Source organism: Gavia stellata, chromosome 8 (assembly GCF_030936135.1).
Source record: "Gavia stellata isolate bGavSte3 chromosome 8, bGavSte3.hap2, whole genome shotgun sequence".
Lineage (NCBI taxonomy): Eukaryota > Metazoa > Chordata > Aves > Gaviiformes > Gaviidae > Gavia > Gavia stellata.
The window spans coordinates 7,835,610-8,123,967 of record NC_082601.1 but is presented as its reverse complement, the minus strand read 5'-3'; the positions used below and the strand labels follow the sequence as shown (position 1 = coordinate 8,123,967).

General features: G+C 38.5%; 7 protein-coding genes across 10 annotated transcripts in view; 2 read left to right on the top strand and 5 right to left on the bottom strand.

The window, feature by feature from the left end:
- The window catches only part of ZRANB3 (zinc finger RANBP2-type containing 3), a 46,882-nt gene extending 31,999 nt beyond the window's left edge, over window positions 1–14,883 (bottom strand). The window contains exon 1 of the mRNA XM_059820340.1: window positions 14,732–14,883. Within this exon, the coding sequence (XP_059676323.1) occupies window positions 14,732–14,883 (152 nt within the window). The remainder of the gene's footprint in view (window positions 1–14,731) is intronic.
- A 42,885-nt stretch (window positions 14,884–57,768) lies between these two features.
- R3HDM1 (R3H domain containing 1) lies at window positions 57,769–112,871 on the top strand. 2 transcript variants are annotated; one of them, XM_059820690.1, is made up of 26 exons: window positions 57,902–57,931; window positions 58,818–59,028; window positions 67,084–67,125; window positions 67,574–67,663; window positions 74,655–74,769; window positions 77,328–77,406; window positions 78,929–78,988; window positions 79,070–79,210; window positions 81,723–81,831; window positions 81,928–82,023; window positions 83,436–83,473; window positions 83,556–83,606; window positions 83,756–83,982; window positions 86,732–86,986; window positions 90,233–90,387; window positions 91,841–91,942; window positions 95,582–95,839; window positions 96,330–96,450; window positions 101,066–101,220; window positions 101,762–101,910; window positions 104,124–104,227; window positions 108,128–108,291; window positions 108,514–108,658; window positions 110,095–110,177; window positions 110,979–111,063; window positions 112,078–112,871. In XM_059820690.1, exons 2-26 carry the CDS (start codon window positions 58,858–58,860, stop codon window positions 112,443–112,445), a joined length of 3,363 nt encoding a protein of 1,120 aa, XP_059676673.1. In that variant the 5' UTR covers window positions 57,902–57,931; window positions 58,818–58,857; the 3' UTR covers window positions 112,446–112,871. The 2 variants fall into 2 exon arrangements, with proteins under 2 accessions (XP_059676674.1, XP_059676673.1); XM_059820691.1 differs by lacking the exons at window positions 58,818–59,028; window positions 67,084–67,125; window positions 67,574–67,663; window positions 91,841–91,942 and having other exon boundaries at window positions 57,769–57,931.
- Window positions 112,872–120,487: 7,616 nt separating this feature from the next.
- UBXN4 (UBX domain protein 4) lies at window positions 120,488–135,725 on the top strand. Its single transcript, XM_059820302.1, has 13 exons — window positions 120,488–120,586; window positions 126,019–126,121; window positions 126,987–127,015; window positions 127,869–127,987; window positions 128,578–128,746; window positions 129,198–129,300; window positions 130,907–130,961; window positions 131,115–131,279; window positions 132,071–132,198; window positions 133,243–133,345; window positions 133,691–133,822; window positions 134,163–134,371; window positions 135,095–135,725. Exons 1-13 carry the CDS (start codon window positions 120,505–120,507, stop codon window positions 135,231–135,233), a joined length of 1,536 nt encoding a protein of 511 aa, XP_059676285.1. The 5' UTR covers window positions 120,488–120,504; the 3' UTR covers window positions 135,234–135,725.
- Window positions 135,726–136,666: 941 nt separating this feature from the next.
- LCT (lactase) lies at window positions 136,667–157,323 on the bottom strand. 2 transcript variants are annotated; one of them, XM_009809242.2, is made up of 19 exons: window positions 156,660–157,323; window positions 154,664–154,689; window positions 154,053–154,121; window positions 153,272–153,355; window positions 152,186–152,288; window positions 151,461–151,531; window positions 151,043–151,088; window positions 150,017–150,699; window positions 148,976–149,621; window positions 146,136–147,695; window positions 145,531–145,799; window positions 144,785–145,075; window positions 143,481–143,679; window positions 142,567–142,769; window positions 142,087–142,196; window positions 140,026–140,160; window positions 138,721–138,944; window positions 137,584–137,820; window positions 136,667–136,875 (listed from the first exon to the last, which is right to left on the bottom strand). In XM_009809242.2, the coding sequence occupies exons 1-19, from the start codon at window positions 157,321–157,323 to the stop codon at window positions 136,667–136,669; spliced, it is 5,829 nt and encodes a 1,942-aa protein (XP_009807544.2). The 2 variants fall into 2 exon arrangements, with proteins under 2 accessions (XP_009807544.2, XP_059676581.1); XM_059820598.1 differs by lacking the exons at window positions 151,043–151,088; window positions 154,053–154,121 and having other exon boundaries at window positions 150,017–150,704; window positions 151,453–151,531; window positions 154,610–154,689.
- A 2,177-nt stretch (window positions 157,324–159,500) lies between these two features.
- MCM6 (minichromosome maintenance complex component 6) lies at window positions 159,501–173,964 on the bottom strand. Its single transcript, XM_059820329.1, has 17 exons — window positions 173,855–173,964; window positions 172,400–172,546; window positions 171,714–171,824; window positions 170,967–171,216; window positions 170,097–170,262; window positions 169,865–170,010; window positions 168,822–168,972; window positions 168,010–168,151; window positions 166,880–167,021; window positions 166,629–166,736; window positions 165,873–166,028; window positions 164,671–164,799; window positions 163,422–163,583; window positions 162,156–162,291; window positions 161,715–161,882; window positions 160,659–160,798; window positions 159,501–160,026 (listed from the first exon to the last, which is right to left on the bottom strand). The coding sequence occupies exons 1-17, from the start codon at window positions 173,962–173,964 to the stop codon at window positions 159,913–159,915; spliced, it is 2,478 nt and encodes an 825-aa protein (XP_059676312.1). The 3' UTR covers window positions 159,501–159,912.
- Window positions 173,965–178,718: 4,754 nt separating this feature from the next.
- On the bottom strand, window positions 178,719–220,478 carry DARS1 (aspartyl-tRNA synthetase 1). Of its 2 annotated transcripts, XM_059820165.1 has the most exons (16): window positions 220,395–220,478; window positions 219,066–219,123; window positions 213,007–213,099; window positions 207,864–207,966; window positions 199,151–199,253; window positions 197,789–197,869; window positions 197,273–197,332; window positions 189,227–189,338; window positions 187,095–187,229; window positions 185,779–185,926; window positions 184,649–184,795; window positions 183,580–183,622; window positions 182,828–182,908; window positions 182,071–182,182; window positions 181,056–181,127; window positions 178,719–179,352 (listed from the first exon to the last, which is right to left on the bottom strand). In XM_059820165.1, the coding sequence occupies exons 1-16, from the start codon at window positions 220,476–220,478 to the stop codon at window positions 179,261–179,263; spliced, it is 1,524 nt and encodes a 507-aa protein (XP_059676148.1). In that variant the 3' UTR covers window positions 178,719–179,260. The 2 variants fall into 2 exon arrangements, with proteins under 2 accessions (XP_059676148.1, XP_059676149.1); XM_059820166.1 differs by lacking the exons at window positions 178,719–179,352; window positions 220,395–220,478 and adding an exon at window positions 180,593–180,624 and having other exon boundaries at window positions 219,066–219,190.
- A 43,836-nt stretch (window positions 220,479–264,314) lies between these two features.
- CXCR4 (C-X-C motif chemokine receptor 4) lies at window positions 264,315–267,824 on the bottom strand. Its single transcript, XM_059820580.1, has 2 exons — window positions 267,711–267,824; window positions 264,315–265,913 (listed from the first exon to the last, which is right to left on the bottom strand). The coding sequence occupies exons 1-2, from the start codon at window positions 267,747–267,749 to the stop codon at window positions 264,852–264,854; spliced, it is 1,101 nt and encodes a 366-aa protein (XP_059676563.1). The 5' UTR covers window positions 267,750–267,824; the 3' UTR covers window positions 264,315–264,851.
- Between the last annotated feature and the right edge of the window lie 20,534 nt (window positions 267,825–288,358).

Genomic DNA, 288,358 nt, shown 5'->3' with positions numbered 1-288,358 from the left:
ATAGCAATAGACTGACAGCTCTATGCAGTCCATCACTTTGCTTGAGGATTTATAAAAGTTTACTGACAGAAAAGTGCCAAGTCTTAGAAATGATGAAATATTTCAAGCTCTGGAAGGGAATAAACTTCACAGGCCACTCCGCTTGTTTTCCCCCTGACTCAAGTATCCTTCTGCCTTGTGCTTGTCACTTATTATCCCCAGCAGCTTTCAGTCATGGACACAAACTAGTCTTGATGAATTGCTCTGGATAATTCTTCTTCATAGTCTGTTCCCAGCCACTGCATCTTCTAAGGAAACTGAAACTTCTACGCCACGTACCTAGACATGCACCCACTGCACCATGTAACTCAAATGCAATGTTCCTTCCATGAAAAAATGGAAAAGATCTTCCAGGTCTTTATGTCTATAACAAAATTTAACACACCAAGATATAAATGTTCTGTATTTTCACACCGAAAATCTTTTAAAGTAATACAGAACTGCTTTTATAGTGGTAGGTACTCTGAAGTTAGTGTAGCTACCCAAAACCACAACAGAAGTCTTCTTTTCTGCACAAAAACCAGCTACTTTACACTTAATGCTTGTAGCAGCACCAACTCAGAGCTGTCATTATGTCTAATAACATGAGTCTTGCCATGGGGCCAAAAAGGACATTTCTGTGGTCAAAATAGAAATCTCAGCAGAAAATGTACACTGGCACTTTGTAGACATGATGTGAGAGATAAATGTTTGCTATTCTGAGAAACATGGCATACTGCTGTTTGCTCACTCCATGCCAGTGTAAATTTCAATGTCTACCAATTTCATCAGTTTCTTTCAAGTAACATAAACAAGAATTCAAAATACATCTTATATAGCTTTTTTATAAGAAACAAACTACCTACTTGCAATACCAGAAACCACAATCCCTCCCCCCCGACAAATTGTTAGGGATGGAGCGATGCAAACAAAGTAAGAAAATATAACTCAACAAATCCCTCAAGTCTGCACAGATTTACAAAGGAAAAAAAGGCAGGTAGAGAATTCTTTTTAGGGGCGACGCATGACTGTGGGGCCTTAACGCCTGTCATTTGCAGCTGGGCAAAGACATTTATTTGCAGACAACGAACGCACAATTCTAATTTTAAAATAATGTCAGGTTTTGCTCACTTTAAAGACTGATTTTTTTTTTCATTTAATACTCACTGTTAATTGCTTGAACTGAAGTTTACAAAACAAGTCTTTCTTTTTGCAGATTCCTTCAGAGGCCAACAGCTTTCAGAACATTAATCATGTTTTTTAGAAACAGTTTGAAGCCTGAAATCAATTGGAATGCACAAAACCTAGTGTTGCAGGGGTTTTTAAACTCCTTACACAAATGCACAAAATGAGCAAGACTATAGCAATTAGCTACAGAGCAGAGGCATCTCAAGAATAAACCAAAGACCTTCTTCAACAATATAGTATATTTAATATAAGGATATCAGAGCAAATGTACAAATATAGCAATAACCAAGAGTACATTGCATCCAAGTAGCATCTGGTAGTAAGGAAATGTGGTAAAAGAGAACAGGAATACAAATGTTCCTTGCCAACTTGTGCTGACAAATACAGTATTTCTCAGTGTATCAACTTATATTTTAGTAGAATTGCATAAATAATGAAATGTTAATTATGCCAGTTCAGACACACAGAAATCAAAGTGAGAATACATAAGATCCTATTGCACTGTTCTTTGGCACATGTGAACTATTTGGACCCTCATTCTTTTTTTTTTCAGAATAACAAGCTCTGACAATTAGAAGCTGAATAGCAATTAAAATAAGAAGCCTTAAAAATATGCCAACCACAGGAACAGATTTTTTTCCATAAAATGAGACTTTTTTCATTAGAGTGAACTGTAGCCACTTAAACTTGAGTATCTGCCAAAGAGCAAGAAGTTGTTCTGTTTTTCTTTTTGCACTCATTTTCAGACTGTGCTCATAGAATCTTTGCTGCTATGGAGTATCTTCTGTTTTCATGTCTATTAACTTCCACTTAATATGTCTGAAGTTAAACTTTTTATGTAGCAGTGACAAAGTAGCTGGCTTTTAAATATTTATAGAAACTCATCATTTTGTTGCTGGTAAATGAATGGAAGTACAAAGTAACTGCCATAATTTTATCCATAACATAACCACTCTTAAGAGATAATCATGGTAAAGAGATCAACACAGTTTTATCTTCCTTGCTTCTGTAGTACCAATACAAGTACAGATTCCAAAGAAACATCCATATGTTTAAAACTTACATACCTATAGTGATACTTTGCTATTTAGTTAAGCATTCATTCTCTTCTCCCACCCAATAATGAAATAGCTTTGTCACAAGAAGTTTGGATTTTCTTCCTATACTTGCAATATACGCATTTTTTTAGTCATTTAAACATTCGACTAGACACATCACATATTGTTATGAACCAGGTGCACAAAATTGTTTTTAAAGTTCCAGTTAGACTATCTGAATGTGTTAAGTCCTCTGTTACGATACAGTTAGCAACATGAATCACCGCTTTGAGTCACGCTGTTCATACTTCAATTCCTGAAGTGCTGCAGTTTAAAAATTGCTGATTTATGCCAATTAACTGACATTATTGACACTTACACTTGATAAAAGTTTTGACATGACATACAAGATGAGTTTATGATACAGGTAGAAGTTAATAAAACAAAGTGAAAATTGAGGATATTCAAGTTATTTTATGACTTAATGCATTTTAGAGCATTCATCCTCTGTAGTTTTCACAGTTTTAGAGTAAGTACCTTAAAGATGCCTGCTTAATGTAGTTACAAAATATGAGAAGTCCAAAATTTTTTTCATTAGACTCTAGGGCAATGAAAAATAGCTTATATAACTGAGAGGGGAATCATCAAGTGTTCCCAGTTTATAATCACGATTAGATTTGAAATGTAAAGAACTTGCCCATCATTATAGCCCAGATCACACAGAACTCATATCTAATAGTTGCATTAAGCTGTTAAAAAGCAATACTTTACATTTTGCTTTACATAATCTTAAAAACATGCAGCCTCTATTTAAAACAAACTTCAGTATGTTCTATATTATTGCAGTCAGACAAGCTGCCAACATGAACATAAAGGTTCCATGCTGTCCAAGCAGAAGAAACAGATCTTCAGCTACACTGAAGGGACAAATATGTATTTTTGTTTCACATATTTTGACTGTAAGAAGACAGACTTCTTGTTCTCTGAAGTTCAATTAGTCATTTCCTCTCAACTGGTAGTTACCCAATCTGAGCTTCATCATTCATATCCCATCTGTTCATATGACACCTTAATAATAGCTCTATCCAAGAATATAAATCAGAGCTATGATACGCAGTTCCATATCCTGTTATAAGCTCAGCCCACATGGTCAAAAGTTTCAGAAAAGGAGGGGAAAAAAAATAATTGTAGGCGTCTCAGTCACACCGACTCTCAGCAGCAAAGTCCAACCATGCAAAAACCACCACAGATTCTTTCCCATTTCATTTTTAAATGTTTCCCTTCTTCACAGTGAATCCTCTGCCTAGCATTTGAATCTCTGTCCATTTATCGAGGAAATCTGCTATTTTTTCCTAACAGAAAGCATCAGAATCTCATTGGGATGCATTGCACATGCTGCTACAATCTTCCTACTATTCGTAACTCTTGTGCAGTTGTAGGGTTAGCAATGGGCTTCAGACACAGTAGTATCTTTCATAAATAGAAGGGAACCACATAGTCTGGTCTCCACTAACAACCCTTTCATTTTGAGATGTATTAGCTTTAAAATAAAACTATGTTTTGCCATTAAAATGCAAACACAAAGAGCAAACCAGAAACCTTTGTGTGAGAACGTATCCTGGTAAGTGAATATGCATGCAGAGAAGAGAGCAAGAAGTCTATTGTGTTGCTTCACCTCAGGTGCACATAGGTCCAAAACCTTATCGTTGATCCCCACACAAAAGAGAACAAATGCAAGCACCTGAGGTTATACACAAAACCCATCACTGTGTTTGAAGCTTTCTTCTAAATGTAAAGAATCACATAATTTAAGGGACCACACAAAGCTGGATGAATCAGAACCCCAGAACCAGATACTCACAAGTTCGCATGCACTATCAGAACAGTCTTGCAAAGGTATCAAGCACCAAGCAAAGGTGCACTTACAGATTCTTACTAGAGCAAACCTTGGAAAGAAACCAGAAGTTAGCGAAAAACGGGTGAAGGAATTAAGCAAGAAACCCAAAACCTAGCACTATGAAAGTTCTGGTGAGGAAAGTTCTGCCTCTGGAAGGTCAGAAAGGATAATTTTTCAAACCTCAAAGAGCACAGAAAGAGTTCCTGGTTGTGTTGATGTCAAGAAGATTGGAACGAACTTTGCAAAGCAGAAGGAGAAGCAGATCTTTAAAACTTTATGCAGATGAGTTGATTGGAGAAGCAGAAGGAAACTGAGGCTAAGCTCATGTGGCATATGTCATACAGCCACACAAAAATAGTCTGCATCAGAAAGAAGTTAATACTATAACAGTTTCATAAGATGAGTTTCAGGGAAGGAAAAAATGTTTAAATTAAAATAATTTCTATTTCTGTGTGTCTGGGTTACATTCAGGTCACCCTTTTTGAAATGTTAGCAATATTAATGAAGCAAACAATACAGTTAAAGTTTCTTATATTAATTACGGCTACTTCAGCAAGGTATCTTTGCAAAGACAAAGAACCTAATTTTGAACTTGCAAGAATACCAATTAACAATACACTGGCATTTATCTAAGGTCTATATAACCAAGAATCCTACTAAGTCATACAGTCAGTGCTAGAGGTTTCTTGTAACTACAGAAATATTTTGCAATATCATCCTCCCTAAACTAGACAGTTCTGCTTCCTTACATGAAGGATTAAAACTTAAAGGGGTACAGCGATCCAACACAACTATCGCTTGCTTGTGGGGATAATTTAACTTTTTGATTAATTTTCAACAGCTATTTATCCAGAACAAAATAGTTAGAACTGCAGGTAACTTTTTCAGAACAAACTCCTTCACTTTTATATGCATTTTCCAAGACAAACAGTCAAAGCAGTAGCACTTCATTTCTTAAAACACTGAAAAATTTTGTTACTACTCAAACAAATTAAAGCTGTTTTTGTTAATGCAGTCTTTGGAACATGTTGTACAGAGGAAGCTCGCATCTTTCTTTCGCTAGTGTGGGTGTCCTGATATTCTTGGGATTCTCACCTACTCATGTGAGTCAGTTTTATATAACGCTACAACATATAATTTACCTCCCACTCACAAGCCAACACTTTAGCACTAACATCTTAACCAAGGGTTATTTAAGGAATCTGAACTTAGTACATCTTTATATAAAACTGCGCAAGCAACCATTACATTTGTGTGTCAGTAATCACAGCACGCAGTCCTAAAACTAGAACAAAGAGACCTGACTTCCTTGCAAAAATAATCAAGGTTGTTTCACCAAAAATAGAGCCTCAAAAGATTTAAGCTAGATGATACCCTTGCTCTTGAACTACGCTAGGTATTTAAAAAAAACCCTAAATAAAAAAACCCCCTCAATCTAATGTAAGATGTGCTAAATTACCACATCTGCAGTGTTAATGATTCTCTAAAGGAGTGTAGAGGGGAATGGTTGTGTTGCCTTATGCTTTTCTCCAACACTCAACATGTAACTGGAAAAAAAAAAAAATCTAAAATGCTTTATTAAGATTTGAAAGCTATGAGAGTACATTTACCAACATATTCTAGTATTTTAGCTTTGACAAATATGTGTGGAATAACACATATCAAAGGGGTCAAGTTGAAGGTTAAGCTTAGACACTTCAACAGATTTTTTAGAATATATTATTTGAACTGTTAACTGATAAAAATTCTAGTCAAGACAACACCTAACAGTGATAGTGAAAACTCTTTACTCATTCAGTCACTGGCTTCAGAGACAAATTGGTTCACCAGCTGACTCAATGCAAGAAAAATTGACTTCAGTTAACTGGAACAGTTGGAAAAACATCAACTAATTTCAACTACTGACAATCTAGGCTACAAACCTTAACCTCAGTATTAATCAGCATGACTGAAATAGCTGTGATTAACAGTAGCTCTTCCTTAGTATGTAGTCTAATGACTTTCAATGAAATTTAGGTACTTGGCATTACTTTTCCAATAAACTCTGCTTTCCCAAGTGACCCTCCCCCTGCAGTAATATGCACTGCAAGAGCTGCAAAAGAACTATTCTCTTCATGTCTTCCTCCTTTAAAGGTAGCTAAATCAGGCAACAGGGAAAATAATTACCTAGAAAAGTGTCTCATCACTGGTCTCTCCATTTTCAATAGTTCCCAGATTCAATGTCTTTTCCCTCTAGTACCCAAGCTCTCAAAACCAGTGTTTAGTTTTCTCCTACACTTCGTTCCTTCTCCATACCAATACTTCAAAATACTTTTGTACCTTCCAAATACTTCAAAATCAATCATCCATTCAACTGTTAACAGAATATCCCACTTCTTTTCTGACAAATATCTCTGAACTAAGCAATTCTGCTGACCTTTTCTACATTGCTTTATCTCCACTACTCTAACTTGTCCCCCCTTCAACACAGTACAAAGACATCATAAAGCACGTGGATTTAAATTGTTTACCCAGCTACCTTTGGGGTAGTTTTCTCTTCTGCCCATGTTCTTCCTCTCCTTCCAACTTCCTTTAAGTTAGTCAGAATTTGACTCATACTTGTTTAAGACCTTACTTTTTCCTCACTTGCATTAAAGCAACTTGTCTGATATAGTCAAAACTGATCACTTCCCTTCTGCCCTCTCCCTGATGCTTATAGTTAAGCACAACGGTTTTTCTTTGTGGACTCTCCCGCTGCAAACTTTCACTGCACACAACTAACATTAAACTCATTTCCCCCTCTCTCCATCATTGTTGTCAACCTATTACCTACACTTGTAGTCTTTATCTCACTTGGCTGTTCTCTTCCATTCTAACAAATTGTGCCCTATATTTCTAAAAGTCTGTATTTTCGTCTCTATTCCTGTTGCTAAAACTCACATTTAAGCCCAGGTAATTTCTGAGATTACTACCATTGCTTTTTTCTGTTCTTTAATCTTTTTTTTAACCCCACACAGTTCCTCTCCAGAGTGACATTCTACGTTCACTTACTGACAATGCATTTTTTGTTCCATTTGAATTACTTCCCAGTTCCTCCAGCACCACTTCCAAACAAGCCTCCCTGGCCATGAAAGCTCTCCAGAATTTGGCTCAATCTCTCATTCATACTTCCTGCATCTGAACCTCATTCTGTGAGCTAGCATCTTCATTTAATCGTATCTCTCCCTCTCCCCCTCCTTTGGCACTTCTCAGATGTGAAATGTACTCCGAAACATTACAAACTAACATCTTTATAAAAAGAAACCTTTCTTTAAAAACACAGTCCTCACAGAGCTACTCCATATTTAATTGCTGAAATGTATTAAATTAACTGTTTGATCCTCTACATATTCATTAAATACCCATTTTTTATTCCATTATTTTTCCCCAAGGATTACTTTTCAGGTTTGTTTTGTAAGACTGGAAACAACTGCTCATCTATTATGATGCAGATTTTAAGGACTCAGATTTATCACAAAATTGTAATCATTTCATATATCTAAAATGAGTTGCTGAATATGTTGGAATAAAAGAAGATTTCTTTCTTACTCTAGTAAGAGACTTTTGCCTTGTTTCAAACATCTCTTTCAGACTATCTAACCACAGTCTACTGAGACTAGAGACAGAAATCATATTAAAAAGTTAGAATTATTTTTATTCCCAGTTCTCTCTGATCTGAAAATCTACAAATAATGGAGACACTTGTTAATGGCACTCAATGCTTCAAGTCACCAAGTACAAATTAAAATAAAAATGAAGCATTCATAGAAATATTCCTAGACATGACTAAAAAGACCGACCAAACAAAAACCTCAAAACCAAATGTGAACAGAATTTCATCTTCTAACACGCAAATTTAATTAATTTGGCATCTATCAAAGTCAGTGTGACAAAAACAGAGTAAGTAGATCTCCCAAAATAGACTATGATTAACTTTACCCTGTCCGGTTTTGAATTTATCTTCTTTATGTTAAATTCTGAACTCTCCATCTTAAGATCAAATTGGTTACAAGTTTAATAATGAGAACTCAGATTAACTCCAGTCTCACAACAACAGTAATATTACAACATCTGCAGTCATTAAAAGGTATTGTGTTTGGTACTTACACCAGTTCTACATCCTTATCTGCAACATACAAGAACAATAGATAGAGTTTGTTATGTGCTTACAAGGAAACAGAATGCTCACTAAGATTTTCAGCAACTTACTCAAAACAAAATGGCCCAATATGAATAAAACTTGAAGAAAAATTCTTCTTATAAATGTTCTCCATAAATACTAGTGTCAAAAACAATACACTGATAATTACCAAATAACTATAGCTCCATAAAATATGAACTCCCCGTGTCAACCATTTCTGTTACATTTCTCATCCTTTAGAAATTAATGGTTAATGTTTTCACTGCATAAATGAAGTTGTACACTACTTGCTTAAGTTCAACTAAGGCATTAAGTAAACTAACAGACTGTAGCTTTGTGAGGACTTAAAACAGAGATGAAAACAGTGAAGCAAAATTCAACTGAAAATAACGATGCCACATCTCCTGTAAGAGAACTACTGAGAAGTAATACTGGGGGACAGTCCAACAGTGGCCTGTAAAACATTTTTGTTAAAGTATTCCTTTAAACCATGTAGCTGATTCTGAAAGAGATTATTTTAGACAATCCTAAAAAGCAGTTGGTCTTGCATTTAATCACAACATAGACTTGCAGCAACCTATGACCTTTCAAACAAAGGACAGAAAAAATAAGACATAGACAGTAACAGATATGTAAACATGCATCTAGCTTAGTGCTTCAAAATGGAAATGGAAGAAAAATGTATTTTCTTCTCTAAAATTTTCTTATTCATAGCTTCTATCAAAGATAAGACACTGAAGAAAAGAAATACACTGAAAAAGCAAATAAATCAGTAATCATGGATCAAAAAATAGTAAAGATAAAAGCAAAGTAAAACAAAAGCTCTGGTAATTTAAAAAGGCAATACAAGACAGAAAGCAACAGTGGCATTATACAGAAGGAGAAAGAAAGATTAATAGACAACATAAAAACCAGAACCAAACTCAATAAAAATGACAAAAGTAAGAGTAAAATGGAAAAATAATTAAACAAAAGTGCAAAAGGACCTACTGTTCTAGCACAAACTAAAATGTGCTTAGAAGCAAACGTAGACTGAACATATTTTCTCTTATTATATCAGCTTCCAAAAGCTAGAAATAGAACTCCCTTAGACAGTCAACTCAAATGGAAGTTATACCTTTCATACTATTCAAAGGCTAATACAGAAAAAAATCACCTGATTCAGGCTATCTAGTCCAGAGTCTAGAAAAAGAAAGCTTAACCTCTTCCTCAAGGTCTAAAAAATTCTATTAAAAGACACATTTCCACACACCCCACCCCTGCTGAATGCACTGGACATGCAGACTATAGGGTGTTTTTTTTATGTTCAGGCAGGCTGAATGAGATACAACAAAGCAGATTCAGAATAAGGACTTCTGAGAACTCAAGAATTTTGAATTTCAAGGGGAAAAAAATGTTAGTCTACTGTGATGCACAGACATCTAGACTCAATTTCTGTGCATTCTCATCACTCCTTCCTACTACCATCCTAGAAAGTTAAAGAAATTTGTGTAGAAATTTGCCCAAGAATTTAAATACGACTTGTATCTGAAATTCCTGGCCCTACAAAGGACTATACCGTGCCTGGGAATTGTAAACATTTCTATTTGCTTCCTGCCCAAGAGCTATCATTTCTATGATTCAACTGCTAAAACCTAAGCAGACTGTATATACTCTGCCTTTCCAGGGAGGAACTGGAGCTAGAACCATTTAGCTGTGTTCATAAGCTCTGAGGAAATTTTGATGTGACCCTCTGTTTTTCTGGTCTACTTTGAGCAGGGGGTGGAAATTAATTTCTATGAAGAACAATAAGTCTTTGAACTAAAACTCTGTTTTAATTAACAAAGAATTAACTATGCATTTCTCCTGTGTAGCTTGCAAAAAGTCAGAGACACAGTCAGTGGAAAAAAATGTACTATTTTGAAGTGCAGCCAACTGACTTGTTATTACAATAGGGGACACTTGCAATCCATTCTCTAAAGATCTCACTATCATGATTCTCTCTGTAGCCTACTACCCAAAACAACATTAAACGCTATGTAACTTTTTCTTACTCTAGAAAATGAGTGCCTAACAAAACAAATACCCTTTTATTAAAACTGATAGCTCTTAATGCCGGATACAAACTCTGCATATCATGTTAGTGCCATCCATCGTCATTTACCACTTTTTTTATTGTGTCTATACTCAATAAACAACGTTAAGCCAGCATGTATGGGAAACTAAAAATCATAACCTCCAGAACATATAAATATAAGTTAATGTATTACCTCTAAAACTTATAAAGGTACTATTAAAAAGCAAAAGTTATCTATAAATCAACAGTGGATTCTGGTAAATGTATCAATAAGCATTTCAATATTTAGATAAATTTATATAAAATATATTTTTTTTTGCCAGAAAATAGAAGTTACAATGTTAATGCACTTGAACCATACGTAAGAAAGCAAGAAGAAAACACAGCAGGAAACTAGATTAGAATTGTATGGTTTGAGCATACAATTATAATGGAAAAGCTTATTTCATGAGTGGTAAATACCTTCAAGTCCTCTTTCGCATCCACAAGCAAGACAGCTTAAACAAATGGTTCTGCCAACATTTAGAAAAAAAATAACTGTGTGTCTGAAAGCATCTTTTTCAGATACGGTCAACAAGGCAAGCAACGCTAAATAATGATGTTTGCAAGTCCACGCTGACAGTTTTTTTATAAAACTTGATAAAGCATTTAGTGATATGGTTTGTACATGTTACCCAGTAGCCAGAGAGTGAACTTTCAAACAATAGCATGTCTCTGACTTTTACAGTATATTCAGGTGAGCAAATTGTTTGTAATACAAGACAGGTATCTCACACTTCTATAAAGAGAGGATATGAAACAAGAATACAGGGTAGAAAGAGATTGTGAGTTTCCAAGTACTATGTTAGTGAACAGTAACAGTAAAAGTAATTAATATCCAAAGAGACAGGTGGGCTCAAAAGAGATTGAATACAATCCTTGTCAGTACAGTCAAGCCATTTGCCCATATGTCTCTGCATCTTGGATATTTTGCCCAAACTTCTACCACTTTTTCCAGAGTATTGTGCTTTGACACTCCCACCTCCTCTTCAGTAACACCTGACCCATTGGCTGGTGACTTCTCAGTATTGTTTAGGCCTTCATTCTCAAGTCAGACTCCTCCTGCACACTTCATATATTTTACATGGAAGAATAAAAAAAATTACACTCTGCTGCTCAGAGCAACTAAACCCAATAAGCAAGATCACATCTTTACTTTAAGGTTTTCAATTTATGCCTCTTCACTTGCAATTAGGCTACCCTTGAGCTCTTAGGAAATTGGGATTTGTCCACATCTGCCCAAACTATGACTAATAATCAGCAAAGAGCAAACAGAGAGAATTGCTCACCTCCACCTCCCAACAGAGTACACACAACTGACCCTAACAACCCTAAATATTTCCTAAGCCCATTGCTAAGAGTTTATGCTCCTGGAAGGGACAAGTTTGTTGCTTTCTATTTACGAGACAGTTTAAAGCACATACAAGTAAATAAATATGTATTAACACTGTTTTTAAAAGTAACTTACACTTTTCCTGGAAGAAAAGCATAAAAAACTCCAATAGTTTTCAAGAACAGAATTTGTGTGCACCCACCTATTCTGCACATTAATGTTTGAGGTTATAAATAAAGACCAAACATTGTTTCCATCCCTAGGTACCTATTCCCGAGTGCACTTTTGAAGAATAATCTCTAGTAAGGAATAAGCAGCCATGCATTTATTTACCTTTAAGGCATGTCTGTGATCTAAAAGGTATCTTAGCATATGTTGAACTATACACTGTCTTGTTGGCTCCAAAATTATTATTTCCTAGAAAAGTGTTAGGCAGTCTGTTAGTCTAGACAATGTCTTTGGAGCACCTACTGAAAAAGCCTTTGATTAATTTACTAATGAATCAAAAGCACAAATCACAACTGCAGATTTATTTAATGCTCTGGGAAAAGACAAGGGAATTAATAGCTTACTTCCAGCCCCTTCCATGCAAGAAATAAAAGTTTGTTCTAATAATAACACCCTTTTCACGCTGGGTGCTTGTCTAACCTAAGGTAATATAAACTGAATCTCTTCAGCCAACAATAGAGCACTTTCTCTACACCAGTTTCTGCCACTACGGCAAAGCATGGATTAAGTGATGACTGCAAAGGGAGCATATAGCCTTAGGGAGAGAAGAAAGAAGAGCTGAGATGCACATACTGCTTACTTCAAGTGTCCTATGTTTATGTATTTTTAAAACTAGAAAAGACACTTTTATGGAAAAGTACCAGACCCTGCTAAAATATACCACTGGGAATACTGAAAGAAGGCTTAAATCATTACGGAGTACACAAAAGGGAAAGACTTGGGTGAACCAAGGGCTGACAAACTAATAAGAAAATTCAGCTACAAGCAGCAGAGGTTCTTGTTCTCTGTTTTGGAACAGACAGAAGATTAGATCTGCCTGAGCAAGGAACAGATCTTAAAAAATACTCTTCAGGAAAGTTTGACTTAATAAATTTTACTATATATAGAGGCTGGCTGAGAGTGTGCACACAATTCCTCAATTTGACCCACCTGACACATAGAATTTGCAATGCTAAGGATTCCTCACAATCACGATGAAAATACTTTCACACGCATGCCACAGTAAAACAATCAGTGCCATATTACTCAACAGTCTTAACTAAGGTTTTCAAGAAAAGAAAACAACATGAATCCCATAATCCTAATGAAAATAATATCATTCCCTCCTTGACAGAGAGTCATTAGACTGGGTACTCCAAACCTTTTTAGATACTTCTTCCAAGCAATTGTTACTTCTCAAACAAAAATAAGAAAGAAATATCGGATTAAAATTTATCTAGTCCTACAGTTAAGCTGCTTCCTGAGGAGCCTCTATATTATAAAACAGGCTGCAAAAGATTATGCTGCTTTCAAATACATTCACTAACCTACGCTAATTAACATTAAAAGAAACTACATGCATTTAATGTCTTCTGTTATTTCACTATTTGTATATACAAATGCACCTCAATTGCATACTATATAAACCTCACTTCCCCTTATTAGAATCAGATCAACTGAGATATGGCAGCCAAGGGCTTTGGATGTATTAAATTCAATTCTAATGTAGACTTTGCCATCTATTCTATCAAAGTCTTAGCGATCCATTAAAACTGTATGCTTTCGTTCTCACAGTCACACTGTGCCGCTGGAAATTGCCTAATATGAGCAGCGGTCACAGAGAAGTTAATGCCAAAACAGCATAAAGCTTTTTCAATCTCAAACTTGCATGTTAATGACTGGGCTCGTCTTTCTACTCTGCTACCTAATCTGGCACCATAAAACAGCTGGTTTGCTTCACTCCCTGAAGACAGCAATGTTGTAATTGCCAAAGGTTTTTGGCCAAAGGAATAAAATTAAAGTGAAAATCTTCAGAGGAAATTTTAATTGATCAAAAGTTTGATATAATTGCCAGAATTGATGATAAACATTTCCTTCCCAATTTTTCACCTTTAGAGAAAGAGATGCACATTTCTTTTCTCCTGCAAAAAAAAAAGTCACAAATGTCAGCAAGCAACCCCCTTAGACCCTAAGACTCTTTTTCCGAGCAAAATGAAATGATCGGAAACTAACTTCATCCTTCTTTAACAACCTAAGCTAAAATAATTTAATTTGTGCCAGACCTCTAAAATGTCATTACTTTCCAAAAGAACAACATACAAGAGTTTCATGGCTTTAGGTTGCAATTGCCTAAATTAAAATTTATAAACGTGGAAATAGCATTTCCCTTCCCTCTTCTTTGCTCGGGTAACTCAGTAACAGGATCTTACTCAGCAAAGTATTTCCAGCCTCTGCTGCATAAACTATTTCTCTGATTTATCAGGTACTTAATTGTTGAATGTCTGCTCTATCAGTGGCTGCACTTGCTAACTGAGCACTCTGCAAGACTTCTGCTCTGCTGTTGTAGCTCAGTGAGTTCCAGAACACCCTGATTACATGCCAGAATTGTACCAAGTTTAAAATAGAATACCACACAGATGCATCAAAATCTGTTAGTCATTCTCTTAACAGCTCTACCACGCCATTAAGAACTGAAGAAACAAATGTGAATTAACTTATTTTAAGAATTCTCCATTAACATGACAAAAAGGATGGTCCTACTGATATCAACCTCCTCTTACGTGAGATCTTTGATACTACAATCCTCTTTCACATAATGCATTATTAAACATTTCTTCATCCTCTGGGGAAAAAATGAAACCACCTCTCATTTTAAACCACATTATCTTATAGTTTAAGAAAAATTTATGTAATATAACTTACCTAAAAGCTGCTGGTATTGCACAGTCTTTATAAAAAGTAATTTATGTTTACCGAAAATAATTATTTTTAGCATATGATACAATAAGGATTTTACCTGCCACTTCTCTGAAGTGCAAATATGATGCCTTTCTCCTGAAAAGGAAGCAGTTTCTTTCTCAGTCTTTCAGGTAGAAAGGACAGCTTAGCATCAACATTTTCTGAATAAGAATCTTCAAGTGTAGGTGTTTCCTGGAATGTACTAGCCATGTTGAACCTAAGGGAAACAAAACAAAACAAAAGATGTCTTACTTAAAAGACAGGTCTGCAATACATTACAGAATAAAGCTTCATGAAACAATAATTATCACTCCATCTTGAAATATTCAATATCTATAGAACTCTTCAAGCCTTGAGAATTCTCCCTAGAAAGCAAAAAAATAATGCAGATGATGGAGGAAAAGCCCACCACCTCAGCATCAATAAAAAATTCTAATTATTCCAGTATGAACAGGTCAGCATGTATCACTTCCTCAATGCTATGAAACAGTTATTTAAGACAGTTCCCTATTCATGGATTACAGTTATTGGCCATTCAAATAGAGCTAACTTGTAAACATTGAAATATATCTCTTTTAGTAAACATTTTCAAAAAAGTTACAGAAAAAAAGGTTATTTAACCTTCTGATGACAGAACTAACAGTCCTCTAAGATTTTTAATCCCAAGAATCAAATCAGGAAAAAAGGGCAAAATATGCCCAGTCTGGGGGAAGGGGTATGTGTGTGTGTGTGTGAAGAGTAATGAACTTTATTCTCCTCAGAAAGAAACAATCTTAAACCACAGAATTAATCAATTAAAATTCTCATACTGTGCTTCAGACTAAAAATGTGGATTCTTCATTCATTTTTGTCCAAGGGGACAGGGTCAGAGAAGAAATACTAGCTTTTGTTCTCTTATAACTTCAATTGACTTTAAACAAACAAACAGTTAAAAAGTTCAGTAGCAGTGGGCTGACTAAACATGAGGAAAGCAACAAACCTTTACATTAAAGCATTATCTAATTATTTTGGATTCATGGCCTGTGTGAGGAGCAAGATTACCTTAACGATCATAGGAACAAAGAATATCAGCCAAAATATGCTTCCTGTATTGTTAACAGTAGACATTGTACCACTAGGTTTGACAGTAAAATTCTGAACATGTTGCACTTGGATTTTTTTTTGATACTGACATATTTCTGAAGCAACTCGGAAGAAGTCAGATGTGATTTGGCAGGATGAACCATTAATATTCACAAGAAGACATGTGCTGAGCTAAACGGTCATTCACGTCAAATATCTCCAGGGCAAAGTAACCCGTTGTTTTACACTGACGGGTTACAAAGTAACATAGAATTGGGGACAATGCAAATGGTTAAAGTAATCAACATAATAAAGCACAGTAATGGAAAACAGAGTTTGCAACAGTTTCCTTCTATTGTCATGGAGTACAGGTGAGGAGGTAAAACAAACACATTGATTCAGATGAAACTATATGCCACACTGAAAGAACAGCACCTCTGTATTCCTAAAGAATTCCATTTATGAAATTTAGCTAAAAAACTTGATGTACACTCTTTCAGCTGAAGTTACATTCTCTTCAGTGAAGACAATCTAGCTACAGATACAGTGCAGTAGTGCATTTATCTCTAGCCCAAGTTGAAAGAGCCTGGGCTTTTGGTCCAGCACAACTACACAAACATCTTCTTACACTCCATCTTCCACGGGCCTACGTTAGATGAAAACTGAGAAAACCTTCCTTTGGTTTGGGGAGGGGGGGTTCCTACTGGAAGTTTTCCAAGACCGTGGAAACTCCCCGGCCCCCGGGAGCCCCTCTCCATGGTGCTTACCCCAGTGCCGGCTGGGCCGCGGCGGGACGCGGCGCACGGAGCCCCTGGCCGTGGTGCTGCCAGAGGCGGAGCGGAGAAGCGACGGTGGGATTCGCTGACCCCCTGCTCTACTCCTCTCACACTGCCCAGTCAGCCGGCTCCTGTCTTGTTTGACAGTTAATAATGTCTTAAAATCAGGGAGATCCAAAGAAAACGGGAAAGAAGAGAGGACTAGAGAGCAGTGCAAAAAGAAGTTACCAGGAATTTGCCACTCCTGGAGCAAAAAGAAATGGGCATTGTCAGTACTGTTGACAAAAATGTCTGTAACTGGACCAAAAATCCCCCAAACCAAATCAAAAAAAGGCCCACCCCCTTCCAAAAAAGAAAAAAAAAAAAAAAAAAAGAAGGACCTGATTGTTCTGGAAATCCACTAAACTGTTGAAGAACCCTAGAAAAATGAGGATTTTGGAGTACCCTGTCACTGGCATCAGCAGTCAAACTAATGACATTCAGACAGACAGAAAATGCGTAAGTGCTTTTTTTGGTTATATGATGAATTATAAGCATACCTATGAAGAAACGCGTCACAGACATTCAGAGAACTGGAAAGAAAGTGCTGCAGATGAGCCTACAGCCAAGTTCCATGAGATTGTCATTGTGGGTAACACTGGAGAACTGCATACCTTCTTAGGCATCTACTACCACTGTTACAATGAAGTGGTGTGTAACCACAACCGTTTTGATATACCATTCTGCTGGACAATGAGGGGAAAAAAGTGAATTTAAATTTAAAATACTGAGCAACACTCAAAGTCAAGGCATAAAAGTTGTGTTTACCATTGCTATGGATTTTGTTCTGTTTTGTATTAAATTACTTAGCTGCTAGAGAATCTATTTTAAGAAGCATATTCTTGAAGAGTTATCCTTTGTCCCACATATAAAGCCCTAGAAATATTATTGCACATGTATGAAAACAACAATCCTAACTGGAATCATAGAGATGTGTGTGCGTGTATATACACACACACTTAAGGACTTCTGTATAAACATGGTTTTAACCCTGGTTTCAAAAACATGTAACTCAAGGATCTGAGCACCTGACGTTAATCACTGGATGAGTGCCAGGGATTCACTCAGCAATAAGAAGTCCACAGCTGGAGAGAGGCTGCTGCCGTGCTTCCAATAGCATGATCAAGGCACAGAAAGCCCAGTTCTCAAGTAAGTCTGGTACTATCAGCAGAAAGACAGGATCTTTTCTCCCTAGATTCATATCAGGTCATGCACTCAAGATGCTAACCTAACAAGAGACAAGCCCAGTGCTACTAAACCTCCTCCTGATACAGACTTCTGACTAAAGACCTTCTAGAACATAACCTGTTCAACGATAAAGAGGGATACCTTCTGAACGTCAATGAAACAGCCAGTTACAGAGAAAGGAAATCTGGATTTCTTTGGCAAACCAGGCATTCTGTGTCATTTAAGTGTGACTGCACTATTGACTATGGTTTTTTTTTTTTTTCCCTTCCCCATTTTCCTCAGTGGAATCTCTCTCATATCTTTAAAGAAACAATATTCTTGTACCTTGGACCTCTGGAACATTCAGCAGCAGATAAAAGCACTATGATCAGTATCAAGGCTTTTTGATACATGTCCATCACTAAACTTTGCTTAACAGAAGAAGGAAAGCTTCTGGCTTGCTCTGTGTACCCACAAGATGGATTTCACAGAAGAGAAGTCAGAAAGCTCTGGTAAATGGGCACTTCATTTCTCAGTTGAGCAAACAGAAATGTTTCAGCTCTAACTGTTGGGAAAGCAATCATCATCACTTCAATAGTTCTATCACAATATTTTGCACAGAGGTTTGTTGTTGGTTTTTTTTTTTTTAATTTAAAAGTTGATTAAGGTACTTCAAGACTGCTGGCAAAAACCAAACACTAAACATTTCTGTAGAGCCAACCTTAAACAAGCATGCTGCAGGATTGCTGGACCCAACAAACCTGCTTAACACTGAGTTGTGTGATTCATCCTTAAAGAAAATTTCTGACTCATTTTCTGTGATGATTTTCTATTCTATAAAAGCAGAGAAAATTGCATACTTCTGATCAGCTTGCTACATAGCTTGGTATGAGTGACAATATGAGAATGAAATGATAACATAATTAACTTTCTGTTGAACTAGATTATGACAAGATTCTTTCACTGAAACACTGAATAAAACCCATGCAGTTTCAGAAGCATAAATCTGAATTAGAGGAGATACATATGATTCATCAGTACACAGCAATACTAACATAAAAAGATGTTTCTGCATCAGTCACTAATAAGGTTAAAACTGACTTTGCAGATCTATCTTAAAAAGCAGCAACAGCAACTCAGAAATCACTAACTACCAGATACGTACAAGTTTTTGTTTATTTTTTTCTCTAGGTGACTAATTAAAGAAATGAATGGTGAATAATTATAGAATAGGGGAATAATTAAAGAAGTCCACATGCAGTGAACAGTGACTATTATAAAAACATATACAATGACTAGCATGAGCACAAGACAGCAATATGAATTGTGCATTAAACCTTTCACACATTGCTCCTTGGAAAGGCAAAGTAGTGTGCATAATCACATTACCCCAATATTCTCCTAATTACCACCTTTATACTCTAGTCCTTTGCATTTTCCTTATCTACACTATAATTTTAACTTGGACTACAAGTTTTCAAAGATGGACTTTGCCATCTGCTGTGCATGTATAACCTACCACTCTCGCAGTTGATTATTGTGGAGTTCATGGCAAGTAAAAAATTACTTCAGGTAAAATATTTGATGTTTGAGATATGACTGCCTGAGAACATGCACTTCAGAATGAAGTTTTAAGAACTTAGTTATCTAAAATGCACTTTTTTTTTTTTAAATCAACACTTACATAGTTATTTCCCAAACCTTTTAAGTTTACTTCAATTATTGTAAACATGCACTTTTTAATGATCATACAAAAAATCATACCCTGAAGATTCAAAGATCTCTGTCATGACTTCTGAATAAACAGCAGTGATAAAAATCCATATTCAGTCTATATTCATACCTGCAGCACTATTTTATGATATCCAAAGCTACAGAAGACACTATGAAAGGTATATTGACCCTATGAAAGATTTATTTTGCTTGTGTAGAAAATGAGAATGAACAGTGATGAAACAAGACAGAGAAAGAAATTAATTCCACCAAATTGCCTTTTATTGATTCGCCAAAGTAGTAATTATACTGAGAATTGATGCCTTACTTGTGTATAATGACTTTGGCAGTGGTGGTCATTTATATTTCGTTTTGAGATGGATTAATTATGTACACCACTGTAGTACCATCAACAAATAAAAATAGCCTTTAAGTCAGTGTAGCAGAAGACCAGTTTGCATCTGTTGTTCTACCCATTGCAGATTCAAAAGCTCTAAGAAGAGAGAGAAGATTAGTGCATGTTTTCTCTAACTACAATTTTTCATTTGTTTCTGTGTCCTTAATATGTTGTAATACGCATCCCATCAACCTTCCCCCATCTCTAGATCACAAGCTCTGGCACTTCAGTTTTCTCAGGCAAAATAGACCTAAAAGGTTTGGTGTGGACACCTAACTTTTCACTCAGAGAGTTCACTCAGCTACAGAAGTTTTATGAGTAAAAAAACAAAAATAAAAACTGTACGGTATTTTCTCAAGTCTTTTAAAGGAAATCAAGGATGAAATAGCTGAATTACTAAACCCAGTAACTTCTCCTCTAAAATTGCTTTAGTACCTCAGGACTAGCTAGTGGTAAATGATCCCAACTTTCAAAAGCAGGAATGGGGAAGACTGATGGAACTACAGCATGATTCACTTATAGGGCATAAAAATCCATATGAAGTGCAGAACTTGTGAACACCAGGAAAAATGCATCTATTTGGTGGGAGTCAACATGTCTTTAATAAAGGTAAGTCTTATCTTTCAAGTCTGCTGCAGTTTTTTTTAAAGGGGATCTACAGTAATGTACCTATAAACTGGTTGATGCAGTCTAGTTTCCACTATTTTCCAAAATTAATTAACAGAACAAGTTTTAGAAACGTATTTGTACAGTAATTACAATTTCCAGGAAAACTTTTGAGCAAGTCCCTCAAACTTTTAAGAAAACTGAGCTGTTGTGAAAAAATTGCACTGAAACTTTGTTTTAAATACAAGTAGACTGTTCATACATGGGAGAAACAACATCAGCAATATTTCAAATGAATCTGCTCCACCTTCTATTATGTTCAATGAATTCATAAATGATTTGCAAAAGTAAGTAACCACCAAGGGATAAGGGCAGTGTAAGTATTAGTAAAATAAAATAAAATTGGGGAAAAAAAAAATTCTGGAATTCTTTTTGACACTGCTGCTGCTATACTGTATTCCACTATAGACACTTATCCTTCCAGAGGTATGTATTGAGACCCCACTTGTTGAGGATATTTTCTCAGGTGATACACATTTCTTTACTGGAAGGTTGGGTGCAAGACTGATGAGAACTTCAAGAACTATTTAAGTTTTGCAACAGCTGTTTGTCAACACAAGCTGATATAATGATATAAACTCACTATTTATTTTTATAGGCTACTAAGTATAGCCTTATCACGCAGCTCAGTAGCAGATGCCTAAAATAAATCAGTATTTCCATCAAGTGTTTGCTTCATAAATCTCCTCTTGATGGTCTTAACTGCTCCACGAGTTTTCAATAAAACTTAATAGGGAATTTAAGGCTCTAAGAAAATCATGGGACCTTGGCCGATTGATTCACCAACCATTCTTCCGCCATTAGAATAATAAAAAATTGAAAAACTACCCAAGTCATTAGAATACAGCATTTTAAAGAAAACGTTACAAGAAAAAGCAATCAGACAGAACAAAGGACATCACAAAGCTCTATAGCACATAACAGTTTGTCTGGGCTTGAGGAGAACATATATCTTAACACCTGCCTAGGGGCAAAATTTTCTTTGGCTTACGCAATTCCCTGTAGGCAGCAGCGTCCTGCAATAGCAGAACTACCAGAGCACGTGCTGGGATAACCCCGCAGCAGCAGCGGCCAGGGCGAACAGAACTAGAGGGACCTTCTCTCACAAACATGGGCTGAGAAAGAACAAGAGTCACCTGGAAGCTCGTCCCTTTACAACAAGCGAGTCCCATCTAAGGCACCCCAGGACTGTGCTCACTGCGCTACACCCCGCTGCTCCGCGGGGCCAGGCCACGCTCCCGGCCCGGCCCGGCCCGGCCCACCCGTAAGGCGGGGCCCAGGTCACCCCCCGCCTCCTCGCGGGTCACTGCATCACACCACAGCGCAACCGCCGGGAAGAGGCTGGAAACGGCCCCTCCCGCTCCCTCTCACCCGAGGAGCCGCTCACAGGCGAGGGCCGCTAGGCCGGGCCCCGTCGCGCCACTCACGGTTCCGACCGCCGCCGCCCCGCACCTTCGCGGGCTCCGGCCTCAAACCGCCGCCGCCCGGAAATGACGCACCGCCAGGGGTGGCGGGGCGGGGAGCGCACACGCGCACTCACTCGCGCGCTTCCCGCCGCTGGCCGCCGTGCGCGCGGCGCTTCCGGGCCCGGGGAGCGTTTTTTCTTCATGTTTTCTGCCCCCCGCCTCCCTCGTCTCGCTTCCCCGGGAGCGAGTTAAACGGCGTGTTCCTGCCCGGCAGTGCCTCGTACTGCTTCCCTCGGATGGTGCGCGAGGGAGAGAGGGAGGGCTGAGGGAGCCGGAGAGGCGGAAAGGGAGAAGGAACGCGGCACGGTTACCTCACGGCAGAGGCCGCCCCAAGAGAGGCGGGCTGGCTGGGAGGAGAGGGTGGTAGGCGCAGGGCTGGCGTTAAGGGCCTGGCTGAGCGAGGGGCCCGCAGGACGGGGTGCCCCGGGCAGTGCCGCTGGCTATGGAAGTTGGCGGAAAGAGCGGCTGAGGGCTGGAGCCAGGGCGAGGGCCCCGGAGGGCGAAGGCGTGCGCGACAAAGCAGGGACTACAGCTCCCAGCCTGCCCTGCACCGGCCCGGTTGGGGGTGCGGACCCTTCGTGTGCCTGCCGGGAGGGCTAGTGGGGGACACCCGGCGGGGTTGGGGTGCTGCTGCTCGGGACAGACCGCATCCCAGGCGGCAGCGGACCTGCTCGGGCGCATTATGGTCACAGGAGGGCTGCCGCCGCCCGGGTGAGGGGGGGCCAAGGAAGACAGGACACGCGGGCTACCATTAGCCGCGGGAGCAGTCCGTCTGCGCGCCGCCGCGCTGCCAGTGGTCGTCGGCTGCCCACAGTGGGCGGGAGCGGCGGTGCCGGTCTCCGCGCCAAGGCGGGATCCTTACTGGTGGTCACAGCCGTCTGTCAAGGCAGCGGCGCCCTGCGATTGGGTGGTGTCTTCTGGGCGGGCTTGCGAGCGCGTAAGCGCCGAGAGGCACCACTCACCGGCAGCGCCGGGGGAGGGCGCCACGCCGCTAATTGGCCCGCGCGGCCGTTAATCATTAGCGTTCCGCGCGGCTATTGGCGGCGGCGGCGCAGCGGGGCGGGCCTTTCTCCCCGCCGCGGCAGCAGGAGGAACCCGGGCGGCTGTCGGGGCTGGCGATGGGGTTAAGCGCCCCTCGTGCGTGAGCCCGCCGCCGCCGTGCCGGCCCCAGCCCGCCGGCCGCGCTGCCGCGGTAAGGAGCCCGCCGCTCCGCCGGGGAAGGCGCCCCTGCGGGCGGGGGGCGGGGGCGGCGGGGCCGCGCACTCCGCTGAGGAGAGCGGGGGGGGGGGGGGCGGTCGGCCGCGCCCGCAGTGCGGAGAGCGGGGGGCAGCCTCTGAGGGAGGGCGGCCGCGCCGCCGGGCGGGCCCGCGCGGGGGGAGGGGCGCGTGCCGCGGCCGTTGGGGCCGGCTGGCGGCGGGGGCCGGCTGCACCTGCACGCCGTGGCGGTGGAGGGGTCCCGGTCCGGCGGGGAAAGGCTGGCCCCGTTTCCCTTCCCTAATATAGGCAGGGCTGGCCGCCGCCGGGGGAGTGGGGCACGGCCCGGCGGCCCGGAGCTGCGCTCCCGCGCCGCCCCGCCGTGGGGCCGCCGGTCGGCCCCAGGGCTGCGCCCTCGGCCCGCCGCAGCTCCGCGCCGCCCCGGCCTGGGGTCTGTCCCGGCCGCGCTGTGGCGGTTGCTTCCCGGAGGATGTTGGTCCCTGGGCAAGCGCTCTCTAGGAGCCGTGGGCAGGGAGCCTGTTGGTGGCCCTCAGAGCACTCCGAGCCCTTCAGGCGGTGGGCTCCGGGGCTGCCAAGTGTCGCAGGGGTGGGTTTTTCGGGTTTAGCCCCTCGGGTTACCTACAGTTGTGTGCAAGCGTGCTGCGCTCATATCGGCTGTCGTGGGTTCCTATTTAGACCTCCTATTATATTGTCTGGAGGGGAAATGTTATATTCGTGCTGCCTATGATGGTGTTGGAAGAGGGCTGTTTTATTATGGGGGGTTTTATGTCGCATGTTGGACAGTTTTGCATGTGGATATATATCTAGCATCCTATAATCCAAAGTGTTAGCAGAATCGAGAGCAAACTGTATCACAGCCTGGTTTTTACAGTCTCTTTTAATAACATTTTTAAATGAGTTTTCAGCACTGAAGAAGGGGTTTACTTTATGAGCGAATCAGAATGAGACAGAAAAAGGAGTGAGACATAGCTCTCTCTTACATTGAGTCTAAGAAGAATTCAGGATATTCACAGTAAGAGACTTGCACAAATTCTATTTTTCATAATTAAACCTGTAGTACAAGATACACATTGGTGGATTTGTGTGATCTCTATAGAAAGCCGGAATAGGAAGGTGATGGAAAAAACCCCAAATGAGTGACGGATACTTTGTTTAGGGTGCGTTGTCAGATAATCTACAAAAGTGTGTGGTGTTTTGGAGTGTTCTTTAATTTGGGGGGGGGGGGGGGGGGGGGGCTGTTGTTCCTTTTTTAATATTGATGCCCTTTTTTCATTAGCCTGAAATTAGAGAAATTCTGTGTGCCTAATGCAGAACAGGGAATGTGTTGGGTTTTTTTCTCTTACAGAGTGTCTGAGACTAGTCTTTTTGTACTGAGGCATTAACTTGCAATTTTCAGCGGGGTGACTTTCTCATGTCTGGTCTTCTACAGGGAGTATTGTGTTTGAGATTTGCTTTTTGGTTGAATAGTAAGGAGAAGACATGATCACAGCAATCTTACAATGTAGTATTTCTTGTGAATGTTAGATTAGGAATACATACTTATTGTTGAAATGAAAGCAACAGAAATGAAGTTCTGAAATTATTTTTCAAAAGGTTTTATTCAAACAATTTTCTGTTCAGGAGGAAGAAATGGCAATAGAAACATGTTTTCTTCGATAATCTTCTGTTTGTTTGTTGCCAATGATAATATTATTGCCAGGCAGCTAGTATTAAGCATTTGTTTTACAGTAAATACTGCGATGTCGAGGGTTTGAGTATTTTGTAGAAAATCTGTAATTTATAGCTTGTACTCCTCAATTAAAAAAAAAAAAAGCCCCCGTGGTACAGATAATACAAAGACTTGTTCTGTCTTTTAAATCTTGGAAGGTCAAAAATGTAGTACTTGTAACTGCATTGCTCACTATTGCTAGGTCACTTTATTTTACAAAACTGTAAATTGCTATCAACTACTACTTTTCTCAGGAGTGAAAATGGGTTTGACTAAATACCAGCAATTTTGAGGGGTGTGTGGTGTACTGGGTTAGGTTTGTTAGCAGTTTTCCAGAAACTATTTGTTAAAGATTTGGAAAGGGTGAATTACTTGAATCTGTTGCAGTGGTCCTCTGATTATATTTTATTTTTTTGTGTGTGTATGGAGGAATAAAGAAGGAAAATCTGAGGAGACAGATACTACTACTTTCCTCTTTCTTGTCTTAAGCATGATTCTGTCTATGCTTTTTTCTTTCCTTTAACTTGTATTAAGTTTTTGGTTTTTATTTCTTCTCATGTTTCAGTGTGTTTGCCTTACATCATAGTCTTACTTATTTTATAATACTTGTTTGAAGTCTGTCTCTGAAACTGTTTCAAACTAGCTGGATGTTCTAGGTGAAGTGCTTTAGGTATAGGTCTGGCTATGAAACATAAATACTGGGGTTTTGTGTTTTATTCAGTTGAAAGGTGCTATCAGTTTGCTCCAGTAGCCTAGGTTAATTTAAGTTTGTATATCTTTGTATCACCATTTTCACACATTTTCTTTTCCCCAGAGTTAATTTGGCTAAGAAAGGTAGTGCCACATCTTTTTAAATACGATGATACATTTAAAGTTTCAAGGTGCTGTATTCTAGATTTTTAGAAGTAGTTGATACAGTTGCATTTTTTTTGTCTCTTTGGGGAAAATGGGACTTCTGACAGCACATTCATAAGGAGTGGTTTGTCAGATAATGTTAATGAAGCTATATAAACTTTGAATTGGCTGCAATGTAGCACACATTCAATTTTTAAAAACCTTTTAATATATAATAACACCATTGTTCAATTTTGGTGCGCTAGACAACTCTATGCTATAACTTTTACTTCCTGCATAAAAAATAGCAACAACTTTGGATGTCTTGATTAGTGATGGCCAATAAAATTACTATTAAAGCGTATAGATTCTGAAATTTTCCTGCATGCTTTAATTCTTCTTATTTTGTACATATGAACAGAGTTAAGCGATAGCCAGTAAATACAAATACTGTAATTCATGGGTGTGACACCTGAGGAGCTTTCATAGAAGTGGTAGAGTATTCTGTAATCCTGGTACCACTAGGCTGGAAGGACTGCAGGAGTATTGGCGTTTGGGACCCCAGTTAAGCTTTTAGTGGCAGTTTTCCCATGTACAATCCACCTAGTAATGGCTAGGTAGGAATGACCCAGGGGCTTTTGTTAAACGCTGCATTCCAAATTGAGCCTTTTAGTAATGGAAAGATGAGTCGTTTGGCAATGCAAGACCTGAATAGTAAGGTCATTCACACCGTACCCTTTAGGCAAGAAGAATCTATATGAATGCCTTAATATGGTGCTTACTCTGGATGGTAGGTAGCATCTATGCAAGCCCATTAAAGCAGGTTTTATGTGTTTCTTTGCTGGCTTTTCTTTGAGGTGGTGGGCTGATGCCCTGCATAACAATGTTAAGAGATTTTTGAAAGCAATATCGAAAAGCTCTATCTCTAGGAGATCATAAATCAGCAACAGATTATGATCAAATATTGTTGGGAAAATTGTACTTTCATCCTACCTGTAATCTTATTTTGATTTCATAACTTTTTGAAGGAGTGCTTTAGAGGAAATAATGTCTGAAACCAGATTTATGGAAGCTCAGCAGCCTTAATTACAGAACAGCCTCCACTGCTACTCTTGTGCATAAGTTAGTTTCCTGCAGTTTAATGTATGTATTATGAGAATCCTGTCAATGCGTCATTTTATGATGAAGACTCTTCTCCAATATATAGAAGTAAGTTTCCAAGAATATTATATTTGGTTATTTTATGTTTGTATCCAGGCTGCTGAAGCAAACTGTAGATTTGAAGAGCGTTGCTGTGGGATGCTTATTCAAGGGTTTCTTTTCTGTTCTTTATCTTGGATCTCTAGAAGGGAATGGGGCATTATCTCTCTGCAGCCATTGGTTGCTGCATAAACATTTATATACTGCAGTGTTCACCTGCCTTTGTTCATCTGCTGCTAAGTTGTTTTGTTCTTTTATCTCCTTCCCAACATCAATTCTTGTTATTCTTCAATTTATAACTCAAAGTTTTGTATAAAATGGAATTTTGTCCTTTGTTTAACACTCTCAACTTTCTCCTCTGCCCCCTCCCCAGGTTTATTTGTTAGCAAGTTTGTACTGCCATTTATGTGTATAGAATGGTCTGAAGGCTGAAGCTTGTCAGGACAAACATCTTAAATATCATTAAAGCTATGGCTAAATAGCATAGCATAGTTGCTCCTTCATTTTGGAAACATGTTTTTTAACCCAGTAACGCAAGTTATCCAAAACTAACCTCTAAAAGGCATAAATGTAGAAGGTGTCATTGTTGGATTTGGTTTAGTTGACCATTCTTAGCAAAGATCCGGTGCCGAGTTTTGTATTTTTCTAAAAGATGTTTTCTGTCATCAACTAGCAGTTAACCTACCACACTTGTTTTGAAGGATTATGTTCGCAGCTAAGTGAGGTGTAATAGCTTTCTGTTAGTGTGGAACTAAACCATTTAACGTTACGGTGAAGCAGAATAGAAATAGATGTGCGTCTTGCAAATAGCTGCCTTTGTGAAAGAGGCCATAATATTGACATATCCTTAGCTTTTTGTTCATACCCTCTGTCACCCCCTCTGATCTGTTAAATGAGCTGTTATTGTGAGGAGTTCCTGAATATTTCACTTTCAGCTGTGTAAGATACAGGTCTCTTACTCTATCAAATGGAAACGAGTATTGGGAGGTTCACAGGAGCAGTTTAACTGGCAGATGGAGGAAATGGTGACTGGAAGTGAGATCAGTGACTTCTTTAGCACAGCTGAATCTAGAAAAGGCTGTTGGTGTGCAGCTGGTGAGTGAAGTTTGAACTAATTTGAGTGCTTCTGCCAACAGCAGATTGAGGAGTGTTCTCACAGTCCTTTTTGATGTCAGAGCTTTGGGCATAAAAACCTCCTGCTGATAGTGTGTAGCTGGGAGCAGTTGCATCACTGACCGGCATGCTGGATCCACAAGAAGATTTCCATCTGTTTTCATATTCTAAGTGAGCGGAAGTATTCAGTATGTTCTTATGGAGATACAGTAGGAGTTTTGAGGCATTGGAAAATTCATGACCCTTATAACTTAGGCTTTGATCAAATGTTCAGTTTTTATACTGCAGTGATGCAGTAGCAAAAGTAGTAAATCAGTTTGTGGGGAATGCTTGTTCATGTTATCACAGTATGATTTGAAGCATTTCAACAGAAAGTACAGTAAAAAGCCTGTTGCCTTTAAAGCATTGTAAATCCCTCTGTCCTCTGAAACGTAGTTCTTCATCAAAGTTCGATGTGCTCTGTAGGTGTTTAACGGGTAAAACTGGCTGCCAGCATTAGATTCTTTTTTTCCCTTTCTTTTATAATCTATTGAATCTATTCCATAACTTAAAGCAATTTCTGTCTTCCCTTAAAAGTAGCTTGATTGGTTAGCATAGCTACATAGAATGTCAGTATCTCGACTCAAAATAAAACTTGGCTTGTCTTTTTGTGTTGATGCATCCTCATCCTTCTTACGCTTGGGAAGCCAGACTATTTCCGAACAAGAACTTTTGCCTAACAGCTTTTCAAGGGAAACCAAAGGAAGCTGACTAATTTTCGTGTGTTAATGACTGTTGCATATACTTCAGTGGAAGAAACTGTGGTAAAATGGATAATTGGATACTCATGGTATCTGCTGATAGTAGTTCTACTGTTAGAATTGACAATAACGAGTCTTTGATTTTTACTTGCAGTGAAGATTACAAATTATTAGTGTCCTAGTTTAGGTGCTGTGGTTTCTTTTTTGTTTTAAGCACATCAAAGTGATCTTTAATATATTTTCATTGCAAATATTCTCTAAAAAGGATTCTAGGTGCGTGTTGTGTTGGACATTGCATTATTGTCATGGAAAAATAAACTACTCTTTTAAGGGTTTAAAGCTGTACCACAAGCCAGTACCAGTATTGCTCTGAGGTGTCATCCTTGTGGTATGGGTGGTGAGGAGGAAAAGGACATGCAAAGCTATTAAGTGACTTTATGGAGGCTGCCATAGGAATACTAATGCCTTCTGGTTAGACTTGTGGTCTAGTAAATGGATATGAATCTTTCACACAAACTGTTGTGTTAATTTATAAAAATGTTATGATTTTCATCCTAATGCTTTGTGTGGTAACACTGCAGAGGTTCTGTTTCCCTCTCTGTTTTCAAATAATGGCTTCTAGCGAGGAACACCTGTATTTATATGGACATTCTTGTTACTGGGAGAAGCAACTGAGTCCAGACTGAGCTTAGCTAGTAATGATTTAAATACAGAAGAGCCTTCGTCCAAAGTAATAAGTAATACCATGTTTTGACTAAGATTTCTGAGCTCTGAATGGTATCTTTAGACTAAATTCTTAAAGCAGTAATATTAAGATAATAACTGGGTTAGCCCAATAACATAATTTATTGCAATGTATGATATTCCAACAGTTGGCTGTTCATCATTAGGCATGATGACATCCTATTAGTTGCTACTTAATCTTGCCTTTACTGGCACTTTAAAGTTTAATTTGAAAAGCACTAAGAGCAGTAGTCCTTATTAAGACTTGTGTATCAAAATAGTAGTGAAAGCTGTCCCAGCTCAGAATACAATCAGCTTTTTATCTGGCCTTTTCTGTTGAAATATTGGACAATGTTAGAAACTGGATTTGTGTGTCTGTCTTCCTTGGTCCATACCAGTGTGAAGGCTTAAAATTACAATGTTCCATAAAGATCAAGAAATGTAAATGTGCAGGTGTTCTTTCAGTATCTCTTTTTCTTGTCCTGTCTTCCAATATGTAATGAAATATGGGCTAATTTTAAGCAGGAGACAGTTTAGCCTATTTTTAATGTGTGGAATAATTGGAGGTGGGAGCCCTTGAAATATTTTTCAGCTCTGATCAGACAATATGTGAATTCAGACATGTTTTAGACCAGTGGTGACAATTCTTAAAGCCTGGTGCTTGACTGAGATCAGAGGGATCTGATGGGGTTCTTAGTTGTCTGGCTAAATATCTTGTCTCCTCATGCTGCTCCAGAGAGGCAGCAGAGTCCCCTGCCTCACATCTGCTGAAGCTAGATGTCTGCATCTGGGCAGCTGACTAGCTCTTGATACGACAAGTAAGAAAGTTCTCATGCGTGAAGTTAACAGGCATTCAGCTTTAATACTGCTCATAACTTATTAACCTTGGGACTCTTGTGTTTGCAGTATCAGTAGTTGTTTTCTGTATCCATAGTTTATTCATGTCTGCATCTACTGCAGTTATATGGTTATAAAGGCAGTGATTCTAAAACTTTTAAACTATGTGTGAATTCAGAATGCCTATGAACTATATATAGGTTAAATGTAGGCGTGGCTACTGTAAGGAAGATGGATTCCCTCACATCTTTGATGTTGTAAGATAGACTTCCATAGAAAATGTTGGAGGACATAAAATTGATTTTAAACTATTCTTTGAAATTTTTAGAAATAAAGTACAAGTAAGTAGACTTTTCTGTAGTTTCTTTGAAGGAAAAATTCTTGATGATCCTAAGAAGACTCCCTACCAAGCTAATTGAAAGTAAAGTTGGATGAACAAAAAATTTTCAGTTGGTTCCCATGAAATCTAGGCCATCCGGGTACTCTGGTATTAAATAGCAGTAATTATCAGTAAAATAACGGAATGTTTGTGAACAAGTATGCAACTTAATGCACTGTGCACTGCATGAATGTGCCTGAGGACTGGAAGGAGAGACTCTGTGGGTCATTTAGTCCAGTCCCTTCTTAATACAGGAAATAATCCTTTCATAACTGTGTCAAATTTTATCTTAATATTAATTAAATTGCTAGCTGTCTTCTTTCCTGCTGGATAGCAGTTGTAAAATCTGGTTCTGTGATGTCTCCTGGCCTCCAGCCTGGGTGACTGTGGCAGATTTAGACACATGATTTTGTGGCAACATTTTCTTCTAGCTTAAGTAGCTCTTCAACCCACCTGTTACCTACTACAGCCCCATGTGCCATCTAATAAAGACCTGTCCTGTTCAGTCTGTGTTTTGACTAAGCTAGATGGTCTTTTTTTCAATCTCTTCCTCAGCTACCTTGTTTTTAGGACGGAATGATGTTTTTCATACAAGTTTTACCAGTGCAAACACTGTCTTCCATATGAGGTCTCACCAGGGGTTTATTAGAATGGCATTTATGCTTCTGTAGCTTTTCTGAGAATAACTTGAATGGTAGGTACATCTTACTGCATTGACCTTTTTCAAGGCTAGATTGCATTGTGAGTTTAGTCACAGAATCAATATTCATTTTAGGATTGGGTAACTGTTTATCTTCCATCTTGGTTCTATTGAACGACTGTTTGGTTTAAGAATTTCTGGTTTTGGTAACAGTCAGTACTGTTACCAGTATCGGTAAGATCATTATTTTGCCTCTCCTCGTGGTACTTCTCACATTTGTGATCCGAAGATATTAGTATTATGTCTCATGTAGTAGGAGTGCAATGAAACAAAGCTCCATTGCTAACTAACCCCCTTGCCCATTTTCCCATCACTGCCTTACCCATTTGTCCCCTCTTAATCTACTCCTTGTTATAATACCTTTTGTTAGTTAGCCTTCTAATTACTAAAATAAATTTTGTTAATCTCCATTGTCTCATGCCACATATAATTCAAATAGATTAGGCCTACTCCATTTAATTTTCCTAAGAAATATTACTTTATTAAATAGAGCTGTTTGGCACAATCTGTTACACATGTTTTTCTGTCAACTCACTTTCCATTGACTTTGGTGCCTTTGATTCATTCTTTCCTTTAAAATTTGTTGAAAAGCTAGGCATACAGTTATTTTTTCCTTATGTTTAGTTCTGTGCTTGTCATTCTAACATCAAGTGATAACATCATGTATTTTGTACTGTTGCAAAAAAAAATAATCTCTGCTTTGGGACTTCTGATCTGATCGGACAGTTCTTGTAATTTTCTGTAGTTAGTGGGTATGCTGTCTTCAGCATTTACATTGTGAATCTTGTTTTTTCCCTTGAATGTACTCTTTCAAATTCCATTTCAGATGTGCTATAGTGGTTTTCTTGTGTTCTTGTTCTTTTTCTGTTTATATGGATAATGAAATTTTTGTTAGCAAGTTCTGACTCAGACTGGTAACTTGTGTTTCTGACTTCCAGGTCTTACCTTTTGGTTGGTCAGTCTGTTTTGGGGTGGGGATGTTCTGGGTTTTTTGTTTGTTTTTGTTTTTCTGGTGGTGTTTGGGTGGTTTTTTTTTTGCTTTGTCTGCATTTATTCATCCAGCTAAATTTGCAGTTATTCCTTTTAAAGGGCTCTCCTCCCTTCCCAGTCCCTTCTCCCTTTGCCTTGGGGAATGTGTAGTGAGGTTAAGTTACACAGGTATTTTAGAGAAGATTCCTTAAGTAATCTAAACACATAACATTGTTAAATACTACATAAAATTCATCAACATCTTTTCATCTATATTCTTGTAACTGGTGTGTCTATATAAGGAAATGATACATCAAGGGCAGCCTGATTATCTTCAATCCCTGGATTGTTGTAGCCTGAGGCTATATCAAAGTCGCTGTCCTGGATTGCCTGTAGAGTAAAGCCTTTTGGTCAAAGAAATACAGTATTCTAATAATTATTAATAGCTATTCTATTAATTATTAATAATCTTTCTTTGCTTGAATATTCTGACTATATGAATAAGATTCTTGAGGATTGACTTATTCAGTAATAGAGCAGTGTTAAACTTTGCTGTCTCTTTAAACCATCTCCTTTCCTTATCCCATGTTTGGTGTCACAGAGAATGGCTGTAGCACTGACTTGGTCTGTTCACGCTTCCTGAGTGTGTTAGGCAAAGCATAATACAGGTTGCAAATAAGCACCCTTAAAATGTGAAATCTGATTTCTAGCAACATTTTCTTTCACATTCTTTTCAGTTTTCAAACCCTTTCTACCCTGAAACTTGGGTGCATATGCCTGTGTTCAGCTAGCGAAAGGTGTATTTGCATTCTGAGGGTGGGTTTTTTCTCCTGTCAAGTTTACAGTGGCTTAGTCATGCAATCTTTGAGGTATTTTTGAAGATCACAATAGTGCTTACTTTCATTTCCTTCATGCCTTTATACTTGTCTCTAAACTAGTTATCTAGAAAACTTTTCAAATAAATTCACGAAGTTCTAATGCACTGTATTAGTTTCTCATCTAAACTTTAAAGTGTAAGAATTACAGAGATCCTTCAGAACATAGACTTACTGGTGGTAGTATTTGTCCTGTGGTCATACTTTAGACTTACTGGTGGCGGTATTTGTCCTATGGTCATACTTTTTTTTTTTAATAAAATAAATCCATCATGCTGTAAAACAAATTTTCATTAAGTTTACTTTTCCTTTCTTCCTCCCTCCCCTCTCAAGAGAGATACAGCGTTTGATCCTGGTAGGTTTCTGTAATGCATAGCCTCTTGTTTCAGTGATTATACCATGAAAGAGCAGGATGTGCCATCACAAAAAAATTGGTACTTAGTGCAAAAGTTAGCATTGCTTCCTTGACTGGACCCTCTACTTCTTAAGAAGATGAAATATCTTTGAAAGGTATGAGTGCCAAGGTGGCAGGAAATGATGCTCCATGTTTTTTTCTTTTGGGGAAAGGAGGAATTGGTTCTCTGTCTCCCTTGTGCTTGGGACAATTAAGCTGCTGTTCTTCTGATGATGTGCTTTCAGAAGTGTTCATTAGGAAGTGGCAACATGCTGATTTTACTCTCCTTTGTTACCAGGATTTTCAGTTTAGAGATATAAAATCATGCTTAAACAGCTGCTGGATGAGGCCATCATATTAGTGAGGCAATTGTCTTCTGACCTCCCTCTGACCAGAAAATGGAACAAATGAATTTACAAGATTCAGCTGTGGTACAGGGCACTGCTCAGCACAGGATCTTAAACCTGTTTAGGCTGAAGCTGCTGCGGAGGACAGTAGCTCATTTATAAACGATGCAGGAAGACTAACTGTAAGAATGAGATACTTTCATATTCTGCGAGTTAGACTGTCTCCACTGAACATTCTGCTTGAATTGTGAATTCCACAGAAAACTGGTTTAGCTATAACCTAGTTCAAGAAGCATTGCTGACATGGAAGGCCTTGCTGGTAAAACTTGACCAGGTGTCAGCTTATTACTGTGAGATTTCACTTGATAAACTTCAGTTTAAAAACTAGTTCTAGCTGTCTGTGGGGTATTCAGAGCTGTACAGCTGTCGCACATGATGACAAGACAATTTAATAAGTAGCTTGTTTCGGGGCTTGTCCTGGAATTAATGCACATTAATTGAAAATCAGCTAAACTGAACCAATTGCACTTAGTAAATAGAGATGCTTCACGGAGAATTGAAGCGTGTTTATCAAAACAGTATCAAATAATTAGATTATCCACTTTTTACTGGTTTTGCAACTTTTTTTATAATGTCAGCTTTGTAAAATGGCTTTGTAGTTAGTAGTTACAAACATTCATATGCCACAAGATGACTGTATATTCATTTATATCTCAATACATAGGCTATGTTAATCTCCAGAAATTGGGAACTTTGCTTAAAAGAATGACTGATATTACTATTTTATTGGTGTTTAAAACAGAGACCTGAGACAAAAAGCCCCAAAAGTTGGGGCAGTTGGGGTTTTTTTTGCATATCTCATTACAACTTCACTGAGAACTCACAGGGAGGAACAGTTCAGTCCTAAATAAGTTACAACAGTTATCTTCTGTCATATTCAGCAAAAGAAGAGTGTTAACAGCTGGCCTCGTCCAGATACTCAAATCATTGCTGACCAGCTCATCAGAGACTTTGTTGGAAATCCAGTTGAAGGAATTTGTGTTAGTTCTGAAGTTTTAGTAGTGTATTGACTTACCAGAGCTGAAAGTTCTAAATTAACAAAAATCTTGCCAAATCTTGCTGCCATTGCTTTTTGAGTGCAATAATAGACTATATCTAGACTGTGCAAAAATTTCTGCTATGGATGTGCACAATGGATAAAGTATGTCCAGTTCTCAGTTTGGTCCTTACTTTGTAATTGCCAAGATCTGTTCCTATCCCTCTGGAATTATTATTGAATCAGTAAGAGGAGAATCTTAGACAGAAAATTAGATTTAGCTTTGGCTTAGAAAAACTATTCTTTTAGATTGTGTAATCGTATTTTATGCAAATTAACTGCTTATGTCTCTTTATGTTAGCGCTGTAAGGCTTTTTTGTTCAGACTAGTGATCTTGCCTTACATATCACATTAAAGCAATAAAGAGATGCATGTTTAGAACTCTAATAAATATTCTAGACAGCGTATATAGTATTTCCAGTTGTGGTGATGGAATAAGGCTATTGCTTTTGTAAATCTCACTATTCAGGAGTACATATGAATAATTCAGTCAGGAGTCTAAGATCTTCGTATATTGCCACCTGCTCATTATTCAGAAATTCTTGTTACAGTCTGCTGTTGCCCTAGCAACATTCTGAAAATTAGTGTTGCATCTATGAAAAAGCTTTTGTTTATCTAGCAGAGCCCACTATCCAATCTGTATTATTGCAGGATGCATCTCAAGTGGCTACTCCAGGTCCCATCTCTAGTTGTTTAAAAAATAATCATCTCCTTTTATGTGGCATTAACTGAAAATTGTTCTTTTTTTTTTTTTAACTAGTCATAGATATTAAATATGATGGTGATTTACCTTTAAGTCCCTTTACGGTCTGATAATGCCGTTATATTATCTCATTTGAGTAGAGATGCTTGCCTGTACAGATATGCAAGAAAGTAAAAATCCCATGATGACTCGTGGTGTTCTTAGGGTCCCTCTCTGTCTCTCCTCCCTCTTTTCTCCCTCTCTCTGTTGACTTTTACATGAGAAATCAGATCTTGTTTAACCTTAAAACACTCTGGGATTTAAAAAGATCTTTCTTTGTGCTGATGAAGTTGACATTAGCCAAATTTGGGGTGGGGGTAGGGGTGGTTTTAACAAAGTCCTTGAAACCATTAATGCCACAGCTAACAGAAGTCTCTCACAACTTCATCTCTCACTGTTTTAGGTTGAACATATTTATCTCACAAGATATACCAACACCATTTACTTTTAGAACAAAAGCGAGGAGTAAAGCTGATAGTCTGGATTTTTTCAAGAGAGAAAAATAAATTGAAAAACAGCATTAAAAGTATCCAACTTCCCAAATCCTCTCCATTGTTGTGAAGCAAGAAAAAAGCTGCAACCTTTTCCCTAGTCCCTCTTCTGTATGTGGTTCCTGCTCTGAGGAAAGTTGTCACTCTTGTCTTATTTGACCTGTTGATTTTCAGATTATGAGTTCTGGAGAGTAATAAAGACTTCTGCTAAATTAGCAACCTGTAATCAAACTTCACTCTAGAAAAGTACTTATTTGTCCAGACTCTTGCATCTCCCTTGGTTTAAACTAATGCATTCCTTAGTCTTTTGCCTCTGAAGTACTTGAGGACTGGAATTGATGAGATGAAAAATTTTGTGGTTTCGTAGGGGTTTTCTTTGTGCCTGCTTCATGACATGAAAGCATGCTGGCAGTCATTGCTACCAGTTTGCAATGTTTTAAGAGTATATGGATCTACAGAGAGAGAACACAAAAGCAAAGGACTTCTGACAAATCACAGGCTTTCCAGAAGGCTGGAGTAATATTGTTATTTTCAAGAACTGTCTGATTTTTGGCTTGCAGTGATCTTAAGGGTGTTTAATCTAGGCACCTGCTGACTAGCAACATAGTAAATGTTAAGTTGTGGGAAAGGCCAAGGAACAACTGAAGTTAAGTGAGAAATGTGGGATTACAACTGAACTGCTCATCGTGATTCTAGCTGAAGGCTCCCCATTTCCTGTCTTTTCTTGCTTTTAGGCACCTGGCACTGAAGCCGTGTTCATAGTTGTTTAGAATTCTTTGGGATGATAACACAATTTGTTGTGCTACCCAAACATGGAATTTTACAAAGATGAGAGAAGGTTTATTGTTTGGGTTTTTGTTATTTCGGGGGTAGGCATTATTATTTGGGAACTTCTATTTTGGCTGTCCCTTTGCAGAAAATAACACTGGTTTATAATAAACACTTTCTTACAGTTCTCTGTTCTCATTTCTATGTTCACAAAACTACTGGTCATTGTGACTTTTTACTGGAATAGACAAAAACTTAGCTTTATGGATTGCTTGATATAGTGACTTTACAAAAAAAAAAAAGTTGGTATCACACCCCCTCAACATTCCCCAACCCTGCCTAGTGTGATAGCTCTGTATAAATTGCTCATGGGTTTTGGACAGCGTAGCTTCAAAATCAGTACATTCTAAAGAATGATTCTTTGCACATCACATGCTTTATGGAGACCAGGTTTTGTTATGAAAAAAAAATGGAGAAAAAATGGAAAAATATATCCAGTGAGACAACACAAGTTTGTTATGAGTTTTGGTACTTAAAGCAGATATTGTGATTTTAAAAATTTTCTGTTTTGCATTTGGGACCTTCGTATGCCTGGCCCACTATGTCAGTCCATTTACTGGGTCACTTATGGGGAAGTCCAGAGGAAATTTATCAGAGATGTTACTTTTTGTTCGGTTGCTTTTTCATTAAAAAAACCCAAAACACAATGAACCTCGTGTGGCTGAGAGGATATTACAGTATATTGTTTTTGCTTTCAGGCAGTTAGGATGACCTTAAACTCCAAGCTGCCAGTGAATAGCTTAATTTTCTGTTTAGCTAATGCCTGGCATTTGGATGAGAGTATAAAAGCAGAATGTCTAGAACAGTCTGAATTTAAACTACATTTCAGGAAAAAGTCAATATCAAGATATGAATGCAAAACTAGGCATGGTATGTTTGTTAGGTTTGCATGGATCTATCATCTTGAGACTAAATTTACAGTTCCTTTGATATTTTTTCTTTTATCAGCAATGAAGTAGGTTAGATAAGTTGTTTGTGGATAAAATGTGAAGGTCTTGAAAGGCTTATAGACCTGTTTTTTTAGAAGTAACAGTGAATGGGAATGCAGTGTGGAAGGACAGAGAATACAGTGATAAAACATGTATCTGACAAAACTAAGTAACTGATCTTTAGTCTGGCTTTGTGATATATTCACTCCTTTGTTTAGCATGAGGCATTTCTCAGTTGTTTGCTTAAACTGCAGAAGCCATACTTTGTTTAGTTTATTAAGCAACAATGTTTTCTCTAGATCTCAAAAACCAATCTGTCGTTGAATGTAATCTGAGTGGTTCTTATTCCAGATTATGGAGATAGGTAGAGCTTCTCCTAATAGGCCTTTCTTTTCCCCTTCTTGTGTAACACAATTATTTAGCTCTCAGAAATTCAGAAATATGGCCTTTTAAAATGCGTTCTAATGTGCTTTCTAGAGGAAAAGAAAGTTTTTTGGTTTTTTCTTCTCTAAGCATGACTTTAAGGACCATAACTAGTGAAGTGAATGCCTGCCTCAATAACTGTAGGATTATCTTCTATTAGAATTTACTTTCTGCTAAGTCTTCCTCACTCCTTGAAATAAACAAGAGATTAGAGTTGTCTGGTTCAAGAGGGGAAGAATTGGACAGAACATATCTTTCAGCTTCTTCTTTACTTGGTCCCAAAAACATCCCTTCCACATTCTTAGTAATTACCTTTTATTAACTTTGAGAGATGCCAGGTTTGGTTCATTGTTTTTTTTTTTCTTTGAAAAGTCTGGTCATGTGAATGTTACTCTTCTTTAATTATTTAGAATTTCTGTACTCCACATAACACGAAAAGTTTACTTATACCCAGGGATATATTTGATATTTTGCTAGTAGATTGTTACAGTGAGTACTTGCAAAGAGATTTTTAGTCTTGAAGTATTTTTTTCAGCTTGTTTTTATACTGTTACTCTAGACTTCTTAATTAGCAATAATTTTGTCTTTCATCAGCAATCAGCCCTACAAACGGACCCACCAGACAGACACGTGATCATTTGGTATTCATTGTCCAGAAGGCATTTGAAACATAATTGCATTTAGTCTTTAAGGCTAGCTTTGCATAGTCAGTATTTTGGGATTGCTTAAATTTAGGCCTTTAGCTTAAGGTCTACTGTATTTAGATTTGGACAACACTTTGTCATTATCTAGTAAACATAGCTGATTGGTGACTAGTTTCTAAACAGCAGTAAAATTGTTTCATTTATACTAGTAAGTATGAGGATGTATTTCACTTCTTGGAACAAAAATAAAACCACCAGAGAAAGACGTTTATTTTAGCTTCATCACTATACTGTCTAAACTCTGCTTATGGTGCAAAGGAATGAAATTGTAGTGCTTGAGGGTTTGTGCTTTCTTGGAAGTGAGGGGTTTTTATAGGGAGATTATATGAACTAAATAGAGAATAGGCATTCATGACCAGTCTGGAGTTATGTAGTTTTTCTAAGGGTAGAGATAAAGATTTTCCTGTTCAATCAAATTTTTAAGACTTATTAGCAGTTGAGAAGAAACGAACTCAAAATCAGTCAAGTGAATGAAACTCACTGTGATTAGAAGATGGCTTCACATGGCACTTCTGTTAAGTTCATGTAGATAGGCCAAACATAACTTACACTCTTAGGTGTCTCCCTTTCTCATGTAACTGAGAAAAGCTGCTCTATTTCCTTTAGGTTTATAGATAAACTTCATTTTGTAATTGTGATAAGTAGTTTACTTAAAGTATCCCATTCTAGTCTTTTTTTAAGCTTTTGTTTCTCAAGCTTTTTCTTAAATGTCTTTTGGCTGGTCCAGAACCTTGTTTTTTAGCTTGTTCTTTGAGTCTTCAAAGAAATAATTTTCTTTCTCTTCCTTTGTCCTTTCTTCTAAAAGGAAAGGTGGTTGTTAGTTAGAACATTTCAGTTTGTTAGCTGTCTGCTTGCTCCTCTAGGAGTTTGTGTCCTGCCTTTTCTGCCCTAGAGATGTACAGGCCTGTAAATCTTACTGTGAGTTGTTTGGGAGAATATAGGCCCCTTGCGCCTCAAGTGATTGGATATTGCAGAGCCAGTAACACCTGCTTCCCAAGTATATGCTGTGTTACACAGCATGCTATTTTTTTTCTTTTTAAAATCAGTTTGAATTTCTGTCTGTGTCAATACTCCTGTTCAACTTTTAAAGAAAATTTCATTCAGGGCAGTCCAGTCTCCTCTATTTTGTAAGTCAGATACCAGTTTGGGGCACTTGATGGTTGGTGTACCTTGGCCACTTACTGAGTTGTGTATTGAGGTTTTCAGTACAACTATCATAGAGGGTATTGTTTTTTCAGGAAAATGGTTTTAAAGTGGTTGTGGCTGTGTTGCATATGTTTACTTTTTTCTCAAGCCTTAGAGAATCCTTCTTCCTTTAGCAAGCATGTGATTGCTTTCGAGACTGTTTTTCATTTATCTCTTGAATATCTGTCTTGTATGCTTGATATGTGGTATTGCTTTGAAATTTAAATTGAATTGAAACTTTGTATTTGTGTATCTGTTTCTGAGCTTGTAATGCCTATTCTGCTAGATAAGTATTTCAGCAAATGTAATTGTGTGTGTTAGGTAACAGAGCTGCAATTTCTGCATGTTTTGGGTTGAAGATCAGCTAAGTCAGGGTTGCTAATGCAATTGTAAACTAGCCCTGAGTGCGCCAACTCCTCTTTCCAGGATATAAGTTTCTACTTAGCTTTAGCATATTAATTCTGTGTCTGGTCTCATTTAAGAGAAATGTTAAGGCATTATTTTTATGATATTCAGTTCAGATTGGTTTCCTATTTCACATACGTTAACATGTTGTTTCTATGTTCATTTACACATAGTTGCATGTGGCATAATCTCTGTATAAAGGCATTCATGGAGCTGTAGACAACATCAAACCGGCATTTATACAGTACACTTCCTAGGCAGGAATATGGCGGGTAACTATTGTTTCCTGTCAAAATCCTCTTTTCCTTTTTAATGTTAAGCACAGAAGCCCTGAAGACTATTTTAATCTTAAGAGATGAGAAATATTTTTTAGCTTAAGGAAAACTTCGGTTGTTGTAGGCATTGGTGGTTTTCTTGTGGTTTCAACATAATGGTTGTAAAGAAGTCTCCCTGTGAAGGGATTGAAAGATTTGTCTAATGGTAATTATAATAAGTGAAGCTGCATTTTGGATCTTCCAACTTAGATTGTCTCTATTTTTTTCCCTTCCCCTCACTTCAGCAGTCTTTTCCCATTTCCACTTCAATGAAATCCACCACTAAAACCCACACCTTCCTGCACCAGTCTATGTGGAACAGCAGCAACTGAAAGGAAGATAGTTACCTGATGGGCAGGAAAGTAGAGTGAAGTACAACAGATGGTACAAACTTTAGTAGAAGGGATTCAAATCCAGTCTCGCTATAACAGTGGAGTAGAAAAAATCCTAAATCTTTGTAGTTTTGCACTTACTTAATGTAGGTGTTAACGCCTCCCTCCACCCATTTTGAAATTACAGAAACAAAATGATTTTTTTATCTCCCACTTTTGTATTAGTTTGTATTCATAACGTAATATGCAGAAGAGGCCCCTTGTAGCAGAGTGCACCTTATGAAAACTTACTGCAGAATGTTTCATTGAACACTGTACTAATTGTCAAATTTTACTCATAGCTTCATGGTATGTCTTTAAGTTGACATTTACGTTTTTGTTTAAAATTCTGCAGTTTTAAAGATGCAGACAATTTTATTACATTGAGTCCTAGTATAAATTTTTTCACTTGACCATATGTCTTATGTTTCTATGCTTTTATTCAAAAGGGCATCTGGCAATGATGATAGTTAACAGACTTAATTGGCCATGGATACACAAATATCTTATTTGTGGGTTGGTTGTTTGACCTTTTTTTTTTTTTAAGAGTCTATTTTTAAGTATCAATTGTTCTCAACAAGATTACAATTTGTAGAGCCCTGTTGCAGAAATGGAAACTCAGAAGTGTTAAGATGAAGTTTATTCCATAGTACTGGCACACATTTGAAGTCATGAGCACTACAGGCTTCTCTAGTGCATATAGAGTATAATAGTGTATACCAGCCTGCTTTGTTCTTGGCTTAGAACTTCCCCTGTTTCCACTTTCTATAGCATTCTCCTCTGCTTTCCAATTAGGTACGTGGTCTAACCTTTTCCAGGAGGGAAAGGTATTAGAGATTCTATTCTACTGGAAATAATGATAAACAGTGAACTCCTGGAAAGGAGGAATGTTATCTAATAGAATCTGGACAGCTAGAAGGTGGGGATTATGTGGAAGTGCCTCATGGAATTCACTGGAGACTTTTTTTTAAGCTTCTGCTGAAGTATAAGATTCTAGTTATGGGGGGTGGAAACATAATGACTGCTATTCCCATTTTTAATTTGTCAGCTGGAGCAGACCAGTAAATTTGTGTAGGGGGGGGGAAAAAGGTTTTGCTTTGCTTATGAGAAAGTAAACTGAGACCAGTCTATTCTCTGCTGTAGGACGACAGTCTCCAGGATAGGAGTTACAGAAGCTAATAAAAGCCAAAAAGAAGTATTTGGTATGTTCACGACTCATTATAAAGTGTGAGTGTGTGAGTTTTAGGAAAATCCACAAAAAATTTCTGAGGGGCAGTGCAGAGTATAGCAGTAGTTCATTGCCCAGGTCTCTTTCTCCCTTGGGTACTGCTTTATTTCCTGTTTGGGGTTAGCTGCACCTTGTTGCTGATCTTACTGATTAAAAAAATACTCCTAGGTTCTCTGCTGTGATATATGTGAATACCAAGTCTGACTATAACAGTAGTTAGACACACACATGCACACAGACATGTTTTCTTAGTGTTGTGGAAGGAGACTACTTAAAAGATTATTCTGACATCAATGTAATCTGTGTAATGTATCTAGAAATTAAAAACTATTCTCTTCGGCAGCATTCAGAATACAGACCCTGCAATGAATGGCTTATGCACATAGGTGTTCACCTATATGGCATTCATGATATGATTAAAAAAAAAAAAGGAATTTTCTTCTCTAATATCCTGCCAAAGAAGTCTTTACTCTGACGAGTAATGCTCCTGTTGCAGACCAGATGAAAGAGGTGAAACCTCTGTGAAAATATCAAGGGCCTCTCAGATTTATGCCTTTTGTATTTATTTTCCTAGAGTTGTTATAGACTTGCCTGTTGGGAGCTAATTGGGTATGTTGATGGGGCAACACCTGTGAGATGGTGCAGCAGTTACCTAGATCAAAAGAACTGTTGTCCACATACCTGAAGCCATAGCCTGGGGTAGAATGACAGGAATAGCTGGCTCGAGTACTAGTGTGAGGAGGTAGCTGTTGAGTAGAGAAGAGGGATAGCCAGCAGTTACATTGAACCCGCTGTGCACAAGAAAAAAAACAGGTATTCCAGGAGTTGTCATCCTCGGCTAAAGCAAGAAGGCTTACTGTTTTTTTTAATATATGATCTTGCTGGTCAGGGATGACAGCCGAGGTGCATGGAGTGTGCACCACTGCCATTTGCAGCCAGTAGGAATGGAGGCTTCAAAGATGGAGCACAGAGGTAGTAGAAGAGGGGAGTAACAAGCATAGAAAGATTTAGACCTGTCACAAACTGTAGCAGTCTCAATACCAAAAGATATTTTTACATATATTTTGTTTATATTTATAAAAAGGTATTTGGTAGTGAAACTGCTGCAGTCTGTGACAGGTCTAAATCTTCCCATGGTTGCTTTTTGTTATTTATTATTTCCTATGCTTGTTATATTATAGAAATGTGTGTATGTATATATACATGTGTATATTTTTTTTTAACCTTGTCACTTAAAAATACAGGGTCCTGACCTCCTGTTGGTCAGGAATTATAGCCTCCCAAGATCATACCTCCCCTCTCTGGAGCCCCCAGATTAAAAATACTGCTCCATTTGCCTTCCAGCCTTACTTGGTATGCAGGATTCTTCAGACTGGTCACTAGAGAAGTACAGCAAGGGGACTGTCGTTCTGCAGTAGTACTGCTGAGCACTGTGGTAATGCTACAGATGGGGTAGCGGTAGCAGTTTTTCACAAGCAAGAAAATTATAGGCCCCTGGCCTGGATACTGATTTTGGAAGTATGATAATTAGCATATCATAACTGGCTTTTTTCCTACCCCTCTGTTCAGAAAATGGTTTTTTTCCTTATTTGGGTTCTGAGAGTGATTATGTGCCAGTCCAGAAAATTATCATGGCATTCAGACGCTGTTGTCATCGGCAGTATATCTGCTGGCACTGTGAACTAACTTAGTGATGTTTTTTTAAGTTGTGTTCACAATGCTAAACTGAAGAAATAAAAATGTTTAGAAAGGAAATTAGTATCTTTACAGTACGAACATTTCTGTCCTGCTTCTGTGTCACATCAAAGTTTCTTTTAGTGTGGTATAAACTTTCATTTTGAGAGTAGTCTGACAGTTAATGGCGAAAGGGATTAAAATCTGTACAGCCATTTTATAGCACATTCACAGCTTCAGAAGGCTTTTTGCATCAGTTGATTGTGAATTGCTAACGAGGAGCTCAGTCTAGGCTCTGCGCATTTTGGTGGCTGTGCGTGGTGACTGGCTGGGTGTCACTGACAGCACGGTGCCCAGCTGTTGATTTTTCTATTGTCTCAGAGGCTTCAGCAAGTGCCTCAACAGACTGCTTCAGTGCGGACCTATGGACGCCGAGTGATCAGCTAAGTGTGTCTGTGCAGTATGCTCTCTAAAGGCGCAGGCAGAGCCTTGTATGAGATATTATGGAAAGCACATCTTCAGTAACTGCATAGTGAAGCAAAATGCCAATATGATGCAGGTATGTGAGTTCTGAAATAGTGTATTTAAACACTGTCTGAAAGGAGAAGAATGAAATGTCTGTAGACAAATTGCAGTTTGTATTTGGTTTTCCTTTTTTTTTTTTCCACAAAAGCCATTTTAGGCCTAATCAATTAACAGAGATCCTCAACATCTCTGAATCTCTTCTTTCTTTAAACATTGACTTTAAGGAGGCTTTTTATTCTATCAGCTGGTTTAATAATGGCGTTCTTGCTAATTTTTATTTACTGGATATTCTGCTTGTGCCAGGATTGGAAAACCATTCTAAATATCTCTGCTAAAACAAGACAGTTTCCCTAGGTGGCAAAAATGGGGGAGATGTCTGCATTTTTTTGAAGTGTTACTGTTATCACCATTCTAATGAGGAACTATAATTAAAATTAAATTATTTTTAAAGATAAGTTTTGAACTGAAAAATAGATTTCAAATCACGATAGCAAGAGTATTTACAGTAGGCTAAATAAAAATGTTTTTTCCTATGCAGTCTGTTGATGACTCTCCTTTGTATTGTGGACCAAATCTCCTTTTGTTGAGATAACAAGTAGTTTTGGGTGGCTGTTAAAAATCATGACACTTGATTCCATGGAGATCAATGGTCATTTAAATTTTTTCCAGTTTCTGCGCTATCAAAGCAGACATCAGAACTGCTATGGCTTTGTTATAGACTGAGCAAAAATACATTGCTAAAGGATTAATGTTTGTTAGGTAGACAGTTTTAAAATTCTGATTTGTTGTTACATGATGTTTATAATCAATAGATTTTTAAACTACTAAATGAGGTATGTATGTATCTTGTCGATGTGATGTATTTTGTGAAGCTGTGGAAACAATACACAGGTGAGAGTATCGATAGTGGCCCATGGAAAAGTTCTGTCACATTTCTCTTATTGTTTGCTTTGGTGTTTTTTATCTTTATTTTACTTTATGCAGGGAGAGACCATAGTGGTATGGTAATTCACCAAGTTAGTGATTCTTGTTATGAGGGGGAAAGAAAGCGCCTTTTGTATTTGAAGCCTTTGCTTCATAACTTTTTTGAAAACCAAGCCCATTTCATAATCCTTAGTATTTAGGGCCCTGAACAGAATCTTCAATCTGGCCTGGTAACTCTGGGAGTCTGTACCTACCATCTGCTGTTGAAATTTGTGTGTCTGTTTTAAAGACCCTTTTTTACCTGTTCTTATAGATGGAAATACCAAAGGAAAAATGTAAACTTACATATTCTAAGAATAACATTTGAATTCTGTATAAAAAAATTGTTAGTTGCTGTGTGCAGTTCTGGATGGCTGTTTTCTAAATGAAATGAAGATTTGTATCTTTTAAGAAAGTTGCTATTTGAAGGATATCTACTGAAAATAGTCACAGGCAATGCTTCAGTTTATCTACTTAAAATAACTGGGGGGGGAATCAATCTTTGACTATTTTGAGGTTTTAGTTTGCTACTGTATCATCTGAGGACAAGTACATGACGTACTTTATTTGATGTTACATGTTTTCTGCATGTACTTTGTTACGTGTTTTCTGTTAAGCATTTTGAGCAGCAAGATTTTTTTTCTGTGTCTGAACTGAAAATATTTATGTACTCTTACTTTTGTCTTCTTTCTAATATATTAATCAATGCAGAGCTGAAAAGGCTCTTGAAGATACCTTTGGTTAGTTTACAGTTTGGTAGTATAAATCAAGGTTTTAAGTTTCTTTTTTTTTTTAAGCAACCTTAAACAGCTCGGGCTGTACTTACACTTTTATTTTGCTATAAAACCTCTATGACATTTAATAAGCATTGATAACAGCATAAAGTGAAAACCAGTTATTTTTTCAACTTTTTCAAAAACTAGTAATTTTATTTCTGACGGACACAGGAAAAGCATATTGTGACTCTATTCCATTTTATGGTCTTAAAGCTAGAAATCTAGCTTCAGCGAATGATCTACTAATAGGTGATTGTTCAGTTTTTAAGAATTGTTTTTAATAAGACAACTGAATATCTCTATTTGATAGTTTAAAACAGGGAGATGCTTCAGTTTGGGGTCCTTAAACTGAATGACTTTATGACCTAAAGGCATTAAATAGATACACAGCAGTATTATACAGTGATGCAGAGTATTGTGCTATGTGATACTACAGAGTTTCATGGAATTGTTGGAGGCTTTCTAAGTATAGAAAATGAGTGAAAATTTTATGGAAAAAAATTATGCAAGATGACAAAAGGATGATGGGTAAATATGCAATGTAAACAAAATAAGGATAGAAAGGGATGAGTTGGGGATTGCTTGAAAGATGAAATGGCTTGAAGTTGGGGGAGGGTGCTGGTGTGGGGACACAGATACAGAACTGTATGTACATCTGCTCTAGAGCTGCCAGAGTAGAAAAGGCTTAAGAGACGGGAGGAGTTTTTCTGCTGTCAGTTAGGTTTCTCTGAATGATGTAAGCTAAGCCAACAAAATCTTCCATCAGCATAGTTGTTTCTACACAGCTTTTGCTGGTGCAGCAATGTCATGTGAGAAGGGCATTCATTTTTCACCTCCCAAGCTAACAGAGCTATGCTAGCAAAAACTAAAGATATGTCATGTTGTATTTCGTAAGCATTTCTAAATAGTTCTTTCCTCATGCCTTTAGACAGGCATGTTTTTTGGGGGAGGAGGGCTTAGCCATTCAACATACGTATTTTCCACTAACCTAATGCTTTGCTATTTCTGAGGTTTGTCATTTTTGAAAGGTTAATGCTATAATAGTGTTCAGGCTAAAATGGCTTTTGTCCGCGACTGTACGTTACCCTGTGCAGATGCTTGCCAATGAGACAATGATATAAAAAATATTTTTTAGTTAACTGCCTCGAAGTCTGTTTCAGAAATTTATTTTCTTTCGTTCCCTCTCCCTCTTCAGTTAAAAAACAAAAAAAAAGGTGAGAACAAATCCTAATGGAGCTACAACTTTAAATAGCATAGAAGCCATTTAAGATTATTTTAGTTACTCTAATGAGTGGACTAGCCACAGAGCTGTGTTTTGTAACAATATGCATATGCTAGCCAAGTCGGTTTTCATCCAACACAGATTGTTCAATGCTAGAACTGTAATTTCATCAGGAGCCCTGCATCTGTTGAAACATGTGGATTGAACATTCCTGGTCTGTCAGGAGGACTTTTGTTGTTCTTCATATTGTGTAGTTCTCCTAGTCAAAACAATGATTGTAGTGGGTTTTTTCCTTGGCCAGTATCCTAGTATGCCAACCCTTTCCTTTTCCTAAAATGGTTAAATTGTCTGCTTTTTTTTAATTAAAAGTGCATATTTTGGCACCATACCAAAAGAAAAACAGCTGAAGCCTGTTAGATTTAGTAGTAAGCTGGAAACACCTTAGCCAAACCCCTTTGTCCTGTTACATTGTAGCAGGGGCTACATCCTCCGGACTGTTCCATTTGCCATGAGGGAACCAGATGAAGTTGTTCACTTCCTTTGATGTACTTTGCTCTGATTGTTTGTATCCTAAAAGTCCAAAGTGAAGTCCAAGAAGAGAACTGCTAAGAGAATGATAGTGCTCTGTGCAGAATGGAATGGCTGTCCCTCCTGAGGAGCCAGCGCTCAAGATTACTCTGAAGAAGCGCTGTATCGTGCCAGTGTTTTTTCAGCCTATCAGTGTACATCTGAAGTCTTCTAGGGCAGAATTTTTGAGTTTATGAATAACAAATGTCAACAACAAACTACTGCTGATCTCTACAAGTACTTTAATAGTGTAGTTTCCTATCAATATGTGGAATAAAGATCGCTCTAGTCTTGCTGGTTGTTAAATTTCTTGTTCTCATGTATGCAACTATATTCCTGAAGGAGTTACCTTGTTACTCTTTGTCACTGTCAGCTAAGTGTTTCTATTGCATTCTGTAGTAGATTCACAGGAGAAGGTGAGGCAGGGTTAAAGAACCTTAGATTATTGCTCAGAATTTAAAATATAAAAAAAGAGTGAGCGTTAGTTACTAATAATAGATCCTGGCTTCTTGCATGTCTATTACTGTGAAAGGTTTCCTCTTTAAAAGCCTGTCAGCTCTTTTATGAACAATGGTAGTGTCCTAGCTTATAGCCTGAGTGTGACAGAGGGGCATTATATTGGTTTTTTTAATTGTTTGAGAGATTGTAGTATGCAAAACTTGTCAGTAAAGAAAAGGAGGTCTTTAAATATAATGAACAACAAGACTGAGGGCAAGTTTCAATTTTTATTTCTGACATGCAGCATTATTGTTGTGCAAATAATATAGTGCTGGTAACCTGTACCTGTCCAAAGTGTGTATGGGTTTGAAGTAGATGTTTGACAGATATGTTCTGGTGAATCTTGCTGCTGTGCTTTATGGCAGTGCCTCTTTCTGTCTTTCCTTCCTCTCTCAAAGCTTTTGACTTTGCACCAAAGTCAGTGAATGGCAAAGTAGTATGATGGTGCCTTAGTCACACAAGTGCAAAGCCTCGTACCTTGGTGTATGCAGTCAGTGAAGGGCTATGTGAGCTTAAACCCGAGGCCAAGCTGGAGTGATTGAGGTGTAAACACATTCTCTTCTGCCAACTTCTGCTGTTGTAGTAGTACCTCTGACAGAGCGACAGGACAAATAAATAAGAGAGCAGATTACTTTGTACAATCAGTGCAGCAAGATTAACTAGAGCATACCTATGAGAGCCTTCTATCAGGTTTGCAATTGTGGGATTTTCCTCCTGTCTTCTGAATTTCCTTTGGAGGCAGTTTTCTCAAGAAAGTCTACAAATGTCTTCTGGTAAACTTGGTGCTATATCTGTGCAGTTAATTATTAAATAATGTCTACACTCAGTAGGTAGTAGGACATAACTTGCATAGACAGTGGGATGTATCCAACCCGTAACTAATTTTGGAAGACGTGGAGTAACTGTACATCATGCTTTTGTATTCCGATTTATCATCGTACTGTTTCTTTGAAAATATGATTACTAAATAGCTTGGTAATTTAAGTCAAATAAAATGTATCTTCTGATGCTAACGCAGTAAATAGCATTCAGTTGTTAATTGATTAATGTATATCTTTAAAACCTGTGTAGATGGTATCATTGGGAAAAGCATAGATCTTTGGTTTAAGTGTATTTAAGTCAATGCAGCATGGATTCATTTGTACAGCATTTTCCAGTACATAAATATAAACAAGATTAGGGAATTTTTTTGAGTCAAGCTTCAAAAATTTCTTATTTAAATGCTATGTTAGTAATAAGATCAGACCTGCACAATATCATAGTTAGTAGGGAGGCTGGGATTCTTTGCTCCTTAGTTAGTTGTTTAATGGGTCTCAAACTTTAGACATCAGATAACATGCAGAAAGCATGTGCACAGAGTTACATGTGTGTTGGCTTTTTTTGGAAAAAGGGAACAGCTCTCTCAGCATAATTCCAGTTTCTGTGTCTCATAATTGTACAGATCTGCTTTGAATTTTCTGGTAAATGAACGGTAATCTTAAGATCAGCTGTTACATTTTTATAAAAGCTGCATGGTAGATCTTAAAAGTCTTTGAATCCCCGGGCCACAGAGGTAAGTAATGCACTAATTGAGAGAGGGAGAGCAAAACTTTGGTTGCAGAAACTTTGGTTGAGGCTTATGGCTCTCAAAGCATCTGTGAGCATAGCTTGGTCCGTTTGTGGGCAGGAGAATTGTTGCTCCTTCTGGAATCCTCCCTTGCTCTCCAAGTCAGGATTTTTAAGGTTGTGTGGGGTTTTTGTTTGTGTTTTTCATTCTCCCTTGTTCTCCTTTATCACCTGAGGCTGTTTCTTCCAGTCCTTTTCCCACCCTTCCCCTAAGGAAAGTTTCCCAGAAGGGACTAATCTGTTGCAAATATAGGTGCCTATTGGCTTGTCCATCTTCTCAGGATTCATCTACAGGCTCTCAGTTAATAGATACTTATTTTGTTTTTTTCCCCAAAGAAGTATTAATCTGCACCTTCACGTAGCTTTATTTTAATTAGGCTGGTGCTGTTGAAGAGTGTCCTTAATTGACTGCTGGGGCAGAGCTGATTATAAAAGTCACCACTGCAAAAAAGAGGGACGTACGTACAGCTGTTTCTCTGTCCCTCTTGTTGCTTACTTCATGCTGGGTAGTGCTCATATAAGCTTCCTGTGCAGCGCCATAGCTCAGTAGCCCAGTAAAAACTACCCTAGCAAAAGAGCTTTATGGTTCTCAGTCACGTCTTGTTGAATGACAGCAGGGAAGAGTTCAGCAAACACCAGAGCTGTTGTGAAGGTGGAGGTGGGACTACACTTAAAGAGCATGGGGCAGAGGCTTCAGGGAGAAGGAGCAGCAGCAAGACCTCCTCTTCTTGACAGCAGTGAGTTCTCTGTTGATCTAGCTGTCTGAGGCATCAGTTTAATTTGCCAGAATTAATTGTTTCTGAGAATTTCTTGTAGATAGCGGTCCTCAAGAACTAAGCAGTAGCTGGATGCAGTAATTCTCTCTTAGTTATACCCATAGTTTTTGTTAATGTAAGAATGAGATAATTTTGATGGTTATCTTTCTGCTTAAGGTATGAACATTTTCCCCTTTCATCGTAACAAAGAAACATATGTAACTTTTTGTGAGTGTTTTTTGTTGGTTGGGAGGGTTGGTGTTTGTTCTAATCACAGGAACCCTGAGGTTATGATGCTATTATAAATATGTTTATATTGTGTTTTAAATGTTTCCTAAAATAACTGAGGTGAAAAATAGCTGTAAAAGCTCTTGTTGTGGCAAGTCTTTTATATAAGAGACTTCAAAGATCTTTTTTTCTAGGGAAGGTCCTGACCTTTCTCAGGAAAAAAAAGAAAAAAAGCACTTCCACATCCAAGGAAGGCTTGTATCACCAATACGCTAGCGGTAAGGCAAGACTGTTCCCAGAGACTTTGCTGTACTCATCAATCAGTTCTTCTGCTTAAGCTGTGGAGGGAGTTGCTGCACAAAGCTGCTATGTAAGTTATGGTAAGAGGCCAGTGTTTGTTGGGGTGTTTTTCTCATGCAGCTACTTCTACAACAGAGTTCTTGAAATAACATGGATCCTATTAAAAAGCTCAGGTCTGCCAGAGGAAAAACAGGTGAACTTGTAGATTCCCCTTAAGTAGACAGTACAGCTTCTGATGAAGACAATACTAGTCTAGTCTTTTTGTAGTAAAGGTAATTGTTGTTTAGTGCAGAACATCTTTTATGCATTTTTCCCCTTCCTGATACTTCCTCTCTAGGGAAGATTATCCTTATAATCCTGCCTCAGAGAGAATAGGAGTAAGTAAACCCAACATTGATTCTTCTCAGTTTAATGGAATACAGCATAAATAGTATAGAAAATAACCTACTGCTGTGATTCCTCTGGGCATGTGTACCTGCATAAAGGGGTCTTTCTTTTAAGCAAAGGAATGTCAGCTCTGTGACTCCAAGCTAGGAGAATTAAGAAATAAAATGTAGTGAAAGCAAACCAACAGCACAAATGTGTAACTGTAAATGTCTTTTATTAGATTAATATGGTCTGTTCTCAACTTTGTCCCCACTGGTTTCAGCACATTCCCAGCCTTTTCACTTAATTTGATTGTGAAGATGGTTCTCATAGTTGTGAATGGAGGATTCCTGATTTCTGGTCAGAAATCTTCTATATTACATGCTATTTTCATCTTCCCTAGGACTGCTTTTTTGAAAGACATGAAAGACTTTAGAAGTATGAAGTGTTTTAGACATGCTTACAGGAAATCTAGAGGTACCAGAGAGAATCAGTTTCTGTCTGTATCTCTTCTCACACTTAGCATATGGGAACTATATAACAAATGTAACAAAACTATACAAATTTTTCACATGTATGTAAAAAGCTGGGGCATATACCAGACTTTCTTACTGCTTGTCTCTATGCCTTTATTTACTTCCCCCGCCACGTGCTTCTTGGTCCTATATCTCACTTGTCTTTCCTGTGGTTGCTGGCCTTCTGGTGCTGGGATAGACAAACAACTCAGCTACTGCTGCTTCCTGCTTTAAATCTTAATACATTGATTGGTTTTGCTTTCTTTTCTTCAATTATGGCTTTCTCTGTACTGTTTCACATAAACTTGGTCTGGTTTCAGTGAGAGTACAGATGGATAATTAAGTTCCAGCCTTTAGTGCTCAGATAATAAAGTTAAAGCAACTTCTGAAGAGAAGTACAGCTTTACATGTAATGAGAACAAATGTCAAGGGCTAAGACGAGGTGCTGCATACAGTCTGGAGATTTCTGAATGACTTGCAACAAGGCTTATTGGGAATTTAGCACTGAATGATTTTGACTGTCAGGTTAGGGGGTAAACTACTTACAATTGTAGTAAAAATGAGGTAGGTGGATGTTGTCCACAACAGGGGGTACCCTTCAGACCTGTGCAAGAATTCTATTGATATATCTGGTGAACAGAAGCCTGTTTAAGAAATAAATTTCCATTTTACCTTTCCATTGACAGTGTGTCCACTTTGTGTGTTGAATGTAGATTTTTCACCCCCTCTCTTCTAATTCAATTTCCTGCCTTGAATTTGATTGATACCAGTTGTTTTGACAGCTGTTCCTGGGGTCTTTTTGACACCAATGGTATCACTAATAGCTTTAACAAAGAACAAAAAAATCACTTTCTTTTACCTTCTTTTTAAAAGAAAAAGAATCTATATTTTCCATCATGAGCAGAACAAAGCTTCCTATCTCCACCGACACTGCCAACAAGGAGGAGATGGAAGTTTTGATGCCTATTAGAGAAATTGGATTAAGTTGAGTAGATTCTGTTCCCAGAAATACCCTCACTCATTACAAGTCAATTTAGCAGGTTTGCATATGATGATTTTCAAGTCAGAACCTGAAACAAAGGACCCAATGGTTTTCCACGTATCATGATTCAGGAGGCTTCTGTCCTAAAACTCAGCAATGGCTTTGCTTGATGCTTTCTTTTTTATCACTTGTCCTCTGGGTTGTGCAAAAGAAAGCAGTAAGAGCAAAGCATTGATAGTTTTTACGATCTTCTGACTGAAAAGCATGTGCCTACATAGTACTAGACTTCCATCTCACAGCTGATAATAACAATTTTCCCTCTGAAAGGGGCACATTCAGAACAGTTGCCTAGGCAAAGTGCTTACCACTTTTCAGAAAGAGAATAAATAGAAATTAGGATGAATGGTGGTGGTATAGTGTTACCAATATGATGAAGAAGGGGAAGAGCATACATTTCAACAGTAAGTGTTTAGATGGGGACAGCAGTCTTGAAGGTTAAAGAAGATAGATATGATATGTTATCCTCCACTCTTACAGATAAGTCCTTGTACTTCCTGTCTATTGAAGTAGGTGCCTATTGTCACCTATAAAACATACTAAAATTGGAAGGCTTTTTTCATAAGACCTGTTGCTAGCTGTTTGAATTTTTAAGTGCAAAACCAGGTAATGTTCTACCCCTAATATTCAGTCCTTTCCACTGTTTGGGTAATTTTAGGGCAGAGGTATCATGTCCCTCTTATTAAAATCTGCTAACCTATATTGGTCTATACTGCTGTCCAGTCTATGGCTAGTGTTGGGATTTGGTGTAAATCAACTTAATCAATTTGCTTACTAGAATCTATTTTCTCTCCAAGCAGTAGAGCGAGTCCTAAGGTCTGCCTTCTTGCTTTCTTCTCCTTTTTCCTGTCCTGCATGGGACACAAGAAATTAACATCCAAATATATGAGGAGGTGAAAGACGTGGAATTCATAAGGATGAACTGTGGTCTGTTCCCCACCCACCCACCCGCTTCAGTCTGCAGCACATAAAATTCCTTAAGTCTTTTTTAATTTCATCTGTGCAAGTTTAGAAACTAGAACCGAATTATATCAGCTATGAAAATTGTCTGCATTAGAGGAAACTTCAGGGATGGAATGTTACCCAGGTACTAATAACTCACTATTGTGGGTCACACACACAAGGTTGCATTACCAATTTCAATGAATCTATGGCTGTTATTACTAAAAAAAGAAAAGTCAGTAAGCAAAGATTAATTTTTCTATTATGTATGTTTTGCTGTTAATCTGAAGGACGGGGTTTGTTATTTACTCATGGGTGTGCATATAATGATTCCAGTTGACTCAGAAAAGTTACATTCTGTAAAAGAAAAAAATACATTGTTTTGTGTGAATTGAAACTACACAGATTTTCCTTGATTCTGTCCCTTTCACTGTAGGTTACGTACTACAAAATCTGCAGGATTTAAATCTATCTGCAGGTGAAAAATCTGTTCATAACAAGTTACAAACTGTTTTGCAGTTAGTTTGTTGTAGAAAATATAAGGACTTTTTTCTTGTGCATTAGCTTTCTGGACTGGCATAGGCAAGCAAATATGTTTGCAGCATGAGTTTTGCTAACTGAGTATGCTGATTTTTAAAATTTTTTTTTTTAAATGGTGTTGCAAAGGGAAAGGAGCTCATAGTGAATTCGATAGAATTAAAAAAGCCCTTAAGATGTTGGTTACGGTTACTACCTTTGTGACTTGTGTAGGGGGTAGCAGTTAAATTAGACTTAACTTCCAAGATTATATTTGCAACTGGACATAAATGGTTTTTTTCTTCCTTCAGCCTGTAGTCTTTCTTAACATTTCTCTAAATACAATAAAAATCATATGTCAGTCAATAAAATCAAACAGCGTCTCTATTCAAGTCTTGTTTACAGTAAAGGTTGTTAAAGTGAGCTTCTTCATAAGTCTTAAATCACCATCTGGATTGTATGGAAAAACTATCTCGGCAACCAAACAGTACTGCATATGCTTTGTTGCATTTCTGTACCTTTTTATTTCCAATTTGTTCTTTCATCTGTAATCCTTTCCCCTCCACTAGATTCAGCGAATAGGGTCTTCTACAGGCCTGAATCACAGCCCATCTTTTATCTTTCTTTTCCATACTTCTTTTTAGTAAGATTTATTAAGTCAAAATGTCTAGAGTATCTCATATCTCTTATCAAACTGTATGTTTCTTCAGATCTAAAAAAGTAATTGTAGCCAGGCTTTAATCTCACCTGCAAGGAAACCTGGAAGTCTGTGGGTCATTGTGCTGCTGTTTCATGCCATTGCAGTCTTCTCGGTCATACAGAGAAGCACGACGAGGTGTTCCACAGAGTTGTAACAATTTATGATGAATTAAGATACCTTACCACTTAAGGAAGAGGTGTTAAATGCTGCGCAGTGTTTAAATGATAATTTAAAATTCTTCTTACCCAAGTCTCTTTTGCAGGGTTTATTTGGGGGCAAGGGGAATGTACATTGTTCTTTGTTCTTTATGTGCATGTATCTTCTGAAGTGTTGCTTTCTGCTGGTTTTGCAGTTAATTGTTTTCCAGGAAGGGATCAAGAGATTGCAGTATCTTTTTATGTGTATACAAAACAATTTGAATACAAGCTGGTGATACTGTTGGGGAGTGTAGAGAATATAAAGTATTTGCTTTCTTTTGTTTCGTTGTAAATCCTACTTACCATCTTCAGTTCTGCAGGTTTTTCTTGAAACAGGATATGACTTTTCTTTCATGTGAAGTCAGTGTTACATTTAGCTAGTTTTCTGTTACGTTATTTTGTATTAAACTCTTTGAATTATTACATCGACAAAACATTGAAACTGAAAAAAGGCTGGGCACTGTCACAGCCTGACCTTGTGATTTTGATGTTAATTGCTCTCTAGTGACCTCATACTGCAGAGTGCTTAAATGCTTTCAAATTCTTTCAGCTAAGATGCAACTTGTTAGAGACATTAAGATCTTGCATGACTTGTCGTTCCATCCTTTCTTCATGCATGTCGTTTTGAGAGAGAACTGTTTAGTGCAGGTTCTTCATTTACATCGATTAAAATCGTGCTTATAAGCATGGTGTAAATGTCTCAGTTGTTTCTTAATTTCACTTCAAACAATTCTGCTGTTTTTCACTTCTTTGTTTGTTTTCCTGAAACAATTCTAATTATAGAGTTACTCACATGGAAATTAAGTAGCTCAACTGAGGTAGCGGAAGGTATTCTTCATATTTATTATCATTTAATAAGCCCCTGAATAGTCATGAGAAAAGTGTTTGGGGAATGCAATACAGAGATCCTTCAGCTATTTCTTTCACAGGTCTGAAAGATAGTTGTTTGTGTTCTTTGCTTTAGGATATTTTTGCTGTGTTCATAGGTTACATTTTGTTTGCTATTAGCTGTTTGTTGCCTACCACTTCAAATGCATGCTTCCTTGTGGGTGGTGATATTACTTATTTCTCAGAAAAGCAAATCTGAAAAAGAGGGAAGATGGAACATTGTCAGTTTTGTAGAAATTTGTAAATCCTCATTCAAGGACAATTACTTTGTTGAATAAAATAAATTTGTTTTCTGTAATTCAAGTTGCCTAAAATAGGGGTTATGTATTGTGCTTGTAGATTATTAACTATGACAAATAGAAAAATGCGGTTATGCTAACAGGGATTTGTTTTCATGGCCTATTACTCCTCCACACCTGCTGGGCTGCTTACTTCAAACTGTCTTTTCAGACTCTTTTGGAAGATACCCGCTTGTTTATAGAAACAGTGTTTGGCTAGGAATGCTGACAAAATGTTTATTATGGCTACTTGTTAACTCTGTAGTACAGAAATACCTTGGAAGACTAATGCAAAATATTATTACTGCTAGATAAAGCAACTAGGATGAATATGACAAACACTGATTTCTTCTGTGGTTTTTTCTTGAAATGACTATTTAAGATTTTGGGTGTCATCATGTTCCCTCTCCCCTCCCACACCAAATAAAAGTATCATGTATTTCCTTTGTTGATTTTTAGGCATTTGAAAGGGATGTTCTTGCTGATTCAAGACAACATAGTTCTATCCAGGACTCTACACTGGGGATAAGGACATGGGACTCCTCCTGCCAGATTCCAGATGGTTCATTACAACGGACATCTTGGTTGACAAATGTGAAAAGGAACTTCAGATTATTTTATTTTATATTTGTGGGAGACTGCAATCCCCAAACTGTAGGACATATCAGGTACTAAATTGAATACTTACTTAGAATTTTCCATTATGTTATTTGATTGTTATTTGTCTTCTATGAAGGATTTTAAGCATTCAGATCTTATTCTTTGTTTCTTTTAAGAAATGGAAAATTTTTGGTTTTACATATTGCACTGTAGCCGAGTAATGACAAGTAGTTCTATTTCTTAGGGAAAATTGGGGTAGTTCTGTTATAGCTTTAATAATTAGTTATCTTTATATAGTATTTAAAATTGTTATTATGAATTATTATTAAAAATTATAATTACTGATAATGGTTGTTATTATCCTAATTACCAAAGCTGTCTCTGTCTTTCTTTTTTATTGCTTTTGAGAGAGTGCTTAATTTTGTTAGGACTAGTTCCGCTACATTTAGTAGGTAAGATAGTTCTTGCATTCAGAACTTGTCTGGTTGTTACCTGATGACTAGGAAACTTAAAAGTTTTAATGAAATCTGTGAAAGTTTGCACACTTGGTGCATTATGATTTATGTATTTAGTTTCAACAATTTTGAAATATATGTAATTCTCTTTTGCTTTCAAATGAGAAAAGCTTCCCTTGTTTCTGTTGGAAGCTAGTTTGATTTGTAGTATCTGAATGCTCAGGTATCTATTTTAAAATACAGAAGGGATAATCTGCAAGCGTTATCTTACAGTGTAGCTCTCAGTTATCATTTGTATAGATGTCTGCCTCTTGATAAAAGTGGTTAAAAAGAAAATGATCACTCTCTCCCTCTGATATGAGACAGGAAAAAATATCAGAACAGGAGGGGGAATCCTTTTTGCAGCAAAATCATGTTTATTTTAGGTAGCTGTTTAGGTATGTAATTTTTAAAATTAAATTAAAATTACTCAGTGATTCACTCTTTCTTTGTCCTAAAGGTTCCATATTTCTTGTAGAATTTTAAAATAACCTCTTCTAATGAGGATGTCTGATATTCTTACTGTAAAAGATGAAACTGATGCAATGAAGGGTTCAGAAGCTGAATTTAAAGATACAGACCCAATTGAAAACCTTATAAAATCAGGAAGTCAGGAGCAGATACAAGCAGAAAAGGATGAAAATTGTCCTGATAGCAAAAACAATATGCCGGTAAGAAGCTTTTCACTTTATTTTTCACTAGTATATTGTGTTAAATAAGTCTGTGTCTTGTTCTTCTCCCTTTCTCATGATCCTCTTATGTGTTTCTTTGGTACAGGTCAGGAACACTTGACCGGTGTTAGGGAAGCAAGTAGGATGATTATCACTTCCTCTCTCCTCCTTTGCCCCACTTCTCTGTTTATATTCATGTAAAGATGAGAGTCGGTAATTTTTAATTGCTTGAGGTAGATGAGTGGTTTTCATGGGAACCAGACAATTTGTCCATATTTGTGTTTTCCTCAGTGCGCATGTGCTGAGTTTCAGAGACTGGGCTGTGTTAAGAATACACTATATAGTAATAGTGTGGTTTGATCAAAATACTAAAATGTTGAGTGTTGCTTGTATGAACAAAGCACTACAGCACAGCTCAGCATGTCTGCCCTGAGTAGAGGTGACCAATCTAGGGCTCTTGAGCTATGTGCAGCTTACAGGTAGCTCAGGTGTAACTTTTACAGCAGAGCTGTACAGCATAAGGCTAAAGTAATCAGATGTAGGTAATCCAAATCCCCAGGTATCAGAGGAATCAAGTCAGCAGAGCTCCTGAGGCCAGTAGGTCTGGGTCCTGCCCTAGCTGCCAGCAGGAGGTCCAGCCTCTTTGTCCCTACATCAATAGTGGAGTGAGCTGGTGAGCTGTCATCCCATTTTGCCTGCTAGCCAGTACTCCCCATACCTTCCCTTTTTCCTCTGTTCTTCACTGCTTGACAGTTTTGGTATGCTATTTATTAGGTAGGAAAGCTTAGGCAGTCCTCATGCATACACTGAAGAGCTGAAGCATATAAATGAATGGCCTTTGCAAGGTGGGAGATGTACCTATAAAGAAATTGTGGCATCAGATTTCAAGTGAGAAAGAGAAAGGGGAAATAGTATGAAAATATCTTGTGTTAAAGAAGAACACACCAATAAGGGTGCATTAAGAATTTATGGCAGCAGATTTAATACCTCTGAGGTTCAGTTGTGCAGTTAGTGTTTATGCCCAGGAGTCCTGAAAGATGGGTCTCTTTCACATAGGACAAACTAGATAACTCCTGCCTAAGGCTGCTCACTTGGTCATTGAAGACTGTAAGTGTCTTAGATGAGGTGAGGAGTTAAGAAAAGCAACTGAAATTTTCTGGCACAACCCAGAAAACGGGGCACATTTCTAACAGAAAACACAGAAGCTTGTGTTAGACAAAAACTAGTTTTCTACAGGAAATTTGTGTCTGTGGATTAATAATAAACAATTTTGTGATAAAAATCCTGATTGGGATATGGGGTATGGCAGTATTCTCTTATGGGTTGCAAAAGCAGGACAGTAGCTTATTGGATTCTTGTTATTGAGAATTGAGTAAAAGGTTCTTTTGGGAGTAGTTTTGTTCAAGACTAACAATTCAGTACTCCACTGAGTGAAGTAGTCTCTATCTGCTATGTTAAATTGCTTCCAAATAAATCTTATAGGCCACTGTGATAACAATACAGTTTTACACTTCAATATCTGCTGGCTTTATTAAGGCTGGCATCAGTGTAAATAGATAATTTTATGGAAAAAACAATTCCTTAAAATGGAATACTTCTCTGTAACATATGAGAAATAACTGCTGCTGAAAAGCTGGTAGATGTTGTAGCTGAGCTGATATTTTCTTTAATCAATGGAATATGCCAGTAGTGAGCCTTAAAATTGATTTACCGTTTATTCATTTTTATACAGTTCAGTAACTTGGAAAAAATCTCATTCACATTTTCTCATTCAGCAAATCTTAGTGGGAAACTTCTATGAGACTCAAGTGGCAAATCTGCCTTCCTGCAAACGAGCATTGCTGTGTGGTCAGGACTGGTCTGGAGAAGTGAATCTGTTGGTGCTGTCAATGGCTGTGGGGTTTGGCAAGGGGGTTGGTTGCTGTTTTGTTCTTGTACAGGAGTAATAGCTGGTGGCTGAAATAATTATCTAGCATACGCACAATGAAGTGCACAACTACCTAATGAAGGCTGTTTGATGGAGACAGCTTTACTGTCGTCTTCATTTAGTGTTGATGCGAATGTTATGTTCAGGAGTCTCCATCAGAATCAGAACATCGCTGTTACGTAAGTAGTGTAATTAAAAACTGAGTTTGTAGGCTGAGGGTGTTTGATTTCCAGAGCGGTAGGAAGACAGTCAGTTACAAAGTGGAATCTTGCTAATGTAAGCCCTTTGCAACAATTGAAGTCAGTAAAAGTTAATTTCACTTGTACTGTGGTAGCTGCTAATGCAAATATATATGTCATCTATCTGAGGCTTTTTCATTGGAAGCATGTCTTATGCTAAAATACAAAACAAATTTTGGCCTGTCCATAGTAAACAAAACTTCTGGGAATGGTAGAGGAGTCATCAAGTTTTTAACTAACGGATGATTAAATAGTTTGATGAGTGTCATTTTGCTGGATGTACTACTTTTCATTAAGTGCAGGTTAAATACTACTGTAGAGTGGGAAAATGAGCAAAGGATTTGCTGAGAAATGTCAGAGAAGATTATCAGAAGCTTATTGGAATTGGTTGTGTTCTTTTGTTTACTAATTGAGTATATCAGAGGATGAGTGGGGCGGTGGGAGTTGTATGGGGTTTGGTTTTGGCTTTCCCAGCTAGTAGCTAATTGCTTAATAGGTTTCATACCTATTGGCAAACTACAGTAATGTTCCTGAGTACAGTCATGACTTGAATTCTAAGTTACTATTTAACTTCTTTACAGCCATGTAAGAATCAGGCTATGATCTTTCCTCTGTCTAAACCTATCATGGTTTGAATTCAGGTATGTTTCTGGATTTTCACAGTTCCAGAAACTGGTGATTATATTTTGAAATGTTACTTTGGCTCTAAATTCCAAATTAATTTGAGATAATATGCATTAGTAACCTATTTGCTCTTGCGTGCACTGTTGGAGGTACAATGTGAATGAGAAAAATATCTTACTAGAGTATGTGGCTAGCACTCCAAATTTCTTGAAGCAGTGCAAGAGTAGTATAATTGATATAGAGATTATTAGGGAAGATTTTTGAATTGTTGTATTTTGAAGTGACCATCAAGTAACATTTAAATGGTACTAGAAATAAGAGGCACTCATATAAAAAATACTTTTACAGAAGTCACGTGCATGTCAGCACTGTGGTAGTTTTTGTGATCAAAAGGTTTTGGTTCACCAGCCACTGTTGTCTCCCACCTGTTAATCTTATCCAGGTCAAGTGACAACATACTAATTCTGAATTAGCTAGAATCCAGGGTCTGAAGTCTGCCTTTTATTCACTATTAGGAAGATTTAAAAAAAACCAAACCACACACACAAAACTTAAATTTCCATAACAATTCACATTGGCTTACGTATAATCCAGAAAAGGAGGTTTGTTCTTATTTTGCAATCCATACGTTATGGGGGTTGGGGGGAAGAAGAATGTTAGTCTTTAAATACTGTCATCTCTGCACTGAAAAATAACCATTAATAAGTAGATATAAGATGCTTGATGGGATGATGATTGCCAAGTAAAAGACTGAGAGAAAGAAAGCTGCATACCACTACATATCAGGAAAACCACTTGCAAGCTGTGGAGAGTAAAACCAAAATACCACCAACAAAAAAAGCCTCACGGAAGGATGGAGGCTGGTGCATGAATGCAGGAGTTGAATGCATCCAACCATGTGATATGGGCAAGGCAAATGTTGTATTAAGTGAGTATAATTCTGGTTTGGATTTATGCTAATTAAGCAGATATCCCTGTCCTTTGGAGGAATTAGATGAATTTTTTTAACTTAGCAACTAGACATCTCTTTCTCTACAAGTTTTTTCCCTCCATACTAGCACAAACCTTTGTTTTCTCTCTCTGTTCCACAGCTTGAGCTCTCTGAAGCCTTCCTTTGCCTCCTCCCCAGCTGTTTTGGTCTTGTCAGGATTTACCTGTTTTTGTCTCCAAAATATGTGACTTAATACTTTTTAATAGATAAATGATTGGGCAGATTCTGTTTAGTTACCTCTGAACTGTTGAAAATGCTTCTGTGTCCAGTGGTGAAATTATTTTTCCATCAGTCATCCTCTACTGTGTCACGGAAAATTGCTGCCACTACTCACTGATACAGGACAGCAAGTAACCATAGTCCACGCTGTTCTTTTCTTCAGTATTACAAAGCTATCTGTGGTTGTTAGGACTGTAGCCTTTAACTGGATTTAAAATTGAGACCTAATTTAGAAGAAAAGTGAAAAACTGAATGTCCTTAGAACACTCTTTGTTCAGGTCTGTCATGTCACTCCTGTCCTCTGAAATGTCCAAACGGTACTTCAGAAATAGATATAGTACCTTCTCACAAAGCCTTTCACACTTCTACGTCTGCCATCTTGTGCCTGACCTGTTTTTATCCAAATTGTTTAGACAGCATAGTGATGATAGAGGAGGGCATGTAACAGCTCCAGATCTTTACTTGGTATGTAATATATGTGATATGAAGAGGTAATTAGAAAAAAATAAAATAGGCAAATGCTACTGAAAGCCTGGATATATATGATTGAATGTGTTTGGTAAACTCTTATCTTAATTCCCTTTTTATTTTGTAGTTGCAAATGAAGCATAGTAGTTGGTCTTAAAGTTGTTTTGTTTTTTTTTAAAGACAAAAACCTAATCATTATTTTCATTATGCAATTGTTTGGAATACTTGCTTTTAAACACTGTCTTGAAATCATGCCCATAATGACTTTAAATGGGACATAAATTTATTTTTAGTCTTGCTTTCATTAACACACTGTTTTCTCAAGTCAGTTAAAGTCTTTGAGAGCTGCAAATATAAAGAAATTGCTTAATTTGCACTCACTAAGGATTACATATTCTAAAGTAGCTATAAATTGTTTCTCACAAATGGGGAACATAAAGATGCTCTGTAGGAGCAAAACTTATTAAATGCAGAGAAATTGGGACAGAACTAAAATTCACAGACCTGAAAAGAGAGAAAACGTGCATTAGCAGCTACAACATGCATTCACTACCTATTGTCCTGGAATTCCAGTGGAAATGCAGTTATCCTCAGTTGGCATGGTTTTGCCCGAGAAAGGAACTGTGCCCAATCATCTTCAAGTTTTGTGAGTGCAGTTACTGTTGATATCACGGGACTTTGGGTTTTGTATTTCCAAGCGCAGACCTTACATCGTAGGCCTTTTCTCACATTAGCTGTCCCTGCCGTCCAGACTTATTCCAGTGCTTCTTACCTGTCAAGTGTGTGGTGCTTATTCCTCACAGTTACAGCTGGATGTGGGGCTTGTATTTCAGGTTTTGACATCCTTAGTCATGCAGGAAAGCAAGGAATCCAGGCCTATCAAAGGATTGTTCTGCAAGGCAGTTGTTTCTGGATAATAAGTCTTAATATGATGGCTGAGATGATACTTACCTCATGTGTAACTTAGGAGTTTGAGTCATTTCAGTCAGGGGAGAATCTCGCTCTTACAGTGGCCTCTCTGCTGTCCCCAATGTTATTGGTGGTGGTTTGGTCCCTAAAAATTGTCAGGTGCTCATGAAATTGAGCACCATGGTATTGAAGTACCTTAGTTTGCTACCCTGAACATCCTATATTGCTGTGATTAAATTATTCCCTATAGGTTGCAAACACCTGTCTTTAAAAAAAATCTTTAAATGCAACATAATTGACAGTGTCAGTTGGGTTGACTTCCCAACGTGGAAACAGAACTGTAATTCTGCAAGCAAAATGGAAGATGACAACAACATGCCTAAAACACTTAAAGGAATGTACCATCAAAATTGTTCTGTTGTGATTGAAATCTGAAAGCTACATTAATTTTAAACAATCTTACAAATAATTCAGATATTAGATAATTCCAATTTCAGTATCTCAATTAAATTTTGAGGCATTTGCTTCACTTTATCTGGCATAAACAAACATACTTAAGTTTTTTGGCTGAAATGGATTCCTGAGACTTTTGCTGAGGTAAGGTGAGGAGGACATATGTGCCTTGTATAGATCTTAATTAAATTTAATTATGATATGGTTCCTGCTTCCCAGCAACAATCTCTTCTAGTTTGTTTTATCACTCTTAAAAAGAATTGAAATATGTATGTCTTATCTAATTAGTGAGCAGTAACTTATGTGTAAAGTTTTGGTTGATGGTATTAGAAATTCTGTTTGGTGAGTTTAAAATGTCTTGCATCCTCTATAAGTGAGTTGATTCCAACCCCACAATGGTGGATCTGGGGTCTTTGCTTCCGTATACTCTTTTCAGTTATATACTGGCTTCAAAGCTTCCAAAATTTTGCAAAAGGTAAACAATTGCCCAAGTGTAGATTCTTTTGCCTGTTGTTTTGACAGGGAACTGAGGACTATCCTGGCAGTGCTGATTTGATTTTAAGTTTACTTGATTTGAACCCAGCTAAGATAATTGATGCTGGAGTAATTGATATGAGGCTGGGAAATCATCCAGTTCTTGAAAGTTTAGTAGCTTGGAATATTAGAAACTTTGCCAGGGATATGCAGAGTGCCAGCTTTCAGTATGCAATGTATGCTTTCATTGTAGCTGATTGAAAGAAAAAAATATTTTGCAGGTAACAGCAAAACTCAAAGTCTCTGTATTGTTCCAGGTATGAGAACATTTGAACTGACTGCGCTGCTCAAAATCTCAGCAAGCTTCCTTTAAACAAACTGATGATGAGTTCAGTTAGTTTTCAGTGCTGCTATTTAAAAATCCTGTTATATAGTGAAATGAGATTAAATGAGCTCCCCTTCTGCTGCTCTTCAGCTAAGCTGGCCCAACATCCAAAAAAGACATTTGGGACTTGAGGAAAATGAGAGAAATAGTGGTTCTTCTGCCTTTGTGGTAGAACCCTTTACTGTAGGTTAGGTGTTGTTTAGGTTAGGACATGTATGTCCTGCTAAGAAATTAAGGCACCTCAGATAGACATCTGCTCCTGTGAGCCTAGGGCAAGGAGGTCTCTCTTCATGTAGTTTTCAAACGGAGTTCTTATTTAGTTTCCTTCTGAAAGGATACCCCTTTCATAATGAAGGAAATATTGTCCATTAAACAGCATTTGAATTTATATTACCGATGTTACTTTTTCCTTACAAATATTAGGCCTGTGCCCAGTAAAACCTGTTCTGTTAAAGGCTTGTCTCTTCATCAGTTTTAGTGCTACAGTGAAACTGTAGAACTTAAATTATGTTATGCCACTGTAAGTGCTTCTATTCCTGTGTAACTGTCACAGAGGGTTGAGTTAGTTTTAACTATGCAGTAGAGAAATTGTTAAACACTTTTGTTGATTCAAATGTACCTTTCAATCATGCATACTGTAGTAAAGTTCTGGTAATGTGATTTGTTTTGGGGTTTTTTGTTTTTTTGTTTTTTTTTTTTTAAAGAAACAATAGTAATAGAAGAAGGGATCTGGGAGGAGAAAGACCAAATTAATGCATAGTAAGTTACTAAAATGGCTCTGGGAGGAGAAAGAGCATATTAATACATAGTAAGTTACTAAACTAAAGAGGAAAAATTGACCAGTAGCCCGTTTTAAAGTCCACTTTCATAGCTCCTAAGATGAAAGAAAAATACCATATGTTTTAACCTGCTTATGATAGGTCATCATCTGTTCCTCTGGTAGAGGCATTGCTCTTTTTTTTTGGCTTTTTTTTTCTATATAATCTTTCCTGGTAGGTTTTAGGAATAGGAAGAAAATCTATAAAAACCATGTCATGTTGCCAAGGAAATTTGGACATGAGATTTTAAAATGTAGAAGCTGGCTGAGAGAGTAAACTGCTTGGATCTTACTGAACAAGAATAATGCATGCTTCCTGTTAAATTCCAGTATCTATTGTTGATAAATGAAGAAGAGAGATCAAGGACAAGCATAATGAAAATGGGCGAGCGTATAATCCTTCAGCCAAAAGCACCTGCTGTTCCTTTCACAGATTTGACCATCATGTCAGTAATAACTGTTAAAGCTTTCTCTTATACAGACTTCTGCATTAATAAAATTGTACTATTAAGTTTAATATAAACCTTTTCTGTTGTGCCTGTCATTCAGCGGCCAGTGCAGTCTTTTGGACAGACAGCAAAAAGGTCGAAGGTACAGTAGACTTGTGTGCTGGCATGCTAAGGAAGCCCTTCATGCTTGGTGAAGCTTTGTTACTTTGTGAAAAGTGCCTTTAGTTTTATTTTTTGGCATTGAAGCTTTGTTGTATTCTGTTGGATTTTTGTCTTGCCTAGTTGTCTGCTTCTGTGGTTTGCCTTTATATTTTTGGTGGCTTTTTATTGTTATGGAGAGAAACACTTTCCCAAAGATTTTATTTACTTTTCATTAGATGTGCTCTATTGTGCTGACAGTGTCTTCAAAAGCTACAATTGCTTGGGTATTTTCTTCCTTTAGGAAATTATTTATTCTATTGAAAATATTAAAAATGCAGTTTTCAGCCAATTTGTTTTACATAAAATGAATGGAAAAATAACGGCTTATGGTGTATTTATATAATTTTTTTTATAAGCCATAGTTTTTAATTTTACATACTTTCCTTTAGTCAAACACAAAGTTAAAGTTAGTTCGGAGCCTTGCTGTATGTGAAGAATATCCACCACCTCCCACAGCTGAAATATCACAGGACCTCCAGGTAAAAACCACATTACTGAAGTTTCTGAAACAATTTGAAGCAACTTATTGTTCAAAAGAAAATCTTTTGGGTTCTCTTTAAATATGCAGACACCATATGATTTTAACTTTTTTTTAATACAGCTTTAATAGAGGTGGTAATATCAGATGAAGAATTTGCTGCTTTGTTTTTCTGAACTATAATGGTTGATATCTGGGGAACAGGAACAGGGGGTTTGTTAGTTGCTTTAACTTCCTAGGGTTACAGTGCACTGGAGGCAGTCTTAAACTGTGTAAGTGCTATCTCCCATCAGTAAGACAAAAAAACGATGATTAATATGCAGCATAATTTATCAGCTTTTTATATTTAGAAAATTTAAACCATTGTAAGTTCTGTTGTTTTAACTGAATTCCTGCATATTGGTCATAATTGCTGGTAGTTCTATTAACACATGCCTGAGGTATGTCTGAAGATAATCTATTAAGATGATATAACGCACTTGAAGAAGTTCCCAAATGCTGGACAAAATACGTAAAAATACTTTAGAGAATTTACAACAAAATCTAGCTTTCCTGACTTTATCTTCATACCAGTTTGTATTTTTAGAGCAAAATGCTATTACTGGTTTTAGTTCTGTGTATGACTGAGGGGCATCAAAATGCTTTTCTTGCTGCTGTTTTTTCACTCCTAACAAAACTGAAATGATCCTTAGTGGCTTACTCATGGAGCATGTTGACTTACTTTGCTGTTATTTGAGAAGTTTCTAAACTGTCTTTTTCTGAAAAGTCTCACGTTTCTTAACAAGCAGAAGGATCTGGTAGAATAGCAGGATGTGAGGGGGTTTTGCTGGGGGAGTGGTAATTCAGTTTTGGGGAGGGGGAGAGGTTGAGAACACATGTCAAGGTAATGAAAATTTTCTAAGATCAACCCACAAAGTATCTAAGTTGTTTTGGTGTTTTTTTTTTTTTTTCTTCTTGGGAAAAATGAGAAAACAGTATTTTTCATAATCCTTCACTAATATACCAGTATTTGAAGAGTTGACTAGAGAAATTTTGAAACTGGGCCTGCTAATTTGATGAAAATCTAAGTCTTAGATTGGTATAGGCTGCAGAGTAAGAGATTAAAAGACAACGGAAAAGTTAATGCTATTTACAGTTATTTACAACCTTGTTGTAATGTTTTGCATAAGGTTAACAAAAGTGACTGTGAGATCTAGTTCAGGCTTAGTTGTTTAGTCTGAAGCAGTAGGGTTTAAATTTTTCAGTCACTGTATCTAATTACAGGAAGAGAAAATCCTAATTTGATGGGCTGTTCATCCACTTTATATTTCAAATATAAGAGACGTCAGGATTTTAAAACCCTCCAGCACTATACAATACTATGTATTTAATGGTTTAAAATCAGACATTTATAATAAGCATACTCTGCAGATGGCATTTGTTAGTGTCCTCTGGGAATCTATCCTTAGCTGCGTACTGCAAGGTGGTTCTTGAAAGGAATTATTGCGGCAGTAGAAGAGATGTAAAGGGCAGTTCTACAGAATGAATTTAATTGTCTGATAATGTAAGTTTGTACGAAAGGAATACCATAAACCAGATTGTATATTAAGAAACAAAATTAGATCTAGCTGTGAGTTTTCTTTAGAAACAGTAATCTAGAGAAAATGGCTTATGTGTCCCAATAACTATGCAAATGATTGAGAGAACAAATTTAATTCTTCCCTGTAGAATGGAGAGATGCATGTTGAAGAGAAGAGTTAGAAGTAGGAATTTGTTACAAGTTGTGATGCTGGAGTGCACATCCTATGGGGCACAGGTCTTCCATGACCCCCTGTAACGACTCATACAGGCAAATTTTTCACCCATTTTGCTTTCTTTCCCAAAGAATCTTTGGGAATGGCATGGATGAGTTCTTCTGTACGCACCAATTGGCTGCTGGCTGCCTCAAGCCCCACACCTTGAAGCACGATGTGTATGCATTAGTTGCTCTTGGAATGTGTGGGAGGTCCAGTGGCTAAGTGAAGTGAGTGACTGTCTTGCACAGCCCTCTCTGGCAGCACGAGAATAACCTCTGTGATTGCTTTCCCCTTGCTGGAAAAGTCACTGCTCTGTTGTATCAGTGACTGCAACTGAAAAATGGCTTCCAGTTTTGTCTTCATGCTTAAAATGGATTTTAAGAGTTAAGAAGAATAAAATTCAGGATAAAGTTGCTGTTAATACTTGAAGAATCCCAATTTTTAATGGTTAGAAGGTGTTAGCCTTGATAGGATGAAAAATGTACTTACTCAGCTGCAACTGGTGTGAGTTTGGGGATAACTCTGTAGTCTTGCCTGTGACTGTTTATCAGTCACACCTTCCACACTAGTATGTACAGCAGCTTTTAGCAAGGTAAAACTCCGAGGCACTCCTGCCACTGCTGGCTGCTTCTCCTCAGAAGGCTACAATGAAAGAGTTTGACAGACCAGACAAATTGCTTCAAGCAGATCAATTTTGTTTTCTGATATACTTATCTTTTCTTGAGCAATTGCAACATGAAAAAAGATACTGTTCCTTACTGAGAAACCTAGGTAAGATCTCACAAATTTTTAAGCCTTAATTGTTAAAAAGCACTGGCAGCCCTTTACTAAAAGGTGCTAGCTTATCAATTTGTTGCAGGAGGAAGAAAGTAACTGATTGATTTGATCTTTTGTCTTTGTAAATACATTAACTCTTTTATTCTCATGCTGTCCTTTGTCTAAATATTAGGTACTGAGCTTGTTCTGATTTTGTATGCTCTAATATGAAGTATGAACACTAGCAAAGGATGACCCATTTCAGCTTTTTTTAAGGAAGGGCTGTTTTCATATGAATGACAGTTATTATGGGTAACAGGTAAATAAACCTTCAAAAGATTTAACAACTTTTTCTTTAGCAAAATAAAACAACCCAAAGGAGGGGGGGGCTGGGGGGAAGAAGACCAGGGTCTGTGATGTTAGTTTATACTGACTTGTGTAAATTCAGGTGGTGGTTGGTTTTAGAGATTGCTGGTAAAAAGCCAGGTAAAGGCCCCAGGACGTAGGGCCTTTAAGTGATATTCTGTAATATTTCCTGACTCTTAACTTTTTCTCAAGTGTTTTAAGCTGGAGAAATTTATCAGATTTTGGGGGGTTTGCTTTTTGTTTGGCTTTTTCTTGTTTAGTCAGGATTTGGTGACAATTTCTGTCGCTACAGTGAGGACTGAGTTACAGCGTAGAGTCTGTTAAATCACTATGCCGGCAGAGACCCACTATAAACAGGGTGGGATTAAAAGAATTTTAGGGAATAGAAGTTAGAAGATTTTTCTTGTCAGCTTTCCAGTCAAGTAGGTCATATTTAATTAGATGCTACAGTTTTTATAGCATGAAATCACAAGAAGGTGCCCTTTGGTACGCAGATCTGTTGTATCACACTTTGAAGTAGAATTGGTGGTAGTAGAAGTACTGGCTGTTCAGATGGCTATTCCTTTTTTAGCTCGTTGCAAAAAGAAGTATGAAAATGATTACATGCCGAAATCCTTTGACTAAACTATTGCTATATGCTTTTACTTCAGATGAGTTTAGAATATGTAGTCAATTTTCTAGTGAAGGAAAATCAGACTATGAAAATTTCCTTAATTTACTGATAGTTTTATAGAGTATTGTTGTAAAATGGAGTATAACATATTGGTGGATCCAAGTCAGAAATAATTTCCTATAAGACATAAACATGTTTGTTTCTTTCTTTTTCAAATAACTGTTATGCAGCTACTAAGTGAACAGTAGGTGTAATGCACTTTGTAGTAACAAATAAATTGTTCATTTGAATTATATTCAGGTTTGAGGTGAGGAATGCAAAGATTTGTTTTGGACTCTTTAAGGTTTGTAGCCAAGTGAATTCTCAAGACTAGGAAAGAATTATATAAAAGTTGATTATTAGTGATTGGTAATGATTTTTTTATCAGACTTGGTTATAGATAATCTCGTAAAAGCTGAGAAGTCTTCACACTTGTAATGCTGTTTTGCAGGGTGTTCATGAATTAGTAAGTTTAATTAGAACGTTTAATGTGGGGAAAAATCACAATGAAACGGAGAGGTGATAAAACTATCAGCTAAACTTTTTTTTCTCATTTGAAAAAGTTGTTACTCAAAAAATGCATCTTGAAACTAGTTTTTAACCATAATTCATTAGTAGAGAGTTCCCATTGCCTGGCTTTGAAGGGACCAAGTTAGAGAGAGTAGTTTGGTGTGCTAAGGCAGGGAGGAGCATTACTGCAGGTTGTGCAGGGACACGTTTGCGTGTGAAACGGTCTTTAGCCTTGGTGAATCCTGACTATATTTAACTCTGACCAGCTTACAAGAGTGAGATCAAGTCTGTGGAATGAAACACGAGGAGAAGGTTAGAGCAGGTGTCTGCATATGGGTAAGAGTGAGGACTTGCATGAGAAAGGATTAGGTGCAAGAGAGAAGAGTGATAGGCAAGAATAGATGAGGGGCAGGTTCTTTGGGCTGGGAAGGATCAGATGTTCTCATGTAGGGGGGGTGACAGCATCAACTCATTTGGCATCTGGGTCCTGATGGGATGCAGCTGCGAATGCTGAGGGAGCTGGCAGAAGTCATTGCTGGGCCACTCTCCATCATCTTTGAAAGGTCCTGGAGAACAGGCAAAGTGCCTGAGGACTGGAGGAAAGCCAGTGTCACTCCAGCCTTCAAAAAGGGCAAGAAGGAAGACCCAGGAAACTACAGGCCAGTCAGCCTCCCCTCTGTCCCTGGAAAGATGATGGAACAGCTCGTTCTGGGCATCATCTCGAAGCATCTGGAGGCAAAGAAGGTTATCTGAAGTAATCAACATGGATTCACCAAGGGGAAGTCATGTCTGACCAATCTGATAGCCTTCTACGATGGCATGACTGGATGGATAGATGAGGGGAGGGTAGTGGATGTTGTCTACCTTGACTTCAGCAAGGCTGTCAACACCTTCTCCCACATCATCCTCAGAGGCAAGCTTAGGAAGTGTGGGTTAGATGAACGGACAGCGGGGTGGATTGAAAACTGGCTGATAGATAGAGCTCAGAGGGTTGTGATCAGTGTTACAGACCTCCAGCTAGACTCTGTGCCAAGTGGTGTTCCCCAGGGGTCAGTACTGGGTCCAGACCAATGTATTCATCAATGACCTGGATGAAGGGATAGAGTGTGCCCTCAGCAAGTTTGCTCATTACACGAAACCAGGAGGAGGGGCAGACACACCGGAAGGCTGCGCTGCCATTCAGCATGATCTGGACAGGCTGGAGAGTTGGGCAGAGTGGAACCTTATGAAATTCAACAGAGGCAAGTGTAGGGTACTGCCACCTGGGGAGGAGTAACCCCAGGCATCAGTACAGGTGAAGGGCTGACCTGCTGGAGAGCAGCTCTGTGGAAAGGGACCTGGGAGTCCTGGGGGACAACGGGATGGCCGTGAGCCAGCAATGTGCCCTTGGGGCCAAGAAGGCCAATGGCATCCTGGGGTGCATCCAGAAGAGTGTGGCTAGCAGGGCGAGGGAGGTTATCCTCCCCCTCTGCTCTGCCCTGGTGAGGGCACATCTGGAGTGCTGTGTCCAGTTCTGGGCTCCCCGGTTCAAGGACAGGGAGCTGCTAGAGAGGGTACAGCAAAGATGATCAGGGGACTGGAACATCTTTCTTCTGAGGAAAGGCTGAGGGACTTGGGTCTTTTTAGTCTGGAGAAGAGAAGACTGAGGGGGGATCTTATCAACGCTTATAAATACTTCAGGGGTGGGTGCCAGGAGGATGGGGCCAGTCTTTTTTCAGTGGTGCCCAGTGACAGGACAAGAGGTCATAGGCACAAACTTGGTCATAGGAAGTTCCATCTAAACATGAGGAGGAACATCTTTCCTTTGAGGGTGGCAGAGCACTGGAACAAGCTGCCCAGAGAGGTTGTGGGTCTCCTTCTCTGGAGATTTTCAAAACTCACCTGGACGCATTCCTGTGCAATTTGCTCTAGGTGAGTTGGGGGGGGTTGGACTAGATGATCTCCAGAGGTCCCTTCCAACCCCTGTGATTTTGTGGTCTGGGGGAGCAAAAATTGATGTTGGAGGGAGTTCAAGATAAAAGGTAATGGGGGAGTCTCGTTCTTACAGGATTTTGCCATTCATCCTCTTGGAGTCATTCAAACACATGGTGTCTCCATTTCCCCTTACTTCCTCTGATTTTTCTGTCTGAAATATGTTAGTCCTTCATTGACAATCTTGTTAAAGAGTAAAGAGGCATGAAAAACAAATTACAATCTTCCACTATTTAGGGGACCATTATGTCACTATAATTTCCATGGGAAGCTCTTTTTTGCTGTATTTGGGAAACAGGTTTTATGATAGTTCGCCTACTAGTATAAAAACATGGATTTTGAGATGATTACACACAAAGCTACTCTGTCAAAATATACAGGAAGTGAAGAATATAAGCCTTGATGACAGTAAGGTTTGCAAATTTTGCCTTGATATATTGTACTGTAAATATTTACCTTTTCTGTGGATCTAGGAACACTGGTCTGTCTTAGATTGAAATACTTGTTTTATTTTTTTTTCTTATTGGTATAAACCAAACTGAAACTTGAAACAAGCTTTTATAGTCAAGAACTGTGAAGAGTAGGGGAAAAAAAGCATTGTGGATGATGTATTACTTAAAAATTTAGACGCTGTATAAAATCTCTGTATCTGAAAAACGAATATTTTTATATGTGTGTCAAATAATATACTCTGGATTCATTTTGAAATAGCATTCAGGGCCTGGAAGTGTGTGTAAATTCCAAAACATGTATGATACTTTCTATGCCTTCTATAGTTTTTGATTTACTGATAAATAATTTCATTTTGTGGTTGCATAAAGTACATGTGGGATCAGAAAGAATATGAAGGCAGTAATTTTCCTTGTTACTTCTTTATTTTGCAGGTAATATAGCACAAAACAGTTCTTCTGCAGGTATTGTTTGAAATAATTTCCGTGATGACCGATTTTTACTTTTGACAGGAGAAAATTCAGATCCAGTTGTCACAGTCTTTTGAAAAAGAAGAAAAGCCTGCAAAAGATGAAATGGAAAAGGAAAAATCCAGTGATAAACTGTCCAGAAAAATGTTATCAAGAGGTTTGCTATCTGTCATTGTGCTTTTAAATGTACTGTGTAGATAAAGAATATTTATAGAAAATACAGTTTGCTTCCAGGTCATCATTGCATAAACATTGCGTATTTTTTTAGCAAATGAAGCAAATAGATCAGACATCTTTGAGCTGGAGAAGGAATTGGTCCCAGGGGATACGGTGCTTTCAAGGCTTGATCACACACATGTACTCCAGCAAATGTTTTTCCTTTCTCGGCTGTCTAGCTATGCAGACCAGCATAAAAGTAATTGTGTTGCCTCAGTTGTGTCCAGGTGTTATTTGGAAAACTGACTTTACTAGTCAGTAGAAGTTGCTATCTTATTCCTAGACTTTTTTGTTACAGGTTTTGTGAAACATAAGTGAGAATGACAACTACCTTTGTACTTTTTCTGATCTTTGTTCAACAGAAGTCAATATGTTTGTTTATTTTACTTTTTATAGTATCTAGAATTTTTTATGAAGTTTTGGAGCAAGGGTACGTAAGCAAAAATGACAAGTATTATGTTTTCACTTTGATATTCTTGCATTCTGTATTGAAGATCTATTCTGTCTGCTGAAAATCTTTGTTTTTTAACCTGGAATAGAACTGTAGATCTAATGACGTAAGGCTGTCTCTGTCCATGTTACCTAATGCCTCCTAAAAGTAGACGACTTTATGCATTTAAATTGGCAAATCATTGTACAGCTCTTGCTTTAAATAAAGAATCCAGAATGTGTTTATCTAAACATCTTAGATCAACCAGTGTGTAGGAAATATCTTTAAAGCTAGAGTTCTTTTTGAGACAGGTAGCACTTATCCATCTTGTGTGCCTCAATTCCATAAGGCCTTCCTCACATGGCATTTCAGTGCCTCTTGTCCCAGCTGGCAGCCAGGTATTTGTGAAATAAAAAGTACTGGGATGGAGAACTTAACTGCATTTATAAATCTCAGTCTTTGAAATGATGCCGTAAAAAAATAGAATGGTCTTTCAGAGCTAACTTGCTCAACCTTTAAAGTACATGCCCACCTTCTAAAATTAAGGGAAAAAACCAAACCCCACCCCACCCTCATCCTCCCCTAAAAAAAGTACCCAACATGTTAGGTAATGATGAGGATTTGAGAGTACAGTGACAAAATGCCTAAGGTAGAGGTAGCTGTTCTAAATTCACCCAATATCTCCTCTGGAGTTTAATTACTTCCCAATTTAGGATGTGCCAAAATAGAAAATGATGAAATTTAAGCATCAGTCTTCTAGTAATTATAACTAAATTATGGCTCACTTGCAACTTAAGAAAATTAAAGTAAATAATTATTCAATCTTAAAGTTTTTTTACTAGGCATAACGCTGGGGTTTTTTTCCTTCCTCCCCTCCTCAGAATCAAAAGTAATCCCAAACCATAAATGCTCAGACTTGCTTGGTTTCATTTATACTGTTGATAATACATGGGCAGGATTGATAGCATTAACAAGCTCTGCAGATAAAGGAACCCACTATCATTTTTCTTTAGGGAACTAGAGATTCTCTGTTCTCAGGTGGGCTTGGATTTTCTCCATGAAAAATTTAGGTATCATTTTTGAAGATTGGACACTTGGGTCACCCACTCTCCCAATATGCCAAGAGGCTGCTCTGCCGCCACTGTAACTTCTAATGAAGAAGCCTGCATAGATTCTGACTCCACCAAATCCTACCCTTCTTTGTGCAGTAGTCCCGTCATTGCTAATACAAGCTAGTTTGCAATGGCTGCTCTCTGTACTGACCACAGAAAGACACGGAACAGCTAGGACATAGGCACAGCTCAAACTTCTGCCTAACTTGAGACTAGGTTGACACGTAAGTAGTTCTTGGAAGAAATTTAGTTCCAAAAATACTGTTGAAACACCTACTTTTAAGACCTGGAACTCTGGAAGGTGCTCATATAAGGAAAGATTTGGTGTTTTATCAATTCTTTCAGTGACAGATTTTAGAGAACAAAATGTAACTTTGAATACTTTGTTTGACTGAAACCAGAAAGGTGACAGAAGGTTGTGAGACTTCTTTTTGAAAACTTTTAAAGATTATGTTGTGAAAACAAAGTCCAACAGAACAAGGGTTTTTAATAATACAAAATAACATTTGTGAAGGTTAAACTGTTACATTCTGAATGACAGTATTTCTTTGGGCAACATCCTAATTCTGTAGCTCAGCTGCTGGTCCACAGAAGTGTATACTACAGTGCGATGTAGTATATTGAGAAATCAGGTGACTCAAGGTGATATACTGCTTCAAAATATATAGCAATTTGTTAATAGATTGGCAGTGTTACTGAAGCTTTTGGTTCTGTATTATGCTTGAATTAGGGGGGTGGGGGAGGTGGTGTTGGGTTTTCTGTTTTGTTATTTTTTACTTGTGAGTCTTTTCCCTGGAAACTGGAAGTGTTTTATTTTGGGAATAACATGCCTAATAGTTATATCGTATTGATTCATAAATACCATATTCAACAATAATTGTAATAGTAATAATAAGTAATAAAATAGTAGTAATGTTTTTTCAAAGTGTCATTTTGCTCTCTTCCTCCCACCCTTAGATTCCAGCCAAGAATACACAGATTCCACTGGTATAGATCTTCATGAATTTTTAGTAAATACATTAAAAAACAATCCCAGGTAAGCATCAGTAATGTCAACTATCTTTTTTTCTTTCTTGTCATTGCCTGAGGTGTAACACCACCTGGGTGGTTTTTTACACCCCGCCACTTACATGTCTAACACTACATGTCAGTTATTTAGCCTGTGCAACAAAGTCTCATCCTATCTGAAGCACCAATCCTCTGTAATTTGTGTGTTATATGATCAGAGGTTCAGGACATTGAAATGGTTAATAAGCTTTTAATGCTTAACAAGCAAATAATGAGTACTGTCTGTGTGCAGTTCTATCCCTGAAAGGACTCTCACACTGTGTCTCTGAAACTTGTACTCTTTTAGCATCTGCTTGTTAGAGACTAAACTGCCTTCTCTTACTTTAATCTGCCTTGCACTGAACTTTTTTTTTAAGCTGTACCATATAGCCATAGTTAGAGATATGCATCTTCACTCTGCACGTCAGAAACCAAATCTGATCTAATTCAAGTCCATCACTTGTTAGCAACAGAGTTGACATGGGTCTGTTGCTTTGAGTTTTGTGGCACGTTGCTGTCTATCTTATTTGTTCTTTTCCTCAGTGGGCTTTAATACTAGGTCCGTGGCTACACATACAAGGCAAGAAATTAACTCGGAATTGTGCTGCTGTTGCAAAAGCTATTCCACTACTATTTGTTATTCATTAATATTACAGTTACGATTTCCAATGTGATAAAATATTGAGATTCCATTTTATTGGCAAAAAAATGTAAAATGAACTATAACAAGGGGCCAATTCCATTTTGTCCTATAAAGTAAAATAAGAAAGCACAGACATCTGCTAGACTCTTACGTTGTACTGTTTGAAGTCATAAAGCATCCCGATCAAAATAAGAAGTTGTAGGTGGAGGTCTGCTGTGGATTTACATGCGCAATAACTGGGAAGCTTAGTTATCTGATGTGCACAAATTACAAACTGTGGGACAGTTAATTGCATTACATGTTGATGATTTATGGGAGCTGGCATAAGCATTTTTAAGACTTTCAGCTTTTTCTTCTTTTAATATCTCATTGCAATGTGTGCAGATTTTAACCACTTGGTTGTTGGTATGTTGTAGTACTGCCTCCTGCTATCAGTACCCTGTCATTCTGTGTCTCTGTGATCCCATGATGTACTTGACAATCCAAGGGCCAATTCAGCCCTCTGCAAATCTTACTACCCATGCTAGCCAACAAGAAACAACATAGTCACTGCTTTTCCTTCTTCTTGAGACTGTCTTCTCAATGACTGTACTTTCTGGTGAGCCTACTGGGCAGAGATTATGTGGAGGGTCTTTGTATTCTGATTTCTGAAATGAGAACAGCATGTTTCACTAGGCAGGTTCAATACAATATAGCTTAGTGAAAAATGAATACTTTGTCCTAAAAATACTGCATTTGATACCTGCTGGTCCTATTTACAGTCTGCCATCATCCCTTGATCACAGATCTTATCTGTGTATTCTTAAGATGAATACAGTTGCAGTTATTGGAGTGTCTCATATGTGAGTTGCTGTGTTTTTATTTTCAGGGACAGAATGATGCTGCTGAAATTAGAACAGGAAATTTTAGATTTCATTGGTAATAATGAGTAAGTACTGTACTCTTATAAGAAAAAAGAATTCAAGAGTGTTCCTGTTTATTAAATAAAGCTACTATTCCTTTCTTCCAGAGTTCCAAGAAAAAAGTTTCCCCCAATGACATCTTACCATAGAATGCTGTTGCACAGGGTAGCTGCTTACTTTGGATTAGAGCACAACGTGGACCAGAGTGGGAAGTCAGTCATAGTAAATAAAACTAGCAATACAAGAATGTAAGTGTAAAAGTCTTGAAAAAACTTGTAGGTGCATAGATTTAACACCTGGGGTGTATAATGCAATCATGCTGTATCTGTAGCAGCAGGGGTCTATCTGCTCATTGGGAACCATGCAGCAAGAAGAAGTAGTTGCAAGATCTTTACTGTTCATGTTCCAGTGCTTTGTAATAATGTGATCTGTTTCATGTTTTAAACTTTTTTAGGGAAAAAAGGACATTATCTGTAAATTAAGAATTTTTGTTGCTTTTCTCACAGAGCTGCATTGGTAACTTTGTTTCCATGAAATATGAGTTTGTATCAACTATTTATCTGTTCAAAGATTTACACCAGTAAAGTGTACAAAGTATGTTCTTTGTTTCTTTTGGAAAGCAGAACCAGCCCTTAACTTAGAACAGGGTGATTTCTGATTTGGTGAAGGGAGGGGACAAGACTTGCATAACTTCGGCTTTTGTACTGTAAAAATCTACTGCGAAAATTCAGGCATTGAAGTCTTTTGTTGGAATGATGTTGCTTACAGATCTCACATGACCTTACAAAATAAACATAGCAGGGAAGACAGACATCTCATCAGTGGAAGTGTCAACCAGGTTAACATGTCATGGCATGCTACTTTACTGTGAGGGCTGGGGAGTTCTTGGAGAAACCACTAGGCAAATCCATATTACAAAAAAATAGTGTTGGGGCCACAGCAACTCCAAAACCCATGGGTAGTTGACGTTTGCATTCAAAGGACCCAGCTGTTCTCTCTGTCCTCTGCACTTGCTCTGTCTCCTCATTCTCTCTCAGAAAGACAAAGGCCTAATGTATTGGTATATTTATGCCACCTAGTTACTAGTTTTAACTTCAAGAATTTGCCTGATGCAATTTTTTGTTGGGTTTTTTAATTACTCTATGATTTGAACATGAAAATAGGAGTTTACAGCTCCTGCATCCTAATCCCAGTCTCTGTGTACACTCTCCATAGCTTTGGGAGAAAAAAAATCTAATTATCCATCCTAATTTTAGAGTCAGTAGAACTGAATAATATACCACACTGAAATTTCACTTAAGTAAACAGTTTCCTCCTCAGAAGTTTCTAGAAAAATATATAAAGCCTAAATATTTGTTAAACAACTTATGTATTCATGTATGTGTTTTTGCTTTGGCTATACATTCTCTATCTAAATTGACCATACATTTCAAATCTGTTGCCTTTGTATCTACCAGCATTTCTAGACTGAAGTTTCAGTCTAGCACTTCAAGTGTGGAATAAGAACTATCAAAAGATGATTTCTTCATTCTTATGCATTTTTTTCCTAGACCGTATTTAAATAGCTTATGGCCTCTGGAAGCCCCCTGTAGGTGTAGTTACTAATTAGCAGGCATTTCATCTAACCTGCAGACATTAAGATTCTTAATGTTTTCAGTATTCTTATTTTAAATCGCTTTGGATATAAAATAAGAATTTAGAAAGAAAACCTTGGATGGAGATCTGCTCCATGTTGAATAAAACCAAACTTACCTTTTCCTCATAGGCAGATTCCCGGCTCCATCGCTGATCAGTGATGTTACTGACATCAACAACCCAGTGCATACTGGGACGTCTCAGTGGAGTGGGAAGTTGGTGATTGCAGGGCAGTAAATTCAGGGACCTTTAAAAGAAAGAGGTAAGACAGTCTAAAGGTTCTCTGAAATGCCTGCTAATTATGTTTGGGCATCCAGTAACTAATAGTGAGGCTTGGCTGTTTTATAGAAAAAGATCTCCTGGCTCTATACAGATGTCGTGGGTAATGAATAAAAAAGCAGCAACAGAGAAGACTATACATATGTTTTGTCTTTTTATTAGGCAAATTTTTCCTGATTGCCTGACAATTTCTCTTATAGTAGTAGTTTTATTGTCTAGGTACTTGGTATCTATTTTTAATAACAAGAGTTTGCAAAATAGCTCATTTTCTTTCGCAAAGTAGATAAAATAGCAAAACAATATATATAATCTGTTGCTTCATCCTCTCACTGTGATCTTGGGAAGCTCTTGCTTGCCTGCACTGTTCTTCTCTTATTTTTACTTAATTTTGTTTTAGAAGTTTGTAAGTTTCAATGCTTTCTCCTCTATCTTTTTGTCTTCTGTTTTTCCCTTGAAATGAATTCTGAGGTATTACAGCTCTAGCAGAAAGCACCTATCTTCACTTCCATGCATGCCCAATATCCATTGCATGGCACCAGTCTGGATTCAAGAGCACTTCTCATTCCCCAAGGGCATGTGGTTTGCTTGCCACCTTAATTGGAAATTGAAGCAAAAGCTTTGAAGGAGGAAGAGATTTTAAAGCAGGTTTGTTATGCCTCAGGAACAGGACTTGTCAGGGGTACACATCATCTTGCAGTTTTCCATTGCCTGGACAATCAAAATCTTATCACTTCAGTTATAATATTAAGAATATTAGAATATATTGAGTATATTTCAGTTTGTTCCACTGTATACAGTATATGTTTACAAAACTGTGAATCTTTTCTTTTTAATGACTTTTCATAGACCTGACCAAAAGTTTTGTGAGCATATAAAGGATGAGAAGAGTGATGATTTCCAGAAGCGGTACATCCTTAAAAGAGATAACTCTAGTTTAGACAAAGATGACAACCAGGTAAATACGTATGGATTATTTCCTTCCACTTGCTGTATTTGAGTGTGTATTTATACTATTTTCCTGTAGAAGTTGACACTGTATCACTTAATTTAGATGAGAATACGATTAAAAGATGACAGAAGAAGTAAATCCATAGAAGAACGTGAAGAGGAGTATCAGAGAGCTAGAGAAAGAATATTTGCACAAGATGTATGTATCAAAGAAAATCTTATGGTGTTTTGTATGAATACTTCACACACATACATGCACATGTGGTTTTTGTTAAAAGATACTTCTTTACAGGAAATTTTCTGTTTCTGAAGGAGTCTGAGCAGATAGGAATCGTTAGTGTGGCCTGAGTCAGTTTTAAATGATATTGAAGTTACTGGGGAATCTTCTGTTTTCTATAATCACTACTGTATGAAACTCAAGCAACTTTCAAGAATTATTTTGGTGCGTTATCTAACGTTACCTATTTCAATGCATTATTTTGCCCGTTACTGAAATTTAAGTTATAGAGTTTTGGTACTGCAATAATTTCAGTTGTTGCTCAGAGCAATAATTATTAAAAAAACCAAAACCAAAAAACTCACAAAACCAAAACAAAAATGTTGGGGTTTCTCACTTGTGTCTATATCAAACACATCTTATGACTGGTCACAGTAAAAAGATTTGAATGACCATATGTGAAATTTCAGTCAGAAATCTAGAAGTCTAGTCTCTCTTGACTAGGTAACTTGAAGTTACCTAGCAGGACAAAATTGTAAACTATAATTCAATCACAAGTAGTAATTATATTTAATTATATTGAGTGAAACAACAAATATGTCTTCAAAAATACGCGTTACTTCTAATAATCCACTTTTTCTGACGTTTATCTGTAGCTCTTACACATCCAAAACGAGATTCTTGTTCTGAAGAAAGAGTAATGAGCTCTGAGAGGCCAATTTGCTATATCTAAATATTTTCTAAAAGCCTTTTTTTTGTTCACCTTACCAACAAAAAGAATGGACTTTTGGATATAAAATTATCTTTTCCTTTTGCGTACTCATTTACCATGTATTGTACCCTTAGAGGTTTTGTACCAAATGTTAGAGGTCACAGTCAAGGACAACATAATTGAAGTTAATAATAGCCTTTTTGATTGTATATTCTGTCTGCTTTTTAGCATATGTGCACTTGTACCAATAGAATTCAGTACAATTATTGCAGTAGCCAGTGTCATCATCTACTTCACAAATTCAAGCAGAAGACAAGGCAATTCAGGTGGTGTTAACAGACGTGTGAAGTCACGCATCAGCTGGAAGTTACATAAGGCAGCGAAGGTCCAATGGAAGAATTGTAACTTCAGAAAAATAACTGATATAAACAAAACGGTCAGCATTGTAACTATTCTAATGCTAACTTTTGTTTTCTGCAGATGGGCCTTTTTAAATTGTCTTTTTTTTTCCATAACATGGAAATTATCCACCGAAGTTTTCAGGCAGCTTACTGGAAAGAGGATGCTGTAAAAGTACATGTATAATACAAAAGACTCCAAATTGCAGCATGTTTTGTTACTGCGCTGTAGTAGGGTTTCTAGATGCCATTCATATTAATTTCTACACTTCTTTGCCCCTCAGTCCCTGTGTTCCCAAGAGAATTATTTCACTGATAAAAGGTAAGAAAATTTGCAGTTTAATTCTGTTTCATTTTCCTATTTTCTTAATAAATATTAAGCTATCTTATTAAAATGTCAACAGAATCCAGGAGGAAGAAACTAATAGTACACAACAAAGACGACAGATACTTAGGTATTTGATGCTTTCTTTAAAAAACAATAAAATCCCGAAGTATTCTGCATGCATTTCATTTTTTCTTTTCTTTCTTTTTTTTTTTCTCCTTTTTTTTCCCTTATTTTGCAATTGATGCTTGTGCTAAAAGTTTAGTTTATAACTTACAGAATCAATAAGGAAACATCAGGGAGATCAGCCAACAGCCATCAGAGCAGTACTGAGAATGAGCTGAAGTATTGTGAACCCCGTCCCTGGAGCAGCACCGACTCTGATAGCTCCATCCGCAATCTGAAGCCAGCTGTAACGAAAGCCAGCAGCTTCAGTGGGATATCAGTTCTGACAAGAGGAGATAGCTCTGGAAGCAGCAAAAGCACAGGCAGGCTGTCTAAGACAGGTATAATAAAATCTGTACAAATACATAGTTACATAGCAGTGAAGTACCTGATGGTTTGATACTTGATGCGTATTGCAGATGTGTACATATGTAGAGGCCTCAGTCTCGTGGGTGCTCCATGCATACAACTCCCTCTGGATACAGTGGGTGCTGCATACATAGAATGACTACAGACCTAGCCCTATAGTGTGTAACTGCCTTGGAGAGCTAGAATTCAGGTAACAAATTAAATGAAGACTTCTGACTTTGGAAGTAGATTTTTAAAGTGCATTATAGATGCCTTTAAGCTAAATGCATTTCGTCTCATACAAAGGATTTGAAAACATTTACCAACATAAGTACTTTTTACAAAATAAAAATTTAGAGTTCAACTCTAGTTTCATTGTGGCAAAGCTGCATTGTGCAGTCTTAGGAAATTGTGTGCTGCTATCCTACTAGCTAGGAAAAAACAGCATTAAAGCCTATGAATTGTTAGTTATATTTATTATGTTATCTTTCAGTGCCATTGTTAAATTTAAATGAATATGGCTAAAAAGTTTACTTAATTTTTAGATTGCTGAAAAATCAGATCAGTGGAGCAAAGTGTACTGTTTAAGATTCAGAAATGGTGGGGCGGAAATACTCATTTTTTTGTCATTCTGGGTTTCAAAGGTGTGTTAACTTGTAATTAATGTCAAAACAAAATCTCAGAAAATATGGATATAAATCTTCTGTGGGTCAAAAATGAAATTTATTAAATATTTCTATTCCAAATGCCAATGTAATTTGATCCAATAGATAATCTTGGTTGTGGAGAATTTTGAGGGTTATAATACATGGGTGGGTTACGAATGCACTACTTCAGAATTTGAAGTAGAACTGTAAAAAAGCAGAATATTATTGCTTGCCTGCATTATGCTTGGCTTTGTTATTTATAAAACTCGTTTCTAAGAGGATCAGTTTAAATTTTTTGCTTTCCCTTAAACCACCACTACCTTATAGGTATATCACCATGCTTCTATATCTTAATGCAGTAAGAGAGTTACGAATTCTGTTTGTCCATTGTATACTTGTATAAAAAAATACATTCCAAGGTACTTCCGCATATGCTGTAAAATTGTGCCATCATATTGAGTTATTTCATTTAGCAATGTAGTAATACTACTTGGCATAGCTTGAAAAGAAACTACAACCTGGCAATAGTGTATATATAAAATACCTTCTTAGAAATCTTTGTTTTCTAAATTGCAAGAACATAAACAGATTCTTAAAATTTCACTGGAAACTTTATTTTGGCATTCTGAGAGTTAACATTCAAAGTTCAGAATGCCTATCATGATGGTTGTTGCTTCACTGCAGTTACAGGTTGTGGTGATTTTGCATGTGTTGAGATTGGTTTTGTTCATTTTGATGAAAGATGTAATTGGCTTTAATTATGATGGCTTCAGCCTTATTTCTCTACATAATCTAGAAGTGGATACACTCGTAAACAAATGCAATCAAAGTAACTCTGCTCAGGTGAAGATTGTTTTACAGAGCTGGGATATGCTGTTGTGCCCAGTTTACAATTAATAGCTTTGTATTTCACTTCATCTAGCAATAGAAAAAAGGTTAATAGCATCAGCAAATGCTTCAAGCTATGCTGTCTTTTCATACACACAAGTAAAAGGGTTACAATGAGAAATTTTTATGAAGGGACTGCGAAGTAACTTCAAACAGTAGATAAATTTTGTCACAGCCCTTTTTGAGTCTTGCTTTCTCTTCTAGATTGTATAGAGGCTGCTAATGAAGAGTTCTTAAATTTAAACAACTATATTGTCTCTCCAAGTACTGCAAGTATCATAGCAAAGGTTTAATAAAAAGTATGATAAACTGTATAACTAGTGATCTAGGACCAGTGCAGTTTTACAGACCTCTCCATATTGGACTTTTGGAATATTGCTTTTAGCTGCATGCATTGGCTTTCAGAAAGCTCAGGGTCTGGTTCTCCACTGCCTTGCAATGTTTATAGTCATTCATATCTGTAAAATTATTATTGCTTTCAATCAGCTATTTCTTACTCCTTTTGAACTTTGAATTGTTGCATAAAACTAGGCTAAAGCTAGTGTATTACCATAATTTCTTCCAGCTGTATTCTTGATTTCGGTCTGAAAATTGTCAAAGGAGGAAAAAAATAGTTTTGGCGTTTTTAGTATTCTGCAATTTGTCCAGCAGGTGAGTCAGAAGATCTCTGACATCTAGTAGTAAAAAGAAAATGGTCATTGCTTGCATGCAGGCTATGTCTACAGAGCACATGAGTTTAGCTAGTGTAGCTGAAGGGACATTGGGCCCACTGCATCTGCATTACCCCGTGGCCTGCACATATGCAATAGTGTAGGCTGTGTGTTCGTAACTTCGGTGTATCCAATTGATACACGTGCGTGCATCATTTTGGAATAAGTGAACAATCACCTACATGGATTGTGGATGAATTGAACGTTAGCACATGTGCATATGTACAGGCATGTGTTTTTCTGTCCAGAAAATCAGAGCTGGATATGAAAGCCTCACTTTACAGTGCAAAGCAGTGCTGAATTGACCCTTGGTTCACAGAAGGAATCTTGTAATGGTATTCCAGGGGAGATGAAGGGGGAGTTCATTGAAAAAGCCACTGTTTAATAATGTACTTAAACGCTGGGCTTTAAGGGTAAGCATTTACAAGTGTATATTTTAAGTGAGCATGATGTTTCTGTCTCTAGGTAAAAACAATTTCTCATTACTCCTTTCCTAGGTTCAGAGTCTTCTAGTAGTGTAGGGTCATCCACGGGTTCTCTTTCTCACACCCAGCAGCCTCTTCCAGTGCCAGCTCTAAGCCAGCCTTCTCATGGCACGCCTGCCGTCTATCCAACTGTCAGCACTAGTAACTCTCTTTCCTTTGATGGTGGCATAAGCGGGCAAGTGGCACCTACTAGCACTAGCTTCTTTTTGCTTCCCTTGGAAGCGGCAGGCATACCGCCTGGCAGTATTCTGATCAACCCTCAAACAGGTTGGTACACGCTTGTGGATGTTTTTGTTACAATTGAGAACTTGGAGAAAAATGCACGAGTGTTTGCATAAGACTGAATGTCAGTATTGTCCTTTCTTTTTCTCTTTATTTTTTTTTTCTGTGGTTGTGTTTGTTCAGTGCACTTAATTTAAAAAGAAAGCATGATTCTAGGATCAAAGGAATAAGTAAACTTGATTTTCTCTAGTAGAGTTTTAACTTATATGTAAAATTTTAATTGCACAAAATACGAAAATCCTATGATTTATTATCCAGAACACAGAGTAACTTTAATTATTTCGGCTTTTTTTAGGAGAGGGAAAAGTCTCTCAGTGCTACTATAAAACAGTTTCAATGAGGGGAGAGAGCCTGAAGAAGTACTCATATTGACTTTAAAGAATTTATCATCCTTCATTTCTTTCTTTGTCGCAACATATTCTTGTCTCTCTCTACTCATGACGCTGACTTAATACAAGGGAAAGAAATAAGCATGAGATTACATGCTATTTCTAAACTTCTGTTTGTCAGTTTAAAACAGGATGAAATCAATGTTGGTGTAATTGGCCAATACTGATATTTTTAGTAAGTAGTAGGAAATTGATACTTCATAATGTAGATGCAAGGAGATGTGTAACTACTTGTCTGGATTAAAGGACTAGTTAGCATTCTCTGGGCAAACTTTTACTTTACTGTAGAAGTTAAGAAATCTGGAAAATTTTTATTTACCTTTTATGCAATACATCGTAATCTTTGGAAAATGATTATGTTTTAATTTTATGATTTGTTTTCCTTGTGGAAAAGGAAATATTTCAGGATATATTTCCCATCATCCTGTAGATGGACTTTATTATGTCTGAATATAACTGCATGTGACGTTTTGAACTAAATTTTTCTCATTGGGGTTGTTAAAATGATCAGTTATTAAATTATTTCTCTTTTATAACTAAAAGGTTTAACATTTAAATAGATACAGTTCTCTTTTTTGTTACTATAAATCAATTGCTGTTGTATGCAAAATTTGATAATGTTTTTTATTAATGATTCTGCATATTGATATGCTGCCTAAGGTTTCTCTTAAATGCCTTACTGTATAAACAAATAGTTTAAGCCAACCCTGCTAAAAAATTGGTTACAAATGACTAGCTGTAGCATCTAATTTTCATCGATAGCTATTGGATTTGGAGGAGGATGTATTTGCCATCTTAGATCTCAGTTCTGGACAATAGCACTATTGACTTAGTTTGTCTAGTTCTAATGTGATAGTTGTACATCTTCTACGTGAATTTTCCATTATGTGTGTTGACCATCTGAAGACAAATATGATGATTAGGGAACAAGTTTTGCTAGAAAAATAAGTGGGTTTAGTGTTTGTATACACTGGAGTACTTTGTACTCTACATTAAATAAGAAGAATGTTGGCTGTCATTTTTCATACTATGAGTTTATAGCATGACTGTTCTAAAATCTTTAGGGTTACTGTACAGCAAAACTGATATTACAGGCACTGAAACGATACCATTAGCTTGACAGTGATTTCATGTAATACATGATACAGCGTTTTCACTTAAAAAAATAGCAGGGTTTGAGTCATCTTCATTTCAGTTATGTGCTTGTCAACATTTTGCATGTGATGAGTTTCACTTTCTTCCTCCTGTACTGTTGGTCATTTTCCCTGTTACATTGATGGGACTTCCACATAGCAACAGGGAAGGGCAGAGAAACAAATGCGATTGTTAAAGTTTTTCATCTGAAAGCATCTTGTACTTGCAACTCCCTCAGAAAAGGCAGCAGAACTGTAGAATTGACTGTTTAGTATTCATTAAAATTAGCTTGATTTTCAAATTGTGATTCTTCCTACGTTTTATCCATTTTTTTCATGTTTTTAAACCAGTAATTAATAGTCTTTCATAGCAGAGGATTATGTTAATGTGTCTTACAGAATATAAACTATGCTTCCAGAACGAGGAACATCTAGGTTCAGATAAACTTTCGACTTGCAATATACTAGAATCATCATATTCTGTAATTGTTTATCTGGCTTTATTGTTCCAAATGATAGTCAGAGTTCAAAAAACATAGATTAGTTTCTCAACATTTCTGACAGAGGATCTTGTGACCTTAGGTCAAGAGAGTCATTCTTCTCAGTAGTTGAAGACAGTAATTAGGAAAAGACAGTTCTTGTTCAGCCACTACAGGAAACTCTTCAGTAACTTTTATACTTTTATGTTGTCCATTTGCATTTAAATATGATGGGATGAAGAAGTCTGAAGGAGCGTTATCCTCCTTTGACAGGACCCTGGCTAGGGTGCAAAGGCTTTAGTCTCAGTTTATACCTTTCTGGAAAGAATCTCAGACAAGAAAATATTTATATCGGAGGAGAGAAAAATCTACATCAGTATTTGGACCTTAAGCATCAAAATAAGCCAATGCAAGACACGTGTCATTAAGCAGCTAGACACAGGCCCTTGCTAGCTTATCTGTTGTTCTTTTGATTTTTTTTTGTTTTTTTTTCCCCAACGCAGGCACCAAAATAAATCACTGTTTGTTTACAACGTACTTTTAAGTAGTTTATTTTTCAATTCTGATTCATTAGTCCACTGCTGTAATATTGAAGTTCCAAATTATTAAATAGGGGAATAATACTATATTATTTCATTTGAAAGCTAAAAGCCAATTCGTCTATGAATAGGGGAGGAGAGTCCTTTAACAGTAATCTCATTAGCAGTTATGGGAGTACCATTGCAGCTACTGCTTCATATATGTTTTTTAAAATATTTGCCTTTAAGCTCTCCTGTGTTCTGATTGGTTTTCAAAGTGATTAAAGGAGATTCATTTAACTGCCTTTTCAAAGGTCTTTAAAATAGTATTTTTAGTAGGGTTTTCCTTTATTACTCTTGCCCTTTTCAATCCACTTAATTAAAAATGTGTTTTCAAGACAAGCAGGATAGAGCAAATAATTATCTGTGTTCACTAAGTAAAGACTGGGGTATCTTTGTTTACCTTAAATGTTTTGGTTTTTAACTGCATGTAGTATGTCAAATGAGGCCTGTTTAGTCATTGCTATTATAAATGTAGTTGTGGGGATTTGGTGTAAATCTGTCATACAAAATAGTACAAATTCAATTATTTTCAAATTTTATTGTTTTATTCATTTTGCCTACTGTAAATTCATTTGTCTTTATTTTCTGCAAACTTAGATGATGCAGCTGGCTGTCATTTGGTTGTGTGTGTTCTTTTTCAACGTTTCAGGTCAGCCATTCCTTAATCCAGATGGCACTCCAGTTGTGTACAATCCTCCTATGCCTCAGCAACCTGTTAGGACCCAAGTGCCTGGACCTCCGCAACAGCCACCTCTTCCCGCACCACCTCAGCAACAGCCAGCAGCTAATCACATCCTCTCACAGGTGCACATGTCAAATACATGATGCTTGTATTGATGACTGATACTGTCATGTTGCTGTCTGATAATAAGGGATCAGTAGGTTTGTTCTGCTGAAGCATAGGTTAAGTAATAGCTACACAGGTATGGGTAATGGGACTTTCCCCCCACAGTCCTCAGAACTATCAGTTCTGCTAATAACTCAACACGGGAGGCAGCCTTGTCTTAAAAATATAGGAGATATTTTAGTCTGAAAATGTTATCTTACCAAGAACATACCAAGCCTATATTGCTCTAGAAAAGAAGCTCTGCCTTCATCCTTAGTTACACTGTGTGGTTACCCCTGGCGTTAACAGTAATATAGTCAGCAGCCTGGGAAAAGAGTTAATCCAACTGAAATCTTTTTGTTTGCTTTTCTTAGGGTTATTTTTCAGCCAGATGAATTCTTGGGCTGCACTGCACAAGCAGTAGTCATGGCACAAAAGAGGTAGTTTAGGGACTGGTAGAGTATGAACGTCTCTTTACTAGCGCTTTGGCTTACTCTACGCACAAAACTGCATGCTGAAGAACAGGATGTATTTTATCCTTAAAGATGACCTCAATGCTTGAAGAAAAAGAAAACCAAAGCAGAGTGTGTATGGGCAGGAGAAGGGAGGGTTCTACCTCTTTTTACAGCAGCTCTTTCAGGCACCAAGCTACTGCCTATAGTTTCCTGTGGTATTTTCAAATTGTTCTCAAATTTTATCAGAAAGTTATTTATAGAACTTCATCTAAACCTTTATCCTTGGTCATTTTCCCTGGCTTATATCTTCTGTTCAGGATACCTGCGTATGCCACAGTAGAGACAGTAAGTTTTGAAAAAGGCTCATTTGTACTCTTTTTCCCTAGCTGGTTTACGGAAGTGTGTATGTGGTATTTGCAGTTTTCTTCACAAATTCTTTCCTACTTCTATGATTGCCTTCTCAATGGGTACTGGAGTTGAACCTGCCCAAAATATTATCAGCAGTGACACCTCTCTGATGTTCAAATAACCACAATCTAGAAAAAATATTTTGGTATTGTTGAATAAGTGAAAGTAATATGTTTTAATCTGTGGTTAATAGTAAATTCATTCTGTCTTCAGATGCTTTGAAACAACTTGTATTTAGAATGCATGTGTAGTTTTCATTTTATAATGTCAAAAAAAAATCTCTAAAAGAAACAGTAAATGTTAAATAGAAGCAATTTTCTGATTTATAGCTAATACAATGTATAACAAACGTATTTCTGCTGGAAGACTGAGATACTGAAAATTACTTTTGTTTTAATTCTATGCAGTCTTGATCTTAAAAGAAGAAATATCCATTCCCTTTCTGATAATGGAGCATAGTTGCTTTTCTGGAGCATAGCTGCTTTTTTCTATTACAAAAGACTTTGACTTTGTTTTCATTTCTCTTACTCTGATGTTAACCATGTTTATAAACCTGTTATTTCTTCAGCCTATGCGGCCTCTGCAGCCTTCTTCCCAGCCTGTTCAGTACTCTGCAGTCTCTTATCCACCCCCGCTCCTGCCAGTCTCCTCTACACAGCAATATTCTGTGGTATTACATCTTCTGTTCATCTCCTCTCTGCATGGGTTAATCTTTAGCGGATGCTGACCTTTGCTTGGTTGTTTGTAAGTGGTGTGTGATACCAGTGTAATGACTGGCTAGCTTTTCAATCACAGTAAAATATTACCCCAGTGGGGGAAAATAGTTCCCGAGATCTTAACGTGTTTATTTCAAGTTCAGAAGAAATGTATACAATTAAGGCTGTATCTATATATCTCAATATCTAGAGATAGATTATTTCCCTTTGTAAAGGAACAGCTTTGCAACACTATTGTTTTGTTAGCCAGTCAGTACCTTTTTATGTCTCTGGATTAACCTCTTGCCATCCTTTCTTGTTTCTTTGTCTGCTCTTTCTTCTGCTGAACCCTAATACATTTTGAGGGAACAGCAGTTCTGGTTCTTTGAGGTTACCTTTTTCTAGCCTCTTTGCCAGAATTCTTAACACTCCCACTTCACTAGCATCCCTTGTTTAATAAATAGAAGCTGGAAATGAAATATCTTTGTCTTTTCTGTTTAAAAAACAAAACAAATAAAAAAAACCACCACACAAATTGAAATTAAAACCTAGTGAAGGAGAAGAGTTATCTAAGGCAGAATCTGAACTAGAGGCCAGGTCAGAAATTGGGTCTTCCCAACTCCCCACACTGCTCTGATAAACTAATGAATACATGTTTGTGTTGGGTTTATGTGGCAAGGTTTTGGTAGCAGGGGGGGTGCTGCAGGGGTGGCTTCTGCGAGAAGAGACCAGGAGCTGCCCCCATGTCAGACAGAGCCAATTTCAGGCAGCTCCAAGACTGACCCTGCACTGCCCAAAGCTGAGTCAGTTATTGATGCTGGTGGCGTCTCTGTGATAATGTATTTCAGAAAGCATAAAATAAGAGCTGTGCAGCAGCTGTGAGGGAGCAGAGTGAGAAATAACTATGCAGACACCAAAGTCAGAAGGAGAAAGGGAGGAGGTGTTCCAGGTGCTCAGGCAGAGATTGCCCTGCAGCCTGTAAAGACCATTGTGAAACAGGTTCTCCCCCTGCAGCCTGTGCAGGACCATGGTGGAGCTGATACCCACCCCGCAGTGTAGGATCCCACACCAGAGCAGGTAGAGATGCCCTGAAGGAAGCTGTGGCCTGTGGAGGGCAGGAGCAGGCTCCTGGCAGGACCTGTGGACCCGTGGAGAGAGGAGCCCACGCTGGAGCAGGTTTGCTGTGGCAGGACTTGGGACCCCACGGGGGACCTGCACTGGAGCAGTCTGTTCCTGAAGGACTGCACCCCGTGGAAGGGACCCACGCTGGAGCAGTTCATGAAGAACTGCAGCCCAATGGAAGGACCCACACTGAAGAAGTTCCTTAAGGACTGTATCCCATGGGTGGGACCCCCCACTGGAGCAGGGGAAGGAGCAGCAGAGATGAAGTGTTACGAACCAATCACAACGCCCATTCCCCATCTCCCTGTGACACTTGGGGGAGGAGGTAGAAGAGTTGGGAGTGAAGCTGAGCCTGGGAAGAAGCAGGTGGTTGGGGAAGTTGGTTTTAGTTTTGTTTTTATTTCTCAATATGCTACTCTGTTATTAATTGAGCGATCTCCCTGTCCTTTTCTCGACCCATGAGCTTTTAATCTTATTTTCTCCCCCCCGTATTGCTAAGGATGGGAGAGTGATAGAGCAGCTTGGTGGGCACCCGCAGCCAGCCAAGGTTAACCCACCACAGTGTTATACAATAGCTATTTTAGTACATATTCGGAGTTTTTATTTTGTTATTATTTTCAACATTCATCAGAAATGTGTTCTAATAATAAGATATAGATTCATCTGGATTCAATAGCCTGCATATAATTAAAACTGTATTGTAACTGTTACCGGTACTTCAGATATACAGTTCTAAAAAGAATTGTACTTCATGGAGGATGGTGGGTTTTTTAGCAATCTTGTTTCTCATGTTATTTTAGAGTTTGAATACATGTGAACTGCAGTCAGTATAACTTACGTCCTTAGTAATGAAATGAGAATGGTTAATTAACCAACGTGAGCTTCCTATGCGAGTTTAGCATATGACTAAATTGCTGTTAGTAGCAGCTAGTTCAGGTGTCTCTATGCTATGATTCACATTAGGCATGTGGTGGTTAAAGCAGAAAATGAAACTCCTTCCAGGTTTATAATCAGTTCAAAGCATTTCACATTCAGGAAATGGGTTCAAATACTAAGTGTGCTGGCAGTTTCAAAAATTTATTCCTGCTGGTGGTAACTTAGGTAACATAGTGAAAAGTATTGATGATCTTGGTTCATAATCAAAATGCAACACATCTGTAGTTGGTACCAGGGAAGTTTGCTTTATCTGTTTACTGGTAATACCATGTTTCAGTGTTAATCATGTGTGTACTATACATATCACTGTAGGACAAACTGACCAGATCAGAATTTACTCATATTAGTAGTGTAACAGAAATAAATGTGTATTGCTTGGGTTTATCCTCTGGACTTTTTTAGAGATAATATTAGCTCTAAATTAAGTATCGATATCTCCTCTCTAAACTAGGTATTATGGAAAGCAGAATGTAAAATCCAATGTAGAAGAGCATTATAGTTGCATTAATAGACATCATTAAACAATGAAATGCCAAAGGCAAAGTTAGATTGTTGATCTCATGAAAATAGGGCTTTTTAAGCTGCAAAGGTATTCTAAATAAATTTTTAGGTGCAGATTCATATTTGCAGTGGTAATTAGGAATATCTTTAGCCTGGGAACTATAAAATTTCATCATAAAATGTGAATTTAGCTAATCAGTAAAAGACAGAGCTTGCACTTACACTTTCTTGATTAACTCCTATCTTCTTCAGGTTGATCTAAGAGAATATCAGGTGGTCTTAAAATATTTTTCATGTTCCTCTGTGTTTGGAGAGTCCATTTTTGAAGTATGAACCAAATCTTTCTGTTTAGCAAAAAATGACAATACTAGTGATCACTTCTGATTTCCAGGATGTGGATGATTTGATGCCAAATTGTTCGTAAAGAAAAGGACCTTGGGGTTACAGTAATAGAAGTTTCGAATTTCATGGGACTCCTGCAGTGCTCAGTGCAGTCGGTATCAGTGTCAGATGTTAATAAAATACAGATAGTAGGTAACCACTAGAATACATTTCTTGCAGCATGTAGTATAATATCAAGTTAAAGGAATGTACCTTGTTATTCAGGATTAATGCCTTATTAAATTGAGCTCTTAAAACCAAAAATTAGTTTAGCAATACTAATGCCTTCTGCTGTTTTTAACTGGGTTTAGATGTTTTCACTCAAGCTTTGGAGTACAATCAGAAAATGTTAGCGACACAAATTCTGACTTGATTTTTGACAATTGAATTCTTACAATAAGTAGATAGAGGCAGATGAAATCCAGAAATCGAATATTTGCCATGAAATGAGTGAAGTCTCTGAATGTGGATGTTTTCTTGCTGTCAGCCCTGAAGATAATTTACCACTGTGTTCCATCTTGTTCTTTCCTGGTGTTCTCTGGCCGATGTTGCTAATGCACAGTAATTTGAGACATGCATATCTGAAAACTTACTGAGATATTTGGCTATTTTATTCTTTTTTTTCTTGAATGTACATTTGTGAAGGTAATTCTTCCTTTTTTTAACTATTACAGCAAGACAACCTAGGATCACAGTTTAGCCATATGAGTCTTGCCCGCCAGCCACCTGCTGACCCAGTTGAACCCCATGCTGCTATGTTCCAGTCCACCGTAGTCCTCCAGCCCCCGCAGCAGTCTGGTTACATCATCGCAACTGCTCCACCACCACCTTCTGGCCAACCAGTTTCTGCTCCAGGCTACTCGACGTCTAGCCACCCTGTCAACCAGCAAGTACTCCAGCAGCAGGGATATATGCAGCAACCTGTGCCACAGGTACCATGGCTCTGTTTGCATCCTCCCAAAGGCTATGTTTAAAAACTGATCATGCTGTTCTGTTAATGAGCTTTTCATGTGGTGTGGGGCTCTCTGTTCAAGTGCAGCTGTGTGCATTTATTCTGGGGTTGGGCTTCTTTTTTGGCTTATGTGCTGTGAAATGAATGACTCAGTTTACTTGAGGAGGAATAATCACCCAGGTATTTACCATAGCTGGTAAAACTCATGTTCTGCATAGTTTTCTGGTGTCTCAGATGTTTCTTTGTGGAAATGGGGAATTCCTACTTCTACAGTGAAAGTAGAAGAAATTGGCTGTTAAAGAGGGAATTTATGTAGTATAAGTGTTTCTTAATTGCTAAACAGTTTAATATTAGTTGCACCTTTTAATAAGTTTTGCATCTTTCTTCTATCGTGATTCTTTTTGCATTTAGATATCTGCCTCCTATAAACTTGCAGGTAGTGAACCTCTTTAACTTTTGTTCATTTTTAGATGTCAGCTTGTTACTGTACCCCCAATCAGTATCCACACTCCGGTCAACAATACCGTCCTGTTTCTGTCCATTACAACACACAGCAAAACCAACCCTTGGCACAGCCTGGACAGCAGACAGGTTTGTTTATTCAACTCTTTCAGCATTTCACTAGAACACCTCGTGTGCGTTTTCTCCTGGTTTTGCTTTTTAAACTTATTTTGCTGTAAATTTTCAAATAAAGTAGAAGTTCAAATAAGGGATACAAAGTGTAACTAACTTCAGGTGGAAAAATTTGAGTCAGTTGTTCATGAAACTTGAGATTTGAGCCACTACTATGAGTGGCTCATGCTATAACTTTAAATGTAGGATAATTTATTTTTTTAAGTTTAGAACTGAATAATTTTAAAATCTTGTAACTTAGTAACTTGCAAAGTAAGATGAATTAGTACCTTTAATGATCTAACATTGAAGAGATGTACCTTAACTGAAAGTTCTAGACAAAAGGTACTAATTTTAGATACTGCAGCATGAAAAGAGTGCTATGCAGAAAATACTGGTGATACTGTTTTAATTTGTCTTTCTGTCCTATGATTAAAGGTATCTGGGTATTGAATAGAATATATAGTGAGGCTTAAGTGGTTAGAATTAGTTTTCTGCTCCTCCTATTTTCAGTAAAGACTTTTCAACTGTTTCTGAGTTACCTTTCTATGAATGTTACCAAGCTGTATTTCTGTCTCTCTCCTATTGTCGTCTTTTCCTTAGAAATTGTAACTGTAGCTACCATTATTCTGATGATCTGTACTTTAAAATATTGTTATGATTTCTTCAATAAGATTTGGATTCCTGAAACAAATTTACTTCTGAATAGTATCTTGACTCCCAGTCAAAACCTTCAGAAGTAACTAGTGATGTTTGCAGGCAGAGATCCTTAAAAAAATCAGTCTGTTGTACCATGTCTTAGTTGAATATGTTAGACTTAGTGTCCTTTTGAGTTTCCTTCAGGAAGAAGGATTTTTTTAATTCCTCCCCCCGCCCCCAACTATTGTGTTGCTCTACACAAATAGGATGAAAGATCAGCTTTTACAAATATTAACTGGATTTCTTTATAGCTGTTCTATGAAGTAGCCTGTAAGAGGGATGGCTCCCTCTTCCGCAGTTCTTCTAGGAAGTGCTCCAATAGCAGCAACACTTGAAGTTGTTATTCAGGGTTCAGTTCACAAATTTACACGGGATTACTTCATTGCAGAATCATCAAGACGTGATGCCCACTTATGGTAGGGTTGTCAGATCGTTTTAAAATACTGTTAGTACCTGCTTACTGCAAAATAGATCACCATGTTTCACTCTTCAGAAGTGAAAGTATATTGGCATTTTTTTCAAAGGAAAACAAATCAGTCTTTTTTGCAACTTGTTTTATCCACTGGTGTTAAAGATGTGTTATCCAATTGTATTACACAACCTGCCTGCCTTCCTCAGAATTTTTAATACCTAGACTATTTAATAGCAAATAGTCTGAGACTCTGCTGGGGTTACTTCCCCATTTATGGGGACATCCTATGTGAATAGCACACAAACTCTCTAAATCGGGGAAAGCCTAGTGTATACATGTAGCTAAACAAAACAATCTGAATTTGAAAGCATGGGGTGATGGTGCATCAGCACCAAGATGCAAAGGGAGGAATCAGTTGCTATTAGGTAAGTAAGTTTTCTTTCTTGTAAGTTTTTAGCTCTTTACGTTTTAACTGAATTTCACTGCCTGTAATGTGGACAGGGTGAAAAGCGTCAGCAGCTAAAATCGCTCTCTGTGTCCTAGAAGAAATAAAATAAGAAAGCTCTGCTGACAGCTACTGTACTACTTTGATAATGTACCTTGTACCTGTAACTCTGACATCGAGATCATGTTCAAGTAATGAAGGGGTGGTCCAGCCAATAATTCCATTCAATCCTGTTTGCTTACTTAGTGTTTACTAGCAGTAATGGTAGAGAGAAGTATTTTACTAGCAACGGCATAATTAGTGTTTAACTCAAAATCTCCGAATTGCTACCTAGCCACTGCTAGCTCTCATTTACTGCTTTATAGGCAAATTTGAATCCAGCACTCTAGAGATAGAAGGTTCCATGTCATGTTTTCTGTCCTGTAAACTGCTTATGAGATGGTGTATTTTGAAATTATCTCTCTTGTAGATTTATATTAAACCTTCAGTATTTGTATTAAGCTGACACAAAGCTACATCCAAAATGGCTGATGCTTATTAGTGACAGCTGGTTTTGAGACAAAAGGCAGCATGTTACTTGGCTGGTATAGCAATGTGTCTGGTCAAAAATGAGAATTAACATCCTGTATTACATAAAAGCTGTAGGTTTCATTCATCTTAAAGTGGTTACTAACTATGAAATAACTTTCCAAACACAAATTTAGATAAAAGATGACAGCTTCTGAGAGCATGGCAACTGAAGCTGCTTTTGGTTTAATATCATGGAGTGGCCTGACTTTTGTTTATGAGCTGTTGGATTCGGGGCCGTAACACTGTCTGAGAGGTTTACATTTCTCACAGTGAACCGGTCTCTTTTTCAGCTGCTTCCTGGCTTCCTTTTTAAAGGGGTTTCAGATGAAATATTTGGGGGGGTTCACTTTTAATAAAAATACTTTGGTTGCCCTAAAGATGTTGAGATAAGAAATCTCTCTTTAAGAAAATGGGCTTTTCCAATTGCCCTGATAACAAGGGCCCAGTTACCATGAGACCTAACTACAGGTTCATTAGAAATCTTATCTGAACTACAGTTGCTGTAGGAACATCAGCGGAAGTTCAGCTAGCTTCTGCTTCACAACGGCCAGTGATAAATTACAGTTGTAATAATAGCTGTAGTTGTAGTAGTTGTAATCAAGCTATACTCATAGCTTCTTAACCAAGTGATTGTACTTTTCTGTTCTTGAATAAAGGCTGTTTCTCAGTCTTAATGTGTTATTTGGAAAAATGTACTTCTATATTCTGTAAGTTAACTTTTTCTTATATTAAGAGTGATTTCTTTTTCATTATGTAAATATTAAGAAACATGCTTTTTTTTTTTATCTACTGTTTCAGAGTATTTCTGTGTAATGAGACAATCTGCTCTGGCAGGTGTGGGTTTTCTGCTGAGTGCTGCATTTCTGTCAGACCACTCTCTATGCAGAGGTGAAATTGTGAAGCTAAAAATAGAGCATTCTTTGGAACGCTGTGGGGAACCTTCTTGGCAGTCAATTTATATTGTTCCAGTTCTCTCTGCTTGCAAAATTGATTATGTCTCTGTCTCTGGAAGTGCCAGAAAAAGCTGAAAAATATTCACAGCTACATTGCAGTTTCTGGGAAATGAGAGGTTTAGATTGCAGATGTATTGATTGGATCTGTCATATGCTGCAGCTTCGCATTCTGCTGCTTTTTAGGTGCCATAGATCATTTCGTAACCAAGTACGTTTAAGCATTTTGTTTATTACAGATATGAAATGGATTTTTGTGCACAGTTCAAATTTGTGTTTTGTGTTGACTGACTATTTTCAAAATAGACCATGCAATTTTTTAAACACAGTTTAAAAAATAGACCATGCAATTTTTTAAACACAGTTTAAAAAAATATCCAAGTGACTTTTTGCAGCTGTATTTGCTTTATTATAGTTCCATACCAAGGTAGGGAGCACGGGGAATGTCAAGGTCAGTAGAATGTGAATGTGTCCAAGTCAAACACAGACTCTTCTTGCCGTCAGTGCATTTTGACAAGCCCAGTTTTGTTATTCTGGAGCGATAACTGGCTTTGTCTCAGAAACACTGACAGTTATGGGGTTTTGCTGATGTGGTAAGTAGCACATACCTGTATAACAGAATATGACAAAAAGAACTTTGTATGTTCTGCATGTGTTTCGATCATGGTAGCAGATACCTACTATATGCTTTTAAAAAAAAGTGAGTTAAGGTCGGACCTAATAAATGCACAGATTTTCTGTTTGGCACTCATGCTTGGGTGGGTTTTTTGGGTTTTTTTAGGCCATTTTTGAAAGATAGCGGAGGATACCAGTTTAAGCAATAATAAATTGTTGTAGAGGGGCGAATATGAACATCTTTCTTTTCCCCCAAGGTAGCTTTGAATATAAAATGTCTTCCACTGTATATGAATATGGCTTTTACCTGGCTTTTACCTGGAAGATTCTTCTCAGTTCCCAGTTGGTTTTAACATTACAGATTTTAGTAGAACTTGCCCTTGTTAAAAAGACTGGCACACATGCCTTACAGAAATTTTCTTGAAGTGTGATTCAGTTTTGGATCATAGTCAAGATGCTCTCATCCCTAGGATTCCTGAGGCACTAGTAGAATTTAGCGTAACTAGAATTTCAAAACTGAAGTACCTAGAATGGCCTTGTTCATAATAACAGACAATTAATTGGTTTTGATATTATCTAGCATGCTTTGTTCAAATGCTTTCAGCTTTCACCTATCAAATCAAGGTGTTAATGCATGTAATTCACTAGAGCGTAAATAAATATTGCAAGCATGTGAGAGCAGCATTGCAGATAATATGTATAGTATTTCATGCTGGATCCAAATGAATAAATCTGTTAATTTTAATGTTGGCTGCTTCTTATATGCATGATAAGTTCAACTCTCTTACGAAGTTGCCAGATCTAAAAAGCCATTGGAAAATGCTACACATACATTTTCACATAGGCAACTGTGTATAAATTGTGTTCATTATTTCAAAATAAGATTTAAATGTATCATTTCAGGTTACCAGGTTTTGCCTAACCAGCAGCAAAACTACCAGGGTTTAGTTGGAGTTCAGCAGTCTCAGAATCAAAATCTAGTCAGTGGCCAACACAACAACGTTGGGAATCAAATTCAAGGTGTGATTGTTCCATATCCTTCAGTGCCATCTTATCAGGTGGGTAATTTATTCATAACTTTCCAATCACTCTTCTGTGTGTTTGAGTGATATTATTTTTTTTTTATTTAAGTGCATTGCTTTGTAAATGGTAGAAAGCTGCAAGCAGGTGTCAAAGATGATTTTAGGGACAGAAAGCAAACAAACAAAAAAATCCGCAAACCATGTGAGAAGAAAATCTATCACAAGTGTACAAGTTCTAGTTCTGTTGAAAGCCAAGTGCTGATTTCAAATGGGGAAGAAAGAGCTCAGATTTCCCTCCCCACCACCCGCATTCTATTGTAGAGAAAATTTCTTTTGTTAATTGATGGAGTCGCTTAGAGCCAACACTTCCATTTTTGTGGAAAAAGATAAAAAGGTTTTTTAATAAAGCACTATTATTTCAACTACTGTTATCACTAGTCTTCTGGATTTAGAGAACTCCATCAGATCTTTCAGTTTCTGGGTTTTTTAAAAAATTCTTACATAAGCTAGATGATGGTCAAGAGGCAGAAAGAAACATTGTCTGCAGAAGAAAATCTTAATGTGTTCTCAATTTTAGGTTTCAGTGCCTCAAGGTTCCCAAGCAGTGCCCCAGCAGACATATCAACAGCCTGTTATAATTCCCAGTCAGTCAAATCAAGGATTGCCCACAACAGGAATGCCAGTTTACTACAGTGTCATTCCATCAGCTCAACAGAATAATTTAAGGTGAGTTTAACTCAGTTACTTGATTTCTCAGCAACTAGGCTTAATTGCCTTGTAATAACTGACAGGATCTGCTCTAGTATTGCATATATTAAAATGTATTTTAAAGGCAGACTTAACAGACACTATTATCTATTTCTTTTTCTCTTATGCAATTAATTAAAACAACCAGTACTGCTTTAATTGGGGCATACTTGTTAGACTGGAAAACATTGTTTCCATATCACTTTCAGCAATACATGAATACTACAGTTCCATGTCTTAAGTTTTCTGCGTTCCTTTTTGTATACATGAAACACCAGTGTGTTCAGTAGCAATGCCTTTTTGCAGTAACATTTAAGATGACTAACCATATTCACTGGTTTTGTCAAAGATACTACTTCCAGGTGTAGAGAAAAGAGGATTTGAATCCCAGAAGACTGACTGACTGCCTTTTTTGGAGCTTTGTCTGGAAGAAGCTTAGCTTACTTTGTCCGTGCAGTCAGCGAGGCCTGCTGGCACAAAGCTGGCCGTGAAACAAGTATAGGAACTTTTTCCTGTGCTTGGGTTTTGTTTGATAAATAACTTTTTTACCTACCTTGGTAACAGCAAATTGGTCTACATGTACAGATCTCCCTGTGCGTCCCCAACACAATTTGAGTATTTGTAAGAGAACAGATAGGCAGATAGCTAAAAGAATTCATTAGGATTAATGCTTGTTACAAGCTTTTCTTTCTCTAATTTTTTGAACTTACAAATGTGCATCATTTAAAAATACCTTGCTTGCAGCTTTTAAACAAGCAGCAACAGTATGAAGCTTGCTTTATCTTTTTGTGAGTGCAGAGACTTAAATAGTATTTGTGTCATCGCTGTATGGCTTCTTCTACTTAAATGTGAATTTCTTGTTCTTTGTATCTGAAGGTTCTTTGTATCCTTTTCTTCTGTAGTTATATTTGACTCTTTTTGAAGTAAATTTTGTTGCTTGATCTTTTGCATCGTTCAGAATGTCCCTCTCTTTTGAACAGGGCAACATTTGTTTGGAATTCAGAGCAGACTAGCAGCTAGTGACAGCATCTTGCCTTTATCAAAATAGTTCTGTTGCAGCACTTTGACAAGGAACGCAGAATACTGTTCTGCAGGAACTGAACAGTCTCAAACCTACAGGTCACTATCGAAAACTATAATCAGTAGACAGATGAGAAGCTGTGTGAGAGCACACATCCCATGCAGATATAAAACCATCTATTTTAGTTTTCACTGAGTTTTGTCTGCTTTAATGGAAGGGAATCTTTAAATTAAAATTATATAATTGAACTGTGGGACAAAGGATGGAACAAACTTCTTGTGACAACATAGGTAAAAAGTCCAACAGGATTACATTTACTTTGTTCCCATAATTTGAAGTAATAAAATATTTTTTTCTCATTCCCTCAGAATGTTTACTTTATCTGTTAGTACAGAAATGAAGTACAGGATTCTACAGGCACCATTCTGATTATGGTCCACCAACCTGATGTTCTGGCTCTGGCAGTATGATCAGTTAGTGGTATGATAGAATTTGCCTGTGTCACTTACCTGTTTTTCCCCTGAATGCCCTGAAAAATAACTGGCATAAATAAACTTCTGAAGTTATCCTTCTCCTACATACTACAAACAAATGAAAGTTGGGTTTTCTAATCTCTTTGCATCATCTTCCTTTTCCCACACCCTATTTGGTAAGCTATGGAAAGGCATCACCTCTTTAAGCTGTGTTACTTGACACTGAAGCAGAGGTGTGCTCGTTTGCTGTGCTGAATGAGCTGGCTCAGCTGCACGGGGCCAGCCTCCAGCTGAGGTAGTACATCTGAAATCCTCACGGCAGGTTCTGTGGTGGTTGTTTAACTGAGACCTAACACTGGTTAATTGGGCAAGACACCAAATTGTCTTTTTATTCTTATTCTACACGTCTTTATACCGATACAGCACTATTGACACAAAAATAGTGTATCAAAATAGGTGAATTAGTACAGCTTCTTAATGTATGCAGGGTGTAAGTTTTTGCCAAGGAAGAGATGTGAAACTTCAGACTTCTGAAGAATGAGTAGATTTGGGGGCAGGTGGGAATATTATTGACTTTAAAATTAACAAAATCTCAGTGATTTGCAGTACATGTAGACAGCAAATGCAGCAGTCATGATTAAATAAACGAGTGTAGCATAAATGCCTGTTAGTCATGTTCTTTATTATTATTATTACAGTTCATCGGTAGGATATTTGCAGCCTCCTGGATCAGAGCAGATACAGTTTCCTAGAACATCATCACCATGCAACTCGCAGCAGCTTCAAGGACAGCAGTGTGCAGGTTGGGGGAATAAAGTTTTTATTGAAAGACTTCAAAAATGTCTAGCTATTATTGTGCTGGGTGATTACATGTTTGCTCTTAAGGGTTTGCTTTAGAATTAACTACTGTATTTCCTTCTGTGTTCCATTTTTGAAGTTATATTGAGGGCAGATTAACTTGACATCTCAATTTATCACCGAAAGCTCTCAAGTTACTTTCTTACAATTCAGTAACATGACATGCAAGGCATTATGATGTTTGCTTGTGAGTTGAGACAGGCATGGGGACTACGTTCTTGGCAGAATTACTTTCATCTTTTCCTCAATAGCTACATGGGTCTGAAAAATGTGAGATTTGGGTTTTGTTTGATAGAACAAGAGCAAGGTACATTTTGGAAGCAGTATACTTGGCTCTTCTACTCAAGAAGCATTCTAGATTTCACTTAATGGAGTAGGAGTAGCGATTGTCTTCAGAGTTCCTGAGAAGGGGGTGAAAACTAAGCATTCTGGGTTTGGATAGAGAGGAGAGGTAGCTTTTTGACCTGCTGAAAAGCTAAATGAAATACTCCTAATCTGTGTGGGGTGTTTTGTTTTTGTTTTTATGGTAGCCTTATTTACTGCTTTTACTTTCATAGTTTATAGCAACCATTCAAGTCAGAAGCCATCACCTCCTACATTATTGCCACCTTCATCAAAGTCAAAGCCGCAACAGGCTGCTTCCATTGTGCACTACAGCATAGTGTCTCCACCCTCATCATGTAAAAGTTCGCCCACTGGTCTTTCCATCATACAGCCAATAAAAGGTATATTTTATTGGGATTTTCATCTAAGCCATTCTGTCTAGAAATCTGTTGTAAATTACCAGATTGATTTCATGGCTAACTGCTACAACAACTGCAACTTGAGTGCCATCTCTGCAAATGCTTTTTTCGTAATTCTTCATCTGAATTGCTATGATTTTAACTTTTAAAATGACAGCTTGGAACTTAAGTGAAACAATAGCCAACTTCGGGGGGGGCAGCCTGGAGGCAGCCTTCAGCAGATAAGTTTCCCTTAGCAGAAGCGCTTAAATCAGGTTCGGAATGTTTTGATCTACAAAATATCTGGGTAATTTTTAGAAGGTGTATAAATAGCAGCCTCAATGGCATGTGAAAACAGTGGTGACATAGATCTTGTCATATCCATGAAATATTTATAAATATTAATACCCACACACTTAAAAACTCCAAATTTCCAACCCTAAAATTGATGAACTGGTCAGGAAATTAAAAGCGCTAGGGTTAGCCTCCAAACAGGAGGTTATAGAACAATCCTGTGATCGTAGTGGCACTGTCTTGTATTTTACTGATAGGGAATGTGATACATTACCCCTTTTTGGCCAACCAAACCTCTAATCTCAAATACTGCTATCTCAGTATTTTGCAAGCAAGCAATACATTAAAAAACCCTAGGTCATTGACCTAGATTCCACTACAGATGTGGTTCTTACAAACATTTGTCTTTTAAGGTATTTTTAGAGCCTGTTTATTAGTAAATAGATAACATGCAGTTAAGTGGCAAGATAGCTGGATTAGCAGTGTATTATAGTTCATGGGCAGGTTTGGTTTTGTTTCCGTTTTGCTTCAAGTTTGTTAGGCTTTCATTCCGGAAGACTGTCATTTCAGGATGTCTAAAATTGGTCTCGCACTGGTTTGTTCTTCTACCTCCTAATGTATCCTGGAAGTGCTGGTTTTATGTAGTTTTGAAGGCCTGGTTCAAACCTGTTAAACTGTGATTTAAACAAGTTTGGGGGAGGGGGAAGCCTGCTATGACACAGAGAGAACAAATTTTGAGAGAATAAAGAAAAGCATGCTTTTCAGTAAGTGATACTGAAATGATGAATCAAGGCTGCTGAAGTAAGGACAATGAGGACACAGGCAGACAAGCAGCAGAGTTGTGTTTCTTTTAATTTGAAAAAGTTACAGAGGACCAGACTGCAAATCTGGGAAGCCTTTCAAGGATTTCTTCTGGGTTTCCCTTCTCATGGGTTTTGACAGGTGATAAAGCATCTGCAAACTGACTTGTGTGTTCTAGGATACTTCATTTCGTCAGGATGCTTGTTTAGGAAAAGAATTCCATTTATTTTCATTTACTGAAATGCTGTGGAACTAGAAGTGGTAGAAGTTTGTCTGGATGTACAAAGTTTCTTTTGCAGTTTAAATAGCATTTTCACATTGTGACACTTTTTTAGAAATGGTACTGTAGATAGTTTTGAAAGACAAGCACGTTTTTGTTGGGTGTTCAGTTCTCACAGAACAGAGATAAGTCAAAAGAGTATGCTAGAGTGCTGCAGAATAAAATGCTTTAATATTAAAAAGTAAGATGTAAATAAGTATCATTTATAATTATAAATATATGCATAAAATACTAAAATGAAAACAATTTTCTTGTGTAAAATGTAGTGTGTATATAGATGTTTGTCTGGTACATCTCAGGTTTACGTATAGGGATTACATAAGTTTATGGCTTTACCACTTGGAAACAGTTGTGTTGTGTATTATTCTGATTATGTAGCAGATATCCATAAACAAAGTTGTATTTTATTTTGCTGTGCAACAAAACAGAAATACTCACAATGTGGCTTTTAGAGGGACAGAGCAGGGACTCTTAAATTGATATCCTCTGCTGAAGTTGGCCAGATGTCTTATGCTTCCGTTTCAATCTGTAACACATGGGTAGAACTTCTGCCATTAAAAAGAAAGTATAGATGTGAAAACATTGCTAATATTACTTTATTTTTATAAATATCAATATTGTAAATTGTATTCTGAAATATTTACTAAAGCTAGTACAGTTTTAATATTATGAGTGCACTCTTCTACATTGTTTGGTTTGCTTTTTGAAGGAGTCCGTTTCTTTTTGTGGAGCCCAGGGTTGTGAAAACAACAGCCCATTTTAAAAAAATAAAAGATTAATGCATTTTATAATCCATCTCTGACTGCTCCTAACTGATGCTATGACGTAGGTAGTAAATTGAGAAGATTGTAGACTCCCTCTTTAAAGGTGGATGATTAAATGGTGTTTAAACCATGTGTTTTAATCATGGTTTCCGAGAAATGCCGTAAACAGTGGGTAGAGCAGAGAAGGAAATTGCAAACAACCATTTACAAGTAAACAGGACGTTATATAAATTACCTGGGACCAAGCCAGGTCAAAGAGGGATGACAGCTTCTCTCTCGGGCAGCCCCCCCTCACAGCTCCCCATGTGAAACCTTACAGAACAGCGTTGGCTGCTGAGCTGTTCTCCCCCGACTTTGGCATTTCTGTAGCTCCCACAGTGGCAAAGTGGTACAGGATGTGGGGATCCGTTTGCAGTCTTGGCCCAGAAAAACGTTCCTATATGGAACTTGTAAATGAGGGGAGTTTTGTCTCATACATCAGAAAGACCTGGAATCAATCTTTAGCTTGCCATCTTATCAGAGAAAATGTTTTGAGTCCGTATTGGTGTGTATCAGGTAAAACTAACTAGGTAACTGCTGTTTTTAAATAAAGCACATTTTTGCTTAGTATCACATGTTCTTCAACACATTGCTCTGACAGTAACTACAGTGAATGCCGAATACTTTCAACTACTATTAAATAGAATTATTTCTTTCAAAAATAATAATGAGCTTCAGTGGTTCCACTATCTTTTCTAGTTCTGGGAAGCCCTCTCTAAGTTAACTATCGCAGATTGATCTGATAGTGGGAATATAATTGCACGGAAGATACTGCTGTAGTTCTCCAGAATTCAGCAGCTTATTTAGCAAAACATTGATGATGTTATTTCCCTGATTTGGTTGTTTGTTTTTCTTTTTTAATTCACATCTGTTCTGCTAAAATGAACATTGAAATATATGATGAACTAACTGTATCCTACCAATTTCTTGTCTTGTAGCGGTAGCACCACCACCAGGTGGAGGAGTAGTAATGATGCAGCTAAACATACCTAACAATCCTCAGCCTCGGAACCATTCACCTCCACAATGGAAACAGAACAAATATTACTGTGATCATCAAAGGGGGCAGAAGGCCACAGAACTTAGCACTTTAGACAGTGCTGCGCAGGTATGAGGCTTTTGTTTTGTTTTCCAGGATGACAAAATTCGCATAAATGGCATCTTTGCATGTTTTTTCAAAAGTTCTTTGTGGGGAATTAAAAATCTGCTCTGGTAGTACTTAATACAGCTATTTTAAGTTTACTTCAGTCTTTGAATGCTGTAGGTGTTGTTTAGCTTGTTCGGCTAGGTACTTTTTAAAACACTAATTTGTTGTCTACTCCAGTTGCAGCATAGTCCTCAACTAGGTAGTCCTGTCACCTCACCGGCCCAATCACCAGCACCAGCTCAGCTATCAAACATGAAGAACATCCGTCCCACATTAACACCTCTTTCTATTGTGTCCCAGTTTTCTAGACCTTTTGTCGCTGGACAAGGTATATTGTCAGTTAACTAAAATGTGTGTATGTTTTCTGTTTGAATGTTTTAACATACAAGTTAGATAAGGATTTTCTGACGAACTGTGGCTCACTTCAGTAGTAATGCTATTGAAGCAGGATCATCAAAATTATCCACTCAAGCATCATGTAAAATTTCACCTTATCTCTCTGCACTGATACCATCCCCCATGTTCTCAAAAGCTTTTGATCTTGTTATTGTGAGAGCTTCTTTAACCCACTAGCTTTCTCATATGCGAAATTCCCCGTTTCAGCATTGAAAATATTCATAAAATGTTTGATATAATTTAGCTTCCAGTTTTAACCACAAATCAAGAACTTGACACACACTGTCACAAAGGATATCATTCTAGAGCTACAAAGATAAAATAATGTGGGACTAGCTGATCTCAATACATTAGGTGGGCATATTATCTTTCTGGGGAAAGGATATAGAAATGCGATCTTGAGACAAGTGTTCTGCCAAACTCACTTATTAGTTGATGATGCACTGAATCAAATCACTGCCTAAGCGAGAATTCTTCATTCCTTTGTAGAAAAACTACATGATGGGACTAGAGTCTCTAGCCAATACTGTTGCTACTTCAGTTAGTATTTCAGATAGTACCCACCCAAAGACAGAAAAAATGCCTTGCAGAAGAATTTCAGTCCTCTGCTGCCATGTTAACAGAAAAACACAAAATAGGAAGTCTTCACTGAGATGTGATAGTTGATAATGTTTAAAAAAACAATGATGATAAAACCTTTGTCAGCGAGCAAAGACGTCCTGGTATAGTTCCCAAACTCAAAATGAACAGGTCTGTTTTGCAGAAAGATTTACTTTAAAGCAAAACTTACAGAAAATTCTCTGTCTTCCTTATTGATAAGGAAAACCTTATTTTCTTGTCTGTCTCTGTCTTACCTGCTGCATGATCTTTGTCATTGCTTTGTATTCCGATGATGTTCTAAAAATTCCAGGTTGCCTGCTGTAAAGTATACCTCTCAACTTTCTTAATCTTCTGTGATTACTAAAAACTTCTATTCCATTGTCTTTGTGGATCCTTGGAGCAAACAGGAACATGAAGACATACCTGGCTCCAATCAGGGATATAACCATGAAAATTATTAAATTCGTACACTTGAGAGGAGCTTTAGCCTTATTAAGCTCATTTTGAAATAAGAGGATTTAGATAAGACTGCAGTGAAGAAAAACTTTTAGTGTAATTCTTAGATGCAAGAAAGCTTGTACCTTTTCACCTTGTGATCAGTACGTGTCTGACTTACGTGTATTTAGTCGTGCCAAATCTTATTTTGCTAGCCTGGCCAAATACACTATGTTGTGCATAGTTATTCTGTGTAAGATACACACCGTAAGAGGAACTTGGAGGAAGATTTCGTGTAATGGAAAAACCCTTCTAACTACCTTTCTCTTTAAGGAGATGCCAGATACCCATTGCTTGGCCAACCCCTGCAATACAATCCACCATCTTTATTACGTGGACAAGTAACAAGCCAACAGGTATTAAAGAGAACAATCTCCTGGCAACACTGAAAAAACAACTCGGGACTACCATTATAACCACCATGAATAGGGGAATATGCTACTGCATTAGGAAAGTAATTGAGTAGAAGATGCTTGCTTTCCAGTAACGGTTTTATTCTATGTTGACACTTCCCATTGTTCTTCATTGTATTAAAAAAAAAAGAAACATTTTCCTGAAATTTAGCTTTAGGCACAGTGTAGATTATGGATTTTTTTTTTAAGCAATTCACCAGCAGTTCCAGAAATCACAGAAAGAAATGTTTGCTAAAAGGATTTTATTTTAATAACAATTTAAAAAAAAAAAAAAGGAAATACATGTGGGTATTTCTAAACAAAGAGTGGATTTGTTTCTTGTAAGAAAAACAAGAAAAACAAACCCAAAATGTTAGTGTTAGCAAAACTTTCTAGCTTTGCTATCTATTTAATTTGTGGGACAGACACACAGACCCCCTACCTCTACCTTGCTCAGCTCTAGCTGAGATCAGCCAGAAGATGTGATGGTTTGGGGTGGGGGGTGTTCTTCCGAGAAGACTTAAGGTGATTTTTTTTACCATCATTTCCTCCCTTTCTTCTGAAGCCAAGGATTGAATATGCCTGACTGCAGGATTGCTAATCTCCAAGGCTAAAATTGGACATGAAAATCTTTTCTGTACCATGGTAGCGCAGGTTATTTTCCAGACACTCCTCTGCACCATTTTTCACTGAGCTAACCTAGAAAAAAATTTAAGATACTGGTGCACTGACGTTAAAGTACATCATTTATGTCAATCTTTATAGTGTCAACCTGGAAACAGACATGGAAACAGGGGAAAGAAACCAGCAAAGAAGGCTGCTTCCGCAGATCTTGGTGCAGGAGAACCAGGTATGGAATTGCTGATTGACACAATCCTCCAGAAAAATGAATTATGGTGATGGGCTGGGAACGTAACAAGAAAAGCACAGGGGAGAAAAGGGCCAGAGTGAAGAGTAATTGGACAGAAACGGACACGGCAAACACTGCAAACGTAAGGATGGAGAGGAAGACTTGATTTGGAGAGAGGGGAAGAGAGAGGTTAAATGAGAAAAGCGTAGTTTTGAAGGCTTGGAGAAAAGACCAGGGAAGATCAGGATTGGACAGTACTAAAAGGAGAAGCAAGTTTTTGTCACTATACTGGACATAAGTTCTAGTATATTGTTATATTAAATATTCTTAAATATACATGCCGCTGCTTCCTTTTACGTGCATGAAATGTGAAATCAGACATAAACCACAAATTAGTTTGTGCTGCTTTTTCTTTTGGTTGGGTTTTTTTTTCCTCCCTTCTAATATAAATAAGAACATGGATTTGGGGGACATATTAGGAGATCTACAGATTAGCTCTTCGGTAAACATGTCATCCAAATAAAACCTGACATCATCTATCTTCATATCTTTATTGGAAAGAATTTTTGTTGCAACTCTTACCTACTGTCAAGTGTTTGCAGAAAGTTACAGATAAATCAGCTTTTTCTAACAATTTACTGGAGAAGATTTTTTTGAGAGAAGACAGACTAGTTTTTTAGCACGGTGATGTGTGAAGAGTTAACAGGCAAAGCCAGTGAGATGCTATAGTGAGTTCTCAAACCTGCTGCAAAATTAGGTGTTGATTATTTTATTGTTTTTCCCTCTCTCTTTTGAGGGCCCTGTTTGTATTCTCAGATTTTATTTGTACACTTCTAACTGTAAGCAGTGCTACATGTTAAAGCGAAAGGCTCTCTAGAATACCAGAAATGGAATGCCTGTGTATTTGGTATCAGGCAACTGGAGATACAAGTATGAAGTAACTCATTTTCCATCGTGTTTGTTGTATCATTAAGTACAATGACCAATTTAGGTTCAATGTTTTTCTTGTTTCAGTTGTGGGAAAAGTTCTAGAAATTACTGAACTGCCAGAAGGCATAACTCGTATGGAAGCAGAAAAACTATTTGGAGAACTCTTAAAAGTTGGTGCCAAGATTCGGTGGCTAAGGGATTCGCAGTGTCTGCAAACACAGCAGCAGCAGCACCGTCGTCACTGTGGCAGCGGAGATAGTAGCGTGAACGCTGAGCCATCCAAACCTAGTGACTTGGCTTCCACGTACACGGTTCTAGCTACGTTCCCTACAATGTCAGCTGCTCAGAATGCATTGAAGAAACAAAGCAGTACCTCAGTGAACAAGTTCAGGCTGAGAACAAGCAAGAAGCACTACGACTTTCATGTTCTGGAAAGGGCTAGTTCTCAGTAGCATTTACATCAATGGACACTCAGCCTTTACTACGTCCATGTCCTCCTCTCCTTGATTGGCTTGATGTTACGGGGTTTCTGTTCTCTTCATAGAGACTCCTGGGATGTTTTGTCATATGACATTAGCCACTGAAGAATAAATAACCCAGTGATCCAGCAAGATGAAGAAAAAAAATACAGAGTTAATCCCAGACAATAGCAAGGAATCATCTTTGAGACAGGCAGCTTTCTACAAGGAATGCTGTTGAAATGCCCCCTACTTTTATAGTAGTTTTGTTTTATATTTTTGAATTCTTGTATCAGATCCAAAGTTCTATTGTACAGCAAATGTTCATAAAAATCCATATTCAGATTTGTATTTTATAATCACTTTTCACAGCCAGCACACAGCTGTCCATTCCAAGGCAGGAACCTGAGGATTGGTGGAGGGGAAAAGAGAACCATTTTCAAGGAATTACACTCATTTTCTAGCAGACTATCCCAGATCTTCAAGTTAACCTGTTCTTTGTCCCTTGTGTTTTTCTTTTTCTTTTTTAAGAAAAAAAAAATATATAATTTTAGTAACTAACTCCTTAGATGGTCATTTTCTATTGAGATTCATTCAAGCAATGTCAAAAGAAATTACAAGTAGGTCATGTACCCTTGAAGGACTCACTTCTGATCCAAAAAGTTTAATAATTATTTAAAGGGGAATATGAATAGGTTACAAAGAATGTTCACTGAATCACATTTTAATATTTCTTCTTTTTAGCAAGTGTGAAGAAACTAAAATGTATCTTCACAGGTGACAAAATGTTTGCACTTTAATTGTGTTCCCACCAGTATGGATCTCTTTCTCTTCCTTTTCACGCTAAGATAATTGTGTTTTGATAAGTGCTGGAAACCTTTTTAATGGTTTAAGTTTTCATCATTTGCAGATGCTCACTGGACATTAAAGATTCATTGCACATAAATGAAACAAACTTTTTTCAATTTGTGTAATTTGCAAGGCTGTACAATGTGTGCTGATGCAAGCCTTTTTCAGTTCAAGAAAATAAATGTTTACAAACACAAACTTTTTCAGTGCACTTGTTTAAACTTCTAGTCTTCTGAAACCTGGATGAACACGTTAATGGTTTGGATCCCTTCAAATGTGAGAAAAGAACTGAAAAATAACACAAATACTAGAACTTCTCAAAGAACCACTATTGCTGTTCCTCGTCTTGAAGCGTTTATTTATGTTTTCCTGCCCTTCATGAATTTTAAATGTTCCCCTATATAAGTAAAAAGAGAAATTGATCAGACACAGTAAGGGACTGCTCCTCGTTTATTTTTAGGGACCGATTCGCTGTGTGGATAAGCAACTACTTGTTGCCTTCTTAAGGCTAAGGCTTTGTAAAAGATGTGTTTGTAACTTCTGTAAGTGGAAACTCAAGGTAAACGGTATGTTTAAAAACATACTGCACAGAGGAGAAGTAAATAATTTAGGTGACTAAACCAGCATTAATTTTCATCTTGTATACGAAAAATCCTATCCCTGAACAGCCAAACATAAACATGTAAAGTGGCAAGAACAGTCCTATGCATGTTCAATTCTTAAACCCTTCATTTGATGAATCAAAGTACTTGGAAGAAAACGGACCTGTCTGGGAATAGTGTAGCCTAATAGATTAGGTATATGGGACTTTATTCTGCAAAATGCTGTAGTAACAAGTATTGATGTGACTAAAAGTGAACAGGGGGAAATGTTCAGCCAAAAGACAAATATACTTATCTCTGTCAGCTCTTCTAAAAGGATGGTACTTCTTGGCATTCGAGTTCTTATGCTACTACTTGACTGAATATACTACTCAAATGAGGGGATATATTTCTTCCTCCTCAGGGAGGATTGCTGTAGTTTACTGCACCCAAACCCAACGTTAAGAACCCCATCTTATGCAGATGATAATATTCCCCTCCTCTGAATAGCGCAGAGATAACACAGCTAAGACACAGGTTCTGTCACTGCCTCTTGCCAATTTCCAGTGCTAGTTTAAGATTATGGCTTTAATCCTGTAAAAGTAGTTAACAGATGAAAGGTCTGTAATGACAGGTGTCACAACCCAGACAGGCAGCTGCCTCCTGTGGCTAACATGTTCCAGGATAAGATTTTTCATAGATGTAGAAGAGTAGTCAATAGCTGAGAGCTTCATCTATTCCGAATGACCTAAGAACTAAATCTAACATCAAATCTAACCATTTCCAAAGGATGCTGCATGACTTGATTCATTTAATAAACCTTCCCCATAATAACCAAAGAAAAGAAAATGTAATGAGAGAGGTAAGCATGGAGAACACAAGCAATCCAAACAAAAGGAGGGGAGGGATGTACTGATTAGGAACAAGGCCCAGCAAAATATATAATTCTTATCAAGTTGTAAACTGGAGTGCAAACTGCCCTAGAAGAAAAAATTGGAACATTTAATAAGCCAGTTATATTCTAATCCTGAATCTAATACTTAGCTACAATTACTACTGGCAGGTCACCCCTTCTGAGTATGTTTTCCTCTGTTAGTTACGTTTTTGTGATCTGCACATGCCAAACAAGCCACACAGACACAATTTACAGGACTCTGGAAGCATCAAAGGCCTCTGATGTCTACAGTGGTCACAGAATTCAAATATTTCTGCTTTACAGTCTTGTTCATTCCTGATTTTCTGCTATTTCATACTGTCTCTAGTAAATGAACAGGGTGTAAACTCATCTAACCAAGACCTTTTGTACCTTCCTGGTTTTTACGCTTCTGCCCCTTTTGCTTGCTTAAAACACACAAGCCTAGGGACTGTACAAAATCCCTGGAACTAGATTTGTTCCATAGATGTGCATCATGTTCTAGAAAGCAAATAAATGCACTTCATGGCACGATATAAACGTATGTAAAACTAGCATTCCCAAAACAAGCATTCCCAACAGATCTTCTAGTACTCTAGTGTATTTGAGCTTTCTGTTATTTAACATTAAAGAAATTTTTAAAGCAAATAGTGGCAAAAGGAATTAAGTGGGCACTTGTATTAAATTACTGCAATATAATTTATTTCATTCGGTTGGGAACATGTCTTCTAACTTTTAAAGATGAGGAAAAAGCACTATAAGAATGACCAGATAAGCTAAACAAATCTGGCTATTACCTATTCCACCAAAGGCTACTATTTCTTGATTTTAATTTTTAAATAATGCAGTTATATTATTGTGTAAAATGCATCCCTGAACTGTGAACAGTTTCAATGTTATTTGTGATATTACAGTGAAAATGATAATTCAAAATTAAGAAAACAAGTTTAAGCCCCATACTCTGGGAATGTATGTGGCTTTAGAATGAGAGGAAATGGCCTCAGGTTGCACCTGGGGAGGTTTAGACTGGGTATTAGGAAAAATTTCTTTACTAAGAGAGTGGTGAGGCATTGGAACAGGCTGCCCAGGGAGGTGGTGGGGTCACCATCACTGGAGGTGTTCAAAAAACATGTAGATGTGGCACTTGGGGACATGATGGGCATGGTGGTGTCGGGTTGGTGGTTGGACTTAATGATCTTACAGGTCTTTTCCAACCTTAGTGATTTTGTGATTCTGTGAACACTCAAAACTGCATGTCCATGAGGCTGGATTGGGGTAGATCATAACAGCACGCCTGAGAATCTACTCACAGCCTCCACATGGCTGCCAAACTACAGCCTCACATGCCTTGTGTTTCAGTAGGGCTGGATTGGTATGAAGTGAAACATTGGTAACAGGTGACTTGCATCTGACCTGAGACTACTCCCTGAGACTACTCCCTATTATAATCTGAAATTCTTTTCTTTCACTCACACACAGACACTTAGAAGATGACATAAAAATAAAAGTAGTGGAAGAGCTACAAAGAAAGAAATCTAGCACTGTGGTGTACTGAAGACTAGTGCTTAGGTGTTTCTACCTGCAACCATCCCTAATCCTACTGGCCTTCTGCAGAACACACGTTATGTTGCAAGATCCAGGCGGTACAGGACGGTGGTACGTAGATGGGAGTTCAGTTTTGTCAAAGCACGACAAGAATTGTTTAGCTTGATGAATCAAATAAGGTACTTCAATACGCAACAAGCCTTTCACAGTAAGACCATTTTTTTTCTCTTGCGCTATTCAAATAGCTCTATCCCCTTATCCTATCTAGTAATGCAAGGCATTTCCCTCTCAAGGTGGAATAAATAGTTATATTCTCATGCTATGACACTCATTTGTGCCTTGAAACTTCACATTTGACATGTTTGTTGTTTTGAGTGAATCTTGTACTAACTTGTTTGGATGTCTGAAAGGGAGTCACAATTAAAATTGCAACTAACTTATTTTATAAATACCTATTTTAGCTCCATGACGTATTTTTTTCCCCTAGAAAACCGGTGCAGGCTGTAATTTCCTATATTTAACTGAGGCAGAGAATGTTTATATGAAGTTTTGGAGAAAATTGATCAAAACACTTTTATGTTACAGGACATGAAAAATTATTGTAGCTGAAATTTTTATGTATTTCCAGCTGAGAAAGGACTTACTTCAATCCCTTCAATGTTTCTACAGCTCAGTCTTCATGAAGGTTGCTGTGCTGCCTGTATTCAATGCCCTGCTCCTATTCACATTTAAAATGTTTTGGGTTTGGGTATTTTTGGCCATTGATGTCAACAAGTATAAAGTTAAAGTGCACAATGCCAATGTGACTTCATTTTGGAAGCCTTATTTCTCGGCTGTAGACCAGAACCCTTAAAATGGACTGATTTCCAAAACATTCCGAAAGTTAACTTCCCTTTAAGTTCTTCAAGTTGTGGAACCTGAAAGCAAACTCATTCTTCACACCTGAAAACTTCAGATGCAAGGTCCAGCGTAAATGAAGTTGGCTTTTGGCTAACTTGAAAATGTATGCAATTATGTTCTTATCACAGTTCAAGCCTCCTTTTAGTTCAATGTCTGCCTTGTGTGTTTAGGCTTGTCGGGCGGGAGTTTGGACCTGACTGTTTGGCAGCCCCTTACTGGCAAGGTTTATTTTTTATCCTGCTCGTAACTACTTGACGTTCTGCAATGTTTGCTGTTTGTCAAAATTTTTCAGGTTGAAAGTGGATCTTGCTTAAGAGATGATTAAGAAGCATTAACATTTGGTCCAGGGCACAAAACACTTCAGTGTTTGCTGCTTTTTTTCATTTTTCAGTCTTACTGGTAAAACACATGAGCCTAGTCATTATATGGGATGCGTGCAACTGAAATGAACTGTTTCTGCACTTTTGAAGAGAAACTTGAGTGTCAGATGAGACTAGTGCTGTAAACCAAAGAGCTATATAGGAAAATCTGTATGTTGCTGATAGTTGTATGCTCTTAAAGCTGGTATAAATTATAAACTGTGCTGCTGTGGATAATGCTTAACAGTGAGGTTTATTCTTAGTTCAGTTCCCATGCCCCAGTTAACTGAGAATCTGAATTAGACTAAGGATTGATGATAATACACCGTGCTGACAGTAGTGAAATTTTTCAGGCGCAGGTGCAACAGAGGTGGAAGACATGCTAGAAGCTGGCTGCAATATGGACTAGCTTCAACCCTATGTGGTCAGTTACATTTGATTTCCCAAAATTATTTGACAGCTAGCTTAAAAAAAGCAGAAATACTGCATATCATACTTGAATTACAGAGGACCTCAGTTTGAACTTGAGAGGGGAGACGCTGGCACTCTGCTTCTTTCTAGTATCTTAACTTTTGCATTAGTTGGAGGGTTAATTAAGGAGATCGGTATGCAGCACAACCTTGCCCTTCATATGGTTTCCAAATTACTTACTTTAATAAACAGCATTATGAAGTGTGCTATGATAGTCTATCGCGTTGATTTATACATACTAGGAAATACACCAGAGCTTGTCTCCATGTTTACTCAAATTTGTTGCCTTTTCACTTGTCTTAGACTGATACTTTGATTTGTTAATGAACCATTGATTAGCGTGAAGCAACAGTGCAATTAAAAAAAGTAATTCACTAATAAAAATATTTTCCTTTTTAATCCAAGTAGATCTGTGCTGTAAAATTGATCTCTTAAAATGTAAATTACTGTCTTGTATTGTTTCCCATACTGATTGCTGAATTTGGTTTTGTGTGTTCATCTTAACAAAGTAGCTGACATTTCCAGAAGAGTAATAGATGTAATATACACACACACACACACAAAATTTGCCTAAGTCAGCCAGTCACCAAGGAACTGAATTCTGGGTAATGCTTCAGCTATCAAATTATTTTTTCTTATTTCTCAATAAAACTTTCTACTTACTAGTTACCCTACCCTTTTCCTAGGCCTACAAATTGAAGACCTCTGCTGTCTTCCAGGGACACCTGCTCTAGGGGCTCTCAGATCAATTATAACAGCAGAGGCACATGCAACAGCAGCAACTCAGTGACCCTACAGTTAGAGAATTATACTTTTTAAAATTGTAATTATTTGAAAATGTAATATAAATAGTTCCTGATGATGTAAAACATTGTACACACTCACAAAGTTACCTATCCGGCCATTAGTAAGCCTTTCCACTTTTACGCTTAAACAAAATTTCTTCCTTGCTTGAAGCGCTGTAGAAATTTTTGAAAATATTTGCAAAATAATTTCCAAAAAATATGGCATTCAACACTTCACTCACCCTTCTCATGCAATTAGGCTTCCAACTTAGGGTTTCAATGACATCCAATAAATGCAAACTGCAGCTGTTGGGAATGCCACAAGAATTAGTGCAACACATCCAAATTCTTTGTAGAGCTTAAGATACTAATTAATGCACATTACAACCTAACCTCTTCCTCTATATGCACATGCGTAACAGAGATGTCTTTTTGTTAATCTCCAAAAAAATTATAGTTTAATTTAATACCATCCAACCTTTGGCATTGTTCTTAAATCTATTTTGTACCATGAAGAAAGAAAATACAAAAAAATAATACCATCTCAGCGTAGTGTTCTGACAGTTACTTCTTTAAGAAACTTGCAGAAGCACAATATGTATATGCAAAGCTTACCCAGTGAGCAGGATTACTGTGACACATTTTCCACATGCTGCATCTTGAGAGAGGTAAAACAATTTTTGTATATTGTTGTTAACATTGATTTGTCTCTTTTGACAATAGTTTTCTAGGTGTTTTAGTTGCCATTATCCAGTGACTTTTCTAATTAAACTCCAGGTTACACAAAGCACAGCAGTGAAAAGCTTTCCAGGCTGCGAGGCTGTGTATTTTTTGGCCTTCAAATGCTTGACAGTATCTGCCTCAGCAATAGTTAACCCAGAATACATAGTCACAGTCCTAATTGTGTTTCAGAAAAACTTAAATGCAGCATTTTTTCCAAAACGTTATTATCAGAGCACTTGAAAGAAACTGTCCTGTCCTCTTTACTGTGATATGTCCACCACAGAGGCCGTCTGCCTTTGCTGGCTGTGCCTCCACTAAGGCTGCGCTGTAAACACCGTACCGTCCCCGTCACGGTCCCTCACGCAGCCTGGCTCACTAGGGAGCATGAAGTTATGTCCTGGCCTCACCTCCTGCCACTCACGGAGGATCTGTGCATGCCGCGCTCTCTACTTTGTGACATATTTAGCGTGGGTTTCTGTCAGTTACCTCCTCCATCAGTTTTCCCCTCTGTTGCACCCCTGACCTTCCCAGGGTGGATGCTGGAGCCAGGGTTAACTGGCCAGCCTGTCCCCACAGCCCCTCACCACAGGCCCTGGGGTACACGAGGCGCACCCTGGGTGCGTAGGCCCCTTTCTCCCTGCTGCCGCCCCCCGCCTGCCTCAGCCATTTCGCGGCAGGACACAGCTCGGGGGCGAGGCACAGCCGGGGAAACACGCGAAGCACCGCGGTTCCAAGATGGCGCCGGGCTGAGGCGAATCTGCCACCACCGCGCGCGTGGCCGAGGACGGGCGCGCGCCACGCGCCGACGCCAATCAGAAGGCGACGTCGGGCCGCGGCCGCCGGCGCACGCGCGGGACCGGCTGTTGGTGCGGCGGCGGCGGCGCATGCGCCTGGCGGCGGCTCGCAGCGCCCGGGGCCGGTGGCACCATGATGTGGTTCGGCGGCTCCATCCCGGCGGCTATCGCTGCCGCCAAGCAGCGGAGCTCGGTCTTCGTCGTGTTCGTGTCAGGTACGGCCCGGCCGGGACTGGGGGGGGTGCTGGGCGCCGGGCTCTGCCCCTCCCCGCACTGACACAGCGCCTGCGGCCGCGTCGCCGCCGGGGCCGGGAGGAGCCGCCGCTCAGGCCGGCCTCTGGGCTGCCGGGACGGCCCTGGGGCCGGTCGGGACGGCCCCAGGCTCCGGCGGCGCCCGAGTCGAGCGCAGCTGCCGGCCCGCCCGCCCGCTGCCCCGGGAGGTGCCGCTGCCCGCGGCCCTCCCCGTCGGGTGGGCCTGGCCCGCCCGCGGCCCTGTCAGCCGGGCGCTGCTCGTTCGCTCGCCCCCGGGCGGGGCTTGCCGGAGGCTCCGCAGCGCCTTCGCCAGCTGTTGCGTCCCCGCCTCCCCCTCCCGCCGTGCGGCGGTTTGTGCTGTGTCAGTACGAGTCCCTGCTGCCCGGCCCGGCGGTGCGTGGCCTGCTGCAGAGGCGTCCCAGCCCCCTGGCCTTGCCCTTGTGGTGCAGCGTGGCTTTACGCACTGCTCTGGGCAGTGAGGGGGTTGTTTCGACGTTTTGCTTTTCCCTTCGTTACAGCCTTGCGAAAGTCTGCGTTCGGGTCTTACTGTTGTAACTTTCTTAGCTGTTTGTGTTCGGTGTCCTTTTTCTTTCCAGTTACCTGTAGCGTTTGTTCTGTGACTGAATGGTAACTGAAGAAACCTATCGAAACTCACCTTGTCTTTGTGTACGTCGCCTTTCTGTACGGAAGAATGAGAATGGGTAAAGGGAAAGGAGGACATTAGACAGGCTCTTTGACTTTCTTCTTGTGTCTTTATGTATGCGTGTGTGTTGTTTCTTCTGTTTTTACTATTGCCTGAAGTGCTTGTGCCTTGAAGTTTTTCGGGTGCCTCATGAAAAAACAGCCATGCTAAACATGCGACTAGTGTTGTTCCCTTAAGAATTATTGAACTGTGGGATTCACATAGCTTCAAGAAGTTCACTCCCAAAGGGGATGTGAACAGAAAAGTAAAGTGCAGTTAAGTTTCTTTGTTGCCACAACTCTCCTTATACTTGGAGAGAACAACATTTTCTACTGGTTAATAAACATACTGCTAGAAATCAAGATCTCAGCCCGCAGCATGCTGTGTTGGAGGAAGGGATGAGGTAGTGTATGCAGGCTTTCAGGCAGCATTTTAAAGCCCACGGATTATGATGGCATGTGGGTGCTATGATGTGAAAGCCTTTTACCATTGGTTTTTTTCTTCCATAAACATACTTCAGTGTGTTTACCTACAGTGCCTACCTGATAGCTCTCTGCCTTCATAGTCAATAATGAGGTGATCATAGTGTGTTGTACAAGATTAAATGGAAAGCCAGCTGGTAAACAACAAGAAACTTAGTGACACAGGTGTTTTGCAACACTTGACATCTTCACCTGTGAAACATAATGTACTGTGACTTGGTTAAAGGCTGATCTTCCCCCCAACTCCCTACTTAGGGTTAAAAGGTTTCTGCTCAATTTCTTGGGTGTTTGAAATGCTCTGAATTGGGTTTGCGTGGCAAGGTTTTGGTAGCAGGGGGGCTACAGGGGTGGCTTCTGTAAGAAGCTGCTAGAAGCTTCCCCTGTGTCCGATAGAGCCAATGCCAGCCGGCTCCAGGATGGACCCACCACTGGCCAAGGCCGAGCCCGTCAGGGACAGTGGTAGTGCCCCTGGGATAACGTGTTTAAGAAGGGGGGGGAAATTGCACAACACCAACTGCAATTGCAGCCAGAGAGAGGAGTGAGAATATGTGAGAGCAAGAACCCTGCAGACACCAAGGTCAGTGAAGAAGGAGGGGGAGGAGGTGCTCCAGGCGCCGGAGCAGAGATTCCCCGGCAGCCCGTGGTGAAGACCATGGTGAGGCAGGCTGTGCCCTGCAGCCCATGGAGGTCCACGGTGGAGCAGATATCCACCTGCAGCCCGTGGAGGACCCCACGCTGGAGCAGGTGGATGCCCGAAGGAGGCTGTGACCCCATGGGAAGCCCACGCTGGAGCAGGCTCCTGGCAGGACCTGTGGACCCGTGGAGAGAGGAGCCCACGCTGGAGCAGGTTTGCTGGCAGGACTTGTGACCCTGTGGGGGACCCACGCTGGAGCAGTCTGTTCCTGAAGGACTGCACCCGTGGAAGGGACCCACGCTGAAGCAGTTCGTGAAGATCTGCAGCCCGTGGGAAGGACCCACACTGGAGAAGTTCGTGGAGAACTGTCTCCCGTGGGAGGGACCCCACACTGGAGCAGGGGAAGCATATGAGGAGTAAGGAGTGGCAGAAACAACGTGTGATGAACTGATGGTAACCCTCATTCCCTGTCCCCCTGCGCCACTCAGGGGGAAGAAGTAGAGAAATTGGGAGTACAGTTAAGCCCGGGAAGAAGGGAGGGGTGTGGGTAAGGTGTTTTTTAAGTTTTGGTTTTATTTCTCATGATCCTACTCTGATTTTTGATTAGCAAGAAATTTAATTAATTTCCCCAAGACTAGTCTGTGTTGCCTGTGACAGTAATTGCTGAGTGATCTCTCCCTGTCCTTATCTCGACACATGAGCCTTTTGTCATATTTTCTCTCCCCTGTCCCGTTGAGGAGGAGGAGTGATAGAGGGGTTTGGTGGGCATCTGGTGTCCAGCCAAAGTTAACCCACCACAAAAATTTTTTTTAATAGTAATTCAGTACCTATGAGTATTTTGAACTTGATACTTATTATCAGGGGTTGAGAAGTGCACATTGTAACTTATTTCCAATATTTTTTATGAAACTAAAATTGTACACAAACCTGGCCATTTCTTTTAGATGTCAATGTTGACTAGTTGGATGTAGGAATATGTAGATGAACCAAGTGGAGATAAATTTATGATTGCAGGGATGTAACTGAGTTTCGACACTGTAGTATGCTGTAAGGATTTGATTTGTTTTCTTTTGCTTGTTCTTATGAGTCCTGAAAAACAGGGAGTGTTACTTAGGGCGGGCATATCTCCAAAATGAAAGTGTCGGGGAGTTCTGCCGAGTTCCGGTCTACCCTAGGAACAGTGGGATCAGGGCAGCTGACCTGTGGTGGAGCTGATCGCGAAGCAGTTCTGTTATGCCTCCTGGGAAAGGGAATTGGGAAGCCCAAGAACGTACTTTCTCACTGTGTGTGGAAGCAGGTGTGTTTAAAGGATGCCGAGTGCTGAACGAATAGTCTATTTTTATGCTAGCAGTGATAGTTTGTTGTTTGGGTAGATCCATGTTTAAAACCGCACAGTTGGTGGTGATGGTAGCTTTGAGCCTTTGCACTACACGCTTGCCCATAGTCACTGGAGACAAGCATTTGAAAGCAGCTTTCTGAGCAGGAAAACATGCTTTCAGAAGTGTTCAGTGTTTGTTTTCTTTTGTACGCTTCATCCAATAATGTATATGGGGACAAAAAATTAATAAAGGGAAAAAAATTAGAGAAATGAAAAATATAAATTAACTGTAATTTTAGGATGGCCACTGTGCAGGATAGCTATTAGATACAGCCTTGACAAAACTTTACTGAATTCTGGTAGGTCCATCTCTGGTTTCTGCTACCATCTGTCTGTCCCTCTCTCCCTCTTCACTGCACTCTCTAAACAAGCGCTGGAAAATGAAGAACTGGATTATTCTTTCTGATTCTAGAGTATTTTCCAGTCAAGCAAGGAATAATGTGGCTATTTATCTTAACAATGAGGTGGTGTTTGTGACTGCAATTGCATGTTGTTCAACCAGTTTTTTTCTTTAACATTTTTGTTTGCAGCTATAATCCTAACATTTTTTAGTTTAGTTTTTAAAACCTTCATGGGGTATTCTGGTGATGCAGTTGTGTATGCATATTAAAGATCCCGTTGCATTCTTTTTCTACAGCAGTTGTTTGTATGGAAAAGTTAGTGTTAGGCAAGTATTTAGATATTTTTAGTAGCCTAATTGGATGAGCACGTCTCTGTTTGGAAAAGTGTGTGTGGTGAAGCAGCTGTCTGTCTCTGAGCATTTGGAAATGGGGGAGGAGGCCGAAACACACTTCGCAGGACAGCTGCATCCATTGACCACAATTGGAGGCACTGCAGTTAAAGGAAGAGGAAAGGTTCCTACATAAAATATCCTAAATGCTATGTAGAATGATAGTAAGAGTTGAATACTTTTCTACTTGCTCCAATAATTCCAGGGAAAAATCAATACATATGGTTGGAAAACACTTTTCTAAAATCAGTATATTTCTGATACATGTCTCTCTGAGAAGCATTGTGGCCAGACAGTCATGGCCTTAAGGCAGCAGTGCTTCACCAGGGGACTGCATATGCAACTCCTGATCTCTAACGAGTGAAAAATACTGCATGAAATGGCAACTGGGATGAAACAAACAAATGGTTTGTTGTTGTCATTGAATAATGGACTACTATACTTCCATACTTGTGACTCAAATTCTTCATCAAGAGTACAGCCGATTCCAAGCTGCTAGGAAGTAATACAGATTGAAGAGAAACAAATGGTTGCAGGCCAGTTTACTTGTTGACAGATGGTTAATACTCATTGGAATGTATTTATTAACCCAAATCCTCACTAAACCGGTGTTTTGGAAGATAAATTGATTGACATTGTTTCCTCTGATTAAAGTCACACTTCTGAATCTGTGGCCCCAGCACGCCTTTTCAGTTTCCCTGACTTAAGTAGCTCTGCTTCTACTGTTATTCTTGTTCCTGTGTGCTCCTCACTCCTTTTCCTCCCCTCCCACCATTAGTGTTCACGTCAGGCACTAGAGTACAAAAATGAGTTACAAATTATCTTGTGGGTTTTTTAACACCATCAAACTGTGAAACCTTGTCTGCTGGATTATGTGTTTACAAGGGGTGGAAAATGTAGTTTTACCTATTAGCAGCTGGTGTACCAATGTGTAATTAAATTTATAATGAGGGGTAAGCAGTGGATAGTTTTAGCATGTTAGTAGGTCAAGCTTCATGTCAGGGAGAAGCAACGGTTTGCTCTGACTGTGCTGCAGGATCTGCTTGCATATTACAAAAGTATAAGCGCAATATTGAAGCATAAGCATACTCCCTGTAACGTGAAAATGAGGCCCTTCAGTGGTTGTGCAATTAGATGATGCAATCAAGCCAATCTTCAGACTCGCCATCACCTCCAGTTCCTCTCTCTCTCTCTCCCATCTGTGTGGTCCAGTCCCTTCTGCTCCCTTGAGGAGCAGAAGGGACTGCGGAAGCTACATGCTTGCTGGCTTGGAAGGATTTTTGGTATATTAGGTTTTTGGCATGCTAGCAAGGTGAATCAGCTGAAGTGAATTGTCTCCAGATTATCAAAAAGAATTATAAACTAACTTGAAAATAATCACAAGAGTGTCTTTCAAAGGTGATTTCAAGCAATTGAAGCAAAGCTAAAAACAGACCTGGGACAGTAATTTGTGGTGTGTTTAGTTTCACACGTGTGCTGTATCTTGCAGGTGAGGATGAACAATCTACTGAGATGGCTGCGAGGTGGGAAGATGAGAAGGTGACTGAAGCAGCCTCAGATGGTTTTGTTGCTATTAAAATTGACACCAAAAGGTTTGATCCTAATCTGTCTCTTTATACAGTCTTTCATTGATGATTATGAGAGTAAGAGGCTTTTGAAGTCCTCGCCCTGATTTGGAGGTAGTCTAAATGCAAGGTTCCAGAGTGTAAGTGAATTCAGTACTGAAGCCACTAGACCCTGAGAAAATTCCAAATTTCCAGATTTACTGTGGTGTTCTGCAGAATATTCATTGCATATTTTGGACTGTATTTCAGTACTATTAAAAGAATGCTTGAGGTTGTCCTTTTGTAACAGGAAGAGACACAAAAGTTATGTGAAAAAAGCTGGCATCAAAATGCAAGTACTCTTGAGGCAGTTCTTGATTTGCCAAGTTACCAAATGAATTTAAAAACTCTCATGAATTCAGAAAGATAAAAATCTGTAAAGCCCCAGAGAAAATGTGTTTGTCTCTATTGTAATGCATAGAATAGAGTAGCGTTGAAGTTCCTGGGTAAATTACTCAGCTATTTTTGTTAGGTTTAAGTGTTCTAGTCCATGTGCAGAAAGTGCATTGACATTTCCCAAAATGGTATTATTTTGAAATGCTTTATAGACATTTTTCAGACTTACTATATTACTTGCTCTCAATGAACTAGATGTCTTTTTCCTGAATTGCTTCTTAGCACTGTTTCCCTAAATCTTATGTAGTCAACTGTGATAACCAGGGATTGTCACCATGTCAACCCTTATCCAGAATGTTAATGAGAAGATGCAATGCAAATTTGCTTTTAGTGTTCTCTCAAGTATTTAAATAGTTTTGTGTGTGGTAGTAGAACAGTTATTTTTATGATGAAAGACTTAATCTGAAGTTGTTGTGAAGTGATTGCTCCTCCTAAATGTATCTTTTCTTTTAAACAGTGAAGCATGCCTGCAGTTTTCTCAAATTTGTATCCTTTAAGATCAGTTTAGGTGCTACTTTATGATTACAAATAATTGCTCTTTGCAAGTTAATACTGTTCTTAAGACAAATATTTACAAGCAATGTTATTAAAAACACTTGTTATGGCACAAAAATATGCAATAAACTTTGTAGTTAAAAGATACCGTCTATGTATTCAACTTACCGTCAGTTCTTAGAGAAAGTGAACAAGTTGGGTTTTTTTAATATTAATCCTATGTAATTCTCCAAATAGAAAATTACCCAAAGATTTATGTAAACAAAATAACCCATTGGTATTACTAATTGGCATTAGAAGACAAACAAGCAGTGCTTTAAATTATTAGCTGGAGTTCAGAGTTACAGAGGAGGAAGAACAAGTAGTGGATTGGGTTCTACCAGACACACAGGTATGAAGCTAGGTAGACATCTGCCTACCTTAAGTAGGTCGCTGCATATAGCTCAGGAATTCTATATGATGCTGAGAAGGGGAATTCAGTACCTTTACTTGGATTTTCTTAGTGCTGTAAAGAATTCATTATTGTCTACATAAGATGTTGTCTCACACTAAAACAAAATCTTTCAAGTCAAAGCATAATCGGTTGTTAGGTATGTGTGTGCTGGAGAAAAATATTTTGGCTTAAAGCATTTCAAAGCAAAGAAGAAATACTAATCAGTTGTATGTAATATTTTCCAGCATTTTTGTTTTCATCTTTTTTCTTCCTCCCTTGGCACTGACTACTGGCAACCAGGTGGAGATAGAATATTGGGCTAGGAGGTTTGGTAGGAAGGACTTCTGCTTTTCCTTTTAAAGTTACTTTATAAACTTTTGTTGTTTGTTGCCCTTAACTGTCGCTGTGCAGATCCTGTAGTGTGCATTCCATCCAGTTTTTTTATAGGAGACAATGGAATCCCTTTGGAAGTAATTGCTGGCAGCGTTTCTGTTGAAGAGCTTGTTAGCAGAATCCATAAAGTTAAAGAGGTAATGCTTGCTAACAGACTGGATCTTTCAGGTTGAGTTGGGTGTGCTCACATGCTCAAGACAGGAGATTTCCCTGGCCCTTAGCATGTGCCTCGGGGAAGTATGAATTACTGGTTCTATATCCGTCCAACAACAAAATCTGCAAACTTAAATTGAGTGCACAAATTGAACAGGCTGGAAAGCACTATGCAGAAGTGCTACGTTATTTTCCTGTTTCACAGGTTGTTTTAGATCATCTGTGTAACACCTACAGTATTGAAGAAATATGTCAAGAACTCTAAACTGGAATGACATAGGTTTACTCTTTCAGTTCATATGTGGTTTTGTAATACTGTTTTGTAATGTGGGTTTATAAAATTATGCTATGGAACATAATATAAATGTAGATAGTTAATCACTTTGATTTCAAGTGTAAAACTAAAACTAGGAAAAAAAATGTATGATTGCATCATACTCAACAATATGTGATAATTTTAGTTTTGTATTTTACATAGGACTGATTCTCCAAAAATAGTTTAGTCTTGACCTTTGAACCTGTGGAAAATATTCAAAGTTTCATCGTCTTGGCGGTTTTTTCCCCAATTTCTTAGATGCACACAGTAAAAGGGCAGCCTTTGGAAAATGGAAGTCAGTCATCTGCTCCCTGTCCCTTCTCTCAGCGTGATGGTGCTCCAGAAAATACGCAGTCCAGAGCAGCAGAGTTTTGTGACTCTCCTGAGTCTGTTATGACTGAGACAATAAGACCTTCTGCTGGTAATGGTTAGTGTTTTTACACAAATGCTAGTTGATTTGCTTTTGAAATAGTTTTCCTTTTCTTAAGTTGTTATATGATGGTACATAAAAGGCAATATATTGAATGGACTTGTTGAGGAAAAACTTGGGTATCCCTGAATGCTTCTTGCCAGTCTAGAGGGAAGAATAACTTGTCATTCTGCTCAGCTTTAATGAGTGAGAATTCTATGGTTTATAATACAATAAAAATTCTGTACGCTTTCTTGAAATAGGATTGAAGTTAAAACGTTTCTTTGGGTTAGTAACCTGAAACCAAATTGTTGGGGCAGCGGGAGTCTAAACAGCAGAACCTCGTATCTCCTTGAGATATCCTAGTTGCTGCGAATTATGGCTAACAATGAGCTTAATAATTTTTTGTGATAAGAAATACAGCTTTTATTTTTCTCTTATGAATTACTTTCTTGTAAATCACTTGAAGATGGAGCAAATTCAGGTCAAGCAAGCCAGGAAGCAACTAATTCTTCAGGTGAGCAAGTGAGCGATGCTCAGCCTGTGAATGATCTTACACTCAAAGTAGAAAGGTAAGTCTTCTTTTGCAGACTTCCTAATGTATTGTATTTGTGTCTCAGGAGGCAGTTTTGTTGGGTTTTGGGGTTTTTTTGAACGAACATGCATAATTACAGGATTTTTGGTGCTTGCTCTGTTATCGTTTGACAAACGTGGTCTTATTTTTGTTTAGATGTCTGTGACAATACTAGGGTTGGTACAGAAACAGCTTTTAAATTAATCTCATTTCTCACATGCTCTGAACAAAAAGGGTAATCTGGAAAACTAAAGATGTTCTCCTTACTTTGATATAACTTGAATACAGACCATATGTTTGCTGCAAAAATTTTGAAGGAGTTAAAACATTGAACTGAAAGCACTCGAAACTGGGGTAATAAAGTGCTAACCTAGATTTTGTACAGAGATGCCATCTTATTTGTTTTTCTTCTTGTCTATTTGATGACCGTTTGTAGTGTAGGCATATTGAAAAAGCCAGAGGAATCCTATTCTGAGACTCTTCTTTTGTTTTGATCAGTGAACAGTAATGAGGTCTGATGAACAATGCTAGGTCTAGTATTTTAAAGTGTGGTGACCAGAAACATCTGGTTCAATATATGGTTCATTCATTAAACTGGTTGGTTTTAAGTACAAGATTTTGTGTATGTGAGTGTGTATATTTTTTAGCATCTGTAAGACTGATATTATTTGTAATATCCTATCTAAAACCAGTAACACATAGTTAACAAATAGGATTATTTATACTGCTAAAATACATTTTTCAACTTTTTCACATTTAATTTCAGTTTTCTTCCAAAGTTGTTGGGCAATAAATATAATTTTTACTTACCACTGATAAGAAAATGCAGTCAATATTTTAATATAAATACCAAAGTTCCTCTCTAAAATGTGCATTAATCTTAAGTTATGCCATATTTGCATATATCTACAGCATTTCTTTCAGAGGAGAAAAGAGGCAAAGCTCTGTCGTAATTACCTTTTTTTTTTTTAAAACAGCAAACCGACTACCATACAAACAACATTTTTCTGGTTATCTGACTTCTCATGTTGTTTGGTCATGCCTGCCCCTTCCCCAGACTCAAAATATGTTGTAAACTACTATGGGGGTTTTTTTAAGTCGATCCTTATTCTAAGGCACCTTTCTGGATAGGTGACAGATGCACATGCATCTATCTCAGAGCTATATATTATTTGCTTTCCATTTTAGGAAGTTATGTGCAGAAGAAACCAGATGGCTTAAATAGCTGAGAAGAGATTGAGATTTAGTCTTTCTGTTACCACAGATCATAAATAGTATTTGCTGCTTGTATGTCTTACAAGTTGGTTCAACAGTAAGAATATGGAAGATTCTTCATTTACCGAGTGGAAAAGTAGAGAAGGAATATGTTAGAACTCCATTAAAAGTTGGAAGCTAGGTGGTGAATCACCACCTCATCTTGTTATGGATGGTACACCCGCATGTGAATGAATCCTTACTGTTACACTAGGCATTACCACAGTGTTACAGTTCATGTTCATTTTTATGTTCCGTTCTTCTGTCTTTGAAAACGCTTCATTAAAATTTTAAAGTGTGAATAACAGATGCTGCGATTTTAAGACTTTTCACTTTATTCTTAAATTTAGAATAACAAAAAAGCTTGAAGAAAGACGAGAAGAGAAAAGGAAAGAAGAAGAACAGGTAACACAAAAATGTAAAACCGCTTGCAATTTTTTTATACCCTTATTTGAATAAATGCTTAATTCCTTTTTAAACAAATGTACTTCAATCTTGTCTTACTCTTGTCCAAGGCAATTTTATGGTCCGATTTTTATGTCTCTGTTGTTTATTCAGAAAGAAATTAAGAAAGAAATTGAACGGAGAAAAACTGGTAAAGAAATGTTGGAGTACAAAAGGCGACAGGAAGAAGAATTGACAAAACGTATGTTAGAGGAAAGGAACAGAGAAAAGGCAGAAGAGAAGGCTGCTAGAGAGCGTATAAGACAACAGATTGCAATGGTAAGTTTTTTGTTTTGGAAGATAGCTTGCTGCTTCTCTCTGTCACGAGGGCCACTGAGGTAGTAAAAGGATAAATTTTCTCATTCGGTGAAACTTTGAAAGATTGTCCATTTTTCTGTTTGGAATCCTGTGGCCTTGTATTGTAACAATTTTGTGTGTTTGGGGTTTATGTAGCATTTCCTGTGTATAAAATGAAGCTTCTGCTTTCATATTTGTGATGATCTTTTCTATCTGAACAAACATACCAACTTTTCTGTCATATTGCTTGAGTCCACTGGAGAATTATCATTTAAACTTAAAAATAATTGTAATTTAAGCATAGTTCTGGCACAGAAGCAAGGGGATATTTAATTGTGGGACATGCAGAAGAACACTGATCTCAAAATGATGGTGAGGATTATTTTTGAAGTTTGTATATATGTGTGTACATGTATGGATAGAAACAATTTGTAACAACTGAAATCCCTCCTCATTATTAGGTTTTAGCTTAGGACACTTGGAACTGTAATTCTGTAACTTGTCATAAGATTTTTTTCCTTTATCTTCACTAGAGTGTTAAACTTGCATGGGAAGATCATCTATTAACAAATGTCTGCATGAAGTGACTCATTGAAAAGTGTCATCTTGACTAATGACATGAGATTGTGCAGCTCGGCAGTAAATAACTCTTTGCAGCACTACTGTCTTTTCTCCTGGTTGGGTACTGAGTACAGATCATAGCACTCTGTTTTAATGAACATTAAGCTACAAATTATGGTAAAAATTAAGGTTTCTGTTTGGTCCTTTCACAGGATCGTGCTGAGAGAGCAGCTCGCTTTGCAAAATCAAAGGAAGAAGCAGAAGCTGCAAAAGCTGCAGCTCTTCAGGCTAAACAGGCTGAAATAGAGGCCAGAAAAGAAGCATCTCAAAAGGAGCGAAGGTGAGTTCCTGTAGAGAAAGAAGTGTATATTTTTGGGGAGAGAGGTGAGGAAACTTTACATAACTTTTAAGAGACTTAATAGACATCCTAATCTATTAATTGATGCCGTGTTGAACTGTTTAAATAGTGACATTAAAAATTGGCTTTCTTTTCATATTATTTATTTGTAGCTATTTACATGAATATTATGTTCTCTGATAACTTTTCCCTTTGACATTCCTGATTATGAAACACTAACCACCTGTCCTTGTGTGTTATTTTAGTTAGATAAGAGCTTTTTCTGTGATATTTGATTTAAATACCACATATAATGGGGCTGGGTGGGGAACTAGATAAGGTGAGAATGTGATAGAGAATGACTAGATAGAATGACCAAATGTCAGAACTGCAGCGGGGAGCAAGGCTGTGACCCAGCTGTTTGGCTGTATGCGCAATTGACTTGGATCCAGCAAGGCTTGATGGGGCTCATCGGCTCTCTGGGTCAGAGCTGCCTCCTGCTTTGCCAAACACTACCGTTTTAAGAAATAGTCTAACCTGTAGAGACCTTATGTGGAGTTATGGAGCCACCGTGAGTTTAGTACTGCCCCTGAACAGAGAGCAAGCGTGGGACTAACAGCCTGTGTTGCTGTTGAAACTCAAACAGTAATTCTGGGCCATAGCTAGCTGAATATAGAATTACTTGCCAAGCCAGCTTAAATGTCTGTGCCCTTGTACAACTTCTTGAAAAAAGAACAAAAGTAATACAGGCTACACAAAAGAAATATAGTTTGTATTTCATTCATTGATTCATTTTTTGCATGATTAATGCAAATATCTTGTTTGAATGGTGATGGGTCTTGGACTCTGATAAAAAACAGAGGAGATGCATTGTGAGATGTAAGCAGATGGTTATCAACTGTGGATCCAAACTTATAACTCATCTGCACTGCCATAAGTAGGATGGCTGTCCCTCTCTTCCACATTTCAGTACTACCAAGCTAAAGGCCCAGGAGCGTTTGTCTGTAACTGTTCATATACTGACTGACCCCGATACATGTCCTGCAGTGCAATAGCCAGGATTCAGTTCCGCCTCCCAGATGGATCCTCCTTTACTAACCAGTTCCCATCTGAAGCACGACTGGAAGAAGCAAGGCAGTTTGCTGCACAGGTAAATTGGTGTTTTGTTTTCTCAGCTACGTGCTGATTACAACTTGGTGTAGCATCAATTAGTTTTGAGAGTGGTGGAATTGTCATCAACTGCTTTCCTTTTTGTCTATTTGAAGGGGGTTTTGGTAGCAGCCTCTTCCAGCACCAACTGCCTTTGTACTACTGCAGCATATCATTAGTAAGAGGTAGTAGGATATGAAAAATCCTTCATGTCTCTATATGAAGATGATTGATAGTTTGATAGAGAACTCTTGGGTCCCCGTGGCAAGGTATGCTCAACTGGCAAGTCTGCAGTTGTTGGAAGGTGAACAGTTATAAATAAAATGTTTTCTTTATATTTTCACAGACGGTTGGTAATGCTTACGGCAATTTTTCACTGGCGACAATGTTTCCCAGAAGGGAGTTTACCAAAGAAGATTATGGAAAGAAATTACTGGACCTAGAGTTAGCACCCAGTGCTTCAGTAGTGTTGCTGCCGGTAAGTGTTGGGTTTTGGTTTGTTTGCTTTTATTTCCTTGCAAAGAGCAATACTGTAGCTGTATAGCTGCTTTTAGTTGGCCATGATAATACTTGGCTTGAATTTTGGTCTTTTCCATGTCTAAGACAGACTGCAGAATTACTTCAATTTTTGTCAGGACTGATTTGGAGAAGGATTTTTTTCTGAAGCAGATAAATGGTGGTATAGATATCTGTCTAATGTGTAACCGAAGATGTTCTCTTGTGTCTGCTGAGCTGCTTTTAAATTATGTATTAAATACTCGGTCTACAAGGGCATGACTTTAATATCTGACAAGTTTGCTTTATGTGCTCATGACCAGGCGGGAAGACCTGCTACTTCTGTTGTTCAGGCCTCAGGTGGTGATCTGTGGAAGTTCTTGGGCACAATACTTTATCCCCTCTTAGCAGTTTGGAGATTTATTAGCAACTTCCTGTTTACAAGTCCACCTCCTTCACAGTCTACTGTGAGATCAGCTCTCCAGCAAGACCATTCAAATCCTGCAGCATCCAGCAGCATTGAGCAAAGCAGGTAATCAAAACTGTTCAAGCTGCACGCTGGAATTGTTTTTGTCATGTAGTGGGGAACTGAACTGTATCTGCCTCTTAACTGCTGCCCTCTCCTCGTAGTTTCTGGCCACCACCCTTCCACCTGGTTGGAAGGAATAACCTGGTGGTTGGTAAACTGCATGGCAGCCCAAACTAGGATTTACTGGTTTTTGTATGTGTCATTAAGATCCTTAATATTTGCTTTAATTTCCAGTTAGAGTAGAAAAAGCATTGCCTTGCAGTCATTTATGAATAGGGAACTCAGCTGTAATTACAAATGTGGGCTTCACTTCAGCTGATACTGTTTGGAAGATAAAAACTTTGAAAAGTAGATGTCAAATTGTTATGGTATAGTTGTGTAAAAAACCCAAGCAATTGAAGCCTGATTTTGACAGTTGAGGTCTTGTATTGCTTAGAGAATGAGCGATCTGCTGTACCAGCATTGCCGGTAGGCCGTTTCACGTGAAGCAGCCATGTATTGCTTCAATGACAGGTGCTTTCCAGGGGAAATGAGATTCTGTCAGTTTGCCTGACTGCTAAATGACAAATTTTCAGCTGGGTCTGGCTTTCCAAGGAAACAAAGGGCTGAAGGAAACTGTTGTTGGGGATAAGAGAAGGAAGGATGCATGATTTACACAAAAGTGAATGCAATAAATGCAGTTATTACCAGGGAAACTGTCAAACCTCACTGTCTTTTGTACCCTAGGCAAGCAGTCAGGAAACGAGTAGTGGAAAAGCGGGGGGAAGACTTCAAAAAAGAAGGCAAAATATATAGACTGAGGACTCAAGACGATGGAGAAGATGAAAACAATACTTGGAATGGAAATTCTACACAACAAATGTAGTTTTGAGTAACTGCAGTAATCACTGTCTGGCTTTTTTTTTTTTCTTTCTTATTTGATCTAAGTCAACTAAGGCTTCTGGACAAGTGGGGCTTATTTTACACTGACCGAATTACTTAATTCTTATTCCTGTAGTGGAGTATGGAATAAAGTCACGCAAGTCAGAAAAATGGAGTTGGGTGGAGCTGAGGCCTAGAAGCAGAGAGTTAAAAAGACTGAAAATCTCCATCAGCTTTCATAATCATTACCCTAAGGCCATAGAAAGGCACTTTTTAATCTATAAATATTCTGCTACATAAATTTAAGGGCCACATATTAATATAAAGGTCACAGTAGGCAGTGATGTGATGAAAATGAGGGTTTCAGAAGCACTATAAGTAGCAAATCAGGTAACTAATTTATGTTTAACTTTTTTCTTGCTTCTGCAACTGCAAGCAAAACCTTGTAGTTTTTAATTCCCCAAGCACTCAATAAACTATTTTCCAGAAAATGTAACTGTCGTCTTTTGTGAACTTCCTCTGAAGTACTTGTGTCACAAGGAAGCAAGCACTGAAGTTTTAAACTGGAACAAAAAGTTTGTCTGCTATATTTTAATGACTTTATGCAGGAGTTGTTCTTATTAAAATCTGGTAAAACACATCTGAAATAGTGTTTTGAGTCCAGGCTATGGTACAGAAAGAAAAAAGATAGGTCTTTATCACATAAAATAGAAATGTTGTTAGCAGGGGGCTGCAATAAAAGAGCCTGGAAGCTTTTCTTTTGGAGGAAAGGTCATAGCCTTCCTCCATGGAAGGATATCAACCTTCCTCCCCCCCCAAGTATGGTGTATCTCATTGTTACAGATGTCTGTGCTGCTTCAGATTCCTATTTAAATCAGATTTAATTAAGTATCACACTTTATTTAAATGTGAAGGCATAGTACTAGGGCCACTTCCTTTTTCTTAATTTAGGATACATAATTCAAAAAATACGATATATGAAATAAAGGAAAGGGGAAAAAACCCCCAATACAGTAGCTGCAATAGAACAGTTACATTCTCCTAGACCAGTTTTCACCAGTATAGACACTAACTTGTCTTAAGAACACCAAGCAGCAGTAGAGTTTCTAGGGGCTGCTCTCAGATCCCTTGAAGAGACCTGCATCATCCAAGGGGAGATGATGAAATGAGAAGAGAAGTTCAGAATCCTTATGCAGATAGCAACAAGCAATTTTACTTTTGTTTCTAATAAATAAAATCAATAATGCCTGGGGAGAAAAGAGACAGTTAACACAGAAAAAAAGTTTTCCTTTGCATTTTAAAGTTGGTAAGCAAACAACAAAATTATGGGGGAGCTAATCTCTAAGGCAAGACACAAAGTTGCCGTAGGTTTCTTTTCCTGGTGCTGTAGGCTTTTTTATAAAAAAACAAAACCAAACACTTTAGCAAGTGGGCACTTTACAGTTTACTAAGTTCCATATGTGATTGTTTATGGGATCTTTTGGATAATTTTCCATACATACATGCAAAGAGAGCCAAGCCCAGTGCTCCAACTGCAGAAAGAGCAAAAAGTACATACAGTGCTATTTCTGCACTTTGTGATGTTAAATCTAATCCCAAGAAGTGCACGCTGTCAGCCGGTCCTGGTGTGGTGCCTGTTGGTGTCACTGTCCATGGGAAAACAATAAGAAAGTATTAGTACGCAGCCTGGGGTGAACTCTTTCATATGCAGGTATGCATTGCAATCAGTGATTGACACGATTCTAGCTCATAGTAAAGGCAAAGCTGAGGCTCATAGTGTATGTCTTGAGATTCTAGGAGAGATGAGTATTCTCTGGCAGCCACGGTCATCCCAAAAAGCTGATAAAAACAATTATTTAAAAACCCCACACTAATAATGGTTGCTATTCAGCATTCTCCTCAAGTTCAGAGAACGTAAATGACAAAAGAATATTTTAAAATGCTTACTCAAAACACTGACAATACAGTATTCAGTAAATATAATAAAGTATTCAAAATTGTTTAGAAAAAATGATGTGGGAATACTGAATGCGTGTGATTTGGAAAACATCTTAGGCAGTTCTGTTAATCAGAGAAAGGTAGAATAACTTTTTTGCTGCGTTTTGGAGGCAGGCATGTATTGAGGTGCTGTCGCACAGAATTTAGTCATTGTTCTGGTTTTGCATACAGAAGTGACGTAATTCTGCATGAATATCTTCAGTCATAACTGATGACTAGTCAGTGCACAACTGGAGCCCTTATAATATTGCAGAAAATGGTGGTGTCTTTAATGACTACAGATTATGGAAATCTCTTGGGATTAGAATCAGATGCATACACACGGAAACGAGCACAACTTCTGCTGCATCGCTTACCTTCAGGCTCCAGCTCCAGACAGGGATGTGGGCCCGTTGCTGGGTCTGGAAACCCATTGCAGTTTATGATCTGTGAGTAATACCTGGCAGAGGCCTTGGGGCGCCGCGGCAAGTTCGGGTCTGTGAAATTCACGTGATAGAACCCAAACCTTTCGTCGAAGCCCACTGCCCACTCAAAGTTGTCCATCAGTGTCCACGCGGTGTAGCCTCGTAAGTCAACGCCATCAAGCACAACAGCTGTTACCAGGACCAGACAGAACAGGTTAGTTGTGCAGCTGGGTGACAGGAGGTGTCACCCCTAGGCCAGCAGCAGCACAAAAGTGCTCCGGGACACCACGCAGCAGCAGGGTCCCGAGTACAGTGAGATTATTGCCACATTGGCCTTGGTCTCACCGTCTCCCTGTCTCCCCATTCCCACCTCTCTCGCATGTTGCTTTAGCTCAGTTGCTTTGAGGTAGTTCAGCTGCCAAATTACAGCTCAGTCAGCCTGCCAGTGTCAGAGGCTGCTTTCCTCTGCTTCAAAAAAATCAAAGCTTTTGTTCAATAAACAAAGGTTTAGGAACAGAGAAGAAAAGCCATCAACATGCCATGGGTTTTTAAACAAGTGCTAGTGGGGCCTCGCTGCTAAAAGGCAGTAAACGAGCACTTTCTGAACATCTGGCCAGCAGCTCCCAGTGCATCAGAAAAGCAAACTGAAAAAGCCCTTCCCCGATGTTGCTTGATCACTGCTGTAATTGAAACCAGTTTGGAGTTGGTTTGTTTTTTTTAAAAAAGATGCAGTTTTTAGACACAGCAGTAACCAAACTAGAAGTCAAAATAGATACTAATCAAGTAGCAGTGCCTTCTCTTGCCAAATGCAGCTATGCAAGGAAGCAGTGACCCTACTAAGCCCAGGGTTTGTTCTTCCTTTAGATCACCTTTCCCTGCAAAGTCATGGCTATCCATGGCCAGTTTCTGCTAAACCCAAAGGCTCTTAGAAGTGGATACGGAGTAAACCCATGTGAGTGTGTTAACTTGCATGTGTGATGGCAGTGGTCTTTCAGCTCTTAGGAACTTGCTTTATACGCATCAGTCTTGTGGAAAGACACTGCTGCTCTCTAGAGGTTTGGATGATCAGATTGAAATAATCATTCTCACCTTTCAGTGCTTCGTCAATGTAGCTCTGATAGTAATGTGTTCGCCAAGTGTCATTGAGGTCTAAGGCGCCCCTTTCTGAGATCCCATTTTCAGTCACATAAACAGGAGGGTTGTTGTACTCTTCCTTTATCCATCTCAGGAGCTTTCGGAAACCAAAGGGTGTCACCTTTAGCCAGAAGGAACCAGAGTTCAGCCAGCTGCGGTCGGTTACTGAAGCTACACCCCTGTGGAGGAGGACACACTTATCAAGGGACTAGTCCCAAATGCCTGCTACTGTGCCTGCCACCTCATTGCTGCAGGGCTGAGAAATACGGTGCTGAGCTCTGCAGAAAATTGAACCAGAGGTGACAACATGTCAAACTGGTGAAAACACAGTGGGCTGAGGTGGAGCTGGTGCTCGCAAGCCTCTAGGAAACATTTTTCAGACTTTGCTTTACAATCATATTCTGCTTAAATCAACTACGGCTGAGGATGTGAGGTTAGCTCCAGATCTTTCTCCTTTGACAACATTCCTACTGTTCAATGTATAATACAGTGCTTGAGCACACAAAATCGCCGTTTACACCTACGTCCAGGAATGCAAGACTGAGCCCAATGTCCTTCTGCGGGGCTAAACCACAGGGGCTGGCATGCAGCAGCAAAGGGAAGTTTATAATAATTCCATACATTTTCTGTGGAAACGTGTCGGGAAAACAGCCTATGTTCTCCCCTGTGTCTGGTCCCACCATGACCTTAATGCTCATCAGAAAAACTAGTAAGCTCCTATTGTTTACCTTTTGAAGCCAGGGGAAGAAACCGGTTTCTAAATAAACATCTTGCTTTGTGTGTACTTAACCATGAAGTCATTTAGCTATTTAGGCTTTGAACTTACATTTACCTGAGGTGGTGAGGGAACTAACAACTGTTTAACAGCAAATGGAGCAGTATCCATAAACCAAGATAATCTAGCATTTCAAACTGCAGATTGGGGACAGGAAATATGATAAATACTGTTTACAGCTGATCCCAAACCATTGGGCGGCTCACAAGTGCAGATTCCTTCCTTTAGCAGATCCTCTAATTCTCTTTGTTCTGTTTTAAACATTCACATTTATCATCAGGTCTGTAAAAAAAGGGCCGTTGCTGAACTTCTGTGAAGATAACAGTATCACAGATACTGCTTGGGGATATTTTCCCTATTATTGGTTGTAACAGCTTAAAATATTTGTCTCGCAGCTTTATTTGCTATCAGTTTACATTGCTCAGTTGGCCCAGGCTCTAGGTGCGCCTATTTTACTTGACCAATAGTTTACATTAATCTCTTACTTATCAGAGTCATACGACAGAACACCAGCAGGATAGTTTATGTTGTACGTTAAAACTGTAGTATAATGATTTAGACCAAAGTAGTCATAAGTGCCTTTAATTCTTTGCTTTTCACTTTCAGTAAATTCTGGAAGTCTGCAATAGAAAACAGAGAAAAGCATAAACCCCTCAAAATGTAAGTAAGTCTTCTCAGGATTTCCCCTTCTTTTGCTTCTACCCCTCCCCAGTCCTGTTGTACAAACTAAGCTTTTGCAAGAATATAAAATTCATGCAGTCTGCTCTAACGTTCTCCGAGAGGAACAGACCTTTCACTGACCAGAAAAGAGACACGTGATGGCTAGAGGTCCTGCTCGTGGTCAAACAAGAAGTTTGACCGTCATCCTGCTTTATAAGACGAGAAACAGTGTTTGCCCAGTCAGGAATGCGTTGGGAGGAACTAGTGACAATCATTTTGGTGGCCGTACTCACCACACCCCTGCAGCCAGAGCTGCAGTGTTTGCGAGTGACCTGTCTCAGCCCACCATCCTGCAAGACCATGACTAGCACTGAGAGAGGGAAGCATGAAATGGTGCCTCTTAGCAGCCAGTGACATCCAGAGGTCCTGTCCTCCCTGCTCAGGGAAGCTGTCATGAGCCCCCTCAAAACACTGTGCTCCTGCTTGCACGCACTGAAGGTGCAACCAGCTAAGATGTGCTTCACAGGAGCAGGCATCTGCTACAAGAGGAGTTCTTCTCTGTGTGGCAGTAGTAGTACTTGGTAGGTCATGGCAGAGGCTAATAGAGTGTTGTCTCATGAACTCTGGCTTCTACATGGGAAACAATAAAAAATTCTGCGCTTTCTCCCCGAGATCCACACTTTGAACACACTCTATGTGTAATGCTGGTATCCTTGGTACCAGCACCACAAGCACAAGGGGAGGTACCACGATCCTTCTGGAGGAACACGGGAAAACCCAGGAGAAACTGGGAACTAGGCTCTGTGTGGACTCTACCATTTAATCCCAAAGTGCTTGGTTCCCTTCAAAAGGCAGGCCTCCTCAGAGAAGAACATCCCCCTTCAGGTTCTGCAGCCCTACACAGAGTAAGAAACGGAGTCAGGGACATCCAGGATACCCTGGAACAAGGAGCAAGGTTTCAGCTCTCTTCTAGTCAGAAGAGGGAGAAAATTCTCCTGGGAATTACGTCCCTGGGCAACCCCTGCTGAAAACACAGCCAGTGCTCCTGGCAATCTGGTGATGCTTGAGAGTTTGCAGTCTTAGACTGAGGACAGGACTTCTTCCCCAGATTGAGATGCTTGGGCATGTTATCTCATAAAGCAACACACGTAACTTTTTGCTCTCTTATTAATGGCTGCAACTGCCAGAGAAGAAATAACGTGTCAAAAAAAGTGCCTAAGAATGCCACTGTTTGAGGCACATGTAAAAGCGTAACTCTAATCTTGAAGAGACCTGCCTTTGCTGCAGAGCACACACCGACTCTTTCACCATCTCCCTCATTTCAAAACAAGTGGGCTTTCACATTTTCAGAGGGGAATGATTGGGAACAGCCCCAGATCTAATATACCCCATCAAAATGCTATTAAAGTGAAGAGGGGAAAAAGTGCTTGCCTTATATGTGCCTAAAAAGGGACAGAAAAGGAACAACATTCATGATGGAGCACTGCTAGCACAATAGGGTTAAGAAGAATTAATGGGAATGGAAAACAGGAAATTCAGAGGCACCAAAGAGTTCTCAGTGCTTGAGTTGAGGACATCATTTTAAGAACAGTTAAAACCCCTTTACCATGGTCAGGGACAGCACTGTGTCTAATGCAGAGCACTTACTAGATCACTCTGAGCTGCCAACTTATTACCCCAAAGATATGTTATATTAGTAAATTTAGTTTGCAAGAGAGGTAAAGACAGGGAACAGGCAAAATATACACTAGAGTTTTGCTGTGAGGATACAGTAAGATTTTTACAGTAACATTGCAACAGAATCATTGAAATTTAGCACTTCTTTCAGAAAAGCAGGTTTCAGTACAGCAACTACAACAAAAGCAGATATGTGCCTGGGCTCTTACCGGGACTGGCTCAGACCCTGAGCCAGACTGCGTTCCCGAATCCTCGTTTTCATCACTTCGTTATAATCGCCATTTTTGAAAATGGGATGAGCAAACCAACCTAGCAAAAACTAAGCCAGAAAATAAGGGAGAAGGATAAATTATGTATCAAAACAAGGGATTTAACCATTTCTCCTTCATGTGCTGCTTTATAGCTAGCACCTGAATTTATAATGAACAGACACATGGAGATACGCAGGGATGCCCATCTAATGGCAGCAAATTTAATAAGCTTTTGGCACTGCAATCGTATTTTGTCTCATTTCTGTTACATACTTGATCAGCCACCAAGAGGGTGATACACGATGCCTCTGGCTCATTGTTTTCTTTCATGCTGGCATGCTGACCTAGTTTTTGGGCATCTCCAGCACCCAGGATGGGAGTGCCACCATGAACAAAGCCAGGAGAAGCAGGGAGAGCTGTGACCGGGTGTCTCTGTACCTGCAAGTATCGTCTGGCAGCATCAATGTCCTCCTGGTTGTGTGGGTTCCTTGGTTCTGCCCAGTCAGAGTTGATAGTGATAGAGATTAACCCTCCTTGTTTTGCCCGGTAGGTCTCATTGTAGAGATGCCAGGCTTCCGCGTGGGCCTTTATTAAGTTGTGCCCCACCACATAGGGGGCTCGCCCTGGCCGAACGGAGATGCCTGCAGAGACAGTGACAGCACAGGCAGTGGAGCAGCAGTTCCCAGCTTTCTCATCAACTGCTTCCCGGGTTAACACATCTCCCAGGACAGCCAGAACTGCCCTCTAGTATATGAATAAACATGCAGCACCTGGTGCCCTCAGGCCCAGCCCTGGTCTGAAATCACTGCTTCAGCAGAGACAGCTGAAGGTGCAGCTGCAGTGGGCAGGCTGTGCAGGGCCCCGCATTGCCCCTTCCTCCCCCTGTGGCAGAACACAGGCTGGTTCAGCTCTCTGCCTGTGCAGGGCTGCCAGCCCTGGCAACAGGCTGCTGCTGGCAGTATGGAGAGCAGAAAGCTGTGTGTTCAGGCCAGCTCTCATCCCTCCCCTTCCCTTGCTTCTACCCTACAGCTGGGCTTGGCCCTCCTCCAGACCTAACGCTTCTCCACAGTCCCTGGAGCTGGTCTGGAAATGGGGTCTGCTCCAGACAGCAAGTGTAATCCGGAGGTTGCAGAGGAGGGGTGGGTTAGAGGAGTGGAAGAAGGAGGATGGGTCTTGGAGGGGACAGGCAAAGTGAAAGAAGGACCTGTTCACCCCACCACAGCAGTCCAAAGCCCATTTATCCCCACCACAACATCTTCCTTGCTCTACCTTTGCAAGCCTCTCCTGCAGCATGAAACAGAGTTGTGCCTACCGTGCTGTGAAAGCTCTGAGGTTGTGCCCAGCAGTCCTACCTGGTGCAGCTGTGCCAACACCATAGCCAAAATACGCGGTGTTGTAGGGTTCATTGAGGGTTATCCAAAATTTCACTTTATCTCCCAGTCTCTGGAAAAGGAGCTCAGCATACTCCTTAAACCTCTGAACTATAGTATCGTTCTCCCACCCACCGACGTTCTGCAGCGCCTGTGGGAGGTCCCAATGATATAGAGTTACCTGTGGGGAAAGACAATAATAAAAAGGACTCAACCAGTCACTCTTACTTTCGTAAATAAGGACAGAAACCCAGCCTCATTTATGAACATAAATAAACTGTGCTTTGATCTGCAGCTACCTGTTCCTAACCATGTTTGAGTTTGTAGCAATCACTCACGCACTCAAATAAAATACCTTTTTGCCAGTGTTTCAATTTCTTTAGGACATGGGGAAATGACTCGAGCTCTAAGGACTGCCTGATGATGAAGATGAAGCTTTTACCAAAAATCATCACAACCTTGTGATAGCAAGAACTCGTCAGCAAAGAACTGTTGCACCTGCACTGACTCTCAGATGAAATACAGTCCAACAGAACACCTTTTGGGGCTGGTACATCCGTTGGACCATTCTGGAGCAATCCATGAAGGCATAGCTTTGCTCAGGCATGATCTGATGCTTGCGTAGATATTCCTGGATTGGTCCCAGTATGGTGTGCATACACATGTATGCAGCGTTTGGTGCAGCCATGTGCACTCCCTACGTGTACCAGCATGGTTTGGGGAGGACAGGGACAGCCAGCAGTGGGGAAGCAACAGGTAGAAGCAGAAAAAAGCTACATGTGTCCAAGTCTATGGGGACAGGTCAGATTCACCCAACAGTGCTGAAAGCTGACTGATGCAGTGGTGAGGTCACTGTCCGTTATATGTGACAAACCATGATGATCAATGGAGCTTCCTGACTCCTGGGAAAATAATGTTACACCCATCACCAAGAAAGGCAAGGAGGAGGATCCTGGGAACTACAGGTTGGTCGGCCTCATCTCAAGTCTCTGGAAAGATCACTGAGTAGGTCCTTGGGGAATCCACTTCCAAGCACATGAGGGGCAAGAAGGTAACTGGAAACAGCCAACAATAAAGTTACCGTGATGTTTGTGGGTAGTAATTTCTAACACATCACTATATTCCCAGTTCATTTACTAATACAAAACCATGTTTCCTTGCGGAACACAATGAAAAACAATTTCTCTGTGGAGGAGGGCATGGATGGAAACACACACATGTGCTCCGAGCATCAGACTTGGGTTCTGTTATTTTTTAATTACCTCAAAGTTATGATTTTTAGTTACCTGAGGCATAATGTTAGCTGCCAGAAGAGCATCGATAAGCCTTTCATAGTAGTTCAGTCCCATTTCATTGATGTATCTGGTGGTCCCATCTGGGAGAACGCGGGACCAGGAGATTGAAAAGCGATAGTGAGACACCTTGAGGCTTTTCAGCATTTCCACATCCTCCTCGATCTTGTGGTAGCTGTCACAAGCTACATCTCCAGTGTCATCATTGCTGATTTTCAAGGGAGTGTGAGAAAATTGGTCCCAAATGCTAAGTCCTTTCCCATCTGCTCGCCATCCTCCCTCAATCTGTAATTGAAGATGGGGCGGGGGAATTGTTAGTAAACCCCGAATTTAGGTCTTGGCCTAGCAAAGAATTCAGCCTGTTAGTCTCTGTGGCACCACAAAATGTTTTGACTTATCAGCTTAAGACTAGAAATAGTAATGTTTTTGCTGTGCCTAGTAAGACCTCTTGGGCCTCAAGGCAAGACGTATTAGCAAAGTAAGTACAATGTCACAGAACAGGTATTGTTTCAGTTCACCTGCTGCTCCATGTTGGCTGGCTCTTGTAAAGTCCATGCTGCTGTCTCAATTCCTGTGGCATAACCATGCCCTTAAATATCTCCAAGTACCTTCCTTTTACAGCAGTTGTTACACTAAGCCTCAATTACAGTAAAACCTAATGTTACAAAAGCTGTAGGTGTCTCATCCAAACTGAATTAACTGTCTGCAAATACTTTAAGAGTCCATCTCGGTTTTCTAACCTGATATGCTGAAGTTGCTACACTCCACCAAAAGTTCTTTGGAAACTCTCCATATAAAAACTCATCTCCTTTTGGCAATGGGATACCATTATTGCGGATGATTTCTGCATAGTACACAGCAGAGCGCTTCGGGGTTCTTGGCCTGTTGGGATTGTCAAAATCAACCTGGTGCAACCCAAATCTTGGATCATAACCGTTCAACCATTCAAAGTTATCCATAAAAGACCAAGCGTTGTATCCTCTCAGATTAACACCATCCAACTTGTAAGCTGAAAGACCAGAAACAAACGGAAGCGCATCAGTGGTATAATCACACATCAAATGACCCGCAAGGAATTCACCTGCAAGCACATACACACTTCCAGCTTCCTAAAGCTGGCACTGGATAACTAAGATCGTAAGAGACTCTTCATAGTTGGAGGATACAGAGTACAAATGGCCATGTAAAGGAGATCATAAAAAGAAACATTATGTTTATATTGTGTTCAGAATATTTAAAGACCAATATCAATTGCTTTTAAAAACTACTCCTCAGAGGAAGAAAGTAACCAGAAATCTAGGGAGGAGACACACAACACCAACAGAAGAAAAGCAAATGCTGGTACCTTTTAAGGCTTCATCAACGTATGTTTTGTAGTAAAATACCCTGGTATTGTCATCAACATCCAATTTGGTCTTTATCCCCACCCCATTCTTAATTATATATATTGGGGGATTTCCATATTCTTCTTTGATCCAGTTCAGTAGCCTCCTTAGCCCCCAGGCCACCGCCCGATGGTCAGTAATAGCTGAGGAAGGCCAGGAGCTGTCGATCTTTGTTAAAACTTCCTGGTCATACTCATAAGAGAAGGGCCTCAACCGGGTTGTTGCGTGGGTTACAATTTTGGAGGTATACGTGTTGAAGCAGAAAACATCTGCCGTGCCCCTGATGTATTCACGCTCCTCTGCTGTGAAAACCGGTAGGCGAGATGACGGCAGGTTCTGGAGCTCACTCCTGTTCCCAACTTTCCACTTCATGACCTCGGGGTAGTCCCCATTTTTGAAAACCGGGTGTGTAAACCACCCCACCAAAAACTGCATGTACCTGTCTGCAGCTTCTATGTCCCTGGGGTCACTTGGTGTCTTTGGCTCAACCCAGTCGATGTTGGGACACAGAGCAATGACCCCTCCCTGACTCGCTCTGTATTTGTCATCATATGTGTGGTAGACCCTGGCGTGAGCTTTCAGTAAGATATGGGCAACCCTGTAGGGAGCACTGCCAGGGTCATTGACATTGGGTGGAAATGCCCCAGTGCCATAGCCAACCCAGGCAATGACTTGGGGTTCATTGAACGTAATCCAGAACTTCACCCTGTCCCCAAAGGTCTGGAAACAGAAGTCCGCAAAACTATCAAAAAGGTCAATCAGTGCGCTGCTCTCCCAGCCACCAATGTCCTGGAGAGCTTGTGGCAGGTCCCAGTGGTAGAGAGTGACGATTGGAGTGATGTTGTTTGCAATCAGTCCATCAATGAGATGGTTATAGTAGTCAACTCCATGGCTGTTTATTGAGTTGTTCCTTCCACTGGGGAAAATTCGAGACCAGGACAGGGAGAAATGATAGTTCTTTACCCCTAAGGCTCTCAGCAGGTAAATATCTTCCTCCACCTTGTGGTAGCTATCACAAGCTATATCTCCAGTATCATTATTCTTTATATTCCCTGGGATATGGGTGAAGCTATCCCAAATGCTGGGTCCTTTGCCATCAGCATTCCAACCTCCTTCCACCTGGTAGGCAGAAGACGACACACCCCATGTAAAGTCCTCTGGGAATGTCCCATAAAAGTACATGTCCCTTTCAAAGTCTGTTTGAGATGAAAACTTCTGCCAGACAACCTTTGCCTTGGAGGGAACTTCTGATGCTGGTAAATTCGGCAACTTTGATGGCATGGGTAGGTCAAACACCACAGGTGTAGAAAATCTGTCCAAGACTTTGGATGGGAAACCATTTTTTTCAATAACACTGGAATAGAAATAAGCAGATGCCTTGGGAGTCCTTGGTCTGTTGCTATCTTCAAAAGTCACATGATGTAGCCCAAATTTTAGGCTGTACCCCTCTGGGCCTTCAAAGCCATCAACCAGGGATCGAGCAATATATGACCGAACATCAACGGTGTCTAGTTTTACCGCTGTCACAGAAACAGTACAAGACACTGTTACTCATTTGAACACCACAGCACAACATAAGCACCACAACTGAGGCTAACAGTGTGATAAGCCAAACATCTACGAATGGTCTTTTAGGCAAAAAAAAAAACCCAAACAATGAGAGTATCTGTCAGCACTGTAATAGGAGCTGGTCAAATGCTTAGTGATAAAAATGCATGAGAAAAGAAATCTTAGTCAAGGGACATTTGAGTATAGGACACTCGTGCCACCGGTATCCCTTTCCCTGTGTTCTTTTTTTCAAGCACAATTCATCAATTTAGGTATATGGTACTTTTTTAGATTTGACACTATAGTTAAACTGAAACATTACGTGTATTTAGTGCTTGTCTATCTTCCCTGAGCACAAGAGAGTTTCTTTTAGCAGAACAGCGTATCCAATACCAGCAGAGGCAAGTCTAGCATCCTTCCTCACATCATTGCCTACAAAAAAAGCACTAAATCTCTCTCCTTCCAGAAAAGTTCTCTTCCCATATGCAGTCCATCTTCATTATTTCTGCTGAGGCATCACAGCAGTGCTAAATTGTGTTTTCCATAGCTCTTTTAACACTTCTATCAGTATGTTGAGAACTAGGTCAAGAAGATCAAATGCTGTATACTGATGACCAACATATTTAATACAGCATATTTTAACAAAATTTTCCTGACAGTATTGATTTGTGTATCTCAAGGGAGTATCAGTCAAATCTCTATTTGAAATCTCAGATCTCTATATCTGTCCAGAACTTCAGTCTCTAATATTATTTTTGTGTCAATTGATAAGCAGTTTGCAAAGATAGAGGCATACCTTGAACCTTGCTCAAAACAACTGTGATAGATATAAACATCTCCTTAAAAATTCTAACCTGAAATGGTACAGGATGCTGTCAGTTAGATCTGCTTAATCAGTAAAGACATTGTTCAGTCCTGATCTATGAGATCTCTGTAGGCAAGAGCCTGCCTGCAGGCAAATCATCTTCAGGGGAGCTGAAGTATATAAACACTGTTGTCACAGAGGGACTGACGTTAGGGTCCAGGCTACATTAATCCATATATATGAAAAACCTATTCCCATATCTAAACAGAATGGAGAGTTCCATATCTGGACACCAGATAGGCTGAAGTATATGAGGTCACACTACATACACAATAGGCAGCTGACCTCATATTGCTACGTGAGTGGTGATGTTTTAAAGTTAACCACCGTGGAAGTGATAGAATAACTAGATGGCATTATTAAAAAAACCCTTAAATTTCTCCATACCTTTTAGAGCCTCATTGATGTACCGGCGGAAATAATCCACTCGCAGAGTGTCATTAATAAGATCCCCTACATCTTCTGTCGGCATACCATTGCCTGCTATGTAAATGGGGATCTTTGTCCCTGTATATTCCTGAGAAACAAACTTCAGCAGCCTTCTTAATCCCCAAGGGACCACATGGATCCAAGAAGAGGCAGTCTGTGGCCAAGAAGGATCCACATGCAAGGAGAAGTTCCCGATGCTCTCGTAGCTTGGTGTGCAGGTCCCATTAGTCACAGCACTGACCAGGCGGGAAGTGTAATGGGAAAGACCAAAAAAATCTGCAGTCCCTTTCACCCAGGACTTCTCCTCTTTTGTAAACAGAGGCAGCTGTGCAACTGTTGTGGAGCACTGCTGGTTTACTTCCTGGATCTGAGCTTTCAGGATATCTGGGTAATCACCATTAACAAATATAGGGTGAGCAAACCAGCCAAGCATGAACTGCAGGTACCTCTCAGATGCCCTCACGTCCTCAGAGTTAGCTGGAGTCTTGGGTTCAGCCCAATCCGAGTTCAGCACCAGACCCACCTTTCCCAGTTGCTGAGAGCGATATTTGTCATTATACAGGTGCCAGACCTTGGCATGAGCCTTAAGAATTGTGTGAGCCACCTGGGGGCAGAAAGCAGAGGAATATGTGACACTCTGCTTTGCATAAAAATTCTTAAGCATTGAGATTATTGCCATGTGAGAATGTCGTCTCCATCCAAAAGAAGAAACCTTGATAAAACAAATAATCATAGCCAGAGAGTGCCGCAGGTTTTGGATTTTGGATTAAGCAGAAGAATCTGGCTATCCATCAACACCAACTGTCAGAATAGAAAAATAAAATAAAGATATCTATCACCCACTAACTACCCAATTTTTTGCAAGTATCATAAATCCAACAAGCAAATAGCTGTCTCAGAGGCCACATCAGGCTTGAACATAGTTAAAATACAGAAACATCAGAGGAAAAAAACACAACAATGGCAGCTGCAGGATCCTAGTTATTCCTGTGTCCCTACCTTGTAAGATGCTACTCCTGGGTCAGTAATTCCTGGAGGATGCTCTCCAGTGCCATAGCCAGCATAGCTGATAACCCAAGGCTCATGGAAAGTAATCCAGAACTTGACGCGATCCCCAAAAGTGGCAAAGCAGAAGTCTGCATAGTTTACAAAAGCATCTATGATACTGTCATTCTGCCAGCCACCAAGAACCTGAAGAGCTTGTGGGAGGTCCCAGTGGAACAGAGTCACCATGGGCTCAATGTTAGAGTCTAGCAACTGGTTAATTAATTGGTTGTAATAATCAACACCCTTGGAGTTGATGGCCTCGTTGGTGCCAGCAGGAAAAATTCTAGGCCAGGATACAGAAAATTTGTACAGTTGGGGATGAAGACCCCTAAGTAGGTAAACATCATAGCTGGTTTTATAGTAGCTGTCGCATGCCACGTCTGCTGTTTGGTTCATGTAGACATGACCGGCATGCCCAAATCGATCCCAGATGCTCTCTCCTTTCCCATCCTCTGCCCAAGCTCCTTCAATGTTAAAGGCACCTGTGGATGTGCCCCAGAGGAAACCACTTGGAAAAACATCTTGCAGAAAAGAATCCCTCTCCAATTCAGACTGCTTAGCAAACATTTCCCAAACTGTTTGATAGGAGGAGCGAGGGGCTAGAACAGCATCTGGATTCTCCTGTAGAGTATTTGTTTTGCTGGAAATAAAATAAAAAGAACTTACAATCTCCAAGATGAGTGTCAGTGCCACAGAATTAGCAAACACGAGGGGTAAAATAAACATTTGCTTCCCATTTAGCTGACGTAAGCCACTTAGGGTATAGTTCCTTTGCCATCTGATCAATCCAACCTACCGCCTAGCAGATGAAGGTGAAGTGCAATGAGCTAACTGCAGAGCAGCTCAAGAGCTATGTATCTAATGCATTTCTTTGCAGGTAGATTCTCATAATTAATAACAGCTAGGTCAAAGGTGCAAACAAAATCCTTGCTGTGCGTAGCAATTTCGCATGATACAACTGCTCTCATGAATGCCCGAAAGATAAGCTAAAACTAATCAATCCTGCCTCTGTAATCCTTAGCATCTCCCTGCGCAATGACATCTCCTACATTTCTGTAGGCCCAGTTGGCTTCTCTCCCACAAAAGCCTCTGTTGTATTTATTTATTTAAACTATTTTGCTCTTGAAAAGAGCAGAAGGCTCGGAAAATGTACTTGTTACTATTGGCTTGAAGGTGCAGTTTGGGTAACCAAGGATGAGAGAGTAGAAGAGGATTACATTGCCTATAATAGCAAGAGACTGGGCTCAGCAGAAAGGCATTCCTTTCCAGTCCTTTCAGCAACTAAACAGCAGACTTTACCACTAAAATTGTCTTGTATCTGCCTGCACATAGGTTTCTAGAGGACACCACTTTATTATAGTATCTGATTTAAGGGACAAAAACTGTACCTTAAAACATGAGATGATGAGAAGTCCAAGAACTCATTAACATCATACCCAATCGTATGTGTCTCTTCTTTATTAAGAGCTGAAAACAAACAAATGGTAAGTGATGGACTTAGTCACAACTTAGATGCCATGGACTGCATGACACTACTTGTACATACAATTACACCTTTAGAAGCAAGGTGCTTTTCATAACTAATAGCTATTTTTCTCAGATCAAATATTTTGGGGTTTTATTAGATATTTACAATTTCATGTTAAAAAATGGTCATAGAATCATAGAATCATTTAGGTTGGAAAAGACCTTTAAGATCATTGAGTCCAACCGTTAACCTAACACTGCCAAGTCCACCACTAAACTATGTCCCTAAGTGCCACACCCACAGGTCTTTTAATTACCTCCCGGGATGGTGACTCCACCACTTCGCTGGGCAGCCTGTTCCAATGCTTGATAACCCTTTCAGTGAAGAAATTATTCCTAATATCCAACCTAAACCTCCCCTGGTGCAACCTGAGGCTGATGAAAATGATGAAAAGCTTTGAGGAAGATTTCCTGCTTCCCCTCCCTCAACACTCACCATCCACCCTTAATTTTTGAAGAAGGCTATGAAAGAAACCATAAAGTTATTTCATCTAATAGCAGCGTTCTGGACTGGACAATTTTGAATTTCCTCTATAATTTGCCATGCAGAGCTTAGCTAAAAAACTCTCCTCCTTCTTGAAATATGTCACTCACCTGTGACAATGGCAGCTACTGTTGTGAAAGGATTCTCTTCCATGGAACCACAATCAAGGAACTTTAGACTAAAAACCAAGATCTCTATGCCTTCCCACACATTCTGCAAAACCAGAAGTCAGAGACTTGTATGAAAAGAAGCATCAGCCAGCTAGTAGAACCATGCTCTTGGCATTTGTTGCTTTTAACACAGAATAAGAAATACCTAGAAGACTGAGAATCAGTGATAAAGTTCTACAAAGTTAAATTCATAAGTCAATAGAGTAAGCATTAAATACCACCCACTATTTTTCACTGAACCAAAAAAAGCCCAACACAAATCAAGGCATAAACCCCAGATATCTTCAGTGTTCGACCTGTTATTGAAAAGGCACAAGGAATTAATGTCCTTTTTTGAGAGCTTACTTGGTAAGAATCTGTTGCCATAAATGGCCCACTCCAGATTTTTAGAGTAACTGTAGCATGCTGGGACTCTAAAGAGAATGTGTCACATGGGTAGCTCCTTATTCTGCTACTCTGTTGCTGGATGACTCTCGTCTTAGGGGTTTTAAGAACGCAATTCACTACCAGAAGTTTAATATCAGATACTAGCCTATAGCATCACTGACATTGTTGCTGCCATGTGATCTAAACCTTTCACAAACTCATCCTCATTGACCTTTCTAGCACTGCCTCTACTGATGAGGAGTTGCGAAGTTTGGTAGTACAATCACAGAACATATGCTAGAATAAAAGAGCAGCTTTTACTGTATAGGTATTAGCCTAACAGCTTATCAAACACTTAGGATGTAAGAGAGAATGTTTTTCAGTCCTGGACAAAAGAATTATGCCACTTCAGTTGTTAATGCATCAATAATGGGCACTGACCAAGATGATCCTTTCCAGCACTTTCGAACACCTGTTTTTAAGTCAGAATAACAACAGAGAAGTGAGCAAGCAGCATGCAGCTGTTTCCTAGCGTAGCTGTTGCCTGAGCTGTCACAGCAAATCAGAACCATTTAGACACGCATCAGGAAACATGAAATTCCCCTTCTATTTATGGCCTGTTGTCTGCTGCTACACTTTGAACACTGTGCATAACATTACCTGGAATGCACTCAATTTCTTGTAGAAATCTGTTTCATTTCCACAGCAGTACTGAAGGCTGAGAGACAGAAAGTCTGCCGAATCCTGGAAACAAGAAAATGAAAAGAATAATTCTGGAGTAAGATGCATTTTTTGCAGGTATTACGCTAAAAATATATAAAATTGTAAAATATTTCATAAAGATACATTGCTGGAGTAATAAGCCATACAGCTATACAGGACCCCTGGACAATATAATGAGTACAAACTGGATACTGTATGGGAAAATGCATTTTGTGTCTCTCCTAAACAAAGTAAAACCTAAACAGCTAAAGGTAATTCTAGGAGTATTTTATGGTTTTAATACTAATGATTTACAGTTGATTCTTTAATTAGTAAGACTGAAGAAGTCTATGATTAACCAGACAGAGAAACCTTTGCAACTATGTGGTTCAGGTAGGCCTTATCAATAATCCTTTGGGGAAAGTCCACTTCAGAAGTCTTTAATCATTCCAAAGTACCGGCGTTGTCCCACTCGAAATCATCAAGTCAAGGGAATAGATAGTATTCTTTTATTAACCCAGCTGATGAGGTTGGAAAAAACATGATAAGCTTTCAGCTTATTTTTTCAGTCCAAGGTTTTCTTCTAGTTTAGTCAGCTCGTCTAATACAACATCTTTCCTCTCCCTACAAACCACGCCGTGCTTACATCCTTGAAATGCCATGCCTACAATATTGCTTACGCTATTACTAAATTTTGAAGGATAGTGAATACAAGCCAAAAACCTTCACTACATCCTACATTGATATCCTCTAGGTGAAGACAACTACTAGAGGGTTTGGTTTTTACAGAAAGGGTGTTATCGTCTTTGTAGAGATTACGTTCTCCTCACGTTGTGCCATCCCTGTACAACTAGATCACTTTTAGCACAGCTCTGTCTGTGTTTTAACATAAGCAGATTTTTTAAATAGCAGTTATTTAAGATGATAAAGTACCTATTTCTTTGGTGGTGCATTAAGTAGACTTGCAAAGAAAATAACAATGGGTACAGTTTTTGCAGACATCTTGTCATTTAAGCATGTATATTGCTAAAATTGCCAATTATGAGAGCAAGTATGTCTCCACGTATCTTAATCAGTGCTTACTAGCTAAGAAAGGATGCTGAAGTAATTTTTAAAATCAGTGAGCTTCACATGATCAGACTAATCAAATAAGTAAAATTTACCAAATTGGTCAATTGGTCAACTTGCTAAAATTTTATTTAACTTGCAATAAGTCACTTGACCCCGTACATAAAAATCAAGTAAAATCGAATCAAATTTATATAATTTTGGAAATAATTTCTATGAAGGTGTTACCTGAAGAGAAACTGAAAGCAATTCTGATGAAGTGCTATCCAAGACATGATCCATTCCTAAAGCAATGGACAGCTTTCCACCTTGTAAAAAAGAGAGGTAGTCTATTGGTAGTATGTTAAGGACAAATAAAAAAATCTCAGTTCACTGCAATTATTTTAAAATCAGTTGGAAATTTTTGAAGATCATCAGACAGTGCCCTAGGTAGCTGATTTCAGAATATGATTTCAGAATATGATTTCAATGGAGAGTTGAAGAAGGCAGAAATTCAAAGGCAGAGTTCAAGAAGTCTTTGTCAATAAACCTTCTCTTATCATGACGGCTCATAAATATCTTAGCGCTGTTGCTTGCAGGAAGGTGGATCTGAATACACCTGTCCAGAGGGTGCCCTTCCACTCCATGAATAATTATAAGTAATATCTTTAATTTTCATGCCTTTGTGGTGGTCCTGCAGTGGTTATTTTTTTAAATCCATTCTGTGCTGGATACTGCTGAGACAATGGGATGCCAGGAACTTGGGGGGACAGGTGATGCGGGAGGGAAGCTGGGCAAGTTCTAAGGGCTATCACCAGATAGTGTGAACTGTATTGCAAAGTATTCCTGACAAATGCAAGAATTAAAAATAAATAAGTTAATTAAAAATTTGAAAAAACAATGACTCAGCCAGCTCCACTGGTTGTCTGCTTGGGACAGAAAAATTCCAAGCCCAAAAAAGGCAGACCCAAGAGGACAGCTGCTTACAAAATCCCAGGTACCCATCAGAGAAGAGGTGAAATTCTCATGCTCTGTGGTACACACGTAGAGTTAAGATTTAATTACTTTAAAACCCCAGTGTCTGCAATGAGGAAAGTCAAACAAAGGACATTGCAGACTTCCTCACACTATTATTATCTCACAGGAGACTTCTTGTGCCTTGTTTCTTCATGGTTTGAGGGACATTTCAGGAAGTTTTTAGTCTTTCCTCTGTGGGTCAGGAAGAGGTACACAAAAATACATTTTTAATTATCTACAAAATAGCTTGATTATTATGACATTGTCATTGTATACAGAAAAAAAAGAATAAGACTGGATTTGAGTAATTTTAAAGTAATTTGTAACTGATAGAGATAACTAATTTTCATTTTACATAAAAAAGTATTTTGTTTCATGTTGCTTTATTTAACCTTTTAATTAACTTTTTAAAGTTAAATAAAATAATTTCCCTTTGATTAAATGAGAAATGTCACTTTAAACCATGATCAGTTTTGTTTAAGTGGATTTTGTCGATACGCTTGCAAAGATTTCCACCTTTTGGGTGGAAGGCTTATAGTTGAGTTTGACCTGATTCTTCAGCTAGATCTGGACATCCAAAGCGGTATTCCCTGGGAACACATCATGCCTTAATGAAAAAGCCCGCACCCATCATACAGAAGAGATTATAGTACAGACACTGATGGCATGATCTTCCTCTCTTGGCTGAAATGGTAGCAATGGCAATCCCAGCTTTCAATGACATTGAAATAAGTAATAAGGCTTTAAAAACTAGATGACTGGGCAGGAATCAAAGATTCTTCCTAAGTCTCCGTTCCACTTTTATTATACAACACGTTTCAGGTTTGGTATATGAACAGTATGAGACTACAGTTCAATGGGGGCATCTGCTGGTCTTTAAATTAAGAGCACATGGACAACAGCCCTTAGAGAAAAAGCATATAACAGTATTATAATGTTTGGTTTTGAAGTACTGGTTTCTGCTGCTTAAATTAACTGGAGGCTATTTAACACTTCCCTGATGCTTAAAAGATTAAATATAAATATGCACAAATACACATCTATATTATCCTCAACTATTTTGGCTATTTTTTCAAGTAAAATGCAATTACCAGTAAATTATAAAACAATTATCAAAATACGGGATTTGAAGGAACCTGTTACTCAAGGATTTCTATGTAATTCTGACAGCACTGATAGCATATTCACACAGAGATTGCATGTAGCAGTTGCTATTTAATCCCATCACAAAATATTTGTGAAAAAGTCATACAAAAAAAATCCCTCTCCCCATTCTCCTTACCTGCTGGTGAGTATTTCTCGTGGTAGACGGTGTAAGCTCTTCTGTGAGCGGCAGCTAGGGCCTGGGCTCGGTACGGGGGGTCGTTGTAAGGCAGGCTTTTAAGGACATCTGTCAGGTCACTGAAGGTGAGCCACACATCAACCAGGTCCCCAAAAACACGGAAGCTGAACTCTGCATATTCTACAAAAAGGTCAGCAAAAGCGTTAGCTTTCCTACCCATGGCCTGTGTGGCCACAGCGCCAGGGACACGCCGATGATGCAGAACTACGACTGGCTTGAGGTCAGCAGCAACCAGGGTCTTGAGCACCTCCTGGTAGCACTGCACTTGAGCTTCATCTGGCTTCCTGGCATCCCCCTTTGGAAGAATGAGTGCCCAAGGCAGGAAGACTTTGTAATGCGTCACCCCGATCTCACGAAGGTGGGAGAAGTACTGGAGCAGCTCAGGAGGCACAAGATCTTGTTGGCACAGGTAGTCATGGGCTTCAGCCACGGCGGGGCCCTGATCTTCCTTGGGTAGGACTTGGTTCTGCAGATGCAATCTATTTACTAACTCACTGGGTAGAGGTCCAGCAATGGCGATAAAATTCTGAGCAAATTCCCTATCTATCCCAAGGCTGGGAGACACTAACAGAAAGAAGACAACTGTCTTACAAATCAGCTCCATTTCTGGACCTGCTTCAGAAAGAGTTATTCCACTCTACTTTTATTATAGTAGAAGTAATATTTAACTGAAATTATCTATTACACAGATAAATGTTCCCAGAACTAGCTGGCACTAGAATGATAACAAATCAGGACTTTCAATCAACAGATGAACAAATGGATGAATACAAAAAACAGTCAAAAAATTAGTTGGAGAAAGGTCATGTGGAAACATTTTCTGAGATGCTCAGGTTCCCCCTTATGCTTGAACATAAATTGACATTTGCTGACACTGTCTCCATTTCAGAGGAAAGTAAAGCAAGTAGACAATACTTTTCATCTCCTCTTGGCCTTCTTTGGCTTAAGAGGAATCCCAGCACAGCTCTGGATGCAGAAAATAACAAGAGCAGAGTTACCTGCATTGCTGGGGCTGGGTGCCACCACAGTTCAGGGTGTGCAGGAATATGCGTCATCATGCCCAGTAACATCAAGGAATTTGAGTATCATTTTATTGCTTTCCAAAGTAGTTCTTCCCACAGCCTTGAAAACACACGCTTTCTCAGCAGGGTGGACACATACAGATCACCTACCTGAACTGCTGCAGGGAAGAGATAACTCGACTTTCTATGCTCAAATACAGCAAAACTGAAGAGCTGAGACATTCACTGCCTAAATACAGAACATGTTTAAGTCAACTAAACACAAAATTCTACATAACTATATTGAAAAGTCAGTTCCATCTCTGAATTTATTTCCTTTAATAATGAGCTTTTTGTCTAAAGCATACCTGGAATCATCTGGGCAACTTGTTCTGTCAAGCGGTATTAACTTACAGTAGAAAACGTCTCTCAACATTTGCTGTTACTCAAATAGCCAACCTTATAGCTTATACAGGGATTGCAATTTGTGTACTTTGACCCTGTTTGATTCCCAGGTGACTATCTTTTTTTAGGAAGCCTTGCTGAAACATTGTGCTTACTGTTCTGAACAACTACATATTCTCTTCCCCCCCACCCCACCCCCCCCGGATGTTTGAATAACAAGTTTGAATAGGAACTTTACAGCACCACCTGTTGCTTATTTTTCAGTAGAGCTGTGTTAACTCAGAACACCCCTCCTCTCCTATGAAGTCTATAGAACTGGGGAAAGTGAAGCAGAAAAAATACTTTCTCCCATGTGAAGAATATATATTATCAAACAAAGATTGAGGGGAGGGGAGGGGGAAACACATAATGAAGTACAAACATCTTCCTGTCCTTATTTTGAAAGTAAATGAACAATATAGAATAACATGAAACTGTTGTTGCAGGTGGGTGGCAATTTTTAATGAAATGTAGCATTTGCCAAGATGTAGTTTATGGAAGAAATTAGTGGAGAGAAGTTACTGCAATTAGAGTTAGTGAGTTAATGCTCAGTGATGTGGTAGTGTTGTTGGTGACAAGTACTTATGATTCCTTCCATTCCTTAAATATAACTGTTATCTTTAATGATATGTTTAGTTAGACCAAGGCATATCTCTCCAAAGCTGGGAGAGACTAACAGGAAAAAGACTGTCTTACAAACCAGCTCCATTTCTGGACCTGCTTCAGAAACAGTTATTTCACACTACTTTACTTAAAATATATAGCTTTAGTATCTTTCATGCTATCACAAATATTTCTTAGGTGCTGGTATCAGATTGACAAAACAAATGTTCAGGTATTTTTAATTCTTAATAGATTATTTAATAATCCCATAGCCTACAGCAAATAATTGAGAACAACTGAAATTTAACTAAAATTTTCTTACAAAAAATCTACAAAGAAGTTTATAAATATAGTCTTAAAAATCCCTCACAGATGATGGCAGTTTTCAATTCACTTACAAGTCAAGACATTCATCAAGATGGGGGTTTCTGACCTCCTGACTTAAAAGCTTTGCTTCGGGCTTGGCTATTTTCAATTTTCTATTTTACGTATGCAACAGGAGCATACACATCTTTAGTCCATCTAAAAAGAAAGAGAAGCAATCAGAGTTTCTCATTATTCATTACTGGAAGATAAAAAAACTTCTTAAAAACCAGCATCTGTCATCCAGGAAATTTAATCTTTCTTAAGACATTAAACATTTAGATCACTGTTTTTTCAGCCTCAAAGCATAGGCAGAGAAAATAGCAATCCCACACACAAGGGACAACAAATCCACCCCCAGACATCTCCAGACATTTAATGATCTTTTATTTATGTTAATAAGAAAAACAGTAAAAACCTGTAGCATAAAAAGTCTACTAAATACAATAGAAGAACAATGCTAAATTCCTCACATTTAAAACAGAAGCATCTACATAGCTTGATGCTGAACAAAGCTATTGAATGATTCTCCTCTGCATCTGGATGATGGCATTGAAACACAGAATTAGCAACAAAACTAATATATGTGTGTCATTTCTTTAAAAACTTCCTAGGTACGCTCAGTGTAAATGAGCAATCATATATTACTAACCGCCCATTGGCACATTCCACAGTAAAGCATTCATAGGAATTTAAGATGTTAGCTATATAGCAACCCTTGCAAGAAAAGAATGCATTTTCCAGCATGTAACTAGTCAGCTCTAGAATCCAGTTCCCAGCCTTTAGTCTTCCAGCAGATAGTTTGGGTTGACAACAAGGTATGGATCTTCATCAAAAGTCTCCTCTTCTCTGGATCCTCTCAGTCCTGACTGGGACAGTTCTATCAGAATGTGGTCCTGCAACAGACAAAAATTTGTATTCAAACAAGAACAGAATGGTTTGTCTGTGCTTTTTGAAAGGCATCTCCTTTTTATACTGGTAGCACCTCTTATTGATGAATTATTTAACCCTTTTAGTCGTGAACTCCCTCTTTAACAGGTTCCTAATCTTAACAATTACATTCAGTGGAAATCTCTTATATGTTGTATGCTTTCTGGGAACACTTTAATCTAGTGGTTTTGTACCTTTAAAAGTGAGAAGTATTTTATATTTTCATATTTTTTCCTCCAAACTGCCCTAGTGCCCCTGTGACTTAAAGCTATCCATTGAATAAAGTGTTGTTTGTTATTGCTGTATCCTAATGTGTAACTAACACCATAAAAATACAGAAAAATATCACTTACACTTCTACAGGGACACAATATGGTGCTTTGAACTTTTAGTTATACGCATCTTGAATTTATTTCAGTATTTTCTCTATAATTATTTTTAACAGGTATTAAACAAAGAAGGCATTTATACTGCATCAGCCAGTAAGACGGAAGCATAAAACGGATTTCTCAAATTAGGAATGTATTCTATTATAAACGAATCATTGAACTATAGAAGTTAAAACCCTTTTTCACTATCCATGCATCGCTATACATACATAATGCGTAAGTCGGTGAATAACTCTCTCTATGATCTTCTTTTTATTTATTAGTTCTTCTTCAGATTCTATTTCAGATTCAATTTCCTTTAGATACCAATTAATAAGTTCACTCTTCTTTAATGATGAATCATCCTCTTCTGCAAAGAAAATAATTCGCATAAACATGGCAGCAGTAAGATACCGTTCAAATCATAAAAGGGTTAATATATTAACATTTACAATGCTGAAGAGCGAAACATGCTTTTTGAGACGTTTAAGAAACATCCGACTTTCTCCTGTTTCTTAAATTACCATGTTTTGTACCAGAGGCTGTTGTATCATGGTTTAATTGGAGATATTTAGATTGAGACTTGAAGCTTTCAGTTCTATGCATCCAAGAGGCTTTCTTACAAATTAAACGAGCAGCCTAGCAATCACATCAGCCTTCAGCTTCAAGAAAAAGCAGTCGTAAGGACTCGTTCAACTTCCTCTAAGTAAGGGCAAAAGAAAATCACTGTCACACAAAACCAAAGAGGTGATCCTTCTACATGTACTCGGCATTTTGAACACATATTGTAGTCTCCACACCCTTCCAAAAACTTCGTAGCATTGGTATATGCTATGAGACAACTGCTGCATTTCATTACAGTAGTAGCCTCATTGCAACTGAAATATTTCATCTCCCCAAGAAATGATGCAGCCATTTGGCACATACTGGTTAAGTATATACTTTAGGCTGTGGTTGCTGGCATACATTAAAGCTCTTGCTACAGTTTTCATTGCTGCTGACTCTTCTAGCTAGGTTAAACCAGCATATGCTACAAATCCTTTTCTGGATCTGCTGTTGACATGCTCCTCGACTGACTGGGTTTTTCACAAATGACTAAGATACTAGAAAGTCCAAGAAGTCATATTTCTATCATCAGATGTAGTATAGCCACATGTGTGCAGGTTCACACCTGACCTATTAAGTTTGGTGTCTTGGCAGGAGTGAAAATCCCAAGTGCAACAGCATGAGATGTAGTAACAGTTGCTCTCTGAACTCAGGGTCTTTTTAATAAAAAAAATTCTTACCTTCCTCTGCTTTCCTGAGGTGCAGCACCAGGAGATTAGAAATTCGTCGATACTCAGAGAAACCCAGTCTAAGAGAAGCTTTGGGTGCGGCATCCTTGTTCATGTCCTCAGAATGGCCATTGATCCCATTCACAAGACCATTGACCCCAGCTGGAGCTTCTGCCTCACCTGTTTGGACACATGCCCCAGGTTTAAATCTGTAACATCTTTTAACTGCTTAATACTCTGAGCCACTGAAAAGCGTTGCACTGAGCAACCAGGTGAGTGGACCCACAAGGAGGCTGAAGAAGTAAGAGAGTTAAGAACAGGACTCAAGATTCCTAGACCTTATTAGATGAGCAATAGGTGAGAAACTGAAGAGAAGCATATACTCAAAGCAAGGTAAGGTGTGAAGGCTGGAAGTACTTTCCCCTTTGAAAAAATTTTCTACAAGTAATTTACCATTGACTCCATCTTGGTCCTCTTGATCCTCCATTTGCTGTTCATCATCTTGGTCTAAATTGATGTCAGGAGTCTCAACTCTAATGATGGACTTATTTAAAAGCCTGAAAGCTTCCTTTACATGTTTTGGGTGAACCTGGGGAAGATTTGAAAAAACATGTATTAAATAAGCATGGTGGCTCTTCTAGTGTTAAAAGCTTTTTTTCCCCAATAGTTCCAGAAAATCATCACTGACTCTGACAAAGGGTCTTTCTACCCATCTCACCTGATTAATCCTAAGCAGTAAAGACTCTGCAAGTCAAATTATATCCCATTACAAGTAGTCTGAGTTCACACAAGGTTATGGAGGGAATATGCAGCCTGATGAATCTTTCAGGCTTTAGCGACCATCTGGAGTCAATAAAATTTTTACTTAAGCCGAGAACATTTTGAAGAAAGATCAGTGGAGCAAGAAACATGAAAGAAATGGGTTTGAACAGAAACAACATGAAAAAACCAAAAAGATGTAATTAATGAGACTCTCCTCTAGAACTGAAAAGCAAAAACTGGAAAAATCATCTCTACCTGAGCCGTAAGGTAAAAGCTATCTGTTTGTTTGTAAGCTCAATTTAATTAAAAAGAACCCAATGGGTCTCCTTCTTACACAATCAGTGAGCAAGTTTCTATCACTGCATGCGTCACATAACCCCTAATCAACATTTCAAAAGGCCTGCTGAGTTTTAAAGCAGGGACTAGATGGATAGTAGCCATACTACAGTTAATAGCCATAACACAATATACATTTCAACATTGGGTGATGAGCTCAGATCACAAATCCAGGTACTCTCAGGGAGGTTCAGATACTTCAATGAACTTTGGCTTTTTAGATTGCAGATGGAAGAGAGCTGTGAGAGATTACAAACTATGCAAGATTAGGAGAGACACTATCAACAGCCCTGGCTGATACTAACAGATGATTGTTCTTCCTATTTGTCATGATTTGACAGGTAACAGGCTGAGAGTGCTGATAAAACTGTAATGCAAAAACATGCATGTTCTCAGTTTGGACCAGCTGATCTCAGTTTTACAAGACATACCTTAAAAACAGTATTTCTGACATACAAATTCAGACCAAGTATGACCACATCACAAGTGAAAACGTGATCCAAGCTCTCCTCCTCAGCCACAGGATTTAAATATGTACAATACCATAGCCAAATAGCAAAGCCAGAACTCCCACAACATTTATATAAACATTTATACAGACTTTCATCAAAAACCTGATACCTCATCACAGCAGTGCATACGGGCCATAGCTTCAGACAGCCGAATCATGCTTTCCAACTGTCGCACTGTGATTCTCCAGGACGACTTTGTCACTCCAGAGCCATCACGCTGCCGTAGTCGTTTATACTGCTCCACTATAAAGTCCTCAGACTCCTTAGATATCTTTGTGACATAAGGCAGTATGACAGTTTGCCATGTTAAAAGTATTAAAGTTTATTCTTCTTGCATTAGATTGGCAGTTCCCAGACTTTTCTGTACTAGCTACTGCTTTTCTCTGAAATATTCTGTGCTATACACATACTATACATAAATATGACAATCATATTATGTTAAAATTATATTGTAATAATGATTACAGTAAAAATTATATTACAATAAGTACATTGATGCATTAATTATTTTATAGCAGATTTTTGATAATTTCTATTTTTCTGTTCCACCGACTTGCTTCCAGGCATAATTCATGTCTGTCTCCACTAGATTGTTCTGAACACCTACTAGATAATTATTTACTTATCATTCTGCATGCAAACACAGACACAAGCATACACTGAATATACTAACACTGCCTACAGCTTTGTGTACATACTTTTTAGCCTGAGTCTACCTGCACATACACAGATCCAGCTGGAAAACAAACTCCCCACCACATGGAAATGAAATGGGAGTTTTCAGAACTCTGTAAGGGAGGGTGTTCTCTCCTTCCATTTGAGAATAACTAAGTTAGAAGAACTTCTGAAAAATCTAACACACAGACCATCCAAGCTGCTATTTGGATAGACCACAAAAATTTGTACTTAGAGCAGTTTCTCATGTTCTGTATTTTACCACAAAGAAAGCAGAGAAATATCGAGGAACAATACCCTTTTAAAATAACGACAAACAGTTTAAGCAATAAGTCAATAAAATACAAAAATATCTGCAGCAGCTGTGTTGAATAACCCATGCCCTTAAGGTATGAGAAAGCTATGAAACGACCCCTCAATCGTTCTAGACAGAGGTTAAGAACTGCCACCAATGCAGTTAAGACCTCTGATTGTAACAGGCTGGTTGGGTGTCTGGAGTTCAAAAAAAAAAGAGTACATGGCTCCAAAATATGCTATGTTTCTAGATAATAACTGAGCTTATGGCTTCTTTCTTGAGAGAACACTGCTAAGTGTCTGCATTTGCTGGAAAAAAGCATGCTACAGAGTGACTGTTCCTTTGGACCTCCTCATACAGAACAACTTACACAGGAAAGTAAAATTACCTTTGGTTTAAACTGTCTTGCAAACAGCAGATACCTTCTGATATCATCTAATGAATAGACACGATCAACAGATTCTTCTACTCTGGAATGCAGATCCACTATGCGTCTGGCAATGGCGTAATCTGTAACCTGGGATATTATTGCTCTGTCAGATCACTTTCACAACATCAGCCAAGTATCAAAACAAGAGCTATATTCTTCCTTCCCACCGCCCTCCCTCATTTGCACTCCTCATGGCAGAGCTAGTCTTTCTAGGAGCCAGACTCTCTGCCAGAAGATCCAGGAGAATGCCCGGGAGGTTTTTAATACAAGGAAACATAGCAGAGAAAGGAGAAAAGGCAGTTTTAGGATTTATAGCCTCTTGGAACTCTCCTGGGTTACAAGTTAGCCATAGAACAGGCAGAAACCAGCACTTTGCAGCGTGGGAACTGCTTTCTTCCTTTTCAGCCTACTCTGTCTCTTTCATCAGTCCCTTCTCAATTAGATAATCCCTCTGAGCAAAACAGTGGAGAGAATAGCGCTGAACCAACATTAATCTCTGCACCTCATGCGTTCCCAAGGCAAATGCCACATAGACAGGTGGTAGCAGTCTTAGCCTTAGTGACCAGCGATTTGTAAAAATGACTAATGGCGTTAAGTTTGCAGGTCAAATCACAAGATGAAAAGGCAGTATCCTTGTATTCAGCAGAGCATGTTCAAATTTGTGCTGCCAGCTTTTAACTTCACAGACAGAGAAGAAAAGCAGAAGCAAGACACTCTCATGAGATCAGGTTCACCAAAAATTGCAGAGGGTCACCAAGATGGTCAGAGGGCAGGAGCACATGATGTATGAGGAGAGGCTGAAAGAGCTGGGTCTGTTCAGCTTGAAAAGAAAGCAACTGCCTCATCAGCAAATATAAATGTGATGGAGCCAGACTGTTCTTAGAAGTACAGATTGACAAGAGGCAGCCGACACAAGCTGAACTGTGAGAAATTCTGATTAGATATAGAAGTTGTCATTTTCTAAACACATGAGAGTTGTCAAACATTGCAGTAGGGGCCTAAAGAGGCTGCAGAATCTCCCATCCTCGGAGATACTCAAAATTCACCAGGTCAAGGTCTCGGCAACGTGATCTCAGTGATCTGCTTTGAGTGTGAGGTTAGACTACAGACCTCCAGAGGTCTTTTCTGACATAAAATGTTTAACAATGCCTTAAAATTACCTCATTACATTCATCCACAAGGATGAAGAAGAGATCAAAGCGAGACATGATGGGAGCTGACAGGTTTATATTCTGTTTCAGTGACTTAGACCTGTCATAGCGCCCGCCAACTGGGTTTGCTGCAGCCAAAATGGAGGTCCTGGCATTCAGGGTAGCCTGACAATGACAAAAAAAAAAAAAAAATTAAAAAAGAAAGAAGAACGATATCTGTGACCACTTGCTAAACCAACTCATTGCAATTTGAATGGATTAGCATAACATCTTTTAGATGGAGTTTCAATGGAAAGATTACAACAATCATTCCTCAAAAAAGCCCAAACTCTTCTAACCAGCTCTTTCTAACCAGGTCTCTGCCTGATGAATCAATATTTTAACATTGTCACACTCTTGCCAACAATACTGGCAAAAGCCCTTAGAACTGCTTTTCACAACACCCTGTTCTTAACAGTGCAAATACACACTTTACTTCTACAAACACACACCAATCTATATCCTTTTTTGGAGTTACTTCAAGGTTAGGATTTTCCCACTTTCTGTTTCCTGTTCACTACTATCTCCTTTTTCCATTCAGTAACATTTCTGATCTTTATTGGGTATCTGGCACAAAAACTTTGCAGGCAAGTGATCTCTGTCCTGCCACAGTGAGGCAGCTGCAGAGCTGACAGGAAAATCTGACAGATGATGCTAGATCAGTACACGTAACAAACAGTCAGGTGATGGTACAGACTACACAACCGAAGGAATAGCACAAGCTACCTTTACTCCCGCTTTAGTAATCGATATAGTCTGCTGCTCCATTGCTTCATGAATGGCTACTTGATCCCGCATGTCCATTTTGTCAAATTCATCAATGCAACAAACCCCCTGCAGCAGAAGAATAAAAAATAGTAAGTCACCCAAATTCAATCACTTTTGGAAAAAAAGCATCATTAAGACAATTTGGGGCTCTTTGTCATTAATCAAAACCATTCCAGGGATGCAGGAACGTCTCTAGTTCCTGGACTCACGTTATCCGCCAGCATCAGTGCTCCAGCTTCAATGACAAATTCATGAGACTCTTCATCTTTTACAACAGCTGCTGTTAAACCAGCAGCACTGGAGGCTTTTCCACTGGTGTATACAGCACGAGGACTGAACTCATCCACATGCCTACGGAGAGAAGTAACAGTGAGGAACAAACTTAAAAAAAGTCACATTAAAACCTTCAGAAACAAGATAACTGTAATGCAGTGCTGCTTTCAACCTTTCAGGCTGGGACTTGTTACTTCCTTCAGGAAGCAATTAGTATTTAGGTAGGCCCTCCCACCTCTAATGAGCAAGCCTTGGAAACTAATCCTTATCTAACTGCAGTCTATCCCAGGTCTGCTCTTTATCTGTGGTTACACCAGCAGAAAAAATAATCCAGACCTCCTCCCACAAGTTTTCTGCTGACTTCACAAGCTAACACAGCTCCTTACGGGTCAGGTAAATGTCAGCACAAAGCAACAAACGGCTTCATAGCAGGAAGCAGTAAGAGTGACCACAGGCAGCCTGAGGCAGCTTTTGTGGTGCCTCCACATTTCTGAGCTGCAGTGTATGCTGCAAGGACCTTAGCTTCATGGAGAATGATGCAGAGTGAATGAACAGCATGATAAAATAAAACCCTATTAAACAGAATTTCCAATAAAAAAGTATAGTAATATAAGATGTAGCACAAAACATAATTATTTCATAATTTGTTTTCAGGGCTAATAGTTATCTATTTGTCCGAAGTGTTGGAACCTACCAATTTAGGCTAAGCTAAAAATAGGAGAAAAAAAATCATTATTTCATCTATCTCTGATACTTTAAGACATGCAATAAATTTTGTATTTTAAATATTCTATGTCTTCTGAAAATATTTGGGAATTCATACTTTCATGACTAAATAAAGAACAAAAAGAAGTCTTAATTCATTCTTTGTTATTACCTCAGGGCCTTGCTGAGTTTACTTCAGCCCTGTTCAAATACTTCAACCACATCCAAACAATTCCTGGAGAATATTCTTAAATATTTTACTTCCCTTTCCTCTGTTTAACATAGAAAAGGCACAGGACACATTTATAGCTCTAGTCACACTGGACAATATTTAAATGCTGAGTTTTAATGAGATGCTTACTTTAGAAATTGACTCTTGGCTGTACTTGGATCACCAACAACACAAACATTGATGTCCCCACGCAGTGAAGTGCCTTCTGAAGTGGTCTTAGGAACTCCTCCAAAAAGCATCAGCAGGACCCCACGTTTCACTTCATCATTACCTGCCCCAGAAAAGACACTCAACTAAAAATCCAAAGAAAACATCACATTTTTCCTATTTTAAAAAAACTTCAGCCCACTAGAATTTTAAAGCATTTGGGCACATCCACTCTGAATTTACCTATTTGCTAAACATCCTCTAAAACTGCATTTTTGTGCTTGATACAGTTTCAGGAAAGAATGACTCAGAAAGCGGCTGAATTCCTTTATGCTGCAGTGGCTCAGAATATGGACCAAATTCAGCTGATCAAACTTCTCAGACGTAATCAACATAAGTCCTCAAACGAGCTCTGAGCCAGAATCAACTGCAAACACATGCACACACATGCATGCACAACAGCATACAAATATTCATAGCCCTTAAATCTTTTGAAGGAAGCCTGTATAAAATAAAGCTTATATCCAACTCTCAGCTGTAAGGTTTAGTAGTAGATCACTCAATAGCAAACCCAGCCATTTTGACTAGTCTTGCAGGCCTTAATGATTAAACACAGCAAGTATGCAGGAAATAGATTCTCCTTTCCTAGCGTAACCAGTGCTAGAGGGGAGAATTTGTGGTAGTTGGCATAGGGCTTTCAAGCTTTCCCAAAATGGCACTGCACAGACAGCATAAAGAATTAATATTTTCACAGCTGAAATCTTCCCTCTCTGAGGCAACAACGGGACCCTTACCATGGATAGTGGGGAAGAGGCTGGTGCACAGATTATGGTAAAGGTTTTTATCTTGGCTCATTTCAAAAACCTTTTCCCACTCTTTCACAGACATTTGGTTTTTAATGCTTTCTGCAGTCTGTTCTTCATCTCGAAGCTCTTTTCCACCAAACTAAACAAGGGAAATTAAAAAAATTAAAAGTAATAACCCTGACAAATGTGATCACGCGAGTACCGCAGACAGGAGGTTATATAAACTTGCTCTGTAAGCTGAGTAGAAGGAACCCATTCAGAAAAGCTAACCTTAGGCTAAGAAAGCTCATCACCTTATACCTTAAAAAAATAAATACAGACAATTCCCTAGGGGGCAAAATCAATGGAGTCTAACTTCAGTTAGTGAGAAAAACCCAGAGAGACGCTTATCCAGAGATTAAGAAAAGAGAAAAACAGTGCAACTTACTTTGGCTAAAATTTGCCTTTGTAAGTATTCTTCATTAACTGGAATTTACAAGGCCTTTTATTACTCTGGAATGAGGCAGGAAACTGCTACACCCAGAAAATAACACTATTTTTATCATAGGTGATGGTGAAGCTGCTAGCAGAATTATAGGTGAAAATATCATACCATGCTAAAACCCAGCCATTAGTCAGTATTACTTATTATGTTGTAGTAACATCCCAAGATGTTATATGATAAACCAGAGGGAACAAGAAGGATCGCTGTTTTCCCTGTGACAAAATGAAGCAATAGGATTTCCTGGAGCAAAAGAAAATGCTTGAGAAATGGATGAAAGCTGAATGGAAATAAATGGACCATTTAGCTCTTTAGAATAAATTGATAACGTTGGCAAATAGCCACATCTCTGAAAACTGCTATGAACAATAAAGACATGAAAAAAACCTTGCTATATAAATCCAGTCAGAATATAAGATAGTCAAATGCACAGGAAGGTGGTACACATACATATTTAAAGCTTTACCTACTCGCGGTACCTAATTTGAGGTAAAACCATGCAGAGCAGAAATCATCAATACCTTTAAATCTAGTTTCTATCCAAACTCACCCGTGGATTTGTTGGTGCAACGTAGCAAGCTAGGAAGACTAGCTTATATGACAGCTCTCTGACTCCAAGGGCACGAAGTCCTCGGATGCCTTCGGTTTCATAGCCCTCTGTCCCGCTCACCCGGGAGCCAGTTTCTGCGCGCACCCCTGCCATTAGAGTGGGAGTCAGAACAGCAGTTCCCAGAACAAGCGGGAAGGACATCTCATAGAGGTCATGAGTGGTAGCAGCAAACCTGGTGTTGAGAGCTGGGACACATCAGGCACGACAATCAGTGACCCTGTGAAGTCACATTTGTCACCTGCCTGAGCAGACTCCACTGCTTCTGCACGCAAGATGACTTCCACACTCCGAGGAATGCTACCACGCGGCAGCTCGGCCTGCGTCTCCTGAATGCGAACCTGGGAAGAGAGGGAATATTAAGCACTAAGTGGATGTCACCAAATCTGAAACTGCTTCAGAAGCTAAGCTGCTAATAAACATACCAAGTATCATTTGATTGCTGCCATCCATGTCAGTCATGAAACTCCTCTTACAATAAGACAAACAACCAAAAGTCCCTCCACTAATCAGTATTAAGGAGTCTTGGAGAAACATAAGAGAATACACAGTGGCCACAACGACAACTCTGAGGGCTAGGAAAAGCAACCTGAAGGGTCCAGTTAACGTAACTGACACAAAATACTATTGCAGGATGTGAAGTGCTGGGGATCTGGCAGAGTAAAACAATCTGGAAGAGCAAAACACTGCAGATACTAGAAGACACCTCTTCTCATACTGGTATAAACCAACTACACATGATGTACCTGCAACACAAGACTAACAATGGCTCGAATGTGTGGGTTTTCAGTGGCTTACTTAGACAATAAACGTCATGCAACAAAACTGCTTTGATATTATTCATAATTTGCCATGCTTAAACATAAGCCTTTCGTAGACAGAAAGAAACTATTTGCAGAAATTCCAGTGCCTTTTCTTGAGGTCTTTTCTTGATGTTAACAGAACCCAAATTAACTGTCTTCAGCGTGTAGCAGTACAAACAACACCTTTCAACTACCACAGGAACATCACCGTTTGTCGTCGTCCCCCAACCTCACCACTGTACCTTTTGGAAATCAACAAATCTTGATTTGTTTGTGTCCAGCAGGAATCTCCTTCTATTGGCACAGACTGGGTTTCTGCAGATGTTTGGCTGCGTGTATTTAAATTGCTGTTCCACATCTTTAATCACTGTCTGGCAGTCAAGGCACAGGAAGGTTCCACTTACAAGCTCAGGATGGACTGGGTGGGTACGTACCACCTGTCCACTGATACGCATCAGTGAGCCAATTTTTGCTGATGTCAGTTCTCGAATTCTGTTTAAAAGAGAAATTCATAGGGATTAAATTCTTGAGTTGACATTTTTAGGCCCAGAGTACTACCCAAATACTAAAATGCAACATAGTTTCATTCAGTCTGTGACTAAAGAACAGTTGTAACAGACAAAAGAAACAAAGTTTCTAAAATATGTTCTCATTTTCTGATTTTACATAAACTTTTAGATTAATATCAGAGGTCAAATCAATGCAAAACTTACTTAACTGGTATTCAAAAGCAACATACTCTAAATAATTTTTTTCTAAATTAGAGAAGTTACATTTGTTTGTGGAATATGATGAATGTAAGTATCTGAGTGTGATTCACAAATGAAAAACTGTTTCAGAAAATATCCTGCACAAGATCAGGAAACTTCTTCACAATTGCATTGGTAAACTGCAGGTCATGCTGTATAACCAAAATCCTTTCAGCATGCTTTGACACTTATTTCCAGTAGTAAAAATGCAGAAGTTTCTGGAATTAATAATCATCTTACTTGTGTCTAGTAGGTAGATCTTGGAATGCAACATAGAAGTCCTTGTTTGAAGGAACATTTCCATGGTCTCTAGCAAAAGTCTTTACTGCTCGGCAGAGGTAAGGGTAAACCCTGAAATACGGAAAATAAGTTCAAATTTTATAGAAGCTATCAAAGTGCCTTCTTTGCTTTAGACTACATCAAAGGCTCGTATCATACATTTCCAGGTTCTGTTTTTTACTGGCACACTACGCAAGAACACACAAAAACTAATCTAAATATGCTGAATATGAGATTACTGCATAATAATACCATTTGCCTTATTTTCTGGACTTTTTTAAAGGACTTTTTAAAGTCTCATTTTATGACACTTTTATCTTTATATTAAGAAGTAGATACTCCAAATAAGCCACTGGCTCTATAAAATATTTTTTAGAGCAAGAAGTCCCAGAGTTTATTCTGTATTCCTGTACTGATCATCTACTTCTTTACTGGGATGAATGCAATTGCTTTAACTCATTATTTCCAGAGAAGCAAAATGAGTAATTACGAATCTGTTTAGAAATAAGTTTCGATGTAGTAAAAAAAAAAATTCTTAAGTGTAAGTATTTTCAGCATAGAGAAAGCTGGTAAGCTTCTCTCTGGTAAGACATTATGGGCCTGAAACTGCAGCATTGCCCAGCTCTCAGGTAATCTCTACACTTTACCTGTAAAATTCCTCCTGAATAGTGGTAGAGAGCTGCTGATTGAACTGCTCCAAATCCACAAAGCTTACGATCAACGTGTTCCGCTCTGGTCGAATCAGTTCTTCAGCATCACGCAAGTATTTGACCTCCCCATCGCTGTTCTGGAACCTGAGAGTGATTCAGGAAAATGTTTCAGTTATGTATGAGGCTGCAATTGAATACTTCTGAATTCAGGAAAGAAAGAGACAAAAAGGATGGCACACCTTAAGGAGTGTGCAAGAACATGACACCAGTCCCTTCCAAACGTTCTTTCCAACAATATTTCTCCTTCCACCCCCCTTGCTACATCCGTTCTATGAACACCCCAGCACAGACGCACTGAATCCGCACTTCACAGAGGATTTTGTTCACGGTTTAACAACGACTCTGCACCAGCAGAAGGGGTTTTGGTTTGTGTTCCTCATGGTGATGTTAACGGTTTCCTCGGCTGTTGCTGAGGGGGTCTCTCGAGAGACAAAATGCAGGGAGTCAGACGTATTAAGGTGTAACAACCAAGCCAGGAAAGGGATTTTCAACTTGGCAGTCACAAAACTTTGCTGAAAGGGGCCAAGTGCACCTAACAAAGTCCCACCAAAAGCTGCTTGGGAAGGGTTTTCCCAACCAAGGGGGCACGGTGCTCCCGTCCTACTGTTACAGGGCATCTTGAGAAATAAGGGTTAAAAGTAAGAAAGAAAAATGTAGAGAAGATACTTTGTAACAACTGCACCGGGTACTTAGTCATATTAGAGATAAAGACTGTCTCCACTGACTCTCTGCTGATAAAGATTGTCTTCACTGACTCTCTGCTAACTAGCAATAATGATTAGCACAAGGACGAATCGTAGAAAAATAGAAAAGACTGCCAAAATAGTGCCCTAGAGTTAACTTGTCTCATTATAATCTCATTTTAATACTAAAAAACACACCTCCTAGCTAGAGAAGCCCCAACCCTATTTAGCCCCCTACTCTCCGAGCATGCGTGGTGAATTCAAAGAGAACTGTAACTTTAAGATGAAGTAAGAAAAGTATTAACCAATAGTTAATTAAGGGGTAGCACCAGGAGGCGTAACTAACTTTGTTAACTGTTTTAAATACCTGTCATGATTTTAACCCTGTGTGCAAGCTTTGAGGAGAAATCCCCTTGCACCCGGCGCCGCAAGAAACATGCCTGCTTTATAACTCGGTGTGAGTGGGGAAGTTCGTTTCCGCGTGTCACTACGCCCCTCGCGAGGCAGACACCTCACGGCAGAGCAGCGCCTCAGCGGCGGGCCTAGACCACAGGCGAGCTTTTCTGACTGAAACACGAGGGACCGGGGCGACAGGCCCTGACGGGATCCCGCCCTCGCCAAATGGCGGCCCCCTCTCTGAGGCGCTTGCGGCCCGCCGCCTCCCGACGGCCCTGCCCGCCCGCCGCCAGGCCCGGCCCCTCTCACTCACTCCTCTAAGAAGTCCTGGAACAACTTCTGGCACTTCTCGGCCACCTCATCGCGGAGCTGCTGGTGCTGCTGCGCCGCGCCCGCGTCCCCCGCCGCCACCGCCAGGTCCATCCCGTCCGCCGCCCCAGCCCCCAACCCGGCCCCACAGCGGTTCGCGCCACAGCGCACCCCACGTGCGCCGCCGCTCCGCCGCGCCGGCCAATCGGCGGCCGCCGGCCCGCAGAGCCCCGCCCCGCCGCCCCTCCTCCCCCTTCCCTCAGCGGCGTTTTCGCGCCAAAGGCGAGGGGCGCGCCGGAGCTGAGGGCGGGGCTCGTGCCGCGGCTGCCGCGCGGGGCGGCCGTTGAGGGGCGGCTGGCCGGGGCCGGGGCGGCGGCAGGAGGCGGGCTCCGGCCCCGCGGGGGGGAAGGTATAGAGCGTGTGAGGTCCGGCGGCGGCAGGTCGGTGTGAGGGGCAGCCGGGAAGCATCGGGCGGCCAGGGCGCCAGCCGCTCCCCAGCCTTGCGCTTGGCTTTCTCTAACTGCTGCCGGCGTGGTTGGTCGGTCGGTTTGTGCCAGTAAACTTAGAAATGCTGAGGAGGACTTAGACCTGCGGTGGAGGAACGCGTTCCGTCAGCATGCGGGTGTCAGCTGTGGGCGGCTTCAGCGTCCTCTTGAGCTGCAGTCAGCGCCTGCAGGTCACGGCTTTCCCGGAGGGGCAGGGCAGCTGCAGGAACGGGAGATAAACCCCCCCCGGTGCGCCCGGGCGCTGCCGAGGAGCCGCGCAGCCCCCACGCTGCGCGGGAGGCGGCTCGGGCAGCTTCTGGCTGGCGAGACCCGGGGTTAGGCTGCACCTCTGGCTTCTGAAGGACTAGCCTTGGGTGAGAAGGGTGTAAATTGAAGCAGGTGAGGGTCAGGCCTTAGCCTGGCTCCGTGTTGGTAACGTTGTGCTTGCGGGTGTGGTGGTGTAAGGTGACGCTGGCCAGGCGCTGCCGTGGCTGACAGCCGTTCCTGAGGGGCAGCTGGCGGCGCGTGGTGCCTGCCAGCAGCAGCTGTTTCGGTATCTATGAAAAATTGCTTAGAATTGCGCTGCCACCTGCAAAGTCATTAATCTCTGCCTAACCTGGGAATTTTGCGGTAATTAAGGCAGCTAAGGGCTGACCCCGTTTCAGTTCTGAAACCCTTCAAAAAGCGCTAGCTGCACAAGCTTCCCGCAGTACTGTTATTTCGTGTTACAGTGTACTTGCTGTACTGTGAACAGAGTCTGTGTTGCAGAATGGTAAAGGCTGCCTGGCAGGTTGGTTTGTTGGGTACAGTAAGATTCAGCTCTGCACAGTGCGCTCACTTTTCACTGCAGAGGTCAGGGTAGAGGTTCTGGCTGGGTTAGTCTTTTTTTGAGAGTTGGTATTCTTTTAATGCAGATAGTTGTTCTTTGGTATGTAATTACAGCTTTGTGAGGCGTTTTTTTTCTTTTTGAAGATGGCTATGAGCTAAAAAGGTGGCAAAGTAGAAGAAAAACTGCCCAACTGTTTACAATTTATCCTGCGTTTACATATTCTTTTAAATCCAAAGAAAATAAGAAAATAGAACTAACTTGATAACTTTTAAAAAACTTGCAGTGAATAAATTCCATATTTTGTGAGATCATACTAGCAAAAATGTGCACAAGCGCAAGCTGGTTGTGAGGCTTGTTTCTTTTAAAATAAATAATAATTCACCCTAGATCACTTCTGCTGGTTTTTCGTAATTTCTCTCTAAAAAAAAATCTACCCCCACCCTGCATGCAGATAATGAGAATAGTAAATAAAATCTGTTTGGGCAAGTTGTGTACTCTAGAGCTGGCTGTTAAGAAAACATGCTGTTTTTCCAGGCTCTCTCTTTTTGGCACATAGGAGGATGCTCAAAGAGGCCCATCGCTGGCTGCAGGCTGTATGGGAGGAGTTGTGCAGGTGCATGGGATGGAGGTTAACAGTGGACCCCTGAATGAAATCATGCCACCGTACGGGACATGCTGGAACCCCAGTGTGAACCAGAGTCCAAGGCAGCCAAGCGGTGTGCCACAACAGATACTGTGTTCTCCTCCATCCCTTTGGCAGCAGAGTGCAGGCCACAATTTGTTTTCATGTGGAGGAGCATCCAATACACCTGGAATTGACTGGCCCGGGGTGCAAGCACAAAGTTTTCCTGCTTTTGCTCTTCCTTTCCTCTTCCCCTGTCCCACTGGGCAGGGAGCAAGCAGCTCTGTGGTACTTAGCTGCCTGCTGGGGTTAACCCCCACCAGGTGCGTGCAGCCATGGGGAACCAGCCCTGCACTTTGCTTCCAAAAGAGCAGCCCAAGTCCTCTTCCCTGCTGGGCAGATTCAGAGCTCAGTGAACACAGATGGGTTTTCACAGGAAAACGGTTGTAGTTACATTCAGAAGCAAACTCAAGTTCTGTGCTTGTTTTGAGCAGATTGGCTCCCTGGCTATTCCTTACCAATATCCTTTATAGTTCCACAGAATCACAGAATCAGTACGGTTGGAAAAGACCTGTAAGATCATCGAGTCCAACCTGGGGGGGGGGGGGAGAAAAAAAAAAAAAAAAAAAAAAAAAACCACAACACAACCACAAAAAACCCACGCCACACAACAACAATAACAAGCCACAACCCACCCAACACCACACAGCACCATGTCCATCAAGCTACATCCCACAATGCCACATCCACACGCTCCTTGAATACCTCCAGGGAGGGTGACTCTACCACCTCCCTGGGCAGCCTATTCCAGTGTTTCACCACTCTCTCAGTGAAGAACTTTTTCCTAATGTCTAGCCTGAACCTCCCCTGTCGCAACTTGAGGCCATTTCCTCTTGTCCTGTCACTAGTCACTTGGGAGAAGAGACCAACACCCACCTCTCTGCAACCCCCTTTCAGGTAGTTGTAGAGAGCGATAAGGTCTCCCCTCAGCCTCCTCTTCTCCAGGCTAAACAACCCCAGCTCGCTCAGCCGCTCCTCATAAGACTTGTGTGTCCTTAGTTTAAAAAAATCGTATGATTGTAATTACCATCTGTATGTCATGAAAGAAGAAAAAAAAAAATTAACTGGTGGAGAACCTTCCTGCAAGTTACTGGAAGCAAAGGACTATACAGGTTTGACTTTTCCAGAACTACCAAACCAGAGTCACCACCTATCAAAGCAACATAAAGTTCTGAAACAATGCGCAGCTCCCACTAAAGTATCCTGTTACAATTACATTCAGGACAAATGCATTTTGATTTATGATCCTAATTATTTTCAGGTAGCTAAGAAAAACTGCATGAAAGGATTCTGCATGCAAAGGAATCAGGGCTTCCATCCGAATTTGCCTTCTTGTGCAGCTATTGTGAATAAATAACTCTTAACAGAATTGGGGTAAGCACAGTTGTTACAGGAATGTATGAACAAAACTTGCTGCCAAATCTAGAGCAAGAAACATAGTTCTCAGAGTATTTTTTTTTGTTGGCATGAAATATAAGTCAGTAATTTTACTCCTTATTAGAAGGATACGCTTCCAATGTGGAATACATTACCAGTTTCGTATGGACAAAAGTAATTAAATTACATTCATTCCAGTTGGCTTAGTGGAATAAACAACTGTTTTAAAACTTGAATTCATCAGTAATAAGTCTGTGATGATAAGCTGTGTTTATAATCCACTTAGCTTTGTAAAGTGCAACTGGGTACACTGTAAGATTTTAAAGTTAATAATTTGGGTAAGAGTCCATGGTAAATTAATTACAACAGACTCATAAGCAAAGCTGTAAAGTTATGTTATTCCTTGAATTGTGTGACTTCTAAACAAAGTTTAACTTTTTACATTTCCAGTACTTTACCTAACTGACCTTTGGCATGATTGTTTTCTAATAGAGAACTCTTGTCACAAAACATTAAAATTAAGTCTTGTTCAATGGCAGCTGCAAAAGATGATTTGCCCTTTTGTGAAATTCTACACAATTTATACACAGCCTCCCTGACCTTTTTGTAGCATAACCAATATGTGACTTCTCTGACATTTAAAAATCAAGGTAGTAACAGTAACACAGACTGTCCAAACCATACCTCCTACTGAAAGCTTTATCATGTAAAATGTTAAGCAAAAATTAAGTCAGGAATTACAAATGCATATGAGTATTAGAGTAACTCTATTGCAGTGCCCAAGTAAGGAATTTAATCCTTTCCTCTTTGGCATCCACACTTACAAAAATGTTTTAAATTTGAAAAACAACTATCAGATGCAGTCCATAAAAGGAAGTTTCAAATACACCGGTTCCTCTCCAAATGCAGGGCATGTCCTTTGGGCTGGGAAGAGGAGGAAGAGAAGTAGCTTTGCGCATCACTGCAAACTGGGGAGGTTCAAGTAAGCGATTCATTTGAGAAGAAGGATGTCTAGAAAGAATTTTAGAAGTACTCTTGACTTACAGAAACACGCAATTTCTCTAAATGTACAGCATTTATAAATGAAAAAAACCCTGAAATAGGTTGGCTTATATTATTTGCTTGTCTTTCATTGGTAATAGATACACAGAATCCTTGCTGATTTGTTTTGTTTGTTATCCTACAGGCTGGTTCAGGCAGGAAAACACATTACCTGCTCTCAAACTCACCATCCATTTATTTTCTGAGAATATTATATATCCCTTGTGTATTCCATGAGCATATGTAACCTTCTATCCATTCTCAAATAGTAACATAAAATAAAGAACGTGCCTACGGCTTGTTTACAACTTTCAAAAGAAAAGGAAGAAGACAGAAAATAAATTTAAACTTTAGGCAGTTATTGCATAATTTAAAAAAACACAACCCTTATCGATTCATGATTATCTTGTGAGGATACAAAGCAAAAACCAGAAAGACAGATATTGTATCTAATTTACTTTGAGATTTATTGCAACCTATTTTCACAATTTCATATGAAGACTTTTTATTAAGAATGTTGTTCTTCTCACCTGCTTCTCTACCTGACGCTCATACAAATTAACAATTGGCTGGTTTCCTCCCGATTTTTAAATTGCAAGCATCCAGTTATTTTAGCTTTGAGCCAATTCTGTACTTCAGAATATTCAATCTTGCTGACATAAGTTAAAAATGCAGATTTTTTATTGCGTAATTTATTAAAATGTTTAGAAACATGATACAATTTAATGTGACACTAGAATACTAACTCATAGTATCACATTTTCATTAAAAATGTGCACAGTTGCCAATACAAAGAGTCTTGATCTGTTCAAATATTTTCTTTTAAATAAAGAGCTAAGAATAAAAAAATTATTGTGGCACTTTAGTAAAGGTAATTTTTTTTATTGCATATTATAATGCTCAAATCAATACAAGTTCATCAGTAGCAGGGGATATGCTTGCAATCATATCATATTTGCAGGGCAAATCATCTCAAACTTTCCAAAGCCACTCATGCTAGGGTGTCAGTCGTTTGGGATCCCGTGGGAACATGGAGGTCTGACGAACATTATGCAGCCCTAGGTACAGCATGGTTACTCTTTCCAGCCCTACAACAAACGAAGAAAAAAACCCATCAGTATAGTCAGTCTTTTGTTTGAAACTCTTAAGAAGCTAAAGGTACCTTACACCTACAGCCAGCCTCACATAGCAGCGTGACCAAAGACTGAGACATATGCGTTAGCACATCCGACTACAGAAAGGTGCTAGATCCAAAAATTAGGGATTTCACATACAGTGCCTTCTGCCACGATACAGATTTCATTATCAATAAGCAATGGTGCTAGAGACTCAATCCTGCTCTGAATCACTTCGGACTCTAAAGAAAGAGGTGGGTAGTCGGCAGAACTGTATCTTGAATACAGTAACAGAAATATAGTCCAAATCAGTTTGAACAGCTTCAGAGTAAGAGACATTAAGTGCCATAAGCAACTACAGTAAAAACCTACAGTTAGGGAATTTTATCCCAGACCTTCTACAGTACAAAAATGTAGACTCAGCAATATGTACCCATGTAACTATTTGCTGCTATCTTTATGATAATAAATATTTCACTCGTCATTGTGTTCTTTCTTCCTGAAATCTTAAGAGGTTAGGTGTGTACTGTGGAACATGGAAGGACTTCCTAATCCATGGGGCTACACATGCACCTCAGCCAAATGCACACTAGTTTTCACACACTGCCCTCCTATGCCCTTCCAACTCAAACAGCCAGAAACTAGCCAGAAACCAGCGTTCATTCTTGCAGCATCTCCTGTTTGGCTGGCACTTGGCCTGACCTCTGGGATGTGCCATGAGGAGCATTTACTTCACAGAAGAGACGTAGCTTCAGCTTTCTTGATGTCAGTTCTGACTGGCCTAAATGATTTTGGACAATCTGCGAATGCTGCATCTTCTCTGCTCACAAGTACTCCATGATCATTGACGCTTACATCTTGTAGGTATTTCAAAACAGTTGTCTCAATAGCAGATCTAATGCATTTACTGAAGGCATAGTTAAAAACCTGTTCTGAGAACATGCCAAGAATGTACTAAATATATGTTACAAAAGTAAGACAATTGCAGAAAGACTGAATCAAAGAAGTAATTGTGTTTATTGATCAGGACCTACGAAGTGTCCTGTATTTCCATATGCATGAACAGATTTCATCCTGGTAATGAAAGCAACGTGCATAACTCTAAATTGTTATCATTAAGATGCCTAAAACCTATCTTTTTTCATTTTAATATGTAAAATACTCACACCCAAGACACGAAGCCTCAGTACCTTTGCTGAAACAATTAGCATCAGCCAAACTGATCGGTGACATTCAGTCAAATCACTGAGTAAGAGAAAAGCAATCACTTATTTCTCCTCACTGCAGAACAGTTTCATCAAATGCACTAAGAGATGGGTGGCTTCTGGTATTAGTAGGCTATGATAAATCTATACATAATACAGTATTTTCTTGCTTCCTTAAATTTTCCTCATTGGTCAAATTTGAAAGTGATGTGCCTGGCTAGTAAATCGGCGTTTTTTCCCGTGATCACCTACTTTTTAAACTTGCCAGACTGCGCCATTAATATTTCACCTATTTATTTTATGATGATCCTTACATTTTAGCTTCTGTCCTTAAATTTTCCAGGATAAACAGCATCGTACATTTACCTAACAAGGCTATTATTCTGAATTTCATATTGAACCCTGCTTGAAACTGAGCAGTTTAAATTAATCTCAGGCTAACACAGAACAAAATAAAATACAGATACTTACCTATTCCCCCACCTGCATGTGGAGGTGCACCAAAACGAAAGGAATCGATGTAAGACTTTATTTTCTCCAGATCTAGAGAGGAAAAAGATATGTTTCTCACCTGCTTAATGAACCCCAAGCCAAACATACAAGCGACTAGAGGACTGCAAACACAACAAAAAATTTACCAATTCAACTTACAAACTAACAGTGGAGTTTTACTCATTAAACATATAAATTATCCAGGACTACCTAGAAATTGGGACTACAACAGTTTTGTTTTATAATTTTGTTAATAACTTAATCAGGGAAGGAATTCTAGAACTGAGTAAGAGCTAGGCCCAACTGTTCATTGTAACTTACGGAAAATGCTGACTTCTTGAACAAACTGCAGTGAGAAAGTGAAGATTTAGCGACTATTCTTCCATCTTGCTACAGTGGGAGCTACTCCTTTTCTGCTACTGCCTACCTACCACTTCACTTTGCCATTCACTGAAAGCATAACTTTAATCTACATTTTACTCTCCTGATCTCCACCTAATTTACTCTTTTACCCTTCTACTATTAGCTAGTCTTGTTCCTGTTGAGTCTTTTTAAAAAAAAAAAAAATCACCAATGGACACTTCTTGCTTATTTGCGCTCAGTTCAAGATTTAGAAAGGACAGCCAACCCCACAAGACTCTGCTGGAGCACTCTGTAAGAAGTTTGTGAGAGTACAGAGAGGCACGACCAGATGAGACTTGTCTACCCTCATTCTGTCGAAGGTATTTCCTGCGTTACATTCTCTCCTCAGGAACGATTCCTTTTCATCACGGTGTTCCTGGGAAACTAACTAGTGTCTTAATACCACCACTCTATTTTAAAATGGTTAAACAGAATTAGATGCATTAACACTAAGCATGAAACAGTACTGTGATTTTAGCACTATTGCCTATTGCCGTATAACAAATTCTGCCCCAAATTCTTCCTCTAAAGGAAACATCCAATTATGATTTATATTCTTTTAAATTCAGCTTCATGTTGTTTGACTTGTTACCGATGCCATGATGCTGGGCTCGCTCTGTCAGCAGCTGAGGATCGTGTATTCTCTGAGCTCCAGACAAAATCTCTTCCCCTCTCATGAACATATCATAAGAGTTAGAGGTTTTCTGGAAAGACAAAGATGAGTTTATTTCCTACCTACAGTTGCTCCATCCTTAGGTGGCAAATATGCACCTCTCAGTAACTTCACTTATGATATCCAAAGTTGTGCAGTAAGAGTGCAGTGTATTTGGAGTCTGCCTGGGAATTACAACCCCTTGGGTCCTCTCATTAGACTGGAGTTGATTCAAAAAACTGAAGTTCATCCACATGCCCTTCGAAAAACCATTACACTTGCATGTAGTTATCCCAGCAAAAGACACTTTAAAGATATTTATCCTGGATTTAGAAATAAACTGGGGAATTTCTAACAATGTAAAAAAGCACATTTTCTGTTAAAGTGTCTGTTGCCCTGGAAGAATGTTTTTGCCTCTTTTCAGTGATGGCAGCAGTACTCAGACCATGGAGAGATCTTCATAAAACTCTGCCAATTTTAGCTATATTCGTTTCTTTGTGGTATGTTTTCACCAGTGAAGAGTAACTGTAAACATTTTACAAGTTGTGTAACACTGACCTACTCTTGTTATCGGAATTTTAATTATAACAGCAGATCATATATATACACTTTATCTATTTTGTCAAGTTATCCCTACATGGAATAATTTAAATTAGGAAAAAAACCCCTATTGACAACAACAAAGAATTTTACTTACAGGGTTTACTGGGTCTGGCATTGTATAAAAAGGCCTCACAGCAAGGGGATATTTGTCAAGAATATAGAAGTCCGTGTCATACTGAAAGAAGATAATTTAAAACAGTTAGTACAAGAGAAAATGATACAAAATTACAAGAGAAAGACACAACCAGTGAATCTTTGAAATAAAATGAAAAAAAAATCTCCCAATAACTTTCCACAAATTTGACAGTATTATCTTAAAAAATAATAGTTATCAATAAAAGTGGTGTATTATTTTTCAGTTTTCCAATACTACTTATACTGTAATCTTACAAATGTTCAGCAGTAAAATGTCTTGCTGTAGTAACAGGTAGTTATTTTTTTGCCAAAGATCTCATCTTCTCCTATAGATTTAGTGAGAATCTGGTTTGGGGTTTTTTAATTATCGTTAAGAACTGGTTTTGGAACGTACTATCCTGTTTGGTATACTCAGTGTAACAGGTGATAGAAATAAATCTAAAAGATTGAAAATGGTTTGAACCAGCTTATTAATGATAAAGACAAAACTGTCAGTAGATTAAATAAGCAGCAGCAAAATGGGAATACAGTCAATTAAAAAACGCTTATGGTAATCACAAACTCTTCACAACTTCTGCATGTTCTGAGACACTGTATTCTCAATCAGTGTGTAAAAAGTTGTTTTTCATGAAGTAAACATTTATACCAACCCAATGACTCCACGACATCAGGTTTCAATGACAAATTTATTTATTCTAAAATAATTGTTACCTTTTCCTTTACCAGACGTCCCAGGAGCTTTTCATTAGGTGTGCTGAAAAAGATTATCAGCATTAAAATTAAGTGATTTAAACTTGTACTGATTATATGCTTCACAAAGCTAAAAAGATTTCAAGCTACAGATCTTCTGCACCTCACCCTTTAAAAAACCTAGTACTTGTTTCTGAATGTTTTGGATTGTGCAGACAGAAATCGCAAAAATAAAGTGTATTTATTTCTGTTCCTAAATAGTTTGTATTGGCCCTAGAAATCCCTTAAATTAACTGATACCTAAAGATATTCTTGCTCTTACTATAACTACTTCCTAGTCACCATATTCTGATTACTGAAGAACTGCGTACTCTATCTCCTATTGGCATATACCTTGTGCAGCCATTTCTTCTTAGGCACAGTAAGTGAGAAACGCCATAAGCAGTTGCTGAGGAAATTATTTCGCTCTATCAAACTCTTACAATTGAAACTTTTTTGACGCACAGATAGTTTAACTGTAAAATCACACATTATCCTAATGGTACTGGATATATTATGGGAAAAACAGAAATGTTTTAATTTATTAAATGTCTTTAGGAAAGTTTATATATAATCAGTTAATTAAACCCATCTTTCAGTAAATCAATGGGAATGCAATCATGATTGCTTAATCATTTTCCTGAGAAGTGGAAAGAAGAAATGGGAAGGTGTTACTGAAAAGAAAGACCTCAGGACTGAAGAATCTTTTTGTTTAATCCTATTCAAAGACATGTGACAAGTCACATGAAGAACTGCACCTGATAGAAAAACAAATGCTTCTTTTATCCTTAGAACGTTCCAAGTTACTCTCGCTTTATGTTGTAAGTTATTTTCTTTTGAATTTCAGAGTTTGTACATATAGTCTATGGTAAAAGAAAGGACTGTTTTCATACCCATTCATTTATTTGTCAAGAGATCTGGATATGAGTACTGTTTATTCCTCTAAAAGCTTTTGGTTCCTTACTTGAGGGCTGTCAGTTGCACAGTACAAAACTGACACTTTACTACCACTTTCACAAGACTCTGACACATTTGTGTACTGCCCAAGTACCTCAGATCTTCTTCATCACCCATCTCAACACCAGCCTCTCTAAGCATGGCCACAGCTTCACGGTATTCCAGCCTCAGTGTTGGCTCCAAAAACTTAAATGGCTCACATGGGAACTGTTTGTTCACTGTTTGAATTTCAGTTTGGAATCTATATACGAGGAAACAAGAACAGAAGCAAAATACAAAACAATCAAGGAACGTACTCTTCTTGCATCTGATAATGATTTTGCAATGGCAATACAATCTCGCCACAAGAGGTCCCTCTTGCAACATAAAAAACTGTTTTAAAGCCACTTCTGGAGAAATTCTGTACAGTCCTAATGAAATGTTTCATATAAGTTAATGCATCTACTTCAATGATATAAATGTTAATATTTTACTATTACTTCTGTTTTATTCCTTTTGTAAGAAATAACTTACTAGGTCAAATTTTCACAGTAAAGACATCGAGAAATCATCCCTTTGATTTGTAATATTTACCTGGGTTCTTCTTTGATTTCAGTAATATCCTATTTCAAATATAAAAGAGAAATTTCCTTCTAGACAGATGAAGAGATTTGCATTCCTGCTGGCAAGATAGTCTAATTTGTTAGCAAATGCAAACCACTTCCTAAACTGCTGGCCTGGCTTTTTAATGAGTTAGACTGTGAATAATGGAAAATAGTATTTGCTGCTTTCATGGCAGAGATGCAGGCTGTTACAATAAATTTGATGCAGAAAAACTTTCTTAGATAGTAAATATTAAGATTAATTTCAAAATAGAACAATCAGTCTACCTGTAGTGGCACAAAAAGAAGGACGTTTTAAATTTATGATGGATCGTTTCTGTTAGGAAGTCCATTCAACAGTAAACAACAAGTTTTCTCAGCACAAGCTCGCATACTCTAGGAGATGCAACTCAGGCTAAAAATAGACAGTTTACTGGCCTATGGCTTGAGTGAACTTAAAAAATCAGGTAGAAAGAAATAGTTAAGAGCAAAGCAAGAATGTTTGTTTTGAACTTCTGTTGTAAATCAGATTACTAATGATTATCTGACAAGCTGAGGACAAAATGCTCACCCATTTCATACCACAGTGCAAGAGGTCTCAAACAAATGAAGTTGCTCATGAAACAGAAAATGCTCTCATTACCTTTCCTGAAGTCCCTTGAATATCTGCACCAAGGTATCTGCAATCTCATCTACCACTTCATGATAGTGATAGTTAAAAGCCATTTCAATATCCAGACCAACAAACTCAGTCAGGTGTCTGTGTGTATTGGAGTCCTCAGCTCTAAATACTGTAAAATTAAACAATGGAAATTCTAACTGACCTGAAATTATCATTCCATTTTGAGAAATAACACTGACAATCAATCACATCAGCATTTGGATCAGGCAGACAATGCTGTCTTTAGACATGACAATTCTCACTGAAAAAAAGAAAACTAGCTGCCTCAGACCATCATTTATAACAGTGACAGCATTATTGTAGCTGTGATGCTCAAAGGATACAAGACAGACAAGACTTGTAGAGAGACAGTATCTCTTGTTAGACCAACAGACAGAAGTGGAAAAAACAGACAAGCTTTCAGGCACACAAGAACTTTCAGATTTGAAAAATGCCTTTTTCAGAGGAAATGGACTTGTGCACGTGTGTGTTCTGGGGGGGGTGTTTCAGATATATGAGTCTAATATAAACAAGTCTTCCTATAAACCATGACTCATTTGTTAGTACTTAACAAGAATTTTAAGATCTTCTGAATTACTTGCATCTCTTTTTTTTATTTTATAAGCTGTTACTGGTTTGTTTTCCAGCATTTCCAGCCTACGTATCTTTAAACCAGTCTTTAAGGTCTTAGAAAAAGATGCTGTATTACCACTTAAAGAGGCCATGTCCTATCAGCTTTGGAGAAAGAGAGAACATGAGACTGGAAATTATTAATTTTTCATTATTTACTGACAGCCCAGTTAAAAGTACGTGTTTTCTAAATAAAGTTGTTTAGTACATATACAAGGGATAAGTACATGTTAATATGCAATCTGAAGTATATAAAACCTCGCTTGCCTATTCTAACTGCTTACTACTGGGCAACTAAAGGCAACTAGGCAACTACCGGGCATGGTTAATAGGAAACTATGGCTTCAGTAATCACAGTGGTATTCCATGTTTTACTAACTTCATCGTATTACCAATTTCCAATGCAACTCTATTCTTTCTCCTCACAGAACAGCAGGCACTGGAGAAGAGTACTCCACCCTTATTTCAGCATTTTAGTTTTGTTCCAGCAACTTCTCTGTCAACTTTACTCTCATTAGTCAACCCAACTGAAATTTGTGTTTGGTAAGTGAAACTATATAAAGTGAAACCATTCAAAGCCTTCAGTGCACATATTATCTTATTTGCCCCACAGCTGCTAAAAGCCATCACTGCATGCTTTGCACTGGATAAACCAATGCTTTTCTTACCTGGCCCAACGCAAAAAACCTTTTCAAAGTCAGCACATATACACATCTGCTTGTACAGCTGTGGGGACTGAGCCAGGTAGGCACTGCTTTTGAAGTATGATACAGTAAACACATTGGCTCCTCCTTCACTGGCAGCTGAAAAACAAATGCTTGCAGTAATTAATAAAATAAAACTGTAAAAAATAAATCAGAGGTAGAATGATAAGACTATTGGTCTTATATTTAGAGATCAGAAGGAGATTTTTATTCAAAGCATGTTAGAGGAAAAAGATGTATTTGCATCCATTAATGCTACGGGAAGTTTTGCAGCTCAGGACTGTCACACGTTGTCCTGCAAATCTGCAAATTTAGTTGGGGTGGTTTGAAGTGTTACTATTCCCAGCTGTCCTTCACCTTACAGTGAGAACAGCAGAGGATGCGTGCTTGTACCACCACATCTACTTGCAGCCCAACATTTCTGTGGAAACCAGTCTTTATCAGTGGCGTCAGCTTCCAGGGGTTAACTGCCGAGGCTGAGATGAAAGTGCATATCCTGTTTTGCCAGGACTATCCTCTCTAACTGAAGGCATAAATATCTCTCAGAGCCAAAACTAGATTTACCAGAGGACATCTGCCAAAGGTATAAAGCTTTTTCTCAGTTTGGGGTGGTTTTCGTACGTTACCTTGAGAGAACAGGAACCAAGAACACACGCATTTGAATCCCTTACTGCAAACTGCCTACCAAAACTATCAGCTGAGTCACTTTACCTTTCCATTTCCCAGTGTGTGATATGAGAGTTATAGTTGCCTAACTTGCTAACAAAAGCATGCCAGAGTAAAGAGTAGTTCATAATCTTTGAAAGTTCTAATGTTAAGATAACTCTAGGTACAGTACTAATTATTATTATTACTAACCATTCCACTGAGATTAATGTTTCTTTTCTTTCATTACCACTACTCTCACTGAAATAGTTTCAGCGAATATTTAGTTATTTTTGAATACAGGTAACTTCTAAAATCTCAAATTTTAGAACAGCTATGATATTTAAAATTGAAGTTTAATAAGGATTGCATCGCCTTAACTTAGTTGTTTTTACAAAATATGATCTCATTCAAACAATAGGATGCTTGCTTGCTTGCTTTCAATGGTACACTGCACAGTAAGAATAGCACACTTCCTCAAAGGTCCTACGTAAATAAACTACTTGGGAGTAGTTTCATGCTGTTTCAACTGTCTTTGTAGGAAAAAAGTTATCTAATCTTATAGTTCAACCATACTTTCCATGTTGAAAGAATAGTTGCTTACATGTATTTTGTTAAAAAGCCCTTTTTTAATCTCAAATTTTTTTATCTCAAGAGCTGTCTTCAAAAATATAGAGAAGTATAAAAATCAGTAAGCAAAATGTATACATATAATGAATGCACATACAATAAGAATAATACAAATATTCTGCCATACATTTTCCATACCATATGTCTTAGCTACATCAACAAAACCTCAAACACCACCAATAAGATGGAAGAAAACCATCTATCAGTAAACCAAGTAATTTGACTTTTGACAACAATACAGCAGATCAACAACAGAACTAGAAGCAAAATCTACATTTCCAGACTTTTAGTTGGGCTGAAGCTGTTATGCCACGATTTCAGAAAAATTATCTACCACCTTCTATTCAGCCATATGCTCATTGCTAAAGAAGTGACATATTGTATGTAATGGCATTATCTTTTATACCATGATATGTTTGTTGTAACTTCTTTATGATGGAAGCTGCTTTTAATCTAAATGGGGGGGGGGGTTGATACTGGGAATGGAACTGGCAGTGCTCAACATTGAGAACGCTGATTTGAAGAACAAATGCGTATGATCAGACATCTGTATTTAACCAAATTAAAACTTTAAATGTACTGCAGAGTACATAAATTAGCTATATATAATATTTGTCTTGTCATTCTTTTAACATCCAAAGTCAGAAGAAAAGTAAAGAACAACTGTGATACCTGCTCAGAGAAGTTTGCTATGTTGCATCTAAATCAGAAACAGAAATTTATCTTTCTTAAATAAAAACTTACTAAATTTTTGGCAGATAGGTATGCTGAGCAACTGTAAAAGAAGCAGACCGGTAGCTGCTGGATCACATATACAATACCTGAAATTATTTTGGGAGTCTGAATTTCCACAAAGCCCTTGCGAATAAGAGTTTCTCGGAAAAGCTGACAAATACCAGACTGAAGGCAGAAGATCGCCTGACTAGTGGAGGTCTAGAAGAAGAAGAGAAAATAATGAATCCTCAGTTAGTTTTTCCTGACTCTGTTACTTTTTCTGGACAGCTGGAAGGATGTCTCTTTTCTTAGGAACACTTGATTATTGTATTTGCCTAAATAGAGAAAAGTGCAAATTGGTAATTGTTTATTACACAAAAAGAAATAGCAAAGGAAACAAGAAAAACTCCTAATTTCAATTTATGGCATATTCAGTTATAAAGGAGGCACTATGGTCAATTCGACATTTAAAGAATCACTGATTTATGAGATGTGCTTCTGCAAATAAAGGTTTTATAGTAAGAAATTGAATAAAAACACTAAACCTATTAAAAAGCTTACAGCACACCAGACTAGAAGAGCTACAGTAATATACAGTGCATGATAAAAGCAAAGCCCTCAGTATCTTCCATAAGGCAGGAGTATTTGTGTCTATTAAAGGCTACCAAATACAATATTTTTCATGTAAAAACACAGCCACATGTTAACCATGTACAACACTGCCACAAAAACATCCCAAAACCAAGGTCTAAACTCCCAGCATTTAAAACAGTCCACATAGCACCTGATCATATGAACTGCAGTTCTGTCTTTTCAAAATATACTCTAAAAGTACATTTAGCTGAAAACAAAAGTAGATTTAGCTGAATTCATCACCTTCTTTTTGTTTATGTACGTGACACAGTTAAGCTACTTATCTGGTTAGCAAATCCCTACACTAAATGTTCCTGTAACACTCTTGAGCTTCAGCATGAAGAAAAAAAAAACCCTTCGTGAACGCTGAAAACACTGCAATACGTCAACAGTGAAACCATATCTGATTTTGTGCTTGCAGCGTTTTAAGACCTGACAGTTAGCAATCTAGAAACGTATATAAAACCTAACGAATTCTTGCAAACAACTAAGAGAACAGTTCTTTACGACAATCTGCGTCACAGCACTGTTTACTTCTCCTTTCTGAAAGGTAACCAACTTTTCAGTTAGGGTAAGAAGAGCATGTGGGCTTTTTCACATGACTCCTACCAAACCACAAAACAAAAACCCTCCAACCAAAACAAATTATATAAGCACCCAAATTTAGGCAGTCAGTCAGTAGATACGTTGAAATAAAGCTACATCCATCATCTCTGCAAGATAAAGATATCACTTCACTGAAAAACCAAAAGAGAAAACTGTAACAATACTGCAGATCTGTAGTAATTTGGAGTTATTTGCAATTTTAGTTGACGGATAAAATGTCTCAGGAGCGTAAGTGGTTGAGACTAGTAAATAATAGCTAGCAGCTCTCACTGTCTGATAGCATTAACCACAGCCGCTACTCCCACCACTTTCAAAATGAAGGAAATGAGGTTTTGAGCAACAGTTACAAAAGTACCCTCAAACTTTTTCACCTTTTTTACAGAGGTCTCCCAGAATCAGACAGATGCTAAGACTTTGCCTGAGTTCTGGGCATAATTTGGCAGTGTTACATCAAAGCACCAGGATGATTCAAAGGGATATTTTATTTTATTTTAGATTTTTTTCTTAACCATCTCCTACTTAGAAGGTGACCGACATTTTCCAAGAGGTGACAACTTAAACAATCACATTTGGGTTTACCAATACAGTTTTTGATGAACTATACAAATTTCTAAAAATGCTAGGAGACAAAGTGTGTAACATTTATTTAAAGCGGAATAGTAACAATGCCTCCTCTACCCTTCTGGTGAACCAACACCCATTTCATGCCAGAGCAGGTAAGAATGCAGTCCTAAGTCATACAGTCCTAGGAAAAAGAAAAATGCTCGCTAAACCAAATCCAAAAGGAATTACTTGGTCTGACCTGTGGTGTGCACAGAAACATAGCCAGCCAATAACTAACACAATTCTCCAATAACTAGTTTGTCGGGTAGTAACTCCTCCCAGCTTTAGTGTCTTCCTAATGCCATCTATAATGATAAATTATGCTTAAAAAATAGTATTTATGAAAGCAGCCAAATTCACAGATCTGGACACTGAAGCTTTTATTTAACTATAGACCAAGGAAAGAACAAGCAGCAATTCTCCATATCTCAAATTAGATCTGACAGGACCACTCTTCTTTCTACCAAAGGTAGCTGAGTTTCAGTGCCCATTCATTCAGAGACTGCCAACAAGGATAACTGTTGAGAATTTGTGATATTGCAGTCTCCTTGTAAGAATTACACAGACCAACAAGACATTTGAGATAAGCTCCTAAAGAACTGCAACTGTCCACGTGCAGTAGAGTCAAATGGATGACCTCAAAAGTTTGATGTGCCACTACAACTTTCCAGAGGTTTTAAAGATGATACTGTATCTACACATGGAGCAAAACATTTCAGATTTAATTACATCCTTTGCACTTGGTTTAGTGTTTAGGACAAAAACAGAGTGAATTTATCTGAAGAAAATAATTCAAGCTGTTACCCTGTTTTTAACTGAGATGCTGATATGTATATTACCATGTTTGGTACAATGGTAGGTAACACAGTTACCATTTGAGCTACCACACTTAGCTACAACACAGCAAACTAAAGACGGAGACAGCGACAGCTGTCAAAATGAATTGATTTTTACTTTTGCCTTAAAAAAGATTTTGCCATGGCATTCTTTTCCTGTAGTGTTTACTCCAATATGAACTCTTCCACATACATATTGACAAACTATCTTATCTGAGACTATGGCAAAGACAGTAAATAGTCCTTCAAGAGTTAAGCAGAAACAGAAAAAAGTTTATGTCACTTAAATTCTGTTGCAGTTAACAGTGTTAATGTTGTAGCTTGGTCTGCAGAGTTGATTTTACAGGAAAACTAATTTTTAATAATCACCTTTGTTATAGGCAGCAGAAAAAATGTTTAGCTAACAATGCTGAAATACAAGTTTCAGTCACAACCTCACTCTAATTTCACCTGTGTGTTTATTATTTAAATGCCACAAAGGAAAATATTAATAATAATAGAACAAGGCATATTTTAACACTATAAGCAAGATTATAAAAACAATTATCACACTTTATTCAGCACAAGCTGCAGTGCTAGAATAATAGCCACGTAAGTTGCCAGAGACCAACAAATGTGTTTAATCAGAATTGAGGGCAGTTAACACCTTATGTGATCATATCTCACAAAGGTGCAACTGAGGCACAGACATGCGAAGTTGTGAACTTTTCTATTTACTCTCATGTCAGCTGTAGAATTTGTTCCACTCTCACCTCAGTTTTGCTTTTCTGTTTGCCTGCTGTAACTACCTATCTTTCACCATGAACAATTACTAAATACAGAAGGTAGGCTAAATAAAAAGGGAAAATAATGTAATCTATATTCTTTTAAGTAATAGACATTATTTAAAATATGTGAATAATTTTGCAATTCCTGTACTATACATATGAGCAGTGAAGTTTTTCTAGGAAATAGGATTTACATTAAATAACAATTTTTTAACCCCGAAGTGATTTAAGTAAATTTTAATTCAAATTTCAATGTTACTTACAGTATAAGAAAAAGATATGAACATGAAGTTGGTTGCCTAAATGACTGGGACTGTGTTATGTCTTCACCACCAAATCACTACCCACAATAAAATAAACTACATCTGCTTGTTCATTACAGCTTGAATTCAGTCAGGAAAAACACAGCTTTTGCAATGAGTAAATTGAATTCAACAGAATGAAATCAAGCTTGAAGTAATCAAGTATTGTGAAAAAACCTGCATTAAGATCAGTGTACAGTTGGATTATCATATAACATTGTCTGACATCCATAAACTACTGAAGATACAGTTTAATGTTTATGCTCTATCCTGAGCAGTTTAAACAGGATAATATTGACCCTAAAAAGACTATGCTTTGGTCTCAATGAGCTGTGCATTAGTAGACACAATTATAGCATCAGGACTGCAAAATGCATATAATTCAAGTCAAATTTGGACAGCTACTGTTAAGATAAAAACCCTGCTAGACATCAAAAATAAGCCAGAGCAAGGACATCAGTTAAATCCATTGTTAAAACTTGATGAAGCTGAATTGATTTTTTCTTCAGAGGAAGACATACTAAGAAGCAAAATCCAAACATCAGTGGTTCACTTGTCTTTTCTTCATTGTTTTACATCTACCACAGATCTTCATGAAATATGGTTTCTGTAGGTGTTTTTACAGACATGGGAAGTCTACACATCACTGAATACTTCAGTTAAACTTAAGAACAGCAGAAAAGTAAAGATTTAAGAACACACTCAGTGCTCCAGTTTGCCTTTTTTAATTGTTCCGATAAAAGAACAGTAAATGAAGCATCTCCAGAATCAACTCTTTGGACTTTCATTAAGCTATCATGAAAAATAGATATTTAGGTCAACAGCGGTTTCCTCATGGTCACCTGTAGTTATGTGAAAGAAAATCTGGTCTATATAGAAGCACCCTTCTTTCTTCTTACCAGCTCTCTTGTCTCTACACCCCCAATTTTTCTACTCCACAAGTATGTGATCTGTATTTTGTTAGTTAACCCATCTGGAACAGATTCATTCTTCCTCAGTCATCGTTCCTTGGAAAGGATTTTTAAAACCTCTCCATCCTAAATAACCACCATTTTCCCTCCATACATCAGAATAACAACTACAGCAATAGCTTGGGATCTTGGCATTTAAGTACTTCCCATCCTAACCTTAAAAAAACTACCAGACACCTCTGGGAGATCTTTGTCAGCAACCAAAATGCAAGATTGTTAAAAATACAGTGCACTACTCCGTCTATTTTCACCTGTACACAAGAATGGAAGTCTTGCAATCTTTACAGAATACTATGCATATTACATCTCCACTAATGTAACTTGCTTACTATTAATCACACTTCTTCTATTGCATCATAATCAAACTCTCCTTGGTACACATCATAGCTGGATGGAGTGATGCTGTTTTTGGAAATCCAGTCCCTTTCATTCATGCAATAACCGAGTTTCACAGCTCCACTTTATCACCATTTGGCCCTATCCAATGAACTCATTGGTTAATCGCTAGTTAAAATTAGTTAAACTACTTAACTACTTTAAAGACTGTATTTAAATGGACAAAAATAATTGTAATTCCATACTAAGGACTTTTTTTAGTCTGAGTCTAGCCAAGATCTATGCATTTAGTTTGTTAAATCTTTCTCCAAAAAACAGTAGCTCTGTTTTTGATGTTTGATGACCTCCTCCTTCCTTAAAAAACTGGGGCACTGAGGAAACCAGAACTAGATGGTACATATATCTGTGGTTGGACTTCCTCCCACACTTCTAGGAACAGATCATCACAGCATCTCTGTTAGAACTATTCTGTTAACATTTCTTCCCTGCTGCCCATGATTTGGTATCCCTAGAAGAAGTATGGAAGAACAGTGGCTAACCATGGTTTCAGATATCTCTCTGAGCTTTTAACAAATCATGTCTTCTAATCCTCCTTAGAACATGCCTACATATGCAGTGCATTTGAAACACTAGGGGCTCTCTGAAGTCCCATTTGTATTACAGCTCCAGTCTATGCAACCAAATCACTGAAAATCAATTACTACTTTTTGGGGGCAGTTTTTTTCAGTTATTTTGAAGGACACATTGCCTTCGTGTCCCTGCTCTTGTGATTCCACTTCATACAGTGCATATATAAGCTCACGTATTCTCACTGGGATTTCCCCTTTTTCCATTAAATACCATTTCTGCTTATTCAGCTCTCCCTTTAAAGAAACAGGTCAAAGTAACACATAATTGTTTAGAATCTTATTTTGCACAAACAAAGCTCCTGCAGAACAAACAAAGCAAACTTATGAATAGGCATGAGCCTACTGTTCCAAAATAATCTCCTTTTGTTCTGAAACAAATAATGAAATGTGCAACAGAAAAGACACATAGAAATGTGACACAGTCGGAGACAGAAACTTTTCCCGTACATAGGAGGAAGGCAAGATAGATACCTAAGCCTAATCAAGGGAAAGCTGTGGCCAGACTACATCTAGCCACAGGTGCATGCAGAGGACAAGACATAAGGCAATGAAGTACTGAGATTTGACATTTCATCCTTCCATCAACTTCTTAGAAAGTTAACCTGAATTCCTGTTCAGCATGAAATATCTGTTTAGCACCACACTGCAGCAGCTGTTGGAGCTAAAGAGAAAAATAGCTTCTGTAGAAGGCAGAGTTAAGGTTCAGACCTCAAAACAAGGTGCCAAACATTGCTGAATAAATGGTGTACCAAAAATGCTTGGGACATGTAAGATAGAAAAGGTTACAGCAGCATCCACTTAGCTCACCAGCTGTACCCTCCAGGCAGAATACTGACAACTAATATTCTATTACTATACTGGCAGAGATAAATAAGAAGTATTGGGAGAGTCCTGCTGGACTACTGAATGTGTACAGGGACGGAATAATTTGAGCCCACCCCTTTCTGTTCCATCTCTTGTGTTTATTCTGGCATTACAGTCTTCCTTCTTTTTCCATTACTGTATACCTTCTTAGGTTTTACTCTGAAGATGCCCTCATCTGAATTACAGCCAAGGATACTTTCATGACATTATTTTCAGCTAGTGTTTTTAAATGTTATTTCCCTTTTTATTATTTCTCTGTCCTCTTTGGTGTCCATGGCTCTTTTCGGTTTATTATACAGGTATTTCATTAATTTAATGGATTTTCTGAAGTTTCTCTGGAGTGCTGTGGAGTATTTTTCTTCATCACCAGAAGTTCAAGTAAAACTTGCACTTCGAGCATGCCAGAGTTCTCCCTCCAATTTAGTACACTGCCTTACCCCTACCATAAGCCAATGATCCTTTAAATTATTTTCACTTTCAACCAATAGTATAGAATTCTTTTCATCAAAAGCTTAATTAAAGACACAGATGAAGAGACCAATATGATGAGATACTGAGTATCCTGAAAAGTAACCGCAGACTGAAGTTGCTCAGAATTATACATAAGGTCAAGTGAAAAGCAATTAACTTTGGTCCAAGTAAAACGATTTGCACAAGTAGTTTTAGTTGCTGAAATAAGGAGATCAGATGTTCAAATGCTTTAAGCATCTCCGTGCCAGAACTTTTCCAAATTTACCAATAAATAACTGACTTCTTTGGTTTATTTCCCAGGTCCATAGATTGATTTAGTGAGAAACTGCCATTATCAGAACTTCAAAGGCAGTACTAGATACACGATAAAAATGAGCTAAGCACACTCTTCATTCAATGAAAAGTTAATTAAAATTTTATTGTGGAGAGCCAAATATGGGAAAAGACCAGAAAGCCTCATGTCAATATGAACAGTTACTTACACGCTTAGTGTTAGTTGCTGTTTCATTAAAAATAAAATTCTGTAAATGATTTAGTAGAGAGTTTTTTGCTGCTGATCAGAAAGAGTAAATATTTGGGAGGTATACGAATTCACAGAAGGCTGTGTCTCTATGACCTGGATGAAGAAAGGTGTTTCAGAAAAAAAAGGAAAAAGATATGAATGCTGTGGACGAAACAAAGAGAAGATTGGTATCGTGGCCTGGTACAATTTCACTTGCTCAACATGCATTACAGCACCTCAGTTACATGTTAAATTCAAAACTTCCATCTTACACTTCAAAACCGAGCTATTACTACAGTTTTTGGGTATCAAAGACTACATTTGTAGTCCCTATTCAGTCATCTTTGACTTTTGTAAACAAAAAAGCCCAGATGTACATGGCCACATGCCAAATCCTACATGTTCACCTTTAAACTACTAATACATGTTCTTTGATTAATGTCAGGAAAGGTGAACATTTAGGATTAAAAAACTCTGTGTTTTCACAATGCCACTCACAAATAGAAGAATATGTTATTTTTCCTCTGGCCAACAATACATTTCCATCAAATCCACGACTTTTATTGCTTCATGGATTAAAAATGTGAAGAATAAACACCTGCAGGCAAGCATGCAACACAGCACGTTCCTTACCCTCAGATCAATGACTCTGTTGTCCAGTCTTGTATCTTGGTTTACAGTAGCTCTTCCATCCTAAACAGTTGTACAAAAATACATAATGAATACATACACCTCCAAAAAACCCCCAACAAAACAAAATCAATGGAGAAAAACCTCCTTTGGATAAAAGCCATGGGCTACTTCTACATTCAGTAGAATTTCTAGATCATTCTAGAAAGAAAATACAGCAAATTGGCAGCATAGCAAAGCTTAAGGTGTAACTTCTCCCAGAGGTCACAGGCAGAACCCAACTATAAGGATCTAGAAGATACACACCCAAGACTGCAAACTCTCTGGTTTTGACCTTCTACTGCAGTTCAGCAGTCATCAAAGCTACAGATTTCTAATACAGTTCTGCATAACATAAAGGAAGTAAAATGCAAGCCCAACAAACCCCCAAAATCACTGCATTAAGGAAATTTCTGCACTTTCATGCTTTTGTTCAATTAAAGAGACAATAAAAAAAATTTGAGGATGCAAAGTTTTCACCTCCTCTCCTTCCACTTCTGGCCGAACAGCATCATCCAGCTGTAAGGGCAGTCGGGGTTCAGCTAAACTGATGACATAGATCTGAAATTGAGACATGAACAGAAATAGCATGAGACTCAGCTCAAAAGGAGGTGTGATTTACCAAAGGGTATTTCTGGCATAGACTTGAAACAGTGTTTGCATAGGCTGTTAGCTGTAAGACTGTGATTTTATTCAAATACTTGAGATACATGGGTGCATTCTCACGACAATACTGGAAGTGTTTAGTTCTTCTTTTCCTGTTGAAAGATGAAAAATACCTTTTTTTACTCTGGGAAGCATTGAGTTGAGCAAGTGCACACTGCTTGAGGGACAAGCCTATTGGCATGAATGCCAGGTCTGAACCTACTAGATTTCACAGAGTTTTAGGTTCTGATTCCAGCAAGATCATACTGTTTTTCTCATTGTGAATGTATTATTTTACTTATCATGTGATTATACCTGCAAGACCCATTTCAGATTGAATATTTATAAGATACCTAAAATACAATCAGAGAATGAAAAACACCTTGCCTTGCCTTACAGTCTAGTCACAGGTGCAGTGAATTCGATATTCTTTCAGAAAAAATCAAGCATATGATAATCTGCACATATATTAAAACATGTTTCTTCAAAATCTGCAGATTTTCCCCAATGCTGTTAGCTAAAATTTACCTTACTGCTATAACTATAATAGCTATTGTACTCTACTCTTGAGGTGACTGTGTTTCAGCTGTATTGTAGGCATACAGTTTGGTTGAAAACCTTTAGAAGGAAAGGATATTACATAAAGGTTTAAAAACGCTTTCTATTTAAACAAATGATAAAGTTGCACTTCCTCCAGCCCTACAGCACAAGCTACAGGAATTTTAGATTTCAAGAGCTTCCATACTGTTAAGCCAGTGCTTTGCTTTTGCTGAGAGTTATGTATTCCATTCCATTGTACTAAGGGGAAGATTGTAACTTTCTGATAAAGAAGAAACTTCTGACTTGCATTTAAAAAGAAGCAGACTTCTTTTTTTTATTACAGTATCTGCTGCAGTTAAGAATCAAAAACTAGAATTACAAGCATTCCTAGCCAAATTATTCTAGTGAGATACTTTATTTTACTCGGTACTGTAATTCAAGTGGCAGATAAAAATAGGAAATTCTAAAAATCAAGTCTCTTAAAACTAGAAATGTTCCATGTTTACGTACGATACACTGAAATTTGTAGTTTAAAGCAGTTTATTTCTCTGGTATGGGACTGCTTACTGACAAAGTTTATATATGTAGATAGACAGAGAGCCTAGACAGATAATCTCTCAAACAATTAACCAGTGCTCCATTTGCTCAAAAATTTACCCTTTGAACGTGAAGCTCAACATCTTGCTGAGTACAACCTCCGATTTTCTGATGTGCTTTCCTCACAATGCCTTCTACATCCACAATGCTCTCTTTGTTGATGCTGTCAATAAAGATAAGATAGGAGGCTTACTAAATTTCATTGCACACTGCACCAGACTCAGTACTGAGCACTAGGACGTTCATGTACTTTATGGACTGCTAGAACAACAAAAGAGAGTTAAGGATTTAGGTAAAATTACTTATTATATATATAATAACTGAGTAATGAAGGACTTGTTGCTAATATTCCCAGGCACAATAAATTCAAACCGGGATGGAAGACTTGGGAGGGAAAGAATTATGATTAAGCTTAGTGCTTGCTCGTTCTTTGTGTGTGTATACATAAACTGACAAGTTGCATAGTTCTTTTTCTAGGCCACATACGCTCTTGTATGTGTCAGCTGATGCAATTATCTGAAAGATGTGTCTTAACCAGCAGAACAACAAACCAAAAGGAAGTCCTAGATCTGGAGGGAAAAATGAAAACTAATTGAGCTTGTTTAAACTACATGACTTGTTACTGAAAGATGCAAGATGCTTCTAAGTCATTTCTCTACGACAGGGGACATCTTAATTGCTCTCCACTAACAGTCACTAATAGTACATTAAAACACCATATAACATCTTGAAACTCTTTCAAAAATATGATATAAAATATGTGTGCTGTAAGCAAACGATAACAAAAGCCTCAAGAGTCATAGGTGAGAAAATAATTTGTATGAGCAGTTTTTATTTAGGTATTTAAGGTACTGGACTTTAAACTAGTAATTTTCTACAGATAATCTCACCCCCACTGGAAATATATTTTCACTCTGTCTCTTTGCTAGCCTGTTTACAAAAGGCTATCTGAAAATATTTCTTTCCTTTTCATGAAAAATAACTGTTACAACTAACTATACCTTTCACTTCTCAGGCCTTCTTGAGAAGACTGGAAATACTTTATGTACATCACTTGACCACATAAGCCCTTAGAAAGCAGCAAAATAGCAGGCTCACAATTTAACTGCAAATAATAAGACGTGAGCAAGGATGTCATTGGACAAGCTGGCCACTACTGATCTTGGTAAAGCAAAGAGCAATTAACAATCTTCAGGTTTACAAGGTTGGCTTTTTTTTTAGTAAGACCCCTCTCCATGCCCCAGAAAACCCAACCCACAAAACCCATACAGCTAAGTTGGAGGGTGGTGAGATAAATATTCATATGCACAGGAGGTGTTACTGAGGGGCAGCAACCCCCAGTTAAAGGAGGTAAGGACAGAGTACAAGCAGGTACAAGCTACTGCTGATGGTAACTATAGCCCTAATCACTTGCATCTGCATCAGTTTATCTAACAACACCTGGAGTAAATCAGTCTAAGAGCTGTTAACAAAATCTAGGTATTCTAGCCCTACAGTCTTTTTGTACAGCTACAGTAAAACCACATGAGAAACTTATTAGGATTGAGAAGTTGCTCTTTAGAAATATCTATGTTTGGGTTTAGTCATTCTCTCACATTTTTGAAGCAGGATTTACCCAGCTAAACAATTAAGTTTATCTTTTTAGTTAATGAGGGAAACTTAGCTTTCTTCTCTGATAAAGGCCAAGTGGTGGGACCCAGAAGCAGCTGAGATACAAATCACCAAGTGTTGCCAACTATGACTGCTTGCTTGCTTTGCTCTGCTTTGTACTATTCCTGAAGCATCCATATCGGCCCTAAGAAAAGCTAGATGGGTCTTTGGTCTAACCTGGGACAAACTTTTTAATGTTATAAAGCTGAGTTCAAATTTAAGTTATCCAACAGAATTTTTGAATAAAAATGGTCAAAGTTTTGAAAAACCTGATGGCATTAAAGTAACAGTGGAAAATTCAAGCATCAAAATTATCAAAACCTAACAGCATCACTATAAGTAAACTACAAGTAACTAAAAAAAAGCCAAATTTGAGCATTTTAGTTGATTACACTATTTCTTTGATGGTAATACTTTCAGGTGATAGAACTCATTGGCAGCTGCTCTAAAAGTTATACAGACCACAGTGTTTCATATGCTTGACTTGCTTAACCATTAGGTAATTCCACATACTGCATAAAATTCATGAATAGTATGTTTTTCTGGTACATTCACAGAGCGGCAGTTGCTCAAATCAGTATAATGAACAAATGACTGAATTTGTAGAAAGCAGAGGTTGACAGTAGGCTTTAAATCAGAATTAATTTAGTTAAGGGTGAGCCTCCATTCATCTCTATTATTTAAGCAGAGGCAACAAATTCAAGACAGACAAGGAGAAATGACACTAAGTGCTTAGAAGTACACTCTCTTATCAATGATTCTGTTTAAAACTCCTTAAATGACTGAGGCAGCAATACAATGCTTGGATGCAAGAGAACGTGATGATAAGAAATGCACAGAGAATATATCATACTAAAATAATATTAGGTGTAACTATAAATTCCCTTTGCTTTTCAAGTAAGTGAATGTTTAAAAGAATAAAAGTTTTACTCTTGTGCTAACTTTTTTTTCCCTAAACAGCTCTCCTCTATTTTTCCCGCTTCCTTTTTCATGTCAACATTTTAGCAAATGCCCGGACAACAGTACTAACGACACGAATAGCAGTGTCTTCCATTGCAAATATAAGTTTCTAATCTGCTGAATAAAATCCCTCTCACTAATAATTGCAAATAAGAAAAATGTTTTAAACTTACTGAAGCAAAACCTCTGCACAGTGAAAAAGAAAATAATAGTTAAATGTAAATGTGTTGTATGACGGATTCATCATCAGATTACTGATCCGTGGCTGAGAACTGGGTTAGTGAAGTCACTACAGAGCTTTGATAAGAACATGCACAGAATTCAAGACATGCAAAATGGTATCAGTTTAAAAATACAGGAAGAAACTGACTTTTACATCATTGTAACTGTAATATTGCTTTGCAAACTTGCACAACAGAACTTTAAAACTTTGCACTTGTGATTAAATGTTTTTTTTTCTCTCTCTCTAAACTGGAGTTGCAATTAAAATCGTATTTTTCTTGATCTGGAACACACTTTAAAACTGTAACATCCCTTAGTCATTAAATCTGCCATAATTTTAAGATGTATTTCAACTCAGTTCCTACCTATGTAGATCCCTGTATCCAAATATGCATATAATTGTCTGGGCACACAAAAGCACTACCAAGTTTTCTACTGCATATGACCATCTTTGTATTTACAAATGTTCATCATTTACTCTAAACTTTCATTTGATAATTAGAAAATATGCTTTTGCTCATTCAGACTATATATCTAGTCTGGTATGGAAGTAAGAGCTCGTGTTCTGAGTTCCGTTGGAACTGTGCTCAGCAAGATGTAGTGCTGATAAAATCTGAAGTCCCTAACATAGTGCATCAAATGTAAATTATAGAAACTTAAAAGGTGCTGCTTTGATCCCAACAGGTAATTCCAAGAATGTTACTGAAATGGTAATTTCAGTTCAAGTTACAACAAGAAACAAGATGCTTTAATTAAATGCTGGTAGCTACAGCAAAGTGTTCTCTGCAGCAGCAGCACTAAGTCATCTGGGTGATTTTTTAAAATTCCCCTGGGTAACAAAAAAACCCCAAACAAACCAAAAAAAGTGAACAAGTAGCAGAAAAGCATGCCGAAGCTATCACCATTTCCATTAAAGACAACAATATTTCTATCTGTAATTAATATTACAAAGGACTAGAAACTAAATTAGGATGCATGATATATTAAGAAAAGACAAATGACATCTCTATGTTGTTTAATCCTTAAAGAAGCTATTTTAGTAATAGATTCATAAAGTCCAATGCTAAAAAATTCCTCAGTATAAGAAACTACTTCTTTATATGTAATGTTCCTTCCAAAAAATCAAGACTATAATTACTAAAATGTCCACTAGATGCCTTAAGTCCCTCTTAATTATCTACATGTCTATTAGCCAAGACTTTCACTTTTAACCACAGGATTGCATTGTTGCAGTCTGTATGACAACATCTTTCATCAACAGCTTCATGTTGCAAGCTGAACCCCATGCTGACCTCCCTAAGTGAATCACAATCAACATTTTCTTGATCAAAAGTCTGAAGAATTGGAAGAAACTTGGTTATTTATAGACTTTAATTAGAAAATGTTTTACTTAATGGAAGCATCTATACTTGCTCAGACATTTTCTTGATTTTTCTTCAACACTGTTTTCTGTAAGCAGACTGCACAAATTATTACATTAATACATTATTAAATCTAAAACCACTAAATAATTGTCATAAAACATAATAATCAATAATCTTTTATCTGAATGTCAGTGAAAGCTGTAGGCAATAGTTTACTTTGAAAAAATTAGTTCACTTTGTAAATAGCTGAAAGTATAAACATTTTATACTCAACTCAGTAACAGCAACTGTAATACTGTCTGCACAAATACAGTAAGTATCCATTAAGCCCTCTGAAAGGGGAGTTCACTGACATTGTATACATGAAGGCCAGGTAAACACCTATTCTTATTCTCTTCATCCTAAAAATATAATAATCTGTCTCCTATACCAACATTCTAACACCTGGATGAACCTGGATATCTTCTGGGGAAAACAAAGCCTTTCTTCTTTTAATGATTTTAAGTAACAAAATCCACTACAAATTTTTAATAATTTTCACTGAAAAAAATTCCACTTCCCTTCTGAATTTACCTAGCTTCACCATCTGTTCATTGCATCTCGTCATACCTTTGTATCTGCAAAGTAAAGAACCCTCTATTGGCAGAAAATCTTCTTGCATAGGTACCATCAGACTGGGATTTAAATTACATGCTAATTTACCTTGAATAGAATAGACAGTTTTCTTTAGTCTCACAGGAAGGCAGATTTGCCTGATCGTGTATGATTTCATCTTGCAGCTTCACGATCAACCTTTTCCAATTTGACATATATTCAGACAGAAAGACAACAAAAGTGGACAAAATATTCCAGAAATGGTCTAATGACTGGCATATATTACATCAATGGCATTTTATTCCTCTTTTGCAAAACTCAAGAGATCTGCTAGCATAGTAGGTAAGAGAACTGCATGGACTCCTGTTAAGTGAGTTATCTAACTAACACACATACACACACATGCGCACACACACACACACAAAAATCTGAACTAATGATCACAAAGGTACAAATTCACACTGAAGGGCATCAAACTGCTTATTCTAAATGAACCCTGGTTACTATATACTCCTAGCCCCTAGTTTACCATTCCAATTTCTGTGTCACCAGCAAACTTAACAGCTGCGATTTGACATTTTCTTCCAGATCACGGATACAAAAATTAAACAGAAATGGATAAAGAAAATATTTCTGCAATATCCATCAGATTGCCTGGTATTACCAATTTATCCAGCTGATGAACTTACGTATACTTTTCTACATTATGAAATATTTTCATACAGGTTTAACCATTTTTATTTTTTTTTTAAATCTATTTTCTGGATTTTCATTCTCTAGCCTACTATAAAGAGCGATCAAGTTACTTCCTGAGTTAGGGCACATTGTTTGGGCAGCTAAATTAGAATCTGTTAACCACCTCTCCCAACTGCTATATCATATCACGTGCCTATGGTAGCAAGGGGGGAAGGCTCAATGCTGATATAAAAAAAAGAGACAGAAAACCAAAACCAATCACACCCAATACTTTATGGAAAAAAAGCAGGTTAATAAATTACTAATTGCACCACCTGGCACCTCTGCTAGCTGAAAGGGACAATTAACTCTTTCTCTTACATAGCATCCCTTGCAGAACTAGGCTGAATTTTTTTTTTCTGATGAAAGACATAAGAACTCCACAGCTGTCAATCCAGTATCTCGACCGGCTCTATGTTGTTGGCTCTGTATGTTTTGAAAGTTCAGCTAGAAACTCTTCATAGTTACTCACAGAAATTTCTTTGTAAAACTGAGTTAAACCAGTATTAATTATTTTTCACTAAAAAGAACTCACATTCTTATGATAATGGAGACAATTAGTATATGCATGTTGCTAGACCACAGAAGGTTATGAAAGTTCTTGGTTTCCATGTGCCAATATCTAAAAGAGGAACTGGTTTGTTTATTATTTATGAAAATTTGTACAAAAAATGGTCATTATTTAATCAGTTCTCATTAAAAATTCAAGATCCAGAATTTCACAAACTATTTTAAAGAAAGTTTTGGACCCAGTATCAAAAGATGAGAAAGTAGCACATGAAAAATAAAGTTAATGTACTACCAGTGAAAAAAGTTAGTTTAAAAATTTAATTGAAATGTAAGGTATTTAAAAGTTCAATGTTTTCTTCCATAAATGTGTATTTCCTCATTTAATGTGTAGGAAACAAGAGGAGGAGATGATGAAAAAAGACACTGAAAGGCAGAGAACAGTATGGTTATTTTTAGACATCTAAGACCAGCCTCATGTGCTGGTCATAATGGCATCATTCCACAGCAGGTGAAAACTAGCAGGAAAGTGACTGAAGACAAGGCACGTACTGTTGCTGTGCTTCAGGTGTTACTGACACAGTGACCACAAGTGCACTTAGAAGTCAGGGAACAGCAGGAGTCTCTGAAGGACAAGAGGCAGCTGCAATGGTGATATCAGACAAAATTGTAGAAGAAGATAAAACATTGGAAAAACTTAGAGCATGACAGGATATTAATAAAATAGGTTTATTGGTGGGAAGGAATCATGAGAAGGTGATTGCACTAATGGTGTTAAAAAACCAAAAGCAAACACCGAAAAGAAAACCCAGAAGGCTGTAGCAGAGAAAGTTCTATCATTCAAAGAGTATGATGATAAGCACGTAAGCATTTCAGAAGCACAAATACTGAGTAAAACATGCATGCTATAAATTAGACAAGCTGAAGTATCAGGATTTAGCTAGCAAATGCTATCACGAAAAAGAGCAGAATGAAAAGTCAAAACACAGTACAAACTTCATGAGTTTGGCTACTCAGAGGAAATCAGGTCTGTCACATCAAGAAAAGTGGGGAGATGACAGAGAGTTAGAAAGGAGCTAAGGATGAAGTTCCATCTGACTTAAGAGCTCACTACTGCCAGAAAAGAAAGGAGCTTTGCCCTCTACTCCTTCCAGATACCCTTTTCCACCATTTACCACTCCTTGTTAGCTCTGGACCTCCATGACCTAGTTTAAATCACTAACCTGACAGAAAACTGACCGAGTAAAAAAAAGATTAGTGAATTTAAAAAAAAAAAGTCACAGAAGGCTTACAAGTGGCAGAGTCAGCACATGGAAGAAAAGAGTAAGTAAGGACCAACTTCCCTCTCATGAGCTCCTAACCACTGAGCTCTGCCACTCATGAAACATAAGAAATTCAGTGGTGGAGGAAAGAAACACAAAGAAATCTGAAAAAGAGAGATGTTGGACGGAACTGGAGAATAGGAGAGTGAGCATCACAACTATAAGAGTTTTCCTGTTCTGTAGTGCAAGTTTGACGAGAGAGTACAGGCAGACTGTTGGTAGGTTAGAGGGAGATGAATTGGGGAACGAGTAGCTTATACACTTAATTATTTTCAAAGATTCTAAGCACTGGAGAGAACAAACTATTTCATGAAGAAACAGAACACTTCACTTTGGCTCATAAACACCTGTAAACAGCATGCTTCACACTGGCACTGCCAACACTAAGCACCGCCAAACAACAAACACTGCTGGTTCTGTTTTCCCGTTGCCCTGAACCTCATCAGCAGAAGCATTATCCTAACCTTCCTAACTTGGCTTCTGGAAGTCTATACTATAATGAATCCCTCCTCTCCCTGACATATTGAAGGTTGAAGGCTGTAGCACTTTTGCAGCTAATTAGTGGGGGCTCCCTTCCCAGGCATGAGAGTAGTGCCAAGAACTACACAGAAGCAACTCAAGTGCCACATGTTAAACATATTATTGCACCGAATTGATCCACATTTCTATTTGTGAACAAGTAGATGTACACGATTAAAAGCTCTACTATAAACACACCTTTGTCATGCAAGCTTATTTAGTACTGGACAACCTGAAAGCACAGTCCTGAGGCAAGTAGCAGGGGAAGGTAATTTTTTAAGATTAAAACAAACCAAATAAATGAATTTAAAATGCTGCAACAAACATCTGTTTAATTGGCAAGTCTAACTATTAAACCCCCAAGGAATATTTTAAAAAGTAACTTAAATCCCTCATTAAACATTCTAGTGCCAAAAATAAGGTGTAAATAAGATTAATTCAGTGCACAGAAACAACTCTTAATTTCTTCAACTCAGTAAGCCACTTGCAATTTAGAACTTCCTCACATCAGTTCCAGCTATAAAATGTGTTACTACACTACACGTCTTGTAGAAGAAAAACTCTGAACATGTGCAGACACACACAAACACCACACACAAAATGAAGTGTCCCACTAAGCTCAGCTTGCCAGACTTTTTGTTAGCCAGCTTGAAAGTAAATGTAGGTTGTCTATGGAGCGAGAATGCTGCTTCAGCAGTTCAGAATGAATTTCAAGCCTGTTCTCTATTTTATCTTTTGTCAGTGTAATGTATTCAACGCAATAGTGAGCTGACAATTTAAATAACTACATTTTAAAACAAACGAAGCATTGATGTTAATGTGTGAAAATGGTCCCAACCCCTGGGAGTCCTGGTTCCCACCATTGTTTACTCTGACAACAGGATATAATTGCTTACTTACTTGGCAGCAAACTTTACCATCTGCTTGCTTGCATGCTGTCCCACAGCCACAAGAGCCTGGATATTAAACTGCTGCTGACGCAGGACTAAGAAACACTGCTTCCCTGAATACAAAGCAAAACAACGCAGGTGTATTAAGGACAAGTTACTCGAGGTGTTTGTGAATGAGAAAAAATGCTTTACTACTTTAATATTAAGCTAGGCTTTTAAGGGGGGGTGTGTGTGTCTCCCTCGCCGCCACCCCCCCCAAATAGCTACGTCAAACTAGGCAGCTCTGCATGTACACATACACGCCCCAAACACTGAGATAAATCAAATAATTCTGCCTTACATCTATAAACATGTGAATAGACATTTTCTAAATATAACAATAAGCATTCCAAGATAAATAATATCTAGATAAAACAAAACCTAGAAATCATAACTTTTAAAATATCTATTGTTCTGCATGAAGTAAATCATACTTTTCGTTGTTGCTTTGCTCACAACTACTTCAAGTCTACATTACTTTAAAAGAAGTTTTTTCTCTTCTTCTCAAATTAAAGCTGTAGAGTTCACTTTACAAAGCGGCTCTGAGAGAAATAGGCCTGGATTTTGCACCACAGGGACTAAACCAACAATGTTCGTTCTATAATACACCACACATTCAGAATGAAGGGGAACAAAAGGAGTATTGATTCTGGTGAATGACAAGAACCTAAAAGACCCAAGTAAAAATTCCTGTAAGAGCAATTTATTCACAAACAGCTTAGGGAAAAAGAAGTTAGTAGGAATTAATAATAATTTACAAAGAACATAATGCACTTTGTTGACTTTTAAAATGGGTATTTCCAAGTCAACAAAGCTCTTTCTAATCTGTTTAGCTGACAGTTACAATGATTTCATATTTCTCCTCACATCTCTAATAACCATTTACTCCTTAAATAAAAAAAACCTTAGATTTAAGGAAGTGTGGTGATTTTAAATGCTTCTTCCTCAGAGAGAGAAATTAACCACAAACACTTCATTGTTGTACCAGGATCTGATAAAATGCATCAATATCATTTTCATTCCAAGTTCTGACACATAACATTAGAGTATTTCCATTTAAATGGTGAGAATAGGAAGAAGCCAGAAGCTTTGTTATAGACAGCTATTTCCCAGTTATTGTTGATGTAGACTATAAAACATTAAAATCAACATGTATCTAACTTGAACACTGACACTAAAAAGCCAGTTGCAGTTTTCATTTGTAATTATGTAATTACCATTCCTGACACATAGATGCAGATAATTTAAACAGTATCAGAAGATAAATGCAGAACATTTGACACACAATGCAGAACATTTGACACACAATCTGATGGAAATAAAAGCAAACATACAAAACTAGTGCAAAATTATTATTAAAAATTAATCTTATAATTATTGGAAATAACTAACCTTGTCCTCTGATTGTGATTTCAGAAATGCAACAAAATTAATTCCGTATTTTCAGAAACCAGAGTACAACTATTTCTGTATTCTAGAGCTGCAATATCTACATAAAGAAGCTAATATGGTACAGATGTATATATTTCTTGCAGACAAACATTAAGCCACAGATTCAAATTAGAAAAGTACAGGCTTCAGAAATTAAATAAAGCCTTCAGTGGTGTACATGCCTGTGTTTCGGATCTAGCAAGTCAACAAACAAAGTACAATTTTTCAATAGGACACAATATGCTAAGTTTCTTTGGATAAGCTAGGCATATCTCACATCTTTGACATCTCAATATTTCTTACTTACAATGTGCTTTGATACAGTATTTCCTAGAAAATAGTATTTGTTTCCATGATTTCAGTCACAAATAACTTAGCAAAATATGATCGACGTTTCAGTAATGATGTATTAGGTGTTCAAACAAAAAATACACAGCTGAAAACAGCTACAATGTCACTCAACTAGTAAATATTTAAGGAGAAGATCGTGAAGTAAATTGAGGGACCTGCTGTTATACTAATCAGAAGCAAAAGTTTGGCAGTTGTACTTAATCCCAAACACTAGAAGTGTGATCAATATCTGTATTATAAAAGGCCTCAAATCTTCTTGTCATGAGTAACAGTAGTTGTTTTCATGAGGAAAGAGGATGTTTTGTAGAATATAACTATTTCTAATCATGCAGAAGATAAGTGATCAAACAAACCTCACTGATAGGAATAGTTAAAATATCACAATTACAAAGATTGTAGGAGGAAACAGAACTTTTCCCAAAAGAGCCAAAGGCGTGCAAAATAAAGTACCAAAAAGACAAGCCATAATCAAATCTAGTTCATGATTAGATGCCTTTCTAGATCAAGAGACAGAAAAAAGGAAGTATCAGAGTGAGAAAAAAATGGGATTATGGGATGTTCACCACGCATATCAAAATATTTACATGGTATTTAAGTGAAAAGGATAAGACCAACTCTAGTCACATTCAACAGTAAACTACTCTTAAGTTTCTATATAACAAACCAATACTGTGTCCCACAAGAATCCCTAAAAAGATGAAAAGTTTCAAAAGAAATTTGATTAAAAAGGTCTGACTCAGTCTAATGCAAGGAAATTTTAGTCACTGAACAAATAAGAGAAGGCACCACACAGAGAACCCCATCAAAAGTAAGCACATAAAACCAAACAGGAATCCATTTCCTTTCTTGGATGTAAGTACCAAATGACACATGACATTATGAGAGAAAAGGATGTAAGGAAGGAATTTGTATGAAGAGTAAAAAATATTTGGTCATATAAGTTAATACATTGCTAGTTACAGACAACTGACAGCAAAGAGAAAACTTTATATGGATTATTATAAAATTTGGTCCAGTATTTAAATTGCTTTTGGTGGTACTCTTATTTTTAGACACACTATTGTGATGTTTTATAAACCTTTGCATTCATAAACCAAAACCAAGTTCAGGTCTAACATACTGCACAAGTCCCAGCTGCCTGGCAGAACTCAGACTGATTTCCCAACTGCTTTTCGATGATAAACGTGATCAGTAGCTTGGGCTGGCTTTAAAATAAAGCCAGAAATAACATTTATTCAATCTACAATAAAAACCGCAGGGCTCCAACCACTTCAATTTTAGTACAACCCACAGAAATTCCCAACACCCCATTCTTTACACATCCTTCAGTTAATTTCCATCAAACTTCATGAGTGTCTTGCTATATGAGACAGCTGGATTCTGCCGTTGTTCACATTCATTTTTTTTGGTTTATTGGTCAGAACTAGACAGGGTCAAATAAAGGATATGTTGGTTATTTAGGAGTCAAATTTGAGCTTCTGAGAAAAACTAAAGCTATTTTTGTGTAAGATTTTCCTGTTTCCTGCAAGACTTTCCTTTCCATAATGGTAGGAATAGCACCATGATGTGTGTGGGAAAGGCTAATATTACTTTTTACTCTTAAACATTTGCTTTTCTTGTAAGATTCTTTCCCCCAAAGCTTAAGTAAACACGTGTATAGCATTCCCTAGCAGCATTCCCTGAATGTCAGAATTGTTCTGCGCTGTCAGACCAAGAGGGAACAAGAAGCACAATCGATAAATTGAGAACACTTCATGCCCATAATCAATTCCTTTTGCTTTCATTCTTCAGGTTGCGTTAAAGAGTTTTGAAAATAAGCACTGTTATTTCATGAAAAACAAGTCTTTCCTGAGGTTAAAGGTGAAGGATGACAAATAGCTTCTTGTAAGTTAATATTGCCATGTTGTATATATGTTACCCCAATTGAAGTAAATGCATGCATCAGTCAAGATACATATAAATGCAATACAGAGACAGTAATAAACAACCATTGAACTTTACGTTGCTTTAAAGGTCTGCATAGACACTAAATTCTATTAGTAGTCTGAACTCTTCCTACAGTTGCAAAAGAAAAAGCCATAAGGATAGTCTTATTTGTATACTGATAGTAACACAGAGTGTCTCCTGTCTAAACAACTTCAAGTTGTAGTGACAAAGACTTTCACAGCTTTTCGCATTGACAATTTCTATACATAGCAAGGAGAGACTTCCATGTAAGACCACACTACAGAACTATTGAGGAAATCACAGAGGACTCCCTAAATTTAAAGATTCCAATACAAATTAAAGTGTGAATTATACGTATATATTTACATGCAGTCCCTTATTTTAACTGACTGCAGTACAGACACTCTTTAAAAGGGACATTTTTTAAGAAAATGAAGCCTCAAAAAGAGAAATTAATCTGGTATCTGTGACAATATTCTGTACTGGATTCTCATCCCTAATTTGCATTATTCCAAATTCTGACTACTGCTAAGTTTCATTCACAAAGATAATTTCTTTATGCTCTTTTCTTTCAACTCTTGGGAAGACGAGGTATTTATATCTCACTACAGAGCTGCCAACTGAAACCAGTACAACAGTTGTGAGCATCTGATGTCAACTGAAAAGGCCAAAGCCTATTTAAGTTTGCATATGGCAAACTGATCTCCAGAGACAACTTCTGATTCCAGGGAAGAAATATGGCTGTCAGACAGCCAAGTATGACAGCCCACACTACTGAGAACCTATAAAAGGATTTTCCCTTTGTCTTGTTAAAGAAAGATGATGTTTCTTATTTTATGTTCAAATTGATATAATCAGATACTGCTAACTGAAAGCAAAAATTCTGAAATTTTAACGCAGATTTTTGATTCCTGTCGAAGAAAAGGTATAGTGAAAATATTCATACACAGCAGAATAAATATGGCCTGACAATGATATATTTATAATAAAAGTACATTTTACAGAAGCTTGTAACTGTTTTATCTCACAACTGTTAATACCCAAATGAGAATGACTATAATATTTTAAAATTCCTATTATTTACAATTGTCCACACATTATTTAGTAATATGATAACACCAAAAATCACTTTTACTACAATGTAAAAGTAATACCTGATTTCCACTCAGCTGAAAACAAAATTTCCTCTTCCCCTCTTGCGAAAAGAGAGGTGAGAAAAAGAGAAAATAACCAGTCAAAGTGAACACTGAGTTAACACTGAGTAACCAGGTGGCAAACTTTTCTTGTATGCAAGACATAACTAACAGGTCATGAAGCCAAAATAAATATTCAAGTCATACTAACAATATGAGGAAATAAAAATAAAAACCCTGGAGGCATCTCACCTTTAGCTCTGCTTGTATGAATTCTGCCACGAACCCAAACCACTTCATCAGCCTTCTCCACTGTCAAGTCTTTTATTCGAATCAAAACTCTATCTGAATTACAGAAAAAAAAACACATATTAAAAGGGCTTTTGATTTTTTTGAAGCAAAACATTTTTCACTTTAAACTCCAAATGCATTTTCTATCATTGCTAAAATTTGTAATAAATCTAAAACATTGGGTTTTGTATCTACAGCATAATAGATGTACTGCAAACACACAAGATCCCATTTCCTTTCTCAGTGAATTGTACTTTATCAAGTAGTTTTAAATTGGTTCAGGCTTATTGTTTGACTTACATAGCAGGGTCAAACTGCACTAAAACAAAAGCAAGACTTACTGTAGTTCATGGATGGCAGAACCCAGCATGACTACACTATTTTTGATAGGACTTCACTGTGCTGCACTGTACTACCTGCACTTATTAGGCTGAATTTCTGCTAGCTCAGGGATGTCTGCCCTGCTCCACTGTGCGATGTGAAAGTTGGTATGTTGAACACAGCAAAACAAAGGCTCAGTGGTGACATGACTGTTCTCTGTATCTACGTAAGTAGGGTGAATATCACCATAAAATTATTATTTAAAATAAAGAAGAGAAAGAAACCACAAATAAATGTGCATTATAAATTAAAAGAAGATTTATTTTTATAAAAAAACATGGCATTTTAGAGCAACAAGAGTATTACTGTGTAAAACCAGGAAAATTTATTTTAAGAGAGAATCTCTTTGACAAGCTGATCAAGCACTACTATCATTGTAGAAGCCAGGATTCGTCAGAAAAAACCCTTCAAATTCTGTGTACCGAAGAAAGCTAAATAACAATAAGAATGCATGGTTTGAAAAGGACAGATTTTGGATAGTAAAGGAAAAAATAAAAATTATCAAGGAAAATATTTTTAACTAAATCAGGACTTTAGAAATTGTATACAACCATTATGAACTGCTAATATGCTGGCTGCATGCCACTATTCCTTGAAATGTACTTGTTTAATTGTATTTTTCCGTAGAATTTTGGCCAAATGTATTTTTTCATGGTCTTAAACACTTATTTCTTATAGTATCCACAAATCAGTTAGAAGATATACATAGCATTGCAGAGAACTTCAACAGCTACACTTATGCCTTTACAGTTTGTATGTGGCTAAAACCACTGCTTATTAGACAAAAAAAATCTTCAAGGCAGATATTGATCCTTATGGGTCTCTTCCAACTCGAGATATTCTATGATTCTATTCTACGATATGTAACACAAATTCACCCTCTCTGCCTTTCATCACAGACTTCTCCCTTGTTTCAAAATAACATTAAATTCACTAAGACACTTCCACTGTAGACTTTTCCCGCCACAACTTTTCCAAAGTTTGCCTACCCCAGGTTACCATCTGCTGTTCTGGACTCCTTCCCTGTCTCTGAATACCAGTCACAGCTTGCCCTGCAAGCCTATTATTCTGCACTGGGAATTTTAGGGGGGTTAAAATGTTTATTAGTTTATGCTCAGGGCAATGTAGTTTTTTTCTTCACAGACACACATCAAAACCAGAACAGAATCAAAGTGCACAGAGAAATGTGATAGGAAATTGACTCAAATACATTAATAATGTGTGTGTGTGTGTGCGCGCACATGTGCACACGCGCACACACTGGGGAAGGGAGAAAGAGGAATAAAGATGTTATCACTTGCAAGCAACTTCCGATGTTCAAACTTTATCAGTGTAGTATTATAGGAAACATGCAACCAGCACAAACCGTAAGCTTTAGTATTTCTAAGAGTTTGATATTCAGACAGTTAAAATTACCTCAGTCAACTTAAAACTGTATTGTTAGAAACTTAAAACATTTTCCAGGCACAGGCACAGAGACAGAATGAGGTGTTACTCTTTTTATGGATCCTTAGTGTTTCAGGAACCATCGGCATTAGAAAAACATTTTAAAATGTCTTTTGGATACATAATGGTTCACGTTTCATCAAGACTAAACAAGACACCTTTAACACAGAATTTTTTATATGGTATGAATTATTAAAAATTATTTGACCTTTCATAAAAAGGGTAGTAAAACAATATCAAAACAGAGACATCATAAAGTGATTTTTTTTCCAACAGCAGATGACAGAATCACAGCATGGCTGAGGTTGGAAGGGACCTCTGGAGATCATCTGGTCCAATCACCTGCTCAACCAGGGCGACCTAGAGCCAGTTGTCCAAGATTGTGTTCTGATGGGTTTTTTAACATCTCCACCAAGGGAGACTCCCCAGTCTCCCTGGGCAGCCTGTGCCAGTGCTCAGTCACCCTCACAGTAAAGAAGTGTTTCCTGATGTTCAGGGGGAACCACCTGTGTTTCTGTTTGGGCCCATTGCCTCTGGTCCTGTCACTGGGCACCACTGAAAAGAGCCAGATGCAGCAACTGTTATGTGTCGCTTTGTTTCCCTCCTTCAACACTTCCCAAACCTTGTCTTCTTTTCCTCTCATTTCTAAAATGCCAGTAGGTCATAACAACATCTACACTTGCTAATGTAAGCAATTGTTTGTCTTTGTCACTCATTTTCTCTTGTCCGGCCAATACACCGTAGCTCAAATCTTCCCGCTGTACTCTCACGTATCATTTCACCTGGAACTCCTTTCAGTTCATTTCTATCTCTTCCATGATAAAAATGAAGCTTCTTGTTCTCACCTTTAAGGTCCTCCCACCATACTCTTCAGACTACCACTACTTGTTCTTTCGCAAATGCAAGCTATACCTACATTTTCTGTCTTCTTGCCACATAAACACGTATAGACAATTAAATAATGGAAAAATAGAAGATATTTTAAACCATGCTACAGTTGCAGTGAAGACAAGGCAACAAAGATTTTAAATGAAGTTCAAACAAAACACTCTGAGTCTGAAATTACACTTCCAGCCCCAATTCAATATTCTTGCTATCTCACCTTCATCGCTATTTTGAATCATGTTTAAGGGGAAACTGACTCTGTATTTTTTAATTTCCTTCATGTGTAGCATAATCTCTTCTTTTCAACATACTAAATATCCTCAGCTTTCTCTCAGAATTCTAACATCTTCTAAACATGGGAGGAGAGGATAAAAACCCAAAAAGCTGTATGGGTTATACAAGACAAAATCACTTTTCCACCCACAGACCCCCATTCCCTGTCTGTCACATCTGCCTGTTTACTAAGTTCATTTATCTTGCATCATGGAGTTTTGAACAGTATGATCAATATTTCTGCTGTGTCTGTGAAGTGCCAGCATCTTTACAATGTTGGATAAATTTGAAAAAGAGAAGATAAGTTTGATAAAAAAAACCTGAAAGCCAAAAGCAATGTAAGATGAAAGCAGCTTCCAGGGAGGGGAGATGAAAGTAATGGGGCTGAAGGGAGAAAAAGGAAAAGGCAAATGGAGTTTTACTAGCAATCATAGCCTCAAGCAGGCAGGAAGGACTTAAAGACATGATGTAACAGGAAGTGAGAACATCAGATAGCCAGGGCAGCCAACATTAGCAGAAGAAAGACCAAAGTGGGCCAAGAATGAAGGCACAGGTGTGTGTGAGATCAGTAAAGCAGGGTGGAGCAGCTATGCAACAACTTTGTTAACATGTGAAAAGAGTTTTAATTTGCCTGCAGAGGAACAAGAATCTATGAGTACAACAAAAGTGCAGTAACCCTGTCCCTTGGAAAGGGAGAGTAATTTGCTCCGATCACTCTAAGCTTTTTAACCTCCCATGTCCAGCCAGTGTCTCCAGGACAGTGCAGCTACTACAGCAAGCCTAAAAGCAACACTGCTGCAGACGTCCAACTGAGCTCCTACCCACGTCTGCGCTGTCCGTATTGTCTGTTGGCTCCAGTTACCAGACGGTATGTGGATCTGTACATGTCATACCACAATTTGTTACTCTGACTTAGAAATGGCATGTACCCACACAGACTTCAGAAACAAACAAAATTAATACAGTACAGACAGATGGGAACGCTTGCATTTGTGCCTCCCTGGCACCCCCTTCCCCAAGCAGTAGTTCCTCCAAGATACTCAAGCAGAATACTTTGGGGAAAAGCATATACACACTACTGATGCCAAGTGATGACTTCACCCTCCCATAAGTCCTTTGACATGAGCTCTCCCTGGCAGGAACTACTGAATCTTTAAATAAGAGGGCATTAGTCTCAAGGAAGGGACTAGGTTGATCTTGAACTTTTTTATTATAGGTCTCAACATCTTTTTTTCCACAGTATTTTTGAGTGTTTCTTTTGAATATGAGACAGTTGCCAGGGTAGACCTTCTCCATGAGAGCAGGATTTGATCCACCATCTCAATCTGCCATCTCAGGTCTCCCTCACAGTTGTTTGCTATGGGGTGTGAAACTGGCAGAGGAAACACAGCTTGCAGAAACTCTAGTGAGCCAAAGGCCATCACAGAAGAGTGCAGGGAGAGGAGATCCAACAGGGCAATCTTTCAGCCTACAGTCAGCAGTGCAGGTTAACCTGTCAGATGCTAACTTGGAGAAGTAACCTTTTTCTTAATATTATACCTTTTACGTTGCAACTGCACAGCAATGTATGGATTGTTACGTGGTTACACATAACTATGGATGGCTGTGTTCCTGCCCCTTCCAGCAGTCATCAGACCCCTAGCCAACTTTTCACTTTGCTAAGCTGGCTAAACAAGTTATTACTAGCATGTTGAAACAGATCAGCAGAAGACCCAGCATCAGGAAAAGGGAGACCACAGCAGCCAGCAGTTGGGCTGGCTTATAATGTGATTTCAACTTTAGTTCCCTTTTCTTGACAGCTAGTATGTATTTTATTCAATGACTGTTAATACAGTCTCTAGTGATTTTCTTGTCCTGTTATATTCTTGACACAATGTTCCCCTTCAGTTGGTTTCAACCTATGATTGCTTTTGTGGCTCCTCCTCTTCCCTACATTCTGCATTTCCCTTCCTAAGGGAGGTCAACCAAAACAAGCATTCAGAAGAGAAAAAAAACACCTAATCACAGATGATGTTGCTTTTACATTTCACTATGAAGAAGTTACAAGGCTATTACCATCCCTCGCTCCTGTTTCATGCACTGAACAATATGAAGATTAGTATTTCTTGGGATGTTGGTCTGGGAGATTGTTCTCTAGCTGACAAGTCTTTCTGAACCCCAATTCCCCAACAGTATGAAATGAGGATTTCCTGAATTCACAGTGGTGTGAATAATGATAAAACCCATAAATATTAATATATAATATTAATGGATTTGGTGCTCTAATGCAGGAGTAATGAAGGCTACATAAGCAGACATATCCTACTCAGAGAGAATGCTGTTGCAGCAAGCCATAGCAGAACTTACTCCAAACAAAGAAAAAACCTGACATCTCAGGACTCAGTACATTATAAATAATAATAATTTAATCACAAAAAAAACCCCTGCAGTGATGGACAGAGACAAAAACTGACAAGCTGTGTAAGGCGTGGTCCAGGCAAGGGCAAAGACTGAGATTCCATAACCTCTCTGGACCCAGCTCCAATATCCAACCACACTCATTACTTTATTTTCCTTCTATCTAATCAGCATTTCCCATGTTCCAACTCCTGCCCGTGACCTCCTGCCCAATTATCACAGACCTTCAAGAGTCTGGCTTTATCTTCTCTACACCTTCCCATGAAGTAGCTTTGAACAGTAATAAGATCACCCCACAGCTTCTTCTTCTCTAGGCTGAACAAGCCCAGCTCCCTCAGCCTCTCCTCAGAGATCCTGGGCTCCAGTCCCCTGAGCAACTGGGTAGCTCTCCATTGGACCTGCTCCAAAATGTTAATGTCTTCCTTGAACTGGAGAGCCCAAAACTGGACACAGCACTCCACATGCAGCCTCCTAAGTGCCAAATGCATTCAAATAAAGGCAAAAAAGGGCAGAAGGATTTGAATGAAGTTTGGCAAATCATTTCTTAAACAAGTACTGAAGATATCTAAGCATATAACTTCTTTTTTTCTTCTTTTTCCCCCCTCTTTTTAAAAAACTTTTTTCATTTTTTAACTGACCTGGTTTCTCTTGGGATTGTATCATTGATGACACTCCATATCTTTCCTTAGCATAATCCTAAAATGGAGGTGAGAAACATGTATCAAAGAAGCATACACAAAAAGATGAACAAAATCATTACAGAGTTAACTGAGATAATACAAAACAACCAGCTATACTACTAAAGTCAAGAAATTGTGTTTTAGACTTTTAAAGATACACAAGTGAAAGAAGATAATTGTGCCCTGTAAGAAAAAAAATTCCAACAACAGCAAACATGCATTAGGATCATTATTTGCTACACAGAAGTTAGTGTGAATACCTCTATAAAGAGCCTACTCCCCAAAAATATTTAAGTCCTACAGAAGTAGATCCATTTCTAAGTATTTCCTTCCCATATTCAGGCACACTAAGAAATCCAGCAGATCACACGTCGTTATGACAGCCAAAGCAAGCTTGACTGACTACTAACAAAATCTGTTAGGTAAGACACAGAGGGATGTGGTCTTTTCATCAAAAATTCTAGTTTCCCAACTAAGCCCACTCATTTCCAAACAAAAAAGCCTTGGTTGATTTATTTTATTCAATACATGAACCTAAGTTCATTCTAAATACTTCATTTGGTGGGGTCTTCGTTGCTCTGCTTTTGATGAATTGTGGTCCATGTATAATTTTACAGAAGCCACCTACACTCAGAATTCCTTACTGCTGATGCATTTTTGGCCTTTCACAGCAAATAAAATTGATTTTATAATAAAATGAACTGATGCTCGTTATTAATACTTTTTTTTTCTTCTTGTAGAAATAGTGGCCTACAATTTTTCAGCACAGATCTGTGATCTTCAAACACAAGACAGAAACACCTGCCAGGCCAGCATGAGCCACCGGTGCCCCTGCAGAAGTGGCCTGCTATGGAGGAGCAGCCAGGCGTTTCTGCAGGGGGCTGCAGCGGGGAAAGGGCACCGGGACAGGGCAGGGCTGTGCCGTTTCTCATCGCTCAAGCATGGCCTCCTCCACCCGCACAGGCGGAGATCGGACTCCAGTGGGGCTCAGGAGACGTTGTGTGACCGGAGGGGGGTAGGGCTCTTCAGTGAAGCACGAACTGACCGGGCCCGGCGAAGGGGGAGGCGGACAGGCTGGGCAAAAGCAAAAGGCAGCTCTGCCCTCGGGCCCGGCCAAACCCTCCCTCGGGCCCGGCCTCCCCACCCCGCAGGGGACGCTGCCGCCAGCCCCCTCAGCGCCGGCCCCTCGGGCGGCTCCAACCCCGCGCTAGGCCGGACCCTGCCCCTTCCCCCTCTCGGGACGGGCAGCCTCGTCGCCGCGCCCGCCCCCTCCTTGCGGAGACCCACATCGGCCGCCGACGACTCTTCGCTCTCCGGGCGGCGGTCCTGGCCCTGGCCCTGGCCCTGGCCCCGGCCGGCGGCGCTCGGCATGCTGCTGCGGCCGGTGCGGCCCCTCACCACCCGGCTCCGCTCGGCTCGCCTCAGCCCGGCCCGGCCCCGCGCGCCACGCCGCTTCCGCGCGCCCGCCTCTCGCGAGAGCGGCAGCGGCAGCGCGAGAGCGCCGCGCCTGCCCCGCGCCGGCCGACCTATCGCGAGAGCTGAGCCGCCACCTTGGGGCTGTGCCCAGTGGCGGGCGGCTCGCGCGCGGCCAACAGCGGCGGGGTGGGGCGGGGCGGGCGAGCTGCCCTCAGCGGGGGGCTCCCCCCGCAGCCGCCTCAGGGCTGAGGGAGATGTCGCTTCCCTCCCTGCGACAGGTGCGTCTGTCGTTTGCCGCCGCCCCCTCCTCCCCTCAGACGGCGAGCAGCGGCCGAAGCGGTCATTTCAAGAAACTGCCGCTGTCCTGAGGAGGCTCGGCGCCTCTGGCCCGGCCCCGATGCTGAGGCGAAAGCTGCCGTGCCGCAGCGGAGGTGTGCTGGTCTGGGCCGCGGCTCTGAGGCTGGGTTTGGTCCTCGCTTGCCCTGCTTCGCAATCTGGCATGTTATGGCCTGAGGTAACACGTTGGTCTGTGAGGTGGCTGGCTAATGTGCTCGGCTCAGCTTGGTAGCTGAACCAAAGTGCACGATTGTTCTGTCTCACCTGCAAACTTGGCTTGCCAGTGCTTGGCTTGCCAGTGCTTACCCTGATAGCAGTTTAGGTTCCTGTCCCCCTGCTAATCCCACTGTTTATTATTCGTTAGCTAAAACCCAAAGCAGGTCTGGTAGTTTGGGGAGAATGAACATTAGTGCAAATCCAGGTGTTTCCCTCCAGCTGGGTGCTTAAATCAATGCTACGGTATTGAGGCCAGGGCTTGCCGCAGGTGCTAACTTTCAAATGGCAGAAATCAAAGTTGCAAGCAGCTGTTGAATCCTATGGCCGTAGATGGACTGTTTTGTGCGGGACAAGAAGACGAGTTAGCTGTCCTGATTTAAATTGCAGTTTTGAATTTTCACATTTGACTAACTAATCCCTCTTGTGGTATCGATTAGAGTTCTTCATTTCCTGTCCTACAGTTGTTTATTTTACAGCACTTTGTACTGCATTGGTTCAGCATCTCTTCTCGTGGGAATCCCCTTGCAAAGTTCCCCTTCTGCCTCTGTCTCAGAGAATTATGCACTTCACAGTAAGACCACATAGCTTTCACAAAACCCTTTCTTCTCATGCAAAACACACTTGCAAAGAATTAAGATCCAGTAACAGAAGGCAAATCACAGTCAGTTTTCATACCTCCTCACCACAAGAAACAAAGTTCTGGTAGTAGGGTATCGTGTAGTGTACTTAAACGCTAATGTAACAGTAACAGAACACGTGGATTTCTTACATCGTGTCAGTTGTTTCTTTTCTGTTACCTGTCACTTAGAACACAAGGCTGAGCAGAACCACTGCTGAGCCTTAACTAACAGACAGATGCAAATCTTGTGCCTCACCGCAGAGTAGACAGTACCATCTGTACGACAGAGTCCTCTGTAATTCTCGGCATTTCACTGACTTTGCTGCAAAATTCAATCAAAACAAACCAACCCTGTAACCCTTATTTTTATGCTGGGAGCCTTCCAATAATGAATAGCATAATGAGTATTTCCTCTGGGGCAAATAACCTGAAGGTGGTTCTGAAGGAAAAACCCTTTTAATATAATGAGGGTGTTAACTGAAAACAAAACATGGCCATTTAAAGGGCACTGTAGCTACTTATTCCATTGCCAAAGTTTCAGAAGAAACATTTTCAAGAGTTTATGCTTTCGGGTCATTTGTCCAGAATCCCTTTGTCTTGCAGTGCTGAAACAGGTTTTTCGAACAAAATTCTGCAATACACTGAAAACAGAAAAATAAATTAATTTTAGGAAGAATTACTGACAATAATTATTTTGTATTTGGTTAAATAAACCCCTCAAAATTCTCCATTTAATTTGGGTCTGCAGCAAAAATCTATTTTGCCGTATCCATCTCCTGAAATTATTACAAATCTTCTGTTAAGAAAACAAAATGCTACGTCCAGATGATGTAGCTCATCTGCTGCACCTTCTGTTTCATTGCACTATTATTGAAAATCATGTAATTGGGGCACTACCTGCAGTGAACCTTAGAGTGATAAGTAGGAGCAAAGCCGGTGCTGGGCCCGGGTGGGAGGCGGAGGGGCTGGGGGACCTGCTGGGCGGCCAGCGCTGTCCCCTGGGCCTTCGCCGAGGATTACCAAATGGAAATGACATCACCCGCAGCCAATCGGGGGGCCCCGGGGGTACAGCTGGATGGAAGCCATATTCCACTTAAGTAACAAGACATGACATACCATGTGCTAATGCTAAATAATTTATCCCTCAGGCATATAGTGAATTGCAAAGCCAAGCTGAGGCCTGGTCAACAGTTTGTAGTTTAAATTAAAACTGGCTTTTCCATCTTAAAGGGAGGGAGGGGGTTGTCAACTGTTGTGATTAAAAGTGGATTGCAGAAATCTGGGGGGGTTCCCTCTTCTCTCCTCCTCTTCTCTTCTCTTCTCTTCTCTTCTCTTCTCTTCTCTTCTCTTCTCTTCTCTTCTCTTCTCTTCTCTTCTCTTCTCTTCTCTCTTCTCTTCTCTTCTCTTCTCTTCTCTTCTCTTCTCTTCTCTTCTCTCTTCTTTCTCCTGTTATAATTTCATCTAATCAAAACACATTTTAGTGATTTTGGGGATGTACTCCACATATCTCTATTAACATGCAGGAAAATCTTAGAGCAAGTTTTGAGTCCCTGTGTATAATAATATTCAATATCTCCTTGAAACTTAGGTGTTGGCACCTGCAATCTCCTAAACTGAAGCTATTCCAAAATGTAGTCATATGTGTATTCGTGTTACAAATGTTATATGGGCGTTTCCATAGCAGAGTCATAAATATGTCTCATTAGGAATCCAGAGGCTTCTGGTTAGGCTGAAGATCATACCCAGTCGTCCTCTCTACTAGATACTTTGAGCTAGCAGTACACAGAGGCTGGATATGAAGTTAACGACAGCATTTCGTTGCCTTCTGTTGGCTACTGGAACTCACAGCATAGCCTTTCCAACTCAGTGGTCCAGCTAAGCTTGGCCAAAACTGACATATTTTGTTAAAATACAGTGCTGTTCTTACTTAAGAGCTGGGTGCCACAATACACTAAACAACACTTCCACTGAAACCATGAGAAGTTGATAGTAGCCAGCACCTTCTATAATGTGGCGTTACGTAGCACTTTACAAAAATGGTGACTCAAATATTCTTTAGTCTTCTATTGTACTATTGGTCAAGAAACGAACAGTTAAAATATACACCCTGTTGGTGGGAAGGAGACAGGAATTGCCTTTATGGTATTTTAGGATAAGAAATTAAAAAGGAGCCCTGGCCTATGGAATAAGAGAGAATATATTTACCTAGTCTCTACATGTTTGGCTAGTTAAAACCTGGAAAGCATGAAGTGGTACAGAGTTAAAAGAAGCATGTGGTAAAAATACAAAACAAATTGGTAGTGTCTCTGAAAGGTCTTCAGGGAATTCAGCTTTATTGCCACAATAGTACACTTTCCAGTACGCAATTACTCATTGTCATGGAAAAGGATTTTGAAGATTTCTCTTATTTTGGATGCTGCATAGCACACTTAATTGTAAGAGGTTGCATTTGATTTTTCCTTTCCATATTTGTTTACTTATTTAGGTTCTTGTATGATTGTCAGGCCAGTATCCAAGTTCCCCTTAGATAACAAAAAGAGAAAAAAAAAAGGCCACTGAAAAAAATGCAACAGCAGCTAAAAAATGAATATATTATTTATTTTTTAAGTTATGTAAGTTCATAGTGTGCATTCTGTGATAGAGAAAGCTCTTCTATTAATAATTTTCAACCTTGGCAAAATGCATTTTTGTATCATTCTTTTTTTACTCAAACATTTGTACAATGAGTAACAAAGCCTTTGCATCTAAATCCAAGTAGGAACAGAATTTGGCAAATCTAATTCCTTCCTGGATTTTCGCAGCTCTACTTCCTTTAGGAAGTTTTTAGTCAATGGGAAACAAAGGCTTATTGAAAGGATTAAAGTTACAACTATTCTCTTTGTTTTAGAGCTTCAATCACGGTTTTCCTCTAGTAAACAACATTTGCAATTAATAAAACTTCTAAAAAAACAGGAACTTTGGGGAAGTACGTGCTTATGATAAGCAGCAGGATTTCTTTTAACAGAACTCTATACAAAGGTGTAGTCTTTTCAAGTTAAGACAATGATAACAATTGAATTTCCCAATGCATTTTAAAAGTGTTCCTTCTGATAAACACAAGACAACATGCTCTACAGTCAGGGATGGGCAGTACATTTAAATAGGATGTATCTTGTCAACAGTTTATTGTGTCCCAAAATGATTTTAAATAGCTGCAAACAACTCACATTTCATATCATACATAAACCTAGTAATCATGTCTTACACAATGAAATATCTATGCCCATTGGACATACAGTACTGCATATATTTATGAACTATTACCCATAAATTGTTTATTGGTTCCTTCATATGATGCTTGAAAAAGGCATTTGGATAGCAGTTATCTGTGCATGAATAAGAACACATGGAATATTAAATCTTTATAATTTATCTTTTACTGGTTTTATGTCATGAAATATCTTAGAATATTTTCATGTTTATGTCAGCTATATTTTTCTTACTCGCTTTATGTGTTTACTCCCAAGGAATTATCTCCTGTCAGAGGTAAACTGAGGGCAACATCCTAACTTTGTTGACAGCCCTCCCTGGAGGGCAATGTGGAGCTGTGGGATGATTGGGACTGACTCTTGCAGGAGACATTTCATGAACAGCTCAACTATTGTTCTTACCCAAGTGTCCAGTTCTTTTTCTGGGGTGGCTTATGTCCAAAGGGTGCTGAAAACAGCAATCTGGAGAATAAAGGAACTGCAGTTCTGACTGGCTCCTTAAGCGCAAGCACGTTATTGTTTCTTACATGCCATTTCCCATTTACAAAAGCATCTTAAGCCATTGTCCTTCTGATGATAATTTTTAGACTTTTATCTCACAGGTAGGCAGATTTTTTTCTTTCACTTTTTTTTGAGGAAATGTTCCTGTGAACCGAGAGTATCTTTGCTAACCTCTAACCCAGAGTCAACTTCTGGTGAAGTTACAAACTTTTAGAAACAGAAGGTTTTAATGGGAATCCTGACTCAGACTTTATTTCAGCAACAGGAACAGTGCTCTGTTATCAGTAGAATGTGAGTCAGGCACCAACAGCAAATCTGATCTTTGAGATCATCCATTAAGAGTAAATGTTCTTTGTTGCTATCTGAAACAAACAAGAAACAGAGACGGGTCATCTAAATGATTAAATGTGACACAGAGGATGTTAAATACTATTTTTCAGACATTTTCCTGCAGCAACCATGACCTATTTTGTAAACAAAGTGTGTTATTGATTAAGAGTGCTACACCAGACATTTCTGCATGTATACATTGAATCAGACTGTGAAGATACTCACACAGAAATTTGTAGGTTAGTGTAAATGGACAGACTGATTCCTAGAGGAAATAAGCGTTAGCATGAGAACAACAGCTGAACTAAAATCCCATAAGCCAGGAAAAACAGCTACACAATTACACTAACAGGTGGTTGGTTTCAAAACAAATTTCAAGGTCTGACAGCTCTGTGCACCTGCTTTGGGCTGATTTCTTTTAAGGACTTGGCTTTGGTATGAACCATTGATAAAAACCGTAATTCTTTGTGTCTGAGAAAAGTCATCATTACCATATAGTGATGATAAACTACTAAAGCTGGCTAAAAGTAGTACTTAGCCAAAAGGTAATATGGGTCATTCTGCACACTCTGTCATTATAGCTCAAGCTTTTCTCTACCAGAGAGCTTCAGGCAAACACCGTTAGGATCAAACCTCTCCTGTAAACTGAGATAATTCCATCTCACTAGGGTGGTGTGATTTGAATTAGGTATGACCTCAGCCTTTGCCTTCACCGTCATAAGAAAAATCAAATTTTATTTGATAGGGGATTTCGACAAAGATATTCAGCAAATTCTGTTAATACTGTTACAAACGTCGTACTCTTTCTTGTAAATTTCTTTTAATTGTTAACATTTCATTTTTGGGAGGTTTTTTCTTTGCGTATGTTTGTTCTCAGTTTATAGGCATTTTTCCTGAGCTTTGGACAAAAGAAGGATGGGCATTTTCATGTTGGGGAAAAAATGAAAACATGCTTTTATCATTTAAATATCTCTACTGGTGGTCCTTTATGGGTGGCTCCCACATGTCAGTAAGAAATAGTATAAATCTTAAAATTGATCAGAACAGACTGATAAATGTAGCATTTTGGGTTGAAGTTACTTAGTTTCTAGAGAATTGAAATGAGATTTTCAGACCAGTTTAAAGACCTAGAAATTCAAGTTTCTCTAATTTTCAGGTAGTGGGATTACATACAGTGCCAAGTTTATCACATCTCTGTAAGATCTGGGCCTTCATTTTGAACACCTCACTTTGCAAACTTAACATGTCATGTTTTTATGTGATGCAATTGTGAGTTCTAGAAATGTGTTTTGTTAGTTTCTTCTAGAGGGAGCCGGAAGAATATGATGCCAATTTTCAACTCTCAGCAACTAGTGTGATTAAATGATATTCATACCTACAGTCTGGTAACATTCTGACGACACCAGTATGACCTCCGCACTATGCAAACCGCAGCTACTTTTCACTGCTGTACTTCCTCTCTCCTCTTTGTTGAGCAAAACTTGTAGGCATTTATAAACTTCATGGTGTTCAAGATTGTGGGGAGTGCATACAGAACTGCTAGTTTAGTTCTTTATCCTACTGTGGGGGTTTCCCCTCTAGATTTTGGTGTTTTGTAAGACATAAAATGATGAGTATATGGTTCAAGCCCGTATCAGAGAAACAGATAAACAGGGTGACTAACCTGGCGTATTCCATCTCCCTTTTATAAATGAAAATACAAATCTACATGATAACAGGTTTTTGTTTTAACTGTCCTTCATTCAGAATGACTAAATACATTACCTGACAGCAGGGGTTCTTTTGCTGAAGATTCTGTTTCTCAGACCTTGATAGATTACTCCTTTTTTTATGATTGTTGAGGACATCCCTGTTAATTTTGTTTGGCTGCTGTATATGATTTAACTATGTGACTGTCAAGGTCTGTCTGTTAGTTTTTCATATTTTTGCAGTCACGTTCCAGATTCCAGGATCCGTAGACTTGAACCCATCTAACTGGAAAATAAGATATGAAAGAAACTAAGTTACACCTTATGAAATATGCTTAAAATGTACATCTTTCAATTTGCTGTATCAGTTATCTAGGTTTGCAGTGGTTTTGCCTTTGTTGTAGTTATTGAGCTAATAAAGACTGGGGTGCCCTTTTTTTTGGTTGTCAACTTAAGACAGGCACTAGCACAAAGCCAAAACCTCAGCTGCCTTCCTTGAGGAGGAAGAGTTAGCAAAGCTGAATATTAGGTTCAAGAACTGAGTGCAAGGTTTTATCACTTGAAGGATAAAGCTACAGAAAAAAAAAAGAGAGAAGATCATGTGGATGAAGAATCTGAGGATCTGCAAATTTTCCCTAATGGATACCTAACAGCAAGCCAGGGACAATAGTCTTTTTGAGCTAGTAGAGACTGGATGTCCACAGTACTGTCTTAAAGGTTAGCTTCTGTGGTAACCTGCATTTACACCAATTACACGTCCAATGTGAAGCCACACCCTCAGACTGAACTACTCATATAAATGCACCCCTGTCCATTTCAGACAAAGTCTTCCAGCTTAGCAGAACTCTGCCATTTAATCTAACCTGGCTGACCTTACTTGAAACACAATGGGAAATGCTCTCATGAACAGACGGCATAGATAAGGGTTAGTGATTTTCACTGAAGTGTCATGTGATGAACAATTGAGAAAGAGCCAATGGGCAGTAGCTTGTACGGTACAGCTGTTTGCAAAGGCATGTTTGTCTATAGTGTGAATCGTTCTGAGAAAATGTGCATCTTGAGTTTTCTCAATTTGGAGACTATCGCTCTGCTTACTGCACTGCTGACTAGCAGTTTCTTTATTCAGTATGAAAGCTGCTTAGAGTTGTGTTGTATTCTAATACATCTGTAGATTTCAACCTGCTATGGAGTCATCCTTTGTCACTTTTTTAGAATGTGGCTCTAAGCTTTTCAGAAGGTCAGGACATCTCAGGACTTAGCTTTGAATGCTTTTCTCAGAGACCTGACTGTGGAAGAGTGCTCAGATTTTAAACTGAAAGATTTGACCTGCTTTGGAGAGGAAGAAGAACAAATAGAACTGGAAGTGGGAAGGTTACCTTTAATAGCACATGAACAAGTTCTTAACAGGCTTTACAATTGCTTTGTTTCTTCCTCTCCTAGTGCTGTAAACATGACTAGCCAAAGGAAGACCTTAGAAAACAACTTAAGGAAGCTACGAAGGCTGTTGAGAAAGCAAAGAAGCCAGCTGGACCGGTTAGTGTTAAACCAACATATTCTAATAATTATAGTGGATTGATTTCTCCACATTTCTCAGATCACATATTTTGAACTGGTACAGTGAAGCAAGTGAGGGCATTCTCATACAGAAAGCTCACTTTTTAATGCATAATAATAAGCTGTGTTCTATTTGTAGTCTTCCTAAATCCCTGGTAAATAGACAGCTGCTTAATCCAAGGTTGAACAGAAGAGGAAGATTTTAGTACATCCTTTTTTTCACTTAGAGTTTAGCTACTGGGCTTTCTGCTAAAAGAGACCCTCTCATTTTTCTTGGTTTGGGCACAATTACTAGAGCAAGCACATTTGTCAAAGAATTGAGAAATATGCGGGTTTTTTTATGTAATGTCAAAATTCTGAAGCCCACGCTTAGGAGGCTGTACTGTTTAGAAAGAATGTTGAATTGCTAGTCGTTCATGATATTTTATATTTGAAGAATCAAGGACATGGGATAATATTGACAAGTCATAGGTTAAACCTCTTAGTAAGTCTGTAGATATCAGAGCTAACTCTTCTTAGTTTGTGATGTCTAAAAAAGGTGTTGGGACTAGGACGTACGGTTGATGAATGCAGGTGGTATATCTGTGTCTGTAATTGAAGTAACCATCATGTTTTTTCAGAGGTCACTGTAAGGTTATGTGGCATCCATGATCCCTGTCCCTCCTTTCCTAATTGTGCATAAGTAGAAGGATGAGTTGCTCAAACAACATGCAGTGCCTTTGTTGTCTAGGGTGGTCTGCACAAGTGTTTGCACTGTGTGCAGTGCATAGTGGGAGGACTTGGTATTTCCTGGCTCCCTGATCGCTTCCTTTCCCTTTCATTCCTCCACTGGGCAGCCTGTGTCGGTCTCCACAGTGTATTAAATGTTACTTGCACACAAACATCGTGTCGTGGTTTAAGCCCAGCCGGCAACTAAGCACCACACAGCCACTCGCTCACTCCCCCCCTGCCCCAGCGGGATGGGGGAGAGAATTGGAAAAGTAAAAGCGAGAAAGCTCGTGGGTTGAGATAAGAACAGTTTAGTAAGTGAAATGAAATAAAATAAAATAATATTAATAATGGTAATAATAATAAAAATTGTAATTAAAAGGGAAATAACAACAACAACAACAACAAAGAAAGGCAAGCGATGCAAATGAAAACAATTGCTCACCACCCTCTGACCAATGCCCAGCCCAAGCAGCGGTCCCCCGGCCAGCTTTCCCCCTAGTTTATATACTGAGCATGATGTCATATGGGATGGAATACCCTTTGGTCAGTTGGGGTCAGCTGTCCCGGCTGTGTCCCCTCCCAACTTCTTGTGCACCCCCAGCCTACTCGCTGGTGGGGTGGGGTGAGGAGCAGAAGAGGCCTTGAGTCTGTGTAAGCACTGCTCAGCAGTAACTAAAACATCCTTGTGTATTAACACTGTTTTCAGCACAAATCCAAAACATAGCCCCATACTAGCTACTATGAAGAAAATTAACTCTATCCCAGCCAAAACCAGCACACATCATCATTTGGTACCTGTCAAAGAATGGCAGTAGGGGCAGGTGTTCCTTTGTCACTATGTTCTACCGCTCACCACAGTATTTAATCTTTTTCCCTCAGTATTTCACTGCCTCCCATTTGAAGTCTAAGAGACATCTCTGATGTAAATCAAAGGATGTTTTCTTTTCCTGTTATGTCTTCAAGAGCCCAATTCGCCTTGCATACACTAACTCCCATTTGTAAATAGTAACTCTATCTCCATGGTTGGTTAGGTTATTGAACTACATTTCTCATCCTGCACTTCATTTTTATTTTCAGAAAAGCGACCTATGGCTCTTTACATTAGGAATCAAGGGAAGGTTTTGCTGGAATATGTTTTGCAAGCTGAAATGTTTCTGACAGTAAAAAGAAAATTCTCATCTCTGTTAAGGGCTTGGATACATTTAGAATATAGTTTCATCCAGCATAATTTATCTCAAATTGGAAGAAAATTTGAATTCTGAGGTGACATCAAGTGAAGTCATATATATGCACAGCATGAACAAAAGGAAGTTGTTCTTTATGAGAGCTGAGCAGGTAGGAAGAAGGAGAATGCAGATTTTGCAAAGGGAATAAAAAAGAAAAACCTTTTGTGTAATCAGCGTAGCAAACAATAATAATAACAGAGACATAAATGTGGCAAACAAGAAAGGATTAAAAAAATGTAGTTATACTTGCTGAGCTGATTGACCTCGAATTGCCTTTGTATCATCTACTATCTTGTACTTTGAAACTGAAATACGTTAAACAACAAAAATGAGAAAAATGCCTAATAAACTAGTTTTGACTTTGAATGTTTGGACTGTGAAATGCCTTTGTTTCATATATTTATTTGTTTGTGATGTAATCTACAAGTGGTGACTGATTTCTTCCTGTACAATATCCATTCACTACAACTAAAGAGGGATGGGACATTCAACCTTTGTCTTTGGAGTGAGAAAATAAGTTGTACATGCAAAGAGAACAGATTATCTGTTACTGCTGTGTCTATCCCAGCGCTTCTATATGAAGCTCTCAGCCTTTGTAAGTTATAAGTGTCATATAACTTTTTCTAGAGTAGGTTGAATAACATTTTAAATTATGGTCTAGTGGTAAAAGTTAAAGCTGTAAACTGAGGTTGACATAGAATAGCAAAGGAAAATTATATCATTTTAACTCACTCTGTAGGTGGTACAGTGTTCTACAGAATCACTGAGCCATTACTTGCTCTCTAATTGTCTTTCATTTTCCTGTGCTGAGAAGCTATTAGTACAGGATATAAATTGTGTCTGTACTATATTTCTGCAGCTAACTGGTAAGGAATCAAATTTTTAAAATGGCGCATAGAGGTCCTCAGACACCTCTACAGCTTCGGACAATAAAAAGTAAAACTTTAGGGTTTTGGAATCACCCATTTCTTTTCAGATACAGGGTTGCTATTTTAAAGGCTTTTTGGTTGATTCCAACTCCAGGACATGTTTTCTGTGCAATATACTGCTTCAAGCTCATGGATTTGTAATTAGTAGGGAAAACAAATTCATAAGGCTGTTCACCATTTAAAGTCTCACAGTTCAAGTTTAAGAGACAGTTAATTAAAGCAATAACACTTCTTTGTCTTCACTACAGTTATAAAAAGTGATTTTTACATGTTGTGCTTATTTGGTTCAAGTGAAGCCATGGTCCCATCATGAACCCTGTAGCTTTCTTCTGTTCTGCTTTGTTTGTCACAAGCCACTTTCTGCTTAGGTAGTTAATTGTAGGTTTGCTTTGGAAGAGTGTTGGTTCTGGCTTATTGTCTCAAAAGCAGTGGCCTTAAACTGAACAGGATATAGCCTGGAATCATTTGAAATCCTATTGCTTCCAGTAAACTTGAGAAGGCTCATAAAAATATGACATGAGCTCTGAAGAGAGAAATGGAGAGATCTGACTGATGAGAAATGAGAGATCTGAATGGGAAGAAAAACTTTCTGTCCAGAGCAAGTGATTAAGCTTCATGTCTGCATTTCCAAAACCACCTCCAAACAAGATCAAAATGATCCCTAGGATTTGCTTTAGCTATTACAATCAGTGTTTTAGTTTGCTGTAATTTTCCACTGAATAGCAAAACATGTATATGATATATTTATAAAATTATTCTTTTTTCCTTCATTGTGATCTTTTCCTAGTCTCAGTTGGGTTTTCCCCCCTCTCTTTTCTCCTTTATAGAACTCTTCCTAGAAGTTCCTCTCTAGAGTTTGTTTCTCAGGCATGCTCTAAGGCAAAAGTTCTCAATGGTATGAAGTAAAATAGATTATCTTTTCTAAAAAAATTGCTATTTAATATTTCTTCTTCCCTTCATAGTCTTTATATGTTTTAGCCAGCTTGGAGAGGTATCGCATTAAAATATATGCATCATTAGTGAAGATCTGCCTGTGTACAACTGAGAGCAGAATTGGCTTAAAATCTGCTTCAAAAGGAAATTGAGTAGGATCCTGCAATCCCAACTTGTTTCCCTTTCCAACAGCAATGAGCTAAATCAGAAGGGAACTAATGAATTCTGGTCGATTTCCTTTAGCGCACCAAAGCTCTTTAAACACATACTGAAGAAGGGAAATGAAGTAGGATTAGTCCATTTCCCTTTGAAGCCAGCTGTGTGTTCACAGTGCAAGTACTGGAACATTATTTCACTTGCCACTATCTGGCTCCGGGCCAAACTGTATTATCATCTTGAATTGATGCAAGATCCAAAAATACGTAGAGAAACACATAGACTGCCTCTGGACAGTGAGTAAGAAATTGGTACCCATATGGCCCATTGGCTTGTGTTGTTACTCTTCAGTTCTTTACCTGTTTGGCAAGGGTTCACCCATTTATTTTTTTTCATTAGCTTTGCCGTGGTGATAAGCAGCTCTGGGGCCTTATTTTCCCTTTTAGATAGACTTCAAACAGGAGTGTGAATTTTTAATGTAATGTTAAGATATTTTATTGTTTCTTTAGTGCTATTAAGTTGTGTTTTTGAGAGAGAAAAGTCCCACATGTTTCATCTTATACAGAGTGTGTTTGGGAAGGAAGGATGTTTGAGGAGTTGTATAATACTGAAAGTTGTGTATGTGTGACTCATGCAAGTACTAACTATTGTTCTGCCTGTATATAGCACCTTTCTTTCCAGAAGGTCTCAAAACATTTTGTAAATAATGTGGTGATTGCCTAGCACGTGAAACTCTTGGGGACTGAAATATACTTTTGCTCCAGAAGGGTAAGACTTCGCCACTCCATTTGTGTTTAGTGTTGCAGAACTATGGCTACCACACAGTTGAACAGTTCTGATCCTTCGTGTAGGAGATAAGCAAAAGATAAGAAAAAGATAGGCAGAATCTTACCCACAGCACTATACACCTAAAAATACACTGGAATGAAAAGTGGCTGTAGTCTCATAAGTACTGTGCCATTGGGAAGAATTGGAACATTTGGGCTGGGAACTTTCTTCTACAGAGCTATTGGATCTCTGTGTCTCGCAGAGTCTTTGTTGTAATGTGTCCACAGACACTGGGCCTGGTCTCACCTGTTACAGGGCATCTGCAATTTCCATGTTTTTCTATGCCACTGTGGTTTTTGCCCGTTTAATTACAGCACATTTCTGAAGGCACAAACTAAGCTGACAAATGTGCTGCCCTGATGGCATAAACGAGGCTGAACCAGGCATTTACTGGTACGGCAGTGGCAGCTGGAGGTTATACATTTTTCACAGTTTGTGTTGACGTAGCTATGCTGGTAGAAATTTGTAGTGTAGTGCTGACTCTAGGGATCAGTGGATGAAGATTCTTGGCTGCCCTTCAAGTAGATGCACACTAACCAAATTAGGGAATTGTAGACTAGGACTGGGACTTCAGACGTGGTCCAGAAGTGAGAGGAGGATCGGAGGAAGACCCAGAGCACCATAGCAATATTAGACTCTGTCAGGCTGAATACCGTGCAGCTTCTCTCTGAGATTAGCGTTTGCTTGCAGGTTCAGTGAGTTGCTGAGTTGGTACCAGAACTGACAAAAGGAACTAACATAAGCAACCTTCATATTAAAAATATGCTAACAATAAATTTAAGAAAGCTAGCAGTAAATATAAGGAAACTTGCTTCTTATTCTGACTGCTGTTTTTTACCTAATGATAATACTGTCTGTAATAGACAGTGAAGGATTGTGATTGCAGAGCTGAGTTCAAACCACAAAATCTGAATCTGTATGGGCCTGCTTTTTGAGAAGATTAGGCAGTCCAAAACTAAATCCATGGATAAAGCAGTGATCTTTCTTCAGGCTGTGGAAAAACCAAAGGAATTTCTTAGTTTGCTGTTCTTTGTTCTCAGGAAAGCACAGTGAAAGGAGGGAAAATAAGAAAGGCTGTGCTTGCATTCCTAAAGAGGCCTTTAAAAAAAAAAAGCACCAAGGCAATAAAGAGTCAGGTAGGAAAAGATGAATGGCCTTCAGAATTTACATGTAAAACTGCCCTTATGGGAGAGCTACAGGGAAGCTTAACAGACCTCCGTAAGTACTATTACCTCAGCCAAAAGCTAACAGAAAATTGTCAGTATTCTGCAAAGCCCAGTGAACAGTCCCAAACGCATGCATGCAGATTAGACATGCATGACTTCTGGGGGCCCTGAGATGGAAGGGGATGCACCCGATCAGGAGAGCGGGGAAAAAACAAAAAAACAAGAAAGTGCAGATAATTCAGTACTCCCTAACCCTCTACTCTGGAGATGTTCCCTTTTGTATCTAACACAACAGAGGTAGAAATTAGGCCACAGCATCACTGGAGCAGACGGGCAGGCTCTGTCTGTGCGGCAGCAGCATGTGCTGCTTTTCAGGGAGTTGCCTGGCAACGGAATGCTGTCCGCCTGAGTAACTGCAGGAGCCCATTGAAACCCACCGACGGGCAGAGGGAAGGAGAGAAAGGAAGGAAGAAAGGAGGAGGGGGGAGAGTGAGCTCACCACTTTAGAAATTTCTGGCAGCAAAGCGAGGACACTAGGAATGAAAGAGGGAAAACAAACTAGGAAAGGGAAGAAAAACCTCTTGCTATTCAAGAGTAAATCTCTCCAGAGATGTCTAATTTTATTTCATGCACGTCAGGGAGGGATGGAATTTCACTGATTTTCTAGAACATGTGAGGATGGTCAGACCCAAAGAATATATTACTTCTAATGTGTAGAATATGCATGCTTCTGAGAAGCAAAAAGTGCTCGTGGAAAGCTGAATGCACATCCACAACCTTACTGCATGTAATGAGAGGCATCCTCCAATGCAACTACTTCCCTTGTATCGCACTCCGGGTGACTGGGCTTTCAGGGCAGTAAACTCAGCTGCTATTAGCCCAGCAGGACGAGACATGTGAGCTCCTGTAATGACATCATTAAATGCTGCGCTGGGGTCTGAATCTATTATAGTGACCAACAATTAGATTGCATCGTTGTGCCAAATGACTAATTTCTATTAGTGTGGGAATTAGTTAAATATCACTTCATCTGGGATTTTAAAGAACCTAAGGGAGTCAAGTGTTTAACTCTCACTGAATTTCAATTGCATATCTCCCAGGGAAAATTAATGAGCTGAGTCCTAAGAAGCCTTGCTGTTTCCAAAGGAGCTTAAATTTATTGTTTGTTGTCCAAGTCTCTTTTTCCCCTCACTTATAGATATGGAGTATTCATTTTTACATGCAGAAGTATTTATCAGAAATTTCAGTTATTAACAGTTTGGAAATTTGGAGTCCTTGGTCTTGTGGAACAAGCTTTCAAATGGTTTCAACTAAATTCTGTTGTCAGAGTTGTGAAGTAAATAGTTGTGAAGACGGGTATCTTGACCACTTTAAGAGTTAGCAGCTCACTGAACTAAATGGTTAATTCTCTCAGAAGTCAAGATCAGATTCAGGAAATGAGCACTGAAACAGCCTTCACTGGAGGCTATTGCAGTATGCTTTCTCAGTGAAAACTCAAGCCCTGGAGAAAATACTGGAATAAGTTAAACATCTAAACAGGAAATGCTGTATTAAATCAGACTAATATTCCATCTGATATTAAGCCAATTTTTAACAGTTACCAGAAGCATAGGAAAGTATATTAGAGTAATTTTGAAATGGATTGCCTGTAAATGGAATCTCTTTCAAACTGTAATCTATTGATGGTAGCTTTATTTTTTTAAATGTAAAGGTTAAAGAAAATATATGTCAGTATGATTGGTCATTGTAAGAACTGTAGAAGAGCTGTAAGTCCCTACAGACAAATGCATCTATTATAAGTTTGAATTATTTTTCTACGGTGAACAATTTCTATGGTGCATGCTGCGAGGAGCTCTGCTCACACTAAGTTGTTCAATCTTCTTTGGTTTTCCTCTAGGTATGTATGTATAGGAATCCAGCTAGTAGTATGAATGTGCTTAATATATTCAAATTAATTGGATAGTCATTATTGTACATGAGACTGATGACATGTTAGGGATTGAATATACCCTCCAAGGATATGGATATGCTGTTATACTATCCTGTTGTGTGAAGGCCACTGTTCTGCAGCAGCCAACCAATTTTGAATTTCAGGAATGATACTAACAGGCTCAGGTGGAAGGAGCATGGACCTTTTCTCAGTTACGTAACTGGTTGATGTTTTATGGTGAGAGCAGACATTAGGAAACTCTCTTTGCAAAAAATACCCAAAGAACTGGGAATAATATTTCCATTATATCTGAAAAATTCTGTCCTATGAGGTAACAAACCCAGACAATTACACTTTTTTTGCATCATGAGGCATGAAACGAAGCTATAATAAAATAAAATGTAGATGAAGGAAATAATTTTGTTTCTCTTTGAACCAGAATGTAAATTACTGGTTTTTTGTTGTCTTTTAATAACTGTTGTGATCTTTTTAGAAACAAGTTAGTATGTCTGGGGAGAGTTAACTATCCAGGTAATGGGTGGTTGTGACAGTTACAGCTGTAGCTTATAGGGCATTGAAAGAAGCAAATCTTTTGGGATCAAATATCCTATGTGCTGTCCCTATGACATTCATACTTTAATTCAAAAGTGCAGTCTTCTGGGGTATTTTTTAGATTCTATGTTGCTGCTGTCATCAAGCATATCATTCCTATTATTCTCAGTTCACTGGGTTGTGCAAGAAACACTTTTTCTCCTAAAGCCCAGGAAATGAGCCCTGTTGATTGTTCATCAGAGAATACAACTGAGGTTTAACTTTGTGTTTGACTGCAAGAGAATTTTCTGTAATCAAAAACTGTGTATCCATTCTATGTTTAAAAGTAAGATCAAAAATTCCCAGGTTTTCCAGGATATGTGATTATTTCAGCCATTCTGATACAATAAGGCTGGGCTCAGTCTTTGCTTTTCTCTTATCAGATTTGACATACTCTACAACACAATAAATGCCCACACAAAAAACAATGTTAAAATAAGGTTAAGGTGAGGACATAAACTCACAAAGGAAGGAAGTTCTGAAATACTGTTTTCATTAAAATCTTCACTCAACAAGCAGAACGTTATCAAAAGATGAAGGGTCTGTGGCTGAGGACCAAATGTATCCTAAAATTTTTACTACTATGGTATGACCTTTATTGTACAAAATGATTCTACAGTGATCTGCTCCAGCTTGATAATCCCACCCACTATCAAAATGAATGAAAAGTTATTGCAGTAGATTAATTGCAATACTTACTGCTGTATATTATTATGCATCAGTAGTTTTTTTCTTTGATGTCTAGAGCCAACGTTCAAAGCTGAGAGCCTATGTTCAGTTCTGAAATTCTTCACCTTTTACAAACCTCCTCTGATCATCCTGTTATATATTTTAAGCTCTGAAATGCGAGCTTGAGTACCCAATTTGAAGGCTGAGTTGTCAATTTTTAGTCTAACTTTTACAGACCCACATTGAGATATTTACTTTTGCCCAGAGATAGATTTCTAAGCATAGTTACTCAGTTTTACTCAGATGTCACAAAAAAAAGCCTTTAATACAAATCTCATTCACTTTGATGAGGTTTCCATAGATTCCACAAATATGATTTGACACCTAGATTTTTTTCTTTATTGACTCTCTCTTATGCTTGCCTTCATGTTGGCATGGTATCATTCCTACAGATAATTTAAAAATCACCTAGAGTAATTTGAGGAATTTCAGGCTGTCTTGTGTGAGATTACTTTACTGGAAAGCCACAGTGTGTTTGAACTACTATACCATATTCCAGTGGCAAAATATTATCAGAAATGTAAATCATAATTTTCAATATATTTTTTTCCTGTGGTATTTGCTATCAAGAGACAGAATTTTTCAATTAACGTAATATAATCAGCCAGTAAGTATTTTGTGATGATAAAATAGAGTCAACTGGTAATAAATAAAGGTCAAGCAAAAGCTACAGTTTGCTAATTCCAATAATGAGGTTGTACCAAGTACCAGGAGAAAACTATAATGACCATACCAGCATCAAAAAGTCATACCTTTTGCAAATGTTCTGTGAACGATGTGAACAACTGAACAATGAACAAATTATGTAGTGTTCATTGAGCTATTTGAACAGTGTAGGAAGAACTGTGATCTTTCTTTCAGAAGGTTCAGACATACAGGAGACAAACTAGTAAGTGTATTAAAACAATTTCTGAGAATTTTCTTGCTACTGTCACTCTTGGATGGTTTTATTCTGGAATAACAATGTCCATACATAGAGGGTTTGGATTTTTGGAATTTTTAAAGTAATTGTTCTACTTCGAACATATATTATATCTTATTTGTATGAGCAAGTTTAGGCAAGGCCTTAGCTTTTATCAAGATGCCATTCCAGTATACGCAGGTTTTTATTGCAAGTTGCTATGGAAAGCTACGGTACAAGGTAGAATATATTCAGTTTAAAAATTCTGTAGAAAGGTCTGAGGTTGTATGTGTGTTTGTAATCCTGTACTCAAGATACTGCTGCTTTGAGGAGCTCTGTATTTTTTCTCATTTTACTGTTTCTCTTTTTTTCTGTTTGTTTCTCTTTCTTTCTCTTCCCCCCCATTTTTAATTTTTTCTTCCTTATGTTAGACAATAAAATTAGTGAATTAACAGAAGAAAACCATATAAGGTAAAAGATGAACAGATTTTCAGTTATCATGAATGGGATGTGTTTCTTTAAATGAACATAATTAACTGTCAAAATATGATGGCTATCAGATTAAGAACAGATCTGATTTCATTTATCCTGGGTCTAGGTACAGATCCATTGTTCTCTAAGTTGTCATAGCTGATGACTTGTTGAACTGTGATGTATTACTCCAGCTGGGGAGTAGCCAGTGTAAGAATATTGGTGGATCAATGGTTCAGTTTTTCTTTCATTTTGTAACTTCCCCCCCTAGATTTTCCTCGATTTTACTTTCCTGTGTTTTCCTCTGTCTTTTTCTAGCTGTGTGGTTATTTGGGGAACAATCATAGTATTTATAGGGTTGTTTAGTATAATACATGTTTTCACATTCAGTTTGGTATAAAATTTACATATGTTTGGCAGTGCTGTGTCAAATGGGAGTAAATCCTAAGGAGGTGCCCCTTACTTAACCCAGTGTCTTGTGTTATCCAAAGAATAACTTCAAAGCTGATTATTTTACCAAGAGGCACCACACAGGGCAACCCTTTGATTTTCTTTTTTACTGCTCACAAGCTCTGATAAAACAAATTAAAATAAAATTTCTCAAAGACTTCTTCTTTATATTTTTAATTGTCCCAATAAAAGAGATCACCTCCACATTTTTGGGTGTGCTGTAAAGTGCTTTTCTGTTGTGCTAGTGTGATTACCATTTGCACATTCCTTAGTTTAAAGGAAAAAGAAAGCTTTATAACATGGAGCCTGTATTACACAGCCCTGTCATTGTGTTTAACGTGATTCAGTACTGCAGCTGTTTATTTCCTTTTTAATTTTCTCGGACAACAATTTAAGATGATTTTCTTTAAAGTGAAATTATGTTCCTGTTACTCACCTACGTTATACAGATCCTACCATATTTGAAAGTGTCATCAGTTCAGCAAATGTTTGAAATTGTATTGAGAATTTAATAGATATGAGCAGATGGGTCCCCAGTTTCAATCCCTATAGTGAAAGACGCGTGCTGCCGAGAACCTGCCTTTAAATAATGACTATACCATATGTTGTTGTAAAGAAACATGTTAAGGTTTGGCAAACTGTTTAAAAAAATACTTTGTATCATTCAACCTCTTATTTTAAGCTTACCAAAGTTATCTCAAAACATGGAGCAAGTGATTTCAATCAAAAGCTTTAGTAGTGCTGATTAGCATTTAACCTGGTATGTCCTAAACATCTATGTGAATAATTGAGAAAGACTTAGAAAATTGCTAGTGCTATATCAAATTGTATGTTGGCAAATCATTTAACTGGGCTGTCCTGATGTTTTGTTTGATGTGTGAGAACATAGCCATCTCACACTGTTTTTATTATGAATGCAGGAAGTAATGGTTATTAGAGCCTGGGAATCCCGTTAAAACATATACTTGAATTAGCATGTTACCACTGACAGTAGCTTACTTTGTTAGCAAAGGAAAGAGCTTGAAGCATTCAAGTATTAGAAGTATTAAAAAAGCAAAAGGTACAGTCAAAAATAATGTATTCAAAAGTGAAATAAAAGATGACGTCAACAACCTATCTTTTAGTGCATTAAAAGTAACCACACACTTAGCATGTGAACTCTGTTAATCTACAACAATTGGAAAGAGCAAATAAGAGAACACAAAGTAAGTCAAGGCTTGTATGAAGAAGTAATATCTTTTACTAGACAAATGACTTAAGTGAAGTAACAGCTGGACTTTCTGGGGTATAAGCTCTTATTTCGGCCTGAAGTAAAGCAACTACCGAATATATTGTTTTGTTTAGTAAAGATACTAACTATCCCTATACAGCTTAAATAATTTATATAAACAGACTATCATAGTTGCAGCATTATTGCTACTAGAAACGTAATATATTTGTGAAAAGAACTTTTTTTCCTAGTTACATTCCATTCTGCTTCACAAAGTGATTCCTATGCTTTCTGGGAGAGAACTCAGATACGCAAAAAGTGCAGAGACGATAGTAGTGCCACATACCATGCAATCCCAGTTAGAACTGGAGTGCTTTGAGATAGAGATCCCTAGGTGCAGCTTGTATGGAATTACCATCAGATTCCATTAGATATATTCCAAATTTGTGGCCACAGTGTTTGCTGGAGACTGTTGCTGAAAACTCTGCTTCTGTAGTCTACAGATGAACATTTATCCTCCAAGGCTGAACCCTGGACAACTTGATTCAGTTTTAAGTCACATTTTGTAGCCTTTGCACAGGGAAAACACCATTTGTAATTAATATTTGGTGTTTTGAACACTGTTCTGAAGCCCTTAGTAAGTTCTTAAATTTTATTTCTGTACATATCTAAGATATGTGGTAAGATTAATGGTGTACCCTGGCAATCTTTTCAGATAGAGAATTGACTCCCTCATTTAGGCTGAATGAGCAGTTGTGTTGAATCATGAAGTCTAGTGGGAACATGCTGCCTGTACAGTTTTTTCATTCTGGCTAACTATCTGGGGCTACTTTAGATTTTGTCATTGCTTACTAAGATATTTAAAGCAATGTAACTCTAGTATAAATACAGTTATTCTTTTATAATACGTAATATGTATGACTTCTGAATTGGAGGTGAAAGTTTTTCTAAGACATAGGTAATAATTAGGTGGTGAAGGAATGCATGTTTAAGGATGTAATAATGTCATGCAATGTATGGGTGGTACAAGCACATCCATAGTTAGTAGTAGTGCTGTAGTGTAGCTATGGTGATCTGAAAGTATAGAAGTACAAGCAAGGCAAGGTTTCAAGGAAGAGACAAAATCTTATTATATCCGTTTTCAGCTGGAGAAATCAATAAGCTTTTGAGAATGCAAGACAGAAAGAGACATGAAGTAGAAGCAGCAAATGTCAAACTGTATTCCATTTGGGAATAATTACTTAATTATGTTAAACAGTTTGAAGGAAAAAAGGTGACAAGCACTGCTGCAGCACAGGGAGAGATGGAAAAGTCATTAGTCACTGGGAGACTGAAAGATGATGATGGAAAACTACAATAAAGGGAAAGTTTAGAAGCAACTACTAAAAAGAAAAAACCTGATCTATTAAGATAGAGGGTTTAGTATAATCAAAACCACAACTATGCTCTTCCAAAGCAAACCTGTGAATTTTGGTAATCCTTTGTGGGTTTGTGTCAGGACAGAATTTCTCCACCAGCATCCTTGCCAGACTGTGATTTACTATCTTTAATGTAATTGTCTTCATGTTTGTATTTAAAGTAACTAAGTTCTTTCTTTGTTCTTTCATTTCCTTAAATTGAATGTTTTCTCTCTTTAAGTGTGACATGCTTGTTCTTTTATTTGGTGAGAGAATCAAAGCAATTCAGACAGATTGCATAGCATTGTCTCTAATCAAATGAAAGTAGATAACTCTGTAGTTTGAAAATGAAACCCAGCAGCAGTTCCAATGAAAACAAATCTCATTAAGTGTAACTATTTTTTCTATTTATGTTGCCTTGTTTTCCATCTCCTTGCAAATTGCTGTTTCTTCCTTCTTCTTTTGTAGTTCTAACAAACCAAAATGAAACTAAGCACACTTTGATTGCATTTACAACATCATCCAAAAAATTCAGTGACTCTCATATCATATGCAAGGTACATGCTCTATTTTTTTAGAAACTCAGCTATTTGAACTTTGTAGCAAGTTTGTTGTTTGGTATTATCAATACTTCTTCCATAACAAATTTGTCTGAAATACTTTCAAAGGAAGATAACTTATAAAATTTAAAAAGAAGACATGGTTGGAATCCTACTGAAGTGCTTCCTGTAACAATATGATTCTCAAACAAGTGTTGATTATTAAATGCCTTTGTTAGTGCTTATGCTTTATTTTTAGCAATGGTGAATGTAGATGTTTACAAAGCTTCTCTTTTTGCCTGTAAAGTGTCCTACCAAAATGGAATACAGTTCTGCTGTGAAGCAGAGAACAAGACTTAAGATTGGCATCGGACACTTGTTACTGCAAAAATCCCACTGAAAATCTGCTTCTAAGAAATTATATCTCACATTACTAATACTATGCATTTTTATTATGAAATTGATAGAATGACAAATACTGGTCTGATTTGCCAATATATATCATAACAAAGAACTAAATACCTAAACTAGTTTTCAAAGTGGCACTTTGAGTCGTTTGTGAATGCTAGCATTTGCACACAGCATACTTGAGTATGCAAAACCAGAAATTTATGTGTGTTAATCATAACTGTACCTGCAAAAGAGATTTAATATGTAACTATGCAAGTAGATAATTTGAAAGGACAGTTCCTCATGTAGCTTTTTTTTTTTCTTATGGTTAAATGGAATTTCCTGTATTTCCATTTGTTCTCATAAAGAAACTAAACACGGAACCAATTGACAGTCCTAAACACTGCATTTTCATTAGAACAATTAATTTCTTTTTCCTACACTGTTTTATGTAATACCGGATTTTGAGCATAAAATTACTTTTTCCTTATGTAGAAGAGTTTTACCTTTTGAGGAAAAAACTGAAAATTTCTGTGCAGAAATGTTTTTTGGTCAGCTGCCACTGAATAATAGCAACCTTTCGAGTGATTGCTGTAAAATACTTTTTATGAGGGGAAAGCTACTGACCTACATAGTAGTTTTACTTTTAAAATTCATACTAGTCTCACCTCTGTCAGTATTGCTAGGGCGTACATGGCTAAGGGTAATCAATGCCTTAAGATCTGGATCTTCTGTCAATTAATTTTATTTTGAATAATTGCTTGCTCTGGAAATCTGGCATGATTACTTCTATCACATTGCTTCTGTCTCTATTTCCACCAGATATCTGCCCTACAGGCGTTGTTTTCATTGCCAGAAAAGTCTAGAAAGCCTGAGTTAGTCTCATCTGGAGAACAGACTATACACAAAATCTTAGTGAACATAAATCAGTTCATGGTTTCCATAATGTTTTTAGCTCGTTATAGTTGACCTGCTAATTTAGCTAAAACTGTAAATTGTGTCATGTTCACTAAGATTTCTCTCAAGCTAAGAAGCACTCATTTTTCTTAATTCTCTATCAGTTGTATATTTTGTCAAGTGCAACTCATCACTAGGTTGTAGTGTTCTAACGATACTGTGAAACAAGAAGAGCTGTTTCTCTAACATTGGCAAAAGGCCATTGTGACAAAGATGTTGCAAGAAGACTTCAATTCTGAATACTGATAATAAAGAATATTCCTTCATTTGCTGGGTACTGAGCAGCTGATGATTACTTAGATAATAATTTTGTATTTCTATTCTGTAGAATGCTAGTAGTATACTGATAAATTTGAAAGCTGTGTAAAACATATTATCAGCTTATTGGTTCTGCTTTTATTTAAAATTATTCCTTTTACTATCTACTGCAAAAAAATCAAATAACATGTTATGAATTACATAGCATTACAAGTCCAGTTTTGGAGTTAGAAATATAAGCCTCGTCACAGTTCTATTTTAGTGACTGAAATAGACACTCCGACCTGAAATCAGTGCATATTAGCAATATGCAGCATTCCTTCCTCAATGTGGGTATTCAGTTGGCTGGAAGAAGTTGCTGAAAGAGGAAGAAAATCTCATTGTATTTTCACATATCAAATTTACTTGACTACGTCTAATTATATCTTGCTTGACTGTCAGCGGAAAAAGTGCTTGGGTAATCTTTTCCAAGAGCATAATAAAAAAAGTAAAGAAAAAACCAGCAATACTGGGGGTTTTTTTGTCCCTATTCTGTTTGCTGTGATAGTGATGTTTCCCTTTTAGGCAATTCCGGTTGTTTAAAATTTTTTTAGTTGTAGCTTTGTGCTAAAATACTTCATTTTCTACCTTCTCCATTTTGCTTTACCCACTCAGAGTTTCCCATGCCAAACTGCTTTTACTAGGACAAGCCCATGACAGTTCAAATTCTAAAAAATAGCTTTATGGAATTTTGAAAGGATACACATATAGTCTGATCCTCAAGTGTTGTGGCTTCTTGCACTGTCTCATGTAAGATACAGAGAAAATTTTTTCACTTTGTTGCAGCCCAGTATCACTGTTTGTACAGGATTGTGCAGTTCAATCTTTCTGTTACCTTGAGAGTCAATATCAAAGGTCCTTGCAGCGGCAGTTGCTCCTACTAAGTTATTTTCTATCCTTATCTTGGTAGCTGGCAGGTGAAATGTTTTACAAACCCCACAGTCTATTTTGCACTTCTAAACTTTTAAGACTCATGGTCAATATGTAACAGTCTCCTCTGAAGTGCAGACCATGACGCGTATGTAACAACCCATCTTGATTTTAGTTCTACCGGATCTTACGTGCCTGGAATCAATTCCAAATGTTAGGATCTATCCTTCAAAAGGTGGAGGCTTGTTCTGTCATGTCACAGAAGACCTACTTAGCTTTGGGAACCATTCCCTTCCCTTGAAAGTTTTGATTCCAAGCATATAAATATGACTTTGAACTGTGCACCTGCAATGAACGTGATGAACACAAAGTCTCTAGGAGTCAGATTTTTCATTAGGTAGTGGAAAAACCCACACAGTGTTAGCAAGGGAATGTTCTGTTATCTTTGATCACTGTCCATGTCATCAGTTGTGTACACTTCTCTTGGCTGTGGCATTTGGACAATCTACGACACAAAGTCTCTCCTGACGATAGCAGTCTACATACAGGTTTATGAAATTTGTAATACTTTTCTCCTTTTTACCAGAAGTTCTAATAGTAACAAGAGATAATACCACTGATGCATTTTGCATCAACATACAAAAATAGTGTGGGATCCCCTCTTCTCTGCCTGTAAATGTTCTGATATTGAAACTGGCTTGCTCAATATCAGGTTGCCTTGACTATTCTCTACCTCTCAAGAATCCTAGACACATTACTGTACAACCTGTGCTGCTGAAGTCTGGTGAATTACAGATGAGAGCAGTTCACAGAGTCATCTTCCAGGATTTGTGGGTACCCTGAAAGTGATCTCCTTCCCTTCAGGACCTAAAAGAAAATCCACTCTTTCTGTGGCAGACTCAGACTGTCTTCTGGGTTCTTGGCATGTGTATTCCAGCTGCTGAGGGGGGAAGTTTCTTGTATCTTCAGGTCTGCCTGATGGTCATCTGGAAGATAAAGCACAATGCAAACAAGGTAATCACAATAAGCTAGGGTTGGCCAAAGCTGTTCTCTTCCTGAATTTGTTCTACCTCTTAGAGGAGGCATGCAAAACTTTGTCTTAGTCTCCAGACTTGCTTTCACATCATCTCCACTGGCACCTGAAGGCTGTATGCCAGTTGTTCTTACGTTTAGTGCATGCTGGTTCTTCTCTGGTAAGACTTAGACTCCTTTCAGCTGTTAGGAAGGATATCTGATGGACATACATATTCCCATAAGGCTGTGTTCTCAGTATGGAGTTTAGCTAGGTCCCAGCCTCAGCCAAGGACTCTGGTCCGCATAATTATGGATGATTTTCTGAATTTGAAAAATAGGGGGAATCTCCATTAGTTGGTTAGCTAGTCAGCTTTTTCTTCCATGTGTCTTCCTAAAGATGAATAGTCCATGTCCTTCTTTCCTGTAATCTCGAAATTCCTAATATTTCAGTTGTGGATTCCCAATGTGAAAATAAAATGCATTTGCATCCTTCATTTGGAGAGCTGTTTGAGCTGCAAGCTTGTTGACAACTTTTTCTTTTTGTGAACAATAATACTAATTATGCCTTTTACTTCTTCCAGAAGTAATGGTAGAAATTTAAACCATGTTTCTTTCTACTCAACCTTTTATCCTGGAAAAATCTCTTGAAATTCCTTCTTTGTTCAAGGTAAATCATTATTTCCAGATAAGTCAAAAGATTATTTTGCCTGAGTTTCTTTCTTTCAGCTCTTGACAGGCTGAGGGACTGCTTCCTGCTATAGACTTTGAATACCACCTTTTTGTTTAAACAGACAAAAAGTTGTCATCTTTTGGAGCCCCTTTAAAATGTTGGAGCTGAAAGCAACTGCAGGATGGAGAGTACAGTTTATGCTTTTGTGCCTGTGTGTGCACAGGAAGCTGTCATTAGGTCGAGCATGTTCTCCTGGTATTATGGATACAAAAAAGGCCTCCACTGTTTTAAACACCTGGTGTTTACACAAACAATTTGAAGAAGTAGTTGGGCAGTAGATGTAGAAGGAAACAAATTCCACTTACAGAGGTGCTGGCAGAGGTGCTGGAGGTCAAGTTCATAAACAGGTTGACTTGCTTACTTACATATAGGAAAGCCTGGTTTTCTTTTGCTTTCACCCACTTGTATAAAATATTGCTGTATTAAAAAATGTTAGTAAATGGAAGAATGTGATCATGTCCTTAGCACTTCTAAACACATTGTCTTTGTTTGTATGCTATCTCTGATCTTACTTGTGATAAAGTATCACAGTTTTGACTTTTATATGCAAAATAGCTAATTAAAGACATGCTTTCCTTTTTCCATTTGTATGCTAACATGTTCAGTTTTCACACTTACAAGTGTAACTGATTGTTTCTAACACTTTGATCACAAACTCCAAACAGCACCTAATCTCCGTAAGTTTGTTTGTAGGAAGAACTGTAAGAATAATTAGAAATTTTCATGCTGCTGAAGTAAAATATTTTTGAGGTAAGTAAAATGTACTTGTCATGACTGAAGTCTACAGTGTATTTTCTCCTGGGGTAAAATGTCTTCTGTCTCTGTATCTCTGGTCTTGCCAGTACTCTTAATGTTGTTCTTTGTTTTCACCTTCAGGACCAAAATATTGGAATTTATCTTCTTATACTGGCCTTTCATACTGGGTTCCCCTTCCTGTTGAATAGTCTGCCTGCCATCATCCCTATGCTGTTAGCTATGGACACTGTGTGTTCACACAGTCTGTAGCTATGTATTAGTCTCAGCTGTGGTAACTATTGTAATTGAGGCTTTTGCATGTTCCTAAATTGATGAGAATACGTTTTTAGAAATGGCTGGTGATTGAGGGTGCATGTCCGGACATATCTTTTAGAGGTGCTGAATTAATTGGTGCTGAAAGTGAGACACAGTTGCTGAATCTGGACAGTCCAAATAAGTCCTAATAAAGAAAAAAACCCCTGACTCCTATTGTCCAAAGTAGGAGGGCAGCAATCCCACTACAGTAATGCAGTTCTGCCATCGGTCTCAGCTTCATTAGCTTTCCATCCAGTGCCAAATCTAAAGCAGAACTGTCTTCCTGCTTTCTGTGCTTTCTCATGAAATTGCTTCATCCTCTCTCACAGAACTCACAAAACCAGTCTATACATTGCTAACTCTTTTTTAGCTGTTTAAAAAAAAAAAAAAAGCCTCTCCGGTTTCATGAAGCTGTCTGTTTCTGGAGTTACAATATTGTACAATACACTTTCAATACCTTTCTGTCTTCTAGTAAGTTACTTTTTCTCATGATTGTTTCTACAAAATGCTGGGTGTTTAGATCTGTACTTTATAGGAATTTAGACATCCTGCTGATTTCAGTAGGACTTTTCAAATTCCAAAAACTGAACATAAGAACAACTTCACTGGGTCAGACCAAAGGTTTGTCTGAATCAGTGACTCGTCTTCTTGGCAATGACCAGCATCAGAGTACAGGAAAGAATATAAGAAGACAGTAAGTATATAGTGGTATTTCCCCAAAATGCTCTCCCAGCCTCCAGTGATTTTCAGAGCAGGAACTTCTTAAGCCAAATACAGCCTCTTTGCATTTAATTGTCCATGCTGGATTTTATTCCATTAATTTTGTGATATCACTCTTTCTATCGCTATAAACTTTTAGCATCTTTTAGTTCTACAGATTAACTATATAGTATGAAGCAATACCTCCTTGTGTTGGCCTTGAACCTGATGCCTCCTAGTTTCTTATGTTTATGTTTTTATGTATATTTTTTAATTGTACATTCTCTCATCTGTTTATCTTATTCATACTGCAAAATCTGATTGATCTGTCTATCTATCTAGATCCTGTAGACTCCTGTATATGTTTTTGTTCCTCATAAAGAATCCATTCTGTACCTGTGGTGCACATAAACATATGTAAGTGATGAATAGTCATCGTGGTGTTGGCATCTTGCTAGACTGAACAGCAAAATAAATATAATCTATTAATTGATTAAATGGCTGGATCCTGCTAAACATTTTATGTTCCTGGATTTCAAGCTAATTCTTTCTTTTTATTTGAATCTTTAAACTTTTAGTCATAGTTCTTTTATTTGTAAGATGTGAATTACATGCCATTGATCACTTCGGTGTTCAATATCCAGCAGATATATTGAGATAGAAATCAGGTGGGGTCTCAAGATAATACAAATGCTGCTAACTATTAATATTTTCTTATCTCTGACCGTTCCAGTCTGTCTATCTACCTGACAGGGGTTACTCACCACTTACCATTCCTTTATCTCATTAATGGATACAGCCATTAGCATCCCTTCTCTTAGCCTGTGAGTTAGCTCTTTTAGCCTAACACTGGTTAGTTTCTTGACTGAGCAGTTTGTTAATATGCCACTATTTTGTCTTCATAAGCTGTTCTTGTGACTATAGCAAGCTGGTGGTAATATTTATTTATGTAAGATAGGTGGTGTCTAAAAATTATGTTTATTAATACAGGGGGAGGGGAATGCATTTTCTTTAAGGGATCTGTAGACAGGAAAATTAATCTGTCACGTAGACTGCAGCAGAGTAAGCACACAGGTGCTATCCGGTGCTTGTGGGAGGATGTAAGCTGCTTGACTCATTCAGTACTCCAGACCAGTCATTGTATGTGAGTAAGCTACAGCAAAGTCCCTCGGAGACAAATACCTTGTCTATGTGATAGAGAATCAAATACTGCAGCAGAAAGTTCCCAGGAGGAAAACATGAAGCTAGGAGAAAGAAAAAGAGAAAATTACAGAAAGGGATTAATTGGAAAGAAGTTTTTCCCTTGGTTCTTTTTTAAAGAACTTCATTTTTTAGAGACGTGGCAGAATGTTTTTAGACAGTTCTAACATATTTTATTCTCCCCTCATCTCTTTGCTGTTCATTCCTTTTTAATACATTTCTTTTTCCACCTTTTCCTTTCTACCTTACTCTTTTCTCTCATCATTCAGCCTTTGATTGCTTTCTATCTACCTTTTCTTCATTTGAATCAGTTATTAAAAGTAAGCAACTACTTTTGATGTCTCATTAGCACCTTTGGAAGCTTTCTTCTTGCCTCCCAGTTTCTGGTTACAGAAGCATGACAGTTGTTGTGAAACCAATATAGTAAATAATGGAATCTGTATGTTTGCATATTTGATTAATATATATATTCAGTTCCCATAATTAAGGCAACTGAAAAGGTTTTAGCATATAAATAAAAAACACTGTCTGCAATTTAAACTTATGAAGCTGCACACAGGCAGCTTCAGAACACACCAGCAGAGGTGCCAACAACAGAATCAGATATCACTGCTGGGGAAAAAATACATTCCTGAGTTTGACATCTGGGTCCTGCAGCTGGAGGGACTAGAAGAAGAAAGGGAAACAGTGCAGACTGTCATCAAAAGGAGGTAGTGGTGCCAAGTGAGCATGGAAATTACATACAGATGCCACTTTTTTTACTTAAGACAAATAGCTCGACTATATAAAAAACCAACAGCAACAACATCCAAAGATGTGCTTAGAAGTGCCTGATGGGTAAACAAGAATTGCTTTTTGTAAATATAACTGGCTTATAACTGGACATGTGGGATTTTGAAGTCAAGTTTATAGTTGGATGCATTTTAACATTTGAACAAATAAGGCAAAGAACAACCATGGTGTATTCCAACTGTTTTCTGAGTAACTCATTGTTTTAGCTTTCCAGCCTGATAGTTCACTTTGCAATATATCACTCTTGCTCAGCACATCAGTTAACCACACAGGGCCCACTGTAATGACTCTTCTGAAAAGCCCCGAGTATCTGACAGCAATCAGAATTACTTAGGTAGCTGTGATGGCAGTAGAAAAGAATGGAGAAAGTCAGTGTACAACAGACCCTGCATTAGTGTCCTGATACAAAGCGTATCAATCCAGTGAGAGTCTCCACTGATTTTAGCACGTGTTTGAATACAGATTTAGTCTAATGTTCTTAATTTCTGTTTAAGAGGCCGAGTGAGGGTATGGTAACTGGGATGACTGGGTATTATAAGATTTCCTAAAGAGAAACATTGTACCTTAGTTCTGCCTTTTCTTTTTTAAGATTGCAGGACAGTGGTACTTCCATTCAGCCATTCAGTTCTGTCTCAAAAGCTTGATCATTAATGATATTAGTGAAAAATGTTATAATAGGATCCATTTTCTGCATACAATCTTCACTATACCTTGCTTTTACTTCTAAATGATATATCATATCTGAATTGATAACTGTATTTGCCTGTATATAAAACCCCTGCAATCAGTTATTGGATGGACTACTGTTTTTCATTTCTTTGTGGCTAGAGTTACTGTCATAAATCCTTTCATTTTAATTTTTTTTTGTTGAAAATTTAATATATTTTATTTTACTTTGTCTCTTTTGTGTACGTATTAGGCATGCTCTGCTTCCTGTCCTTTTTTCGGTCAAAATACAACGTTCCTAGAACCATGTGATTTAAGCATCTCAACAGAGGAATAATGTGTTTTCACAAATAAAATGGAAAAAGTAATCTAGACTTTAAGGTGTTTTAGGAGTTGCTTGGCTGATCAATATGAACTTCTGGGGAAGACAGATAATCAGGTATATCCACTAACACATATGTAGTGCCGTGTGATGTGTAATACCTGCTGTGAATACAAAAATATGGTGTGCGCTCTTTGTTGAGGAAACTGTGCAGTAACGGCAGTAAGAAAACAAGAAAAGCAGTAGCATAAAAACTCATTAGCGCTGCTCTGACTGGAAAAAGTAGTAGCAACAGCTTTAATTAGACTGTGACTGGAGAAGACACTAGATAATGCTATAGAAATAAGGAGGAGGAGGAAGATTATTTGGCTCAGAAGTTTTGTGATAGGATAAAGAGCAATTTCTCTTTGAGATCCAAAAGTAATCTGTCTTGGAAATAGTTGAAAGCCATCCATCAAGTGTTAACTGTCTTGAAATAAATTAATGGTCTAAATTTATTGTACAATGGAAAGATGTCCATATACTGGAATCAGTTATACCCTGTTGATAGCCTCATCAGGAAAGCTGGATAATGTAGGGGTCCTAAGCTTTTTCCGTTGTTTACAGAGGTACCCCGAGGAAAGTTGTAATGTCCTCAGTGCTGCAGTTTTTCTGTAAATGTGTACAGGTTGTACAGACTCCAGGAGCATCAAACCAGGCATCTTCTACAGCAATAAATCAACCTTAATTGATAAAACTGTGTCATTGCCATGGTATCTGATTTTAGAAATAGAGTATCTATCTAAGGCTTCTCTTTCTATGACCAGACCTTCAGCATCTGCAAGGAGATTCCGGGCTACTTTACTAAGAAGAGTAAAAGGGAATTCTTATTTGGGGAGTAAGCAGTTGCATAGGTGGTTTTGAAATTCTGGCTACCAACATACTTGAGGAAAGGTAATGTAGTTTGGCAGCTAAATATCTTCTTCACTGAAGGACACTTTACATAATATACTACAAATTGAAAGGAGAAAAGCTTGAACCCAAATCAATCCTAAACAAACAAGACCCTTTCTTGTTTAGCTTGTATTATAACTTGCTGTCTTGATGCTATCTGAAGCAGCATCAATTGGTCTTGCTACCATTTGGGAAACCTGTGTGTATTTCAGTCACACATTGTTCTTGCAGGATTTCCTTAGGCTAAGCTGCAGAAGTGAAAGAGCTCCATTTAAGAGAGTCTGTGAATAACTAGGAAATGAGCATCAAACTAGGCATTATCTGAAGATGTTTGTTAACATGCAGGATGTTCCTTAAGGCCTCTATCTTGAATGAGAAGAGTTTTTATTCAGGATTGCTTTTTGAAAAAGCAAGAGTTCTTTTGCATGCATGTCACTATGGGCCCTACTCAGGCAAAGAACGCTATTTGATGCTCTTGGCACATGTCTACTTCTCTAGTTTCCTTGGATATACTGCTATATGCAGCCTTATTTGGAAGAAGATTATACCTTTTCAGTAATGAGAATGGCACAATTTATGACCTTGCATACTTGCCTATAAACTACTCCTTTTCAAAACTGTGGATCTCTACTGAGGGATCTCTAGAGGAAAAAAAATATTGTGGAGAGAAGGCTCTGCACTTTCACTAGAAGATCAATCATGACCCTTCCCTTATCTTGATAAAGGACTACACTTCATATCTAGCTCAGAAAAAGAAATAACCTTTGTATAGGCAGTAGGCTCCACTTTCTGGGGAATGCTAGGGAAAATGATTTTTTATTATAAAGTGGAATGACAAGCAGCTGGAGGAGCAAGTTTTAGAAGGGTTCCAACTCAAAAGTACAGACAAGGAGATAAATGAAATTGAAGTTTTCCTATCAGAATATAAGATTACGGCCCAAAGCACAACCAGTTGGATTTGTGTGTATATGCCTGTGTGCTTGTGTGTATGAATGAAGAAGACAAACAATATATCTTTCCAGAAGAATGTGCTTACTTGAGGGCTTGCCTACAAAATTTGTACCAATGAAACGAAATCTAGGTAGTTATACTGGTGCAATTTTCTGTAATATTGACAGAGTCTCAGAAACAGCTTAAGAGAAGAGAGAGGAATTAACCTTTAGACTGTGAAATCCTTAAACTGAAAGCCATCCGCTAAAAAGTTACGAAGGCATAAAGTGTAACCTTGTTAATTCAAAGACAAAAGGGATCCATTCATACATTTAGTCTTGTGTTCTTTGTATAAGCATTATCGTCATCTCTAGGGAAGCAAAGACTTGGAATAATATACATGCTATATTAATGTTTATCTAATTAATTTATAGAGAGATTCCTAACTCAGCAGACATTTTTTGTATGTCAAAGTCAAAGGTCCTAACATATGTCAGCCTTCTTACACAGATGTTACACAGTTGATACCTAATAAATAATTAAACATAGGATTAAGCAAAGCTCCACACAATAGAGATTTGGACTATTTAATATTTGGAAAGGTACTTATTTTTGACAAACAAAAATAATTTGGATACAACAATGATTTTAATAAGGCAAGGTGAGTTTGTTGACAAGATTCACTTTGGAGGCTATGTCAATTTATGTTAATTCAGTGCAAAATCACACTGGGATATTGAATACATTAACCATTTTCTACTTTTGTGCCTACTGACTTGTAAATCTTGAATTACCAGCTTTTTACTTCAGATGGTTTTATCAGTTGCCTATTTTCGACAAAGTAAGATCTTTAAAAAATCTTAGAACAGCATAAGCTATCCAGTTATGTGGTCTTCACAGCTACTTTAAATTAGAAGTGAAACGATCATGTGCTGTATATGAAGATACCTGAAGTTCAAAAACAATAGAAGTGTGGCTGAAGCATGGCTACTTCAGCATATGTGAACTAATTTCTCATCCTTTCCAAGTTGTAAAAAATTAACTGTTTCTTTTCCATAAGCCCTATCTATTGTAATGTAATGGATCAAATACAAAGCATATGGAAAGAAAAGAATTATAATTAAATTAGTCTTTCCAATTAGAGAAAATGGTGGGCCTTTCCCTTGGTTTAGAGATATAATAATCATTTGTAATCTGATTTAAAAGGGGCTTATGGTTGCATTCATAAAACTGGGAGACATTAGGATTGACATGACCTCTTAGGTACCTAAAGAAATTACAGGCCTACAGAGGTAAGAATATATCATTAAGTCCTGAACTGACTGCTTTTTTTATTTCTGCTGACCTTTGGTTGGATTAAGTCCAGTCATCAGAAAATAACTCCATTTCAAGCAGCTGAGAGTTATTATCACGTTTTGCTGATTCAGGATTAAATGTACCTCAGTGTCTGAAGAGCTCGTTAGGATGATCTGCCCATTCAGTTATGGAGTTTGTGAAAAGAGTAGGGAGGAAAACATGTTGTAGCTGTATTACTTCTGGTGTAGAGCTTGAATTACCGGTGTATGAATATCACCCACAGCTTTATTTTGTTAATGTGGGGCAGAGTTCTGTAGTCTTCTAGACTCCACTTACTGACAGCTAGATTTACAACACAAATTTACATTTCTACAAATGTATGGACACTTAAATCTAAACATAAATCTTAAAAACCTTTGTCGATTTATAGCAGACCTAAGTACCTAAATATCTACTGCTGCTAATGTACAGAACCGTTTCAGACTTGATAGTGTCAAATGACAAAGTGCATCTGCCTAACCCCCAGCCAAAGTCGTAAACAAAGCACTTACCAGCTTTTTTCAAAGGACAGTGCTTACTCCTATAGGTGCTTTTTTCAACGCACACTTAATCCTATACAAAACATTGAAGAGCATTGAAGAGGAGGAGGAGCTCTCCTGCAAAAACAATGTCCCTTGTCACGGGACACGGTGCAAAAAAGCTCGGGTTTCCTCGCGGTTTAAGAGAGTGCACTCTCTCCTGGGAGGGTGCCTAATCGCCATGCTATTGTATTTGGTGGGGTGCTTTTGTCTTGTGAGTCCTTTTGAAAATGTTTAACTTTGCATAAATAAATATTCACTGAGTCAGAGAGAGACTAATTCTGTAGCCCAGTGGTCAGGACATTCAGGATGGATAAAGGAACAGGTAATCACAGCTGCTTCTCTGGCTGCATTGATTTCTGAACTCGGTTAATATGACCAGACAGTACCACTGCCAGCTCAGTCAGTGTAACCTCAGCATTTTAATACCATGTTCCAGTTCAGGTAGATGTACCTTCATTTCCCTTGCAGAGCGTGGCTTATAGAGGACATAATGGGCCCCAGTTTAGCCGGCAACTGAAAGAGTACATGTGGAGTAAAATGTGTGGTACTAAGAACAGAGGATTTTAAAATGGATTACGAAAGTATTCTAAAGAGATACAAAAACCTTTGTTCTGATTTTTAATTGTTACTGAAACTGGTGGATGAATGAACAGGATCTCTTTCAAACACCTGGGTAGCAGAGTGGTTCTTAAATATCACAAAGGATCTTGTATCCTTCATCTGTCACAGTTTTTGTTACAGAGTCCCCACACAGTGCTTGATGAGGGGGCAAAGTTTCTTAATAATCCCTCCATATTAGCTTGTAGGAAGAAGCAAGAATGAGTAGAGTCAAGGATTCGTGGTTCTGTTGACTGTTTATTCTCTGGGCTGAAGTATGGTTAGACTGTTGGACTGGTGTACACTACAGTGAATATTCATGCAGTTGCCAGGCTCTCCCCTTCCTTGCAGAGTATTAGGAGAGCGGTATAGCTCCACACATCCAGGCTATACAATCTGAGCATATTTAGTTTGGCTTCAACATAACTGTGCTGACTACATTTCTTCAGTGGAACTAAGCTTGCATTTGAGGCAGGGATCTAATGTTTTTTCCTAAGCAGATTTCATACCAAGAGGCAATTTCTTCTTTCCTTAGTTGATAGGTTAATTATAAGGAGTCATAGCATAACACTTAAACTAAATGCTTTGGAGTTTTTTTAGTGATTGTTAAATAGGAGAAAACCTGCTCTGTACTTTTCAAGGATTCTGCTTTCAAAAATCATGCAAACATCCATCATATGCAAAAAGTCCTCTGGACTATATATATGGATGTAGATTTACAGTGTGTCTTAATAAATAGCTACATTAATTCTGACAAGCAATACAAGTTATAATCTAGAGCATGATTAATCATGCTATTACAGATGTCTATAGTTTAAAATACTCTATTCGGGACCTCTTTCTTGAGCCTTGCTGCAGGGAAAAGTCCCCTGCAGGACAATGGTCATGTAGTCACCAGGTAATCATATTTTGGTTATAGAGGAAGCAGGGCTCACTTCCCTTAAAGAGGGGCATCTGTTCTCTCTCTACCTTTTCAACCTCTTACCCTTTACCTGAGAACTGTTTTATTGTTTGTTTAATACTTTGGCTGTTTACTTAAGGAAGTTTTGACATGATAGCTAAACCAGTCTAGCAACTTGCTGCTCCCAAAAGACAGGGTCCCACTTCTTTGCTTCCCCCACAGCTCCCAGGTGCATGATTCCACCCTCACTCTTGCAATTGCTCCAGTTTTTGACTTCTTAGTGAGCCAATTCAGTTCACTATGCTGGCTGAAATCTATTCACTTTATTTTGTTGGTTCATTTTCTGTGGCTGGTGGGCTTCACAAATACGGGGAGTCAAATTAAAAGCTCATTGCTGCTGAAAGAAGAAGTGCAAAAAAGTCTGTGTTACAACTTTTCATTCTTTGCTGGGCCATGTGCCTCACTGCTTATTTTTTTATCTTGGATGTAGTCAAGTCAGCTTTCTGAGCTGACAAACTTCGTTAAAATGGTATAAAATAAATTAGAAAAAAAAACCCTGTCTATCTATTTAGTCAATTAAGTCAGTTCAAAAGAAAGTGTGACTGATTCAATAGATTATGCACAGCAGAAGAAAGGTCCACAGGACTAAGAATCGGAGAGTATTGAAGATATCAAATGAAAGGATCAGAAGAGGAAGGGAGGGAGGGAGGCTGAAGACCTCCCCAGCAGAGAAACTTAGATTGCTTCAAATTCCTGTGAAACTCCAATCTTCAAGAGCTGAACTGGCTTGCCAAGGAGTCACGTGAGCAGCAGAGGTTGAGGGGTATGCATAGTTAAGAGTAAAGGAGAGAAGGAAGGGGGCTGCGGGTGTAAGACTATTCTTTTTGGTCATGCTGATTAGTATATCAGCTCAGTTGCCTTGTGTCAGTGCATTATTAGTGCCCAGTTCCATGCAGGATAGCACTGTTAAAGAATCACCACAATGGGGTTGGGGAAAAAGACAGCAAGCAAAAGCAGGTGGGGGGCATGACCTGAAAGGCCATGGAAAGGAAGGTAGTAAGTACTAAGGGGTAAGGGAGGGCAGGAACTCATTAAATCTACTTCACTGTCAAGTTAAATCTAACATGAAACCATGCCCTTGTACAATAATCCCTTCTTCCCTTTTATTTGTGTTAGAGACTCTAGCTTTTCTTACCAATGCATTCCTGTACTGAGTTCCAACAGTGCACGTAACACTTGTATAAGAGATGTAATTCTTCCCCCAAAGAGCAGGAATAATAGATTTCAGGCTTGCAATAACCCTAATATTGACCAGACACATCTATTGCTGTCACATTGAAACATGCCTATAAAAAAACAGAATTATTCTCTTACTTTCCAGATTTTAGAGACGGAGTTGATCTGTGGAAACGGAGGTCCCAGCTTGGTCTTCTAACATAGAGCATACCAACATTTCTCTCTATGGTGAATTTGTGTAGACCGAGTTGGCAGAACGAGTGTTTTTAAAGATATTTTAAATATTAGATATTTTCCCCAAGGAAAAGAAAGCAAATACTAGCCTAAGAGGGGGCAGTATTGAAAAGGAGTAACCATAAGAAAGGTGACAGGTGGGATGTCCAATAAAAGGTTGAGCAGTTGTGAAAGGAGAGTTAAGGGAAGATGTTCTATTTGAACTTTTCAGGTTTATTTTGTATTATGTCTGTTGAGGAGTGTCATGCTCACCTTTGGCAAGGTGATACTTTAGGAGTATTACCAGTGATAACTATTGCTGTCTGATCTTATTGTAGCCTTGCAGAGTGCTTCAGTAGTGAAAGCAAATTTATGGACAGCCCATATTCTTGTGGCTGTGTTGGCATCAGTGATGACACTGATATGCGGGTAAGGGGCCCCCTCAGTCTTTCTTAACCAGACCTCTCTCTGGGAGATCTGCCCGATTACAGAGTGCTGAATAGGAAAGAACCAAGAAAGTAAAGAAACGTGTGTTGTGTTTGCACCTTCAGAAACTTGAGAATAAAACCAACCTTTGAGTTTAAACTTTTCATATGATATGGAAGTATTTTATCTTTTGGCTAAAGAAAAGCAGATGTTATAAGGGAAATGCACATGAGAAGACATAGAAACTGTTGTGAAGGCTGTATTTTTTCTTTGAACAGTCTTTACTTTTTCTTACTTGTCCAGGATATTTTGTGTAGTCTTAATAGAACAGAGCCATTGAAAATTCTATAAAGGTATATTTTAAAAGGAAAAGTCAAGTAGAATAGAAGCTGTGAGAAGAGGATAGTAGAAACAAAAGGCAGCATCAACAGCAAAAAAATCCAAACCAAAACCAAACCAAAACAAACAGAAGCCAAAGAACTCTTTACAATGTAACCCTTCAAAAAATCCCTCATAATTTCTACTTAGTTTGACGTGTTTGTGTGGTAAGATTCTGTTCCTGGTGTGAATTCCAAAAGATAAGGATGTTTAAAATGTTGACCTATTTCTTTCAAATGCTATGCCACTGAAGACAAATTACTGTCAGACTGTTGATAGCTGGGTATGCAAAGCTTGCATGCCTTCAGTAAGAGAAAACCATTTTGCTGAAAATTTATTTCTATTATGTTCAGCAAAACAATTCCACCTGCTCCATACTGAAAGATTTAATTTCTTGTAGATCTCTGACTGCAGCTGAAATCAGAGGAACTCATAATCTTCATTTGTAATTGATTTGGGCTATAAGATTATACACTTTAAGAAGCATAATTCTTTAGGTTCCCCGCTGTCTCTGAATTCAATGGGAGTTTGTCACTGAAGCAGACAGTTCTTTTAAGAAAACAGTAATTTTAATCAATACCTACTACATCTGTAATGAATCCTGACTCCTCTGAAGTCAGTAGCAGCTGTGCTGGAGCCTGGATCACTTTTATCACAACTGAAAATTATGCTTATAATCTACATTGTTATATATGTGTAGATATATTTGTTAAAATATATATAAACAAACACAAAGTATTCTTATAATCAAGTGCTATTAAAATATGTTTTCAAAAACAATAAGCATAGTATTATTTTATTCTATGTCCTGTTAGAACTAGAATGGTGGGAAGATAGTAAGAGTTGATGTTACAACAAATGATCTTTAAACTTCATCATGTTAAAGATTTTCAGAGAAAATTAAAACAGTGACAGAAAATTTGTTGCATAAAGAGAAAAGATTTTAAGAAATCTATGCCTTCTTTACAAGAAATAATCCCAGTGCTCATGTAATTTCAATTGACACGTGATTTATGGCTGTGAAAAAGAGTCTGTATAGCTCTTTCAAAACATAAAGTGAGGGAGTGGCATCCTTTGAGAAAAACTCCGGTGCCCTATCTGCTTAAGTGTTTCCTAAGTTTCAGCACTATGAGAATATGAGAATACTCCATTGTTAGGGGATTTTGGAGGCATGCCTGGATCAAGGAAGTACTTCCTCGTCATGCTGTTTCCTTTCCCAAACAATATAAAAAATGGCCTTTTCAACCAAACATCTAGAGGTGGTCACTTTGTACATTGTCCAACTAGAGCTCGACCATCATAAGATAAACCATTCACTTGTATGAATGGCTCCATGTTATTACTGCTACTTCCTTTTTATTTTCATGGTGATTTTGTTTTGATTTATATATATGCATAGAAGTTGAACCCCCTATATAATGATTGTGTCGTAAGACTAGCCAAGAAAAACCAAGAAACTCCACCTTACTCACTGCCCTCTCTAGCCTGCATACATTAGCTCTGACACCCTCACCTACCACCAGTCATCCTTTCACATGCTCTTCTAATGTGGACTCTGTACAGCCTGATTAGACAGAGTGAAAATATACCATACAAATAATGGATTATAGTGTAATTTTATCCCACTGCTTTAAGTATTCTAACTTTATTTCCAAACAGCATTTCAGAGGAAGCAAAAGTAAGTTCATGTACATGTTCTGTTCTTGGTTTAGCCTTGCATGATCCAAAGGATTTCTAACTAATCTTAAGCACTCAAAACGTGTGCATTATAGTATTAGGTGAATATCCGTGTTTTAGTCCAGCATCGCTGTTAGCACATTGCAACAGCCATGGCAAAATACTTAGTGCCTGAATTCTGTGGAAAGAGTCTTTGTAAATACGTTATAATGTATTTAATGTCTTTGTAAATACATTATAAATCTTTTAAATTACCATGTAACATTTTTAACAGGTTTGTAACCAATACTCACAGGTACTCACATTTGTTTTCTGTTCTGCATCTTGAGTTGCATGTTTAAAATTACTTGGGCGCAGCTAATATTTTATGACATCAAGAAAATGCTGAGACTATGCATTGTGTATATCTTGAAGAATATCGTTATGATTATTCTGTATACTAGAGAGGAATAATTTGGAGGAAGACTTGGAAAATGTCTTCAAAAACTTTGGAAAGTTCTTGATGTATGTGGACTTATCCAATTTATAAATTACAAAATTAGGTCTATTCACCTTTGTCACTGAATTTACACTTCGAGAAATGCATTTACTGGGGCTACTATTGATTCACAAAGATGTAAAAAAGTCACAGCCTCAACAAAAACCATCTTAAAGGGAATAAATATATTTTTTACCAACATGGTATATTTGGATTAGCTCAGTGGCTTTGAGAGAAATTTGCCTGATTTGCTCTGACTTACTCAGAGGTAAAAGGACAGAGCTGGATTAATAATTTCTTACTATGTTTCCTTAGGACAATTTCATGCAATTTGCAAATATTTGCTCTGTAAACAGTGTAAATATATGTTATATTCATATTTATAGGTATATAAAATTATTTAAAGATAAATACATGTGGCTTTTGACTCATTTTCCTTGCTGAGGCAAAACCCCAATGGTCTTGCAACTCCTTTTCAAGACGTTCTTCTGTCCATAGTTTCACTAATTCTACTGAAAACAATGGCAGTTTTATAAAACTAATGTAGGTCTCATTCCTCTGGGGCATGGGTTATGTTTTAATTTTGCTAATTTATTTTCTACACAAATGCTTTCTGTTGTTTGTTTAGTGTCCTTTTAGTGGTCTTTGGCAGGAACATGGACTGCTGTGTTTATTCTGTCTTGCACCTTTTTTCCTGCTAACTCTCTGCTTAACAGTTGGCTGACTGAAGTATAATGGGAGTAATCTAAGTTAATGCTAAAGGGCTCTACACATTTCCTCAACAAATAAGCAGCAGCGTGTTGATAGCCAATAAGTATTTTATAAGTGCAATTAAATCACAGTGATTGATTGGGCTGGGGTGAAAATCAGAATCATTTAAAACAACAAATTCTTCACAGGGAAACCCTCGCTAAATTAAGAAAACACACAAACGAACAACAAAAATAAACCGTTTAAGAAGTTCGGCTCCTATACCACATTTTCCTCATTTCTCAACTCTGTTAACGAGGAACAACTTGATGAAAGTGAGACCTTTTCTTTCTTCAGAATGCATCTTTTCTGTTAATTTATGTTACATTGAGTGAAGATACACATTAAGAGTTAACTGAGCTAAAAGTTTAGTTCCTAAAAAGGGGGACCTGCTTTGTCTTCCTTTTATCTCACTTTTCTCTCCCTGTGCCTGGCTCCAGGTTACAGGGTCTTGCACTTTTGTAGTGCTAGTTGGATTCCTCACTGAGCTCATTCAATTCACTAAATTGCTGGAAAATTATTTTTTTGTGTGCCAGGTTACTTTTGTGCTAGTTCAGCAAACTGAATCAGCTCAACCTAGAATCAGATGACTACTACCGTCATTGCAAAGGAAAAAGTGTGCAGGATGCAGCCAAGGTTGCAGCCTCCTCACTGGAGAGGAGGGAAGTTGAAAACAGACAGGTCTTCTATTTATGAAAATATCTAAAATAAAACATGCAATTTAATGTATAGTTTAGCATAGCGGTACATGCTCCACAAAATCATTAGGGTGCTGTGCTTGTGAAAACACATTCTTTCTGGGTAGTATCACTGTGATATCCATGTTGCTTATTTCAGTTCTGTGTGACTAGTAGGTATTGTTTATTTTTTTGCTTTTTTGACTTCCAAACTGTTAATTATTTATAGCTCAGTAACAGTTGTGTTTGTTTTTTTAATGTTGGAAAATACAAATATTCTCAATGGCTCTGTCCTCTTGGGTATTCATTATTTATGAATGCACTGTACTAACATGAAGATATGACTAACTTAGACAAATAAGATTTCAACAGTAATTATTAGAAATTCTATAGTCTGGCTGATTTCTACTAAAAAATATTTTTAAGAACTGGTACACATTCTGGGTTTTAAAAAAGAATGTTAAGATTGTATTATATTAAGAAAATCTGGATGTAGACAAGATAGGGAAAGCTCCATAGAGAAAAAACACTTATCTTCCACAGAGGCGATACACCAATAACTTTATTTCTAGTCCAAGTGCAATGTCAAATAGCAAAATAGCTTTGATTCAACTACTTTTGATTACTATTAACATGTGAAATTAAATCTAGAAGAACAGCAAAAGGCAGAAGAAATGTAGGATTGACTTTATATGCATGGCATAAAGGTTAGTCACATGCAGTAATCTTAGTTTGACTCTTAAGAGGCTGTAGACTTTAAGCAATTGCTTAAATAGATTGGTTTTCATTTGTAGCTATTTTACCCTCCAAAAGTTCTTTGTTTAAGGTGATAGTTTAAGTCATTCTAAAGACAATGTTAACTGGAGTAAATGTATTCTGGCGAAAAAAAACCAAATGACTTTTAGAACTCACAGGTGTCAACTGAGTAGTCAGTATGTACTGAAACTCATTTTGCTGCTTTTCATACAAAAGCCATGCAATTTTTAAAGAAATTACTGTGCATTGAGAATTGTAAAAAAAAGCATTGAGGAAAACATTTAATCAGAAATAAAAATACCACTCAAAGTAACTTTTTGTCTTTTACTTTTATTTACCTTGAACAGAAAATTTTGCAAACCATCAATTACTGAGAACAGGGAAAAAAACCCTAGCATATAACAGAGGAGGCTTTGGTTATAAGTGCCATTTCTACAGCAGAGTTAAGCTATTGTAAACCAAACATCTTGTAGTAAGGTAAAAATCTCCAGCCAAATTTTTAAGAATTTAACAACACTGAAAACATTTACATATAAACAACAGAGAAATATTTTCTAAACCTTTAACAGTCACTTTGCTACAATCCAGAAGTGTTTAGTTCACATATCTATACATACAGACAAGCACTAAACTTTTGTGAACTAACCACTTGTCCACAGGACCTGCCTAGACAGTTTGTCACCAATACGAAAGTTTTTTTATATAAATAAGTCAATTAAACTTCACAGAGACTAGAAGAAACAATATAAAATTCCAACTGTAAATAAATCTGTACATTATGGTCAGTCTTGTTTTTCTGAAATCTTGCGCAACTTTAAAGTGTCTGTTTATAAAATGATGGCAAGGAGCAGCGTTAGCTGGAATGGAAACTTGAAGACTCGGACTCTGTAGAAACAGAAGAATGTCCCCCACGTTTGCTTTTTGAAAGAATTTTGAGGCTTGATCCTCTGCTAACTGATGTCAAGGCATTTTGTGCTGATGTTTTGAATTTGGCACCCAGGAAGGCATAAAGAATTGGATTCAGGCAACAGTGGAAGAATGCCAGGGCCTCAGTAATGGAGATCCATTTATGCACTATCGTCTCCAAGCTGCAACGATGTCTGATGACTCCTAGCAAGATGAATGTGTCGATGCTGATGCCGATGTAATATGGCAGCCAGCAGGCAAAGAAGGCGAGGATGAGGATAACTGTTGTCTTCAAGGCTTTGCGCTTCTGGTGGCCTTTTGAATGTGACAGCTTAGATATTATAATACAGTAGCACGTCAGGATTATTAGACCAGGCAAGACAAGTCCTACCAAGATATGCTGAAATCTGAAAGAAATCAGCCAGTTTTCGTGAGGGTACATGCGATCACATAGATACTTTCCTTCTACTTCACTAGTACTGGCAAAAATTATATCAGGCACTGTCAAAAGCACAGCTGGTAGCCATACACCCACATACACCACCTTCTCAGCCAACAGCTTTCGTGGTCGCTGGCTGTTGGTAGCATGGACTATTGCCAGGTAACGATCTAAACTGATAAAGGCCAAAATCAAGACACTGCTATAGAGGTTGACTGTGTAAATGACATGAACCGCCTTACACAGAACATTCCCAAAGTACCAGCTTATGGCCGCATCCACAGACCAGAATGGCAAGGTGATGACGAAAAGGAGGTCAGCCACAGAGAGGTGCAGCCTGTATTTATCAGTCATGCTTCTTTGTTTCTTCTGGTAGCCCATAACAACAATAACCAATCCATTGCCGATTATTCCTGTTAGGAAGATGATGGAGTAGATTGTTGGCAAGAAGATCCGGTTGAAATCAGCGTTCTCATGCTGAAAGCATGGCTCTCCATAGTCTCCATAGTCACCTGAACCAATCTCATCCGTACCGTTGTCAGAAAATTCAATGATTAACCCAGAGGACAGCTAAAAAAAAAAAAAATTAGATGTTAGCTACTCTGCAAAAGCTTACTCTATATGACAATATGTTAAGAGTTGTGTGAACAGTCTCCGTCATCATGAATAGGCAAATTGTTTGAAAACCAGATGGAAAAATACAGTTTTTAAATATATATATATACAAAATACATAGCAAAAAAGAACAAGTTAAGAAACTTCCTTTGTCTTTCTCTAAGTTGCAAGATCTTGTAACTAAGGACAGGGGATGAAAGGGAAAAGAAAGATAATGGCTACTCCCAGAAGTCCTGTTGGTTCTGGACACTTCAGTGCTCTGATCAGATGCATACTACAAATGGAAGAGCCCAGAGGTGCTGGATGCAAGAGGCTGGTCTGCGCAGAGTATTACCCATGACATTGAATTGTTACGACAGAGAGCTATAAAAAAAATTACTTAGAAATTCTGCTGCTCCAAAGTCCCTTCTCATTAAGGGGATGGGGTCAAGGAGAAACAGAGAAGGTAGCCTTGGATGATGTAATAAAGGATAAATAATAGCAAGAATTCCCCGCTGAGAAGCAATTGACAGCTTCAGACAGAGACAAGAAAAAAAAACCCCGAAGCCCATAAAGAAAAGAAGAGGTGATCTTAAGCAGGGGATCTCAAACCCCGTGGAGGGTCATCACGACCAGCCACGTTCCCCTGCCTTTGTTCCCCACCCTTTGCGGCTGGGGGGCAGGAGGTGAAGCTGGCTGTGCCGGGCTGTAGCCCGACTGCGAACTAAGCACAGCAGTGGAAAAAGGAAGCGAAATTCTGGTGAGGGCATGAAAGCACATCAGGAAACCACCAACGGTTTTGGCCACCACGCTGAAAAGCAAGGCAGGGGGGCGACTGCCACCTGGCTATGTGCAATTCCTCAGGTTTTCAGATTATACTTTTCACGCCCTGCACACCACGAACCCCTGACCTCCGCGCAGGATGCGCCCCGAGGGTCCCGCAGCACTCCACACACGGGTGCACCAGCTCCACGCGGGCATGAGCTGCGGATTAAAGCTGGAACTTGCCAGCGATCTCCGTTTTGGCCCTAACTACTCTCGAAACCCCGTGGCAGAAGAGCGGGCTCCGGAAGATCGGGACGCCGCCGCGTTCCGGCCGGAGGGGACGGCCGGGGGCTGCCGCCGCTCCGACCCCACCGTGCGCGGGCGGCGCGGCCCCCCCGCGGTCCGGCACACCGGCAGCCCGAGTTAGGGCGGGCACCGGGGCAGAGGGGGGCCACTCCCTGGAGTCAGATCACTCCAGACGTCCTCGCGTGTTTCCCGCCTCACCATGCCCGCGGCTCTAACTGCTCTACCGGCGGTTTTCAGCCCACAAAGGCGCCACATGTCACTGCAACTGACGGCCAAGCAGCAAAGCCCGAGGAAAGAGGCGGGAGTCCAGCAGAGGCTGCAGCTGTAGCAAGGTCCGAAGCGCGGCTGCCAGACGCAGCAGCGGCCAGAGGCCAGGGCCGAGCCCTGCCCGTTTGCGCCCCGCAGACCCCCGCAGTTACGCGGGCTGGGAGGCAGGAGGGCAGGAGACGGCGCGGCGACCGGCTCCGCGCCCCCCGCCTTGCCCCCGGCCCCGCGCGGCTCGGGGCCATCCCCGCCCGGCGAACGCCCGCACTCTCCGCCGAGGGCACCTTTGTTTGCAAACAGCGCGCACATGGGCGAGCGCGGCGGCGAGCGAGGGCTGTCGCCCCGCTGCCGCGGAGCAGCGGCGTCGAGCAGGCAGCGCCGCCCCGCGCCGCGGGGACAGCCGCCGCCCCGCCGGCCGGCTCAGCTCCCGGCACTTACATCCAGGCTGTCGAGGCTGTTGTCCATGCTCTGAGCCATCTAACGGTTCTGGGCTCTGGAGTTGTAGCAGTAGTAGTTATTGTTGTTGTTGTTGCCGCCGCCGCGCCTCTCCCAGCGCCGTCACTCGCAGCTGCACCAAACACACACCCCGGCTCTTCTGGCGGGACGCGGCTCTTATAAGTTCCCCTGCTGCCCCCCCCCGCCCCCGGGGGCAGCCCGCGTCTGGCTCCTCCCCGGCGGGTGTCACCGCGCACCCGGGCTCCGGGCGGGCGCCTCGGACCGCTCTTTGTCTGCAGCGCCGGGGCATGGGAACTGCACTTGTCCCGAGTGCCCGCGGGGGCGTTGCTCCTCACCGGGGCATTTGCCACCCTCTGGCTGATGTGTTCGTACAAGCGGGGTTTTGGATTTCCCCTCAGGAAAATTCTTTGAAGTGTGTTGTCGGGCCCCGTGTTGCCATGGGTACCCCAGGCGAGCTCCGGGTGAAGTCACTGGTCCAGGAATCGTGATGGAGGAGGAAGAGGAGAGGTCCTGCATGCCCTTCAAAATGTAGTCAACTCAGTCCTCAGAGTTGTCTCTCATCCCTGCTGAGGAGAGAGTGTACTGGGAGAGGCAGAAAGTAAGGAGGTGGTCCTTACTGAGGGATAAGAGGTTCTGCAGACCTTTCAGGAGCTGCAGGGTGAGGGGCTGCAGGTTGCCCGCCGAACTCCTCTAGCGTCTGTGGTTTTGGGTGAGAAGCCTGATGAGGAGGAACTGCAGGTGCTTCGTCAGTATGTCTGAGATATGATGACGGTTCGTTGTTCCAAAAAGCTTTGGAACATTACAAGAATTGTCTTAAGGAAAGAATAGAGATCCGAAAGAAAAGAAAACATTGTCAAAATAATGGTGCTGCCAACTTCATTTAAAACCATTGATTTGCATGTTCAATGTCTTGTCATCTAAAAATAGCAAACAGTGAGCCCTTTATTTGCCCACTAATATCAGGAATGCTGCTTGTCTTTCTCCTTAATCTCAAGCTTGGTAAATTAGATTTTTAAATGTGAACGGTGAATATCTTTAGTAATGATCTGTTTCGAGTAGTTGGATAATCTTAAAAAGAAAAAAGAAAAACATGAAATTGTATATGTAGGATAAAAATAACAATCAGTTTGCAAGGGAAAACCGACCCAAATATAAAGGAAAATAAAACATAATCATGGATTTCCTTTACAGTTGTTTCTGTGTTCTCAGTACTGTTGATATTCAGGCAGGTAAACTAATTTGCAGAAAAGATTTTGATTAGAATAGTGTGTCATTTCCCCCCCCAGTTTCACAACTCACACCATAGTGAGTAACTATATTGGGAATAATTGATTCAGTTATATAGATTTACTCTTTGCAGTTGGAATTTGGAGTGGAAAGAAGAAGAAGGGAGAAGGGCATTCTTTACATAATAACAATACGCTCAAATTACCCTGGTAGCCTCAAGGAATGAATAGAATGAAAGTTTGACAAAAAAAGTTTTATTCTTAAATGCCCCTATTACCAGTTTACATGCTTCAAGTTAGCCACCAGTTTTAGATGCAAAGATTATTTCCAGGTATTTGACAAGAGTCACTCTCTTAATCTTCCCCTAAAAGCTCTAGAACTCCTTCTCATGTGCTACAGTGAGTATGAGTTTGGTTACGATTAATAACACTGATTATCTTTCTTTTTGTTAAAAACATGGTATGTAAGGTATGACCTATAATGTGATTAGGTACTTTAACTACATCGTAATTTGATAGTAACTCATATTTTGTTAGCAGGTCTGGAATATCACACACAAGTTGCATTAAAAGCGAACTTTAATTGATTATAACTCAGGAATTAGCAGTCTTCAGAAAACTCAGTATCTATTTTGAATTTATATCCAGAAAAATTTGAGAGGGATACCATGCTAGAATTCTATAGAAATCCCCATTTTTTGATACTAATCCTAGCCTTACATTACCGTAATTCTACTCTGCTGAACTTTAAAAACAAGTGTGACAAAATTATAATTATTGCTATTCGTTCCTTATTTTCCATAGAACCTGTGATGTGTTCACTACTCTCTAGTCATACAAACAGGAAAATACATGCCTCAAGTAATCTGGAGCCCAATGTTAGATGACCAGGCAGATAAATGAGCAGCTGAGGAATTTTTATATATGGATGAGTAGGATCATGTCTATATAATCATCTTTCACTTTTTCACTTATGGAGAATGCCCAGCTCATGGCACCAGTAATTGCTGTGCAGTTGTCAGCAAGGGTGTGCTGCTTGAAAGGCTCTCCAGCCTACTGAGCTTGCAAACATATGAACCAGATTTTTAGAAATATGCATATTAAAGAGGTACTAAAAAACTAATCGGGACACGGAGCTGCATATAGGGGAGATGAACTTTTAGGAAAAATTGGATCCTACCTTGACAGAAATTCATATGGGTGACAGATGTATTTTTATGGAGAACATATTCTCATCTCAGAGGGGCATAGAAGATTAAACAGTGCTCCTTCTCTATGTACACAGTGCAGGACATTAAAAGATGCTTGTAGTGCAGGTGGCTTGTGGCAATGGCTGCAGATGAGCAAAAAAATACCTATATGTACATGAACTGTAGAGCTATTTGACAAGTTTGAGAGTTGTTTCATTATTTATTGGGGTGGATAGCATGGAGTGCATTGACATGTGGGCTATCAATGCACAGAATTGCAATTGTAATTACAGCCCAAGTAGGCAAGTGTTATTGCACCTCCATTTTACTGTGCGGATAGACCCATAACAGCAAAGCGTATTATATGAAAATTGATTTCGTTAATTGATGGGATACGGGACAGTGACTCAGTTATTTGTGTTCATGCATAACATAAGAAATTCAGAACTAAGGAATGTTCTAATTCCATGGATTAGCCCTGAAGCATGGTACTGCTGAGTGGTGGTAAATTTTGGGATTGATACCCTTTCTGATGACATGTTGCTGAAACGTGTTTGGATGAAGGTCCTCTAAAACTATCATTCACACTGCTATTTTGTTATCTACAATCTCTTTTGTTTCTGCTATCAGAAAATCCATGTGAAAACTTCCTTTGTTGCACAGAGGACCATTGAGGGCAAGTTAATGATTTCCAAAGTGATAAAAGAAGGGAGCTGTTTCTGCAGAGCATGTCAATCAGAGTTAGCTACAAATCTTCTTAAGACAGAGCTAGCAAATAGCAATTTCCAAGCTTATGCTTAGCATCACATGTTTTTCTGGTCACAGAATTACTGTGAAAATCAGACCCTTCCTAACCTATGTAATACATATTTCTGTTACTGAAAACGTGCCCTCTAAGATTGAAAATCCTACCTGTTCTTATACTGTTATGCAAACAATACAATTCCTCAGGTTGTGAATCATTAACCTACTTTTTTGTCTCCTAAAGAAAAGACATCAGTGCTGGTCATGCAAGAGCAAAATAGCTTCTAATAAACCTTTCTGATGAGAAAAATATCCTTTTGATTCAGTATCCACAGAAATATAAAACTAAATTGAATGTTATTTAACTATTTTCAATTAATTACTTAATTTGAAAGCTTTACAAGTGTCTTTAACTTAGTAAACTTCTAGCTGATAGAAGGTTGATGACACCGTTGCCTGTGGGTGACACCTAACACAAAGGAGATATGATCCCTGGCTTATGTAATATATGAATACCACTGGAGTGTAATAATTACAATGGTGTATTAATAAACTATTCCTTGTTTTTTAGCATTAATGGAGCTATCCTTTCAGGACACATAGATGAATATGTCTTAAAGATACATAACCAACAATATGGCTGAAATTACTGTACTATATAGTAGAGAATGAATAACGTTCAAATATTCACTGATTTTCTCTGTACATGTCAATTCCTGTACTGGGAGGCTTCTGAAAGTGGGGGCAGTGTCTTCTGAAAAAATAAGAGAAAATGTTCTCAGGATTTGCAAGACATTATCTTTGAGTAGAGGATTTTTCTATTCTAAAAAATACTCCAGGGAACTGATGTTGTGGACTTGCTTGCCACTAGATGAAAAGTGATTTCCTTATAAAACACAAATGTTTATTACCATACACTGGCTTGACTGCATGACAAATGGGTCTTCAAGTGGCCCGAAGTTGTATACATAGAGAGGAAAAGGATATAGTCTGCCTTTTCCATCTGATCCTTCTGTTGAAGTGGGAAAGGTATCAATCTTACGCCTGTTAGAATGGTTACAAGCGGTTTGCTGGAGTTGGGTTTCAGTTAATGGCTTGCTTTGCTCTTGGTTCTCAAAGCTCCCTGTCTCCATTTCTCTCTGCCTGTGCTGCAGTGGAACAAGCCTACCAACTGTTACCCTGATCCTGGAAGGAGAGTGTCTGCCCACCTTATGGGCAGGGTGCCACCTAAATTTACTGATTTGAAAGCAGAAAGACAAAATAAAATCTGCAAAGAAGCAGGACGTATCTTTCAATTGGTAGCACATTACATTATCGCAGGAATAAGTCCCTGTATGAAAGGAATGATACATGAATATTAGAACAAAATTTAAGGAAAAGCCTTACATCAGTATAAGGCAACAACAATGTTATGTACACTGGCGTGAAAGACAGATTTCTTTATGGTTCCTTGCCTTTAACAAGGAGAATTTATTTTGTTTCCTTTAAGTATTGCCACAAGGCCAAGATGTCTAAAGTCAGCACAGAAAAGTCAGCAGGAAAAAGAAAGTGCTGTCCTCTAAAAAGGAATCATAGTCACTCTTGTGTTTTAATCCCACCTCCATCTGTGGCCTGCAGCAAATCACTTAACCCTTCTGACTGTGTTCACCCAACTGTAAAATGGGGATAACGATACCTACTTACCTTCTCAGAGGAGACTTGTAGGGATTAATTGGTTGATGTTTGCAAGGCACTTTGAAGACAGAAAGTGCTTATTTTAGAGCCTGTTGAAATTATTGGTGACAATGATCAGCTAAAATTCAAAGGGGACCAAACTCATTAAGGTTCTGATCTTCTTCCTCCATTTGGCTATGTTTATGGGTTAGCAAATCTCACTGCATGCAGACCGTTTATTGTTTGTTTGGAAGTAGAGTAGACTAAAAAGATGCTTTGAACAACTTTGTTAATCCTTTTAACAAACATGTCTCATTTGCATATCACTGAAGCCAAAGGTTTTATCTTTGATGATTATATAGCAGAACACTTCTGGAGACACGTTGAAGTGTGTTTTTTCCAGAATTGCGGTCAGGTCAGAATTATGAAAACAAGCTAAAGCCTACCTAATAATATCACAAGTAATTTCTTCACTATAACCAGGTAGGATATTGGCTTTCATAGCATTCAGATAGATTTCTGTTTAGATATGAGATGTGTTTCTTATGATGTTCTTTTATGCTGTAAAATTCCATTAGAAACTTGCTTGCAGTTCAATTTGGATTACTAAGGACAGAACTTGCTTCTGTGGACCCATGCTATATTCCTGTCGTAAGAGCATATGGATAACATTAGAAAATCTAGTTCAGATATTCATGTATACATGTATGCAGTTTCACAATTTCATGGTTTCTTAGTACATAGCTTTGGAGATACAGCTATATCTGGGACTCTGCATTGCTTCTCCTACGAGTATAAACAGAACATAGCTACTTGAAGACTAATACACTGAACAGGGCCCTGAGTGACCTGGTCTAGCTTTGAATCAGAAGTTCCTTCCAACCTGAATTATTCTATGACTCAAAATAGGTCCATCAGACTATGTCCTCATACCACTGCTACTAGCAGTGCCCAGAGTTACCTGGATCAAAATACATCCACTTAACGCTGGCGTACATTAAGCCTGTTTGCTCTACACAATGGAAATAGCATTCTGATGTTGTGTTTCCACCCTGACAGTTTTTGTTCAATCTTTTGTTGAAATGGTGTCTGTGGAACTGTGTGCTTGGGATGTAGCAAAGTATGCTAGCATGTGCCATGTTTTCTTTATCATTTTCACACATTTCTTCTAGTTCCTTTCTTTGGATGTGGTAGTAGGTATTGATTTTTCACATGTTGTTAGCTTCTGAGCTTGCTGAAATAATTTCTTTAGCTCATTTGCCCACTTGTTTTGTGTCTAAAAAGTGGCACTGAAAGCAGAGTAGGAGCAACAACTCTTCCTGTTTAGCTCCGTTAAGCAGTCTGAAGCTCACAAATGTTTTAATTTTATTGCAACAGCTTTGAAGTAAAGTCTGTATATATGGGTGGTGAACCTCAGCTTGGATACTTGTTTTTGAATCTGCATGCCAGGGATTGCTGCTGTCTCTGCTTCCTCTCAAAATTGGTGACTGAATTTGTTGTTCAGCAAGTAAGGAGGTCGCCCAAATTCAGTGATGTGCATTCCCATCGTTTCTTTTGGATCTCTCCTCCCACTATTTCCCTGAAAATTCACTTTAGAATTCCAAACATTTTTTTACTGCTGGAAGCCAGGTTTGCCATAGGCCATTGAGATGTGGCCTTTTTTCTATCAGGAGATGCAGGAGTAAGACTGGGTTTACATTTTGGAGTCAGTGCTTCCTACTTAGGTGATACAATTGGTAGCATTTACTCAGTAACTGTCCATCAGTTTGATGTCTGTTGAAAACATGACCCGACATTTCTAAAACAATCAAAAAATCTCCATTAAGTGTTGCCAGATATTCAGTGCAGCAGTCAAGCCCTCTATATACAGTACTTGCTTAAATACCATGAGTAAATACACATATACGGCCTGCTATATCCATTTATTTATAGTCAAATATAAGGATGTAGATAGAGAGCTGTAGGAATATTTATGGCCGGTACGTTCCTTTCTTTTTTCATTAATTGCCAGTGAAATGAGCATGATATTACACACTTACTATTTTTAGCTGATTAGATATTAATAGTGATATTTACTCTTGCTGTTTTGAAATTTTGGTAGGTAGGATTTGGGACTTAAGTTTTGTAAATAATCACTGAGGTCACACGGTATGATTTCTTCTCAGTCATTAAGTGACCAACCTCTATGAAAGCAGGAGAACTGCTTGAAGAAATGATTGGGATGTTGAACCTCTGTTTCTGATTTAATGGGGAGGTAAATCCAATTTTCAGGGTCTCTCTTACTGTGTAAAGAGTGCTCCAGCCACATGATATAAAGACCTAGTCTCATACAACTGAACTTGCTAAACTTCATCTTTCTGGTTCAAATTCATTTTCAGAAAGTGGAACAGGCAGCTTTGAGCAAACTTTATGCTGAAGCAGGCATCATCCACGTAATTTCCATAATGGCTGGAACGAAGACTTCACAAACATCATGGCATGTGCTCTGGCTGATGTGACAGAAAAGTGATAGCGTGCTAATGCCTGATCCAGATCAGATCTATACAGTTGGGTGATTCAGCAACAATCTGTTATGAGGGACTGTGGACCCCTTACCTCTACAAGAGAAGGTGAGGCAGAATCCTTAAGGAGCATAAAGAATAGAAGATGAGCATTCTAGAAAATAAAGGGCATTAAAAATCTCTTCCTGCCTTTTCCATTTTCACAAGAAGGAGAACTGCGTTTGGCTTGTACATGGACCTTAATGTGAAATAGATGTGTTCCTCCCTCCCAGGCAGGGCAGAGAGGAAGAGGAATGTACCATCCAAACTCAGTTCAGCTCTCTTTTTTCTTTGTCTCACCAGATTATTGCACACGTAGAAGCATCTAGAAAATTAGTTGTCATGAATATTTCTTCATGTGTGCATGTTTGTTCACGCTTCAATATACCTAGTTATGCATCAGCATACATTTAAAAAAATCTTCCCTAAACGCACATGTAAACAGAGAACAGGTGAGTAAGTGTTAGTGAAGAAGTAAGAAAAAAATGCCATTCAAGCAAATTGTCGTCTGTGTTTAGCTATATCATTACCCTCCAAGGTATAGCTGAACAGAAGTACAGGGAGTGTAGAAGCTTCAATACTTAGCAGTGATGGTTCTAATTTAGCTTAATTTACACTTCAAACTTTTTCTATTAAAAATTTTAGCCTACGATCCTGTTCCTTCATTCATGAGTTCAGTGCAACTGAACATGGGAAGAAAGACTTTAGTCTTGAAATACTAATTTTATAAATGAACTTTTTATTCTAGGAATTTGCCATTATTTTAAGTAGATGGTTCTATATTTCTGAGGTTATTTTTCAGTAGTGAGTGAATATTGTGAAAAACATACAAGAGGGGAATTCTAAAAATATTTCTAGGTTACAGTCTGTGTTCAGGACAGTCTGTACGAAGTGCTATTTTATCTTTTTTTTTTAACTTATAAAAACAGGAAGAAGCCTTGCTACTTCTGAGGACCCTGATAAATGTTTCTACCTGTCTTTTTCTAGAAAGATCTCTTCAGGTGCCAAGCAAGGGTCACTGTAACCATGGATACTTATACTCCATTTTCCCCTTGGGTTTCTGTGAAAAACTTGGTATGATGCCCAGTTTAAACCACATTTTGTGTTAGGTAATCATAGGCTCAGTCTGTTCTTGGGTATTGTGGTTTTAAGTTTTCAACGGTTGCTCTGTGGTTTGAAAGCTGTGTTTTTTATTCCCTCTTCTTTTCTAAGCAAAGAAGATGTTAAAGCAAAGTTGCTTGATAACAGTTATTCCACCAAAATAAAGTCTTTTGGGAAGGATTGATTGTCGTGTGGTTTAAAACTGAAACCAAACTGAGAAACCACTTTACTCTAGCATCATGTTCAATGCAAAATATATAACATTTTACTGAATTTGGAAAGAGACTATTCAATTCCTGGAATTTGTCAAAATGCACTTGGGAATTAGAAAAGACTTGATCTCGTTTTAACATGTATCTTACAAGTCAGTCTTAGAAAGATTTCTAAATGTATTTTAGTGAAAAGTGGAATACTTATTTTCCTTGAAGTAGCCTGTCGATCCTCCTCTGCTGCTTTGATACAGACCTACAAAGGATCTAAGTCTAGTTGAAGGAGCAGTGTAATTCAGCTGAGGGGAGAAACTAATTATAGATTTTTCTCACCTTTCAAAAACATTGGAGGTGTTGAGTAAGTGGACAAAGGCAAAGATACCTAATATGAATAAGTATGAATGAGTATATAGAAATGGAAACTGCCCTACTGGATGTGGAAGCAAAGCTCAAGAAATGCCATGTGATCAGATCAGAAGAACCATATCACCTCCATCAAATTCTGAAAGAACTGTGTTAAATGAGAAGTCTTGAAACAGTTAGTTTTCAATAAATCTGTCAAAACCAGGACCAAGTCATGTGACTATTGAATGGCAAATGCAGGACCTACATTTAAAAAGAGTAACATGGGCTACTGTTGCTTTAGTTGTCTTATGAGCATGCAAAGCTTTAGAACAACCTCTGGTGAGAATATTTAAAAGTGTGGAAGTAAATGGAAAACAGAGCAAAAAGGAAGTTGAATTTATAAAGGTGTATTGTAGTAGGACTACTTAATAGCTTTCAGTGATAATATTTTCTAGGCAAAGGAAACAGAGTAAATTCCACTTGTCTGGACTTTAGTAAAGCATTTCTTATGATATTATTTGAGTGTTGATGAGCTTAGTTTGTTAAGCTAGACTCTGTGGGAATTAATACAATATATGTAATATGAATGAGGAAGTTTATAAAGGGAAATAACAATGATGACACTGAAAGGGAAATAGTAGGCTGCAGGAAGGTAATCAGTAGAACTCTTCAAAGTTCATTGTTGGAACCAGTTACACTTACTATTTTGTATTAGCTTTGGGACAAAAAGCAGTAAGCTACTGAAATTCACTACTAGTGGAAAATGAGGTGTCACTGTTGAAACTGGGATATCCTCAGACATGACAGAAGGGAGAAAAACCTAAATATATTAGCCAGTTGCAGGATGAGTCTGAATTTCTCATATACAGCTGAGAAAGAGATGTCCTTGTTTATTGAATGTATCAAGTAGGGTATACTGAAAGGAGAAAGAAGTACTATTGCTGCCATACAGAGCACTGAAAAGGTGTCTTCTGAAATATTTTTTACAATTCTTAACAAGAAAAATGAATTCAAATGGAATAGGTGCAGAGAAGGATGATCGGAGTGAAGTGTGGAATGGAGAGGTGCTCCTGCGAGAGGAGACTGAAAGGGCTTCATTTCTGTAATTCAAAAAATGAATGTTGAAAGGGACAATGAAGCAACATAGTAGACATCTGAAAAGAAAAAGAAATGCTTGGACCAGTATTAGCACACAACTGACTGGATGTATTACCATGGTGAATACACATAGTAAAAGCATGAAAAAGTTTTTAACTGTCAGAGGAACAAGCTTGAGGAACAGTTTCCAATAAAAGAGAATTTTAAGCAATTGACTGCTTTGACAGATTTGTTGGGACTTGTTGACCCTAGTTCAGTCCCATTATCCTAGGTTCTGATCTGAAATTCTGTTCCTTTGATAGCTGCAATGTCTGTGAAAGTTAAAATATCACATACCTGACGATCACAGAATCTAAGCATTTGTGTAACTTTTATACTACGCATTTTTGTTAAATTCAAAAGAGTTTATGTCCCTTTCTTTAGGATTTCAGGTGCTATTAGGGTAGCAAGATCAATTTTATGTGAGACGGAAATAACTGCTGAGAAAGTACCCTCCTGGTGCCTAAAGACAAAGTAGCATTGAGTAGTTCATAAAATCCTGATTTTGCTCTAAGAGAGAAGCAATTTTCAGCCACAAATGTCAGATTTTAGTGTCCAAGCCATGAATCTATGCCAGAGCTGGTGAGCCAGTCTCTGTTGACCAATACAGCAACTGTACTGGTTGTATCAAGTGTAAGTATTTGTACCTTGAAAATGCAGATCTTAGAGAGGCATGTAAAATCACTCATGTTCTGTACTGCTGTTTATCACAAAACCACAATCAAAATCATTAATTAAGTAGTTCCTGACTGACTGTGTAAGAACCACTATTGTAGAGAAGATTCGAGAATGGCCAGTCATAACCAAAGTGTTAGTCTTTGAATAATAGTCAAACACAAACAATTCAAATCTTATGAACAAAGAGACAGAAGAGCCTTTTCATCATCTGTCTGTCTTACTGCCTGTGGAAGGTGGTTTCCTATAAGAAAGGTAGCAATCAAAGGCAAGAAAAGGCAAGTAAAAGAAAAATGTAAACATACAGAGCCAGAATCTAAGGGTTAGGAGGAGGTCAGTGCCTGACTTGGTGAAAGCAAAGTTTAATTGTATTCTTAGACTTCGATTTTTAAATTAGTACCCTACTGAGGGAAAGGCTGCAGTCTAAACAGCAAATACTTTGGGTGCATTATGTTAGATATTAGGGAATACAATCACAATCACAAATCCATTGGAAAGTTGGTTTTGTTAACTATTGGAAAGGTAGCTTGGATGCTACCAGAATATGTCTTTTAAAATTAAATGCTTTGTAGAATTTGAAAGTACATTTGTGTCTGTTCTTATAAATTGGATGTACACAATGAAGTAGAAGTAATGTAATAAATAACAACAGGTTGTTTCTACTACATAATGTCTAGTTGATTGCAAAGCAAAACTTGTGCAACTTCTTACACTCCAGTCAGGGACAGATGGACAAGAAGTAGCAGCGAGTGTTTAACTGGCCTCATGCTCATTCTTTGTTCTAAAGACATGCCTGAAAAGACTCTTACTTCTGGGTAACAAAACACTGGTAAGTCTGCCTGTGATTCTTTGCAATAGTCATTACATGGAAACCACTTTCCATACAGGTAAATTCCTACTCAGAGAGATAGCTTGTGAGCAGGGCCCACAGAATAAAACTAAAAAGGATGTTGACTTTGTGGTAAAGGATAAAAGGGAAACCTGTTAAAATAAGATTGTGCAATGCTTGTACATGTAATAATGAAATAAAGTCCTATGTACAATCATCCCAGAATAGCTTGTCCAACAGAAAATCTCATACATGAAATAACAGAAGGATCAATGTCAGCTCGATTATTAACTTGCAAGTGCTAGTAACAGAAATGTAATCTCCCTAGGAGCCAGTCTAACTTATGCATCTGGCTTTTCAAAGAAGTTATGTGGTGACTTACAAAAGGAGTATGGAGCCAAGCACAACCTGGATCCTGGTGTTGTTCTCAGGGTGGAGAAATCACCTTGAAGTTAACAGCTTTTTATTAGTGGAATGAGGGCTGCTTTGGAAAAAGTTAGGTTAAACAGTGAAGAGAGCGAGGGGTAGCAAAGGAAAGATGAACAATAAGTTCAGAAGCAGCAAATAGGAACACAGACAGTAGGGTCACTGAGGGACAAGAGCATGAAAAGATGGTGACAGATTAAGTTGATAGTCCCTGTTTTTTATTTTTATTTTCAGTTGTCACAAAACCATAGAAAAGCAACCTTATCCTGGTGAATAGGAAGAGGTGAAGATTTCTCAGTCAAGGAGTAGGTCTGTTTGAATTGCTGCAGGCTGAGCAGAATGACAAATGAAAATGCAGAGGAAAATGGGGGCCTTAGGGGAAATTTGTCCTAGCTCAGTAAGGACAGGGATAGTACCAGATTCACAGAGACTTATTTATCATCCAAGGAAAGAAGACAAGAGAAAGTAGAGAAAATAATGGACATACTTAAACTTTATTTCTGTGAGAAATATTTTAAATACAAATAGACAGACACAAAGTTCTTCAATAATACATGTTGGTGCTTTTGTGCTTGTGTCTACTGTAAAAAGAAGGGGATGCAATGCTTCTGAAAGTGTAAGACTGGGGGCTTTCAAGACAGGAAAACCTGTTTTATTCCTAGTGCAAGTAGAGCACAACAAGTAAAAGTAAAATATGGATCACGTTATCATTTCCATCTCTTGCTGTTAAATAGGAATGTTCTTTATCTGTTTGTCCATCATGTTATTATTAAAACATTTCGGATATAATTTTATCTCTATCAAATAGCAATTTTCTTTCTACTACTATTAAACAGGAAACCTTAGTGGATTATTCCTCTGTTTTCTTGCATGCATACGCAAGTACACATACCTGCACGCATTTTCTGGCCTTTGAACTGTGAAATGGTGTGGAGGGGACAACTCTCTTTTTGACTGTAACAGTGGACAACCTGTAACATATTCCTCACTGAACCACATAACAAAGATCCTCCGAGGACCAAAATAATCACCACAGCAGCTCACCAAAATAGCATTTTATCTGTTCTGATTACAGGAATTCCATAGATGGAGGGCTTTATTTTTTGTAGAGTAGTGCCATAATAGCCCCGAGGGTCCCACCAGTCTCATTCCTAACCATGAGGACCTACCTATGGAATAAAAAGAGTTTATTTAGTTCTTCCCCTGCAGTAGTCAACAGGGTGTCATTTAGGTCGAAGTGTAAGATGGGGCCACTTGTCCATTAGGAACTGGAATGAAACCACTAATTCATTTTATGTAGACTACAAAACAGCTGCCAGACAGTAATAATTTTCAGTCATTGCTGACCTGGGGTAGATTTAAGAAGTGACCTAGAAATGAAAAGCTCGGTAAGCAACTGCAAATCCCCTGAGTTATTTGAAAAGACATGCTTCTAAAAAATTTATAAGTGTATAATTTAGTGAGGGACAGACAGTATGTTTTAATTAATATGCTTGTATTTTTCTAGGTCAGATTTTCTTTTCCAGTTTACTTGATACTGTCATTTATATCAGTGAAGAATGGATGTAAAACACTGCTTCATAAGAATAGTTATGTTTTGTATCAACTTTGCATGAAATTAAATTAACTCATGAACAGGAAAGTCATACAGAATCAAACTCTTGGAGTGCATATTTGCATTTATGAAAATGAGTGAAATGCTAAGAGTAAATGCAGTGGATTTTGAAATCAGCAAAATATTTCTTTGGTTGTCCCTGTCAGGGGAGGTACCCAGGACTGGGTAATGAGAGTGTTTCAGGGCAAGGGCATGGGCAAAAAAGGTTGACACTGTTAGGTTTTGAACAAACATGAATAACAGGGGTGTAAATTATAAAATAATAAATGGCCTAGAGAAAACAGAGGAGGAGCTTATTGTCTTCTAGTTTTACAAGGCTAAAATAAGGGGACAGTCAATGAACTTAAAATAGTGCTGGCCTATTGCCCCTTTGGCTGAGGAAGCCGCACAGCTGCTATGCCTGAGTACCAGTAACAGAGGGAGGTCACTGGCCAGACATGTTGTGTGTGCTGCTACAATTTTCAGATCACTGAAGCTAAAAATGTACAGGGATTCCAGAAAGGAGAAGATGCTTGTATGAATATTGTATATATCCAGAGCTGTTACAATCGGTAATATCTGCTTCCATAGTAATAAGTTTTAGGCAGAAAAGGGATAAACGACTATTCACTTTTTTTTCTGGTAGGGCTAATCTTCTGATGTTTCAGTTCCCTAAATTGGTTCCTTGTGGAATTGGAGCCTATACAAGGGAAGTGGTGGGATTATATTGCCAGGATCAAGACTGACATTAGTGGGACAAGCCATTAGATCTTCCTACCAGTGATGTGAAAATGCATTTTCAGAGGTCTGTGAAAAATATAATGGCTGGCATGGGGGGAAAAGCAAAACATGTGTCAGCTGCAGGGGGAAGTTGCTTTCTTTACTTCTGGCCACTGTCAAACGAAGGATACTGCGTAATATGCGCTAGGGTCTAATGCAGTGTGGAAATTCCCATATTTCTATTGACGTAAACCGCAACATTTTAATTTACCTAGAGAGGAACTACACTCCAGTCCTTGCTACATAGAACTTGTCAGTTGGGCCTCCAGGGTTTTATTAATGGGTCTACCTTTCATGCGCTGGATCACTCCAGGCAAGCCATTTAACCACCACGGCATCAGCCTAATGCTTTTTAAAAAGAAGGTAACAGTATGTGCACTTGAATCCAAGAAAACCTTGCATATTAGATGATCTCATATCACATGGGTCGGGTTAGGAAATATGCATGGTAAGTTAATGTTTCTTAAGTTAGGTTGTTGGGGGTTTTTTTGAAAAAAAAAAAACCAAAAACCAACAAACCTTTGGTTTTGATCTGTTGATAAAGGTGACCTCAAATTGCCTTACATTAACTGTGACAATACTGTGCTTAAGAACAGAGGAGAAACTATTAGTGTGGCCTGCTTGGCCTTCTGTCACAGACGCAAAGTTGCCTTATATTACTTCATGTTTACTACAAGGCATTACTCCCCAAAGGCTGACCAGGCACACCTTCACCTCTACTAAATCAAGGTGATCTGTTGTCTTATTGCATGCCTGTCATGGTACTATCTACTCATTTTCTGAAACTGTAATGTGTACAAAATATTTTTCTTTTACTTCCAGCCAGCAAGAAACTTTTAGCCGTATTATTTTGGGCTGTTTGATGGAAATATTGAGTTTTGCAGTTTTCCCCATAAATGCTGAGGTTGTTGACCTCTATTGAAAGAGTTTGTGGGATAGCTGCTGAGCCATTTCTGTCTTCTACACACCTAAATTTTGCTCTTGATGTTGACAGTTTCATAGTTTCAGTAGGATAGAGCTGTCATCAAGGGAAGTTGAGGTCACACAGCATGAAATGGTCCCTCATTTAAAAGACTCTGAAGGAGAATTTTGGACATGGAGAACAAATAATTTAACCTAACTGAATGCTCCCGATGAGAAGAATGAAGAGGACTGAACATGCAGATGATGATGGTCTTCTCGTGGTTTGCACTGGTTTGAAGATTTAACAAAATATGCTTCTGAACATTGATTACACATGTAGGCACAGAAAATTGGACTCTTCATTAGTCTATGAATTTCTATAGGAAAGTTCTAATGAACTAGTGAAGAACAATTCTTTTACTGGTCAAGGTAGAAAAGGTTTTACTAGCCATGAATTCATAGATAGGACATACTACACCTTTTACTTAGGTTTGTATTTTGGTTTTAGTATAGAATCTCTGCAATCCAAATAGAAATGTCTTTATCTGGGGTTAGAAGGAATGTTTGCCTGGACTAAGTTAACAAGCTACCCGAGAATAAATTTGTAGCTTAGGCAGTATACATCCAAACTGAATTACTTCACTATTAATAGCACCCATCTACAGTTGTCGGCAAAGGGAGTTACCTATCAGTTGGTTAGGGAAAAATTCTGAGGATCCTCGTTAAAAAGAAACATTGGATATTCCCTCAAAAATATAAATGAATTCAAGAATAATGAGGACCAATGAGCACAGCAGGGCTTTGCCGAGTGAGGATTTTCAACCGGCATAAGTTGACACAGAAATTTGGAAATGTATGCCAGTCATCCAGGGTAACTGCTATGCATAAATTTAACACTTATTTCCCAGAAGCAGTGAGCAATCAGGGAAAGCAGTAAGAAATCTTGACTTCTAGTTCAGTGACCTGAAAATTGTGACTAGTTCTGCTGTATTGTGATTAGTTAAGTACAGGGTAACAAAATACTTGAAATAAATATTAACTATCAAATAATATTCAGGTCTTTAGGTATTTATGGTGATATTTAGAATGCTTAATGAGTACTAGATGCAGAAGGTATTATATTTAAACAGAGGGTACATGATCTTGGGAAACTTTCAGTGCATGAGTTAATATACTCTGTAAAACTCCATTTTACAGTTTATGGTAAATTACCTTGACATGAATAGCAATGAATTCAGAATATAGTTTAATGAACTGGACCATGGGTTAGCATCTCTCCTCTTAAACCCTGAAAATTAAGAAACATCAATACAATGACTTTCTGATAATCCCTTCAAATACGGCTTAAATTCCTGAAGTGATTCCTTTGCTGAAGTAGCTGCTTTGTGTAACAATGAGCCTTATACAAAGGCTCCCTGCGGCAGGAAGATAGGCAGGATGCAGGCTTGAAAGTTTGCTGGCCCAGTCAAGATTTTTTATAGCCTTGGGCTATACAGCACCAGTTAATTTGGGGAACTGTTTAACTGACTTTTATTTATACAATGTTCCCCTCTGTGTTTAACTGAAAGCTCTTGGCTATACCAGGTGGCATCACTGTAGCGCTTCTAAAATAACTAGAAAGCTGAAATCAGTGAATCAGTGTTGCAGGTACAAGTATGGGAGAATAGAATGAAAACAAAGAAGTGAAATAAAGTTTTTGAGTAATTTTCCTTTTCGTCTTGCTGCAGTTGGCATGATTTGTCTGCAAAGCAGTATCCACCTACCACTGACTACTCAACACTGCAGCTCCACAATAAAATCCCCTGTTCCTCCCCTTGTTCCTCACCCTCAGTCCTCCATCCTGAAAAGTCCCCTTCAACTTAACATTTCATTCCAAAAGCAGAAGGAACTACACATGTTGTACCAAAATATTTTCTAAACATCCAGTAATTAGTAAATACATCTGTATTGTTAAATGGATTTTTATATAGAACTGGGACCCACCAAAGTTTTCTTTTGTTTGTGATGTTCCTGTGTTTGTGCCTCTCAGAGCTCTGTAAGAATATGCTAGGGCATGATGTTTATAAGCATCTTCTGTAATGGAGAGTTACTTTATTTGAAAGCCCACATCACATGTGACCAGTGAACATTTTATGAACGCTCTGCAACTTGAATACAGCAAGTGACCAGTCAGGAGGGATGGCTCATATCTTACATTTCTAACTTAAAAGGTTGTAACTCAAATTGGAAATGAGAGAGCAAGGTTAAAATGGAAAAAAAAATTAGTAACATATTACAAGAACACAGATAATATATTGGTTGCTATAAACACACAAACTAATAATTCTGATCTTTAACATAACTTTATTGTCTTGCTAAAAAGGTCTGTTGCATTCTTAAGAGTGGAGATTTGAAAGGGAGAGAAAGTTGCAGTGAGCAGATTCTACTTTCCTACCCTTAACAATTGCAGACCCACAGGCCTTGCTCATCTCTAAAAATAAAGCCTTAACATGGTATCACAGGAGAGGAGAAAATGCCTTCAACCTGCCACAGATGGCACCCAGGTTTCTGTGGTTCATGGTGAGTATCTTTTGTTCATTGACATAATCAAAAGGCAGTTGGTGACATCAGTTGATCCCAAAACTCCTGCACGCTAGTCCGGTACTTTTTCTGGTTCTTACCTCAAGGCTTTCCTGTGTTTGGTTTCGACTTTGTATGAAAACTGATTTGGACTTACCCCTTGAGCCTAGTAGTTCTTGGTGTAATCTGTATTAAAAATAGTCAATTTTTTTTCTCTGAACAACAGTAGAAACAAATTTCATATAATCAATTCTCTGTCAGAGGAATCTTTGTTAACATTTCCTCTGCCCAAAAAGCTGCTTCTTTTGCCTCTGTTTGTCAAAGGCATAAGAGGCATCTAGTCAAAACCAATCTGCTTCCTTATGAGAACACATCGACCTCAGTCTTCTCACTGTATAATGCCTTCCTACCATACTCTTACCTAGGAATGTTTTAAACTACATTACATGTCTGTATGGTCATAGCAGGTATTTTGAGCTCTAGCCTCTTCTTTACTTTCCTGGAGACTGCAGAAGAGGCGAATGATTTAATTGATCCATTTGCTTGCATTCCTGCAGAATTTTAGTGATGAATATATATTGCAAAGCTAACTAGAATAATAACTAGTGCTTTCATTGACTTTGCTTGCAACCTGAATGGATTGGTACTTTAGTTAGAGTTCCTTCAGTGTGGTTGTAAGCAGCATACACAATCTCACACAAACCACCTGATTTCATATTTGTGAGATATGTCCCCAGAAATCTTAGCATCATGCATAAATGGGATGCAGTGTGAATAAAAGCACAGCAGTTCAAGCGTTTTTTATGGAGTGGGTGCTCTCCTTTAAGCTACTAGATTGATTAGAAGGAAGTAACTCAAGTCCAGAGAACTTGAATTACATGACAATGCACACTTAAAAACAGATTTCGTGAGAGTACTTGCACAGCAAAGTATACAACTAATGCAAGCTCCACAAGCAAATCTTTCTTTTTTTCTCTCTGATTTAAAAAAGAAGAAAGTAAATTCAAGAGGTGACACTGATCCTTACGTAACTGAAAACTTTTTTAAAATTTTGAGTTTTACAAAAACATCTGTATACCTACCAAAACCTCTGTTTGCAGCAAATACTTGGGGGTTTAGGAGCAATGGTACGGTTTTCTATTCTGTTTCTTTTCTTGTGAAGCCATTACTATATATTTTTTAAATGCTTAAGATAACTCAGCTTGTCTATGCGGTGGATATAGTATAGCTTTTTGAACTGTAAGTTTTCCTTTTTCTGACTTGGTAATGTTGACTTTACAACCTTAATTTTTAACCTACACAAGGCTTTTTTATGTTTAATATTACATTTAACATACAGTCTAGGAAGTATGGTCTTCATGTGTACAGTGCTTTAAGCTATGCTTTCTTTTGAAGGCATTTGTTCTATGAGCTATAGTATTCATGATTGCATCATTTATTTCATGCTTTATAATGATTATTGCATTAACGATCAGAATAGGTAGTAGCTCCAATGGGACAACAAGAATAATGATGCATTAATACAGAATGAAATATATATTTTTTGTATCAAGAAGATTTTAAATAGTTAACTGTATAGCTGTTTTAGCTACAGGCAGCAAATGGGACAGTGTACAATAATTATTGAATCAGGTAAGAGATTTCAGATATTGTAGGCCTAACATGTAAGAACTCTGAATAAGAACCTACATTCTAGCAACATTTCCTATTGCGAGATTTCCAAGGTTTTGATGAGAGCTCAGAACAAAAGCCGCTCTGTTCCTCCTGGGGTTTACGTCAACCAGTTGTCTTATGATTCCTGATACTTTGCCAATCATATTGTATGCTTTGAGAAAGGGATGAAAAAGCAGCTTTTCTCCTTTAAAGAGATTTAAACTTCAAAATCTTGTTACTGTGACTATTAATTGCAGAAGGGACAGGCTGAAATGGCAGCTATAGAGTACAGTAGAGGGACTGCTGACAACATTTTTACAAGGTTCCACATAATGGCATTTCTGTATGATGACCTTAAGGTTATAGATGTTCCCATAAATTTTAGATTTTTTTTTTTTTTATGGATAGGAGTGGAGTACAATGGATGGGAGGGTGGGATTAGAAACAAATCCAGTATGACAAGCAATCTTTATTTTCTGGATTTCTTCCATTTTCTGGCATTTTGTAAATTTTAAGTGCTTGGCTTTACAAGCTTAGAATTATTTTTAACACATTTTTGATGCAAATATATTTAATTTGGTTGTTTGCAACATCCTTAAACATTAAAGCAATGCAAAGTGGTACAGTCTTCTATGCATTAACTGTGCTCAAAGAGAGTATGCCTAGAGGACTGAAGTCCAGGGAACTGCAGCTGGTTTTTTTAGGGGAATGTGCTTTTATACTTGTATCTGTGGAATAGGTTTGTCTTAATAGAAATGCATTATTTGTATTTGCATTGTATTGTGCTTATAAATATTCTTTAACACAAGTTTCACAATGCTACAGATTAATTTATTTTGGAAACCTGTTTCCAGCTCTTGATCTGCATTTTAACTTTCATTTCTAAACTAATCCTGCAGTCTTTTTGCCGGGACATTTCCGCAGAACGTTTTCCCACAGAGCAACTGGGATTGTGTCCACAGATGCACAATTACAAGCAGTCCTCAAATTGCTAATGCATCAAGCCGAATAGGCTACCAAGAAGAGCAGCAAGATTCCCTGGTAGCCAAATGGCCTGTACACCAAA

Coding starts and splice junctions, on each gene's coding strand:
- R3HDM1 (XM_059820690.1), top strand. CDS start 58,858: ATGAGGATGTCTGATATTCTTACTGTAAAAGATGAAACTGATGCAATG. Junction 74,770..77,327: donor CAGAAAAATGTTATCAAGAG/GTTTGCTATCTG, acceptor TCCCACCCTTAG/ATTCCAGCCAAGAATACACA. Junction 91,943..95,581: donor CTACACAGCAATATTCTGTG/GTATTACATCTT, acceptor TAACTATTACAG/CAAGACAACCTAGGATCACA.
- UBXN4 (XM_059820302.1), top strand. CDS start 120,505: ATGATGTGGTTCGGCGGCTCCATCCCGGCGGCTATCGCTGCCGCCAAG. Junction 127,016..127,868: donor CCTGCAGTTTTCTCAAATTT/GTATCCTTTAAG, acceptor GTCGCTGTGCAG/ATCCTGTAGTGTGCATTCCA. Junction 133,823..134,162: donor CTTCAGTAGTGTTGCTGCCG/GTAAGTGTTGGG, acceptor GCTCATGACCAG/GCGGGAAGACCTGCTACTTC.
- LCT (XM_009809242.2), bottom strand. CDS start 157,323: ATGGAGCTGATTTGTAAGACAGTTGTCTTCTTTCTGTTAGTGTCTCCC. Junction 150,700..151,042: donor GATTAGTTTTAGCTTATCTT/TCGGGCATTCAT, acceptor TTTCCAGCAAAA/CAAATACTCTACAGGAGAAT. Junction 147,696..148,975: donor CATCAATGAGGCTCTAAAAG/GTATGGAGAAAT, acceptor TTTCTGTGACAG/CGGTAAAACTAGACACCGTT.
- MCM6 (XM_059820329.1), bottom strand. CDS start 173,964: ATGGACCTGGCGGTGGCGGCGGGGGACGCGGGCGCGGCGCAGCAGCAC. Junction 164,800..165,872: donor TTGTGGATGAATGTAATGAG/GTAATTTTAAGG, acceptor ATAATATCCCAG/GTTACAGATTACGCCATTGC. Junction 160,799..161,714: donor CCTCAGGAAAGCAGAGGAAG/GTAAGAATTTTT, acceptor TTTTCTTTGCAG/AAGAGGATGATTCATCATTA.
- DARS1 (XM_059820165.1), bottom strand. CDS start 220,478: ATGCCGAGCGCCGCCGGCCGGGGCCAGGGCCAGGGCCAGGGCCAGGAC. Junction 184,796..185,778: donor TTCAAGGGACTTCAGGAAAG/GTAATGAGAGCA, acceptor CCTCGTATATAG/ATTCCAAACTGAAATTCAAA. Junction 179,353..181,055: donor ACATGCAGGTGGGGGAATAG/GTAAGTATCTGT, acceptor CGTTTGTTGTAG/GGCTGGAAAGAGTAACCATG.
- CXCR4 (XM_059820580.1), bottom strand. CDS start 267,749: ATGGCTCAGAGCATGGACAACAGCCTCGACAGCCTGGAT. Junction 265,914..267,710: donor ACAGCCTCGACAGCCTGGAT/GTAAGTGCCGGG, acceptor TTTTTTTTTTAG/CTGTCCTCTGGGTTAATCAT.